The sequence below is a fragment of the Semicossyphus pulcher genome, unplaced genomic scaffold (assembly GCF_022749685.1).
Source record: "Semicossyphus pulcher isolate SPU_LCO1_2020_fin unplaced genomic scaffold, fSemPul1.0.p SCAF_10, whole genome shotgun sequence".
In the NCBI taxonomy this organism is placed as follows: domain Eukaryota; kingdom Metazoa; phylum Chordata; class Actinopteri; order Labriformes; family Labridae; genus Semicossyphus; species Semicossyphus pulcher.
This window is the reverse complement of record NW_027211604.1, coordinates 9,340,591-9,624,765: the sequence shown is the minus strand read 5'-3', so window position 1 is coordinate 9,624,765 and position 284,175 is coordinate 9,340,591. Positions and strand designations below refer to the sequence as shown.

The window sequence follows — 284,175 nt, the reverse complement described above, 5'->3', positions numbered from 1 at the left end:
GCTAAAGCCCTAGCTCAAAACCTCCTCGCACATATTGGTTACGGTGACAAATTAGTCAAACCCCGAAAAATGTCAGTGTGGTCCATTAAAACGTACATTGCTAAAGTTACGGTGTCACTAATATTCCGTCAATCGATCCCTCACCTTCCTGGGAACCAAAGCCTGTGTCCTGGGAGCTGCTGCTGCCCGTAGGTGACGGGATCGTTTTCTTGGTTCCAGGTTTTTCTTTGTTCTCCCTAACACCAGACATCTCTGGTACATTATACTCAAACTTTCTACCAATCATCCTTTTTGTCTCCACCTTTCTTTCTTGCAACTCTATGTCTTTGAACTTGTTGACAACTCTCTGTGCGTCTGTGTTTTCAATGTTGACTTTGAAGCTTTTAGGTTGTTTGGGGGTCGTCTCTGTGTCTCTTTCACCCGCCTTTGCCCCTGTGAGTGTCTCTCCTTCCTTTGTTTTCTCTTCCTCATCCTGTGTGGCCTCATTTACTTTCTCCTCTACATTATTAAAACGTGTCCCCGCCACCACCTCCTCTTTCACTTCACTGTCAGTATTTCTGTTTTTGTCTGCTTCCATCTGATCTTTTTTCTCACTTTCTGTCTCATCTCCTGCTTCAGCTCTACCTTCCTCCATTTTCACCACATCACAGTCTGTTTCAGGCTGTGATCGCTCTGCTCCACTATCGCTCACCTGCCTCTGTTGAGTGTCTGACTCCTGTTTAGTATCCGTGTCAACCTTTTCTTTATCTTCCTCTCCTTGGTGCACTGTAACTTTTAGTGATGTATTTTTGTCATCTTGTCGGCTGTTAAAACCTCTGAAATTGTTCTTTGCACCAATGATGTATTTCCCCAGTATGGATGAGCCCTCCTTGTTCAGAGCATCGCTTGCAGAGTGTCCATCGTCTATCAGAAGCTGCTGGATCACCTTCATCTCATTGTGCATCCTGGAAACTGCTTTGCTCAGCTCAGTGATCCGATTACCAATATCTGAGGGAAGAGAATACACCAATCACAACCTAGCATGCCGGCCCTTTAGTGATAAATGATGCTAATCATTTTCTACAGGCTTGAAACTGTTTGTGTAGGAAAAACTGACTGTTAAGCTTTCTGTCAAGTCAATAATTTTTTCAATAATTGGCACTTTGAAGTTGTATTTTAAAACATAAAGATTAATACAGAGCCTAAAAGTGATTGATTTAAATAACATATACAAATCAAAATATAATATAATATTTTGTGTACCATTTCGAAAAGTTTCCTTTATATTATGGTGTTTTTGTCTGAATTAAACTTATTTCATAACAATTTTAATTTCATAATACAACATTTCATGGAAGTCACATGCCTCCTGCCCTACCCCTTAACTGCCCCAGACCTTTGATACCACATTTCAGCCAGTTAGCTTCATTTAGTTAGAGCAGCAAAAATATCTAAATATCTAAAGTCTTTCTAAATCAATGATATAACCTATACGTAGCTGTCAATATTAATAGAACACAGAAACTCAAGCTAACATCCGTTTCTGTATTTAGCTTAACAAAGCTTCACATGCTACCCAACTAGCCTAGCCTGCTAACCAGCTAGGCTCTGCTAATTACTCAGCATTAAAATTAAAGACCAAGTGTTGAGCAGCAGCAGCAGCAACCAATTTTCGGTAGTTAATGCAGAGTTTAGAGAAGGAAAAACACTTTTTGAAGAAGAGAGTCTAAAGTTTTTACGCCAAACAGTTGCTAGCTACAGTTGCTAACTGGCTCTTCACTTTGATGCTGAGTGATAATTTAAGCTCACCAGCTGGCCTTGAAAGTTAGAAGCTAGAAAGGCAGCACTTTTGAGGTTATTCTACCGCAGCAGCCTATAGTTCGTTAATTCAGTATAACTTGCTTAAGCTAACAGGAGATAACTAATGACTGTGATACAGATACAGACACGTTATCCAATAAAATGCTGTTATATGTAAGCCTAGAAAGGCCATGTTTGCATTTGTTTTTCAAATGCTGTTATCTTGTGATCCCAAGTAAATATTTTCATTATCTGTTGATAACATAATTTGCCTTCTTATGTTTACATTTTTCTTGATATTTTGACAAAACTAAACATAAGTCCAGGTTTGACTGTTGCTCAGACAGATTTGTGCATTGTTTACCTTTCCTCTTTGTCTCCTCAAACTCCTTGCGAGCTGACTCAATGTAGCGTTGCACCAGAGCTCCAATTACCTGCTGCCGGTAAGGTAACTTGGGGTGTTCAGATCCCTTATCATTGGTCTTAAAACAGATAAAAGTAAAAGATGATTTTTGGAACCACAGTGACACTACTTTGTACATCTGAGCGTTACACACACACCTACCATAGAGGCTATAGGGGGGTATTTTTCTTCAGAGTTACAGGTGCAGCAGCAGCAGATACGTCTAAAGATACCCCTGAAAGAGAATTTTAAAATAATAAATTAAAAAAATAGATAAACAATAAGCAGTCCTTGCAGTGTTTTAAAGCTCACCTTACGATATAAAATACAGCTTTGGGTGAGGGGATAATGTTGAAAGGCACGGGCATGGTGAGGCCCTCTCTGAAGTAACTGAGGTACAGCTTTGACCTTGCAAACTTCCACTCAACATCAGCATCATCCTGAAATAAACATTTTGGGATGTCACTGGCAGTCTTTGGTTTCTGCTTTTGCTGCATGTATAGCGTAAAAAAATATCTCTTTACCTCAATCTTCTGGAAGGAGTTGGTGATCATGGCAATAAGCATGTTAAGCAGGACGATGACGATGACGAGCGTGAAGATGCCGTACAGAATCCTTCCTACAAACTCTGCCAACGCAAACTGTGGCATATCCACGTAGTCCTGATTAGCCACACCAAACATGGTCCAAAACAAGAAGTGGAACGTCTCGTTAAACCTAAAGCAGGACAATGGAGTGAGTTAGTAAGATGGGAAATGGGTAATTGTTTCACACAATGAAAGCACACTGTATAGTGTTTCCCCGTTTTCAGTTGTCATGCTATGCTAAGCTAAGCTAATTGCTAATCGTGCCTGTTTTATAACCTTCGGACATAAGAGTGATGTTGGACCTAATTTGCCAAGATGTCAAATTATTCCTTTAAAAATGCTCATTGATTTGTGCCCATTTTGTTAACCTGAAGTCATATCTGAAGACCCCAAAACAATAGTAGGAGAAGCTAAAGATCCCACAGCCTCACCTGCCCAGATGTGGAGAGACGACATAAGGAACATAGATGTTGTTGATGCCACAGAGGAAGGCTGTTCCAATGATCATCAATATAAACATGAATCTAAAAAGAAGAAAATATTTTTATTGGCCCTGTCTATTACCATGATTTCGGAAATGACGAAAACACAATTGGCAGTCGGCTCAATGAAAAGCGCTTGTACCTCATCATATCATCAATCATCTTCCCAATGGAGATCTGCAGGGTTCCCAGAGACTCATGGGCTGGCAGGATGTATGCCAGTCGTGTGAAGCTCAACATGCTGGTCACTGCAAACAGCACCTCCGCAATCAGCTGGGGGTCCTCCTGATGCCAGTCGTCGCGCACTGCAAGACACACAATCACCAAACACACCAGTCCAGCATTCAGAACTTTTAAGATCTCCTATAATCATTCTGGATGAACAATTTGATATCATAGTCTCACCGGTCTGAGTGAAGTAGATACACTCCTCTGTGCCGCTTTGATCATTGCAGACAAAGTATCCCTTAAGCATGATGAGAACTCGTAATGAAAAGGACGCCAGGTACATGCTGAGCACCATCACGTCCAAGCAGTTCCACCAGTCCAGGAAGTAACTGCGCAACCCTTCGATCCACACTTCCTTACACTCATACCAGAAGAATCCTACACAAGACATAAGAGTGTAAACCCTACAACGTGTTTTAAACCATTTCCAGGTGTTACAGTTCTTTGTTATTACATAACAGAAGGGTGTTATAAGAGAACCTACCGACCACCCACACCATGTGGATGGAGCTGTGCAGAATGTTCTGCTGCCGGGAAGCAAATTTGTCCCGATACATCTCCATAGTTATTGATTCTCCAAGTAACGTGATGAGGAACCACAGATAGGAGGCTGAGTGGAGAAGGAACTTGATCACAGGAATCTTGAGAATCTTTCCTACCTGTAGAGAACACAAAAGAGGATGACTTGCCAGGGCCAAGACACGTGAATGTTCGTGGTGATCTTTCCATTTCCCGAATTAAAAGTCTCTCATCTCGAATTTCATATGATGGGACCTTTGACTTTGGTGCGATCCAGTAGACCAGGCTGAGGAAAGGCATGGTAAGAAAGATTCCCACAGAGACAAGCAGCTTCCAGGCCGTCCTGCTGCCTCTCCAACCTGCCAGATTCCCACACCAAATAGATGATAGAACCTGCTGGCAGATTGGGTGGGCCACAAACTGCAAACAAACAGAAAGGGGTAGATAATGCATCAATTGCAATAGTCATGCACTCAGTGATATGTTTTGACAATGGGCATCTGCCTACCTGCTTCTGGTTGTGGGTCACGGCAAGTCGCAGACGCGACAGGTTGGGTATTCCCTTCTCAAAGGCCTGCTCTTCTAAGGCGTCCTGACTCTGGTCTCCGCAGCTGTTCAGGATAGTGGTTACCTCGCTCTGGTTGCGGCACATGCCCAACAACTCAACAGCGAACTCCTGACAAAGCTCCTCCAGGCCCAGGTACTGAGGCTGTAGGAGAGACGCACCACAGCAGAGTCAGGTAACAACAGGGAGGACCAACATTACAAAACCAATAGCAACTGGGAATATATATGAATGTCACCACACCTTGAACTCTGGCTCTTTTTGCGAGAGCTTGCGCAGCTCTCTGCTGAGACTAAAAGCTCTGAGCATGGCATCATCAGAGGTGATGGACAAGTAAGCGCGACTGGCTATGCCACGGTAGGTGTTGATTCGAGACAAGGAGAACTTGAGCAGGTCATACTGCCGGCCGTTCCGGCACTCCAGACAGGCACAGGATATCTTATGAGGCCATGGGATGACGTGACCTTTCTGGGTAAGCATGGTGACTATATCATAGAGATCTTTCTGGCAGGCTAAGGTAAGAGGGGTCACACCAGGGGCAAACTGGGAGTTGTCAATAGAGTGGTCAAAGATGGCCTGAGAGAAAGACCGCACATCCATTTTGTTGCCTTTCTCCTGGTCCAGGCGGTCCAGCAGACGCTGAACCACTTTGGGCTGGTTGGTGTCTACAGCGACTAGCAGGGCCTCGTGAATCTGCCGGAAGTCAAACTTGACCCCCTGCAGGAGGGCATCCATTGCATCCTCGTTGCCAAGACGGATTGCCAGGTTAAGGGCCTCCCTCCACTGGCGATCCTCAGACTCATCCAGCTGGCGAATGATGCCATCGCCGGTCTTCAACAGTCCACAAAGCACTTTAATTTTCCCCTCTTGAATGGCACCGATGAGCTCCGGAGGGAACCGCATTTTCCTGTTCATAATCTCGCGCCATTGTTCCGGCTGAGGAACAGGACAAGAAAAGACAGTTGTCGGCAGGATTAGATGTCCAGTCCAAATATTACAAGAAATTATGTATCAGGTAAAAATGACACTTACAATTCAATTTGACGAAATTAAAGCCTGAACCAAGGTTTACATTCTGTGCTAAATTAGAGGACGCACAACAGGGTAGCAAATTTTACAAATGAGTGCATGATCAAAGACACGCGTTATAAGGTTTATCAAGGAACACATAACTAAATTACAGTAGTGTTCAGCTATCAAGAGTATACCCTGAGCACAGTAGCTTTAGATAAAGACAAGGAATGTAGCCTCTTTACCTATCATTAAAAGTCTGATCTATTAAGAGGCTAATTCAACAAATAATGTAAAACTTCTCTTACCGTGAGGTTCTCCATTCCAGACGAAAGACGGCAAGGTTTTGAGCAGTGATCCTACGGTGAAAACACAATCATATTCTCTAGAGACAGGAAATATTTTTTTATCCAGCTATTTTAAGCCTCAGAGATGAAAGTAAGAGATCTTGGCACCAGCTCCGATAAGATGAGAACTGAGCACTTTGGTGTCCTACGATCATGTGCTACCGGCTGACTGCACGGAATCAGTACCCACAAACTCAATAACACACTACAATCCCCCATGGGCCAAGGCCAATTAAAAAAGTAACCGGTTCAAAGTTTGTCATGCTTGGCTGGCCCCAAACATAACTGTTAGCGCATTCAAACGGTAATTAAGTCCGGCCTCCCCATTGGAAACAGTACCGTGGCACAATTAAGGTAGCTGTTACTGAACAGGCAGCAGCTGTCATCGTTTCCCCCAGAGGGCCTGGAAGGAGTCTACAGCACTGAGAAAAACAAGGAGCGGCAATTAAAAGATACACTGATTATTTTCACAATTCTCTTTTTATTCAATTCAGTAACTGAAGTTTTAGAAATCACTTTTTTTTCTAACGTCTAGGTGGTTTTCTCTTTGGTAAGTAAGATGTCTTAACTGTATGCAGTTTTAGAATGCTTAGTATTTCCGTTAAAGTACTTATAATCAATTATTCGTGCTACTTTATACTTCCACTCCACTATTCAGTGTACATACTTTACTAAGCTTTAGTCTCTAGTGAGTTTTTGTTTTCAGAAAACATTGCAAGTACAGCTAAAATGACCAAGCTGGTTGACAAAAGGGTTTGAAAACTAGAGGAGTTGCCTTTTTTTTTTTCAAACTTCAAAAGTAAAAGGTTTCAGGCTGCTGGAAATTGTGCCAGCACTTTGCACTACTTCTCAGAAACAATATTAACCAAAGGAGTTCGTTTAAAAATATCAAGTACTTTTGCTTTTGGTACTTAACTTCATTTTCATGATTGTTTACATATTTTTATTTAAGTATATTTAAAACGCAGAATTTTCTCTTTTAAGTGAGCATTATTATAGTCTATAAGTTATTTAGTTTAGTTTAGTAAAGGATCTATCTACTTCCCAACCAACATTACGCAATTATTTTTCATAACCACAAAGAGTGTTCGGTGCAGCACTTAGCGGAAATGGGTTGGGTTTTTTAGCCATTCCTGACTCAACTAGGGGACAAAATGTGATGTTCAACAAAAATTATCAATGGAGAAATCTAGAAACAAAGACAACTGACACACTTGAGATGATCATGTTACTCATGTTATAATTAAGCCGATTACACGGTCAGTGACATGTTTATCATTTTACTCAAAGGTACCCTTGTGTGAAAGTGAAGTCTGGCTGTCCTCTGAGTCCTGTGAGTAAACTATTGTACAGCAGAGGGAGGAAAGGGACAGACTGTGACTTACAGCTGTTTGTTTTACCACAGTTCATTTAGAGATACAGGACGTAAAAACATGACTGAAATTTCCAAATTGTTTTCTTTTTTCTCTTTTATTGGTTTGTAATGACTATTAACATTCCGTTCATATCTGGGCCCAATAATAAATGACCTTGAAGTTTGGGAGAAATAAAGCTTAATGAGATAAAGTTCATAAAATCGACGTTACAATGTTCTCAGCCTTGATGCTTCTCGGAAACAGGAAGCAAGACAAAAGGTCATTTCAAGAACTAACAAATGTGGTACACGAATCCTGAGAAAGAGGAACTCAATTTTGTCTTGTTTCATTTCATAACATTCAGATATTACTTTTCTCACGTCATGGGCCAGGAGAAGACATGCACACACATAAAAAAAATCCTGCATAAGACAGAGTAACAGAAACTCCAAAATAAAAAAAGAAAGTCTGAAAGTATAAAACAGCATAACTCAAGAGCACACTGCTTTTTACTTCAGTGTACTAGCTTGTTAATGACTACATACTGTTGACCACAAAGATAAAGGAGTTATGGCAACTGAAAAGCAAAGATGAAAACATCGACATGTAGTGAAGTTTATAAAAGAAGTACCAAAACAACATTTTCAAAAGAAATATTTACTACTGTTTCAAATAGCTACTTCAATAAAGTACAATATAAACACATTTTAATTTAAAAACTCTGTTCATCAACATTTCTAGCAATTTTTTTTGTATATTGGTACACTTTTCTGGAGTGAAGTCCACATATAGATTTGCTGTATGTGGCGCATTTTCATCGCTGTAATTTTTTATCCCTGGTGAATCTCCCAAAACCCATTTCAAAATTTACTAACAGTGTGGTTTGAAAAACATGGCTGAAAACATTAAAATATGTCTTAATTCGAAATACTTTAGAGGGTGTTTGCATTTGTTGGAAGATACTTTTTTTTTTTAAACACCCAAAGGTTTAACTAAAGTTACTATAAAACACCAAAGAGAAGCATAACCTGTAACTAAGTCATTTTAAACAGCTTGGATTTCGGCTTTTATTGCAAATCATGCAGGATCATCTTTCAAGTGATGTTTGATCGTGTAATAGTTCTCACTTTATGGCACAGACTCAACTATCCTAAGAGGTGATATAAGCGGGCCGATTAAAATCTGATTTTAAAGTAAACTCTTTGCATGAAAAGACTTCCCTCTGAGGCCGACAGCTGATCCTTTTCCAAGAGAGTAATCATGATTTAACTCTGGAAATGTTGCATCATGATTGAAACCTTTTTAATGTGAAAAGACTGTCAAAAAGTAGGTCATGGTCAACATGTGAAGGTCCTGGTGGTGCAAAAACTCAACCACTTATTTAGCAACAAACGAAACCAGCAAATAACTCAACATCTCTCCAGACAAACGAGAACTTTCATGAGAGCAAAGAAAGGCTTTCTTATAACACCTACAAAGTTAATAGCACTCTTAAAACCAAACACTAATCTCCAAGTCAAAACTCAAATGAAGTTCAATGTCAAACATTATTCTGTTAAAACACTAAGTTAAAGCAACAGAAAAGAGGAGAAAGTCCTCTATATTCACATAGTACTCCTCAAAGTTAAATACAAACTAAAATCAATTGTAAATGTACAGAGAAACATGTGTTTCACTTTGTGTCAAACAGTGCAGGTCAGTTCAGTAGCTTTCACAGTCACTCCTTCCTCGATTCTGCGTCCTCCTTCATCTTCTGCTCCTGCATGCGACTGCGAGTGGAGCCTGCATAAATAAAATCATCAATATGTAAAAGGCACATACAGCCACACGTCACATAGACAGCAATACACGAGGAAGACTAATGAGAATATCAAAATGCAATAATAGAACTTATGACAGGAAGTGGCTTTCACTTACTCATCTCTGCAAGCTTCTGTATCAGTGTAGAATCTCCTCCAGATTTGCTGTAAAGGGAAAATACATAATGTGAGCTACAATATATGAATATATGCCATGACAAATCATATGTTTTAGGCTTTGATGCACATTTTAAAAAATAAAAACACCATTTGAAACCAACCTGCCATCGGCTTCATCCTGTCCGTCCACATCGAATCGTAACCTCTTCAGAGGTTTTGGAGTGGAGCCGAGATCCAGAGTCCTCTTAAAGGAGCGATCGCTGCTGTTTACCATCTGGTTGATCTTCTGGAACCGGTTGGACAGCTGCAGATAATAACAGAGAAGGTGAGGAAATTATAACTGCCATTGCACGTGTTAAATTGATATTATCCTTAAATGTGCTGCAATGCAAACAAAAGAGAGTCGTACCCCAAAAGATTCACCGATTGATACCAGCATTCTGTAAAGACAAAAACAAAGAAAAGCCATGTGCAATTATTAAAAATTGTTGTTTTTTAAAGGATCTGTATTATTTTCTTTTCCCTTTTTTTCCCATCAAGAACACAACAACAATCTTCCATGAATCTGCAGAACTCACCTGGATCGAGGAGTCATGATCCCGGGGGACATGCGGGAGCTCTTCAGAGGGGAGATGTACACATTGTTGCTTCCAGGCACACGCAGAGGCGAGTTGGGGAACTTGTAGGGGCTGCGTGGTATTTGAGGGATTGGAGAGAGGGTGGGCGGCTGCAGAAACATAACAGTAACAATGACGGGTTATAAGAGGCATGCACATTTGATCTATCTGTGAATGTGTTCAAATCAAACTATACATCAGGCGTCTCACCCTGGTAGACGCATACTGCAGGATGTTGGTTTTCAACTTCTGCATGAACACTTGGTTGTAGAAGACAATGATGGAGTCATAGTGGCCCTCAGAGATCAACACATGCTTAAAGGTCTGCAACATGGAGATACAAAGTTTATAATCATTGTATGTCATAATTAAACGTGACGTGTGCTGCAGCAGCAAAAATAAACCCGCAGGTTAATAGAGTGATTAAGAAGGAAAGGCGTCACCTCCTGGTTGGTGTTGGGCATGTTCTTGTACGCTGTGACGATGGTCTTGAAGCGCAGATCAACACTCTTCACTTTACATATGGCGTACATGGCTGACATCATCAGCTACAAGAACAAAGAGGAGCAGTTAGAGAAAGAACAAGAGAGAGAATGACGGATAAAAAGGGGAAAAAAGAAAGTGCCGTAATGTGTGTATCATCTTGTTGTTGTTGATGTTGCCTGTCTCTATCCTGCATCTCCCTCTATCACATCCCAGGCAGATGGTTGTTCAGCCTGTGCCTGGTTCTGCTCGAGGTTTCTGCCTGTTAAAAGGAAGAATCCTGCCACTGTGCCAAATGTTGCCAAGTGCTACTCGTGGTGGATTCATGCTGGGTCTCTCTCTAAATAATACAACAAAGAGTACAGTCTAGACCTGCTCTTTTTGTAAAGTGTCATGAGATAACTTTGGTAATGATTTGGCGCTATACAAATAAAATTTGATTGATTGATCGATGTCAGGTTACCTGGTCGAGGTGACGGTCTCTCATCAGTTCGTGCTCGTGCTGCAGAGTGTGTTGGAACAAGGTCCATATGATGGGCTCCAGTTCAGGGTGGGAGGACAGCAGGTAGGAGCAGAGCATCTTCAGCCTGGTGTAGGCCAGGCGGTACACTACAGAGAGAGGAAAGCACAGAGACAGTCAGACTTAAAGAGAAGCAACAAACAGGAATGTAAGAGTGGAACATTTGTGAAATGAACACACACTACACAGGTTATTTCTTAATACTTTCTTCAGTCTTATACAGATATAACGCCTAAAAATGTAGTAATTTCTAGTTTCCATCCCTGTCATAAAAAGAGGAGATTTTGTTTGTGATATGACCTCACTTTAGTAGTGCGGAGCTGGCAGTGACACACATCTTATTATCGAGAAGTAACCCAGAGAAACAGGATGTTGAGCATGTCTTGTAATTAAACCAAGTGTGTGTGTGTGAGAGCTTGAATGACATCTTACATTTTTTATAGAAGAGGCTGAGAGAGTTGGACTTCGGGAGACGTGGAGTCTGGCCAGCAGGCTGATTAGGAGGCTGAGAGGAAGGCTGAGAGCTGGGTGTGGCCGGGGACTCAGGAGGCAGGACGCGATGGCCGGGACGCATGGGAGACAGATATCTGCAAGGACAAGAGAGAAACCCAGAGGCCTCCATCAGTTACATAAATAAAAAAGTCAGTACTAAATGATTATCTCCACAACATGTAAACCATATATAATCAGTGGGTAGAGGAAGAGGTGCAGTATTAGTCGTGGAATTTAACAGATATCTTTTTCTTTTCTTCGAATACCCTGCCAAATGGTGCAAGCTCTAGTACTTATGACTCAGAGGGGTTTCACAACAGCTACAACGGTTTTTTAGTGTCAAAGAACGTTTGTCAGCTGCTGCATACCAGCAACAGAAAAACAGACGGATGGATTGTAGTAATGGTGGACTCACAGGTCGGCTGCGGTGTGGTTGTGCTGCAGTGGTTGGCTGAAGCTGGCTGGAGTTTCCACCTGCTCTGCTGCTCCGCCCTCATGCTCCTGTTTCAGCAGCTCATACAGCGGGGAGCCCTGCGGAGACACAGACATGATTTGTGACATTTAACCAAGTGTAACATTTTAAAATGAATTAATAGAAGCAGTTTGATTGTTCTGATGTGTAAAAGCAGAATTTTAATTACTTCTGAGTTTGTCAAGGAAAACCTCTTTTACTCAAAACAGCATCTTATTGGATCTTGGTCTGTCTATCTCCTTAATAAGGGACCTCTTCTTTTTATTGGTTTGAAGAATCTTGTGTGATACCAGGGTCCCTACATTATTTTTGGGTTTGCACTGCAGTGTCTTAATCAATGGAAAAAAGTTGCAGGTATCCGTGTGATCAGGAAGACAATTCTAATTAGATTTTACACACTAAACGTATTTGCAAAGACCCAATGTTAATCTTTAACTGAACTGATAACACATCTGTTCCTTGTTTAATGTTGACCCAAGGACACGCCTTACAATATTCTGACTAAAATTATAGTCACAGGAAAAGTCCCTTTTAACAGACACTTAACCTTCATGTTACTTAAAATGCATTGTAATTAAATGCCAACGCAGCAACAATCATCACCTACACACACATATCCACCTGTCAAACAAACATTTAAGTGAAGACCAGCGCTGCACGTGATGACAAACGTGCAAACAGACAAAAATCAGCCATGAGCTCATACAGGGAAGTGGGAGTGGTTTGCTACTCAGCGCTTTACACAGTGGCTGCAGGTACAGGCGTGTTATGAATACATTCTTTATGACAGGCATGCCACGCCCGGCTGACATTAAAGACAGATTTCAAAAGTACACTTAAACTCAATCATGCGTCAATAAACTCTATTTAAGCAAATAAATACTAACACTGTAATGTTTTATCACTTAACTGAAAATGAAAGTTTTATTGTCTATTCTTGGTTCAAGCTGTAAAACTATGCAACATACTATATTTGCAGGCAGATGAGAAGAGGTGTGTAAAGGAAAATATAAAAGGACCACACCAGTTTGTAAGAGTCTCATTATTTGAATTTCAAATAGGTGCACGAAACAAAGCAGCAATGGGAGGACTTTTGCCCCCGAGGAGGCTCCACCCTCCCTCTGTTCAACAGTCCGGCGAGTTCTTTGTGGTGGAGCCACTGACTTTCTGACTGCTGCGAGGTTACATGTAAGGAGAGCCGTGCTGCCTCGGGGCTGCTGCAGGAACAGACAGGAGGAGTAGAGAGGGGAAGAGCCACTCAACTGCTCACGGAGTTAAAGTGAGGCACATGACTTCTCTCGCAAAGGAATAAACATTTCAACCGTGAAAGACAAAAGGAAGAGACTTCCCTTAAATGAGGATTACAGGACGTGAAGGAAAGCTTCAACATACAGAGAATTGCTGTTAAGGAGTTTGGATACTAACAGGTATTACTTGGAGCTGCTGTATACTCAATACTTCACTATATAAAACCACACAAACTCAGTGTTCGCCGCCATTTCATGTTTTTTTTCAACCCAGAAGAAGTGTAAATGTTCCTGTTGTACAGCACATGGTTGGACTAACAAGCTGGATTTTTATGACTGACACGAGAACTTTTTCAACCTGTAAATGCTGCAAACTCTTCTGCCGGGTCTAAACATGAATAACAGCACCACGCAAATGGCTGCAATGAGCTTCAATCAAAATCACATGATCTGTAACAAGAGTGATGACTTTAAGTACCCTCTGTACAGCTCGGTTTTCAGCGTGGTGTTTGTGGTTGGGCTTCTTTTCAACATGGTGGCTGTTTACATTTTCTGCTGTACCCTGAAACTGCGAAACGAGACGACGACCTACATGATGAACCTGGTGGTTTCAGACTCTCTCTTTGTGCTCAGCCTGCCTTTTCGGATTGTTTACTTCATTAGACGTGAGTGGATGTTTGGAAGTGAGCTCTGCAAGATCTCAGTGGCCCTCTTCTACACCAACATGTACGGCAGCATCCTCTTCCTCACCTGTATCAGTGTGGACCGTTTCCTGGCCATTGTGCACCCGTTCCGATCCCAGGCTATTCGTACAAAGAGGAATGCCAAACTGGCCTGCTGTACGGTGTGGGTTTTGGTGCTTTCTGGAAGTATACCCACCGGGTTCCTTTTGGATACATCTTCACCCAAGAATGTGAACTCGTCCACAAGCTACTGCTTTGAAAACTACTCCAAAAAGCAGTGGAAGGCCGAGCTTTCCAAGGTGGTGGTGTTTATCGAGACTGTGGGCTTCATCATCCCTCTCCTGCTCAACGTCTTCTGCTCCGTCATGGTGCTACGGACGCTGAGGAAACCCCAAGCCATCAGCCGCGGAGGGAGCCTCAACAAGACTAAGATCTTGAGGATGATCATCGTGCATCTGCTCATCTTCTGCTTCTGCTTCATCCCCTACAATGTCAACCTCATGTTCTACGCTCTGGTTCGCTCAAACATACTAAAGGGGTGCGACGCAGAAGACGTGGTCAGAACCATCTACCCCATTGCTCTGTGCATCGCAGTGACCAACTGCTGTTTTGATCCAGTCATCTACTACTTCACTTCAGAGACCATTCAGAGCTCCATCAAACGAAAGTCCACAGTCTGGCACAACGGTGCCCGGCTATTCGACAGGCTAACGATGGACAGCACGCAAAGCAGTCCCAACACAACGCCCAAAAGTCTGACCCTGAGGACTCCGAGATCCAAAATGTTTGACAATGAGTCCACAGTCTGATGACTTATGTAATATGATTAATAATTCAGTGAGTATTGCTGGTAAAACTTGATTTGTATCAGAGGACGTAGGTGGAAGCAGAGTGCCCTTAAAGATCATAACAACACACAAACACATGGTTACTAAGGAGTCACTCTCTGATCTTCTGGACAACACAAAGACTTTGGACGGGGACTCGAGACGCTGATCCCTTCAGTCAATAAAGAGCGGAACAAATCGAAGAAAAGACATTTTTAAATAAGTGTGTGGCAGCATAGAAACCCTTTATTAGGGCGACAAGTCACAACACATACTAGAAAACTCTTCATTCTGTATGGAAATGAGTTCCTGTGTTTTTGTGGAAATGACAGGTGTATGAGCCAAAGTCATTAACATTGTGCTGCAATTGAGTAAAGCTGGTATTGTAACTGTAGTCTTATTCCTAAGAGCAGATTCTCCTTCTGGAAAATTCCGTTTTGGCAAAGCTCAAAAGTATTAAAACTCTTTGTATGTGCTGTATCGTGCAGTTTTGTCTTGTAGTTGAGGCCTCGCTGAGGCTTTTAAGCACTTTATAGAGCAGCATGTTCTATAACAGCTTTTGTATCTTGTACTGAAAGCCAATTAAAGTTATTTACTACTTGTCTGATAGAGTGGGGTGTTGTGAAATATGTGACATTAGCATTCACCGTCTCTAAACGCCACCAAATCATTTGTCTAGACTTATTAGTCATAGAGGTACCAACGACAATGCTACTGATGTTGGCCAATGCTAAGAAAGCATAATGAGTCAATAAGCTTTAAAATGTGGATTCGAGGTGTGGCCAATATGTTACAACAATGCACTCATTGCATAATCAAAATAAGTAGTTCCTTCTGTAGAGAATGTGGTACTTTAAAAAAACCTAAAGATATGTCAAGATAGAATATTCATTACAGTGTTTCAATGGTGTTTGATTGGAGTGAAAACACAGCTCGTAGTGTAAATAGGATATGGTGCAGCTGGAATGCATGTGAAATATTTGTTCCTTCTTGTAAAAGCTGTGCGCTGCAAGACTGAGCGCTACTGCATTCCTGTAGAGAGGCTTAGCCTGAGGGTCTGCACTGACATGGGTAGACTCATCACCACCGCTACACTGCGGGGAAGGATTGCGAAACCAGAGCAGGCGAGCGACAACATGCCTCCGGAGAGAAAAGTACATTTACAAATTAGCACAGATGTGGCAACAGCAATTCTGAGGAAAGACCCGGCGAATCATCCAGAGTTGAAACATAAAACTGGAATCTTTGAGACAAATGAAACATTTAGCAGCGTCAAATGTCAAATGTAAAACAAATCCGATTATATGAGGGTACAGCTGGAATGTCTCCCACCAGCACAAATTAAATATTTGTACTGGATAAAGGGTTTAGAAAAAATTATTCTGACCAGCTCGAACCTGAAATGATGAACAAATAGCCTTGTTAAACTAAAATATAAAAAGGATATACTAATATTAGCCGACAAATAATAAAGAATGTCAATATTCATTATTATGTTAATAAAAATAGGTGGTGTGCAACGTCATAATCTGTTCCATGTTAGCCTCAAAATTATTAAATTAAAATTAACTCAACAAATTCAAGGCTGCTCGAGTTCAGCTGCCTGAAAAAAGTGACCGGGTCACCTTTTATCCAAATCTGATTTGTATCTGTATGCACACAGCTAAACACCAATATTTTACACTAGGGGTGGGAATCACAGGTTAACTCACGATACAATACAATACGGTACAATACGATACGTGGCCCACGATATTATCATGATGCAGCAATTCTGCAATCAAGCAATATCACACGAGAGGGAGTGATGTAGTAGTAAATATAAACCTCGGCTGTGATTCAGGCGTAGGCAGCAGGCCGCAGATAATCACAGCCGTGATGATGTTCAGTACAACAACGCAACCTCGAGTGTTTATAATGCGTCTATACGACAATTATACAAGAAGCAAATAGTAGTAAAAAATATTAATCAACAACATATGATTTTTTGCTTCACCAACTCAACAAGTTTCACAACTTAACTGAAACTGGACTGTTGCCGAGCAGCCCAAACATTCTCCTGCACTGTTTCCACACATTATCAGCTGTTTTCTTATCATGTACATTTAGCTGTATGTTTTAATTTATCATCAACCAGTGAAATGAGCTGGTACATTTGAGTCTGCTGTAATGTTAATTAACAGTATTCAGAGCACATGGCTGAGGCGGAGTGATACACAGAGTGAAAAGTCCCAGTGAAGTTCTTCTCTATATCAGCACTAATGGAATGCCTCTTATCCAATCAGATTACTTGGTCGAAACTAACTGTTGTATAATAATAGATACATTGCAAGATAAGCACATAACCATATAACATGATATCTGATTAACTTCTTCTTTGGCTAATTCATCTCTGTTCACGTTACCCTTATGCATGTCATAAGCGCCACCGCGAGGAGTCTCGAAGTAGTGACACGATGAGTCAAAATCGCAGGGAAATCTGTTTAGAGCGACACATATTTGTAGATTAAATTACTGATATTTGGAGCCCATTGATAATTGTATTGCAAAAGTCAGGACGACGATATATTGCTTTACCTCTAATTAAGACAAATATATCCTGACAATGGTTTACTCTGGTCCTCTCTTGGGCTCTACAACCTATACACAGAGATCTGTCCAGAAGCTTTATACCGGATAACACCTTCTTTCGGTGCATTGTTGGTGTTCCTCTATCAGCTGGCTGACAAATAGAGTTAATGTTTAACTCTAATGACCGGTGTGCGTTTATAACAAGCAGCCATAAACACGACTCCCACCCCGACAGTAATAAAACGATCTGTGACTTAATTTTAAAGCTAATGACACAAATCAGTCCAATGAGAAGTAGTTAGTTAAAACCAGATAAGGAGCCAAACTAGTGATCTTTATGTACTTTATGAACGTTTGACTAAATTAGTTCAAAAGTATGTAGGTAGAACAAACCCACAAGAAGTGTGTGTAGGAGAGGAGAGAGAAGGGGTACATAGGGAGAGAGAGAAAGAGAGAGAGAGAGAGACCTTGACCTGTGTGTCATTGTAGGCGTGAACTGTTACAGCATCCAAACAAGTGATCCTGCTGCTGACCAGCTGCTGACTGGATGAATAACTTCATCACACGGTCACAGCATCGATGACATCCTGATACCGGTGAGTGATGAAGATTTATCTGTTATAATATTCTCAACTGTTTTACAAACTGTGCTTACATGTACGCTATATAATAGATACGTCATCTATACTATGCCATTGTTATAAAATGAATATAGACTAAATGAAGAATAACTGCATCATCTTATCAGGTTTTGGTAGAAACGTAAGTTTAAAAAAAAAAAAAAAAAAAAAAAGGTCCATAAATAGAATCGGACAAGAAATAAGACACGATTAGACAATATAATTTTATGTTTGTGATATTTGACATTTTCTTTGGCTTTAAAAATTAAAGAATGCGCAAAAAAAAAAAATACAATTACTGGTAAATGTAATGTGATGAGCTAAAGGAACACAAAACTGCTTCATGCATGCATTTTCAAGATCAATTCAACAAGTACAGACTGTGTGGACTATTTGTGATAATTAATAATTAATAATTAATAAAAAATAATGAAATAATGATTACAAATATTTTTTATAATGAATAAAAAAGTATGATACCAGAGTTGATATTGTTTGCCAAGGGGAATTTTTTGCGCCTTATGTTATGGAAAAATATAATAATGCGTATCAAATTATGTTACTGAGAAACTACTTTACAATGACTCGAAGTTGTGATGATCAATGAGCTAAATTAATTAGTATTTTGGAAAGTGTTCAGAGGCAAAGAATCATCATATCATTAGTGTTAAATGATATCTGCAGTGGGAGCTCTATTGAAATGACCAATCAGTGGTATTGATTAGCTCACTGGTGAGTTTGTGACTGGAGTGTGCGGAGCTGTTCAAAGTTAATAATTCATGGTAAATTAGTCTCAAAAATAAATTATGTGAAATGAGAGACAGAGAAGTCACAAAACGTGTTATGATGAGAAAAATGCATAAGTAACGAGTGCTTAAAATCCAAACACCTGATACCTTATAAAGATCCTTATAAATCTTATAAATATCCTTATAAAGATCCTTAAAAAGATCTGAACACCTCTGACCACCCCAATTAAAGATTATGAGCTTTGCTAAAAGTGTATTTTGGGCAGGGCAGTAGTATTTCATGGTGAAATGTTTCTTTTTCCCCACACTGCATGTAATGAAAGCAAATGTTTGCTTGTTTTATGAGAGCAGGAAGTCGCAGTTAAACTTTATTGTCAGAATGCGTCTAACTGTCGCCCTGCATATCAAATATTAAATGCAGGTGTGTTGGCTTACGCAGTGTGTTCATCTCACCTCAGGAAATTTACATTACATAAAAAGCCGGCATTTTCTGTTCATTAACTTTTTACTTGCCACAGGTTTAACTACTGCAGCAGAGGTAACTGGCCATGTTCCTACCTTGCATCACAGTAATTTAAAGTGTTGGAGTAACGAAGCATTTTGGGACATGGAGCTGTGGAATACAACAGTTGAGCCAGAAAAGCCATTCTCCTTTCTGTCTAACTGCACGGTGGACACCAGCTACCGCTTCACCTTCTATCAAGTGTCTTACAGTGTCATCTTCCTGTTGGGGTTAGCCACCAACAGCCTGGCTCTGCGCAGACTGTGTCTGTCTCCCTGCACCATGAACAGCACCGGCATCTACATGGTCAGCCTGTCAGCTGCAGACATGTTTTTTGTAATCTCTCTGCCCCTGAGGATATACTACTACCACCAAAAGGCCAAAGCCCCATCCGGTTGGACTCCTGGGGTGGCTTACTGCCACCTCACTTTCATCCTTAAATACATCAGCCTGTATGGTGGCATCTTCTTCCTGGTTTGCATTGCGGTGGACCGTTACTTAGCTGTAGTGCACCCGCTGGCATCAGCGCTCCGCAGGCAGCGTGTTGCTCAGCTGCTTAGTGGGGGGATCTGGTGCCTGGTGCTGGGGCTCAGTGTGGGTCTGCCTCTGCTGCGCACTGCAGCCGCTCGCCCACACCAGCCCTGCCTGCTGGACCCGACCTATCCCCACCACCGCACCATCATCCTGGTGGCTCTGGGCTTAGTCTTCGGGTCATTTCTGCTGCCCACTGTGGTTCTTCTCTACAGCTACTGCAGTGTGCTGAGTGTGCTCCGTCAGCCGAGGCACCGCTCCCGCAGCAAGCGCCGCAGCCGCCAGCACACACTCACAATTATTTACTGGGTGCTGGGCGTCTTCCTGCTCTGCTTTGTCCCCTATCACATCAACCTGCTGGGATACACCCTCACACATGTGGGGCTGCTGCCCCATTGTGGTCTGGCTAAGGTGACCAGGGCTGTTCACCCAGTGATGCTATCATTAGCAAGCTCCAACTGCTGCCTCAATCCACTCATCTACTATTTCTCCAGCAGCCTGGTGCACAGGGAGGCAAACACGGGAGGAGGCAGTGGCAGCCAGTGACACAGATCAGCTCACAACGCACACACACACACACACACACACACACACACACACACACACACACACACTTTACCTGAAGAGCGCTACTATACTTAGTCGTTGATATGTTGGTCTTATGTTGCTTAAGTTATTCTTGAACTGTAGTAATAATTCATGTATATAAATAAATCTGCTGTTAGTTTTTTCATGCATTGGACCAATAATTGCTTCATGTATTTATAGGTGTATTTGCAGGGTGTCTTTGTGTTGTGTATGCATGAATCCTATTAAACACTGTCACATTACTAGCACAGTGTAGTATTGATAAGAGACCAAACTGACCGTCCTCCACGCGATCCTCTCCATGATGAGGTTCTCACAGGTCTCGAGATGCTTGACTATATCTTTGCTCAGAGTGGGATCGGCCTTGATGAAGCTCTCGATGACTTTGTAGAAGTCGAAAGCTGCGAGGTTGACAACATCCAGTATCCAGGGGAAACACACGTCTGTTTCAGCTGCGTCACCAGCGCTGTGGCTGTATCCTCCAGTCCTGAAACTGCTCTCTATTCACAAGGAGCAAACGACATCGTTATTAGTGTATCAGATCTACAAGAAGTGTTAATATTTACATATATTATTGATCACTGTTAGTTTATTCAGATTTAGTAGATGACTGTATCTGAAATCAACTTGTGGGACTCACCTCCATATGTTGCCATGACCACCTCCACAGCGCAGGCCAACAGTGATGTGTGGAACGTGGAGTCATTGAGGAGTTTACTGAAAGGAAATCATAAGAGTCAGCTCAAGGCAAGTAATGCTTTGCTATAAATAGACATTTAACTAAAACAAAGTACGCATGCGCAACAGAATAGTAACACAACATCTGACCAGCTTAATATTTCCTGAAGATTATAACAAACATTAAAAAGCACATACCTGAAATTTTGCACAGACAGTCGCTTCTCTTCCTACAAAACGGACAATATGAGATATACGAAAAAAAACCACATCAGTAAGAGTTATTTTAGACACTGTATGGAGTCTACAGCTCATGTGAGATACTTTGTATTGCTCTCCATTATCATGTCAAGAAAAGTTATAAAGGGAAAAGAGACTTTGACTCTTGTAAATATGTTTTAAATTATTTATAAGACGGAGAAGATCATTTCAGTTTTCTGCCTCTCAATAAAACAAAAACAATTAAATATTGAACATAATTGTTGATAAATAAATAACGTACCGATTTCAGCATTGACTCCATGACTTTGTAATACAGTCTGACACCCAGGGTAAACCTCTGAAAGACACAGGAGATATACAAGTCAGACAATAAAGAATTTGAGCATAGCAGGTATTAAGATAATTCTTGTGTTTCTTTATACCTGTCTGCCGAGTACTACACAGCGCGGGCCGACTGCCTGACCAAACCTCTGGCTGAACGCCAGCCCCAGTGTCTCCAAACGCTTCAGCACTTCCTGCGTCGGGTCCACGGTGCAATTCTGCCCACAGGAAGAAAGTAAACAGGAAATAAGTCACATTAGGGTTTAAAATACACTTTCATGGCACAATTTGATCAGTGACAAGAGACCCACTTTAAAATATGTAGCCAAGTTAGTAGATGGCTGATCTCCACTGGAAGTGAGGTCTCCTCTCAACTGCTGAATGGAGGTCATGGCAGCTCTGATGAGACAAAACACAAATCAGACAGTGCTGAAGGACGGACTCAGGTGTTAAGGTAGACACCTCATAATCTACATAGAGTACAAGAAATACAAGAATAATATCCAATGTTTGGTTTTTCTGTGTGTCGGTACACATTTATTAAATATTAGCTCTGCTATTTAAACATCTAAAGGCATGACTATGAATATTATATAATTAAATATTTTGTAAGCAAAGCAATACAACTCATAGTTATCCTGACTTTAAAACATTTTTTTTAAAGTAGTAAGTTTGTAATTTTATAATATAGTTTTTACTTCATTTCAGTCTCAGACAATTATGAACACTCTCTCTCTCTGGGTAAACTATCGTTTAAACAGTGACTAGTGACGGCTGACTACTGACCTGATCGGCGTTTGGGGAGGGACGATGATGCCGTCCTCATCTGGCAGGTTTTTCTTTGGCGTTCTCTCCACCTGTGATCTGAATAGAGGAAGAGATCATTAAACACTTCTCTTTAAAATCAGTCCAAAACCAAAACACTGAATGGTAAAGAGAAGAAGAAATTACATCTCGGTTTTAGGCGGGAGAAGAGTCTCATCCCCGTCGAAAAACAGGCGTCCATCAAAGTCTCTGCTCTTGAGGTAGTGCTCTTCATATAGTTGGTTGAGGTCATTCACCTGTGGAGAAAATTAAAGGTTGAGGTTACTTATAGTCAGGTGGCTCCCTACATACAAATTAAAAAGAACAAATACACAAGGGTAAAACACATATGTTTTTAATTGTAGTGCATTGTATACAGAATTTAAATAGTTCACCATTAAATTCATTATTTAAAGGCTTACTATGCGACTTTTATGTCCAGTAGATGTCGCCTGTGGTACCGTTTTGGAGACATTTCTAAGTGTTATACTCTACTATGTAGTACCAAGTGAACATAATTATAACAGAGCAAACAATAGAAACTGGTTGGTAGGTCTGTTCAGGGTCATCTAGGCAGAATGCATGTTACAGCTCGAGCTGCAGTTGACTGTAGCCCGGCCCACTACTGCGGGCTAACGTTAGCACACTTTAGTTTATTATGCATGTTGCTACAGGCCCCCGCTAGCATGGTTAATTACACAGAATGACCGTGATATGATAACGCTACAGAACACTAAGCAAGCAAGCAAGAAAGTGTAACATAAGCAGTGAGTTAGCCATCATCCCTAACATAACTCCAGTATGCGTACATGAAGTCTTGTCCTAAGACTGTCGTCTGCAATGGCGCCTCCGTCTGTCTGTATCTGATCAAAACATTAAATAGGGCAAAACTCCAACTTGTCCAGGCAAGATTAGGATCACAGACTGAGAAGAGCTTTGTGCTATAAAATCACCTATAACGCACATTTAATTTCCAGTGTATCCCAGGTCCCTCATAGCTCAGATCAATAAAGTAAGACATACACATAACATACATGAGACACTTGTAAAAATGAGGTACACCACCTGTCCATAACAGGGGAAATGGAACAGTAAAATAAATATGTCCTGCGTCCTTCTTCAGAGTAGTGTGCCGGTGTCAGCAAACAGTAGCATCCTGTCTCTTTTGTTTTTACACCTGCCTCTGCATTATACTACCCTGACACACTAAAAGAGGACCCCCTGCCTGAGTACACATTTTCCTGACACCATGTATGTGAAAACAAACATGTACGAGCATCAAAGAGAGCATCCACCAGCTGTCAGACACTCAAACATAGGTGAAGAGCAGACGCTGAAGCCAAACAGGAGAGTAAAAAAAGCCTTCTAACCTGAGGTAAGTCTGGAGATTTTGACAGATCCAGTGAGTCCAGGAAGGCAGAGAAGCTGGTCTGGTATACATTCTTCACCTGAAAATATAATAAGCAGGCAATTGAAGCCAAATGCACACAGAGCGGAGGGCACAGAAATGTGTTTGTATGATGCCTGTAAGAACAATACAAAGAGTGGCCTCAGACCTCTTCTGTGTTGCACTCATTCTCGTCGCACAAGGTTTTCAGAAGCTGCAGATCCACCTCCGGCTCTGCAGGTCGGGATTTGGCTTTGCTCTGGTTGCGTCGAGATGTTCGTGTCGGGGGGCTCTGAATCTTGCTGATAGCTGATTCTGAAGGAAAAATATAAGAAAGGGTTGAAAAAGCCCAAAACAATAAATACTTTGATTACACAGAACATCCATATCTGAGATTGCGCTATAAAACAAGACTTACAGATATCCCTATTTTACTACACTGAACTATAAATCTGCTATTTAGCAAACAACTATAAATTCAGTCAACAGCAATAAAAATGTGCAGTCATATTTACATTCTTAACAGGTTTTACAGTGTGTATACAATAAACGTTTTACCACTACAGTTTTCAGAGTTTTAAATAAGTTAGGCCTATAGAAGGTTTTCTAAATAAAGACAAAGGTAGACAGACTAATGAATCTCAAGCTTACTGTAAAGAGGCTGCAGAAGCTCAGCGGGACAGCGCTTGATGCACAACTCCAGCGTACAAAGCAGCAGCTGGAATGAGATGACCAGGTCATCCTCCATCTGCAGGGCCCTTCCTGCAAACAGCAGAGACGCAGAACATAAGAAGCATCATCACAACAATGCTGCTGCACACTGGAAACAGAACTGTGACCATAAGAAGACTCATTTCCAATTGAGCTCCATAGCTGAGCATGTAGATGACAGAAGATGCAGCAATATGAAAACTAGTCCATGGAGTGTGTTATCAGCTTGATCCAACTTGTCTTTGTTGTTGTGTTGAAAGACTTAACCTACCTTTGGCCAGAAGAAACATTGTCCAGCAGCTCCGCATGGTCTCCCTCTCCCTTGAGAAAATCAAATATTAATCATCACCTGCATCACATCAGGATACTAAATAAGGAAGGTGATAAGTACATTCAAGTCACTTAAGTGTTCGATAAGACTTACTTTTCATCCGAAACCAAAGCAAAAATTTTCTTGCATGTTCTGAAACAAAGAAAATACATTATGCACATTCATAATTTTGCCCCAAAAATGTCTACATGAATCAAGCACCTGTTCTGTATTCATGTGTTCACTCACTTCTCAAACCTCTGGTAGAGAGCCAGCGTCACATCATACTTGTTCTCAAGTCGTGTCAGAGCTGAATTCACCTTGGTACTTATAGTATCCAAGTTCACATCCAACTTCCTCACCAGAGCCACAAACTGCTTTACACTACAAACAAAGGATGAATGCGGTGGAGAGATTAAACAAACTGACTAAAATTGCAAAACCACATACTATACAAATAATTTCCCAGTCCATGTTTTATAGCATAAAAGTAAAAAAGGAAAATGAATAAGTTATAATTTCACGCAGTAAAAAAAAGCAATGTTGCAATTTGAGTGCCAAGAAGCATTCACTAATAACAGACATCAAGCAGAGCAAGTACATAGTTATGACTTACTTCAGACTGACTGCTTTCAGAACCTGAGTTACAGTGAAACACAGGACATCCATGTCTGTTGCTGACACAAACAGACAAGCCCCCCACAGCCGTTTTTGACCGTCCTGAAATGAAATGTAAAAATCATGCAACGTTTTCACTCACATCCTGATTTTACAATCATCAGGGGGACTGATTCCAAAAGATCAGTTAGAAATAAGCCTGTTAAACTGAAATGCTGGGCTCACCCAAAGCAAGCAAATCAATCTAAAATGTTAAATTCAATTCCAAAGATGATACTTCTTTTGTGATACTTCAGTGTCTTTTGTGTGTTTGCTTATTATGTGTGGTGCAACTTCGTCTTCTCTCCTTTCATTAGGGCTGGTATGGTAACTATTTGGCATTAATGTCATTGTTCATCTACTGGAACTTTTTGTGTACCCTCTGCAGATGAAGTCTCTCTGCGACTTCATCTGCATGCATGTCAATTTTCTATACTGTACTCAGCTCCTGTTTGAAAGGTAAGAACCACACAATATTTGTTTATGTTGTACCAAATTCATGTGGGAGGATAATTACAGTTTTAACTGAGGATCTTCAATATTGTGCGTCAAATATGAGAAAGCAAGCAAAAAGCATCACAGACAGGAAGAGGGGTGGTTGTGAATAAGTGTTGATTATAACTCTTACTTTGTAGATGCCTGAGTGGCCATTCGATTCTGCCCAAACAGGAAATGCTAAGTTAGCTGTGTCCTCACTTACAAAGTTGTCTTCACCCAGCGTAATACAATTTTAACATAAGCATTTTCCTTGTACTTTAATGTGACAGTCGATATGATCCCATAAAGACTACTATTTAAGTATAAATACATACGGAGGCTTCGTCCATGGAGTCTTGAACAGTTTTCCACAGCTTCCATGCCTGTTCACACACCAGGTCTGTCACATGAAGGCTTTTACACAGGGTGACAAACTCAGCATCCTTGTCTCTGTGTCTAGAGGATGAAGGACAGAAATCAGCATCATGGGCATCACAAACACAGTTTTAGGAAATCACAACATGCTGCTCGGACGACAACAGACTCCCAGTGCGGGACCATTCATGTTTGTTAGCCAAAGTTTGTGTCAGACATTAGGGCTATTTGTGGATAAGAACAGTGTTATACATCGTGTGACACCTGTAAGTAAATAGTAATACTCTGTGCCCAGTTAATAAAGATTAAAGAGGTTAATATTTGTCAGGTATTAACTCTAAATACATGCCTGTATCCCTTTTAAACAGCTAGCTAGTCAGCCTAACGGTTAGTCACTTTAGCTAGCTAGCGAGAGTAAAACACCGGCAAAAACTAGCCAACAAAAACCTACAGTGTAAAATATTTTACAGAATAACTGACCCATTATCTCACTGTGTATGTGCCACTTGAACCTGTACGAGGAAACACAACTTTTCTTACTTTCTAACAGATAACTCCGGACTCTCCTTCTTGTCCGGTGAAGCACCTTCAGCACTGAGCTTCGGCTCTTTGCTCTGTGTCGTCCCAGAGTTTCGCTTTTTAGGTGGCATCTTGGTGTCCGGTTACCTAACAAGGAACTAAAAAACTTAAAAGTGAAACTATATTTTGAAGGCAACAAATTATGCTTACTAAATTTAAAGCCCACTTTACGAGTTCCGTGGCAACAATACAACAACCCTGACTGACTTCCTGAAACCGTGCTTAAGTGTGTGCTCGTTTTGTCACAACGATGTACGCCGCCGGAGGCCGGAGCCGACACTTTTAGACGCCCTCTAAAGTAGGTGTTCTCGACCCCATGTACATTAGCCTATTCACTAGGTTTTCTGATGATATGTCTCTATTTAACACCTCTATTTCAGAAACTACTAATAAATATTGACGTTATAGCTTAATATTTGTCTTAAACGCTCTGTGTTTTGATACTGAACAGAGTGTGCTTCCACCGGGATCACGTGACCAAACCGCAAACAAACTAACCCAAACTCACGAGACAAAAACGCGGGAAAATATCTACGCCACATCCGCTCATTTGTATTTATCCCGCCATCCAAATAAAGTACAAAGGGTTTATCCCATAAACTGTATTGGTTTATCCCTAGCCCATTACTGCATACATGGAGAAACGACTCATCATTTCAGCTATTCTAACGTAGTTGTAAAGTTACTACAATGTGTGTACCCATGTATGTACATATGTTATATTATGTTACCGTAGTATCATCATGATAATTACTTTTTAACCCCCCCGCCCCATAAATATATATGATTTATTTTTATTTACATATTGATTTATTGCTTGCCTATTATTAATGTGTCTTTCTCTCCTTACCCTTCCCTGGCTATTGGAAAAAATACAAAACTCAGATCACATAACAAAGATAAATGTCACAATCTTCAACTAACATTAATTGTAATTTTCCTTCTCATTTAGTTTATTTTATCTAATTACTTTGTCCCCCCAGTCTCTCTATTTTCCCTATTAGCTGAGCAAAATTATAACTTCACTCCCAGACTTTCCGATCCACAAAATGTTGTAACTGTTTGTTATTGTATGTCTGTGCATTGTCTGTACACTGTCTTATTTTTTAAAACTTTTTTTCTTCTTCTCTTTGTCTTTCACGTCACTTTTATTTGATGTCATATTATCTCACCAATAAAATATATATGTACACACACATATATATATATAAAATAAAGTTACTACAATGTTGTAGATCACTGTTGCAGATACTACATCTACTCCTGATGTGAACCTGATTCTTTTATATGTTTTAATTTGTGTATGCTTTCTAGCACTTTTATTTATTACAAACTGTTCTACCTAAACCTTTTGCACCATTATAGGTAACAGTCATTTCTTAATTGACACAGGTTATACTGTACTTCTCTTTACTGCCTGTAAAAAGTTGTGTTTCATTTCATTCATATAACAGGGACAGCAAAGGAAACATTTAAGCAAGTGAACATAGAATAAATATGCCCACGGGTGCCCACCCTTAAATGTGATCTTTGTGCAATCATCGCCCTCTTGTGGTAAAACTTGTGTATTTGTTTGTTGTCCAGGGGTTTTTTTTTTCACTGAACATTCTCAAAAGCAGCCCCCTACTTTACTGACTGTTTTGATCACTATATAATCTTATGTTTCAAAACCTTTATGTAGTACTAGAAAGGCTACGGTAAGTAAAAAGAAAAAATATGAATGTTACATTAAGACATGATGAAATATGTAAATATTTAATTTATTATACACGTAATGCACAGACAAGACGGGGCAACAATGTGTACAAAGGCAAAACGATAAGTAAAAATTAAGAGACTTACCTGACAAGGCAAATAAAAGTAGTGGTCCTGCTTTCAAGATGCTTTGAAACAATAACTAGCACAAAGTCTAGTAAAAATAAAAACATCTAATGATCTGATTGTAAAATAACATTTATAAAATAAGTACCATGACCAGTTTGCTAATAAATTACATGTAGAAATGTTGGCAAGATTGATACCATAACAATAATCATGTCCTTGTTGAGATCATACATTTAACCGATTATAATCTGTTACTTAAGGAGGGTTTGTGCTTATTAATAGTAGAAGTGGAAATCAACAATCAACAGCAGGACTGTCAAAGCCAAGTTCCAGTAAACATTCAAATCTAATAACCAAAATATATGTAGATACCTCCTCTCCTATCTTCTCCCCTATAAGACAACAAAGGATAGTTAAAAACTTCTAGAAGTTCCATTTAAAAGCCCACCTATAAAACATACTGTATATGCTGTTGTTAATATGACAAAAGTGATGTATTGTGAGTGAAATTATTGCTACATCTTCTGCAGGAGCTGAACACAGAAAGTACTTCAGACTTAATTTGGCAAGCAATGATTCAAGTTTCAAGTTTTAAAAAGACAGTTGGATCATAAGTATTCCCGACTCGGTGCGGTTGTGTCGTCATCACCATTCAATCTGTCAGGCTGATGAGTGGTCAGCTCTCCTGGTGCATCAATGGTTGTTAAAGGTAACGGTGAATAGTCATTGCACTTTGACCTTCGTCCCTCCTCCTTTTACACGATGAACAAAATCGACCCCACAGCCGCTGTTGACTTCTGTCAATGAACGTTCATAATACTACGCTAAAATAATAAATAAGATCAGCAGAAACATTCATCACTATTATCCAAATGTCCTCTTAGAGTCCTACTTTGCCAACCTTAACCTTCTACACAATATAAAAAAAGGTTTAAAAAAATACAATTCAAACATACACAACAGTATAAATAAAGCAAAGAATCCACACTGCGCTGCAGGACACACTGTTCAGACACGGCCACCAGAGCCTTGCTGGGGCAAAAAACAACATATTGATAAATTCCTCTGTCTCTTGAAAACATTCCTCATCATGTGCATGAGCGTTCATCACTTCTCTCCGTGCTGTCACGCCTCGCTTCCCATCTCCCACGTCATCGCAGTAAAGTCCATGTCTGTGAGCGTGACAGTAAACGGAGCCTCCACCCTCTCGGGCTCCATACTCTCCTCCAATCTCGCTGCGCTGCTCAAGTTGTTCACCCGCCAGGAATTCAGGGGTCGAATCGACTTTTGGAAACGCTGCAAAAAAGGAAGCAGGAGACAGTCAAAATCTACAAATGCTATGTTATATTTAAATGCTTACATCACTGCCAGTAAGTTTGAGCTGTTCTCCTGTGACTGAGGTGTAACCAGACCTCACAGTGACCGAATGACGTATCGGTGACACTCACGTCTTTCAGTGTTCCAGTTTCCCTGCTGATGGCCACAATGGCCCAGATGAGGATCTGTAGACAGCAGGTCGCTCCTATGCACACGCCTATTGCTTTACCCCACCGTGGATACACATAGGACCCGTAGTGGAGGGGCGTGTTGTACATCTCGATGAAGATGTAGGTCAGGATGAACTGCAGCCGCAAGGTGAAAGGCACACAGTGAGCAGAGGGACAAAGCCACAAAGAGAACAGAGGAAGAGTGAGTGAGAAGGTCAGCAGAGAAACGCTTCCAGGGGGGAACTCAGATTGAATGTCAGTTTCTCCTCTTTAATTATTTACAGTTAGTACAGTTGGCTTCATTTCAAAGTTGTTATGTTATTTTAGCTTCCTCCTTGGAACTTTTTATAACACAGTTAATGTACTTTAATGTCCTTCAGTCCAGTCATTTGATGGGATATTTTTAACTCACTGAGACTGCAGTCTCTCACCCCTCATCCAATTACAGTGTGACTGGAAGTGCAAAAATACATCACAATAAAAGGTGACATCAGATGGCTATTTATCTATTAATCAGCCAAAATGGAAATTCTGCTTGAGGTAAAAGGAGCTGCAAAGAAAGTCTGATACAACAAATCATAATGTAAAGCTGTAATATGAGCTTTAGCACAGTGAGAACAGTTCTGCTGTAAGTGAAGGTTATACCTAAACAAAGGCTTGATTCTTGTTTTGTCAGAATAATCTTAACAGTTTTCCTTATTCCCTTCAAAACAAATCAGCTAGGCAAAGCTGCCTTAGCATCTATATTAATTCTATTCAAAAACAAAACCAGTAATTTAAAAAGAAGAGAAAAAATGAACAACAAACTCGTACTTAAAGGGACAGTTCGCCAATTTTCAACCTCAGTCCTATCATGCTATTATGGAGAGCTAATGCCATTATGGCTCTGTCCTTCAGAGGACGCTATCTGCTTCTCCAATGGGCCCTGGAAAACCTCCACTAGACTATGTGAAATGCATCATCTGGCGGAGGCCAGGGAGCTCGCTAAACTACACTTCCTCAATCTAGGATCAATCCGATGTAATGTCTCGTTCACAATCGTCAGGTTTGAAATGTAGACTGCAGACCCGAAGATTTTTTAGACGATCCACCGGTATATTCACGTCGTATTTCAGATTCTGTACCACTCCGAGCCATTTCCTGCAGCGAATGTAGTATATCAATCCAGCATCTCTCGCTGGGCCCTTTCAGAGGGAGAGGCGCAATGCATGCTGGGTGTTGTAGGAATGTAGAATGGATGAAACCACAAGCTGTTTGTACAACTTTCTCCACAGCTATGGCGGCAATTTCAAATATTAACACTTCTATTGATTACAGAGAACACCAGCTTTGACTGACAGTGGCTTTGTCCAGGGGCGAACTGCTCCTTTAATAAAATGAACTAAATGAACTAAAAAGAGGAAACAGATAACATATAAGCTTTATAAATGCATTTGAGGAAGCTTTAAAGATATTGTGCAAAGCATTTGTTTTACCAACTATGGATAACTAATGCTAATTGGCCCACATAGTACCTGTGTCTCCTTACAACAAATGATCACATGAATACTGAAGCGTTAACTCACCAGCAGCAGAAATGGAGTGATGACAACCCAGCATGTTTTGAAGTAAAGCAGCACTTTGGTGCACCAGGGTGGGCAGTGGCAGATCATATCAATGATGTCCTGACAGAACTGGTTCACTCCTGATAGAAACAACATTAAGAAGAGCATTTTAGGATCACAAAGATATCATTGGGAAAGTAGAGTATAATCTGTTCAATATGTTACAATTTAATTTAGCAGACGCTTTTGTCCAAAGCGACGTACATCTGAGAGTTAATACAACGTAAGCAACGATCAAGACAAGACAATATGTTATTAAGAACAACAAGAATAAAGTGAAAACTGGTCTAAAAATGATACAACTTTCTAAACATTGTTCGTCCTGGATGACTGAAGGAATGATCAGGTGTTAGAGGAGTTTGATGTAAAGGTTAGGGGCGGAGATGGTTCACCATAGAAGAAGGAGATGCCAATGCACATGAAGAGGGTGATGATGATGAGGCCGAAACTAGTGCTGAAGGCGTCAATGAGAGTGAACCAGTAAATCCCACCCTATGAAGACACACACAGGATGGGGAGAGTGAGAATGATCACAAAGAAGATGCTATTCATCCATCTCTTACTGCAGCTCATCAAAAACACACTCACGTCCGTCACTAACAGGAGACCCATCAGGTAGAAGCAGAAACACAGAGCGCCCAGGAACAAGGACTTGTGCAGCGTGTTTACTCTGAGCTGCGGGAACTCGTCCAGCACGGCCGTGGTGATGCCCTCCATGTTTCCAAACTGTGAAGAGGCAGAGGCAGAATGTATCAAACGTGTGGACTTCTACATCTTTATTTCTGCTCATGTCTTTGTGTGGCGTGTGGCCTTACAAGTGTGTCGATCCCCAGCATGAAGAGCATGAGGAAGAACATGATGGACCAGAACACAGAGCCTGGCAGCAGAGCAAGGGCTTCTGGGTAGGCAACGAAGGCCAACCCAGGACCTAAAGAGAATATATCAAATTCAATATGTGCAAAAAATTGTATAAATTAGAAAGTTATTGGATAGTTCATAGAGACAGGTGCCATTAAATCCGCAACAGGTAACACAAATAAAATGAACATAGTCTCTACCTGTATCTGCCACCTCTCCCACAGGCACCCCCTTCCTCCAGGCCATGTGACCCAGGATTGAGAAAATAGCAAATCCGGCAAAGAAGCTGGTGGCGCAGTTTCCTGTGGTGATAATCAAAGTGTCCCTGAAACACAAAGAACCCTGTTTAAGAGAGTGAACTCATCATGGCTGCGACGTCAGAGCCAACCGTGCAGCGGAGCACAAACTCACCTGATGACATTGTTGTCGAACTTATTGTAAGAGGCCATAGAAAGCAGACCGCCCACTCCAATACCTAAAGAGTAGAAGATCTGCGAGGCTGCGTCGTTCCACACCTGCAACGCATCAGACAGAAATAAGCTTTAAGTAATGACAATATTAAACATTTCTGGGAGGAGGTTCTTGATATGATTAGCCAAATAACTAAACCAATAATCCCTTGTTTGTGGTGCATTATGGGTGTTAGTCGAAGTGAATGCATAAATATATTTAAGATCTAACATGTGTTGGAAAAGTACACATTACAGCAGCATTAAAGCAGCATCAAATCACTGAGTGTCTACTATCACACGTACCTGTGCATTAGCTAATCGGCTCCAGTCTGGTGTGAGGTAGAAAGCAACGCCCTGCAGAGAGCCCTCCAGTGTAGCACCTCTGATGATCAAAACTATGAGCACAAAGTACGGGAAGGTAGCTGTGACATAAACCACCTGAAAACACACCCAGCACGGACAGCACATTAGATATGGAAGCAGGATTGTGTGTGTGTGTGTGTGTGTGTGTGTGTGTGTGTGTTTTGTGGGAGCAGACAATAACATCATTGTGTTCATTCACCTTGCCAGAGCTGCGGATGCCCTTGAGCATACACAAGAAGATGACGATCCAGGCAGCCAGCAGGCACAGGGCCAGGGGCCACCGGACCGGGCCCGGGTCATGAAGGCCCTCACTGTTTACCACACCCAGCACACGCTCACTGCAAGACACACAAAACCAACACTTACATGTAAAACTGCACAACACTTACCACACCTACTGCCACGCATGTTATGCATCGGGTTGGGCTGGAATTCAAAGTGTTTATATAACTGAAGGGTATTCAAATAGCTTTCTTTATTGCTTTGTGTCACTAAAATTGCAGTTGATCTATTACATGGGGAACAAATTAGTTCTACTGTTATTTTCCAAGAGTACTATAAGAGAGCAGGTCTAAAGTAGGAGAATGATATTGGCAGTTATGTGAAAACCCTGTGATGTGCGATTACATTGTTTAATACTGCGATAATGATATGTGAAAATAACAAATATTACAGAGTGCATAATAGCTATCACTCTTAGTTTCAATGTCTATATGCTGTTTTGAATGTCTTGCTGAATACCTGTGTTGCCAACATGTCCCTACTGAATCCACCACTAATTTGACAACAGTTAATCTGACAGTAGCTGATAGCTAGCTTGGGCTACATCTCATGTACATCAAAATGGTGTGAAAGCTTGACTATTATACCCAGGGCTCCATCCAATAGGTAACATTTTTACATGGTGCTCCTGAGTGAGAAAGAGTGGCTTGTTTACATAAAATAATTTGTTCTATTCATTGCAATAAATTCAGACTTTTGCGATTTGTCTATTGTGAATTGCAATTTACTGCGCAGCCCTGATTGTTTGCACACATCTATTTACATATTGTGATGTGCAGAATTCATTTTAAGAGTTGCTATGAGCCTTCACTGTGTCTATATAATGAACAATTTCCAGTTGTAAGGGATATGATACATGACCCTGCTACTGAAGATAAGGTAAGATAATATCACTACTGCTTAAAATGTCTTTCTCCATTTTGCATGAAATGTTAAGTCTAAAGAACACTTTCTAACGTAAAGTTTTCGCCTGAAGTAACGCCTTCACACGTTTGTCAGTTGAAACACATCCTATACAATAACATTAAAAGAGTGGGAATGAAAAAACAGAGCTAGTAGTAGCAAATAAAAGGTCTGGGGCCCGTCACTCAGCACTGTGGAGTTTGGATGAGGGGCAGAGTTTAATAGAGAGGTGGCCTCTCTCAGAGCCTCTGAATGCCTGCTGTGCCTCACTGAGGGAAGGCTATAGTAATCAGGTCAACAAACGGCCTGACCTAGATGCTGGATCTTGCCTCAGTTTGAGCACTTTGGTTTGTTTGCTGTATATCAATTAACCCTTATGTTTACTTAAAGCAGCAAGTTTCCATCACGACACTCTGAAACCTTTCATGTGCTCAGAGAACGTTACTGTGATGCTTAACTTGTAAAGTATTATAATCATAATGCCTAAAAATCTGTTGTTGAGACACGAGCATTATGTAATGTTTAGGTGTCAGACAGTTAAATTGATCAGGGTAACTGAAAAGCAGATTTTTTTTACAAATAAGAGAGGCCAATGATTTTACTAATGCACACTTACTTCCAGAAAATCTCAGAGGGGCTGAGGACTCTACCAGTGGAGCTATTGCCGGTGGTGCCGTTCCCACACAGACCTGCATTAGCTATGGCATCACAGGACCAGGGGAGGGGGCTCTGGAACGAGCTGCCCAGGTAGTAAAACGTCCAGGCAATAATGACGTTATAGTAGAGACACACCAGCGTGGATACACAGAGCATCCCAATGCCAATACCTACAAGAAGAGATACACAGGTATGTCAATATACGGTGTAGACATTGCAGCGTGTAATGTAGATGTTAGCGTGTGTTCAAGACAATAAATGTTGCTCCTTTTAACCATAAACTCCACATTTCCTTTTGTAACAATCAGAGGAAGTTCTTCTTGACGGTCTCTAAACTCAGCCTGCTTAAAATAAAATTCCTTTACAATTAAAACCTGCTTTTCCTGCTCTATTCTTGACTCTCAGACAGTTCCTAGAAGTTTCTCTTCAGATGTTTATAGAAAGAATCCGAGCTGCAGAGCTCTCAGGAATGTATAGGGCGTAAGGTAGTGAGGTGGCGTACTTATGTGAGTCAGCCGGATGTTTTCCGGGATAATAATGCTGACTGACTGGTGACACTGGTATTCTGTTGACAACTTGAGATCATGCTAACTCAGGTCATGACATATGGCTCAGACAGGATGCTCAAGATGAGTTAACACGGAACTGTGATCAGATATTTCTATACTTTTTCACACTCTCAAACTAATTACAGTTAGGCATCAATCAACTTTAAGTCTGACATAGTTGCGTCCAAAATGTTTCAGTGTTGTGTCACTGAATCACAGCGGGGAAAAATACAGGTATGATACAGGAGTACATTACCTTTAAGCAGAGGGCAGCACTTCCACACAGTGATGGGGCCGGCTGCTCCATACTGGCCTAAACTCAGCTCCATGAGGAAGAGTGGGACGCCCGTAAAGAAGAGCATTATGAAGTAGGGGATGAGAAACACACCTGTGAAGATTAAAAATATGCTAGCATAAGTCGGGGATACATTCAGTGCAGTGACCTGTTTTGTACAGCTAAAAGGATACAGCCTGTAGAAGCAGGTTAAAGTATAAGCTCTGTGTAGGTGGCAGCTTCACAGACAGATGTGATTCTGCTTTACTGTAAGTCAAGCTCCAACTTGTTGGATTTTAGGTGAAAATGCAGGGTGGGATAGAAAGGCAGACCTCCTGTCTGGTGTGTAATCAAGGACAATGCTGTCTCTACTTATAGGATTAGTGAATGCTTGGTGTTCTATCTCCCACTGAGGAGAGCTGCTGCCCGAGTGTGCAGAATAAGCCGGCATGATTAGATGAACAGTGCACACCCAAGGGCAGGGTGAAGAGTGCCTCTTGCCCAAATGGGCGTAACAAATCATTGCAGACGTACGTCCTGGCACTGAAAGCATTTGAAACTTCAAAGGGTGCTTGTAGACGGCTCACCTCCTCCATTCCGATAACAAAGGTAAGGGAACCGCCACACGTTTCCCAGACCCACGCAGTACCCGATACAGGAGAGCAGGAACTCGTACTTCCCTCCCCACTGCTCCCTCGGGATGATCGGAGTGGGCACAGGACTTGGGGCTCGGGAATCAAACTGCGGCTGTGGTGCAGCTGGAGCTGTCTGGTTGTGCCCATTCTGAGTGACAGTATGCCCGTTCAAATGTAATGAATTCTAGGAAAAATGAAAAAACACACATTAAAGACAGTAGAAGGAGAGTCTATCATATCAAAACACCAGCCGGTTATAGCTCAGAGATATACTTTATGAGATATGTTTGGCTATATAATGTTTCAGGTGTTTAAACCACCGAGTAGACCTTTCTTCCTCTTCCTCCCTGCAGGCCGTCCAATTCTACACAACAGAGGAACTATTTTCTCAGGCCAGGGCACAATGAGGAAGTCTGATGAAGATAACAGTATAGCTTCTGCTTCATGTGCTGTTACTGTCATTGTTTTGTGTTCAGAGATAACTAATTTATCAGTTATTCCAATAACACAAATACAAGGTAATCTAAAGTGTAATGTGTTCATGTAAAACTTTGTGATACAAGAAATCTTGAAGAAATGCAACTGTGTTCGTATGTAAACATATGGAGGCAGAGAGCCATCGCAGTATGACCAAGGAAATTGATGAATGACGGTGTAGTTGTGTTGACAAGTTAAATCAATGGCTGTGCAGAGAGTAGCCTAAACCAAGGGGACTGAAGAAGACTCAATGAACTGCATCAGGCTGTGAAAACAACACTGGGTATCCAGCATCATCAAATAAAACATAATTGTCAAATAAATTATATAAGAGGCATTACAAAACTACTAACTAAGGATTCCTTTTAACATTGACTGATAGGAGATACGATTTTAAATCTTAAGGCGAGTAAAACATAGAGCCAACAAAACCAATTAAACAATGTAATGTCACAATAAAAGTTACAATATAAAAATGTTACAATACAAAAATCAAACCATTAGAGAGCAAATGTTAACTAAGAATCAGCAACCTGTTTTGTATCTTGAAAAACACTGCAACCTGCAAAAATAATTGATGCTGGCCATTGATTGATCAATTACTCAACCAATCATGACTAAGGACTTACTATTATTGCTTGAATATGGTCACTTTAAATTACATAAACATGGCCACATGTGAAAACTCGATTGTAGAAATCAGGCAAACAGCGTCTTTGAACTCTGCATTAGAGTTTTAAATGGTAACAGAGCTTCACCTATCACACCTTAAATCACAGTGCCAACTTTCTCATTGATAATAAGTAAATGTAAAAGTATCGGACCCGCATACAGCAGCTTTATGATGTAAAAATGTGAGAAAAGTCTGAGCAAACACATCTGTTGAGTCAGTATGGTATCCGGCTTTATCTACGTATCTGTTAGTATAGCTGAAGTGGGAGGGGACAGTGATGTGGACGAACAGGTTAGACTGCTCCATCTGAAGACATTTTACCTGACTCCGGGAGCCAAAGAAAGTGAAATTGAACCGCTCGTAAAGAGGGTCCAACATTGCTTTTAGAATCTAACATGGGTCTCAGACCCACACAGAGTGATTTGTTTGATGTAGAGAGCCTGAATAACAAACCTCCGGTCCTACCTGTGCTATGTTGGCGGGGCTCCCGAGTGCTGCTTTGCCGCTTTCGTCCTGCATTTCCCCGCGGCACAGGTGGAGCTTCAGTGCTTTATTTGTCGCTGGTTAATCCACATCTTACACGGGAAAGTAACCTTGAAAGTACACCATGTTGCTGTCGTTTTAATGGCAGTTACAGAAGTGCAGGCGGTTGTGGTTGTCGACAAGTGTATAACCGCAGCCAGCAGTGATACATGGGCGATGACGATGAGGCAGCAGGCCGGTGGGCGGTGAGGTGAAGGACAGGGAGGCAGGGCGCTAGTGCTGCACAGTCACGGAGGAAGAGCACACCTCCTCCTCCTGTCTCTCCTCACCTGCTTTGTTTAGTGTGATATGAGGGCAGAGTTGACTTCAGGCTGTTTTGGGAGGGGTAATTTAGTCAAAGGAGTTGACTAAGCTGGCAACTTTATTGTGAATTTAAACTGAGTTTAAGCTTAAAAAAAAATAAAATTTAAAAACAATCAAGTAAGAGTACACTACTTATTTTATGTTAAAGCTCGTGTAAGGAGTTTTTTGCTGGTTATGAAACAGGCTAAAATGAATTCTGATTACTCTACATGATCTACAAAAGCAAACCAGACCATCAGCAACAAGATTGATTATTTCTATATAGTTATTTTTAATGCCTGAAACCGCTGGCGCATGATGCCTATGTTTACATTTTCCAGGGCAAAAATGTAAAGTGAGTGATACATATATGACTATTAAAGAAAGCAGGGTGAGATTTTTGTTAAAAACCACCACTTAAGCATACAGGACAAAATCAGCAGAGATAAGAGGTACGGCTTTGTCCGCAGGGGGCGCCAAAATCAACAAAAAAACAAAAGTCCCTCACGAAGTGAAATGTTTTGTTTCACCCCAAGTATGTCATAAAGCCATGAGAAAACTATGGGCCCAGAAACATCACTGGTAGCCTAGTCAACAGTGTTAGCTTCACTTAAAAGATATCTTGAAGTCACAGTAAGCATGTAGCCCAAAATCTGACATGAACGTTCATCTTATCTGTGTGAATAGTAGTAGGCTGTTAAATAGGCCTTGTAAATGCTTGACCTTTAAAATTATTACCTTTAAAAGTAATTACACTACCTGAAACACACAGAATATTTTCTCTCTTTTTATGTGTGAGAAAACGTTCCCCTTGACTTTGTATTTTTGTTGTTGTTTTGCTAACTGCTAACATGCTAGCTGACCAGAAAATGCTATAGCTAATCAGTCAGTTGCCTTCTCCTTTCTCTGTACTACAAAGTAATCAATATTTTCTAATGTTGCACCTTTTTGCTACTTGTCTTTTGGGTTAATAAAAGTTCAGCCAATTATAATAAAATAACATACAACTATACTGTAAATGTAGCTAATTTAATCCTCTTTTTAGTTAGTAGATCCATTAATTTATTGTCTATGGCTTCAATATAACATCTTTTGAAGTATTACATTTTTTAACCATATTTTTCTAACTGACAGTAGTAGCTCTTGATCTCTGGCATTTGGGCGAGAAAGGAAGAGATTTTGTGGTATCACATGTCTGTAAGAGAAGCTGTAAATCTTGTTAATCTGCCTGTTAGTGTGTGTGTGTGTGTGTGTGTGTGTGAGAGAGAGAAAGAGAGAGAGAGAGAGAGGTGGCGAGAAGAAGGACCTGACACACTTCTCAGTACGACTTCCTTGATGTGATAATTGAGTCGGGTACAGCCAACCTCGAACATTCAGCAATATAATTGAATATGAGGAACCTATTAGCCCAAGCAAAAATAATATTGTTGATATTGATATTGTTATGGCCACGTAGAAGAAAAAACATGTTTCATCCACCTGTTAGCACTACAGACACAGAATTGAGTTTTCTATTGTCCATATTAGTCTTGATGGTGTGATGTTGAGTGCTCATTTTCTTTCTTAGTAGCAGCTCACAGCCTCTTTAATCCAGGTAAGCTCCTGATGCTTCTTTAAATCCATCCAATCTGTTGCATGCCTATACTTAACAGCCCTACTCAGCAAATGTGGGTCAAAAGATGTGTAGAGGAGCTGCACGGTGCTTGTGCAGAGAAAAATCACCCTGACTGTAACTATAGAGTTGTTTTAAAATGAAAATTTAGCCCGATTTTGTTTGGCAACTCTCTCATGACGGAGGGGTGATGCGGACTAAAACATAACTGGACAAGAGCTTGAAGAAGTGAGAAGGTTTGAAGACTTCAATGAGAAAATGGAACTCCACCAAGGCCAAATGGAGAGTGACTGGAGCCGATATTTCTGCCATCAGCCACCAGTGGAGTTGGACACAAGTTTAAACCATCATCCTTACAATGAGTTGAGAAGCAGCTCTGTGAGGCAGGAGGGCAACTCAGATCCATTCTGCGGCATCTGGACGCACGCTGAGCAACCAAGAGTCAGGAGTTGTAACAACCGGTCGTTTGCCATGGATGCTCGAATAAGACTAGATAACTTGAAGTCAGGGTGTAATTCACCGCAGCCTTCACGTGCCATGGATGGGATGTTGTACAACTATAACAGTCAGAAAGACCTCTGGAAGAAAGAAGCGCCAGAGGAACAAGAGTCTGCTTTGGACTCAGTAGAGCTCCTGGATGTAGAGGAGGATGTGCAGGATGAAGAGAGCTGGTAGGTGCTTTCAGACCTCTGACAGTGATACTTGATAATGTTAAAGATATGAACCCTTGTTTGATCAATCAACCAATCATTCATTTCTTAATTAATAGCGCCAAATCACAAGTTATTTCATGATACTTTACATATAGAGCAGGTCTAGATTATACTCTCTGTAATAGCATTTACAGAGACCCGACATTAATCCACCATGAGCAAGCACTTGCCAAACGAGGGGGCAGTATTCATCCCCGTTTCCTTTTGAAGCCAAAGTGTTAAAGTCATTTTCTCCATACAGCAAAAAGAGTTTATTAAGTTGAAGCTGTGTGTCCCATTGCCTGAATTCTCTAGGATTTTTTTTCAAGGTATAAAAAGGTAAAAGTGAAATCAACTTTCATATCCAGAGTCTCTGAGATTGGCTCACCCCTTTCCGGAAAGGCTTGACATATAGACAAAAAATGTGTACATAGTCCGAAGTTGAAACCGCTCCACGCTCCCTCCAGCAGGAATGCTGTGAACTGCTAAATTTGGAAGTCATACACTTTTAAAAACATTTGAAGGTGCTACAGGCCTGTAAAGTGCATATCAAGTGGGCTTACTTCTCCATCTGACTGATATTTAGTGAAAAGAAAACTCATATCTTAACATAGAGCGGGAGATATGTATTGACTGTCCCCTCATATTCCTCACAGGCTGTACGAGTCTCCAAAGAAGCAGGAGATTGAGGAGAGAGCCGAGTCTGCCCTCACATGGTGTCGACACGTCCTTGATAATCCCAGTCCTGAAGTGGAGGCGACGTGTCGTCAACTGATGAACAGGCTGGATGAAAGTAAGCAAGCAGCACAGACTGACTCATTTTCATTGAAATGTCATGTTTTAAAAAGGTTCTCCCAAGGCTGATAAGTTTGGTTACGAGTTTCCCAATGAGCACTAACTGTGATTTCAGTATTGATTTCTTAATGAAAACTGGGTGATATCTATTCGGAGCTTCTAAGACCACTTTTGCCCCCTATTTAACTGGCTAGAATGCAATCACTAGGGATGCACTGATACCACTTTTTTCAGACCAAGTACAAGTACAAGTACTTACATTTGGGTACTTGCCGATACCGGGTACTGATATGAGTACTTATTAATATCATTACAGTTCTCATAATGAGTTTAAAATGTTTAATTTTTATCAGATGTTCCTCACTTTTTGACTGTAACAAAGTAAATCGACCTGCTTAACTACCAGGAGACCGTAAAGTGGTATTAAGCTCCGATACCGCCCAATACCCGATACTGGTATCAGTGCATCCCTAGCAATTATATCTACTTGTTACAGTGATTATGGTTAAAGTGTTTCTCCACCTCATACCCGCTCTCTGTGTTTTCAGGATCAGGCAGTCTCTCCTACAGACATCCTGCAGTTTTCCATCATCCTGGCGATCACTCTGTTGGTTCCCCTGTGGACAAAACACCAGTCAGCACAACACAGAAAACCTCTGAAAATTTAGGTGAGTAATAATGAAACCATATTGTTTTTAGAAAAAATACCATGAGATATATGCTCTCCAAAAACCTGTCTTTATTGTGTCTTTTAGTGATGTGTTTGTATTCATCCGCACAGATAAAAATGAGCTGAGCATCCCCCATGACTTCACAACAACCAGCTACAGAGTGCACAATATCTCAGACGTCCACATCCTGGCTCGTCTACAGGAAGCCAGTGAGTATAGAATATAGAGTATTTATTTTACAATCCAGTGTGTCATGCTCAGTAAAGGTTGGGATGTTTTACTTTGTTCCTCATTCCTCAGGTTTACGACAGGACTTTGTTTCCACACCAGCCAGTTCTTCACAAAGGAGAGGCCCTGAGTCACCAGTGATGTTTTCATGTTACTCAAACACCTCTGTTGAAAATACTGATGACTTCACTGCAGGAAGTAAAACCGAGGCTTCCTCTTCCTCTTGTTGGCAGCCTGCTCTGACGTCACTGAGCTCTTCGCCCTGTCAGTCTCTAGCATCAGGAGCTCAGCAGGGCTGCCAGAGTCCAAGACTGGCCAGACTTCAACAGCAAGTCACCCAGTTCAAGCTGCTCAAACTCGCCCAGAATCAAGGTGCACAGAGCACTCACTCATCTGTTTACAGTTTCATGTTGTATCAGAGGCCTCACTGGGTTTGATTAAGGGGCTATGATTGTTATTTGTCTGTTCTAGAGTAGGGATGTTGATTATTTAAAAAAAAGCTGGCCAATGACTTAAAACAAATACATTCTCCAGTTTCCAGAGTCCATTAAATTGACATATTTTAGATTCTTGCAGTTAAAATAATTTGCGTGAACTCGACATGACCCTGAGGTGTTTTGCAGCAACATCATCAGGCAGAACCAGGTCACCTCTGCAGACCAGCCTCCGCTCCCTGCAGGCTGTGAGGAACAGCCGAAGTTTAGACACCGACGACTGCCAACCTGCTGACCAAATGAAACACCCACCATCAGGTTTGGATCTTTTTTTTTTATACCAACAGAACAGATATACATCTCTCTGCATCCTTAAATGCATCTTTTTAAACACTATGTCAGCCCGAATCGTTCTGCTCTGGAAACATGAGATTGTGACACTAGAGAAGAAAGCACAGTAATAACAATAAAAATACACTTATTGTTTTTCTCAGGTGCATCCCCTGTCACAAAGGGGGCGAGTCGCTGGTCCCCATCACTTCCTGGAGCACCCATGAACTCCAGTGGCTCGGTGCAGTCCGTCATAGACGTCTCGTCCCGGATAAAGAAGCTGCAGAGGTCTCAGTCTGCCAGCCCCTGCAGGATCCCTCACTCTGCAAAGGGATACCTGTCGTTTCGGGGACGTGTTTTTGCCTCACCTGAGAGGTCCGCCTCTTTAGCCTGGGGCAGGAATGTAACGTCCACTCGAAGGTGAAGGGTTTTACCAGTGAATCCGTGATGGTATTATAACAATGGGGTGGTATCCAAACATTAAGACATGTATCTTATATTAATTTACATGAATGTAAACCCACATAATCACATACATAGCTTAAGATTGTGAATGAAATACTATCTGTAATAGTATACGTACATCTGTAACAGATTGTAGATGGAGAAGGCAGAATGTGTCGCTAAGTTGTGGACTTTTATTTATTCATTTAGCTGTCTATTTATTCTAATTAACCTTTTAGTCTGACTTTTAAATTTTTTATTATATTTATTTATATTCGACATATTTATGCATTTTAGTCTATTTTACTTCTTGTTTTTATATTATTTTTCACTGTGCAGATCTATTAATTTTTCCTCAGGTCCTGTTTTTTAATCTAATTTAATATAGTTCTTATCTAGTGCTTTATAAATTACAAAGTTATGAATCTTTTTGTTGCTATTTTGTGTGTGTGTGCATGGGGGTATTTGGTGTGAAGTGCTTGCAGTAACGTTGCATTACCTTGTATAAAAAGGGCTATACAAATAAAGTCTAATTGACTGATTGATCGTTTGATTGACTGAACACCAGGCTTACTGTGAAATCAGGCAGTGACGTGCTCTTTGAACAACAGACATGAATAATGTGGACTAGGTGAAAAATTGTAGTCATTAGAATGGAGACTAGATATTAAGACATGAAAAACATTAGACAGACAGTAAAAAATATAATAAAACAAAACATGTAAGAAGTATATTTTAAAAGTAATGACATAGACTTTGATGCAGACATGCAGTCAGACTGAGTAGGTTGCAGAATAGAAAGGTTTCTGCAACAGGAAGTATGTGCAGTTTGTCACAATGTGAGAGAAATACAGGTGACCTACGTGAAACAGGATGTATACACGCTACGAGGAAACAGAGGTGTGGTTCTGCTGCAGTTTCCTCTGAAGACCCATTTATTGTCATACACTTTTGATGGTTGCTACAGTTTCCTTTAATGTTTTTGTTATATCAACATGATGGTCGAGCCCAACCCATACATTATAGTTTGGACTGCTTCCCCAAATTTACTCGTCCTCTAATAATTCTTCCATCACCTACAGAGGGGAACATTTCAGGGGAAATACTTTTAGATGTTTCCATACAGCATGGGTTCAGTAGATTCTTTGAGCAGAGTTAAATTCACTACTTTATCCAGCATGTCACCTGATGTACCATCTAAATAAGTTCAGGTTTGGTAACTGTAAGGGGATATTTTTCAGTTTTTTCTAGTTTGACTGATTTAATGGAATAAATAAATGCATATAACCATGGTCCTGAAACAGGTGTACCTACATGAAATTCAGCCTTTAAAGAAGTTAAAACACCTGTGAGGCCAGACACAGCCCTTTCATATTTACCTTGAAGCCTTTTGAGCTTTTGTAACATCACCTGCAGTAAAGCCACAGGTTACCATTTACTTTTAATTGTAAACAGACTGAGTTTGTCTTTAGTGCTGTGTGTGTGTGTGTGTGTTATTTAAACAGAAGGACACCTATGAACCAGACTGAAGGAGGAAGTATATTTAAATATTCGTCACACAGAAAGGAGGATGTGGTTGCTTGAATTGTCTTTCTTGAGCAAGCTAATAACATGTCAACATTGTGCTGAACTGCACCGACCTGAGGTGTTGGACATTAAACACACACTGTGCACACTGAATGTCTGATGATTTCTAACTGCTGATCTTTGGTACTGAAATATGATTTGATGTTTTTTTCTGATGCTTTTGTGTGTTTATTGTATTTTTTAATCAGTCGGTGGGTAGAAAGAGTGAACTGTGAGCACAGGATTGAATGATTTAATTCAGTACAAAATAAATGAGCACCCTCTTCAATGTCCAGATGCATCATGGTACACAATATTCACTCAACATATAAAAGACAAACTAAAATGTACAATGTGCTACACTGCAGGTACAGCACATGAGGGAGGTATAAACATTAGCCATCATTTACAAAATAATACAACATTCTCCTGACAAACTCATTTTCTCCTTTTTAAAACGGGGATCATAAACACTGTTGTCCTGATAAAAAAAAACAATAAGATCAAACTAGTTGTCAGAGTCCATGTCGCTGTCTCCCCCGATAGATCGGAACTCTTCGCTCTCCTCGTCTTCACTGAGCTGGACATGGGAGAGCACAGCTGGGCCTCTCCTCCGTGCTTCATCCTCCTCGTCTTCCTCCTCCTCGCTGATGCCGTAGTCTTCTCCGTTTCCCATGCTCGAGGGCTGCATCTGACTGCGGCTCTCTGTCTCCTCATAGCTGCCGTAACTGAGACAGAAGACAGGGAAGTCAGACAGGACAGGAAGAGAGAGGTGTTTGAAGGTAGAATCCTTGCTATATCACTCAATCAATAGTTACAATGTTAGAGTGTTACAGTTTCATTTAAGCAGACACTTTTGTACATCTGAGAGTTAATACAACACAAAACAATATCATTAAGGTCAGAGGTGTTCCAGAGCTGGCTCTTTAGCTTCTTCTTAAAGGTGAAAGGGACTCTGCGGACCGAATGGAGTTCGGTAGCTCGTTCCACCACCTGGGGACGACTGAGGAGAAGAGTCTAGTTAGCGACTTAGGGCCCTGTTGTGATGGGAGCACCAGGCGCCTTTCATTGGCAGAGCGTAGTGGGCGGGACGGAGTGTAGACCTGGATGAGGCCGTTCAGGTAGACAGGAGCTGTTTTGTTGCTGTTTTGTAAGCGAGTGACGGGGTTTTGAATTTGATGCGAGCGGCGACTGGGAGCCAGTGGAGTGAAATTAGCAGCGGAGTGACATGTGCCGTTTTGGGTTGATTGAAGACCAGTCATGCTGCTGCGTTCTGGATCGTATACAGAGGTTTGAATGTGCATGCAGGAAGGCCTGCCAGGAGGGAGTTGCAGTAATAAATGCGTGATATCACGAGAGCCTGTACCAGCAGTTGTGTTGCATGCTCTAAAAGGTAGGGTGTTACGAGCTGGTTTGGATACTAGAGGGCAGAGTTTGTTAAGAGAGGAGGCTAGTGAGGAGCAGAGTGTGTCTGTAGCCTCATTTACACAGAGTTTGGTGAATTCCTTATGAGGAAGCATGGTAGCCACGACCTCATTAGAAAACTGGGTTGGTGTGAGGGATTGGATGTGAAACTCAAGTGCTCAGCTGTAACAAAGCCCGACAACGACCAATTCCAGACTTAAATCATCATTAGTAATGTTACAGAGAACTGATTTGTTTTTGCTCCCTGGGTCAGCCGTACCTGACATTGCTGTCTTCCATGTGAGGCTCATCAGGCCCGTCTCCTTCATATGACATCATGCTCTCGTCCTGCTCCATGCCCATACGAGCCGTCTCTTGAGTTCTCCGTGGAGGTGCAGGTCGCACATCCAGCTCTCTGTCGGAGTCGCTGCCGCTTTCGGACAGGTGTATGGCTGCAGGGGACACAAGATAAATCAGGACAAATGTAACACACTGTTTATATTTGTTTTATCTTTAGTAACGCTGTGACACTCACAGGAGAAAGGGTTGTCGCCCTCCTCTTCACTGGCATCATCCTCTCCATCAGACATGAGCAGGTCCTGGTACAGCACGCTGGCCTGAGCAGGGCGGTTCGATCGTCCGTCCTCGTCTTCTTCCTCTTCCTCCTCTTCATCCTGGTCGTGCAGCCGTCTGCGAGGTGGCAGCAGCATCTCCTCGTCGTCATCGTCATCCTCTAGATCTCCATCTGCATCCTCGGCCTTAAAATACATGACAGAAAACTCAGTCAAAGATTGATAAATAAGTATATCAAGAATAATAGATCATTCTAAAACGCTTTCTGTCCACTACACAAATGTTCAATAAATCGGTTTCTTACAGGAGCAGGAGTCTTTGGTTTGCCATCATCATCTTCCTCAAAGCCTTCGATGTCCACGTCCGACTCTTCCTCCCCGGGTCTTCTGCCGTGCCGACCCTGAGGGTTCAGATGATAAAAGTCTGAAAACACTCTTCAAAAGGAGAACTACTCTCATTTTAAACTGTAATGTTTTAATAAAGTTCTGTGTGACAACTTTAACACAAGCCTGTGATGAAGCAGGGTGCTCTAAGGGTAGTTTAAGGGATAGGTGGCGTGTGGTTGCGAGCCTTATTTCTGTCTCTCTCCATACCTGCCCCCCTCTCTTCTCTGGAGCAACCACTAGAGGTCTCTCAGAGAAAAGGCTGCTGGTCTCTCTGGGCAGACTCCCTGAAGGCCCGCTGTCAAACAGATCAGCAGGCTGGCCGACACCACACACAGAGCGGCACGCACAAAGGGAGAGACAAGGCAGGAGTGAAGGGAAAAACAAGGTGGGAGAAAGGAGACACTACAGTGAAGAAAACTAGATTGCACAGATGAAAAGTGAACAGTCTGGAAAGGAGAGTAAGTGCAGAAAACAAGTGAGGAAATACAGGGCCAGCAGAACTACAGGGTGTGGAGAAGACTACTGCACACAGAGAGCTGGTGTGGGACATCATAAACAGCTGGAGGCTTAAAATCTACTGTCATAGTGTGGCTAGTCCCTGGCTGCTCTCCTACCTGCGGTGTGTACGGTCCAGGCGTCATTGGGTCCAGACACTCCAGGTCTGCTGCATCCAGCGCCGCCTCTTTTGCAGTAGAGATGTCCTTCTCTAATTGGGTCAAGTGCTCGTCATACTGGAGCAAAAACAGGTCATTATTACATCACCGATTAATGTTTTATTATATAAAAAAGCTGTTACAATACCCCACATTCTACTCTGAAGAGACAAATCTCTTTTTAAGCTGCATAAAATTCATGTTGTTATAGGCTGAATAAAATTTAAAGGGCCAGTTCGCCGATTTTCAACCTTAATCCTATCATGCTATTATTGGGAGCTAATACCATTATGGTTGGAAAAAAATGGCTCTGTGCATTAGGAGGACGCTATCCACTTCTCCAATGAACCCTGGAAAACCTCCGTCAGACTACGTAAAACACGCTATCTGGCGGAGGCCAGGGAGCTCGCTAAACTACACTTCCTCAATGTAGGACGCCCGCCTCCGATTGTCATGTCTCGTTCAGAATCCTCAGGTTTGAAATGTAGACTGCAGACCTGGAGATTTTTTAGACGATACACCGATATATCCTCGTCGTATTTCAGATTCTGTACCACTCTGAGCTATTGCCTGTAGCGAAATGGTAGTATTTAACTCCAGCGTCTCTCGCTGGGCCGTTCCTTTCAGAGGGAGCGGTGCAATGCACGCTGGGTGTTGTAGGAATGTAGAATGGGCGAAACCACAAGCTGTTTGTCCAACTTTCTCCACAGCTATGGCGCCAAGTTTGAAAATTATTGCTTCTATCGATTACAGAGAACACCAGCTTTGACTGACAGTGGTTTTTTCCACTTCCAATTTCTCCTTTAAGCAATTTGGCAAATAATGCTACAATTTAATAAAACAAGTATGACGGTTTTTAAGTCTTTCTCCCTGACACTAAAATCTAAAAGTCAAAGAATCAACAAACCTCTGCCAGGGTTTGCTTGCACACATTGACAATGTCCAGGGCGGTCTTTGTGTAAGGACTGTCTGGACCTGCGAGGGACACACAGAGTACAAGCGCTTCAGACGAGATCTCAACTAAACTCAAGGACTCTGCTCTAAGGTATTGATGTGAAATTTTAGAGGTGAAAATAAAACGATGTTAACACCTTTACCATTGTACTTGATACTGTTGGTGTGAATGAGACCAACATCAGAGAGGAACACCTCTCTGTTCTGGTATTTGTGTTTGGAGATGTTCTGTAAAAAACAAAACATAAAATAAGTGACACTGAAAGATCATTAAAATATCAAATAAGCACATTTTTTTCAAGGTTGACTCTCACCTTACGGATACTCTCCAGATCCATAGGGTTTACGATCACCTTGTAATAATCAGGCACAAACTTCTTGTTGACAGGATGGTGAAACGGCCACGACTGTAGTGAAAGGAGAAATTCAGAAGGTCATTAACTTATTCCACATGTGAACGGATCTAAAGTAGAGTCAGGTGAGAAAACAGTGACTCACGTCTGGAACCACCATCATTTTCTGAGTCACAATGTTGTCCAGGATGAAGGAGAAGGCCACCTGATCGTCATCATCTAGTAAGGGGTTGATGGCTTTCTCCAGCCTCACCAGCCTGTCCTCCTTCTGCACACACACACAGACAAAAGTTAAATTGACAAAACAGCAGGAAAATGTGAAATAAGACAAAATATCTACACCCACCTCTTTGAGTTTAGCATCGCACAGGTCCAGCATGGACTGAGCTACCTGTGTTATTGGATGTTTTGCCCCTGTTGGAACAAAAAGAGAGAGACATCTAAACTCTTTGATGCTTAAATTGAAAATCCAGCTCAGTTAGACCCGAGTCTGTTTTTAGAGAGGCGGTGAAACATGCTCTCGTGTTACTGTACCGTTGTAGGTGGCGCTGTTTTTGACGATGACTTCCACTGCTTCGCGGAACTCGTCCCTGGACGGGTACATCCGCTTACGTACGTTCTCCCTCAGCGTCTGCAGGTCCATGGGCCGCGTTATGATCTTATAGTAGTCCTTCACAACCTTGGCATTGACCGGTGTGTGGAACGGATACGTCTACATAGAAGATGCAGAGAAAGTTAAGATGAGACAACAGAGCAGTAAGGGTTTAATGAGTGTGAATATGACAGATCTTACGTTGGGGTGATCCCGCATGTCGTTGATGACGCTCTCTAGCACAGAAGATAAAGTCACCATGGGGTCAGTGCGTCTGCGGTGGATGGCCTTGTGCGGTTTCTGAGATTATAAGAGAGAAGCAAATGATCAGCTAATGAGACTCTTTGTTCAGAGTATGTTAGAACAAGCTGTAAAAACACTACTCACATTGAGATAGTCACAGTGCACAGCGCTGCCTACGCGTCTCTTCTTCTTCGGTGGGAGCTGTTGCTTGGGGAACTTGAGCACTAAAGACTTTCTGCGCACCTCATCAGCACTGTTAAAGAAAGAAAGGTTAGCAACCGAAGAGAAAAGAGGCCACAGGACATGTGTTTAATAAAAACAATCCACTACCTCTCAATGAGCTGTTTGCCCAGCACGATCTTGGTGCCCTCCACCTTGATCAGCTCCTCGTTGTCGTTGTGTATGACGGTCTTCTCCAGCTCCTCCTCCTGCTCCTCTGTCATAGCGACGGGGTTAGAAGGCGGGGCGTTGGTCTGATAGTACAGCGGACAGAACTTGTTGGTCCTCATGTGTCCAATGGCTCCACACGCGCCGCACTTTAGCTAGCGGAAAGAGGCAAACATTAAGGAACGCGAAAAATAATCTGCTTGTGCTGAATGATGATAATACTGAAAGAAAAACACTACAACTGGTAGGTACTAAAAAGCTGTCAAGAGAAAGGTAAAAGAGAGAGTAAAATACTGAGTCAGCAAGCTTACTTTTACCTTGAGGTCGGGTCTCTCTTTGACCTTCTTGGCCTTCTTCTCTGGCGGCCCCTTGATCTTGTCCTTCTCTTGGTTTCTCTTCAGCCTCCTCAGCTGCTCCTGGATACGCCGGCGCTCCTTCCTCATCTCTTCTCGGTGCTGCTCATCGAAGAGGGCAAACTTTCGTCTGCAGACACAAAGACACACAAAACTGGCCGTTTAACATTCACTAGTTCAGGTGTCATGATGGCACGGAGATAGTTACCGGAAAACCCAGGATATAAATCACAACGGAATATAAGACGCAGTCTGTTTTTAGGTGCAGCCCAGGAGGAAAAAAGGTTTTTGTATAGCTATTAATTGATAAAACATATATACAATTTATTTTAACACCATTTCAATAGCTGGCAGCCTACGGTAACGTTGATTGTTGAGGATGGTGGTGCATGTCCGTGACAAAGCTTTAGCTATAGCGCCATCGTCTGGGTAAAATACCGAACACAATAAAATACCTTACTGCATTTTATACTGGCATATTGGTCGCTCTGGTATACAGGACGCAGCCCACTTTTTAGATGTAAAAAAAAATTCTAAAAGTGCGTCTATACACCAAATTTTAAGGTAAGTAGCACAAATCTACTATGGTGAATGCAGCAATATTAGGCTGACCTAGTAGTATTTTATAAATACAAATAAGCACAAATCTACCAGCTAAATGATTTGACATAAATGCGAGATATATTGCAAATGCATGTCTTGTGCATCCGCATCAAAACTTGCATACAAATGATTACAGTTTTGTTGAACGTTGGAGCACTATGATGAGAAGATTATCCATTTTTATTCATAAGACAGCTTAATAAAGAGCAGCCTTCAACAGATGTCAGTAATCCTGACATGGTTACATTCAGTCCACTGGCTCACTACCAGGGATCAAAAGCTCACAGTTTGACGAGTGAGAGACTCACATGAACTCATCATCCTTGGTGGTTCTGATCCTGGTGTAGGCATCGATGACGGAGGCCTTGCGTACTGTCTCACAGCGGACGTACTCCTTGCCGTCCTCGTCCCTGAAGGTGCGATAGATCTTGAGTCGCCGTCCTGTCGCTGAGGAGTTTAGACTGGTGACGGAGGATGTGTCATCATCCTTGTGGGAGCTGGTGGATAAGGAGCTGGCTGTATAGTGAAAGGAAGGAGAGCTTACATTTAGAAACAAAAACAATTTCTTTTAACCTAACGCAGCTAATGCAGATGTGTTCTCAGTGCACGAACAAAGACTCACACAAGCCTTTGCGTCGCTCCTTGCGTCCCTTGTGGTCACGATCGCTCTCCTCGCCCATCAGCATCCTCTGCAGCTCCTTCCGCTCCTGCTCCTCCCTCTCGCGGGAGAGCTGGGAGCTGGTCTTCTTGTTCTGCAGCATGTTCTCGATGTTTTTCCCCATCTCCTCAAAGTCGCTGTCCTCTGCTGAGCTGCTGTCTGTGTCTGTGGAGAGCACCTCTGTCGACTCCAACACCCTGTGGGGGGGCGCAACGAGGGAAAACACTCAAGATGTGCTCAGACAGAATCCTTAATACACATATATAACACAGAATAAGAGTCTCACTTGTTCTGCAGGTCAAAGATCCTCTGGCACTCTTCCTTGTATCGCTCCTGGTGTTCAGCAACCGAGAATCGAGAGCCTCGGGCAAACTTGCTCATGGGACCTTCGCCTGAACGTGCCTGTTCTGTGGACATGGTTCTCACCACGTCAATCACCTCCCAACGTGACAGCTTCTTGATCTGAGACAAATCAAAACAGATACAGCGAAACAACCCAATTTAAAAAGTAAATCCACTTCTTTTTGCAGTAGTCACCATTTACAAACCTTCAAAGTTTTACTGACCTTGATCTACAGTCAGATTTTTCAAGCCTTCATCTGTGCTCACATATCACCAGGTCTTACCTCTTCCTCTGGGACACCGAACTTGCGCAGCAGCTGCTTTGCATTCTTCAGTGAGAGCCTCCTCAGGTCAGCGTCTGTCCCCGTCACTGTCTTCTTGGCGGGCTGTGGCTCTTTGTCATCCTGAATAACGCACAATGTCGACGGTTTTACCCTCTATACTTAATCAAGACAGAACATGGGTGTGGCAGACTAGTCTTTTAACAATCAGACCTTCTGCTGAGTGGGCTTGTTGGGCACTTTGACGTAGGAGAACCCCTCTCCGCAGCCCGTAGGATCGGCCACACCTGTCACCTCCAACAGGCACTTCCCCTTCATGGCGGATATGAAGGCTCTTGTTGTGTTCCAAGGAGCTGTCCGCACCTACGATGTTTGAGACGGGATCAGTGAGTTTGTTATCTCAAGTTGAGAAAGTCCATTGTGAGAAAGTGCTTGGATCAATACCTCATCATCGATCTTCATCTGAAAGTCCTCCTCGTTCTCCTCGTCCGGAGCAAAGAAGGATTTCTCACCGTATCCAGCATCCTAAAGGAGGGCAGAATGACTGTTAGTGCCGCATGACTCACTTTTGTTAATCATTTGAAGTTATTATTAGGCACACGGTGTTACCTTGAGTCTCTGCTCTGCCACCAGCATGCTATAGTAAGAGCAGCACTGCTCTGGAGAAACCATGGCTCTGATCTCCTCCTCTGTGGGCAGCCTGAAGTCAGGCTTCAGCACCCACCAGTTAGAGTCCATACCTGGGAGGAGGACAACACACTTTCAGACGTTCTCTCTGACCTGCAGCGTTTCTCTTAATCAGAGGTACACATGTCAAAGAGAAGGAATTACAACCACAACTTGCTGATATAATAAATACAAAAAATGAGCTCCCTTTTCTTTATACTGTCCTTAGTCTACATCTTACCTTTGGGGTATAATCCATAGTCGGCGTATATAGCTCTGACCCTGCTCAGATTCCTCTCTGTCAATTCAAGGCACACACACTGCTGAGCTCATGGCTCATTAGGTTCTCTCTACAACCTCAACACTGCTGATGTAACACAGCTGGGTTAGGTTAGTCCATCACATGACAATGACCACTGACAGACTGGTGCAGAGGTGATGTACGAGTGATATACCTGTACGCTTGAAGTCAGCGCAGAGTTTGAGTCGTTTCCTGATGCTGCTCTCCGAGTGCGAGGGAAAAGCTTTCTTTATGTCCTCCATGCGGATTCTGCGGGGTCGATCTTTGCTCTTCCAGAACAGGCGGTAAATAAACACCTACAGAAGACACACATGAGAGCTGAGCTCTTTCAATAGCAGCTCGTGTTCTGCGAGATGTCAAGCAAACAAACAAACCTGTAGGAAGTCTCTGATGTGAGTATTGGCTCGTTTGGAGTTTGGCCCTGGAACCTCAAACAAAGGGCACTGCTGACCGACTACAATAATGTCCACAATCTCTCTGATGTAGTAGCCGTGTCGCGTCCGCAGGACCAGGAAGTCGGTCTCCGGCATCTTGTGCAGGTAGATCGGAGCACGGAAAAGGTTGTTTTCAAAGGCCTGAAAGAAAAAGACACAGCATCTCACGGTGTGCCAGGATAACAGACGAGTGAGGCTGCACATCATTGATGTAATCTGAAAACTGAATCTTTGATGACACTGACCTGCAGCAGCTGTCCTGGATGCAGAGAACCAAGGAACGGGGAGGTGTGGCAGTACACAGTCTCACCGTATTTACAGTCGGGCGCTCCAGGATCCTTTCCAGGTTTCTGAAGAAAACAGTAAAGTTAAAATAATGTGCTTTAACAACTCTGTCCAACTATTGTGATGAGCTGATTTTGGCGTCTGCATGTTCCATGAAGTAAAACACCAGAATAAAAGACACAACTAATCTGCAAACGATAAAACTGCAGTATCCATCCACATATAAATCCATTCAAACTTATCGTGTGATGAAAACACAGACTGCACTCACTCTTTTGTAGTAGTTTTTGATCTTCGTGGCCATGCCCACTTGCATGATGAGCGGTGCGTACTCTTCACTGTACTCTGACAGGATCAGATCTCCATCTTTGCCCGTCAGGTCCTGCGGCGTTCGCATGAAGAACATGTCTCCTCCTCCTGATGCCTGTCGCTCCTGCTCTCTCATCTATACATACAAATATTAACACATTCACTGAGTTAACTGTTTATCAGCAAAAAAACAACATGTTCTGCTTGTAGTGAGCAGGGTGGCACCTTCGCCTTCTTCTTGATGTGTTTGAGCAGCGGCTGGACAGCGTGTGGACCGGGCTGAGCCAAAGCTCCAAACGAGTACTTCTTCAGAGCCGGACGATGAAACTGGCGCAGCTTCATGGGCCCCATGTGAGTGGGGAAGAAGGGCTGCCTCAGCTCCAGAGCCGGGATGGAGTGCTGTTAAAGACACAAACATTTACTCAATCCATCATGCTTCATTTCATGCTACACCTTTTTTTTTTTTGCTAAGATTTCACAGGTCATGGCTCTCATGTCCTGTTGGCTGTACCTGGATGATGTTGCCACCAAAGGTGCCTCTCAGGCCCTGCTGTTTGGGATAGTAGAACTCATCATTGGAGAGGTTCCAGGGGTCCTTCACTTCGGGTTGGGACATGTTCTGAGTAGAGAATAAACATGTATCTCAATGAAAGAAGTCTCAATCAAACCTTTCCTGTGCTTAAACTAAGTTGTAGGAACTATTCTCACTCTTCCGTACTGCTTAGTCAGAGTGTTACACTGTGTAGCCTCAGGTGGCAATATTATATCAAGGTCATTTCACCATATCCGCTCTCTCTTCACAGAGCCTTGATCTTCTCTAATAGATGCATATTTTACCATTTTCTGTTTCAAATGACCTCCGTCTCCTCAACATCATAATGTACCATTTCATTTCATGCGCCTTCGACGGCCCTGATGAGGCAGCGTACCTGCTGTGGCTCATCTTTTATCACACCAGTCTTCCCCAGCAGGATGCGGCTCTTTTTGATTGCAGTTTCCTTCTTGTTCTCCTTTGATGGGGAATGAGACGTCATCTCCTCCTTTTCATTAGGAATTTCTACAAGAGACAACAAATCAGGGGGAAACAAATTAAAACACTACTGTAGAATAAAACAAATGATGCATCTTCACATTATACCACCTGTCTATATATAATGCTAAATGCAATAAACTAGAAGCACACAGACTTATAACCTCAGTGAAGTGACAGCCCTACGCCTCTGAAATACTGTCTACAAGAGTTGAACATTTTCCTACAAACTAACATAATAAGCTCTGTTTTATCGACATAGATTAGAAAAGTTGGACCACATAGGAAACTTCAGAAACTTCATACTGTAGATATTATATATACATTTTAAAAACAGGTTGAAGGAGCAGTTTTCCCCTGGAAAAAGCCGCTGTCAGTCAAAGCTGGTGTTCTCTGTAATCGATAGAAGCAAAATATTTGAAATTGGCGCCATAGCTGTAGAAAACGTTTTACAAACAGCTTGTTATTTCGCCCATTCTACATTCCTACAACACCCAGCGTGCATTGCGCCCCTCCCTCTGAAAGAAACGGCCCAGCGAGAGACGCTGGAGTCAAATACGACCATTTTCGCTGCAGGCAACGGCTCAGAGCGGTACAGAATCCAAAATACGACGAGAATATATACCGGTGGATCATCTAAAAAATCTTCTGCAGTCTACATTTCAAAGCCGACGATTTTGAACGAGGCATGACATCGGAGGCGGGCATCCTAGATTGAGGAAGTATAATTTAGCGAGCTCCCTGGCCTCCGCCAGATGAAGAGTTTAACGTAGTCTGGCGTAGGTTTTCCAGGGCCCGTTTGAGAAGCGGATAGCGTCCTCCAAAGGCACAGAGCCTAAATGCATTTTTTTTCCTACCATAATGGCATTAGCTCCCCGTAATAGCATGATAGGACTGAGGCTGAAAATCGACAAACTGGCCCTTTAATATGTCACCCAACCAGATGGGAACTTTGAACATACCTAGGATAATATTTTCATCATTGGGATCCAGTGTAAGTACAGGAGGCATGAGCATGCGGTCCATCTCCTGGTCATCCCAGATAATGTTATCTTCCCAGCGTCCGTACACTAACTCCTCGCTGTCAATGGGGAAAATGGAGAACCAGGGGGAGTCTTCTTCATGAGAGGCTGTGCAGAAAGAAAAGCAAACAAAGACACAGAAAATGAGAAGTAAGTAAAAATGGTCTGGTGACTTTTTCATTTGTATAAAACATAAACTCACAGTGATTATCATGGCTGTTTTTCTCCCTCTTAGAGCCAGAGATCGAAGAAGCTTTGGGCATAGGTGGAGGCGTAGGTGGCACCAGCTGGGAATTACTTCTTGTCAGACCTGTAAACAGATGTTTATAATACTTTTACACACATAAAAACCTTTTCTTTTGGTACTGTTGTTTTGCCACTACAATGTCTTCCGTGCTTTATGTAGTATGAAGCTTGCATCACAAAGTAAACCCATTTTAAGATGCACATCTTCTCTTCTGTTGTCTTACCCTGCTGTGCGTTGTAAGCATTGGCATTGCGGGTCATGCTGGAGGGCAGCCACCCGGCCAGGCTGGCTCGCTGAGTCTTAGTTCCCTTGTGTTTTACTTCCTCCCCGTTCCAGATAATATCGTCCTCCCATTGCAGCTGCGTGACCATCAGGAAGAGCTCGTTCTCAAGGGCTTGCCTTTCCTTATCGCCACCTTCGTTATCATCATCTTCATTTCCGTCGTCGTCCCGCATCATAAACTAGAGACACATCATACAAAATATCAGTAACACAATGAGTATAATTCTCCTGTTATTGCCACAGATGTCCAGGTCTGCATACCTCATGTGCAGTCTCTGTTATTTCTTTAGGCTCCTCCTGCCTCGGAGGATCATCGGACTCTTCTTTTAGCTTGAAACCATAGTTGAAGTTGCTTCCGTCCTCAGTGACACCCAGCATGTCGTACCAGAGCTGTGCAGGACCGTACCTCCATTCTGCCACTTTAGGTCGAGACTCTGCCTCCTTGTCGCCGTCACCACACGTTTGTGAGAACTTGGATTCAACTGGAGCCATCATGGTGATCTGGATGGCACAGAAAAGTTATGTTATAGCTGGTTAGAGGGACATATTGTGCGTAAATACTAGCTGATAATATGAGAGCCTACAATGAAAGATTTACCTCATCATCAGAGAGACACTGCTCTGGGGGTGGAGCGGCTGCATACTCGTAAATCCATCCAGACTTCTTCTCCTGGCTCTGCTCTGTGGACTCTCCTTCAGGAGGAGGTGTCCCAGGCTGAGGGTCACGGTGCTTCCTCTTCTTCTTCCTGCGGGCACTCCTCCACACTGATGGCATGTTCTTTCCAGGACCAAACAGCCTTAAGAACCTCAGCACCTTATAGTACATCAGGGACAGGGGGTGTTAGTTCACTCCTTGATCTTAAAGTGATAATAAAATAAAACTTGAAAAGTGGCGTTACCCTTCCTGGCCTAAACTCGGGGAAGAGCTCAGTGACACCAGGCAGCGCTTTGGCAGCATCCTTCTGCATGATGCCAGCAAGAGGGAGGGTGAGACTGTCTGGGGGGCCGCCAGACCCCAGGCCCTGGCAGGGACGATCAGTTTCAGACTCAGAGTCTGAGGAGCTGCTGAAGTCAACCTTATCAGCAGTAGAGGATGGTGCAATGATGGAGGGCAGGATGATGCCATCACCCTCTTCACTAACTGTGAGGAGAGAACAAGGCAGATCACAGCAAAGCAGAGAGGATCAAACTAACCTAACCTGAGTGGATGTCAAGTTTAATATATGATCAAGTGTAGTATCTGCTCAATTTCTCTACAGGGACTAGTTACGAGTAAACGTGTCTTACCAGTTGGGCTCTGAGTGGATGGTTCCTCTTTCTTAGCAGCTGTAGGAAGACTTGGTGGTGGTGGAGGAGGCATAAGCTTAGAGTCGATATCCTCGCTGTCGGCATCATAATCATCCTCATCATCTACAATAGGTATATTTTAAAATTCAATCAATTAGAATAAATTAAAAAGTAAAAAGAAATACAACAACAATTTGGAATCATTGGTATGGTTGAATACAAATTTGGATTTGGGAAACTTGTACCTTATTTTAAAAGATGACATCAGTTTTATACATCTCAGGGAAATTTAAAGATAGATGTGTATTTTTTGTTAATTGTAACAACAATTAACACAAATTTGCCTCTTTGGAGCTGCAAGGTGATCACCTGTTTTCCTGCTGGGCTGCAAAGTCTCCATGGCCTGACGGTACTTCTTCGTCTCATCCTCAGCAACCTCACTGATGTCAGAGTAATCAACTGCATCTTCAGTACTTTTCACCCAACCTGGATGACAACAAACATTAAAAATGTTACTCCATCCTGTTCCCGATTAAATAAATGCAACGTTCCTTTTTTATATATAATCTAACCTTCTGAATCCACACTGCCAGAATCTCTGTTTTCCTCTTGATCCTCCTCGTCATTGGCGGTGATCTCTGTAATGAGTGAGCCAAGACCCAGAGTACCCAAACCAGCCAAGTGCTTTTTGGACTCCTGGGGTGAGAATAATAAGCAGACAAAGAACAGAAAGTCGATATAAGCAGTGAAAATAAAACCTTACCTGACTCTAACAGTTAAGTGTAGAATATGGTACATTTTAAAACCATTTCTATCATGAATTCAAATACCACTTAGAATGACTCCTAAATTTGCTGCAGAAAAAGATCTTTTAAACACCCACATTGTCCAAAACACTGTCATCCTCTAGCTGTCCATCTTCGTTGATGTTCCCAAATAGGAAGCCAGTGATGGAGAAAGGACGATCCTGGTCCTCGTCACTGTCTGAGTCCGACATCCTAAAGGGATCACATTTATAGTTCAAGCATTTGGTTCATCTTCTTATTGTGACTGACAGGCATAACTTAAAATCATGTGATGATCCTGCCTGAGTGATGGAGGCACTCTGTTCTTCACAACATTGACGCGCTCATTTCGGATTTCTGTAACGTTACTCACTTTCTTGTAGTCTTCCTAATTTATGAAAACGTACTGGGACTATAAAAAGCTTGACTGTCGTTTTGATCTGACACTCTTTGCTGTCCTGCAATGAAGTGAAGAGTTAGCGTTGGCTAACGTAAGCTAATCCTTTATTTGATGGAAACAGAACATAAGAAATGTCATAAATGCAACTTACCTTTCGGGACCACCTTCCTATTAAGCCAGCTTTGTTTCTCCTGAATGGTATTAATGAATACAGTTCACCCACAATTCAGCTTTGCAAAGTAGCTAAGTTGGCTAATGTTTGCTAATGTTTGCTAGACAAAATAACTAGAAATACGTTAAACTAAAACATGTTAAAATGTTTCCTATTTAGCCTGCTTAATCAGTTAAATGTGCAAATAATAAAACATCAAAAATGAATTTAATCCAGTCTTTACATGAGAAGTTCGTCTTAAACTTTTTGTTTATATTTATCTGGCGCCGCAGCGTACTGCAGTCAGCTGCACCGCCAGCTAAGCTAGTTAGCTAGCCTAGCATAAAGTCCACGTGACCCGGATGGACATGGTGAGGCGTTTAAGTTCTCCCTAGAAACTGGGAAACTGTTGAGTTTCACAAATAAGCGAAATCTTCAACACCCGAACCGTAATAGTTGGCAACATGTAAGTGTGCCTAACAGCGTGCCGAATTCCTTCAAAAGGTATTTCTCCATTATGCTGCATTTAATCAAATGAATATCTGTCCCCAATGATCCCAAAAAGTATTTGAAAGTTGACTTATCTTTGATGTTTGATGCTGCTGTTCGTTCTTGGTAATGCATCCTACGCACTGCAGATTTATGGCCAAGGTCAATTAATTTTAATAATTTATTACATTCTTCCTTAGTCACTCCTTTCTTTGTGACATGATATATCTCCTTTTATATGGACCCTGGAAAATGGCAGCAATTGTTAACAATTCTATGGTAGCTTCTTATCAATGCTGCCCATTTAAATTAATTCCCTTATGCAACCAAGACTTTGTAAAGCTATTTTAATATTTCCATAATACCATTTCTCCTATACTTGTTGGAATGGTAAGTAAATATCACAATAGCATTTTTACTAGCAAAATATTTTATTTTTTAAATATATACAACTTTGTTTAAGAAATCCATTACTAAATTGTAATATCTTTAAATCATTTAAAAGTCAAAGTGGCATTTTTAACACTTATAACCTTAATAGGTTAGCTATTGCAAACACATAATCTGCTAACAACATTGTTACAACAACAACAAAACTTATATAGCTTTTGCCAGTCACATGTATTTGGACTTATAATTCCAGATATTCAAAATTACATTTTGGATATCTGCAATAGAATTAGTATGAGGGGAAATAAACCTTTCATACATACAACCCAATTGTTACAAGCATGTTTGAATCAGCTATTGAAAATGAAAAAAATCTTTTCACATTTCAACAGATTTCCACGTTACATCTGTAGATATTTGCTCTGCAATTACATTGTTTCTGGTCGTGATTCAAATCATTTATAACTGAAATTACTTAACACCAATTAGTCAAAACGAATTTTGGATGTAATATTGGATATCTGTTTTTTAAATTACGTCTAGAAACAATTGGACTGTACATCTAAAATGGGAGTTTTCCTTACTACAAATTGTATTGCAGATATATCTGGTATTTGATATCTGAAATTGAAAGCCCAATACACAACTGATGCTTTCTAGGAAGAATGTCATTGAGGATATCCGAGATGTTCTTTTTGATTAGGAAGGGTTAAATAAAAAATAAATAATTTCTGCTTGTAATAATGCTATTGTGGGTATCTTCAATTACAATGCTGACTGGTGAGAATACTATAATGGATATCTAAAATGTAATTTAAGACAGGAGTGTAGTCTAATTAAATGTTGAAGCGCCCATGTATGCAGAGCTTTCTCTCCAGGGCGATAGACGTCTGAAAACAGAGCTTGTATATGATTGTTGCAGCTTTTCTAATCTCACAACTGCAGCAGCAGAAGAGTTCTTGAAAATGTTTAAGTCACGGTCACATTTTCCTCAAACAGAACAAATTGACTCATTAAAACCAATTATTCACGAGGAAAGAAGCTGTTAACCTGAAAGCACCAGATGTTATTTTATAGTCTACTTAACTTCTTTAATTAACCTCTGTGTGCTGAAGTATGTGCCCTTTTAATCACATGCATGAAGTGTATGTAGCGTGTTTGAAAGCTGGTAAAATTACATATTAACAGTGTGTGTTTCTGTTAATGCTCAATCCTCTCCACTTCGGTTTCCCTTCATCAACTGGCTGCAGTATGAATGAGTACATTTACATTGGTACACTCTTAAAGCATACATCTTACCATTGACAGGATGTACTGTAAAATGGCACGTTATATATATATATATAGTTGTAATCCTTAAATGGTGAAAATAAACCATATGTTCTACTGAACTATATAATTTTATCAAAACTGTAGGGTTCCCAAATATCTGAATCTTAAAAGTTTAACAGCTTAATGTTGAATAAAAAAAAAACCAAACAACAGTTTAGCCAGTTTTAATAGTTTTAAAACAGTTGGTTTGGAAAAAAGTACAAAAGTGATCCTGGACGCCACAGTATGAAACCAGCCCAATAATGCAAGGTGAAAGGTGTGTTCCTTTAAAAAGCATCTTCTACAGACATGTTAATTTCAACTGGCCTTACCATACACATACTGTACTCACTAAAACAGATACAAGCAATAGTTTAAATACAATGGCTGACCCCAGTAATACATTTACAAGTGATTCTTAGAAAACTAATTAAAAGGGAGGGAAAAAAGAAGTCTGACCACAATGCCATCCGGTGTCTGGCAGTAAATCATGCAGTTTACAATCGTTCCACTAAAGAGAAACAGCAAAGCACTACAGCTGTCACACAGTGAGAGAGAGGGCAGCCGAGAGGTGTCGCTCCATCAGACAGCCTCTCAAAGTGTTCATTGGTTGAGTTATGAATTGTTACTGAGAGAGTTCTCTACTGTTGAGCAGCAGCTCAGTGGTCACCCTTCCCACGTTTGCATACATTGTAAAGTTGCACAGGGTCTCCATTAAGGAGCGCTTGTCTTTCACAATCAATTTAGAAAAATATAACTAATCACTATTGAAGAAAACCCCAAATGTGGGATATTCTCTTAGTATGTTGTGAGGAAATAAAAAAGCTAAGAAATACAGTTGAATAAATAAATTGCATGACATCCATAAAAATTAAGTGGATACACTGAGTCGACAGAATGCTATCCACATATGCACACCATGCTTTTTGTTTTGGCCCGGCAGTGTTAAAAACGAGGGCTCCATCCTCCGATCAATCCACAGTCACATCCTGTGATCCGCTGTAAAAGTCGACATAAAATATCTAAAATAGGTTGACATTTAGAGAAAGGTTTCTTTGATTCAACAATTGCTTTCCATGTACAACATGGTCTCTGGCTTTACCAAATTAAGAACTTATGGATGTTGGTGGCAATGAGGAAACACAGGAGGGAGACTTTCACAGTGTTACAACAATGAAGCCGCTCTGTGTTGTTACCCGCTGGCCGGCCTATTGTTAGGGCAGCAGCAGGGAACTTCCTGTCCGGTCAAACTTTTTTCCTTTAGAGAGGGCCGCCACTTGTTTCATCAGCTCCCTGTTCTTGGACTGTGGAGACAAATGAGAAGCTGTGTTAGAAGTTAGATTAAAATTTTTTCAAATCTCACTGGGAGAATCTGTAAAATTAAAACGCATATTTACACCTGAGTTCACCTGCAAACTTGATAGCATTTAAGCAGCTCGAGCTGGCTTTAGGACATTACAGTTTTAAAGCATTTACTACATTCATGCTTAAGTGTTTTGCCCAACTTGGGGCAACCTGCAGCTAGTTAAACCAAACTGACATGAGCACATTACATGAAAAAGTCTCACTTACAAAACAACAACCAAAGTAATAAAGTTAACAGTCAGGAGTTTGACAGGAAATGGCTCAACCGATGCACTGAACGTATCCATAACAGACTGAACACTTACGCAACAGGTGACTCATCCATGTGTCACACTGACACATATATCACACACAAGAATGGTGAACTTAGGTCTAGATATACACCCGATTTTGGACTTTTCAAACCCAAAACAAGTAGAGTAAATTCATTCAGAGAATTAATTGAAGATTTTTGTGGACACCCCGTTATTGTTATGTATAAGTCGCTCTATTTGCATCATCGTAAAACAAAGAAAGAAATCTTGATGTAGGATAATGTTTGTGTGGTTGGAAGTAAAGTACATGCTCCGCTTAGTGTTTGCATGAGCACTTTTCTGACATGTGCAGATGTTGCCTACCTGCTGCTGCTCCATAGCCTCTTTGTGTGATTTCTCCATTTGGTTCATCTTCACTCTCATGTTGGACTCCTGGTACTGAAAGTCCGCTTTCAGCTCTGTGAGCTAGAGAGGAATTTAATAATCAGTAAGTTAAACAAATACAAACAACAAGCGGTGATGTAGCTTTGGGGAGGCTGACGACCTACCTTTCGGTCCTTCTCTAGGATGGTCTGATCCCTTTGCTGCAGAAGTCTCTTCAGAGACATCACCTCCTCTTTCAGCTGGCTGATGAGGATGAAGTTGTCAGTTCCTCCAGAGTCCATCGACTGGGTGATGGAACTACTGTTGGGAGAGAGGAAAGAGCATGAAGCCGGCGCCGTAGTCAGCATGTGAATGAGAATTTTAGACATTTAATTCTTTTCACACTTTTCATACCTGTCCCCGTTGGATGGCTTCATCTCCAGTTTTGGTTTCTTCTTTGGAGTGTCCTTCTGGATTGAAGACGATTTATGGCTGCAAAGAAAGGTAAAATGGAGATTTACAACGTGGCCCTAAAAAACTCAAATTATATATTGTTTTCTGATGAATATTACTCAGGTAAATTGAACGAATTAAAGCTTTACCTCTGCTTCCACAGTCCCTGCTCTTGTTCAGGACTCAAGCTCCCACTCAGTCTGTGAAAAATAAGTCACTGTGAGTCCAATTTTCTTTACTTCATGGAAACAGCCATATACAAGCATAAGACAGACACAAATCTTTTCACTGTCTTGACTGAGTCGCATAGGGATGGAACCACGAGACGTGATACAACAGAGGACATACTTGTGATGAGAGCTGCTGTGCCTGTGTTGGTGGTGGTGGTGATGATGGTGAGGTCTGGAGTGGTGGTCTTTCTCGTTCAGTGATGAGGAGTTGGAGGAGCCGAAGCCCTTCCTCTGCTCCTTGGTCTTCTGCAGGACACGACGGTAGGACAGAGTACAGAGCCAGCACAGCAGTTTCCCATCCACCTGTGATAGGAGACAGTAGTTAGTACGACTCCCTGCTAAACATTTACTGTTATGTTAGACTCTATGTGTGTGAGGTTTATACCTTTCTCCTGCCTTCTTCCTTGCGGTCAAAGGCGCACTGCTGTTTGCACTGCTCACAGGTCTGTGGGGGTCCATATTTCTTCTCTGAGTTGGTACAACGCTGGCACTTTGTCCCAATAAAAGCTGCAATGATGTTACAGTACTGGCAGGGTTTGGGCTGAAGAGACACAAAAGACAAAGTTTAAAGTGTAGTCACACATTATATGCCTCAAGATAAAATAAACATGAAGTCATTTAAAGGAGCCTCAGGGAAAAAAAAGGAGAAACTCACTGTTCCAAACTGTTTGACGTTCTGGGCGCATTTCTTGCAGATTGTATTAGTTTTACTGTAAAGAATAAACAGAGATCCAAAGCAGACAATGTTAAGTAATGCTCTTTGTTGTCTTAGATAATAATTGAAATCCATCACTTGGTTTAAAAATCTCACCTTTCCTGCTGAAACTCAGACCTGCAGTACGTGCACTTCACTATTGGATGTGCGATGCGACATTCCTAAGGTGACAAAACAAAGAAGCGTCAGTGCTCTTATGAACAAATGCTGGCAAAGGATCACAAATATATTTCGCAATGGACACATCAGAAACATGACTACCTCAAAAGGTGTTGTTTGTATGAGCACAACTTGACTTATGTAACACATCTTGGCTACAACATCCGTGTAAATACCAACGCCCGACTGTTTGGGTGTATGCAAGAAGTAAAGAATAGAACATATTGTGACTGCCTTTTGTTCAATAAGCACACCTTATCACGGTGTGACCGGGCTGTACCTGTACTTGGCATTCTTTAATATCTGAAAATCTTACTTGATTGCATAACACAGCTGTAAACCTATACATCAATGTGCAATGCATTCTACAATGTCGTACCTATTTATTTTTTCATATTGATGTTAAACTTTTTTACTGTGTGAATTTTTTAATGATGTTTGTCCAGCCCTCGTGTGAGTCATCAGGCATTGTTCCACACTGCCCGCTTGCGCCTCTGACTATGTACTGATTAATTTAATTTATTTATTTATTGTCTCCGACATACTTCCGATGCTGCTGTTGTGAATGTATGTATGGTCTGGGTGGACTGTAAAACCTGATAAATAAAGTTACCTGAATCTGAATTACAGTGTTCACGAGTTGCTTTAAACAGAGCTGAATCCGTGCAGACAGAAAGTGATTCAAAGAAATGTACAGCCAGAAGACTTGTAAGAGGATAAACGCACCAAGATAGCCTTCCTCTTACTGAAAAATGTCTGTCCCTGAGCTGTAAGCAACAATAACACATTGAAGCTCTACCAGAGCAACAAGTTGGCGAGTGAATAGATTAACGCCAAATCTTAAAAGTTGAATTATTTCAATGTTGCCTGAATGAGGGTGAAAAAGTAGCTGTTAAAATGCGATCTGAATGTGTTGTTGCTATCCAAATAGGGTTACAGCATTTGCGTGTCCAGGTTGGAGAGATAAGAGCTGTTACATAACCTGAGCCTGCCTAACTTGCTGCTCGTCGTTACACCATCACTCTTAGTCGGCAATAACACTGGCACGCTTGCCCACTGTTTAAGCTCGGGTGTTGTTTGTGTCTTGTTGGCGGTCATCCTCGATCACACACACTCACATACCTTGCACAGCTGCTGGCCCTGCGAAAGCTCCTCGAAGGGATACCGCTGGTTACACTTCGTGCAGGCGTACAGAGCCGATGTTGCCATTCTCTCCCAACTACTGTCACCGAGCTAGCAGAGGTTAGCGGAGTCCAGCTGCAAACTGAACAGATTAACGGCGCGGTGTTTTCTTTCTATCCGCTTACCGATTGAGAACTAAGTGTACACACACACACTGTGTTGGCATCCAGCGGTAGCTAACGTTAGCTAGCACGGCTAGGTAGGGCAACACAGAAATAGCTTAGCTGGAGGGAGCAGGCGAAGAACAATAAACTCCAAATATCTATAATCTTTAACTGCTCACACGTTATCAAACCACACAAACTTGAGGTCGACCGTTAGATATATCGCCACATAAGAAACCCGCTCGTATACGTCTAGCTATTTCTGTTAAGTTCCCAGTGTTCTCGCCAAGAAAGGTATTTTCCTGTTTTCCTTCTCTCTTTTTGTATCAACGCCGTCGTCGTCATGTAACCGGAAGTGGCCGACTGCTTCAGAAGAAGAAAGGAAACCTATCGCGACACAACATCCGTCCGCGGGATTCAAAGTTTAAAATGGGCTGAGCCAATCACACGCCTGTATTCATTCACCACAGAGCCACATAGTTTAATTATGACATTGTCTGGCATAGTTTTAACTAGTTTGGTCACCAAATTAACGTCTAAAATCCTTAGTGGTTTAGTCATACAGAGACTGAACAGTTATGTTATTATCACTCCCAGTTTTCCTTAAGAACATCTATTATGTGTGATCAGGATGCTAAACTGCCTGAAATCTCCTGCAGCATGGTTTCCATGGCTGAGCATCAGGGCCCCTAGATTGGAAATCACAAGGTAGTCACAAGTCATTTAGTGGTAACATCCCTGAAGTTTTCTGGTATGGGGGAAGGGAGGCAAAAAAGATCATTAAAAAAAACTACAATCCCAGAAACAATCTATCAGTTTGATAGATCAATCAGAGATTCTTACTTAGGCTTCGCTGTAACACTGAGCTGTTAATGCTCTGCATGCTGGATCCTTGTGATCTATGTTGGACACCCTCAGTGTACTGTAGGTACTAGGAGATAAAGGATACCAAAACCTGATGCCTGATGGTTTAACTCCAGGTTGCTCTGACTACACCAGAGAGCCAGCAGTTCAATCTCCTATCTGTATGCAGAGTTATAAAAATCAGCTTAAGACAACAATTGAAATACAGTGTGTAGAGATAATAATATATGTGAACTATAGCAAGTGTTTATGAAATCTGTTAAAGATATTTTCCCCATTTAAAAATTTCTATAGGCTACACAACCCATAACATATGAAACCCTTCAGATGAGGTTCTTTTACATTATTACTTTTTAACCAACACAGAATGTACTGGCTTCATTTTACAGTTGAAAAAGAGCAACACCACACTCTGGTGGAAAAACTAGAGAATGGTGACCAAACGCAAGAACCAAATCGAGGGCATTTTGATTTCTTCATATTTAATGGCTGACATCTATGCCCGAACGATGATGTAGATGGTTGAAATCTTTATAATTACTTTGGATATGGATTATTCCAGACCTGTGATTGACTGCCGATCAGTCCAGGCTGTATCCCCGCCTCTCGCCCAATGACAGCTGGGATAGGCTCCAGCCCGCGACCCTGAACAGGATAAGTGTTATAGAAAATGGACGGATGGATGGACAATCCCTTGAAAAATAATTGTATTTTTGCCATCTCAGACTTTGTTCATGTTTCTACTTTACCCAACTCCTTGGCTGATCCTGAATCAGTTCCTATCTCTTAACCTGTCCCCTGAATCAGTCTACCTTCTGTAAACCTCACGTGTACCGTCTCCTCTTTCGCCTGCCATGTTTCTCCACTGTATCCATGTCTGCTCTCATGTCTTTGTGTGACTACTTTGAATCAGTTGCTTCTTAATTAACATAACGTAAACAGCAACTGAAAGAGTGATATACTCGCTGGATCACCATGGAAACTTGTAAGAAATCATTTGGCATTGGGTTTTTTTTTTAAACTTGTGTTTGCGGGTATGTTTCTAAATAAAGAAATAAAGTAACATAAAACAAGTCGTGAAGCTGTTAATGTGTACAGCATTGCAATGTCTCTTTAACTGTGTTTAAAATTACTACACTTTGGTTGCTTTATATTTTTAGTGCCATTACAAATTAATTTAAAGTAGGCAAAGTAAAAACATAGGCAGGGGGATATTAAGTCTGTTAATGGGTAAAGAATGCTTTAGAGCCAAATTAAGGCTAGGCATCTAGTATTAAGGCATGAGAGTAAAACAGTTTGAATGTGATCATGCCAATATTTGCAGTCTAACACTGCCCTCTAGCACAGTCACACTGTTCATTTTCACTTTCATAATAAAAGGCACTCTTGTCGTTGCAATCCTTATGTAACCGATTTTAGATGATGATTGAAGTGAATTTCCATTTGGGGATCAATAAAGTTATTGTCATTGTTAAGGTCATTTACATTATTTAAACACTAAAAGCTAAACCCAATGAATAAACAGGAGGATGTTGTGAATGCATCATGCTAATGTGAAAAACATACTCACTCTTTGTTGTTGAGTCTCGTGTTTATTGCAAGTATTCACATGCTCAGAGCAAAGGCTAACTAACAAAGTATTTACCACTTAACCTTGGCTTTTAAAAAACTGCACACTTTTCTCATTTAATTCTCGCAATCAGTCTTTCAAAGGAAGGCACAGAGATTCAATCAGATTTGTTAAACTAAAAAAAAAAAATAGCACTCAAAGCAAATGATTAGTTATGACACATTCTGCAGGGTATAAAAAAGAAGATCAGGTGAGCTTAAAAAAACATCTGTAAGAAATGTTCACACATACACACTTTGAGTAAATGACCGGGTCAAATTGCATATTCTGTGTGGCTTATTAATGCTGCATGGGAACACCTCTAAGGATCTTATGACATGAGATCATGAGTGTTTGTGAGCCATAAATACGAGTCTGCGATGAAGGATAATAAATAACGTTAACTAGTTAGAAAAATGAAACTTACATAACCTAACTCACTCAATGAGAGGAATGCCATACATAACACCTTATATGTGCATATTAAATATTTGGTCACAACAGACTAAAAGCACTCAATGTAAGGACATTTTTAATGCACTCTATGACTAGTTCTTAATGTGAGGAGAAGCTAACATTACAGCCCTTTAGCTACATCATGGAATATTTAACAACTCAGGAGCAGTTTAGGCGCTTTTAGTGCTAGTGTTTGAGCTCAAAAGGAGTGTTTGCAGCAGTGTACATTTTCAAAAATGCTTCAGCGGTATTGCTTTCAAATGAAGATCCAACAGAACAGTTGTAGTGTAGAGGAATGAAGCCTGTGTTCCTATGACTTGTATAAGGCAAACATATTTTACCCGCTTACTATTTTAGTGTACTTCAAAAACACTGATTGTAGGTAGGTTGATATGCTAAACAGTCCTCGCTATTCTGGTTACATGTCCTCCTTACTGTGGAGGAAGAGTACAATATGGCTGTGGTAAAGCAGTCTGAGACACACAGACTCTACAGGGAGGGATGCATATACAGTAATCTGCTGAGTCAGACTTTTGGTGGTAATGTTTTAACGCTGTGTGTCATCCACTGATGCACGCAGGTCCTACATGGCGACAAGTGTGACCTTAACTACTGTATGGCACCTCCTCATAGGTGGGATATCGTTTCTGTGACCTACATGAGGGTCCATAGTGTCAAACAAAGGTCTGCACCGGAGTGATGGAGCGTGTGGGGGAGCCGGCCCGCTCAGAGGAGGACGAGGCAGAGCGATTGGTCACCTCTCGCTGTAACTCGTCCACTCTCTTCTGCAGCTCGGCGCGCTTTGCCAGCAGCTCCTTATAGCGCTGATGAACAGGTTCCTGCGAATGTAAAGCTCAACCTAAGCAACTTAAATACGCATGTACAGAGAGCGAGCATTTTCTATGCAAACAAAGCAAAAAACACTGACGTCAGATGTTTATCCTGAGACAGGATTATTGACATACCTGAGGTCTCATGCGAGGATTCCAGCGGATGTAGTAGCCAACCCAAAGCTCCAGGTGACGTAAACTGACTACAGGGAACAGCACATGGTTGGAATAGTTCACATACAAAGGATTGGTGAACTCCTCCAGCTGGCTGTTTATATAAGACCACAATGACACCGTCCTCTTTGGAATCTCCTGTAAAATGAAAGGTGTTGTTTTAATGACTCTGATCGCACCATTAAATTCCAGATCAGTAAAACACTTTCTACTTCAGGCTCTTTCAATATTTTAGTTAATAATTGCAATTTTAAAAAAGCAATCATAGAATTCTCTTACTTCTTTCAACCTCTGCTGCTCGCTGTTACACAAGAATGTCCCAAACAGGCAGCTGTACAGGTGGTCCAGGATGGTTACCAGGAAGTATTCATTAAACTCGAAGGCTGCGGGAAACTTAAATAAAAACAGCTTCATTAGTGGCCTTCAAAGATCATGAAATTGTTAAAGAGCCAGTTTGCCGATTTTCAATCTCGGTCCTGTCATGCTATTATGGGGAGCTAATGTCATTATGGTAGAATAAAAATGCAATTTTGCTCTGGGCCTTTTGAGGACGCTATCCCATTCTCCAATGGGCAGTGGAAAACCTCCGCAAGACTACATATAAGGCTTCATTTGGCGGAGAACAGGGAGCTTACTAAACTACACTTCCTCAATCTGGAATGCCTGCCTACGATGTCATGTCTCGTTCAAAATTGTCAGGTTTGAAATGTAGACTGCTGACCCCAATTTTTTAGACGATCCGCCGGTATATTCTCGTCCTATTTCGGATTCTGTACTGCTCTGAGCCACTGCCTGCAGCGAAACGGGAGTATTTCACTCAAGCGTCTCTAACTAGGCCGTTCCTTTCAGAGGGAGGGGCGCAATGCACACTGGGTATTATAGGAATGTAGAATGGGCGAAACCATGAGCTGTTTGTACACCTTCCTTCACAGCTATGGTGCCAAGTTCAAATATTATTGCTTCTGTCGATTGAAGAGAACACCAGCTTTGACTGACAGCGGCTTTTTCAAAGGGTAGAATTGCTGCTTTAAGAATATTTCAGGATGATCAGCACCACTTATTGCTTACCTGGCGAGTCAACTGCCACACACAGTCAATGAACTGGATAAAAACCGGAGAGCGGTCTGCGTCTGTGTGGTTCTTATCGCCATGACCGATACGCTTAAAGAAAGAAAATACAATCAGCGATTCATCTCGAGAAACCATCACAAGTTTCTGATCTGTCAAAAGTTTATGACAATGTATTTACCAGCTGGAAGCGGTGACCGAAGCTGAGCCACTCTTTCTCCAGCAGCACCTCGAAGCCGCGAATAGTGCGGTAGTAACCATCCAGCATGAGCATGGCCAAGGACGTGAGCTGGGCTGTTCGGTCCCAGCCGTCGCTACAGTGCACCACCACTGACGTTTTCCCAGACTCTACCTTGTCTGCAATCCTCAGTGCGCCTGCCAGGATCAGCTAAAAAACAAACAGAAACAACATTTGTTCAAGAAGCTGGGAATTGCTCATCTTCATTGATCCCATTGATCAACATTAAGCTGACCTTGATGTGCTCAAGCCAATGAGTGGACTCCAGGTTGGAGAGCCAGTGGGAGTCCTCGATGTTGGGGTACACCACGTCCTTCAGCTTGCGGAGTGACTCTCTCATCACGTGGATGTTGTGAATATCCAGGAAGACCAGCTCAGCATTTTGATATGCATCTTCACTTTCATAACCGCCCCCTTTCATCTGAGGAGGAACAGGAACAAGGGGATAATGATGATGCTGTAATACAACCGCCCCTAACCTCTGACACCTATGCAGGGTGTAATTCTAGGAGAATTTCTTTAAATAATATAATAATATCTCATAAAATGTAAAAACCTTGTTGGCAGCAGCGTTGACACTGGGCCTGGCATCAAAAATGAAGAGTTTATGGGACTGAGCATTAGCATCCATGATCGCCTGGAGGTACTTCTCATCCTCTTTACTCCGCTTTCCATTTACCCCAACCATGGGCTGACTGCAGCGCGTCACCGTCGCCTGGCTCTCTGGATGGATCCATGACAACACCTGAACACAGTATATATCACCACAGAGGGTCCAACAAACCAACCGCACAGGAGGATCTTTTTAGATTTCTGCTGAAGGCTTATCACTCACAGGAATCCGGCCCTTTGCTCGGAAGGCAGCCACTCTCTTCAGCTCCTCGTCTGGTATGTTGACAGGTACAGCCAGCGTTGATGGATAGGTGTCACATACCTCATAGTGATCGTTTACTTTTGTTATCCTCCAGCTTTCATTAGGTATACCCTTTAAAAAACACGCAAACAGCCAATGTGACACGCATTCTTTCACAGCAAGGAAAGCAATCAGACTAAGTCATTCTCTCATACCTGTCTTTTGTATTCAGAGACGGCATCATACACCTTCCATCCATTTTCAGGGAAGACCTGCCCATAATCAAAGGCAAAGATTTGCTGTGGAGAGGAAGGGAAGTTCATCAGTCGGCAGAGGGCACAGTGCTACAGTGACACAGATAGTGTGGCTGAGAATCACTCACCAGCCCGTTGGAAACAGGAAACGCAAATTTCATCAGCACTTCAAAAATGGACTTCCTCAGTGTGTCCTCCATTTGCTTGTGTGCAAATCTCAGATTGCGCATATCCTGCACAAAGAAGACCGAGAGGCAGGTCAAGGTCAAACTCAAGGGTCAACAGCTGGATGTAGATAGGTTCTCATAGCAGTTACGCCACTATATGCTGATGTTTACATAGAGCTTGTTTAGTGGCTCACTCTCTCTTTAAGACTTTGATTTCTGAAAGTGTCTTTCCACAGTGGAGATGAGAGAAGCTTGTGCACTCTGCAGCTGAATTTCCACATAAAACAAGAGAAGTTACTCCAGAGCATTTCCACTTCTTACTCACCTTGCAGACCAGCCCATAGGACAAGTCACCACGGCTTGATGCACTTCCAATCTTTTCCACACGACTCACCACCCCGAGGGGCAGGTCGAGCACAAACGTTGGGTCCTAGAAACCAAACATAAACACATCAGACAGACAAAATGATTTCTGAAATATTTATAGTGGTATAAAACTAAAATTCATCACGCATACCCTATCCATGCATCTGAAGAAAAGTCTGTAGTTGGTAACTGTCACTGCTCCCCTCAGTGCCCCGATGAAAGGACAGAAGTAGGTGACATCATGGGCTACACAATTCAATAAAAGACGAAATCTTTATTTAACCAATTAAGTAAAAATATAACTATAATTGTTTTCAGTAAAAAATGCTTCTTTATCTTTATAATCTGAGCTGTGATTGCAGCAGAGAGAGAACCTACCCATGTCTTGCACAGCTTCATTTGGAAGTAACTGTGGTTCCTCTTTGTCCGATTCTCTGAGCACCTTCTGCAAACATTAGAAACACATTAGACCAGAATGAGGGCAGTCTCTTCAGGTGTAACTAATATTTAAAGACATATGTTTGGAAGTACTTAATTAATGACAGGATGTACCTTGGTAGAAGCTTTGGGCTTAACCTGAAAGATACAGAAAAAAATGCGAGTTATGCTTTGGTCGTTATCATTTACATTAAATGTAAATAAAGTTACTATCATTTATTATTACATGCTGGCTACTAACCCTCATCTCTGGAGAGAGCTCTGCAGAGGTGGCCACAGAGTCAGAGGACATGGCAGAGGGCGGCTTGGCCTGGGCGGACCGGTCAGAGCGAGATGTGGAAGAACTGGTGAGAAATGAAAAGGACAAAAAAAATGCAGCCATTTCTAATCATTTCAAACCATTATTTGTAACCTGAAAAACACATTTTAGACTTCAATAAAGCTGAACAGCAACTTAAGTATTTACTGAGTTAGTGTGATATGAAGCAGAGTCAGTGCTTAATCGATTATCTTTTATTCGACTGAAAATGATTCATCAGCTGTGGTTCCAGCTTCACAAATATGAAGATTTGCAGCATCTTTGTCTATTTTTTTCATCTTATTTACGGATTTTTAAGCTATACAAACAACTTAAAAAGGGGTCGAATTGGGCCACTAGGAAATTATGATTTTGTTATCACAATTTTCTCATTGAATGATCAAAAACCATATAAACACATCAGTCAGTGAAGAAGTTGCCATATTATGTATGGTTTCTAACGTAGGATGTCGGTCAGACGAGCCTGCAAATACACAACTCTGGACCCAACTACAGATGGACATTTGTCAAGTTCCCCCTTCACAATAAAAGTCCTTTTGATTAAACGGGACAATAACCGACAATGACAGCAGCTATTAATGGTGCCCTAATTTACTGTCAACGTCGGTGGTCGTTACTTGGCAGTTAGTTCCCCACATTACATTATTTGTGGTTTAACCGTCACTTCTAATGTGCTTACAAAAGACGAATTAGCATTAGGCGAGTCAATTTAAATCTTAGTACATGAATGTACAGCATTTTCTTAGTTTCAAAACTTTAAGCTAGCTTAAAACGCGATGTGTTGTGGTGGGTTTAGCCTACCTGGACAATGAATCAACACTTGGCTGTCGGGAAGAGGAGCGTTTCGAACCCAAACTGTCGACACTCCCGCTCTTCTCCATGTTCTCCTGATAAAAGTAATAGTTTGAACCCCGAATATGCGAGGGAGGTCCGTGTATCCACTGAAGAAAGTCTTTAAATCCCCCCTCGGAGAACAGTAAATCCCCACATACAAAAGGAAGCTGCCATCTTTTCCCAGCAGCCTCCCAATCCTGTCACAAGGAAGCAATTGTTAGAGACGGCGCCCCCTGCCGGCAGGCTCGAGTGTCGCATGCTGTCTTCACTGCTCTTTGTACGATTTATAATGAAGTCTTTGCTTTAAAACACCTGTGAAAGACGTTTATTTGAATGTTGATATTTCGTTTGTGTATTGTGCGTTCACCTCTTGAGTGCATATTTGTAGACGTGTTTATGCCGATAAGTATATCGGCTTTATTTTTTTTCTATGTATAAGTTGCAAATACATGTGTATATATTTATTTTCTTATTTGTCTTTTTATATTTATAATATTGTTTAAATTATTATTAGTCATTGTTTTATACGTACTGTTTGCATTCATTACCACTACAATGCAAAATCTATTTGATGTTTTATTTCTTTGTTTCTAATAAATATTTTTTTCTTTTCTTTCTCTTTAAATCTGTCACATGCACGCCTTTTAAATGTTTTTGTATTTTACATATTGCAGTTGAGTATTTCAATAAAACAAATCTTTAAAACAACAAAAGATTACACTCACAACAATGTACTCTAATGGTGCTCCATTGTGCTCGTAGTGCTTAACATTTACACTCATACTCAACATTAAAGGTGAAATGTTAGGATTTAAACTTTTGAAATATGTATCCCAACAGTTTTTAAACTATCAACAACAAAAGGGAATTGTTATAAACCATAATTACGTTTGAATATACAGGGATTTATTGTACTAATGTATTATAAGCACTATAGATATTAGACAATAAGCCTTCTGTGCATGCGGATGGAGTAAGAAAAGAGTTGTGTAACCCCAAGACAATGTGTTCTTCACACCTTAGCCTCTGGCTACCTAGTATATTGAATGTAAATGTTGAATCAAATAATCTATGAAATGTAATCAGGGCACCTCAACACTGCAAACTCTTTAAACACAACAATATTGACAATTTTTTCACACTATGTCAAAGTACAGTTTGATATAACTAAACATACAACAGACCCTAAAATTGCCCGTAGGTGTATATGTGAGTGTGAGAAGTTGTCTGTCTCTATGTGTCAGCCCTGTGATTGACTGGATCAGTCCAGGGTTTACCCCGCCTCTCGCCCAATGACAGCTGGGATAGGCTCCAGCCCCACCACAGCCCTGAACAAGATAAGCGGTGTAGATATTGGATTGATGGATGGATAAACATACCCAACCAGAACAGCCACCCCAAACATCACTGTAGAAACACATAGACAGTATGTAAGAATTCTTTCCAAAGTTGTTATAAGACCAGACTTCTGACCTTTGTGGAGGTCTGGGCTCTCCAGCTTTCGTTTTAGTTCTTAAGTAAGTTTCTGATTAATATTTGTATAGCTGCAAACTTCGTATTTGCTTGAACATATGTATAAAACACACTCTGTTAAGAGTTAATTTTATTCTTAAGACATTGCTCAATGAGAACTATGCGTGAAACAGATCAATACTCAGACAAGTTAATATTGGGAAAAAGGTAGAATCCAACTTCCAAACCAAAACTGTGAACTGAACTTTTTCCACAATGACAGACAACTTTTTCAGAGATGTTCCTGCAAACCAGTGTAAACACAAGTGTTTGTTTATTGAAATAAAAAAAAAACTACAGAAATGTTAAATCATTTTTAATAATGCCATTCGACTTTTCATTAGCTTTATTGAAAGGATGTAACTCAGCAAATCATTTATATACAACATTTTATCATGTTATCTGTACAAATACCAATGCATTTGAATACAGAATGAATCTGAATGACATCTATCACACCTGGAATAGGGGACAACAGGAGGGCGGAGACAATAGAAATGAAATAAAAAATAAAATCAAGAAAAACCACGTCCTCTACTTTACATATTTCTCCATAAATTTCTTGTGGAACTCAGAGCGCAGCGTGTCATTGACAAAACGCTTCTCCTTCCGTGCTTCATCCACTCCTTTGGCGCAATTCTTGAACACAACATCATCGTCCCACCTAGAGAGATATTACCATATTATTGTTTTAGCAGGAAGTGAGAAGAAGTTCTTTCTCTAAATACATCACTCATGTTGTTAGTGTGTGTTTGTGTGTGTTTTTGTTAGATACCTTCTCTTGACCCTGAATGTATTCTGAGTCTGGGCCATCTGTTGCTGCTGTCCTGCCAAATTGATTAATGGATTGCCACTCAAGATATTCTCCATACGAATCCTCTCCTCCTCTGCCTTCTGCTCTCGCTCCTAAGATGGGAAAAGAAACAATTCAACTAATACGAAGGCTTAACATTTGCCCTCACACAAATGTAACCCCAGGTTTTATTTCTTCATTATGCTTTTCTTGTCAGACAGCAGGTACAAACACATCAGTCTGAAACAATACTTTACTTTGCGTTCTTGCTCTTCAGCCCGCTCCTTCTTGATCTTCTCCAGTTCTGCCAGAAGAGCTGCAGTGTCATCGTCGTCACTGTCCTCCTCAGAGTCCTCGTCCTCATCATCCTATAAACAACCGAGCATAATTGGTGAGGGAATTTAATGAGCGCTAATTAAGACTAAGTGTCCACCAAGCCGTGCATTGAAAGCACTTACATCAGTTAAAGGGTCATCAGCATCAAGGTTGGCTGCTGGGATCTGATCCAGTCTGGGCCTCTTTGAAGATGATGATGATGACGATGAAGATGAGGTGGTGTGCTCTGAAAAATGAAGGTCATTGCAGTATTACAAATATGTGTTGTCATGTGTATAATAAACTTGATCAGGAACATACAGTAAAAGACGTTTTTAATTAGCGTTAAGTCTTATATCTGCAGAAAAACCAACCTCTTGGCCCCCTTTCTCTGGTCTTGTCACGTACAGCTACACGTTCCCTCTCCTCCAGCTCCCTGCGGAAGTCACGGGCACGCACCTCCTCAGGGGCATCCTGGGTAGGTTGCCTATAAACAGGAAAGAAATTTGAAGCAAAAGTTAATAAAAAAATATACTTCTAACATTAGTCCACATTTAGAGTAAGTATACCACAGGAATAATTCAGAAAGTATGACAAATTGTGTTGAGATTGTTTAATTGTCAATGAAAATCTTTTCTCCATTCTTGTTTGATCTACTGACCTGTACTTGATCTTGGTGTGACCTGGAAGATCTCGACTTGAATACTGCTTGGACAGGGCACTCAAATCACCTTCTCCTTTACCCCTCCCTCCTCTGGCCGGCTCAAATGTTGGCCTTGCAGCTGTAGTCATCTTTGATGGCTCTGCATTGGCAACACATGAAGGAGAATACAATTGAACTAAAAACTAAGTAGAACAGCACACAGCAAGACCTGAGAACCATAACACAGGATGGGAAAGCTACAAGCAGGCAGTTCCTGACACAGATATCAAATCTAAAATGATACAGCATTCTGCTCCTATTCCTAACCCCAACCCTAACATGTTTTATACTACACTATATATTTTAACGCAACAGTGGCTCTAGAAACTCAGCAGGTTCTGCTGCCATCAACTCACATATCAACCAAGCACTACTTTTCTGCAGAGTATGGGTAATATTCATTATAATTTATAAATGACTTATGACTTAAAATAATGGCTTATGAATTAAAATGCATAATGTTTCATAGTCAATAATTAATGATCCAACAGCATGCTAAGTAACATGCATAAAAACTGTGAGTTGACGTTATAGCTGATTAGATAAAAATCGTAAAAACCCAGATTATTTTAATCATGTCTTTGTGTATAACATACCCTCTATTTATGGGGAAATAAGCTGTGTTCTAGTTATTGATAAAGTACAAAACACAAGCTAGCCAGCTAGCCTCTGCAGCTAATAAGTTGCTAGCATAGCTCGACAAACAATGCTGTTGAGGAGGAAAACGAAGCTATTTCGCCTCTCAAGACGACACTGTACCACCATACTTATTTCAGTTATTTGATGAAGTAAACCTATATTCAAATGTGCCTTTTAAATAACATTTTGAAATGTACTGAAGAGCAATATTACTTACAAAGCTGCTACCACACGAAGAAATAGAAGACCCGACACTAGAAGTGACGTCACGTCCTGTAGAAACCCTGCGCATGGAAAAGATGCATTCAAGAACACTCGGAAATTAACTATCACACATAATTGTACCTATTAAATGAATAGCCTACGCTATATTTAAATAAATTCGCCTCATTTTTATTTTAAAATCTCTGCTCTGAGGGGTATAGAAATAAACAAATATAGTAGAGTTCCTAAAATTAGGTACCTTTGCTTGTGAGAACAATTAAATGGAGAAATGGCATTAATCAGGGGGGAAATAGTGTTTGAATTCAAACAGAATCAGAATTCAACTTGCTTTTAATGTTAGCATCTTTATTCAGTGCCTGCACGCGACCTGATAACAGTTCAATGAGTTACCTACATGTCTGGACTGTTCCCTTAATCATACACTCCTGTGAGTTTTAAACTAGACTTTAGTTTGTCTTAGTTTAGTTGAATGTACAATAATTTAGCTGTACATCGTTTTGGCTGCATTGCTGCCATTGACAGGTGTTAAAGACTGTATTATGGTTAAACTATCTACACACAATATGCAAGTAGATGCAGCACACATCAAAGTAATACAGTGAGGTAGAGAGATAAAAAAAAATCTTATTCCAATTCAAATAGACATAGACTTTAACTGTTTGTACCGATTCCATTTTCAGGCTGGTGTAGACATCTAAAGATGATGTCTCACAATATTATCACATCTTCATGACCTGTTTTCAGGATCAGATTTAGAATCAGTTGGCTAACAGCGAACCCGCACAAAGTTCAAAGAACTATTTATTTTCAGGAAGATAAGATGGACAGAAGATATGCAAATCATATGATGTATTGAAAAAATGTAATAGTAAGTTTATTCTACTATGTAGTAACAATACTTGTAGAACAATCTCAGATGTTAAAGAAAAAACACCTTTTGTTTTACACATAAGTAAAACATGACCTGCATTTTAAGACACAAAACACAGTGTAGTTCAAAATGTACCGTCTTGTTTCTCTGCAATTACATTGAGCAATACGTACCCGTTCTACCACGTCAGTCCTGTTTATACTGTGTGTGTGGTACATGACTTTGACGACCTCCGTTTTGTTTTGATTCCATGCTGGAAGAACACAAGGAATTTTTACTGAAGACGCTGGCTCAGGTTCAAGACGGAAAACCAACAGAGGAGGTTTTGCTGGATTCCACACAACTTTTAAACGTTATCTATCTAAAGTCTTTTGTTACTTGGTCAACTTCAAATGCTTCCATAGGAGACAAAACACCAGAGAAGTGAAGACAAAATTCAACAAAGTATGGTGTGACTGTGATTTTCTGCAAGCCAGCGTGCCCTCTTTGTTTAATGTGATCTAATTCATCATATACAGACCTATGTGTGTGTGAGGGTCTTTGTGAAGGAGCAGAAGGATGTGTGTTACAGTCACAAATTACACAGAAAAATGTTGTCACTTACAGCCCAGGAAGAGTAGCTGTTGCTTTGCACAGATCATGGGAATCTAAATGAATAATAAACAACAATGTGCTGATGGCTGCGCTTTATTTGCTCATGCTTTGAGATATCTGTCTCAGATATGACTTCCACAATGCTGAAAATAACGAAGTGAATGGGCTGTGTTGCTTTGAGACCAAGATTTACATTAAAACATTGGAGGAAAGTGTAACAAGTTCTCTGCATAAGAAACAAACCAGACGTTTGTCAGAGTGCCTGTTCCAGTTGCAATGCATCAATGCATTTAAAGTTCCTGATAAGGTAGTAGATGAAATTCCAAGTATTTTAAGCTCAGGTCTCACTTGATTCCTATCATGACCCAAACTGGGACACTATGTTTTTCCTTATGCATAAGAAGACCCTAAATGTTTCATTGAAAATGTCTGAATGAGTTGCAGGGTTTCACTTGAGGCCACATTGTAAGGATCTTGTTCAAGGCTAAAATCAATGGAAATAACAACAGACCACAAAGTACTTAACTGTTTGCCTGGCTTAGATAGTATTATGTTGCTGGCAGGAAACAATCGTGCATATTTTTATTTGGTTCTCAGGAACTGTAATTGTAAAACAACTCTGGAGGTTTCACTCTTTGGTATCTGTCTGCCCGCTCCAAGATTGTTATGAAAAGCGACCCACCTGATCAACCTGCACTGCAGCATCCAGGTGTGGCACTTCAGCCTAACAGGGGGTTGGATCTGAAATGACAGGGGGGTGGGGGCTCTGGTTGAAGTGTCTTTACCTGCCTGCCTGTGTGACGCAGAGACCCAGAGGAGGCTCGACACAGCTCTGATCGGACGGCACTCACACATCTGACCAGCACACAGGTGAGAACTCAACATGGTGCAGGATGGACTTCAGACGAGTGGTGATTTCATGCTCTCTGACTGTGCAGGGCGAGGGCTCATTAAAAGTCAGAATTGCTTTCACTTTCTGTGCATAATGAATTTGACCTGGTTAATTGGTGCTGAATCTCCACTGAGAGTCGGCATATGAGATTAAAAGTGCAGGTCAAAATGTTAACAGGAGCTCAAAGGGGATACAGAGGAGGGGCAGAGAATGACAGGACACTGTGAACGCAGGTTATAATAGTTAGAAAACAGTAGATAGTGAAGAAGGAGTCTCTTTGCGAATACATACGTCTGTCAGGATTATGAACATTTGAAACATAAAACTTTAGTGAGCCCTAGCATGAGCATTAAAATTCTTACCGTAATATAAAACAGAACATGCTGCGGTTGTCCTGAGTGATCGGTTAACTAGCAATAAATACTTAGATGTCACATTTACAGTATGGGGGAGTTGATTCCCTGCAGAATGCAGAACAACAGGTTGTCTATGAGATGCTGAGTAATCAGTAAACGGGTATGAAGTCACTGGTATGGACCGCTGTGATAAAAGCTACTGTTCTACTAAGAGTCGTTTAAAAAACTAACCTGGAATAAATCTGAACTTTTTTCATCTGGAAATAATTTCATCAGGTGGAACATCTGAGAAAATATCAGCATCCATCATGTCTAAAGGTAAGTCACACTTAAACCTAATGTTTAATCCTTTTATCATATTAATTATGGTGTGTGATTATTCTTGGTACTCACCCTGTACTGACAGAAAGTGTGTGTGTTGTAGATGTTGACAGAGCTAGAGTTTTTCAAACCACCAGGGTGCGGACTCTACTGAAGAACGACGGCAGCTGGATCCAGAGATCCAAACAGCACAAGGAAGAACAAGACAAAGAAAGGTATCAGACACTAAGTTTTCATTTAAAGCAGTGATCTAAATAATCACATGGAAATGGTGCAAAGATGATTCAGTTGCTTGTTTGGTATCCTGGTTTTGTTGACATTCTGTGGTGTAGCGAGTGAAAGCCCCAAATTTACCACATCCTGTTCTGTCTTGCAGCACGGACGAGGCTGTGGTTGAGACCAAACCCAGTCCAGTCAGGCAGAAGTCATACGTCCTGTCCACAGCTCAGAAATTTGAGTGAGTGTCTATGATTGAATATTTAAAAGATGTGGATGATGTTCGTTAAAAGGACTAAAATATTACTGAAAGTGCGGATTGCCTACTAACAAACTGAAAATGAGGCTCAGGGGACTTAATAAAAAAAAAGACAAGATGCTCTACATAATGTCATATTAGTGAATAGCAGACTAACAATCAATCTTGACATTTCAGTGCAGAAGTGTGGCAGCAGGGTGTCTCCTCACTCTGCCAAAAATCACATGCCCACACAAAACGAGGCCTCAAATCAGAAACAATGGCAATAAAGTCAAAAGAAAGATCTCTTGTTCTCCCCAGTAGAATTTTCCGATTTCCAAACTGTGAAGTCTGGAACGCAGCATTTTCCGACCTTGACAAGAATAATTTCTGTGGAACACTACTTCCTTCTTGTACTCAGATTCAGCTACCCCGATTTCACCATCGCAAGCTGGAAATTATTACTAGGGAAGTTCTCGAGTTCCCAGTTGTGTGGAACGCAGCATAACACATCCATACAGATGGAGTGCAAAGGTTTGGCCAGCAGATGTCACTATTTTGACTCTATCAAACATAAAGAATCAAACGCTGAGAAACTGTGGAGCATTTTTAACACAACTGTTTCATAGTGATTCAGTGCTTCAGAAGATTACTGCACCAGTGGTAAATGAGGAAGCAATATCTGTGAAATGTAATTTTATAAGATGTATCTGAAGCAGGTGCATACTAAGTCTGACACTCCTCGCCACATACAATTTGGCTTATTTTTGGGGTTAAATTTAAACCGATTGATATTCAAATACTACACCCCAATCTGTAGCAGCTCCAGTGTTTCAAAAAATGTGTCGCTGAGCCACATTTTTAAAGGACGTGGTGGCCGTTTTTTTAAGTAAAACTGAAATCCCTCTTTGAATCTGTTGTCAGGGAGTAAAAACAAAACAGCCTCAGGCACACACATCACCATAAGTGATAATAACATACATAAACATGAAGTTATCCCTGGGCTGCTTTGTTGCCTCCATAAAGACTCACAGTACAGAGCAGGCTGACCTGTGCTTATTTATCTGCATCTGCACACATAATACCTGCTGGAGGCACGTGGGAACAGAGCTGCTGTTACACCTGCAGATTTGTCCTTCAGCGCCTGTAGGGTCCTTTTAGCCTCCTTTATATTATACATTTTATAGGCAGCCAATATATATGATTTACCAGCTATTGATTTTTAGTGTTTAAATGTGGTTTGTGGTCGTAAGCATGCACTGACTGTCAACACAGTAATTATAATTATTAATACAGGCTGTAGTGCTCCCTGCCGCGTATTGTTGCAGCTGTACCTATTGCATTGATATTACATCACCTGACTTGAGCATGACACACAGAGTACAACCCCCTTCAGTGAATTATTAAGCTTATGGACACATTTGTGAAGCAGCCATTGTTAGAAAACACCTTTATTCATGTTTATTTCTCCCCCTGAGATAATGTAGTGTTCATTCATCTGTGCAAATACAAAACATGACATATAAATGTATGCAGACGACCCTTCAGTCCTCAGTAGTACTTAATACTGAACATTCGTTTTATGAATGAATGACCCGACTACATCCACAATATTTATGCAGAGGAATAATAGATTTCCAGCTGAGTGAGTTTCAAAGACATGGTATCATTTTTTTTCACCCCTCTGATCTCCCGTGTTACACAGCATGCACCACAAGAGAGCGATCACTTTGTAACAAGTTTTGCTCCATGTAGACCTTCTTCTTGGATACTGGGCTTTAATAAATGAGGACATCAGTTCTAATGCTCAAACATCACACGGGGAAATGGCTTGTTTGATCAGCGCACTACAGAGTTCGAAAGCGAGCTCACAGCTAACACAGTGTAGACGAGCTCACCACTTCCTGCCAAAGATCCACTGAGAGGGAAATCAATCTGCATTCATACTGCCTGATGCTAGTTAGCTTAGTTAGCTGGCTGGCCGTTCATTACACACAAGACAGAGCTTAAGCTGATGTGTTGTACAGTAGTAGGTCTGATTCGTTAATAGCTTGTGAACCATATAAATTAAGAAACGTCTGCTTCCGACCCCTCCTCGCTGGTTTATGTAAGCAGTTTTTGTGTCATAGGAATTAGTTTCTGAGGGCCTGAAGAGGTAGAAATCTTTTTTTCTTATTTCTTTAGATTAAAATTTTTTTACTCATCCAACGAATCTGAGAGCAATGTTGAAAAGTAAATAACATCAGCAGCCCCCCTTCCTTCTGGCGTCTGCAGGGAGGCTGGGGAAGGTGACGCACGAAGCTCGAACAGGATTTAACCAGTATGTTTTCATTCATGTGTAGAGAATCTATTTCCTCGAAGGTAGTCACAGCTAACTGAGGAGTCTTGGGTCATACACGGTTAGGAGGAGGATCCATCAGCTGTGAGGTCTCCTACACTGTGCAGCCCCTGTGCCAATGTGGACAGGGAGACTCCGGCTGCTGAGCTCATGCTGTGCGACGGCAATAAATGTCCCTCATTGATGTCAAAGTGGTTCAGCGGGTAGATACCACATTTCCTAAAGCCTTCCTTCACAGTCCTGACGCCCTCCTCCTCCTCCACTACCTGATAAGTCCCTTTAAATACACCTGAGAACTCCTTCTTGCTGACTGCGAAGTGAGTGTCTGTGGCGCAACCGTCACCTATGAGTGCTGCAAACCGCTGCTTCAGGAGAAGAAAGAGACCTGCCTCGAGCGGCTGCAGGACGTGAGAGCAATGAGGCGGTAGGCAGAGGAGGATGACGTCCTCTTTACGAGCGGCTTCCACCACCTCCAGGTTCACGGGAGACTTGTGGCCGTCAAAAATCAGCAGCAGCGGACGCTCCTTTGGCGCACGCGGGAGGAAGTGTTTGAGGAACCATTTCTTGAAGAGGTCCGAGTTGATACACCCAGAGTCTGACCATCCGTAGAGGGCGTGAGGAGGCCCTTGTGTCTTGTAACAAACTCCTCCTGGATAGGCCTTTGAGTAGATGATAAATGGGGGAATGTCCTCTCCTGCTGCGCTAAAGCAAGCCAGGACAGAGATGTGGTCCCTCAAGCCTGGCGTTGGCTTGTAGCCCGGACTGGCAGATTTGGGGAGAATCACCCTCTTCCTGCCCAGCTGAAAGCCCGTCTCATTGCAGTTGAAGATCTGGTGAGGTTTGTCTCGGAGCCCTCGGGCATCTATGATGGTGCCCAGTAAATGGAAAAACTGATCCACGGCTTCCTTCCTCACACACACTGTCCTGCCTCGAACAACATTGTCTGCTGGCTGAATAGTGATGTTCTTTTCTTGCCGTTTCCTGAAATTGAGCCACCAGGTCTGGCCTAGCTTAGAGAACGCCACCCTCCGATGCTGCCGCTTATAAATGGACGAGGCGAAGGACACCAGCTGTTGCTTGGTCAGAGGGAATCCATGCTTTGACATGTATAACGAGAACTCCACCAGCAGCTCCTCGTCAGCAGATGTTATGAGCTGAGCTGGACCGCTGCGACTCCCCGGTGTCACCCTTCCGCTGACTCGGTCCCCCAGTGAAGATTTAGGGACTCCGAACTGCTTGGCAGCCTGTCTCACCGTGCACCTCCCCGACTTCACCTCGATCAGAGCACGCTCCATGGCCTCCTCCGTCCATTTCTTCTTTGTCTTCCTCCCAATTTTGTCTAGATGATTTCTTGATGGCATTATTTCTAGGATGACACAGTAACAGCAGATGTGAATAATGCATTAAACAAACAGACAACTAAAATCAGACATATTATAGAAAGTGAAATGAAATGTAGAAAAAAATCAATCTAATTAATGATATTTTTCACATGACTTTATAAAAATAAAATCTGTTCCAAAAGATTAAACTCTTTCATTACTTTTAATCCTCTGTGGTCCACACATTCACCTTGACAACAATGAACAGCAGACCGGCACACAGCTCTGCCAGGTCTTTTTTCCTGACTGGTAAGGGGATTACATCATTTCCTTATTTATAAGTGCAACAGTATCCCCTGCAGGAAAGTCATTTTAGGCCCCTTTTTCTAAATAACCCCTCAACAACTTGTGAAACAAAAAAGTGTAATTTATTCTACTTTTTGTCCAGGTAGAAGACACGAACCGACAGGACTCAATTACTGTCACACGAACAATTTTTATACTGTTTTATTTTATTCTATTTGTAAAATAAGAAAACTAGGTCTAGATGAAATATACCCTCCTTTCTGCATAGTCAATTTTTATTTGATAAACATTGAGTATACAGACTTTTTAAGATAATATTTCATATCTGTTGAACCTCAGATTATTTTTAACACTGCACCGTTTTTTCTCCCTACGCTGAGCACATAAGACGTCCTTTTTAAACTAGATTTTCTCACAAATTGTGACAATCTTTTTAGGCTTTATATCTATCCGGTAGCTTTCTAAAATTAAAAGTTGGGTACCAATGGATCATCAGTCGACAGGTATTAGCAATAATTAAGTTTTCTTTACTTCAGAGGAGGGATTTAGGCACCCTTGCACGTGGATACTAAAATTATATTATACCTGTATTTTCTTTTACAGTCAAAGCTCTCCTGAAGGGTTGCAAATGTGTAAAATACGCACTCACTTACTGGTCTCAGGGTGTCGACGTACTGATATTAAGTGAGGGCCAGAAGGGAACTCGTCCAGTGTTTGTTGTGATGCCGCGCACAGTATCGTCACTGTTTATAAACTGCAGTAATGTGAAGCCTGCTGGTTTTTAAGAATAAATTATACCTAAAACACGAACTAACTCGTGGTGTTTATCCCACAGCTACCGCTACATATCTGTAGAAAGTACAGAAAGTTAAAATCACGCGGTTACGTTTAAAATAACTGAACATATCTGCTTAACATGAAATAGCTAACACTGCTACATCACAAGCAAGTAGACAGCGGAAGTAATCCGGAAGCTAGGTGACGGTGTCTTCAAAATAAAAGTATTAAAGTTCCGGTTAACAAAATAAGTTTCCAACTCTGTGGACATATTCAGGTAGAATAAATAAATTGCGAACAAATGTTCAAATTAAATTAAACTTTTGCTTAACAATGACTAAATTGGGAGATTAAAAAAACCCAAGAAAAATAAAATTAAAGTTTTTCTTAAATATTATTTAATATCACATTGCAGGCATTTCCCCCCTTTTGGTTTGTTTCAGACCTTTTTTGAGTTGATGACATGTAATACCATCCTACCTACTTAGAATTGGTGCAAGGGATGTCAAACATTAGTGTAATTTTCCATGATTGATTGAGATGATTTTATGTATTACCATTTCTGAGGAGAACTCAGAAGACAAGTATATCTGTGAATCATTAGTTCTAATCCATTAATGAAAAGGTTTACTTGCTTTACTCTCAGTGCAAACAAGTGGACTGTGACCGCACAATCGATCCAGAGTTACATCATTATCAGGATGTTTTGTTACTGCATTATTGTATTATTGATTAATTTCTGTGCCTCATAAATTACCTGCCATAGTAATAGATTAGAGGCACAAAGTGGGAGTACACTGACGCAAGTACAACTGGCTCGATTCTGTTCAAAAACAGCTCCATAACCATACCTCAGTGTAACGTGTTTGGTGATATTTACATTATTAATAAGCATTTGTTGACATTTAAGGCCCTTTTTCTCAGCTTTACTTCATCAATCAATGTAGCTGGTCCCTTCTCATCACTCATCTTATGCTGGTGTGCTATATGTTTTATTTGTTCGTGCTCATCCTCTAATGCAGGACAGATTTTCTATGAATCATTTTCTGTGTAGGTGATAGATGAACCTCTCACCCTCCAAAAACAGAGACATTTTTTATTGAGTATTTGGCTTTGATGGTAATTTTGAGGAACAGTAGTTTAAAGCTGATGAAATCTGTCACCGCTTGAGAAAAATTAATTAGCGATAATTTGCCTCTGTTTTGTAGTCTGCTCTGAGGTTATAAACAAAAAGGTTCTTTTCAAGGTTGCCTTATATTCTTACACTGTCGATCAGTGAATGATCTGCTGAGCCCTCTCCAAAGACACAGTTTGTTCCATCTGAAGGGTGTGTATGTACTGAATCTTAAATACACATTATTTTGTGCACTGTTTGCACTGTATTGTATTTTCTGTATTTAACTTAAAATGTTTCAGAAGTGTTTAATTTCTATTGTGCACTGTGTGCTTCTTGTCTTTCCTATTTACTGCTTTGTAACACTGAAAATGTCCCCGTTGTGGGATCAATAGAGGTTAATCTATTCTATAAACAGTGCAAACTATGTGCAACTTTTCAACGCACTTCTTCAAATCCACCTTTTGTAGGGTTTGAGCATCTAATCCAAATATTGATGTATGTGATGTATATATTTTGCAAGTTCAATATTTTCTGTTCTTCATTCTAGCAATTCAGCTAATCAGGCAAACGCTGAAGTTTTTTCTCCTCGAAAAGAGGCTCAGCCTGAGGGATCAACAGCAGAGAGCACAGCTGATACAAAGTAAGTATATAAGAACATCTCTATATTGACTGTGACTGCGAGTAAATTCAGAGATGCTGAGCGCAGAGATTTTCCTTCATGGGTTTTTTGCATAGTTGGGAATAAGTAACTCCCTCTGTTACAGGCCCCAAGCAGCTGCAGAGCAACTGATCCAAAATGGCGAGGCACAAGTCGAAAAAGCAGTTACAGATATTGCTGCAGAAATCAAGGAAGAACATGCAGGTGCAGCGGTTGAGCAGATAAATGGAGAGCACATTGAATCAGCTGCTAAGGCCTCTGCAGTTCTAGTAGAGGAATGCATCCAAAATGGCGAGGCACAACTTGTTTCTTCATCAGATTCAGCTGAGCAACCGGCTGGTGATGCTAAAGTCTCTGCAGACGTTCATGTGGAAGATCTTGTTTCAGGAACCTCTGCTGCGGCCGCCAAAGAGGAGACTAAAGAGGTGGCTGATGCAACACCAGGAGAGGAGGCCGCTGTCAAAGGTAGTGTTGAAGCAGTGGCTGAGTTAGTGGCAGAATCTGCATCTGAATTGCCCTCCGCTGAAGTCCCTGTGGTGGTCGCAGTTGATCTCAAACCTCGAGAGGAACCTCCGACAGAACCAGAGCCAGCAACTGCAACAAACGTGGAGGATGCAGGAGTAGAATCAGCCGTACAACCCGCAGAGGAGTGCAGTCCTCCAGAGCAGGCTGCAGAAGAAGTTGTTAAAGCCGTAGCCGAGGTTGCGGTGGAATCGTCGCCAGAGAAGAGTGATGTGCCTGATGCTGCTGTCCAGGAGAGTGTTGAATCAGTCGCTAAGTTATTGGTAGAATCTGCAACTAAATCTGCTGCTGAAGCTGCAACAGAGGAGAGCTGTAAGAAGGGTACAGAGGAGGCTGCTGTGGAGACTGCTGAAGCTGTAGCTGAGGCTGTTGTGGAGCCATCGCCTGACAGGAGTGATGTGACTGATGCAACACCAGGAGAGGAGGCCGCTGTCAAAGGTACTGTTGAAGCAGTCGCTGACGTATTGGCAGAATCCGCATCTGAATTACCCACTCAAGCTGCTGCTGAAGCTGCTATAGAGGAGACTAAAGTAACTGCAGAAGTCCCTGTGGTTGTTGCAGTTGATCTCAAACCTCGAGAGGAACCTTCAACTGAACCAAAGCCAGCAAATATGACGAATGTGGAGGATGCAGGTGTAGAATCAGCCGTACAACCCGCAGAGGAGTGTCGTTTTCCAGAGCAGGCTGCAGAAGAAGTTGTTAAAGCCGTAGCCGAGGTTGCCGTGGAATCGTCGCCTGAAAAGACTGATGTGACTGATGTAACGCCAGTAGAGGAGGCCGCTGTCCAGGAAAGTGTTGAAGCAGCCGCTAAATTACTGGTAGAATCTGCACCTGAATCTGCTGCTGAAGCTGCTACAGAGGGGAGTTGTGAGAAAGATACAGAGGCGGTTGCTGTGGAGACTGTTGAAGCTGTAGCCGAGGCTGTTGTGGAGTCATCGCCTGATGCTGATGCAGCTGGAGAGGCGGCTGCTCTCCAAGAACGTGTGGATCCAGTCCCTGACTTAGTGGCTGATACTGTATCTGCATCGCCAACCGAAGCTGCTCCTGAAACCGCAGCCAGGTCTGTGGAGTGTGAAGTGGAGCCTGCAGCCCCAGCAGAGCCGCTTTTACAGACCACAGAGGTAGTTCAGTGTGAGGCCCAGGCTGTGGTCGAGCAAAGTGTCCAGCCGGCATCTGAGAGTGCAGCGGATCCCGTGGTGGACGCTGTTGAACCCGTTACAGCCTCAGATGCAGAAGCCGCTCAGGATACATTCACCTACAAACTCATCGAACTGACGGATGCATTAGATGTGGAGACACCCACAGCTGAAGCTGCTCCTGAACCTGTGGAGGATCCGAAACCAACCCTCACAGAGGAGACCAAACCGAACCAGGAGTCTGATGTGTAAGCCCTAATAGAAAGGAACCACATTTATTACTGTTTATATTCTTATTTTTCACTTATTCCTTCCTTATGACTTTTATTTTGTAGCTCTGAAGTGTTACAGAACTCAGCGGAGGAGCAACGATCCACGCAAACTGTGATTGTAACCAGGTAATATCTCACTTTAAAGAAGATTCTGCAGGTTAAACAAAGAATTTTAAATTAAAAAGTGGCACATTTTTATGCTGTAAATGCAAATTTCAACCACTAAGGTAACATCCTGTCTCTCTCCTGCAGAGAAATCAACCCTCTCTGTTCATTCTGCGACAAACTAATTGACGGAAACATAAGGATCTCCTTCAGTGAGCCTCTGGTGAAGTGCCACCCTGACTGTCTTAAGGTTTGTTCTTCTTCTCCTGTGAGGAAACATACTCTAAATGTGTGGTTGAATATTGAATCTGACAGCCTCTTGTCATTGCGTAATGTTAATATTGAGTGGTTTTTTTTCTGCAGTGTGGAGTGTGTGCAAAGGCCCTGGGAGATCTGCTGACCCCTATGTTTTTGCAAAACCAAGTGATCCAATGTGATGGCTGCTTTGCAAAAGCTCTCAAGACCTGAAGCCTAACTGGGACAAATATGTCATCAGAGAAGACCCAAAGCGTTCTGTGATTAATGTGTTGTTTGGACTGAGAAGCTCACCACTGCTGCCTTTACTCTGCTTTTCTATACTGAGAGGTTTTTTTTTAGGACACGTTGCATTGTCAGGGGGAACAAAATGTTTGACATGAAAAAGCTTTATTGCAACATTCTGTATACGTTTAAAATAAAAGCACGAGTTGCTGCTTCGGATTTAAATGGTTTAATCAGCCTTAATTTCAAAAGAGCACACACACACAGGAATCACCTGGAGGCACGTTATTGAAGCATCAACACCTCAGTAACATAAAAACAGCTTATTTTAAGCAGTAACCAAAAAAAACACCTCCAGGATAATGGATACCGACTTTGTTTCCCTCCTACGCTGTGGCATTGAAGCGAAGCAGAAATGCAGCGTGAGTGAATGCAAAGTACACGTATTATAAGTGAAAGCATAAAAGGGAAAGAGAGGATGCACCTCACCCTCAAACAGAACTTTGGTACATTGAGCTCCACTAGCTTTAGTTTGATGATGAGGCTGCAGCAAAATCACATTCATGCATCAGTAAACTCTGGGCGGAGGACACGCGGTTATGATATGCGAGCCGAGCTGTCAGCGCTCTTAATTATTCATGGGACGTCATGCATCACAATCTGACAACGGCATCAATGAAGCTTCACGAAAAATCAAACGAGAGAAACTTCCTGCAACAAGAGCAGCATGAACAACAAAGCCAAGAGAATCATCTGAGGAGAGGGTTTGCTGCTGGATCTGCTGGGTGTGAAATATCTTCATCTCTCTGTCTGTTGTTCATACAAAACAAGTGATGTCTGTTACAGGACACGTCTAAAGAAATACTATAGCAGGTGATCCAGGTTTGAAGGTTGCTGTTTCCCAGACGATGAAGGGAAATCTAGTGCTGCAGGTGTAGACTGTCCGTCACGTAGCCAGAGGACAGGCACGGCTGGGACGGAGGTGATGTGGTTAGCGGATCCCTTTCCTGCCCAGGAACCTCAACACGGCGTAGTTGTAGGTGGTGGCGATCATGTACAGGAACTGCACAGGGAGACATTCAGATGGAGGCGGGAAGAATAAAAAGGAAGGAATATATTTTTAAAATCCATTCATGGTCAGATCATAGACTGTAAAAAGATGGACAACATGACAGCTCCCTGAAAGCGAAGCCAAACCCTCTCTATCGCCCCCTGCTGACTGGCTGCAGTATAGGTCATAAAGCCCGCCTCCTCCATGTTAACAGATGGGACATGAGTCAAACTATAAAATCAAAATACACGTCAAATACATTTTTCTTCTGTCATTATAGTTAGCTCTTATCATGCTGATTTACATCCAAGTGTTCATTTTTCTGCCAAGTTTAGTTTTAATCAGTTATTTGATGCTGTAAAAAGGATGATTGACAGCTCTGTTGACAAATACGGCTCCTGCAGCCGGTCTGTTCCGGATTAGCAGAGTAGAGGAGAACGGCGAGAGAAAATGTAACTAAAACAATCACAACAGTCATTGAATTTTCCATATCTGTGAACGTCTGCTTCAGACCAACACAAAGAAGCTGCTCTGCTGTTAAATCCGCCATGTGTGCGGGATCTTTCCTGTTTTTTTTTCTCTAAGTTAAGTGTGTGTTGTTAAGTGTGGAAGTGGCTAAGGCAGCTCCACCTGCCGATCTCTACTGCGCAACTCTGGCTCCAAAAGACGTCACTCGCGCAAGATGGCAGCGCCCGCCACGGGGCTATTTTGGCTTCAATTTCATACAATGAGAGCAGATGGAGATGCGTCATCCATTTATATATACAGTCATCAACTATGAGGATTTTAAATAAAATGGTTTTCTGTGGTGTCAGTTTCATGCTCTGTGTTGCTACTATGTTAAATTGCCTCGTCCCTGTCAAATAAAAATTATTTTTTAAAGGGCCAGTTCATCCAAATAGGTCGTTTATGTTGGAGTAGTCCAATAAAACAAATCGACTGTAATACTGACTTTGATTGTGTTCCTGTTACTCGGGATAATCAACATACTCTGCTTTGAACGGTGTTGGTAGGAACTATTTCTTCAGGCTGAAGCAGATTCACTGAAAACTCTTCAGCTGAAAACTTTTCTAATGAAAATAAAATACTTTTTATATTTTCAGTGTTTAAGGCTTTCAGTGCCCCAAACTTTCCATTTCCATTAACTTTTATTGTTTGGGCTTGCAGCAATAATCTCAGAGACAAATATCTAAAACCTGGCCAACCCAAAAAACAAACTGCTAAATATTTAATGTCTTTCTGTAATTTCTGTAAACTGACCTTACAGCGTGAGGAGGCCTAAATGAAAAGTTTAATCCGACCAGAAAACAAGCACAATTTCAGTTGCTCACCAGTGCTAAGAGAGTGATCCCTGCTCCGGCAAATGCAGCGATGTACAAGTCATAGGTGACGTAGAACTGCAAGACAAGCACAAGTTAGTTTAATATTACTTCTCAGGATTAAACCAATCTTGTATGTTTGTGTCATTCCATTACAAACACACCCTCTAAATCAACCATCCATTCATAATAAAGAAGATATTTTAGATTGATTCTGCTCTCTGGTTTTCATGTGAGGTTGCTGACATGACAGACTAAACAGGATTCGTCGACTCACTTCGCTGGTTTTGCAAATAGACGCCAAGGTCATCCCACAAGCCTTCCCTGGCATGGCGTTCCACGGGAGCAGACCTTAAATGAAGACATGACGTAAGTATCTGTGACTGCTGCTGAATCACGATGACTTATGACACATTTCACTTCCAGCTCACACGCAACACATCAAGATAACAGGAGTAAATAAACCAAGATAAAGGTGTAGTTATCTCCATCATTTCACTCACAACCAGTTCTGCATCCTCTCCCCAATGACACGCGGGCACATTAGCATTCTCCTCAGGTGGACACGCGGTCAGTCATTACAGGAACAACTCACCGAACTGCCTGGCGTCCATGCAGATCCAGCCGTGTTGATTGATGCTGGGGGTTGTTTCGGCCAGGATGTTGACGTTGTGGCAGGTCTGCTCCATGTTGAACAAGAAGAAGACGGGGATGGCTGCGACGGCGAACACCGCCAGCCAGATGAAGGCCAAGATGTATGTCACTACGATGAACTGGTGAAAGAAGAAGTGCAGAGCGTTAGGTCAGGGAAGTGTGGTGCAGGAGCTCAGGTTTCAGTTTGATTAATATGGGGTCATTAAATCACATATTTTTGGCGATATGATTTATTTCATATGGTTATTTGTGCTGATATGAATGTAAATGAAAAGTAATTCATTTAATTCACCAGGCTCCAGAGCCTTTCAACTTCCAATAATGACATATTTATGCTGGTTTACAGTAACGTCTTGTTGACCTTTGTTCCACATTAGCCTTTATGCAGGTTTGAAACTAGAGACTTGAGACTCGTGCCATGTAAATCCACAGATTCACATTAAAGGCTTTAAAGAGAAGGTATAATGCTGTTTCGCATTTTAAGACATATATATAATGTTACAAAGTTGGATGTCCAGACTAAACGTGGGTGAAGTTTCAAATCTGTACGTAAAAGTATGTTGGAGTAATCCCCAGCTCAGTCTGCAGGCTGCTGTAAACGCCAGGTTCCGCACAGTTTTTTCTACATGCTGCACTTTGTGATGTCTCAGCAGGCTTTGGAGAGGTGGCCAATCAGAAGAAAGCGGGCTTGTAGGGGCGGGGTTTCTTAAAAGGACAGAGCTGACTGAGTCGTTTCAGGCAGAGGCTGTATGAGGGCCTGCACAGAGCAAATGAGTTTTTTTTAACTGTAAATGATGCTAAGCTACTCCACAGGTATCACATAGTGAAATATGAAGCTTGAAATATACCCCACCTTTAAATATCTAAGAACGATTTCCTCCACTGCTGCAGGCTTTAATTACCTTAATTTGAGTTAAAGATTCCTGTTTTTTTCCCTGATAGGATTCCAAACTGTGGGCCTAAAAATATTGTTTTAGATAAACTAAGTAAGTCGTCAAAAAATAGCATTAAACAATATTTTTCTGCAGCCTACGAGATAACCTAACACTTTGATTGATTTATCTCCCTGCTCTGTAAAGCGTAATGTACTAGGTTGAGAAAACAGCAGAGTTTTAGATGTTGTTTCATCGACCTTAAGGAACTGAAACAAGCCAGCATCCTAACAATAACCTGACGTCATGTCTCCCCTTGCTCCTCCCCCCTCCCCCCCGCTCTCACCGTCAGACTGAGGCAGCGGCCGCAGTGGGTGCTCCTGAATTCACCAAACGTCTGCTTGACGGCGCTGGTGGTGTAGAATCCCTCCGCCAGCAGCAGGATACCATAGAGGAAGAAAAATGATGCCAGGCCATAGATGACGTACTGGAAGTATTTGATACTGGGGAAGTTAGAAGAAGAAGGAGAAGTCAGGTCAAACAGGTCATTCGAGGTCAAAAATCACAATTTAGAGAGTTTACTGAAGCGTCAACTCACAAGGAGGCCATGACGGCAAAGTCCTGAACGTTGCGGGCGAAGTAAGTCTCGACCAGGACCTCGGTCTGGGTCAACGCTTCGTGCCCGCAGCCGCAAAATAACGCCATGCCGGCATAGCACAGCAGGGTGGCCACCAGGGACGGGTAGGGCACTGCCCCAATGCAGCGGATACAGCAATCATAACAACCTGAGGGGGCATAATACATCAGCACACAGGCGGCACACACCGCACATATAACCACACAGCACATCTACGCCACGGTGGGGGAGCTATGAAAGAGGCCTCGTTCTGTCTGCAAATCCATGAGCACACACCCAAAACCCCACCGACAGGCGAGAAGCAACAGAACAAAAAAAATAAAACAGCAGCGAAAACAGCGTTCCCAATAAAAGCGTCCAATCAAAAGCACTGACTTCACATCAATCTCATGCACTTGTTCCAGTGTAAGCAGCGCTGTTGAAGCAGGGAGCAAACATCCACAGTGTTAATAAATGCATTGGCAGAAATGGGATAGAGGAAAGCACCTAAGGCTTTGCAAAGCCAAGGCTGCCTGACCGGAAACATTTGCTGCTTCTGATCCTGTGCTCCACAACAAGAAAGATCCCAAAGCCAACCAGTGAAGCAGCCTAAAAGTTACTCCTACAGTGAAATAAGCCTCTCTGTGCTGATTTCATCCGTATGTGACAGCTCGTCTGCCTGTACCAACACCTCACAGCTAACTGTGCTCCTGCCCTCTGTCTCCAGCGGTCACAGGCGTCACCAGGCGAAAGTGAGAGATGGTGGCCTCAGGAAAGAGCTTCTCTTTGTGGCTGCGGATACAATATCCATTGTTTTTAGCCATGATTGGGGAGGAACAAAGGGAAGCGATGTCAAACAAACAAAGACCATAGTGCCACAATACACACACACACACACACAGTAGTAAGTGGTGGCAGAGGGGTCACCAGGACCGCCTCAACACCACTGGCAATGTCACTACTCAGGCCATCCTCCACCCACAGCTGGCTGAGCCTGGTACCACTGAGTGTCCATGCCAGCGGAGGGTGGGTTCAAGTGTTCAAAGAGTGGGTAGAAGCATAATGAACAGGGGGGGAATATCTTCACCACAACAACAACAACAACAACCAAAAATTTGAGTTATGTTGCTTCAAATTAAGAAATCCAAACTGTCTCGGTTCTTATAATTTCAGACGGATTTCAGCTGGAGGATCAGAGTTTGTGAGTTAAAGCTCCTGTGAGGAGTTTTTCACTGGTTATGAAACAGACTGAAATTAATTCTGATGACTCTATATGACCTACAAAAGCAAACCAGACCATCAGCGACAAGATTGATTATTTCTATATAGTTATTTTTAATGCCTAAAACCGCTGGCGGGGGGTAGGTGCCAGACGAAGCGATTAACTGCATGCTGCCTTTGTTTACATTTTCCAGGGCAAAAATTTAGTGATGCATATGACTGTTAAAGAAAGCAGGATGTGTTGTTTGTTAAAAACCACCACTTAAGCATGTACAGGACAAAATCAGCAAAGAGATAAGAGGTACGGCTTTGTCCACAGGGGGCGCCAAAATCAACATAAAACCGAAAGTTCCTCACAGGAGCTTTAAACAAACTGCTGCTAAAGTATAAATAGTAACAGCAGGAAGACTGCGAGAGCCCCGTAAATGAAAGTGTCTGAAGACGCCCACGCTTCAGCTGTTTCCTGCTGTAACAGTGGTTACACTGACAGAGTGATACAGGCCATCATAGCCCCCTTTTTGAATTCAGTACAAAAGGCAACATCACATTTAGAGACGATGCCAGATTGTCAATCAAGACTTGAGAAATGTGCGAAAGAAAGCCCACGTGTTGTCTGTGAGTGAGAAAAACTGGCTGCTAGAAGTCATTCGGGTCCACATTTCTCATGCAGATTTGCTAATTTATGCCTGCGACACATGTGGGAGTATCTGACCTCTTTCACATGAGTGACCTGGCATGGCCTTGGCATGATGAGACTGCCCATGTCTGTCTGAGTCCGATCTGCTTTATGGGTAAAAGAGGTTAATAAAGGGGGTAAAGAGGACGGCCTGCATCATTGAAAAGTAATAAATCCTGGCTGAGCCCTCGTGCTCTTTTCTTCTCAGTCTGCTGAAATCATCATTTTATGTTAAACTTGTCATATATTCGAGAAAAAAAAACAGGGCTAAAAAGGAATCAATCATCTGTGGAAATCAAAATAGTTTAACACAAGACTAAAGCAGCAAATCTCTCCCACAGTGCACATGGGCAACACTGTGTCTAAGGGCAGCACGGATATATTAAAGGCAACATTAGTAAGTTATTGAAATCCACATTTTCAAATCGCATTAATAATAAATGATAAGAGTTATTAAAAATTTGGAGCACTCACCCATGTCCAGAGAGAAGTGTTGGCCTTATTGAAGTTTTTGCTGTGTGTCTTTGTGACTCTGATATGAGGATATGAGAAGTTATTCCCCGCCACTCCTATATGAATCTGACTCGCGCTTTTGTCTCATCAACAATAGATAGACCACATCTCCCCGAGTCACATCTTAAAGTCACAAAGTCCCATTTCAGCTGCCAGTCATTATTTATAGAGGCATGGGAGCAGGATAGGGGACAGAGAGCAGCACACACACTCTAATATGAGTGTTTGTCTCGGTATTTAAGGATATTTTTAGATGTTCTGACACTTGTTGCTTCCTTTGAGTACAATAAAATATATGTTATATGTTAGAGAATTTTACATTCACACTTTATACAGTACATAAGCTATAAAGCGATTAAATATTAACACAGTTTGGCCAGTCTAAAATTGTTTATGCACAGTTTTATATGCATAATGCAGATTAAATCAACTTAATTTTATTAGTAACCAGAGATTTTTACACGTCCCCCTCAGACTGCGCAAATGAATTGCTGTGTTGCATTTCATTAATTAATCTGTTCATCATCAACATGCATATGTTGTCCGTCTGCACACACTCATGCTAGATGTCAGCAAGATACAATGCACCTGTCTGAGCGGCATCTTCAGAAACCGGGCAGAGATAAGAGTAGACAGACAAAAGAGTGAAATAAAGCCAGTCGGCAGTGACTGACATGGATGAAGTTGACTAACAAGGGTGACATTGACGGTCGGGTCCAGCTGCTGCCCTCCTTCCCTCCCTCCCTCATGTTTGACCCAGTTGATGTCAAAGCTGGGTTCAGTACAAAGGAGCCAGTGTGGAGCAGGAGCAGAAAACACCATGCAATCCCTTTTTTTTTTTTTATGGAGAAGACCCTCGTCCTATTTTTGTTCACATTTTAGGCCCATGTTAAACTGAAAAGACATTCATTAATTCTATGAAATGTTAGCAATATTTGAACCAGTTTATACATGTTGCCATCTAACCGCCTTTACCACAAATTCTTCCATGTAACAATTTAGTTCCCTCAACAATCCGGACGTTTGAGACGCGGACCTCTTGTTAAACAAGAAACAAGCCTCACAGATTGGAAAATTGTTTGGTTTGCGTTTACAGTCGGTTGCCTTTTGTCTCTTAAAAACACAAAGCAATAACAGATCAAGTAATTAGTATGTGGAAAGGATTAATGACATCAGCTTTGTCAAGCAGAGAGTGAAGAGCAAAGAGGAGCGATGCCTTTGAAATCTCAGAGAAAACCGTGCGAGAGAGAGAATCAGAAAGAGAGGAGAGGCATTAATTAACCTCTGTGCTGTATGCGAGAGCTCAGAATGGTTGTCAGCTTTACTTGAGAGATGTAAATTAGCAATAATGTTGACTATCAAAGGAGGGGATTAGGTAGGAGGACAAGTTTTAGAGGCTGGCTTTAGCTTGGCAGACATGAAGAGAGCAATTCATTCATTTATGAATAAAGCATATTCCACAAGAGCTGATGCAGATGGAGGTCGGGGATGTGAGCAGCTCGGATGATGAATTATTGGGTAACACTTAATACAGCCGCCTAAAAGTCATTAGTAAATGCATGAACTGATTTTGAACCAACATATTACTCTCCAAGCTTTCAGGAGAGCTGCAAATGCTATTAGGATGCATATATCTATATGTGTGTTGCATAATCAGATGGTGCCTATATCATAATCAGTGCCATGGACAGCACTCACTGCATTGTTAATGTACTATATATCAATGCACTGTACAGTATATATGTGTAATGTAGCAGGGTGCTCTATCTTTGAGTCATTTTTAGAATTGTTTGCCATGCGATAGATACACACGCCAATATTTGCGCATTGAAAGCGCTAATGTGCATGTGTTTAAATAGGGGAGGACGGGGGGGGGTGTAAAAATATTTGCACCACCTTCTATCCCTGTTATGCTAATGTGCGGTATGTTATCTTGTGACAAAATGAACAAACAGGCATCAAGTAAATAAACAAACAAGCACTTGGAGGACAAAGACACATCAGGCTCAGTCAGGAGGGATGTCAGTGGCAATGACCTCCCGCAGTGAGGGTCTAAATTATTTGTTTTAACGCATGACGGATTAAAAAGGAAGGCTGAGCTGTTTCCCAACAGGGTGTTTATTTGCACGTTTGATTGCTTTTCATGATAATCTGAGACTATGCTGGCGTGTGTGAAGCCTGGGGAAACTGCCACCAGGCACCGTGTCCGAACCTTTTCAGAGATTAACCCTCAAACTCCAGCAGGAGCAGAGCTTCAGCAGCTAGAGGCACATTAACATAAGATGGAAAAAGAGGACTGTAGTGTTGCTGGAGGTTGTTCGTAAAGTTATATAAGCAAGAAGAGCAAATCAATAAGTCAACAGCCGTCACATACAGAAATGATAGCCTTATTGGTAAAACATATAGTTATACTTCTATACAGTAATCAGGAAGTTAGCAAATTGCCTCAGTTACACACCATTATACCATAAAAAGGAAGCTAACATTAGCTTACAAAAGCTATTAGCGAGGCTACCAGTTATGCCTAAATAAGGTTGTTGTGTGAAAACCATTCAGGAATTTAATGTTATGAATTCATACTTATTCTCAAAAGCTAGCACAAACATTATCAACTATACTTGTTAGCACAAAGTGCGGTTGAAGATTCAAGTGAGTTTGCTAGCCGCTACAGTATGCTAGTAGAGGCTAGTGCAGCCTAAAGTAGCTAGTCTGACTCAGAGATGAAGAGCAGGCTACACACATCTAAGCTAACTTCTTTCTGACTCCCCACAAACAGAAAATGGCCACGGTCGGAGGCATTATATTTTTTGGGTTCGCTGCTATCCCTTCTGTCCATTCAATTTCAGGGTTCCCTTTCATACTGGAAAAACTGAAAAATCTTCTTTTCTTCTGGAAAATGATTTTACTAGGCTTAATTTAATAGGCTATCTGTTAGAGCCCCACAAAACGGATAGCATTTCCATTTAAAAGATAAAAGTATTGTTCAAATCACATCATGTGGGAGCAGTATGCAAGTTGTGTACAACACAACTGAAGTGGCAGAATAATGTGAGTTATGTTATCCAGCAAATGTAAATTTGAGTGAATTGGTTAGCATGTTTGGTGAGTTGCTAAAGTTATTATGCTCGCTATTTCATTTTGCCTTCCAATGTTTAAGGTTTGTTTTTTGTACTAAACTCAGCTAGACCCAGTGGTTACAAATGTGTGTTGGGCAATGCTGAGAGGCTTAAGACTAATGATCAATGGGAAGCCAAAACTATGAACTGGAGCCAAACTGTATGTGAGTCATACAGCAGCTTTACTGGAAAACAGCACTTTTGTAAAGGCAAAAAGGACCAAACATTGTGTCTTGCCAAGAATGGAGCACAAAGTGCTTTCCAAAAGAAGCACAATAAAATACAATGATTGAATACTGCACAAAAAAAAAATCACACTTCCACAGAGAGGAACATATAAGAGTATTTCCTGGTTCCTGTCTTTCATATTAGCTAGATCATCACTGAAAAATCCTGGAAAATTATCTCTGAATTAATCTCTGAACCCTGCATTTTTCATGAACAAAGTATCTTTGGAATTCCTCCAATTATTTTCTCCGAATTTGGTTCTTGGACTCAAGGATGAACTGATTCAATTTTGGTAATCAAAGGTCAAAGGTCACTTTGACCTCTCATCCGTTCAATTTTTGAGAACGTCAAATCTCAGGAGCGACTGAAGTAGATTTCATTACATGTTGCACAAAAATCCACTTGGAATTAGAGTCTGGTTCTCAAAGGTCAAATGTCACTCTGACCTTATTTGGCCACTTTTGGCCAAAACTCGAGAATTCAGACACTAGTTATTAAAAAATTTCACATAAATTGATACAATTTTTTACCCCAAAGGTCAACTCCACCATGGCAATAAAATGTTCTGGAGTATTATTAAAGGCTGTAACTCAGGAACTTTACTTGTATAAGTTTGTGAACACATACAGAACTTTGACTATGGGGGCGCTGGTTTAGCTCAGTTGGTAGAGCAGGCGCCCCATAAACAGAGCCTGCAGTCCTCGGCGCACTGATTGCAGGTTCGGCTCTCGGTCTGCCGATCCATTTGGTGCATGTCATCCCCCACTCTGTACTCCCTACATTTCCTGTCTCTCGTCAGCTGTCCTATCTAATTAAGGCAAAAAGTAAAGAACGTTATTCTAGCTTCACATACACAGTAATAATGGCTGACACATGATGCACGTTTTAGCATAAGAGGCACACACTGTGGGTCTTCATCGACCCTAACACTGTATAGAAGTGGACTTTATTTCAGACAATAGAAAGTATCTTGAGGACAAATTGTAATCACTTTTTACACCTGGTCAATCCATATAAAGTGTGATCAAATCCCAACTTGTGACAAGACTCCTCTTTTGTTCCAAAAATCTTTTAATAGTCGTATCATTTTGATCAAACAACATTATGATAGGTTCAAAGAAATCAAATCTCAAAGCTTGACGTCCATCATTGTCCATTCAGCAAAGACAGACCCCTGGATATATCTTGGTACGCACGGGGTCCAAACCACTTATAGAAGGAGCAATAATCTTTAGGTTTCATGAAACTCCTCTCAGAATTTGAATAATTGAGTTGGTATACATACAATTACAATGTAATTACAGTTATCCTTCTGAAAACCTTACAGTATTCATTAACAAAGGACAAATAAAATGCAGGTCTAAGTTTATTCTGTACAAAGAAGCCAAGCCAAAAGAACCATGAGTTGGTCGGAGAAGGAAAACACATTTTAAGCAATTCTCTTTTTATAGTAAAGCAGAAGTTATATTTCTACAATGTATTAAGCAAAATTATAGACACATGAAGCAAAAATAGAGCAGGGATACTCAAATAGACTACAATAGATTACACAACACTACATATGCCAAACTGAATCGTTAAATTCAAACAATGCCTAATTTACAGTTTTCTAGCACACCCACACACACACTCACATCCGATCACCCGCACACACCCACCCACTCACAGACACGTGGGTGCTATGTTTTGCACTACCAGAGAAAGATTTTTACCATGTGTCTGACCAGTGTTTGAGGAAAGTCTTGTCCATTGTCGTTATGATTCCACAGTTATTCCTTACGTGAGCGAGTTACAAGGCATTTTAAAGTAATTACAGTAAAAATACATTTTCATAATAAGCAATGTACCATGAGAAATATGTATAAAATAGCTTGATAATAATAATAATCATAATAATACTGCTTTTCAGCTTTTCCCAGATCTCATCTCCGTCCAGCACGAGTTGTAATGTCACTTTGTTCCACGAGATCAAAATAGATATCACAGAGTAAGAAAAAGCTTCCCATACAAATCCAACTGTAGAAACATTATACTAAGTTCTTGCTAGGTAAAGTTCCAAAAAAGCCAAAGTGGAAAATGAAATGCACTTTTTCTTTTTGTCTGCCTTTGAAAATGATTATTATAAAATGACTCTGCAGTTACACTTCCTATTATGAGAGAGCAAAGGCAGGATGTTGGCGGTAGTACACCTTTGGAAAAGACAGAACAAACATATTCAATCCTATTTTACTTACACAGCCTAAATACAGCTTTACATTTCTGTGTTTTTACCTACGACACAGTTCAACCTCCAGATCCTGTCGTCTCCTAACAGGCTATACCCGAGTGGTGGAGTGGGTGCTGGGCAGGCCAGCGGAGCTGTAGCCAGCAGGGAAGGTGCTGTACGGACTCATGTTGGACAGGCCCATCAGGGAGTTGGGGATCATGGTGATGTTGTTGGGGGTCATCAGGGGGATGTCGTCAGGGGAGCGGCGCTGGCTGAGCGAGTAGTCCAAGCTGGGCGAGACGTGTAGAGGATTGTGAAGGGCCTCGCACTGGTTCCTCTGGGACGACAGGGTCTCGTCCACAGTGTTGGTGTGGCTCACGCTGTTGCCCTTGCTGTCGCGCTGGGGACTGGGCTGCTGGGAGGTGTCCTGCCGACTGCGCTTGTCCTTGCGGTAGTACAGAGCGGCGAAGGCCAGGACGTTGAGGAAGAGCAATGACGCCCCTACAGCGATGGTGACGCTGAGCTCTGTGGAGTAATCTCTCGGGTTCGGCATGATCAGAGGTCCCATCTCCCTCCCGCCCTCGCCGTCGTTGTGGGCGGTGGACACGGGAGGTCGGCCAGTGCTGCCGGCCCTCTTCCCGTTGGACTGAGTGGGATCCAGTGGGGTGACCTTGGTGGTGGTGGAGGAGTAATGGAACATGTCGTGAAGGTTGTAGAGATGGGGCACCAGGTGTTTCCAGAAGGCCACTTTGGTGGCGCGGTAGTGGTCACGGATACGAGGCTTCAGGCCAATGTGCAGGTACAGCTGGTCGTAGGGGTCGTACTTAGACCAGGCGACCTCCTCGAAGCGGTTCGCCTTGGTGTGGATGAACTTGGTGTCCTGTGGCACTGGCTTGTTTGGATCCCTATGGACACAAAATAGAGAGAAAACTTGAGTGATAAAAAAATAACATAACATTGTTGTCCAAATGAAACCAGCTGGCTGGCAGGTTCAAACCAAGAGCCTTCTTGCTGTGAAGCAGTAGTGCTTACCACTGCACCCCAGTGCCAACAGGTTAAAATAGCCTATATATACAGTATATAATAGTGAAAAGTAGATAATAACTGTAAAAAAAGACTCATTTTGCGGCCGAGACCATTTCTCAAGACTGTGTTGGTGTGGCAGATCATGTGTTGATTGACATCTCTCTGGCTCCTCACACTGGAAATAGATCAACATCGGCCTGCACAAAACTCTCGCAAATGAAAAAGAAAAACTGTGGTTGACACTCGATTCCCGCCTCTCACACTATTCTGCTGAAGTTGTAAGCACAGCTGAATAGCTGCCGTGTGACTTTTCTTATGACTGGTTACTGGAATTAGTTCTTTTTGTAATATATTTCTAAGCATAACCACAGCCAATTCAAACCTATACGAGGAAATTATATTGACACTTTTTGGAATATTATTGGAATATATAGGTGACATCTACATACATACTGGAATATAAATTGAAATATTCCCAATTTGGATTGATACTCAATTCTAAGTAAATTGTAAGAACTCAGAGCAAGTGTAATTTAAATCTTAATATCTAATATCTAAATGGATAATTTTTTTGACACAAATCCTTGGAACATTGTTTTTTTTTTATCATTTCATATGTGATTTGACTTTAGTTTTCAACATAATCATTTACATTTTTTACGGGAAAATATCCTCCATCATATTGTGACGAAGACCGTCAGTGAAAAAAAGAGATAAATACACTGTAATATCACCATCTCTCCTAAAGGGCTCAGCATTCCCTCATGCCTACACACAGCAGCCTACAGTGACCTGCGCTGTGCTTCCTCCTACTGCTGAGGGTCAGCCTCCACTCAGACTCACTGCAGCTGTGCGTACAAACTGCTGCAAGGGCATCAGTGGAGTCCTCCACTACAGAGCGACTCACTTAGGTGCATCTTATCTTTAGAAACACACAGGAAGTCTTTGCTTCTGTGTGACAAATCGTTTAACAAGCTGTCATAAGGAGAGCTGCAGAGCTTCACACTGGTGCACTTTTAACAGCATGATACTCTGGTGCTGAGTCAGTATAAAATCACCATCATAGCCCGTCCTGGGTGATCAACTCTCTCTCGTGTCTGAAAACTTTTTTAAGCTGAAACAGTCTCCACTAGCAAAGATCCAACACACATACATCACATGTAAACCTATAGACAGACAGACATGTTTAAATCCATTTATAAAACTGCCAGATAAGTGAGTAGAAAAGGAAGAAGGCTTCAATACACACCCTCATATTTGGGACCAGTGTCTCACTGTTGTACGTACAAATTCTGTGCTGATATTTGTTGGCAGCCGCACTTGAAATCAAAACTGGCTTAGGTTTATGAAGTACATCATAAAGGCCTCCTTACATTTTCTCTTCAACACAACCATTTTCTTCAACAATGCTTTAAACATTTATGTGAGTTCTGTCGTAAATTTTGAGGATCCATCACCTTTAGGACGTCTGCCCAAAGTGATGAAACTTTGTTATGCGTGTAAAGAGACGTGTCACACAAGCCTGAGCTGGCCCTCTGAAGAAAAACATCACGGCTTTTAAAAAGACGCAGCTTTCATTGGATTGCATGTGCCGTTTATATTCTACCGTTTCATCATTTAATGTGGGGATGCAGTCAAGTGGAGTCTTACATGAAGCTGTTCTTTGCATGTACGGCGAGGTCGAATCAAATAGAGTTGGTAGAAGTGGACCTAATTCGAGTGTGCATTAGGGTAAGGCTAATTTCTAGGCTTTTGATGTAAACGGATTCATATGAATTGATACAAACTGAAGCACCACTTTTTATTTGAGTGTTCTTATAAACTAATAAGGGTGATTAGGTAATTTAAAGCTGAAGCCTGCAGTTCTTTAATCAGGACGTGAAAAAGGCTCAAAGTAGCAGAAGTTTGGGGTTGAACCTCTCAACGCAAATGAGGTCTGCTCAAGAGATGTCAATTATAAGCTACATTCATGTTAAAATGATACTCACCCACTCTTGGCGAAGTTGGTCCAGTAGGTCATGACCACAGCGCTGAGCATGATGTCGTTCCTGGAGAAATTACAGGGGAACAGGTCGGTGGGACCCACCATGGGGATGCCAAACACGTAAGGCACCTCGTCTCCGTGCGCCGAGTCCGACCACACCGGCTTCATCAGGCTCTGGCAGTGGTGGTAGAAGGCGTAGAAGTAAGTGGGCGACCCGTAACGGGCGTGCAGGTCAGCTGTCACCACTGAGGGCTCCACCCATTGGTGGTCGGTGAAGAGGGCCACCAGGGTCTTCCTCCTGGTCTCCGGGTTGTCTTTGTCCGCCCAGTCTGTGTACATGAATTTAATTGTCTCCCTCAGTGTGTCCTTTCCTTCCGGGTAGCCGTACAAACTGTCCACAAAGTCTGACACAGCAAAGTCAAAGTCGCTGCCGGACACGCCGTCCTCCAGATCCATCACGTTCTCCACAAAGCGCAGTCCCTCTCCCTGATTGACACCAAGCATGATGTCATAGTTCAGGAACTCACCCTGCTCCATCAGGATCTCCGGGTCGTCCGGGATGACGTCTCCGTCGATGACAGGACCGAAAGCAACGCGGTATCTGGCAGCCTGTATGTCTTGTTCCACCAGCTCCTTTGCACTCTTCTTCTGCAGGCAGGAAACCATGTCCACAGTGTCCAGCACGTTGCAGCCAACTCTCTCAGCCAGCATGCGAGTGTATTTCACTGGTTGGTAGTTGACAGCCCAGCTGGACAGGGCCGACCCGCTTTGGATGATGGCTCTGTGGAACAAACCTTGGAACACAAAATTCAGAACAAAAAAGACACAGAAGAAAACAGAAGCCGGAGAACAATGGTTAGTACATCCAAATCATTATCATTAGTAGAGCCCGACTGATATATCTGTCGGCCGATATTGTCCACTGATATGTGATATGTTTACAGTTTATTTAATTTGTCTGGAAGAATGAGTCCAACTCTCTGGTTTACAATACTCTAAACACTGTCTGCAGCACATAGGCCCAAATAGAATTGGTTGATAATGTATAATAATGTTAAATCTTCTTTAACAAGGTCACTTTTTTGTACCGCTGCAGAGTCATATCGGTGCAAATTTGGTGCAAAATCCACATCATCGTCTGTGAAGGACAAGAACGGTCTGAACTACGTCGTTAAAGTCTGCTCCAAGATTGCTGGAGTCCAGTTAAGTGACATGAGCTCCCTCTGGAAGAAACGTGTGGTCCAGAAAGCCAAAAGTATCATAAGTCAGTCGGACCATATCCTCTCTTCTGATTTACTTTAATGCCCTCAGGGCGGCGCTATCTTGCCCCACCTAGGAGCACAAACAGATACTCCAACTCTTTTATTCCTTCTGCTATTAGGCTGCTAAACACGCTTGTGTTTTGCGACCTGTGTGTTTGCAGCCATGCTCTGGTTTCACAATCCTCGACCTGTTGTCACTGACATGATGTTAATGTTGTCTATTTCTGAATGCTGCTGTGACAGTGTTTGTTTCGTTTTCTGTCTTTATGTATGCTGTGAAACTGAATTGCCCTCTGGGATAAATAAAGTTGTCTCAGACTCAAACATCAGAAAGGTACATTTTCATTCCAGCTAAAAAAATGTTTTATATCAATCTCCATACTTGTTACCTTCCCCTCTCAAATTGGTATCTGTATCGGTCTCAAAAATCCAATATCGGTCAGACTGTAATTATCAGTGTTATTTTTCTGCACAAATCTTTAAAGCATCTTATACATGATTCTCTTTATAATGTTATTAATCACCATAAAACCTTTGAATACTGGCCAAGGTGATAATATAAGGCCACATAGCTGAACTTTCCTGTTGAGAAGCAGCTTGGTTAAGTATGCAAATAAGACAAATAAATTGGTAATCGGATGTTTGTCCATTGGTTTGCTTTTCAATGAAAAGTCTGTCTATTCCCTTATTTGTTTCATGTGGTGTCAAATGCAGATGCCAGTGAATGCAAGTCAAATTAATGATCAATTTGCAGCATTGTTTAAGTGCGGAGGTGTCCACTTCTTCCTACGCCAGTTATTGAAAGACTATTCTGTTACTGAAGAGTCGTTAATGCTGTGTGTCTAACATGCCCTATAGCTTACAGACTGCTGATGCCACGTTTGTGTTGGAGGGCCTGTGCAGGGAGCTGAATATGCAGTAACACTGATCCTTCAATGTTGATACAGTAAACATTGCTCTGTTGAATTGTTTATATGCAGTGCGTCACCTCTGTCTCAGGGGACTTAGTATCAACCACCTAAACTGACAAGTGATATGTATCAACTCAGAAAGCACTCTGCTGAGGTTACAGCATAGCAGTCGTTGGAGAAAGAGTGCAGGAGCAGTGTCACTTTCACCCTCCTTTGCTGTCATTTATTTCAGGGGGTTTTTTTTGGGTAAGGGTGCAGCAGCTAGCTAGTCTACTTCAAAGACAGCCGGAGGTCTTTGTGGATTCGCTGCAGCCGAGCTGGGGCATCAAATAGGAACCTCACAAAGGACGGTTGCCGCAGCCTCCCCGGCACTGATGAAAAAACACAATTTCTGCCCTTCTTGTGATTCTGTCCAGCATGAATGGGTCGGCCGGGGCAATAATACGGCAAAGATAAGAGGTTTAATCCCATGTGGGCAGCACAGTTTGAAATATGCACCTTTGATTCCGGCAAGGAGCTTTGGATAAGTGTACCAAGAGACATGATATCGACTAAACAGAAAAATAGCTAACATAATAACCTTTTATTCTTTTCACTGCATACACCAGTTTCCTGTATACTCTATATGATATAAGTGAATTCCTATTGATTTTGTCATTTCATAATATTATAACTGTTAATCACACACATTTGTACTGGAAGTTGGACTACAGCCGGACTATTTTCCACTAATGCACTGCCAAAATATCTTTGGGGGAAAAGGAAATATCAATATTTACATAAAATATCTGAAGTATTTAGACTTTAATTCTGGACCTTCGGCATCCACATGACATTTACAGTCAGTGGTGGAAAGTGTCACGATTCCCACCCCCATGAGTCCCTTATCAGTGCGAGTTCTATTAATTTTTAAGTCTCCATTTAGTATGAATGTTGCGTGTCCGCTCTGCTTTTGTTTCGTTTCTCTCTTTCCCAGTCGCCTGCCATCCGTTGTAGCAGCACACCTGTGTGCAATCTGACTGCTGAGAGCACACCTGTGGCGGCTTCTCATCAGGAGTTTATTTAAGTGGAGCGCTGGCAGCATGCTGTTGCCAGAATGTTGGAGCTCTTTGTCTCCACAGAAGTCTGTTTTTGTTATCTTTGTCTTAGAACATATAGCAACAGAATAGTAGTTTTTCAAGTTCCTGGGTTTGATGCAACATTAAAGACGGGTATTTGTGAGGATTTATACACCAGGGAGGGTATACTACGAAGCAAGTTCAACATACCCAGGCTTTCTTTAGGTAAGCTGGCTCTACAAAGCCTCAAGCACCAGTTAGAGATAACAGGTATTACAAAGATTAAGAAGGTTATGAACTTTCTCTGTTAACGCTGCTTCAGGCTCTGTGCACGCTCACGGAAAAGGGGGGCGTTCTTCCGCACAAAAAGGAGCGATCATCAGCCGTCTGCTTCAGTCAGACTGTTTAAATGAGAAGTGATGATGAACATATGAAAGTTGTTAAATAAAACCCAACACTGCTGCAAAAAGGCAAGAGAGGAATGCTGAAAAAATGTATTGTTTAATACGTAAATTAAAATAGAAACCATACGAAACGCTCTCAGTGCCTCCCGTTTATTTCTAATGTAACAACCCCACAGAGTACAACTCTTAAAGTTTAACAATGATACATTTGATTTTAGTAGTATAATCAGGAACTGCAGTTAGGTCGGATACTTTTACTTCATGAAAAATGTGTGGAAATAAGTATTTGGCCAATCTGTGATAAATACCTACAGACTAATCAATTTTATCATCTGCGTTTTAGCTGCAAAACCAGATGTGTAAAACAGACTCTGCTGATGCTGTGTCCTCATAGCTCTTTTACTGTAAGGATGAGCTGCTGTAATTTGAAGTGTTAGTTTTACCTGAAGCAAACAGGTAAAAATGAGAAGAGGGAGACTGGAGGGGGGGTCATTTTATATTCATCACTTACTGCATAGGCTCTGTGATGCGATGCATACATTATGTGCTACTTTAACAGCATGGCGTCGTTCTGCGTCTTAACATGCGTAACGTTATGTTCCAAAAGACTCCATTTACATATAACCTCAGCTGAGGATTTATATTACCCGTGGAGAACATTATTAATGAAAGGGCAGCACTTTACAGTCGATTCTAAGCAGTAGCTCTGAACATAACCTGGTCCCAACCAAGTTAGCTTAGCAGAGTAAGTTAAACTGGTGATCTAGCCAGGTTAAAAGAGAGCTAGCGTCGTGGCACGGAAAACCCAGTTTACCCACTAATCTTGCTTCGTAGTACACCCCTCAGTAGTGATAATTAAATAGATATTGTTCTTAAATAAGCAGTTCTTCATAATAAGTACTTTACTTTTGGTGCTTTAGGTATAATTTGATACAAATTCTTATCTGAGTAAAGTAATCTGAGTTCTGAATCAGTTGAAAAGGTAAAAGCTGAGGGGGCACAGGTAAGCGCGATGACATGGTGAGAACTTTATAATGCCAGTGGGCTTCTTTAAGAGCTGCACATTTTAAGAGGCAAAGCTTTTAGGCTGATTAGATTGAGTAGAAGAGAACAAAAGCAATCACTTACTTAACAAATACCCTCTTTATCCTACTCTCATATCATAACACTTCATCTCCCTGACAGACCATTTAATGCTGCACTTGAAGCAAAGAAGAAAATTCAGAAATGATTAAAAACGATTGTTAAAAAAAGTGACATCTTCAACATAAGAAATTAATATGATTGACAAAAAATGTAATCTACATGTGAGGTTTGTGGATTTTGACGCTGCTCTTGAATGATTGCACTAATTACTACTTCAACTTTCGGTCAAAACAAATGAGCTCACTGAGGTTTGGGCTCACTGATTCTTACCCTCTGAGTGGTGGGACAGAGTTAGCAGACTGACACAGGAGGCACCGATTCCCGATCCAAAGACTGTGATGCGACCTGGGTCTCCTCCAAAGTAACCGATGTTCTTACTGATCCAACGGAGGGCTTGGATCTGGTCCAGGAGTCCATAGTTTCCCTTTGCTGCCTGGTCCCCGGTGCTGAGGAAGCCTGGAGTATATAAAGAGACAACAGTGCTGAAGAGGAGATCCACAGTATCTGTCACAGCTTTGATCTAAAGTTGTAGCCCAGCAGGGCATCGGAATGAACTGACACCGTTTCCCCTCAGGTGCAAATACGCCTCTGCTCTCTCCCACAGTGTCTCGACTGCTTTAGTCAACTCCTTGTAATAGTCTCCACACAGCGGTGCCCCTCAGGAAGTGATCGGGACTCTGCTCATCAAATCATGCTCTCCTTGCATGTGACTTTATAAAATTCAGTGTGCATACATAAATAAATCTTTTGCTCGTCCCTGTTCCTTTACATGAATTTCATAAAACCACACAGAGGTCACTGGTTCTCTAACAATTGATCCTATTACTTATTCCCTTGTCTGGTCTCATCTAAACAACACACTCTTTTGAATGTTAAACACGGTGAAAGGAAAAACTCTTGACCTTGTAAAAGCTGCATCCCTCTGTACTATATTGAAATAATTTTCCTTTCAAGAACAGCACAGGCTGATTATCTTGTACAGATTAGATAAATACATCTAAAGGAAGACAAATAGTGTTTTCAGAATGAGTCTCGAAAGCTTTTGCGCCACAAGGACGGGGCACCGTCAATATATGCATTGTTTTCCCTCCAAGGACAACATCTATAAGCACCTAACCATCTACCTCTTGTACACAACCTGATTCACATCCATATTTATCTCTGCACCGTTGCACTATTTCATATTGTCTACACGTGTTGTTGTGTTTTCTTTAAATAATCTACATATTTATAAAATGAGTAAAATATTTGTGTATCCATAGATCTGTATAAAGTAGTTTTAGATCTAGTTTTTTAGTGTCTGTGTTACCTTGTTTAACCTGTCTAGTTTAGTATGTCTGTTTAATATGTGTCTGTACATTGTGAGCAAAGAAAACCCGGAGTCAAATTCCTTGTAGTGCCCACATACTTGACCAATAAAGTTAATTCTGATTCTTATGTCTCTATCAAAACCTGACAGATATATCGGTTGGCCGATAATACGATAATAGTGGGACTATCACAGATATCGGTACCAGTATCAATGGTATCATTCTACAAACGATTTAGAAATTGTGTCATCGTGTAGTTTGTCCATCAGAGCTGTGTTAATTTTGTTAACAAAAATTATGACGATAAACGTTAGTCAACGACCTTTTTTCCACGATGAAGACGAGACGCTGACGAGCTAAAAACAGATCGTTGATGATAAAAACTCTGACGACACGTATGTTTTGTTTTCGTTAACGAGATGAGACGGGACTAAAATGTTAGTGGTGGTTTCCCCCACTGAGCTTCTAATCTGTCAAAATACAAGCAATGCATTCCTGTAACTGTTTGAGGGCGTGTGCAGATCCCCCTGAATCCGACCCAGCCATAAAGGCAATGATGTCCCAAAGCGGCAGCTTGACACCAACATGACGGCATCCGTGCAAAAGAGAGGGCTGTGCTACATAGCAAGTTTAACGTACGTAACGTACGTATTTGCTGGCTCAACAAAGCCTCAAGCACCAGTTAAAGATAACAGCTATCATGAAGGTGGTTACGAACTTTCTCTGTTAACTCAGGCTTTCTGCTTCAGCCTCTGTGCGCACTCACAGAAAAAAGGGTGTTTTAAGTGTCATTTGACGATGCTTCTGCACTAATAGGAGCGATCATTGGCTGTCTGCTTCAGTCAGACTGTTCAAATGAGAAGTGATGATGATTATATATATATAAAGTTATTACAGTTTAAACCAACATCGCTGCTGCAAATAAGGGAGAGGAATGTGCAGCATGTGCTACTGTAACTGCACGGCTTCGTTCTGTGGCTTTACATGCGTAACGATACGTTCCTAAAGTTCCCATATAACCTCAGCTGAGGATCTATATTATCCACGGAGAACATCGTCAGGAAGTAAAATAGCTGCCAACATTAACACTGCATCAGAGCCCATCCTGACTTCATAGTTCAAACTACTTTCATCATATCTGCCGCACATGTGGCAGCGCATCACAGCAGAGCACTGGAGTTTATTGAAAATGTTAAATAAGTTCAAGTATTCTTTAATTTAGTTAAGTAAACAACCTTCTCAGTACCCCTACATTGATACACCAGTGCAAAATTGGTGCACGATCCCTAAAGAAAAGGTAAATTTCCATGTTTAAAATTCAATATATTGGCCGCAATATCAGTAATTGATGAATTTTTACCCTCCAAGATCGGTATCGGATTTGAAACTCTCATATCACTGGGGTCCTAGTTTCAGTTCCATAACAGCAACGTAAGTGGAAATCAATGATGACTTTATTCCCAGGGTATAAATATTGGGAACAGCATTAAAAGTTACCACACAGAGACGTTCTCATCACCTAATATTCCAATCCTGTAGTTGAGCGTCACGACGACAACGTTCCCGTAACTGGCCAACACGCTGCCGTCCATCATGTTCCCAGTGCCCTCCATGTATGAGCCTCCGTGGATGTAAACCATCACAGGTCGAGCTTCAGAGTCCCTTATATCTGCAACATCAACGCACACACACATAAGCTTAGCAAACAAACTGCAGAGGCAACAGTAATGAAACCGAGAGGTAATGGAGCACTGTTAATAAAACTTGATATAAACAGCATGAGTCAGAGTGAGATCAGCATGAGGTATGGGGAACGGCTGCTTAAAGAAGGTGCTCAGAAGCAGTGGTAGGCCTGCGGTTTGGAAGCTGTAATGACATTCAGAAAATGCATGGAAATACACTCTGACAAGGCGTGTACGAATAACAGAGTCAAGTATAATTAACAGTTTTTACAGTGCATGCTCAACCTAGCATTATCGAGCTCTGAAGTTCTCTAGATTAAATGTCAAAAGAGAAAGAAAAATATTGATCTGACGTGATTTCTGTTATGATGGAATTTTTCAGTTCATATAATATACATGCACAAGCATAGAAACACAAGTACCACACTGCACAGTACTATCAATGAAAATAGAAAATCTATGTTTCACGTTGGAGGCCAATTTGTTATATTGACCAATGACTGCCTTTAAGGGACTATGAGGCACATAAGTAGATAATGCATCTCTGGATCAATGTGCACAGATGTAGCACTTACTGAGAAGATTGCAATAGTGCTCAATACAAGACATGAGATGCAGGGGCAGCTAACTTATGCAATCGTAAATCAGAGATTATTCTTACTCCTCCTGAAATAAAAGAACCCCCGCAGTTTCTTAGGAGGCAAAAATTGAACGATCTTCATCCACAAAAAAAAAAACTCAAGCCAAAAGAATCCATGCATCAAGACTGTGAGCTCTTAAAAAATACCTTCAGATATATGAACCTCAGCATGTGAGAAAGCCGCCCCCTTTTTCCTGTGTTGGCTCCCTGGGATTCACATGAGGACAAAAATAAATAAATAAAAGAAGAAGATAATTCAAAATAGCATGGTTCACTGTGAGTCTCTAATATGTGTGGTCTAATCAAACTGACAGAATCAGGAAAAAAGATCCATAAATTATCAGCAAAAGGAAGATTAGCCCATTTACATACAGCGTGTCGCGCGCTTTCCTTGTAATTGCTTTCTGACAAAATGCAGATGACATTATGTGTAGTCTTGAGATGCACGGCACAATTCTATTATGGGGTAGAGTTACAAATTAATATGTGTCGGAGGCTGTTTTTATCAAGTAAACAAAGTGTTGTTCCTTGTTAGAAGTTTGTAGGAAACGACACATTGTGTATAGGCACACATATACACACACTGGTACCTTTGAATGCTTTACTATCTGCATCATTATATTGACCCAGCTGCCTCTGTTTTGACAGTGGGAATACATCTTTCTTGGTTCATTTTATCTCTGTGCAATTATATCTTAACACAAAGTGGCATGTTGATTCTTCTGCTGCAGCATAGTTATCCTGAGGAGATGTGAGGTTAAAAAGAAAATATGGCTTATTGATGAATTATTGATGAACTATGCCTTGATTGGGGCATCAGGGAACACAAATTATTATTAAATAATATTCACACTCTTTAATTTGTCATGGTTCAAATTAACTGAGCAAAAAAACAGCAAAGATTTCACATCATAGAAAAGCAGATAATGAAGTCACAGAATGCCTTAAGTGTAAGGAAATTAAATGTATAGAACCGATGGGTTGTGTTGTTTCCTGTGAATGTAACGTGAATGCAAATGTAAAATTTAATTAACCTGCTTGTGTGCGGGGTGAGGAGGCAGCACTCAGACCAGGAGCTTTATAAAACGTGGGCTGCTGCTGCCGCTGCACCATTTTGGACAGCTCCCTCTCATGCAGGCTGTTTATGTGTTGTTGCTACGCGACCATAGAAAAGTCAGTCAAAGAGTGCCGTGTTACATACAAAAGCTGAACACTGTTCAACTTTGAATGCTGAATGTTTTGTATTGTACCGAGTGCCGGTGAGGGAGGAAATTCTCTGAATCCACAGAAGCCACGCTTAATTGGTGCATTGAAGGAACCTGAATTAGAGTTTGACAACATTAGCTTTAGAGAAGACACACCCGTGCTCTGGTATTACCATGTTCTGCTAATCTACAGATTCACAGCAGAAACACCAAATGCTCCCTTGCTGGTTCATTTCACAGTTCTGTTATACAAAAATAGGAAGGATTCAGCAAGCGATAGACGGGGGTTGAATCCTCTATCTCACTAATTGGCCCCCAGCAGACTCACTGTCTGAACCAAGCAGAGATTCAGTAAAACATAACGAATTTGTAATTTCTTTTACCAAACATGGAAAGCTGGGACTGCTAGCTTCTCCTCATAATCCTTCATGATTAGCTTTGAAGCTCAGCGATGACAGCCAAATATGCTGGGCTCATCATTTTAAGAGCCGAAACTTAGTCAAGGTGGACCAATACTTGAATAACAGCTTAGCTCAGCAATATCTCACTGGATGTGTGTTAGAGGGGAAACAAGCACATAACCGGGTAAATGTATACATTATGCCTCTCTCTGTGTATTAATGCACATTCAGTGGCATCAGGGCAACACCTTCAGTTTTCATGAGTCACAAAATACGAATACATTTCGGCTCATTAGTGGGAACTTATCGGAAAATATCAATACATGTATTGTGATGTTATGTTTTGTTTTTGGTTCTTCTTTTTAAATTATGATGTTATAAATTACATGAAAGGTGATAAAGACAAATGCAGATCTGAATGTATTGAATCATAACCCCTGTATCATGATACGTATTGTATCGCCAAATTCTTGCAAAAACACATCCTTGGGGACATAATCATTTCAAATGGAATGTGATTGCAACAGGTGAAACAGACAAGACATTGCTTGGGATGGTAAATCAGCCTGACGTGGAGGCAATGACACAAACGATGATCAGTAACACACATGCTCTGTGATGATAACATGACCAATAGTCATGGGAGGTCATTGCTGTCCATTTTACCACACCAACTCACCCTCCTCTGTTGGAGCGTAAATGTTTAGATACAAACAGTCCTCGCTCTGGTCCTGAATGTAAGTGGCGACTGTGTCCAGGTTATAGGTGAACCATATGGGCATCATGATCTCCGGTACGGTGTTGTGGATGTTCTGAGGGCACACAGGCATGAAGTGGGTAGCATTTCTGATCCCTGACCAGGAGGAGGGCTGCTCGGGGGGCATGAAGCGCTTCTCACCCACAGGTGGAGCGGCATAGGGGACCCCCAGATACTGATCAACGGGCCTGAGCACCTCGCTGGGCACGGGCACCCTGAGGCCTCGCAGTTTCCCAAATTGGGTGGTCACTGTTGGGTAGAACTTCTGGCTTGTTGCCTTGGTTAATGACCAGCAAGAACATAGTATCCACCAGAGAAGAGCACAGTGGGTGATGGTTACAGTCCCTTGATGATGGAGCAGGTGTGCAGGCAACAGATGGTCTCTAAATGTAGCCAGCCACATGGTCTGGGCCAGACAGTGCGCTTCACAGCACAAATGCACACTGTAGTGTCCGCTTAGTCCGTCTGCACCGACTCCGTCAAACAGACATCACTCACTGTGCCTTTGGCTCCGACGGTTATCAAATCCAAATACACCTCAGCCAGGTATGGACCGCCCAGTCTTCCACTTTTCATTGCAGTGCACACAAATCTGAAAACAAGATAAACAGAAGGATGAGACTACATGCCTGTGTATTGACTTTAACTTTGAATTAATGTAAATGTCTATAGGGTACAATAAAATGTATCGTATCATATCGCACTGTATCGTATTGAACCATATCGTATCATATCATATCGCACTGTATCATATTGCACTGTATTGTATTGTACAGTATCGTATCATATTGCACTGTATCATTATTATACCATATTGTATCATATTGCACTGTATCGTATTGTACTGTATCGTGTCATATTGCACGGTATTGTATTGTACTGTATCATATCATATTGCACTGTATTGTATTGTACTGTATCGTATTGTACCGTATCAGCTCATATTGCACTGTATCATATTATACCGTATTGTATCATATTGCACTGTATCGTACTGTACTGTATCGTGTCATATTGCACTGTATTGTATTGTACAGTATCATATCATATTGCACTGTATTGTATTGTACCGTATCGTTTCATATTGCACTGTATCGTATTGTACAGTATCATATCATATTGCACTGTATTGTATTGTACAGTATCGTATCATATTGCACTGTATCGTATTATACTGTATCGTAACATATTGCACTGTATCGTATTGTACAGTATCGTATCATATTGCACTGTATCGTATTGCACTGTATCGTATTATACTGTATCGTAACATATTGCACTTTATTGTATTTTACAGTATCGTATTATATTGCACTGTATCGTATTGTACCGTATCGTATCATATCGCACTTTATTTTATTGTACTGTACCGTATGGTTTCATACTGTATCGTATTGTACAGTATTGTATCAGATCCTATAAGACTGTATAGTACGGTACTGAAACGTATCTTAACGTACTCTGAATGGTATCACATCGTATCGTATTGTAGGTTATTATAGTCTCTCTGTATCTTGGGGCTCTTTACATATACTTCTATATAAGCTTTGTATGGTAGTGTGGTATAGTATGCCTCATCCTCCAATGCAAATAACCTTTTAGGACAAATTGCTTTCTTAAAAGAGCAAATGCATGCTTTGAAATGTATAAATGACTCTGAATACTGATCTCTGTGTATCAGTGGAGGAGGCGATGGGCAGAATAGAAAAAAATCCATCTGCTGTGATGTTGGAGTGATGCTGCGAAAGCATCTCAAGATAAAAGGTGTTAAGCATCCCTTTTCTTATGTAAAAGAAACAAAGTGAAGCGAGCACAGACTGACACATCTTAAATATGCACTGTTGAGAGATTAGAAGGACCACAGTGAAAAAGAAATATCTGATCTGATTGCCATGTGTCAGTGTTTATTATATTTCAAAAACACCAAATATCTCACGCCATGAATAGGGAATGTTTGCTTCTTTATTTTGTCTTTCATCTTAGCAACACTGCCAGCTACTGAGACGAAGATGCAAAATGGAAGTGTCTTTGAACAAACATGTCTGAAGGGACCACACAAGCACAAACCCCCCTCCTTATAAAGCAGAGTAATTGCAGGTTAATTGAAAGACTTGAGGAAGGCTTCAAGGCAGCGAGAGAATTCAATATCAGACAAAAAGGATCCTTTAGTCCTTTTTAAGAATAAGATTTGTTGCAGTTAATGTTGCTGCAAACCATTTATTTTCACCTCTTACTGGAGGATGAGGTTTGTTAATTAAGCTTTTTGCTTATACTTGAAGCCATAAGTGTCATGAGTTATTCTAGTTTAGTTATGGTATTGATTTGTATTTCGGTGTTCAGTTACTATTTCTTGTTTTACCTTGTCACTTTGTCTCTTGTCATGAGTTCTCATCCTTTAGTTTTTTATTTAGTTTATTCTGTGTTCTGGTCATAATTTAGTCTTGTTTAGTTTAGTATTTCACTTGTGTCTCTTTGGTTAGATGATTTCCTGTTTTACTTTGTCACCTTGTCTCTCGTGTTGGTCCACTTCCTGCCTTTGTGTTTTTCCACTTGTCTGATTATGTGCCCTGCCCTGATTGTTTTCACCTGCCCCTTGATTGTCTCACCTGTGTCTGATTAGCCTCACCTCCTAAGTTTATTTAGTCTCTGTGCTCCCTTGTCTCTGAGCTGGTTCATTGTCTTTGTCTGTTAAACCCAAGGTACGTCTTCTGTTTTGACCCCCATGTTGGCCTGTGTATTATTTTGGATTTTGGATTACCCGGCTCCTTGTGTTTTCGCCTGTTTTTGTTGGATATTCAGTTGGACTTTTGTTTTATTAAATCATATATCTAAGTCTGCATCTGGGTCCTCACCTTCTTGTGAACATTGAATCGTGACAATTAGTAAAATCCTATTGATTCTACTTTCCTACTTCTATGTTAAACATTCCTTCATCTTGGATTTGTTAGTTATTTGATTAATTTTAGTCAGCTTGCTGCAAAGATACAAACTTTTGTTAGTTTTCTAACTTTATGCAGTCATTCGAGTTTTTATGTACAATGACAAGTTATAACTAAGGTTCACTCGTGTGCACGCTTCAGTTAGCAGCAGAATACCCATTCACCCCTAATGTGCACACTGTATGCAAAATAAGGTATCAAATGTGAGCTCACCCATGGAGAACTACAAAGAGCAAACTGTGTTGTGCTGCTTCCAATTAACTACTTTGTAATCCAAAAATGCATCCCGCCTTCGCCCTCATAGGCTAGGATAGCGGTTAGCATAATAAGCTCGACATCAGGATCTCACTGGCTCGTCAATGAACAAAGCAAAAACAAGCTTGTTAACCTAATCAAACTTATTGACGAGCACCGCCTCCAGCATTGTGAAAGACTGCAGCTAAATAGCTTTCTTTCAGTCTGATGAAGCTACAGTGGCTATTAAGGCAAGGGGACAATTCCTTCCCTCCTAATATGAGAAGCTAATTAGCCATAGATGTGGCGCATTGGCTTTTCTCTTTCCCTGCAGTGGAATGTTTACACTAGTGGGAAAATAAACACAAATAAAGGCAGCTCGTGCTCTCTCTCACAGGTTTGCATTAGCACATTAGCTGACATGAACATCATCGTCGTTTTTAAAAGAAAGGGCCAAATCAGAGAAGTTCACTGAAGACATATTGTACGTCTCTGCCCCAGGCCGGCTTTGTCTGCATTAATTAACACTTATGAATGCTCCCCATCGCCAGAAGAGGACAGGACTTGTTCCATCCCATATCTGTTATGTGACAATGATGAACGGCTCCCCAGACATTAAAATGGAAAAGATAAAGAACAGTGTAGATCGGGGGACATTTTCTGGTTAGGAGCTGACACTGATAATAAATTATCTGCAGGTAAAAATCATCTCAGTTCCCACAAAACCTGATGGGAAATCATTAGCAATTATCAAATTAGCCGTTGTATAGTGGGCATACACATCAGACTAGGTTAGCTGTCTGAGGCTTATAAAGCAGCCGTGCCAGTAAAAAACACACTGCTGGGGCTGCTGTAGATCAAAGGGATGATATGAATTCTTAAATTGAGCGGCATTTCCTTTTAAATTACACATGGATTCATGATATTAGTATGAATGTATCTGCTTTATGTTTTTGCTATTAGACATCAAATCAAACCTCTAATTTAAATCACCAGAGCAAAGGTAGCTTTTGGGGCTATACGTGATATAGACTACTTTTATTTTGTGCTGCAGATTGTGAAAGCAGCTGCCTTCAACCGAGCAGAGTCATCTTTCTCCACCTTGTGCTCTGCAAGGGGACAGATGTGGATAAAACCTTTATGGCTTACACCAAATGGGCCATGTAATAAAAGTGAGCCATCACTCAGTCAACTTTGATACACTGCAAGTTTTAAGGCAATTTTAGCCTGGCAATGTGGCCAGCAACGGGAAAGAAGAGAAACAAATATTTCTTGCTTATTCTTGCATGACATCCGTTCAAAAACACAACTGTGTCACAACCATTGCATTTCCTTGTAATAGATTTTGCAGCAGCCAAGGTGTTTGTGCATCAAAGTGATGGTTAGGATAAAAAGGAAATCGTGTTTCCTGGGACCCAAATACTTTAATTCTCATTTGACTGACTTGATCCTAATTGCAGTCCTATTAGAATGATTGCTATAATCATGCTCCTCTCCCACCATTACAATCTCCACACCTCCATCATTGACAGGCACACAACTCAACACCAATTCAGCACTAATAAAAATCAGGGACAACATCTTATCGATTATGTTCTTTAGTAGCCTGGGGGGGGCCTTAACATGAAAGCATTTTGAGAAGGAGCCTGGCATGTCAGACAAACAGAGCTGGGCTCCCGATGCCCTTGTAATTCGACTGTGGTGAGGATCAAACCCGTTTTACCGGATTCCCCAAATCCCCCGTAATTTAGCAGAGCAATAAACAGGAGCAGGGCTTGATGCAGGGGAGAATACCTTATAGAGAACATGCAGGTAGCTCTAAACATAATGATCGGTGCTTTTTATAAATGAATGCATGCAGTGAAAAGCAAGCCACAGCCCTGATAGCATCGACAAACTGCTGTAGTGTGTGTGCACTAAGGAGCTTGTTTAATCTAGGTCTAGGACGGTGTGATATCAGATAAAATTTGGGAAAATAGCGATCGAACAAATGATGCAGCGTGGTTTATCGGTCAGAAATCGATTTGTATGAATGAATTGTTCAGGATGTCAGTGATCAATCAAAACAACGATCATGTCACGGAAAAAAACACACATAATCATTAGGTTAACTCACCTGCTTTTACAGAAGCTGATGATACGCGCTCCATCTCGAGATTTCCTCCATACCGTGCCCGTCACTCTCGCTGCCTGTGAGACAATGTGGCTGTGTGTGAAATATTCCCCCCTGTTCCCGTATCAAACACAAAGATCTGTGCTCTTATCTCTCCTGCTTTGCACACACAGTCTGTGTGCTTTGCGCATTCACGACGCCAAGGTCAGGAGCGCCAACGGTTTTAATGGAGCGCCCACTGCCAGCGCGTTACCAGGCAACCACCGGGATACGCCAGTGCATTAAATTCACCCTCCAACAACGGACACAATCCCAATTTAGAAACCATTAAGTAACCACCTTAACCCCGGAAAGCACTCAGGTGCTCACAACGCTTTGTGCTCGGGCAAAAAAACATCTACCTTTGACCATAAACAAGTGAGGCTGTTAAAGATGCGCGCGGGCCTGCACGAGGAAAAGATGGGCTGTTAGAATACATTACAGCTAATTGGCTATGGTCTTTTAGCTACCCTGCTACAAGGGGATTCGATATTAAAGCACAAGGAAAAATGCAAACCATCCTTCAATATGTGTTTTCCAATGCCTTTGGAAAATAATTTAAATGTGATTCCTATAAACGCATCTGCTTTTAACAAAATGAATTTAAAAAGCAAAACTTTGAACTACAATCACTTTAGGAAATGTACACGTGTTTATAGCAGATTGGATGGGTAATGCATCACAATCAGGTTTATTACCAAGTAGGTTTACACATACCCAAATTTATGTTGGTGTTCTGGTGCAAAATGATAAACTCGGAAACAGAATAAAAACTATGAAGCAGTATTCCTACTTTAAATGAATAAAAAACAAAAGAAACAATACAAAGAAATGTGCAGAAAACAATATTAAAGAAGAAATATGTGCATTAAAGCTACTGAGGAACTTTCGGTTTGTGTTGATTTTGGCGCCCCCTGTGGACGAAGCTCTTTGCTGATTTTGTCCTGTACATGCTTAACTGATGAACAAAGAATCTCATCCTGCTTTCTTTAACAGTCATATGTATCTCTCACCTTAAATGTTTGCCCATGAAAAAACAAAGGCAGCGTTCAGTTGATCACTTCGTTTGACACCTACCCCCCCCCCCCCCCCCCCCCCCCCCCCGCCAGCGGTTTCAGGCATTAAAAAAAGCTATATAGGAATAATCCGTTTTGTTACTGATGGTCTGGTTTGCTTTTGTAGGTCACACAGAGTCATCAGAATTAATTTCAGTCTGTTTCATAATAAGCGAAAAACTCTTCACAGGAGCTTTAAGTGTGATGGAAGAGCTGTACAGTCTGTGTAGGAATGTGCAGGATGATGGTTGAGTCCAAAAAGCTTACAGCATAAACTATATAGAGACAGCTTGCAATGTAAACAGACAATAATGCAATCCAGTGTGTGTTAATATAACAAACTCTGGACTGGACTATTGTTATTATGGAACAGCCTTTCCTATTACGTGAACTACTTTTTATTATTTACAAGGAATGATATTATTATAGCTGAGATAAAATGATGAGGAAAATAGTGCATGACAGAGAGTTAAAGTTGCCTCTCTCTGTCAGTATCCTAGAAACAGAAAATTATTGGAAAGACTGTGGTGTTGCTGCTTCTGGAGTTCCTTCCTGCAGCTAGCAGGCTGCTTATGTAATTGTTTATTTTAAGTATTTTTCTTTTAGGGATTTGAGCTCAATCCTCTGTTGCATTCTGAAGTTGAACTAGAAATTAAAAGATATCAAACTGATTGTAGACTAGAAATCAACTAACACACAGCGTGAGGTATGAGGCTAAGTCCAAACAGTTGCTGACAGGGCAAACATTTTTTTCCCCACAGATGCTTTTTATATTACGCCTGGTGGCCGTTGCTGTGGAGCTGTGATTTGTGCATGTGTAGAAGTGAAGGATCGACTTGGGGATGAGAGATACTGCCTATTGATGCCTGTTTTAGGCTGGGTTACTAAAGCAAGGACATATTTATGCACAGTAAAACGTCCCTATCCAGAGAACAATCTCAGTTTGATAGATATAGTATAAAACATAAACTGTATAATATATAGATATGTAAATAAAGGGAGATTATTACCTTCCTGTAAGCAAGTGCAAGGATGATGCATTCAGGGTCATCTCTTTAAGCCGTTTCTATCCACTACTACTTTTTTGGGGGGGGAGATTTATATGTGCGTGTGCTAAACTTATCAGCATTATCCTCGGGGCACGTGAAGAGTTCAACAAACACATTTTCAAAGGAAGAAATTTAAATTTACTGTCAAGATATTTGCCTGCATGGACAGTTTCTCCTCGTGAACTGAGCTGAATCAGCCTGATGAGGGACAGAGACAAAGCAGCTTCCTGGGCCAAAGGATATCTGTTGTCCTTAAGTGACATTAAGAGGAATGTTTTTCCATTCTCTGTCTTCTCAAACAGACTGTTGACATGGTGCTATGGACCACATGTACCATATCTTGAAATGTGTGTGCTCCATGTACCCATGTAAAAGCCAGCATGTGTTGTCAGGGATCGTTCTTCCATGCCGTCTTTTTCTACCAGCCTGACAAGTATTAGGCTGGTTTGGCCATCTGATAATGATTCCTCTCAGGCAGCTCCAACCGGGAGGAGACCCTGGGGCAGACGAGAACACAACGGAGGGATTACATATCACATGAGACCTGAGAACTCCTCGGGATCCCTCCTGAGGATGTCATTTTTTTTATGACAATTCACAAACGTCTCTCAATCTGCCATCTGCCTTTTTCCAAATGGTCTTTTTAGCAAATGTTGCAGGCACTATATCGGCAGTAATTTTCCACCTTGATTATCTTTTAAGTATTCTTCAAAGAAACAGAGCTGCATCTTAATTCTGCCCTCCTCTAATAAGGGTCAGTATTGTCTCCATTTTCTCTCTATTCTCTATTCCCGGTGGCCTCTTCCGATCCCCCTCTCTTCCTCTGCTTTGTTCTCCAGGACCTGCTGCAGTGTGTGTCGAGCACTGAAAGGATACCAACATGTCCAAATAATGCACAGCACTCACTGTTCTCAAACAACCACTTCACTACATTATGGATATTTTATAAAGTTTATATTCTCTGGCATCCCTTATCTCTCTTGAAAAAGTACCTGTATTTTTATACCTTCTTTTGGTCATCAGCTGATATATTAATGTAACAATCTCTTTAAGCAAGTATTTCTTTAATTCTATCTTATTGTCAAGTTGTATCAATATATGTGAATATTTATGTAAATGAATAAAGCTAAAATCTCTTTCCTCGAATACAGATTTAATTAGATGAGATGAAACTTTAATGAACCCCAGGGGGAAAGTGGGTCATGGCAGAAGTAGAGAAGAGGATATACTGTAGGTAAGAGCAAGGGTAGCTGGAGATATCAGAGGAAAATAAATCAACAGGATATATAAAAATATGGTGGTTATAGTGGATATAGTCTACGAAATTGTGTCACAAGCCAGTGTCAATTAAATAGAAGATGACTGCATGTTTGAAGTTTAAAGATTTACAGGACGGATGTAGAGTGTGCAAAATGTGCATCACTGCAGATGGAGAAAAGTAAGTGCACAGCTATCTGTCAAAATATGCAAATGAATGATGTAAATTATTCATATACACATAGTTTATAGATAATTTATAGATCTTTAACATATTTTAGATGCACATCAACCAAACATTTAGTTGCATAACCAAATCATCACTATTTACCATATAAACCTGCACGTATTTGCTGCCACGATGCTCTGTGTTCCCTCTCCCGCAGGACCGCAGATATCATGCAGAAATGCTCTGGTTGTCAGACACCCCTGGGTGTTTTTGTAGTGAGGGAGTCCCCGGTGAAGATGGAGTGCCTTTCTTTCTGTTTATCACTTCATTAGGTACACTTACACTGAGCCACTTACCCATTTACACGAATCATCACAATAATGTTTCTAAATATCTCGATGGTATTAGAATAAAAATGCCTCACGGAACCAACTTCAGAGGAATAAAGTGTTACAGTTGTAACAATTGATTTCATGTTTCCCATGGGAAGGCTCTTAGTTTTCAAAACTACAATTTCCGATTCTAATAGACAGGTAGTAAGATAAAATTACTTTTTTAAAATTTGGTTTTGCTCACTCTGATTTCACAACCAGTGTTAATTTTCTACTATCAATAATTAACAACCAATGACTGTATATGTTAACCACAATTATGTTCTGTAATTTCCCTTTCCCTGATGTATAGTCTATTTTATAAGGATTCCTTGTTGAATTTACTCCCCCCAAGCCACAGACCTCCTCTCATGTACCACATGTCAATCAACCTCAGACGCTCCACCCTTGTGCAACAATATTCTGTACATGTGTATCTTAGTGTCCTGAATTTGGTCTATCAGGAAAGCTTCATCCAGGTTATGTACTTGACTTGACCCACCTCTGGTAAACACTCCACCAGCCTGTGTATGAGGGCCAGTGCAGGGTTTGTGCGATGGACGCAATATTTGAAGCAAGCCCGAGAGAACGTACATCCTGCAAGACAGAAGCCAGGGGAAAAGTGCCAGTAATAGTCCGCTTCCTACACCTTCCCGTGATGCACCGCGCGATTGTAATATGCGGTAGTTTTTTTCGATAAATTAGTTCATTTGTATAAACTTAAAAGTGCATAAATGCCGGGGTGCTGTAGGATTTGCAATAACCGAAGTTTAGTTTAAGCAATAAAAGCTGGCCAGCAAGAAAAGCGAACCGTAGAGCCCAATAGGTTACCGTTGTAATCCGTAACTAAGGCAACGACGTGACTCGCGGGAGAATAAACGTTAAAACAACACCAAAACAACCACGGACTGTTTTTCGTTTTGGGTTTCCAGTGATATGTGTTGAACATGGAGAGACACAACTTGCAGAAAGAAAGGCTTATAGTACCCACTGACTTTACCACACCAGCAGTTTCAAGTAAGTTGCTTATTACTGCCTCATGTTTAGTTGACATTTGTTTGTAACTTGAAGCAAATTATGAGTACAAGATAATGATAGCAAGCTAACGTTAGCTTACAATGTAACTTGTTCAACATAACGTAACATACTAACTTAGCAATTTCGCATTCGACAGCTTCCGTTTTAACAATTAACTAACAGAAGAGGTTGTAGTAAGAGCAAGTAAGTTGTCATGCTCATCTCAGTTACTTTCTTGAAACTCTTTGAGGCTTCTTAGGAAACATTAGAACATATTGGCACAGGACAGCACAAAGCCAGACTAGCTAACGCATGCGCAGACGTAAACATTATTTTATGTTCTTTAGGGAGTATTCAGAAAGAGCTGATACCTCCATCGCATTTTACAACGACTGTCCAGTCTGCTGGAGCGCACAGAGGCGCTAAAATTCAAGACACATCGCCGCCAATCTCCTGGATAAACCCAGGAATAACATCAGTACCATCGGGGGATCCCTGTCCTGCCAACCCATGGCGTGCAATATCTCAGGCCCAACAGGAAATCTTGGAGCTGAGGAGGGAAAATCAAAGGATCATGATGTCCCAAAGTGAAAACATAAGGGGAAGAATCCCTGCTGATCACCAGTCAGACCTTAGGACAAGGTATCCCACTAGCTATATGTTTGATTCAGTCACAAATATAAGTATTGTTTGTAAGTTGGGTGGCATTGTGGGTACGTATGAATTTCCTCTTACAGGTGTGATGAGAGAAGTGAGCATGGGTCCAGATGGGAGGTGGAGAAGCACAGGGCTGAAGCTGAGAGGTTGAAGGGGCAGGTGGAGGCCCTGAAGGAGAATGCAGATAGGCACAGGAAAGAGATGAGAGACAGAGACAGCACACTGAACAGGTAGGTGATCTGATTAGGTATGCAATTAAACATTTTTGTTTAAGTTTGAGATTTTTTAAATAACATTTTATTTATTGGGGATAAATCATTCTGAACAAGCTTAACATGGCATAACCTATTCGTAACAGGCAGAACCTTGAGATGGAAACAATGCATGCGCAGCTACGTGAGGCTAAGACTGAACTGAGCAAAATCAGAGAGGAGCTCAGTCACACCAGTGCACAGAAGGAGAAAATAAGCTCACAGGTAATGCTGTTTACTGACAAAACATTTCATTTCAACACTGTTGTTGACAAAGATCACCTGGGAGTTGCTGGTATCAAATTTTGCCAGTTTGTAGTCCGATATTTTTTAGGGCAGTCTTTAGTCTTAAGAATAGCTTATGGGCATCTGACAATTTTGATTGAGCAAATTTCAGAGTGATTACTTTCATATATTAAGGTCCTTTTCATTTAACATTTTTGTTTCTTGCAGCTTGAAAGACTAAAAGGAGAATATTGTGAGGAAATTGCAAAGCTGAGGAGAGCTTTGGAGAGGAGCGAAGAGGACTCCCGGGAGCTTGTTCTGAAAGCTGAAATGGGCAGGTTACAAGCTGAGGAGGAAGCCAAACAGCAGACGCTTAAACTATCAGTACAACTGGAGGAAATGCAGAAGAAGCAGAAAGCGGAGGTGAGTGGCACTATTGCAAGTTAATTTAAAGCATCATAAACTTTGTGCATACTGATTTAACTGACTTCAGCTCATGCATCAAGGTACCCATGTTAGCAGGCCTCTGCTCTGGTGAAGTGCCCTTGAGTAGAACAAGGAGCATGTTGCAGAATACCTTTTTATACTGATTCTATCGTCTGACCTTCCTCAGGAAGGTAAAATTGAAAGAACGTTTCATTTGGGCTGATAAGATATTTATCATTATTTTTATGATTTAAAAAAAAAAAAGTAATTCTCGCCCTCTCTTCTTCAGCTTCAACAGTTGCATAATTCTCACTGTGCAGAGTTGGATGCAGCAGGAAAAACAAACGGGGAGCTACACGGCAAACTTCAATCAATGACCTCAGAATTGCTGCAGCTAAAAAGCACTCTGGTGGAAGTATCTACTGAGAGAGATGGGCTGAAAGAACATTTAAGGTGCTACATTTATTCTAAAAATGAAAAGAGCTTAACATATACAGCGCTGTGAAGGCAGATTCACGGATATAATTTTTGGGTTGTTGATTATTTTTCAGCCAAATGGGACAAGCTTTTGAGACACAATCAGCAACACTGCACAGCCTCAGAAATTACATCGGCCAGCTCGCCCCAGAGAAAGGAGAGAAGGAACGATTAAATGACGCTGTTGAGGTGAAGACAATATTAACAGTATTGATTAAAATCAATCAAGCTACTGTAAAGTAATTGCATGGGGGGGGGGGCTTGAAATCTTGTTCTTTTCAGCAGGTTAGAGAAAGAGGATCAAATGAGTTTTAAATGATTAAATTCAAATGGAAATAATAATAATCCACATTTATTCTAATGATGTCCTTCTTGTAGAGGCTGAACAAAGAGAAAACGGCTCTTCAGATGACCACAGAGCTTTTGTCAGTCAGGCTGAACTCTGTGAATGAGATACTTGCACTCCAAGAAGAGAAAATGGTGAAGCAGGTGAGTGTTTGCTCTTCACATAGCAATGCTCTACAGAAGTCTTAAGTGATTACACATCATGAGCAGTAGCTCTGCTGTTTGCAGGCTGAGTCACCGCTTTCCTTTGTATACTTTAAACAAGTCTCTTCATACAGACACCTGGTAGTTATGATAGACGCCACCCTATCATTGGTTCCTTTAATCTAATTTATATGTAAGGATGAAGCAGTTTTTTTATTGACTCAGATCTTTTATAGCCAGTCGACAGATAATTTGTTTGTTCTTTAAATCAGTGATTCAGAGTGTCATGCTGTATTGCGGTACGGCCGGGCTCAGCAGTCCGCCTGTGATGCTTAAATCACAACCAAATTTGTGCGAACATTATCGGCTAACCTGTGGTAAACTCCTTTCAAGCAACTTATAACAAGCACATGCTTGGAAAAGCTAACAGTATCTTTTCGAACTCTCTGCGTGTTTTAAGTAGAGAACAGCTCCTGTCTTACAATAGGTAAATTAGAGTCCCTCCATTTAAACGCAACAGGCTGAAGAAATCTTATATACATCAGGTTATCCTGTTGCTATAGAACCAGTGTGGTGCCAGCTGAGAGGATTCAAGAGGATATTTTGACTGTAATGTGTACTGAATGTCTGTAAGGAGTGTCTGATATACTGTATGTTCAATCTGTGTGTAAATCTCCTGTGTAAGAATGCAAAATGAATTTCAATATAAACTGACAATAAGGTTGTATTGCATCTCTGTAGCGCACCAAGCAGCTACTTATCATTGTGTGTCGGTGGCTTCTGGCTGTTAAGTTATCAAGCTGAGTCTTATCTCAAAACAGTCTGAAAGGTCTGAAGCGTGAATTCACTTCATGGATTTGGAGGACGCTCATGCCGGCCATTTTCCAAAGCAGACCCCAGGGTTTAAGATTGATGATAACACAGCAAAGCCCTGCAGGAGTAATTCAGTCAGCCGAACACTTCACCTGAGGTGCTTTCTCAAATGTTGTCTGTATACAGTACAGACTCTGCAGGTGACATAAAGCATTTTAACTTTTCAGTGTTTTATTTTTCTTTCTTGCATTTTGGTCAGTTGGAATAAATGACATAAACTTCACAATTGCTTGAGTTAGGTAAAGGTTACAGTTAACAACTAACACATTATTTAGTTTTGTTAGAGGTTACACTGAGAAATTCGCCCCAGTAAAAACCACCGTCAGTCAAAGCTGGTGTTCTCTGTAAACGATAGAAGCAATAATATTTGAGATTGGCGCCATAGCTGTGTAGAAAGTTGTACAAACAGCTCATGGTTTCGCCTATTCTACATTTCTACAACACCCCACCGTGCATTGCGCCCCTCCCTCTGAAAGGAACGGCCCAGCGAGAGTTGCTGGAGTGAAAAACTACGGTTTCGCTGCGGGCAATGTCTCAGAGCGGTACAGAATCCGAAATACGACGAGAATATACCGGTGGATCGTCTAAAAAATCTTGGGGTCTACATGCTACATTTCAAACCTGATGATTTTGAACGAGACATGACTCAGTTATAAATGTGGAATGTCTGGGAGGGAGGCAGGCAGGCAGCGTTTCAAGGCACCTCACAGAACAAATGAATACATTTTACGGTATATGTTTTTTTCAACTAAACACTGCAGACATCGGAGGCTGGCATCCTAGACTGAGGAAGTGTAAAACTGTAGTTTAGCAAGCTCCCTGGCCTCAGCCAGATGACGCGTTTAACGTAGTCTGGCGGAGGTTTTTCAGGCCCATTTGATAAGCAGATAGCATCGTCCAAAGGTACAGAGCCAAATTGCATTTTTTCTATCATAATGGCATTAACTCACCATTATAGCATGATAGGACTGAGGTTGAAAATCAGCGAACTGCCCTTTAAGAGCAGAGACTGTTTTGAATGTTAATATGTGAACGATAATTAGCCATTTGGAGCACTTCTTTTAGTAGTGTTTGTATTTACTGTCTATGTGCATGTTTCAATAGAGCTTGACAGACCCTCTTATGAAGACTGGATCAGAAGGCCTTCGAGTGCTTCAGCTCTGGAGAGAGAAAGTGTTCAAGTTATGTGTCCAGCTTCGCTCGAAGGACATCGAACTACGAGGAGAGAAACATAAACTTCATTCAGAAGTAAGTCTGTCATCTTTAACCGTACCAAAGCACAAACATGCCACATGTGTCTGATACTTTGTTTAAAGTGTGGTGCTTCATGTTTTAGTTCAGAACCATGGAGCAGCAGCTCCAGCAGGAGCAGCATCGGGCGAGTGTCCTCCAACACAGTCTGGATGACAGGATAGCTGAGCTGGACCTGGAGAGAGTGGAAAAGGAGGTTAGTTTCAGAGCAAGTGATGTGATTTACGTGGGTGTCTGAAAATTTGATGATGCAAGATACATTTGGGGCTACATAGGAAAGTAATAAATGCATGTACATTTGTAGCGCAGCACACAATGCTGACTGTATGAAAATGTTGCTAGGTTACTGTAGCAGTTGAAGTTTTAAGAAGAGCAGCTGGGTGCAAAGACAGTCTCAAAAGTGAGCACCGCAGTGGATTTGTGTAAGATTATCTTGTATGTAAGTGTGTTTTTTCTTCCCAGACATTGAAACAGGACTTGGTCCGGGCTCAAGAGGAAAACTCGCAGCTGAGGTCACAAAATGAAAAAGCACAGGCTGAACTCACAACCGTTACAGAAGCTGTGCAGAGGTAAAACAAACTACTGTGGATTCATTAATAATGAAGGAAGATGGAAGGAGAAAGCAAAACAATGTTTCATGTCAAACTCAAGTTAGAACTGCAGTTACAGTTCATGCTATATTTTTGCACATTCTGGCTTTGCCTCACAGGTTCACTTTAACGTTTGAAAGCAAGATGGCTGAAGTGGACGCAGCTGGAACAAGGCTCAACACTTTAACTCAGAGGCTAACTTTCGCTAAAGGAAGAGTGGAGACAATCCAAGGTGTTTATAATGCAGGTTAATGTGCTGATCGCTGTGCTTCACTTTGATTGCATATGTCTGGTAAAGACAGTACGTCACAATATTTGTTTTTCAGGTCTGATCATGAGGAGGGCTGCTCTGCAGAAAGTTCAGCAGGCCAGTAAACACGCAGAACAGGCTGCTGACAGGTATGAGGTCATATACAGGTCATATTTTATCATGTCATGATCATGTATTTCATTACAAATATTTGTGAATATGTTTTATTTTGAAGATGTTTTTGGATCAGATGTCACATTACGCCCACAGCAAACTTCCAATTATCCATTTTAATTAATTGATCACTATCATTTACCCCTTAATGGCAACAGTAATGCCTTAATGCATGTTGTGCTCTTTCGGAGCCCAAAGTCTTCAAAGAGCTAACTTGTTCCGATCAGCAGCCTCCAAATCCAAAACATTACATTTTTCATATGAATTAAAGAAAGTCAAGTGTCTATTTGCATTTTGTGAGCTGTAAGCAGCAGATGTTTTGCTATTTTCTTCAGTTATGTGATTTAAAATGCTGGAAGCTGGTTTAAATATTCATTTCATAAAGCAACCCTTTCAGTGCTAATTCAGAGATGCATCATTATGATCTGTTTACCCTGTCAAAATAAAAGCATATTGATCAAACGTGAAAACATCTGTTATAGCTGTGTTAGGTTTTAGTAGCATGCTCGAGGATATAACTTTAGTTTTGTTCATGCTGTATCAAAACAGTATTGCTATTAAATGCTAAGAGAGGCTTGGGCTGTTATTGTGGATTTAAAAACAGTTGCTTTCTTGCTTTTTAAGAGTTTAGCTTTCTGTTATACACGGTGCGCTTGCCTCTCTATCTTTTTGCTTTACTTTCTGTTCCTTCATTTGCTCTGTCATCTTGTCTGTTTCCTTTCAGCATCACAAACCTAAAGACTGAGCTCAGTTTGGTGTGTGAAGAGCGAGACAAACTCACACAGGAGCTTAAAAGAACCCCGGAGCTCGTCGAGAAAGCTCTTGCTGACCTGAAAGAACAGTGTGAGCACCCTTACAGCTCAGAACACCTTAAACCGAATACATGATGATTTATCTGTTGGGTGTCTTATTTTTCATTCTTACATCCTCCTCAGATGAGAGCAAAGTTAAGGAGCAGCAGAATGAGCTGCAGCAGAGCTGGATGGAGGTCCGTCAGGCTGTAGCAGGCAGAGAGGAGGCTGAACAGAACCTGCAGGAGATCCAAGCCAAGCTGGAGGAGGGTGAAGTCAACCTGGAGAAACTCGGCTCTGAGCTGCTCAGCCAGCAGGAGCACGGCGAGCGCGGTGAGGCAGCGGCTGTGGCATGACTGTTTTTTCAACCTTGACTTATCCAGGGAAAGCTGACTGAGCACTCCGTCTCTTTTCTAGAAACGCCCTTCGTCTTCACATTTTCACACCTGGCCACCTCCTGTCTGCACGGCAGCTTTGCTGGAGCAGTTGGGGATTAGGTGACACGCTCAAGAGCACCTTGACTGTAGTAGTTCAGGGAGAGTTACTGATACCAATGTTTTCCCCAGTTGGTTCAAGGAATAAGCCTGGCTAATTAGGAAATGTCTTTCCTTTAAATCTACATAAATGGAGTTAGAAGTCAGATAGTCAAAAGCCTTTATGCACATTCAAACAGGGTTTATTCTGCCATAATCATTCTTTAGGAAGAAAACTTTTACTAACCAGTGAATGAACAGTGACGATGCAAAACCAGCTTGATGCTGATTTTGGCAATTGCCTTTTAAGTCAAATTTACACATCCAGCTGTTACTGTCCAACATTAGCATTCATGTGTAGTCATGTTTGTTTAAGACCAACTCTCACTCTCCTTCAGCTCTGTTACACGTCGTCTTTCTGCTGAGGGAAACATTTGGCTCTTAAGCAGCTGATTGCTCCACTGTTTTCACCAGCTAGTCGCTAACTGTGTCTGGGTGCTATTTTCTGCCAGAAATGTAGCGTACAGGTGGTGTGTTTGAGATTCTTTACTGAAGAATTCTGTGTTACAATATTTTAAAAGCCCCCCTCCAGTGAAAATCAAGTGTTTAACCTTGTAAACATCTCCATGTGGTGTTCTTCATGTGCTACAAGACAAATCAGGGACAACATAAGCAGTCATCTCCATGGCTGGGCCTGTCTGCTTTTAAACTGCAGTGTACCAAGGACAGGCTGAACAACACAGATTGGCAGGTTTGAGACGTCACAAACCTAAGGAGCCAATCCTGTTAATGGACGGGGTGACGCTACGCATATCATTATGTGCAACCTATGGCAACCACTTCAGCGATGTGCGAGCCAGCTGTAACCGTCATCGTAATATTTGCAAATTTACTACTGACTACTAATATTGCTACTGCTAATTACTACATTTCAAGCCGGCTAAGTTTCAACAACTTGCCGCTAAACGATGGCAGAGACGTGTTTTTGTTTTTGCGACGGAGGAGGCAGTTGGAAATGTGCATAGTGGGCGGGGCCTATGAAGATTCAGGAATTTTGAATGAGGGAGAAGGAGGAGATGCCTTGGGAGGATTTTTACAAGGTTATTAAATGTATTTTGCAGAAAAAACATATCAGACACAATTTATTATTTCAAGCAGAGCATTTTATATGTCTTAAAACACGACTGGAGCTGCGCTTCAAGCATTACATTTTCCTTTAAATGCCCAGTCTTCAATATATTCCTCTAGCTGTACCGAAACAAAAACAAATGTTTACCGCTAACTATGATTTAATAACCAAGTGAGCTTTGGGCTACTGTCACAGTGCTGTATTGTTGTCTGTGTTTTTGTGGTTCCATGTAAAAGTAACATATCAAATTGATCCAATCTGCTCCTTGAGTGAGAAAATTTGCTAACAGATCCAATAAAATCCAGTGTATCCCCTCCGGTACAAACACAGCATTAGCCTGTTTTTCTCACTGTGTGAGAGACTGTACTGATGAAGGGTGTATTTGTTGTTCCTCCTTCAGCCCTGCAGGCGAGAGAGTCTGAGCTCAAGGACCACTGTGCCGAGAAGCTGAGAGAGATGGAGGCTCAGGTCAATACTGCCAGGAGAGAGCACACTAAAGCAGGTAGCAGGATTAGCAGCATGCTGCCTCAGCCCACAGCAGCTTAAAGCAGGGGGTTGAAGTCATATCTGTGATCTAATATGATTGTGATTGTTTTCTCAGCATATAGCAGCGTCTCCCTGTGGTTTTTGATCTGTCTGTGTTGTCTCTTGCAGTTATGACTTTGCGGCAGTTTGAGAGAGAGGCAGCAAAGAAACAGGATGAGATGAGAGAAACTCAACATTTGGGGCGCGAACACACAAAGAGGAAAGTCCAGAATAAACAACTGAAGGAGACAGTAAAAGACAGAAACCTGCTGCGGGTAAGACTTTGTAAAGCAAAAGATAGTTGTGAAAAAATGTCTTCATTTCTGTTGATGACTTAACATCACCCGATCCAGGCCACTGTTGCTGAGAGAGGGTTGACAAGCGAGTACACAACAGCTTTACCAAACTGTGCTGCTCCCTGGGACCATCAAGAAAAACCTTTAGAGATACCTGCAGACGGTAAGTAGTGTCCTGTGTCCTCATGCAAAGGACACTTTTTTTCCTCACATTTCCACAGACGTGATCTGACTAACTGTTTGTCTGCATCCTGGCAGCGAGGCTCCTGTCTGTTTTGGAGGAGCTCCACAGTCTCAGTGCTGCAGTGGTTAACAGCTCTGAGGACTCTGCGGAGGAGGAGGGACAGAGTGACAGCGTGGGACCATCCACGGGCAGTCTGCACAGCTGATACCTGATGATGAGTCACTTGAGCCAGCGAACACACCTTTAATTTGTTAAAAAAGGTGGGCAGTGATGATGATATAAGGAGCCAAAGAAATTCAGCCAAAGAAGAATAATGGCTTTCTATCGCAGACACACTTAAATTCTTTCAGTACATCTTTTGTTCTGTGTACAGGAGGACTTTTAATGACAGAGAAATGCATTGATGTAAAAAGAGTTCATCTTAATTAACATTTTGTTATATAAATATGAGTGAAATCTACATAGGCACCTTAACAAAAGTGGAATGAAAGATTTTACTGATTTGCAATGATCCCTTTAAACTAGTTTGCATTGTTTTTAATGAATCAATCAAATGAAACACACAAAATGATAGGATAGGAATTTGCAGAAATAACTATTTATATACAATATTAGATAAAGTTATAATATGTTTTAATAAATAACTGTAGAGGCTTTTAGAAATGCAAATATGAGACTCGATTTTCAGTGAGCTTCGAATCAGATGGCAAATAAAATCCTGCCAGATAAAATTAGAGATGACACAGTACTCTTCCTGTTAATGTGAACACAAGTCTGCTCTGTTGGCTTCCATCCTAGAAGTTTATGTGATTGTCCAAATATTTCTTTTTTTATGCAGCGCCGTTTGTCTCAATTTTTAATGCAACCTAATAAAGTATTTTTCATGTTGCAATTTTGGGGCATTAAGCAGTATATTGTGAAATATTGATGAAGCAATGATTACATATGAAACTCTACTTACTATCACAACACTTATTGAAAAGAACAGCTAACATCTGTAGTTCTTTAATACCTTAAATCAAAATGTAATGAGATTATTTAAAGGGGCCATATCTTTCGAATGGATATTCTCATATTTACATGGTTAACACATGTTTGGGTATTTATTGTGAACAAGTGAAAACTGCATAATTCCATTTTTTCCCAGAATCAAATTTTTAAAAAGGTCGCCTCTAAAATGGTCCGTTCAGAACAGCTGCAGGTTTCTACGTAGAACCTTGCTTTCGCTGAAATCGACCAATCGTCATTCACCGTCGTTCACCTCAGTCTGCCTCCTTGCACTAGCTTCTAGTCAAGTGAAGATTTCAACTTACCATTCCGATACCGCTTGGTGATTCTGGCTCGAACATATAAGGCCCAATAACCAATCCTAGAGCAGCCGTGTTTTCTACAACTTTGGAGTGCGACAACTTTGGATGCGGCCGCTCCCCCACGTGGGATCGCAATGTATACAATTTTTTATAACGAAACAAACTTCACCAACGTGATACAAAAACAAATTGATTGCGTAGCTAAAATATGTCCCCTTTAAATAAAAAACACGGGAGTATTTTCTCAGGTGTAGCTCAGAATGTTGAGTTTGCTTTGATGAAGCCAGTTTAAATGCCGCTGGTTCCCTTTATATGACAGGGACAGTGGGGAAGACCTGTATGATTTCATATGGAAAGAAATCAATATTTTCTATTTGAGGTTCCTTTATAGGGGTCAATTTTAAAATGACTGTGCAGTCATAGGATGGATGGTGATAAACATCATGATGAACCAGATAATTGTGCTATTTGTCATGTTGTCACGAGTGCTAATAAATTTTGCAGTAGTTTGGAGTTTTGAGCCTCGAGGTAAAAACACCTCATGGAGAGCCGATGTGAAAACACTAATGAAGTCTAGACGTTCCGACTCTTTTCTCCGAGAGCGTCACAAATGTTTTGCAGAGGCACAGTCACTGCAGGAGAGCTGATTCATCGCTGCAAACAGGATGAACACATCAGATCAAGTTCTTTTTTTAAAGAATCTTACATGACTTAAGCAGTACACTCTTGCTTTCGTCGGGTGTTAAGAGCACAACAGCATGTGAGACATGAGAACATTGTTATTAGTATTGTTCTGAATATTACGCCGTTGATACACAGTCCCTATATAAAATAACTGACAGAATTATATGATCTTAAAGGCTGCACAATATGTAATTTTAAATGTAATATTCCACCTTTCACCTTTTGTCTTTTTGTTTGATGAACCAGCCAGAACACATAATGCATTAACATGACACACGTGTGTCTGATGCAGTTTTGTTTCAATATCACTGAAATGAATACTGAGTCTGCTGCAGGAAACAGAATTATACAACATTTCTGTATCCTCATGTGCAGTTAAACACCAGCAGAGGGCGCTGTTGTCAAAGGTGAGAGCAGCAAACTGCAGTGATTTTCAGCATCCCTTTTGAAGTGAAGTTTCTTTATTGTAAATATATTGAACACAGTGCAGAACAATATGACTTCTGCAGGGTTTGTATTATCTGCGACTTTAAATAGGCCATTGAGCAAGTCAGACCACCTGTACAAGCTTGACTTCCCTTTCTATAACCATGTGTTTTAATAGTGAATTGAACCCCCCTTTAAGATTAAAGCTGCCACTTTTCTGGGAAGGCTTTCCACAGACACTGCTGCTGGAGGAGAAGATCTGGCTTGCAGGCCTTGTGTTCTAATTCCTTCCAAAGGTTTTCAGCTTTGTGCACACGAGCAGTCATGCAAATAAAGCAAGGGCTCTTCCCCAAACTGTTGCCACAAAGTTTGTAGTGTTCTTATCCTGTAGCATTAAGATGTCCCTTCAATGAAAGTAAGGGGTCTAACCTAAACCCTGAATACCAGCTCCAGCCTATTATCTGTCCACCACGAGTCTTATAGTTGGCCTTTCTGAAAGTTATTGATCTTCTGCACCTGGCAAACCCAAATTCATCCATCAGACTGCCTGCTAGTGAAACTGCTGCTCCAGAGTTCAGTTGCAGTGTGCTTTACACCACTTCAGCAGACGCCTTGCAATTGCACATCTTTATATGAGGCTTGCGTGCAGCTGCTCAGCCATGAAAACTTATTGCATGAAGCTCTTGACGCACAGTTCGTGTACTAATGTTGCTTCCAGAGGCAGTTTAGAGCTCCCGTAGATGATGCAACAGTTGATCAGCTACAGTATTTCACATGCTACTTGCATCAGCACTCTGTTTTTCTGTCTGTTCTAACAAAGCTGCTCTTAGGCACTTACACTTCACAACGATAGCACTTACAGTTGACACGGGCAGATTTAGTCGGGCAGAAATTGAACAAACTTGTAGCAAAGATGGCATCCCATGACAGCATTTACTTTTAGTCACTAAGCTCTTTGTGATCTATTCTGAATTTAAAATGTTATCTATGGAGATTTAAAGACTATGAGGTGGATTTTATGCACGTGTTAGCTATTGGTGTGGTGGAAACGTGGATTCTGTAGTAAGCAGGGGGTGTCCAATGAATTTTGTGAATATAAGGTATGTGCACCTCTCTAAAGGAGTCTTCTGTCTGGTAGCACCTAACTTAGTCTCAACAGGAAGCCTGGCCAGAACTATCGAAAACTGTTCTTACTGTTTTTATTTCTCACAAATGGAAATCAACAGGATTCTAGTAAACAATCTCTTAACGTGATGCCAAATGTTCCTGCTTCATTGTCCCGCCAGTGTGGATAGAACTGCACAGCAGCCAGACATCACTGTGAATAATTTAGTACCGCATTGCAATCCAGACATGACATGAAACAAATGAGGTAATAAAGATTTTTATTATCAATTCAGAATAATGGCGTATAAAATTTGTGGCCCAAACAAACTAGTGCGTGCCAACCAACTGTGTTTTTACATGCCTGACCCCCAAGCAGCACTATAGCTGTCTCCTATCATGTGGTCTAAAGTCACCACTTGTGCTGCTCTTGGATGAGCTTAAATTTCAGGCATTAGAAAATCAATAACTTAAAAATTGCTTTGACTGCAAAATAAGATAAGATGTGTTTTAACGTCCTTGTAGTGAAATGAGTTCTGGACACCATCCTGTTATTACTTTTATAATATCACACACGCTGGATAATAACAGGAAAACATCAACACACAGCTCCCACGTCCAAATACACACGCTTTATTAAAGTTTTATAGTTGCTGTAATATTACCACTGCTGCCTTCACTGACCTCTGTTTTTTTTGATAGTTTGCAAAGTCCTGTTGTGTGCTTGTGTCTGAACTCTCCTCCCTCTGGTTGTGAGGCTGATGTGCTGTCAGAGTGCAGCGTGTCAAATCAGAACATCTGCTGTCATCGCCTCTGCCTGTCGTCAAGTGCCTGCGTCAAGACTCAGCCCTATATTTCCTCATACATAAATAATGCCCAGACCTGTGGCACGTTTCCTCTGTTTGGATGTTGTGGAGAGAGTTTCCTTCAAGAAGTCATAAACGGCCATACCATTGCTAAACCTTGTATGATTTTTTTATGACACAAAACACAGAAACCAGAGTGCTGTGCTGTGTTGTTCACCACGCTAAGAGGTGCCTGCCAGAGGTCAGGTGCTCCCTGTTGCCACGTTACTCTTTGCTGTCTGGGCAGCCATGTTCTCTACAGTGCTAAACAGCCAAAGTCAAACTTTTCTTGTCTGAAGTCGTGTGAAAACTTAATCCCCTGCGGCAAAACGTTGTGTCACACTTGGCCAAATGTCCCCAAAGTTAAATTCTCTTGGGACCAGCCCTCATTCAAGTTTGCACCAGGCTGTGACAGAAGTATGATACGGAAGTATTCACTGTACATTATCTCATGGGCCATATAGCTGTTCTTCAGTATGCAGTCACCTTTTTTATCTGCTGCTCCTGCTACTTAATAACTCAGTTTACAGAATGTCCTCTAGAACTGTGGATCTCAACTGGTGGGTCGGGACCCAAAAGTGGGTCGCAGAGCTGTTTTCAGTGGATTGCGGATGTGTGCTTGAAAAACAAAAAAAAAAGTCAATGCTGCGCTTTTATTTTGATGGACTTGGGTTTACTGTGACGTGTGCAAAGTAGCAGTGTAGTGTAATCACACTCCATCACTGATTGGGCAATCCCAGCTACAGTTGATGAGCTCTACATTAGCTGCATTTATGTTGCAGTTTTTAGCATATTTCTGTCAAGGGAATATTTTCGCCTCCATTTCAGTTGACTATTATACTGTTGTCTTTTGTGTCATCGCCTCACAGCTAGAAGGTTCCTGGTTCGAATCCCGGTTCGAACGGAGTGGGCCTTTTTGTGTGGAGTTTGCATGTTCTCCCCGTGCATGCGTGGGTTTCCTCCGGCTTCCTTCCACAGTCCCAAAGACATGCTTGTTAGGTTCATTGGTGACTCTAAATTGCCTGGAGGTGTGAACGTGAGTGTGAGTGTCTGTCCCTGTGATTCACTGGCGCCCAGTCCAGGGTGTACCCCTCCTCTCACCCAATGGCAGCTGGGATAGGCTCCAGCCTCCCCACGACCCTGAACAGGATAAGCTGTACAGATAATGAATGGATGGATTAGAGGATTACATGCTGCAAAAAAGAAAAACATCCCATCCCCAGTCCCCGGACGGAGATAACACTGTGATTCAGATTAATAACAGCTTCAAACAAACATGTCTGACACAGCGCCTTTGCTCATGAGGCCACCACTCAACATCTTTGCAAAGTTCTAGCAGGCCGGAGGTCAAAGCAAACTTGAAGCAGTTTTCCGAGGCTGATGTGATCCAGTGAGTCAGGGGTGTCGACCACCAGTGCCGCGTGCTGTATCAGAGCCTGCTGGATGGCTGTGCGCTGCTGTGGCAGGCCATGCTACAGGGGAGAGCAGCAGTGTGAGGAGAGGCAGCCAAGTTACACTATTTATAGATGCAGGCGATGTGGGGCCTTGTTTGGGGGGGTTGAAGTGAGCTGAACTGTCTAATCATCAAACTACGGCAGCTCTATATGCTATTTTCCTGTAGGTGTAAATGAAGGCAGAAGAGTTAGCCACATGATTATTTGTCATGCTAGCACTAATCCGTCTTTAAGATAAATATTGTGCCAATTTAAGATCAAGCAGGTCTACAGTTACAATGTTTGCAGCCGTTTCACATTACACTTTGAGTTTTCCCACACATTTCAATTTATTTTTACATTTCACATCAATAAAAAAGTGATAGCTGAAAGCCACCTCATTAAAAGAGGCTGTTTGGAAGTGATATCCGACATATGGTTTCCTTATTGAAACAGCAGCAGTGAACATGTCATCATCCACGCATGATGGAGTCCCCACCTGTGCCAATCAGTCACCTTGTTTAGCGCCGTAATTGCAGTTTGCCTTCGGGCTGATCGGTGTAATTTGGGATGCAGCGGTTGAAGTGTGTTCTGTCTGAATGAACAAATGTTGTAAAGATTGTCTCACCTTTTATCACTACGTTGCAACTACTAAAAATCACACACACATGCTGACACTCATTTTACCTGCCTGAAAACTCTTGTCTCGCTTTACTGAGAGTTGATAAGTGACAGTTTGGCTTCAGTGGAGTAACTGATTGGTGAGTCATTTGGAAGGAGCAGATATTCATGTCACTTGGGGTGCAACTGCTATCAGCGTATGTCAAGAGAGTCGCACCTGCACGGAAACTTGCTGGATAAATGTCTGCATGGAGTCGCTAAACTTATGGACTGAGTTTGGTTGCAGGTGACTTTTGCAGCAGTTTTTAATACGAAGCATAAGAGCGATGATCTGCTCTTTCAGATATCAAAAACCTTTTATAATGTTCCTTGTTTTTCCTTTACAAACTTGCTGCCCACCTCTTTTAAAAGACCACAGGTTATCTTATGTAAGAAAAATAGAGTGAATCCCTCAGACGAGATTAAAAACAGGCTCTTTGTATCTGTGTAGGTCGCAACCGGCATCATATTTTCCCCATATTTCATCAGGAAGCACCAGTATCGTAATATTCCCACCACTGCCTCAGATGCCTCCTGGTCTCCGTCTCAGCGTGAGCATTTAATGTGCTCATACATATATTGCAAACCTCGCTGAGCAATAATATGCATTTAAAAGCCATCAGCGGTCCCCTGTTTCTTTGTGTTTGTGTTGCTGTGAAATGTTGGCAGTAAACATCGCACTCAAAAAGTGCTTTGCTGTTGGATTGCACGCCATTCCGACTTGGGCCCAGCTTCTAATGGCATCTCTTGCATAAGCAGGATGGCAGAAGCTGCAGCTCTCTTTGAGCTATATACACTATTTGTTTTCTGAAGACTGTAACTGAATATTTTGACATTACACTCAAATGTTGAATTAGCATATAAGGTATCCTGCAGTGTGTGTGTGTGTGTGGAATAAAGTTCACTGCGCTGTTTTAGAGGTAATGTGAACTATGGAGGATATCGATAGCAAAGTCAGCCAGAGGGCAGGAAGCCTGATGTTAGTTTTGTCCTTTAAAACATCTGTTGTTGAAGTCTCATCGGGCGGGAAAACAGACGAGGAATGAAAGAAAACAGAGCATCGATAATTAAAATCGCCGGGCTAATTTGTTTTGTTCTGAGAGCGCTTTGCCTGTGGGATACGCAGTTAAAGACGTGGGAATGTTTAATCAGATTCCCATTAATATTCATCTGTGCTGCTGCACCTTAGCTCCCCCTGGTTACCACCATGCTGTTCAAATACGGCTTCCTAATTATAACACATTTTTAGGCTTTGACTTCATCATTTTCTCCATTTGTGAGCAATCTGTTCGACAAAATATAGTTTTGATTTGGCTGCTCTTACTTTTAACAACGTTTTGTTTGAGACAATCAGTTAAATTACATTCTCCTTATGATAATGGACATGCGGACTCTCCCCCCTGAGTGTAATCGACTCTTCTCAATCATGTCTTATGACAGTTTTCCATCATGTCAGGAAGAAAGGAAATAGTGGAACGCAGAGGCAATTCTTCCAGCTGCAAACAATAAATACCTCTCAGTATCCAGCTTAAAGAAATGAGCCTAATGATTACAAAGCACTCTGATTCATCCCTCCACATTAAACATTGCCTCCAGCCTCACTTCTTTCAGCACACATGCTAATGTCTGAGCTTGTATACAGACATAAAGTGGAAGATAAACCCAGCTGAATGCATGCTCAAACACTCTACCTGACAAACATGATTACCTGCAGGATTTGGAGTGAAGAGTTTACTACCATTGTGTTAAACAATACGATATATAAGACCAGCAATAACTTGTGATGTCTGTAACATGTAAACGATTGTATTGTCTGTATCTGTATTCCTTCAGCGATGAAGACTTGACAGCAGATTTATCATAGCACAGATACAAGCCAGAGATGCTCACAAGCATCAATGTGATTTATATGCTAATATTTCATTACGAGGAAATGATTATGAACAGTTGCTCAAAGCGCCTTCTTAAATGTGAAGATTTGATGACTGTCTTTCTCATATCTGATAGAGAACTTCCCGGTTTAGACGAAGCAGACCTTTCTGTGTGGAGTTTGCATCTTCTTCCCGGGTACTCCGGCCTCCTCCCACAGTCCAAAGACATGCCACGTTAGGTTAATCGGTAACTCCAAATTGCCGGTAGGTGTGAAAGGTTGTCTGTCTCTATGTGTCAGCCCGGTGATTGTCTGGTGATCAGTCCACATTTTTACAATGAGAAGCAGTTATGCCATCATGTTACATGCTGCTAATGTCTGAAATGCTTAATATTAACATGTTTGTCACTGTGAGCCATGTCCTAGCTAAACTATGCTAAGTATTAGCTTAAATTAAGCTAATTAGGCTAAGGTCAGCAACCTTATGTTAACCTTTCCTGCTTCAGCGTCCTGACCGTAGTCAGAAAGACAGGGGAGATTATTATTATTTATTATTATTTACTGTTGTTGTTGCGCAAGCAGTGTGTAAGAAGCAAGACACGGGAGCACGGCTTGATGAGTTGTGGGCTCTATTATCCACACACACAGCCTAAACTACACATTAGCTCTGTTGTTTATACCGATCACTCTTTTCTCTGCTCTTCTGCTGCTCCGGTCGCCAACACTCACATAACTCATGCACACACACTTCTGCTCTCTCTCTCTCTCTCTCTCTCTCTCTCTCACTCCCTCCCAAAATACTGCTATTCCAGCAGGCTACGGACGCGAGACCTGAAGTGAATCTTCAATATATTTTTTTAAGCCATCTCCACAACAACTTGAGAAGCAGTGCCGGAGGACAGTATGCTTTCTCACTCAAATACAATTTCAGCTCTGAATGCCTTTTATACGGGAGCTATGATTGCAGTTTTGCAGTCTGTATCCACTCGGTACATTTCAAGCTTGAGATACTGCCCTGCTATTTGTCGCAGATCTGCTTAGGCTTACTGAAGATGGACGGGGAGTGACTGTGATCAGCTCCAGTATCTCTTAAGTCACGCCGGCTTCTCAGTGAAAGGCATATTAGAGCTTTAGCTGGGTTACTTAAGGATTTTCTTATTCCTGCTCATGCCTTTGTCACATCTTGTTTAGATTATTGTGATGCATCTTGTACTTGCATAACACAGTCATCCTTAAATCATCCTCAGTTGGTTTGAAATTCTGCCGCCAGGCTCCAAGCAAACTCTCCTTACTCATATTTGTCCTGTTAAAGCCTATAAACACTGTTTATATCACCACATTTCACATTGATTTTAAGATCCTAGTAATTAACTAGTCTTTCCATGGCAGACTTCAAACTCTTATTCTCCTAACAAAAAATATTTACACGGATTTACAGTTTGAATTTAAGTGAGTTAAATGCATTATGAAGGCATATACGCACCATTTACTGTATTTAACTTACTACTTCATCACTGAGCAATAATGCACACAGCTTGGTCATTATCTTAGCAGTAAATTTGCCAGGTGGCAAATGCACACTTTAGTTTCTTCATTAGGCCCATAAACACTGTGATCAACGCCGTGTGTCCAGTATTTAGTGCATTATGATGCCCGTGCAAATAGTTAAAACACTGAGCCAAAAATTGTTCCATTCACTAAATCAGCTGTTTGCTGCAGGATTAAATGCTCTATAATGAACTGGATTAATGACTCGGACACATAAATTAAGTTTGCTGGATGGTTTCATTTGATGGATGAATCTATTTTGTCCCAAAAAGTTTTGTATGCCAGCTGCATGGCTCTATGTTTGGCAAAGTTAGTCGGTTGGTCTGTTAGTTATTCTCTTACTTTTTCTCTAGCTTAACCATGAAGTTCACATTTGTGACTATGTCTCAATAACCATTCACCATATTCACATGGCAGCCATTTTTCTCAGGTCTTTCTATTGTCCTCTTTCCTCTAGCAACAATATATAGTACAAATCTGGAGGGACATTTTATGGTTAAAACACTTATCTAATAGCCCATTAACTACCTTTAGACAACAGCTAGCGTTAGCATTTAACCACTTCCTCGCTAATATTATCATGACAGTTTTACACTATACAACTGAAAAGTTAAAAACGTCTTCTGAAATATCAACCCGCATGAATTTGCTTAAGCCTGAAAGTAAAACATACTTTTCTTATAACACTATCAAACTGTAATGCTAGCTAGGGGGTGGTTGAATGCTAACGTTAGCCGTTTTCTAAGGGTAACAAATGAGTCATCCAGTCATCAGTCCATCAAGCTCCTGAAGTTTGCGGACGACACCACCCTCATTGGACTCATCTCTGGTGGGGACGAGTCCACCTAGAGGTGGGAGACTGACCATCTGGTGACCTGGTGTGGTGATAACAACCTGGAGCTTAATGCTCTGAAGACAGGGGAGATGGTTGTGGATTTTAGAAAGAAAGCAGCCACACCTGCCCCCATCACCATCAGTGACTCCATTGTTTCCACTGTTGAGTCTTTCCACTTCCTGGGGACCATCATCAGCCAAGACCTCAAGTGGGAGCTGAACATTAGCTCCCTCATTAAAAAGGGACAGCAGAGGATGTACTTCCTGTGGCAGCTGAAGAAGTTCAACCTGCCAAACACAATGATGGTGCACTTCTACACCGCCATCGTTGAGTCCATCCACACCTGCTCTATCACCGTCTGGTACGCTGCTGCCACTGCCAAGGCCAAGCGCAGGCTGCAGAGAGGGTGATTGGCTGCAATCTGCCATCTCTTGAGGTCCTGTACACCTCCAGGACCCTGAGGCATGCAGGCAAGATCGAGGCCGACCCTCCCCTCTAGCAAGAGGCTGCGCTCCATCAGGACCAAAATCTCACAACAGAGGAACAGTTTCTTCCCCTCTGCTGCCAGCCTCATCAACATTTTTTTTAATCTTATTCTATTTCTTAGTTTTATTCTAGTTCTACACCAAAATCACCAAAACAAATTCCTTGTATGTGTAAACCTGCTTGGCAATAAACCTTGATTCTGATACTGATTCTGGTTATTAAATATGTAGTTTTACCTTAAATATGGCCAAATGTCCATCTGGATTTTCACTACTCATTGTCTCTTCAGTTCAACACCGTCAGATTCCCTCTATATATACACAACTTGCTGAGTTTACACACAGCAGCTCAACTCTATCAGAGCATTTGAGCTTTCCACCCTGAGTGTGACATCAAAGGAAAGTGGCCGCCATGTGAATATGTTAAATTGGATTGATTGCCATTATTTTCTTGGTGCTGTTGACCTCACCATGAATTGTAATCACTGTGGTGAATCCCTGAGTTGTTTTTAGTCTGGAACCATCCTGTCAAATGTAAATGTGTCAAATACTTTGGTTTGAGACTTAACACCTTTAAAATGTCTTACATTCCCATTTGTCTCAGCTGTGCTAGGTGCTAATTAGCACGTTAGTATGCTAACAGACTAAGCTATTTAAATGGTGGCTATTATAGCTGCTAAATATCAGCTTGTCATTGTGTTCATGTTGGCTTGCTGATGTTAGCGTTTAGCTCAAAGTCCCTGCTGTGTCTAAGTACAGAGCTGCTAGCATAGCTTTAGACTCTTGTCACTTTTTTTTGGCATATGGAGTAACTCTTAGATGCTTTGATACCTTTTTTTTATCAATTTTTCTCCTTTTGACCAAAATGATCACCTTTTATAAAATATGGAAACACAAAAAGTATTTTAAACCTTTGAATACATAAATAGATCTCGTCACATGTAGGCTACTCCACTTGAAAGAAGCAACATTCAATTTCACATCTGAGAATTAAAGGGAGGAGAAAAGGGAGAGAATTAAAAAAAGACATAATTATTCATACATGAATTATGTTCAGAGTTCCCATCTTCCAGGAGGTTAGGTAGTTTTCGCCTGCAGGTCAAACACAGAGACATCCTGTGCTGTGGCCACGCTCTGACGGAGTGATTACGCAGAGCTGTCAGCTAAAACCGATGTCATTGAGGGACACATCTGCACCCTGCAATTGTCCACTCAGCTGCTCCGGAGAGATATGTTGGACAGAATCAGTGAAACACAGCAGCCTCTGTGTTCAACACTGAAAAAGTCTAACCGCTTTTTTTCTCGTTTATAATTCCTGAGTGACAAGTCTCTGTTTTTAGAGACAATTGTTGTGGATTGAAGCGTATACTAAGGTGACAATGAACCAGACAAGCTCTAAGTGAAGACCATTAAAACGACAGCCTGCGGTGTGAGATGTGGCATGTTGAGAAGCTCAGGGCCCTTTGCTGTAGTGTAAACTTTGTTGTGTAATAAATACATTTTGCAGGAAGCCTTGGAGAAGCTTGAAAAGGTTTTATCGTGGAGTTTTATAGCACTCAGCGAGCTCTTTCTATCGCCTGACCTTTCTGGGGAGCTTTAGACCACTTATTGCGGCCCTGACCTTGGGGACCATAACACAGAGTACAATATCATCATTTCATCTAAAGAACTTTACGGGCATTACTTATTTTATTTAGTTGCACGTAAAAGCCTCTCTGGGGAGCCTCTTTGCCAGGAGGGCAGGCATATTACATACTGTACTGTCCACCGTCTCTGTTTTGCCACATGCATTATTAATTCCAGTTAATCCTGTGCACTCTCTTTCTTTTGCTTTGGCTAAATGAAAGTTGTGATTTAAAAAAAGTCTGCTGCAGCATCCAGGAGAGCATCACGTTATCACACTTCATTAGATAGTATCTGCTACCTGGCTTGATCCCTGACCGGGAGTAAATAATGGCTCACATACACAGTTCCCTGTTTGGTTTTGAAGACATTGTTTACAACTCGATTTCTCATCTTTAATTATCCAGTGCCAGCCCTCATTTACTTTATCTGCCAAGGGAAAATGAGGCCGCGCCTGCATCAAAGCGCTTCTGCTGTGTACTTTTCAATTCTCCCAGCAGGCTTTGGCCCCTGAAGTCATCTTAAATGGGAATTACAGAGCTGTGCACGTGGCTGTGAAGTTCCACAACTAATTTCACAGGTTCCTGCTCTGAGTAATGACACTAAAATGGGGAGTTTGATTAAATAAACATGCATTTTCATTCCCCAAAGAATTCATTACATAAATTATTAAACTGTTAAACAAAAGGAGTTAAAAATGCAAACCTAGCTTTGCTTTATACCTTGGAAATTGTTTGGAAATTGTGTAAAAACGAGGCCTCTTTCAGATGTGTCACTGCTGAAATTAATGGCTGTAATAGAAAATCTGCTGTCTGGGGTGAATAGATAAATGAGCCGGTAGTCTTATTTGCCAGAATGATGATAATCTAAATTTGAGATGAAACATGGCATTTTAGGTTGTTTTTGTTACACTTTCCCGGCTGTCATTGTCAGAGGAAGACAGCCACCTGGAGCACTGAGAGAGATCACAAAAGTGCAGGCTCGCTAACAACATCAGGAGAAGGAATGGAGCGCTTAACATAACATTCACAATTAGTGTAAGATTGTAGAGTTTATAAAATGAATGCATGTACGATATGTCTCGTTAGGGGACAAACAACAATGTTGGTGAGCAATAGTGTCTCTCAGGAGATGAAAGACTGAAGCTGTGTCTCAATTCAGGGGCTTCATCATTCGAAGGATGAGTCATTCTTAGCCTGCGTAGAACGCGAAGGCCAAACTGAAATGGGGCGGTCTGGTCTACGGAGGATTTACTGTTTGCATCACCACCCTTACCCATGCTGCTCCTATCGTCTAGCAACCGGTAGCTAGCTGTTTATATTAGTGCGCAATGAATCTTGGGATACATCGGTCCGCGAAGGATGCAACCGATGGATCCTTCGTTGCCCGAGAAAAGGAGGACATGTCGCCTTTGAAGCGACGCTGTGACGCATTCGGCCTTCAAATATGTCCTTCGAAGGATGCACCCTCTAGGCAACGACTATAATACTGGCCACTAAAAGTGTGTTTAGGATTACAAATGACTATAATGTTACGACCAATAGTGTCTTTAAGGAAACTGTCGATATTGGAAACAAAATGTGTCTCTAATGTCATAAACAATCTTTGCAACCAATAATGTCTTTAAAGGGATAGTTCGGATTTCTGGACGCCAAGTTGTTGCCAAAATTGTTTGTCTCCTTAAAGACACCTTTGGTTGCCAACATTATTGTTGCTTTTCGCCTTGAAGACATTATTGGTCGCCAACATTGTTTGTAACCTCAAAGATACTATTTTTCGCCAACATTGTAGTGGTTTATTGTGTTAAAGGGATAGTTCGGATTTTTCAATCCAAACTATCCCTATAACACAACAAACCACTACAATGTATCTTTGAGGCGACAATGTTGGAGACCAATAATGTCTTTAAGGCGAAAAGCAACAATAATGTTGGCAACCAAAAGTGTCTTTAAGGAGACAAACAATTTTGGCAAACAATTGTATCTGTAAGGCGATGCACGACTGTAATGTTGGCAACCAGTCGTTTCGGAGGTGACGACTTTAGTGTCTAAAGTGCAATAAAGAAGATAATGATGGCGACCAAATGATTTTCACATTTCTAATATCATGAAATATTGACTGCCAGCACAAAAAGGATATCATTTACTAAACATGATAAACTTGATATCTGTATCTTACTTTGTTGCATTATTATAACCTGAGATGAACTGCACTTCGGTCACCCTGCCTCGCCCTCTCCCCTCGTCCCCTGCACGAAATCCTCCCATGTTGAACTCTAGCTTGGGTGAACGGGCTCCGTTGCTGCCAGCTGTCAATTCTTATGTAAAGTTTATCAGCACAGAGCCAGCAGCAGGACCATCACGCCACACTGTAACCTCCTCTGAAGATAATGCTTATAATTGAGTACAATACAAACTATTGCAATGTCATCTACTTGTCCTAAACAATAACAACATCAGCCCCTATACATTGTGGAATACCATACTATTTAATGATAAATTATCAGAGGACATAATTACACAAGGATGTTAAAGAAAATGTTTCCTTTTTTTTGGTGGGGGGCATGTTATCTAATGAGGCCACCTCTGTTTATTATGAAATGAAATGACACTTGCACAGTGCCAGTCTGAAAGCCTGCTAGGTATTTGTTTTCATATGAGCGTCTGTGCTATCCGTTTCACACTAAATTATGAAGAATGATCACAACTGTATAAAAATCTGCAGTGTTTTTGATGACTTCATCGTGGATGGACTGTGTGCTCCCTGCTCACGGTGCTACATCTAACACTGGATGTGCCTGTATTTAGGCCACTCTGCTCCCTCAGGCTTACAACTTGTGTGCATAATTCTGTGGGTTATAACAAGCTAAAGCTATATATATAAAACAGGGTTAAGTTCACAGACTCTTATAGATTGGTATTGACAAGTGATTGAACATTCTTGGACAGATCAGTGGATGGTTTTCTGTGTCACTGTAGTCACATTATGCTACTTTAAAACCCACTGTTGATGTGTGTTTGTGGACTATCACATGTGTGTGTTAGCCTCTTGGAGCCATGCCAGAACAACATCCTGCTATTAATCGCACACACCATATGCCCCGCACTTCATAAATGCCATTTTTACTTAAACTCCATGGAACGTTCTGGAAAGACCGGCTGACATTTCCACTCAATTGAATCTCACTAAAGAGGTTGTGTTTCAGACAGACTCCCTGAGCAGATCTCATTTGCCACAGTGGGAAGTGGGAAGCATGCCCAAGGTGTGCTGAAGAGGCAGTGCACTGCTAACCTGAAGACTCTGCTACAGATTTCTAATGCTTATTGAAGTGCTGTCAGAATTTTTCTTCAAAACTTCTCACTGAAAAAAAACAGAATTAACCTGAATGTGTAATGAAAGCAGAGAGTCAGTGTGAAGCTGTGGAGGCTGCACAGTCACACAGGCATGAGTTGTACCATCAAAGCAACTTATTAGGAGGCACAGATAGAGATACAGTAATATTAGAAAATACACTGTCTTCATTATTAAAACATTCAGTAGCAAAAGTCTTGCTTCATATGACAAGAAGCGGTGCCCAGTTAGTGCACGTTTTCCATCACCCAGCAGTGGTTGGTCTGCCAGAGAGGGTAGGCGGAGCTAAGCAGCTGCTTCTCTAATCTCTGCAAGTGTTGCGAGTAAACAGTAATCTACTGTGGCTGAACAATCGAAGAAAAGATCGATGACTACAGATACACCTTCAAAAATAAGTGAAAATCCAAAGAAAAAGAAACAAATTTGACTCTCAGATGAACGCAAACGACGTCTGGATATGTGGGAAGTGTTCTCTTGCAATTTCCGTTTATCCCCTTTAGGTGCCGCCAAATAGAACAAAACTGAGATGTTCGAGATTATCACTTTAACTTCTGCAATGGTTTGTAAAGGTGAAGCAGTAGGGAAAAACCGTTTCAATCAGAATTTTATTAACTTTGTTGTCACACATTAGAGTTATTATTTAGTGGTTTAAGTTGTGGTATGCCTTTAAGAAAGTTGTTCTGCAAGACTTTTTCCTGCTTGGTTCCTCTTTCTATTTCTCCTTCCTGTCGAGGTTTTCTAATGTCTCTTTGCCTTTGCCATGATGTCCCTGCTAATACCAAATTAGGACTGGTTACTGGCTGTGTTTGCCTTCAGGGCTCTCTGCCAGAAAGCCGTGTCTTGAAACGTTAAGCGCTTCTCCCGGGAAATTGTACCTGCACTACCCAGCTTACACAGTGCGAGAAGAGGTGTTGGTGAAAGAGACGCCATTCTCCGTCTCACTTGTCAGTTTACCATCAAAATAATTTAAAGATTCAGCCCCCCTCACCACCCACACTAACTTGCATACAGTTCCTTATGTGGTTACAGCAGAGAGAGTTTACAGTAGTGTAGCTCCCCTTGGGACTATAGTTAGTATCTACCAGTTGTTAGCACACGACACCTCTTTCATGCATGACTTGTAAGAATTTCACTTCAACAAACGGAGCTTGTGTTAAGTAGACTGTGCTTATTTTTTAAGAGGCAGGGACTCACATCTACAAATGACATACTAACAGTGGAGTATGTCTGCTAAAAGGTCACAGCATTATTTTCTTTCATGAAATTGAAGTTAATTATAGTGCAGTTGCTCTGCCTGCAGTGTCCTGTGAGAGATCAGAGTTGTGTGCCAAGCATTAAATCACATCCAGATCAATAAGCAGCAACTCTGTAGCGTGTTCTGCTGTGCTGGTTTTGCAGCAGTCCACCTAGGAAGCTGTAATGATTTCTACCGCTCATATACTGTATATACAGTGTATATATATACAGACACACAGACACTGATGCTCCAACAAATACCACTCTGTGAGCTAATTGAAATCGTATTGTTCAGTTAATCTAATGCAATGTAAAGGTTCCCCACAGTGAGTAAGCAGTGCTGCAGTGAAGTGATTTAACGTGTTGAAATGGATAAATGATTAAAGAGGGTGAACTTCAGGCAGAGGAGTGTTCATCCTTAAAAGATGAGTTCAATAACTTTATTCCAATAGAGTGAATCACAGTCCTGCACAGTGCTGCAGCGTAGAGTACAGACTGTAAATTATTAAGTTTGTATACTATAAAGCTTTTTGAAACTGAGTCTGGCGGTGTGATTCCCTGAAACCATAGGTGCTGCTTTGAGCACGGGTTCCAGACATGATTACACACAACTGATTTAGACAAGTTTTTAATAAAGTCTTTAATAGAATTGTATGTTTCTAATTACTAGAGCATGTTGGCTTTAAGCTGCAGGTCTGCTGACATCGTAAAGTTTAAAGGCCTGAGATTACCCGACGATCACCTCGTCGATGACTGCATGCTGCGCTATTGGAGCGATGATGCTCTGTGTGTTTCTGATTCCTCTCATGGGAGTGTGATTGGCAGGCAGAGCACATCACTCCTGCCATGTTGGTGATCTAATAATTGGATGGACGATGTTAAAGCACAAACAGTTTAAGTCTCAACAATCTCACAGACCACAACAAACAGATCTGTCAGCACTGATCCCTCGCTGGTAGGCTCTCTGCTGTCTGGGATGAAGCCGCTGTTTAAGATCAACAATTAATTATGTGACAGTTAACACTGATGGGGGCATAGGCTGTTATATTTTGTAGTCCGTGTGTCTGCTGGATAATGAGATACTTTCTTTAGACTGACAACAATATGACACAACGCCAAATTGTGGGTGAAGACTAAAGATAAGAAGTGGACATAGCCACAGTGACCATAATTGAATGAGAGGGGGAAGCTTAAAGAAAAGTGAGGTGTCTGTAAGTCTTATTAACTACACAACAGGACATGAGCAGATACTGTAGTTGCTTGGCTATTTCTTCAAAAGGGACCAACACCAAAAACAAGGCCGAGATGTTCACTGACTAAATTAGCTGAGGTGACAGTGAGCAGTCAGCCAATGGCACCAACATGTCAACCAGTGCGCCAACACCCTAATTATGCATGACGTCTAAACCCCATCAAGTTATTACGATTGGATAAATTATCTAAAGAGACCCAGTCAGTTTTTTTGTACCAGGCTCTGAACATATTTATTTCTGCTGTAACATTAAACATTTGAACATGAGGTTATATGAGGATTGACTCATTTTTGGAGAAGCCTCAAGTGGCCATTAGAGGAACTGCAGTTTTTGGCTTCATTCTTCAGCCGTGGAAGTTGCTGCTTGTTAAAGATGCTAACAGTGACAATCATATGATCTACTGTTACAGTAATATGTGTAAAGGCCTTTTCACCAATAATAGTGGCAAATGAACCTATACTTAAGTACTGAAGCCCTAATTGGACATGCATCCAGACATTTTATTTACTCAATTTTTACATAATAACGAGTTATTTCTGGTCGTTTTCTTGAGATCGAGATGGATCTCTGTCCACTATGGGCCTCCATAGATGTTAAATTTAATACATAGATTTTTTGGGAAACTGACAACAGAGTAAAAATACTTAATGCCACTGTTGTCTGTTTTTCATTTAGAGTTTAATCACTTAGAAATCAAACCCTGAACGCATCCAAACACACCATTAGAGTGGTGGCTGCTGCTCCTGGACTCCCTGCTTCAGCTATATTAATGTTGCCAGTAAAAAATGAATGTGAATTGAAATGACTAACACCAGCAAGTCAATTAGGATACTAATATTTAGCATTAGTTAGGCCACTTGGCAACCAGTGATTAAACATTGATAAATTAGCTCCCACATACACACTACTCTCTCTGCACTGGAACACCTGCAGGGGACAGCATCAGATTATACTGCTGTGTGCAGGAGTGCTACTGCTACACTAGTGCTGTTACACATACATAGATAGATAGATAGATAGATAGATAGATAGATAACTAAATAGACAGGTAGATAGATAGATAGATAGATAGATAGATAGATAGATAGATATACACACAGTAGCCCACACTCACAAGTCAGCAGCATACTATCTGGTTGTTGGTGTGTGCGGCTCTGCCTTTGCGCCACACACACACACACACACAAAACCCAGCAGAGGCTACACAGCCTCACACACACCAACTCTGCAGTGACGTGAGGAGGAGGACTGGGGGCTGCTCTTATTATAATTCAACGTCAGACCAAGTTTCATAAACGCCCCCCTTCCCTCCCTCGTCTCTCTTTCTCTCTCTCTCTCTCTCTTCTCTCCCCTCCTTTCTCTCTCTCTCTGGCCCATTTCAATGGTCCTTATCCACAGTAAGGAGATACGTTTTTCCTCTTCTCCACCACCATCTTTGAGATAAAGCACTGCCTTTAGGTTTCGGCAGCAGTAGCAGCAGCAGCAGCAGTGGTCTGGCGCTGCAGTCGCGCTGGCACACATTCAACGTGGGTGCACACAGTGAGTGAGAGCGACCCGCCGCATCTTGTGGATTTCTTTGCGCCTACACCAAGCCCGTGTACATGGTTCTCCCTGCTTCGCCTCTGTCACATCCACGCCAGGAGTTGGTTTCACTTCTCGGAGAAAAATGTGGCATCGCACAATAGCGACTGTACTGGTTTTGTTGTATTTTTGGGAGGACTCGCTGGCTGGGTTTCCGAATCAGATCAACATAGGTAAGTACAAAGTGACACTCTAAATACATGAACACGTCTTTGTTCACACAGTCTAAATAGGACGCGTCTTAAAGTCTGTTTTGTGCATAATTCATCACCAAGTTCACTTCTCTTAAAGACAGGAGGATTGTGGGATGCTGCTCGTCTTTGTAGGCGGTGTGCTGAAAAAATAGAGTTGATCCAAATTGACAAAACGCTACTCAGAATCCGCAGTGCATTATTTTCTGACTGTTAACATATCTTCACTTCCTCTCTTTAATTTAACAAATCCAACTATCCGAGTAAAAATGCGTAATTTACGTCACCGCCACTCTACACAAGTAAAACCTGATAATGGCATTAAAGAGTGCATACTTCATGTGTGCTAGGAAATAACAGCTCCTAATCAGAGCGCAGTGATAACGTGACATGTTCTCTCCTGTAGGTGGACTGTTCATGCGCTCCACGGTGCAGGAGCACAGCGCCTTCAGGTTCGCTGTCCAGCTGTATAACACCAACCAGAATGCGACGGAGAAACCTTTCCACCTCAATTATAATGTGGACAACCTGGAGTCCTCCAACAGTTTCTCTGTCACACACGCCTGTGAGTACTAACACACTGTATAATAAGAACAAAAGGAAAACAAAGCGTGACATAACTATAGTATTCTGAAGTAATGATGCAGGCTGCAGTCTTTACATCCACACCTGCATTATGTGATGGTTTGCTCGAATTGTGTAATTGGAGGCCAAAAGACACACAGATATTAATGGGCTGAATTCAGTGAATAGTATGTTTTGGTCTCACGCAGACACCTGCCAAGTGTCTGTCCCCACACACAAACTCCTCAGTCCTGCAATCCAAAACTCTCCAGCTGGATGAGGGAGCGTGATGGCCTGTAATTGGCCAAACACCGTGATTTAGTAAACTGAGTAATTCAGTAATTTTAGAGACGCTGATGCGCAGCACTTAGATGACTGTAGACTTGACAGTGAGGATAAACAAACCGTGCTGCTCAGGTTGTGGTGGTGTCTGGCTGTGACATCAGATAAAGGCTTTGGGTGATGGTTGTAAGTTGTTGTGGTGGTTTGGTTAAGTTGGTTGTATTATAGGTCTGGTGATATGGCAACAATATATTCTCTATATTGATTATTATCCATATTTGTAATGATATATAATTTGATAATTCTGCCAGTTTTTCGAGTATTCTTATAATGAAAAGGGCCGAAAGAAACCAGAGGGTTCGTTAGTTAATTGTTCGAATACAGTTCATTAACCAGTCTTAAAGTTGTGTATCACACATTTTATTGCTTTATTCTTTTTGTTATTGAAGTAAAGATAATTAAAAACACTGAACACACTAGTTTCAGCTAAACATTTGTGTCTTTCCAATATTCTTTGGCGGACACAGCAAGTCAAAGGGCTGCTAATGCTAGCTGAGCTGCTGCTAACGTTAGCTCAGCTTGTTTCAAGGACCTCAGCTTGTTTGTGAATGTTAGCATTCCTTCAGTGTTCATCATTCACACGATTTTTAAAGAGTCAAATTATCCGCAGAAGTCTCCTCTTCTTCGAAACAACCAGACCTGCAGTAAAAATAAAGCAGTTTCATAATCAGCGTTTCTCTGATGTTTTTTGGAAGCAGGGGATCCATTTAATTGATGTCATGCTACCAACAGTTTCTTCTTCTTGAGAGGATAACACAGGTGCACTTTCCTAGTTACTTCTGGGCCCCTGCTGTACATGTTGTGCCCACTTTGCTTTCATGCAACTTTCTGCGGTTGAAGACAACCATTTTCCCCACCAGCGCTCCAGACAATGCTTTGCAGTGGTTAACGGGTGTGTACTCCCGTGTATACTTCATGTGCTGGAGAAAAATTGCAGACTTACTAGCTGTTTTCGCTATTACTGCTGTGTGATTGTCCAATTGTCCAAAGTTTTCAGCTATATTGTTGGGATTTTATTGCAGTCTCCTATCGGGATCGATTTATCCCCTTTTGTATAATGCAAATTCTTGCATTGTATCCCATCCTCCCCTATTAGAAAACATTATTCCACCGCTGCACCTTTATAAATAGGCTTATGTTTAACATTTGAAGTCCACTTGAAGGCCACTTGATTGACATCCCTTTTAATAACGATTTAAAACATCACATTATGATAAATCAGCAGCAGCACAGTGCCGTAAATCTGCCTGAATACACTTTTGACGTATAAATAAGACACTGTATCAACTGTAACGTGCTGTAATCCATGTAGTCATCTGCACAAACGTGATGGATTTGATAGGAAGGCCTGTGGAGCGCGAGATGGCTTCATAATTGCTCCACCAGTCACTCCTCTGCCATGTAGGGCACCAAGTTCTGTCTGGAGAATTAATTTGTTATCCGTCTTCCCACCAACTGCACTTCACACTTCACGCTTCGGGATCAGCTGCAGCTCTCCCAACTCTGTCAGCCGCTGCAGAGATGGCTGTGTGACCTAATGAAGTGAGAGAAAAAAAAACCAAAAAGAAAAATTGAACACAATTGTTCCTCGTGCATCGATAATGAACGTGCTGTTAAGAGGATGCTGGTGAGCGTTGTGTTGCGATTGTTTGATGGTGCTCAGTTGACCGCAGCCTCGCACCGTGCACTGGAGGTGCTCTGGGGTCAGTGCTCAGCTTGAGGGCACTTCAACCAGGGAAGATTTAAGTGTTACATGCTTGGTTTGTCCACAGCAGGGTTATAGCACTCCTACTTGGGTCTGTTTTTCATTTCAAGGAGGTCAAAACGAGCCATTATATAAAAAATTACTCATCCAGCTGAAACATGTTCCTATGACTGTGTCAATGAGCTGTTTCTCCTGCAGTCATCTTTAACCCTTAGATAGCCCTATGGCCACAGGCGTTTATTGTCATCTCATCTTCAACCATTATTATAGGAATCTATAATATGCCTTCCTTCCACATGTGGGGTTAAACAGGGAGGCAACAGAGGCCCGTTGAATCCCAGAAGCAATTTTTCAAATTTACATCATGCACCTCTTGAAGATTGAGGCCATAGTCTGATTCCCTTTGCGTAAACCTGAATCCATTGTTTTAGAACGTAGCTTAAGCTTCCTCTTCCTGACGGATAAGAAGACATTAAAACAAGATAATCAGGAGGATTAATGCGAGTGAGATAAGCTGATGTAAGCTGAGCTCCATGCTTCCTGTTTGAAAAGAGAGAGCGGCTCCTTCTGCAGCGCGACCAGGCCAGCTTGTGACTAAAGCTTGAAAATGCACCAAACTCCACGTTTCTTATTTTAGCAGTCTGGGTTGCATAATGCCCCGCTCGCCTGGCAGGTGTTGATGTAGCAAACCAATGTGATGATTGGGATTTGACACATTTCTGCATTTCTATTCTGGCAGGAGTTACATGTTAGTCATCGCTGTGCTTTCCCCACAGCTCGCATCCTTAGTTTTGATAATATTAGCAAGTGTTAGGATGAGTGAGATCTTAAATATTGATCTTTGTCCACAAAAATCCCCTCTTTTGTGTGGAATGAGAGAAGTTACTCTGTGTGTGTTGCCTGTTGTATGGACTGTGAATGGAATAAAGCAGGACAACAGTGCTGTCCTCCAGCTGGGTCAGTATATAATGATTGTTACAAATCCCTGATGGCAAATGACTGTGTTATTGGCAGCGTGGATCAATAGGTGGAAGGCTATAGTCCAGCTGTAGTGTGTGTGTGGCTCCAGTTTGTGCTCCAGTATGGAAAAATCAATTCTCACCAAGCTTTCATTTTCTCTATCTCAGTCCCTCTTTACTAATATATGGCTCCTCTCCAACTCCGCTTGGCCGGAGACACTGAATCTGCACTTTGATGCTTGCACTGCAGCTCGGAAAGTTGAGAAACAAACAAAACAAGCGACGCGAACGGCCAATGAAACATCGGCACAAACAATTTCCACTCATTGCAGCCTGATTGAATTGATTCGGACAAAGAGAGCTTCCCCCCCTCGTGCTCCTGTGTTTATTATATCTCACCAATTTGTTTGGAGCTGGTTGGAGTGCAGGATCAGGATGTATTGATGTGACACCTTGCCCCAGGCCAGGACAGATTGTGTGCATAAATGCAGAAATGGGAAGGTTACGTCCATTAAGACCGAGGTCAGGGCAGGAAGTGACAGCGGAGACGGGGCCGCCGGCCCGGCTGCACAATCAGGGGGGAGTTAAAGCGAGTGCATGTGGGATTGTAGATTTTGGGATGTGGTGACAGGTCAGACAGCAGGAACAGATCACTCCACGTCTTTATTTACAAAGAATTTACACAATTTATGATTCAGTGTCTTTGTTTAGTGTTACACTTATTTAAAGTGCTCGTAAAAGCTGAAAGTTTGAATGTAAAAAAAAAGCCAAATCATTCATATTTAAAGCGTTTCCTTTTTCACTCCTCTTGTCTAAACTTTGCTCAGGATGTATCTTTTAAGAGCAGAATCTTCCCAGAGCAGAACTTTAAAGTGAATACACAGTGAGCGTCTTCTTAAAGCGTTTATTATAGCCACCTATCCTCCCTCTGCTATGACTCAACAGTGTGATGCTGCTCAGACAGAGGCTAATGTTAGAGCACTTCAATGTGTAGGCAATGGACAGTCCCACTAATGCAGCAGTTTCTGTAGCCAGATCGCCTCCTCCTCCTCATCCTCCTCTTCTTCTTCTTCTACTTCTTCTTTTGCATTATTAAGGCCATGGTGACGACATTGACTCATAAGCTGTGTCCAAATAAGGACATTTTAGTACTTCCACAGCTTTTATGCAAATTAAGCTCGTCAAAAAGTATACTTACAATAATGGTTTGAGCTGAAGCGATCCCACTATTGTTATTTGCATAGAAACTCAGCAGGCAGGGCATGGAGGAGCAGCAGCACACACCTACAGTAGCAGAGCATCTACAGAGCTACGGTGAGCATAAACAGGGATCAAGCTAGCCTCAAAAACACCTGGCAGCATCTCTGGAGCTCACTAGTTGACATGTTGTAACTTGTGGTGCCTTCAAATGGGGTCGTGTTTTCCATTTTCACCAAAAGACTCCATATGAATGCCCCACTCTTCACCCCAACTTGTCGTTCACTTATCGTGACCTGAACATAACAGGTAATTTGTCATTGCATGTTTAAGTTATACCTCATAATTTTAGTCACATAGAGTGTTGCTTTAAAATGTTATATATCTGAGGAAAATGTTCCCAACGGCCTCATCTTTTTCTATTATAGATATGACTTTGCAGTTTTCAGTTAGCTTAGCCGCTAGCTTCCTGTCCTTTGCCGTCCATGTTGCAGTTGCCTAGCAGCAGCGTTCTCAGGACTTTACTATCCTTAACCAGGGTTGGGAGGGTTACTTTAAAAATGTATTCCGATACAGTTACTAATTACCTGTTTAAAAATGTAATTAATAACTTAATCCAAGTATCACAACTGATTACTTTTAGTTACTTTTGGAATACTTCAATACTAAATCTGCAAATAAAGACAAGAGAAAATACATTTCAATACAATGACTTTTACATAAGTGTCTTCTGTAACAGAACAATGCCATGCATAACTTTAACTGTACTGCCATGTTGCGATGTTGCTCCCATTTTCTCCTTTGAAGACAAAATTATGTCCACCCAGTGAAAGCATTTTTTACCCCACCAGCCGTGACAACCAAAGACTGTTGATGATCACTCTGAGGAGCGGTGCGGTAATGTGTGCGCACTGGTGCATGGTATGATCAGGTCAGACGGACGGTTTAGAAATGAGACGCCAGATGTTACAGAGCATCTTTGGTATGACATCGTCTTTTAAAATGTATTATAAAATTGTAATCCTGCTAGTAATCCCCATTTTTAATTAATGTATCTGTAATATAATTACTTAACGCTGCTAAGATGTTCCAACTGAAAGCAGCGTTATTTGATAAATTAGTAGAAGAACAAGAACGTTAAAATGCCATGTTTATGTCGGGGACCTTTAGCCAGGGGTTGTGACTTCCTGGTGTCTTATCTCCTCTGTGAGGCTCCCAGGAAACAAATGTAAAATGTAACATATCAATTTGTGATGTTAAGAGATGCTTGTACATTTTCTTTCCTGTGGCAAGAGCCAGGCTAACGGTTTACAGTCTTTGTGCTAAGCTAAGCTAAGCTAAGCTGAGCAAGCTAGGCTGCTGTTGTTCCCTCATATTTACTGTACAAACAGTAAAGTGCATCCGTTTTCTCGTCCCAATCTGACCTACAGTATCTAAGAAAGCAACAACTCACACACGGCCTTCACTTCCGCAGTCGTGACGTTTCTACAAAAAGAAAGAAAATAGCTCATCAGACGACGTTTTAAGCAGCTGTGTCATTACAGCTTTGGGAGATATTGTAATATCTAAAATTAAATGTTAATTTGGCAGTGCTTTTTACTGTAATTACTGTTGATAAAAACAAACATGCAGGATGTATCAATAATACAACCTTATATCAATAACTAACAACCTCGGATCCATCACAACGCTGAGAACTCATTTAAACCGACAAGTCATGCATGATGCATGAGCACCAGAGACAAGCTTGTCAAATAGTTTGGCCTGAGGGAGAGCATGCTGCATGATAGTTTCTATCTTAATCCACACTCTCTGGCCACAGCAATAAACGTGTAAACAGAGAATAATGATTATTTTAACCGCTTCTTTATGAGGGAGCAGTGGAGTCAGAGAGGTCGCTGATAATGAGGAACGAACACGTCCACTCTTAGCTTTGAAGCTACTCCTCACAGGCCTGTTGTCCACATTCAATTATCAGCAGCATGAAACACAACCTTTGCTTAGGTACCTGGACGTTACTCGTGTGTTTTTGCTTCATTTGTAGGCTTTAAATCCTGCATCCTCTCGATTCTGGAGCCCTTGAACAGATGAGACACTCACCCAAAAGCATGTCCTTTTATCACGACGCGGTGATAAAAATATCTGAGTTACTGCTCCTGCACCCAGCGTCCTGTCAGTTTGGATGACCTGCTCCAAGTTGACAAGTACTCTTCCTCAGATTTGTCATGCCTTTCTCATCGTGAAGCATAATAAAAATAAGAACGATAAGCTTCAGATTGTTTTAGGATTCGCTTTATTTTTTAACTAAGGACTCATTTCAGTCGCAGGCAGAGGGGATTTATAACTGATGCATTCACTGACAAGCATACAGGGTTTGACCCTTAGTTTAATAAGTGTTTTTCCTGCAGGGCAACACAACACTCACAGGTCCTCATGCAGCATTAATGCGTTAGCTTTCTTTGAACAAGGGAGGAGTGATGCTAAAGACCAAAACTGCAACAGAAGCTTTTAAATATCAAAAGGCTTCGTGTATTTTGTTAAACAGACTCGCATCTCTTGCAGGAGAGAGTCTTGTTTTCCGCCCTGGCTGGTCATAATGCAGCAGAATAGCACTGAATAGGTTTGTGGGGCACGCCACTGGAGATGCAGTTAGTGTTTCATCCTGTGCATCAGAATGTGCGTACATGTCAGCGCTGTAACGCAGCGACGGTGATCACTACTGACAAGCTACAGTGGTGCTGCAGCACTTTGTTGCAGCCTTACACAACGTCTTTCAACCATGCAGCCTCTGAACGCTCGGCTGTTATTCACTAAACGTTACCTGAGAGTATTATCATTAAAGACAGGATATGAAGGCAGTATAATGCTAAAGAAAACCTTAATTTTAATATTTTATTGAGTCAATTGAAACATTTGCATTCTGTTGATGTATTTTTGAATCCACATTCCAGTGTGTTCTGCAGCATAAACAGCCCTTTTAAATTGCTGTATTCGTCTGTCTCTGGTAAATGTGGTCCTTGGATGATGTTTTTCGCAGTATATGCAAAGCATGTGTAGGTGGAGTGTTAGCTTTTACTGGTGCACTGAAATATTAAAGTGTATTCTTCCATACCAGAGCCCAATAGCTACAGGCTCTGTCTATATATCTGCTGATTTTTTCCCTCTGTCATTTTGTCTCAGCATGTGGGCTGAATCCGGTTGTATTTCTCAGATTAGGGCTAATCCAGCCAGTGTTGCCCGGCTTTTTGCGAATAATGAGTATCTGTTGGGGGTAGCCCGCTGGAAGAAAAATATGTTTGCTTTTACAAAGCGGTAATCTGCAGAGAGGAGGGAATTCCAGCCAACATGCAACCACAGCCTGAGGAGAAACACCTACTCAGGCTTCAGTCCCTATATGCCCTCTGCTGCCTCCATGGTTGGTCAACTGGGATGAATTGCACAACAATGCAGGCCGTAATGCGGATAGAAAACGAAACACTTATATGTCATAACACAGAGATTGTTTGAACCGTGTTGTCTTCAGTCAGATTTTATCTGAGAAACAAACGTTTGCTGTGATTTTATGGTGAAATGTAACTGTCAGGTATTAACAAGCCTTTCAGCAGAATGAGTGCAGCTCAAACCAGATGAGCTGCGTGCAGAGTCACCGTTCAAAAGCTCATGCACAATTATAGAATGTTACATAATGTATTTGGTAACTCCTTTTATTAGCTATTTCAGCTGTGTGGCTCTGTGAACAGCAACATCAGGCTGTCAGTCGGTTCACCGCTTTGGTCCAGACTGAAATATCTCCACAACAACAGGGTGGATAGAGTTGAAATTTTGCACAGACATTTATGGTGCCCAGAGGATGAAAGCTAATGAGTTTGGTAATCCCTAAACGTTTCCTCAGTGCTACTTGCAGCAACTAGTGGATGGATTGCCATGAAATCTGGCTGCAAAACTTGTGACATGTACAACAATCTAAGCTGTACTTTGGGTTAAGTGAAAGTTAACTAACAATGAATGATAGCATGCTGACAGGCTAATCTAAGATGGTAAACTTGTACCTGCTAAATATGTGCATGCCAGCATTAATGCAGCATTAGCATTAAGCTCAAAGCACTGCTGTGTGTAAGTGATGCCTAACAGAGCTGCTAGCTTTGCAGTGTTAAAACAGTTTTTACGTCATATTTAGTAAACTAATGAGAACTGAATTATAGACATTTGACTTTTTTAAGCCTTTCTGCTGAGATGTTCTAGATTGAGTGTGCTTTATTTTTTTTATTTAAAGGGGGGTATTATGCTAATATTAAACCTCATATTTCACTCTGTGATACCTGTGGAGTAGCTTAGCATAATTTAGAGTTAAAAAAACTCTTTATTTTTCTCACACTGGTGCTCTGTGCAGGCCCTCATACAGCCTCTGCCTGAAACAACTCAGTCAGCTCAGAAACCCCGCCCCTACAAGCCCCCTTTCTTCTGATTGGCCAGCTCTCCGAAGCCTGCGAAGCTGCACTTTGTGACGTCACAATGTGCAGCATGTATAAAAAACTGTGTGAAACCTGGAATTCACAGCAGCCTGCAGACTGAGCTGAGAAGCCTGGGGATTACTCCAACATACTTTTACCTACAGATTTTAAACTTCACCCACGTTTAGTCTGGACATCCAACATTGTAACATTATGTATATGTCTTAAAATATGAAACAGCATAATACCCCCTCTTTAAAACCTGTGAGCAACAATTGCATTGGAACATTAGCCTCAGGGTAGTGAATGGATGAGTCTGGGTTTGGATTTACTGCCCACAGTCTAAAAACAGGCAGATCACAACATAGGATATACACATATTAAATATATAAATACACAAAAAGTGGGTGATTATCTGTGTCTATTCAACCTTTTCAGTGTCTCCTTGCCTGCTGCCCAGTGCATGCTGGGATGTCTCGAGCATCCATGGCTCTGTAAAAGCAGAAACTGAATCATTAAAAGATTCTGATTAACTTTGTAAATGATGATGTACCGATGAGGGGAACACGATTATAACTGTGATAATGTTTGGAAATACCTACCACTCCGTATAGCACCCCATCGCTCAGGTGTCAGACACAGACTGAGCCATGACATATTCCCAAAATGCCCCTGCACATCCTGTCCAGCTGACACAGTGAGCAGCTGCTGGCAGACACAAAGACGGAAAGGAAACATGTTACCTGGAACAACAGGGAGGGGTGTTGGCTGTGTGCTCTGACCCCGTAAATCATCGTTCAGTAGACGGCACGGCTTAGCCGCCCCGCTCATATTAGTGAGGAAACACTGAATCTGCTGAGTGTCTGTCAGTCAGCACATTTACAAGATTTATTGGCTTCTTCTGCCCGGATTAGTAATGCTGTCTAATTTGAAGATGTGCTTTAAAACATTAGTGGGAAAAGATCTTGTTTTGGTGTTTTAGTAAGTAACAGCACTTAATTTGTTTCCTCCAAGTCTCTGTGACTCAATATTTTCCATCCTTTTTGAACTTAAACCATTAAACCAGCACGTCGAGACTCATAATTAGGTAGAAATAAGACACAAGTAGTAAATTGGCTTCCGTTTGGGACAATGTGTATCGTGATGGGAAGATGGATCACCTTGATATACGGTTCATGGTTCTTCCCACAGCTGTAAATCAAGCAGACAGAGGTTACATAACCCCTCACATGACATCAGGGATTAATGGTGAGGGTGTCTCACATAAAACTGATGTGAGAAGCAGTGTGCGGCTCTCACTGTGAGTGAGGTCTGTATCAGCCGCTTGATAAATACACTTACATGACATAAATCACTACAATATGGACATTATGATTAATTCATCATCAGCAGTGATTTCCAATTAAGTCGACACAGACCCAAATGCAAATGTTTTGCTATCTTAATGAGAAAAGTGTTACATTTCCCTCATGATTTATTGCTAACCTGAGTGATCCTGTCCAAATAATTGGCCGCAAAAGATACACTGTCTTTAAAGTAACTGACACAGGCCCATTAATTGCATCATGATCTACTCGTACCTATTTTTCCAGACTAAAATACCTCCACTACTACTCTTATAGAGATTTATAATACGCAGAGGATGAATCAGAACAATTTTCTCGTTCCCTTTTCTTTTCCTCCAGCACCACAAGCAGTCCAAATGTTTCACTTTTGCGCTCCCACTGGAAGGATTGGCATCAAATCTGTCACACACATCAGTGGTTCCCTCCCTCTTTGACGTTGACATTCTTTGCTTTAAGTAATATTTTTCAACACGTATTGATCCCCTGACCCTTCATCACACATGTCAATCAGGAGCAGCGAGTAAATGAAGTAAAGTATTTAAAAAACGATGATGTGTTAATTGAGTCGTGTCAGACAGTCTTTGGCACTTTGACTCTACCATAGATTTTATGATCGAAAGGTTGCCGTGAGCAGAAGCAGAAGATATTTCCCCTGCTTAGAGTCCTGATACTGGTGGTGGAGGTGTTGGCCGATGATGTCGTCTGAGGCTGATGAAGCTGATGAAACTGTGAAGGCTGGGTGGTGATGGGGAGGTGGAGGGTCACACATAAGGACAGCACGAGTGAACTAAAAACCATTTAAAAAGACAGTAGCAATATGAGTAACAATGAGGGTGTGCTGCAGTGCTATTGGATAGATGTGACCAGGCGATAAGAACAGCTAATTCTACAGGTAAATGAGTTAGCATACATAGCCTAGCATGCAAAGTATAACCGTTCTAATTTCAGTTCGTTAATGGCGAGTACAAAACTAAAGACATTACCACCAGCCTCCACTATACTGTGTTTATTACTAATTAGCAATGTTAGCATGCTAACTCCATTTGTTTAGCATCATGTTTGTCTTGGCATTGTGAATGCGTCTTGTAAGCTAAGTAGCGTTAGCATTTAGCTTAAAGCACCACTTTCGCTAAGTCCTTACAGAGCAAGTACACTCTGAGGGCTGTAAGAAAGGAAACACACCTTACACAATATAATGAGTAATCAGTTTATATGGGGTGTTTACTTTGTAATGCTTTAAATGGATGTGAATTGTCTTTATTTAGCTTAAAGACAGAATTATCTTCAAAGGCTTCACAGTAGCTTGTTTCACTGCCTGCTCGGCTACTGTCCTTTGTGTCTCATCGTCTGCTTATGTCAGAAAATACTTAATATTTTAGGTATTTAGTTTCTCTTTGCCCTGCTCTATAATAACTTTCTAGGTTATTAGGTGTATGTAGGAGGTTTTGTACACCAGCTGCATGTTCTTTCCGCGTCCTCTGCCTTCTTCCCTTACTCAACATGTGACCTCAGGACGGGACAGGTATTCCCATGTGGCTGAGACCGTCACGGCCTCCCCTCTCCCTCAGGAAAACAAGCCGAAGTCCTGCTGCTCTCTTCTCCTCTAGAACCGCTGCAGGCTCTTCTCTTTTAGACAGCAGCAGAAAAATAACTCCCCAGCAGGCAGCAGCAACCGAATAAACAGGTTATTTGTTATCGTCACAGAAAGTTAAGTCGCTGTCGTCACTTTGCCCGAGCGCAGAGGCCAATCCAGTTCACCTCCAAATCTCACTGCGAGTTCTCCTCTGTCCTCTATCTACTTACTTATGTGCAGAAAGTTCCATTTCCAAGGACAACAGCCCCCCCTATATCCCCCACCCTGCTCTGCAATCGAGCTTTAAGAATTCACTTTGCAGGCCGGGCGCTGCTGTGCGCACACACTTCAGGTTCATTCCTACATCAGCGAGTTTCATGATAGACTCAAACAAGATCCCCCAGCTGTCTGCAGGAGAGACCGTTAAAGCTGCAAAGCCCTGACTTTCACAAAGATGTTAAGGCGGCGCTGGTGGTGCTGGGGCTGCTGCATCTACCTGTTAAGTTTGACGAGAGGGAGGAAAGGGAGAAAGCAGTAATGACAGGTGGATGTGGGTGTTTGTGACAGAGAAAATAAGACGTACAGGAGGCAGACAGTTGGATTTTTCCATGATGCATATAAAGTCAGAGTTAGTATTCTGAGCAGAAAAGCACAGAGGCTGCAGCTCCACTTCCCCTCGGTAATAAAATAAATGATGCGTGTCTTCATTGCTGACCACAATCAGGAGGATTTACTGTAGTGGACTTCTGTTTACTGCTTCATGAGCCCAAATATATGATTTCATTAGTCCTTTAGGAGAACAGGCGGCCCATTTAACCTTGACAAACAAAAAGCTATCGCTGCCATTTTGAGAGTCGAATTGGATTATATTGGATGAGCGGGGAAGTGTTAATTTAATGGCCGCCCTCTTTCCTTCTTGGATAACATCAGCTGGATATTTTGTGTCGCAGGAGAAATGTGTGAATCTGTAATTTGAGAAGGATCTGCGTCGTGGTGAATAATGTGAGATATCTGAACATTTATCTGTTGATGAAGAGATTTATTAAACTGTTTAGTAAAGGCCTTTAGAGGCCTCCAAACGAGGCTGAAAAGTGTCCTTCAGCTGAAAAGGAACGACGCAGCGACCCTTCAAATACATCTTTTACCAGTAATACCAAACAGGTGCAGCTGTTGTTTCTGTGGACACTTTGTGTGCCGACGCCTGAATACATGGAGGGATGGAGGAATAACAAATTGAAAAGACTGTGTGGAACAATGAACGGTTGTCTTTATGTGAGGCTGAACAGAAGAAAACTCTGAAAAACATGCAGCATTGAACTCAACATGACCCAGAGAGAACTCACACAACTGTGAAATGATTGTACTGTTTGCAGACATAAGTGTGAACGTGTGGGTGTATTTTTCAATTTCCTCTAAAGAGCATTTCTATGAAGTTCACTTCCTCCGATTCCGTTCAATTCCCCCCCCCCCCCCAAATATGTTTCCATAATTTCAGCTGTAACATTTTATAATAAGGGTACAAAACACATGCTGGAGAAACGTATCCGAGCTGCAGGACGTCTCATAAATCCCAACGCATGAAATGAGCCACCAGCTGTTTCTTTGCAATAAAAGTGCTTCATTTGAAAGTTTTATCAAGCTGACATTTTACTGCTTCTGTGGAAAGTGAAGTTTTTTAAAAGAACACAAAGTACCGAGCAGGTTTGGACTAACTCGTGACTGGATGGAGTCGGCGTTATTGTGTCAAACTTTGTGTCACTTTACTTGAAGGGACTCATTTTTAATTTAGTAATGATGAACTCAGACTTGGCTAACTTTCTTTGAGTGAAAGTACAATAAATAATTTGTAGTTTACTTTACTTCTGGAGACACAAGTTGCCAGAAAACAAAGAGAAAGACAGTTGGGTCACGCTGCTTTGTGCTGATGATGTTATCTGACCAACAGTTTGAGCTGGTACATACACACCTGTTTACAAGTTAAATTATCACCTGGTATATAGATGTATTGTTCATCAATAATGGATATTTTAACACAGAGAGGGTATAATTCAGAAGCCAAATCTATCATTTACATTTGAAAGATTGTTTGACCCAAGAGCTGGGGTGACAACTACTGTAACAATTTCCGCGCCCCAAAATACACTTAGATTTTGAATTTGTGTCCATTCTGGAGAAATGTTTTTAGTGACATTTGCAGTCTAATCAGCGTCAGATTGAACAGGTTTTAACCTGGATTCAATCTCAGATTCCTTCAGCTGTAGTCCGATGATGATGTAGCCTCAGGGGACAGCGGTGAACATGCTGGGTAGCCTGCGGTTAGCGATAAACGACTTCCAGTCAAGACTTCCTTTTCTGCGTGCTTCGTTATTTACAGAAAAAGAAACCGTTTTTCTTGTGATTTACTTTAATAAAAAAAGTCTAAATGAAGCTTTGTCCGGTCTGCGCTCAAGAGGAGAAGAAAACTGATTTTAAAATGCTCATTTGTTGAACGGAGGTCGGATCGATAATTTCTGATGCATTCGAGGAAGTCGGGAAATCTAAACGCTGAGTAGCTTTCGTGCCACCACGTCAAGGAATCTCAAGTTGAATTTTAGATCAAGAGCAGATTGTTAGCTGAACTTGCTGCACGTCTGTTTATATATTATATTCAGTGATCTAATTCCAACAGTGCTAACTGGATTAAGATTTAATTTCTATTTAAAATGTTTAAAAACAGCTTTGTTTACCTAAAATCTGCAGATTTTGATGCTAAGCTTCCCCTTCCTTTAACCACTGACTTTTTACTTGTTAAATTTCTATTTTTCTGTTGCTCGAGGTATCTTTGTCTCTTTCTGCCCTTTCCTTTGCCTTTCTGTTTGAACTTTTGTACTTTCCTTCTGCAAAAGGAACATTACCTTTTTACAAACCCTTCATACAGAGTAACATTTTTGTAAAGAGGACTTTTAACCCAAAGCATGAACGACTGTTCAGAGATACAGAGTTGTCCTCTGACTGTATCAAATCAAGCTTTTGGGTTAGATAATTTAGGTGCTGTGTATGTGAATGAGGTAACTGTTGATTAACATTCAGTAATTGATATATGTTTTAAAAGCATTAATATAGTGGATCATTTCTTCATCAGAGTCTGTTCACAGGTCTTGGGGAGTTCTGTTGAGCTGTATGAGGCTTCAGAGGAAGCTCAAGTGATGCCACTTGAGTCAGAAAAAAAAATGGCGATGTGGAGTTAGAAAGAGGAGAGGTTAGCAGACCTCTGAAGCACGCTCCTCATCTCTGCAAGAGACATTACTAACTTGATTCAACTGAATCGTAGACAAAGCTGTTGGCGGTTATCTTGCATTGTGGGTATTTGGGGATTTTTCTTTCCTTTAATTGTGATTCAAATTAGACATTTCGTCCGAAGAATGGTGCAGTGCTAATTCGTTGTTCCCTTACTGTAAAGTGTTAAAATAAGATCCTGAGATGTTATGTTACAGGGTGGATTTTTCTTGGAGGGATTGGATTTCAACCCACAGATTCTCAAAAAAAAAAAGACACCTCGTTAAATCCGACGAGTTAGATAATGACATGATTAAACATTGATTAGAGCGACTGAGCAGCTTCACTGAACACTGTTTGATTGTGCAGCGAGCAGAGGGTCAGACGAAGAGGAGCAGCTCTCCTGGATTGACCCACATTAGCTTTAGTAATAACTGACGTTAAGACATGAGTCATATCCCCGAGTCGCTCCTGTTTGGTGTTATTAAAACCATTTATTGTGTACAAATAAAATAAAATAGTTAACATCTTGTAAGACCAAGTGTGTGCTGCGCTGAGCGTTTATGGCCGGATCTCATTTCCGAGCTCCCGCAGATGGCAGCACATAGAGCTTGTTATAAATCTTTTATACTGCAGCACAGCCCGCCGCCTGCACATTTGCATGCTCATGTTTCAGGGTATTTGTCCATAAAGAGCTGTGGCCGGTGCTCTGATTCCCCCATTATTTCTAGTTGATTACCCGAGCCGTTGCATTTAGAGCAAGGAGAAGTGAAGGGCACAGGGCAGCCGTGCATGGCCATGGGGAGCAGACGTCCCACATGGCACCATTTATTCACTCTGAAGATTAATGCCTTCGTGGATCTGCTCACATTTCCATTTCACCCCTACATCAGCTGTTAGTGGACTCTGGTCTTTTTGCTTTCAAAATCTTACGACATTTGTATCTTAAATTGTTTTTTGAAAGGTGCTATTCAGACCCTTTGCTCATGCACACATACTCCCTGCTACCCCTGCACAAGTCATTGCCCCATCAGTCAGAGAAGTCTGCACCCGCCCGTGTTTGAAAGGCCAGTTTGTCCTTATTTTTTCACGGCTCCTGCCTGAAAAAAAACAGCTGATCTGAACTGTTTTGACTCTGTGCTTGTCCCTGACCTGAATCTGCTCTCTGCCCCCTGTCACCAGTCTGCTCCCAGTTCTCCCGAGGAGTCTACGCCATCTTCGGCTTCTACGACAGGAAGTCCATGAACACGCTGACCTCCTTCTGCGGGGCGCTGCACACCTCCTTCATTACGCCCAGCTTCCCCATCGACGCTGACGTGCAGTTTGTCATCCAGATGAGGCCCGGATTGCGGGGCGCTGTCCTCAGCCTGCTCGCCCATTACAAGTGGGAGAAGTTTGTCTACCTTTACGACACGGACAGAGGTGAGAGAGTAAAACACACTCGCACACACCTATGGCAACAATGCAGGCTTTCAGTAGGAGATAGATGAGTAGCGCAGAACTATAGACAGTAAGAATAATTTGTACGCAAGCCCCGCTCATGCAGATGCGCCTATGATCAGTCTTTAATATGTAAATCCCTCAGCCCCAATCCTTGTTCTAAATGCCCTGATACATTTTAATCTGTGCCGGTAATGATCCTAAATTGCTTCACTATGTGCCTGAAAGCGGCTCACAGCAGCAGTCAATAGCTCATAGCTTCAGAGCAGTGACTCACTCACAGGTGCTGCTGATCCGACGCCGTACTAGGACTCCAGCCGCCTGAGCCTCTAATCCTCGCCACTCTGATTATCTGTTAGCTCTAATTGGATTATATAAAGACAGAACACAACATAACTTCTTCATGAGCTTCCAAGGCCTCCCGCTCCCCTCATGTAGGCCAGCTATTTACAGACCCGGGTCTGTGTTGTCCTCCGAGGGTCAGCATCTGGAGCAGATGCATTAAGAAAGAGCGCAACAATCTGTCCGTGCAGGCTGAAGCACAAGCAGGCCGGCAGAGAGAAAGCGTGTGATGTGCTTCCATGTGAGTTCTGAAGTCGTGTTATTTGTGTTTCTGGGAGATTTTCTGGGTGCAGTCGCTGCTGTGAAATGTGCCAAACTGTTCGGAACTGTGCATTCCAAGTATTTTTAAACTGACATCGAGCATTTCTAGGACAAGAGCACTCCTTTTTCACTTCCCCCGCCTCACTTTACATATTTCCACTTCAGGTGGGTGTGTAAGCTGCTGCTCACTCATGAAACTGGTTCTCACAGAGCCATTTTGTGCTTTTTGAAAATCTGCAGAAACACTTTTTTGGCAGCGCTTTTCAACAAATGTACGTATGACTGACACCGAGCGAGAGCTTCCTGAAACCTGCGTGACGAACATGGCAACAGAAAAACATCTATAACAGTATGTATATGGTTTGAGCCATTTCAACCTCTGTTTCGTTGATGGGCCAAGAAAATGAAAACCTATTATTGCAGTTAGTCAAATTTTCAGAGAGGATGAGATCAGTGGTTGATTGAACATCCTGTCGACAACTGAGAAAAAAATCACTTCACACATGAACATGTCAAGAAGAAGCCAAAGTTCTTGCAGCTTTCTGGATCATTTGAATGTGTTTTTAATGGATTTTTATTTCATTACTACAAAAATCCAGTCTAGGTTTTTTTTTAAGATATATGATAGAGAGAGGGCAGTGGATAGTGTTGGAAACAGTGGAGGAGAGAGTGGGGATGATGATGCGCGGCAAAGGGCCAAAGGTAGGAGTTGAATCCGGGGTCGCCCCATCGAGGACCAAGTCGCTGCACATGAGATGCACGATTTAACCGCTGAGCCAAACCGGCGCCACCAGTCTCGGTTTTGAACAGCTTTTAAATCGTTGATTGAACAGTTTTCTGATAAATAATTCTATGTTTGGTACATTTTTAAATATCCTTTGTTGTAAGTAGAATGTGAATGATATGTGACTCATAAGACCGATATTGATAACGATATCAGAGGGGAAACATGTACCCATACTGCTGGTGATATAGTGAAGTGCAGTTTATTTTAAACTGCACCTCAAATACCACCTCAAAGGTGGTATTAAAATGGTCCTTGGCTATGTAGAAACTGCACCAACTTTAGATATAAGTATGCAAAAGTACTCATTCGGCTGCTTGACAAAAAGTATCATAATTGAAGAATATTGTTGACTTTGCAAACTTTCTAGTGTGACTTCTCTTCCACATGTGCTGGGTATTGTCATCTATAGAGTCAGAGTATGCTGGCGTGTCTGTGTATTCGAGGCAGATTGCTTCAGCTGATGATTATTTGGCGGCGTGCTTGAGACAAAATGATTTTCGAGAGAGTTTAGAGAGCTTCTCCTGGGAACAATCAACCTTCTCAAAGTGCGTCCTGATGTGGCCCTTAAAACTCCGCCTGACTTTGTCATCCTCTCTCACCTGCTGCGTCGACGCTGATGATCCACCATCTGTAATCCTCCGCCCGTCTCCACAGTGTGACACAGTGTAAACACTGTAGTTTAGGACCGATTCCCACATGCTGCACAGCTTGTGTTTGCTGAGAGGCTAGTTAGTCGTCCCTTTTTTTTTTTGGCTGCCAGTCCCATCCCGCTCCTCTGTGTCAGGGCTGTGGAGCAGCCGAGCCAACACTCATCCGAATGTCAGTTTAATCTTCATTATAGGAAGAGGGCTCGGTTTGGGTCCGGGGAGCGGCTCGCAGGGGGCTCTTATAAGAGACGCTTGTGTCAGGGGCTGTTGATATGATGGTAATATGCTGCTGAGGCATTTCACAATGACTGCGATCTAATGCCTGTCTCTTAATGAGACACATGCCACATCAGACCGGAGCCTTTTATCAGAACAATGGCAAAGGCATTTTAAAGTCAGCTGGAAATTGGAAAAACTATTAAACTGAAACTGTCGACCTCCCGCTGCTGATCCTGTGGAAGTGGACTCTGACTTCCCTTTCATCACACACCATGAGAGGGATTCTTTCTATCATAGCCTGAAGGCTTAACTAACACGAACGCTGTATCTGCATGATGGGATTTTGACTGTAATAGAATAAAAAGGCCCAGAGATACCAGATAATGAACCCATGTGTGAGCTGAACATTTCATTTACAATGTATATTTCAGATTGGAAAAAGTAGTGACATCACAGAAGGATTAATTCAAGCTCTTACAACTGACATACGACAGTTACTGTTAAATAACGAGTGGGAGTCTGTTACTATTTCCTGCAGCCTACTTTTCTTTGAAGTCTTTTGATTGTAAGACAAACATAACTGATACAAAAGGACAAAAGAAACTCAGATCCAAGAGAAGCTCAACAAAGACTTCACGCCCTCATACTCATGTGTCATTAAAGTCCTTCTTATCTGCAGCAGTGCTTCATCCCCTTCTTCCACTGCATGTTCTGGTAATCAAATGCCCTCATTAAACAGGCTAATGGCTGCTGGCAGAAAAGACCCTGAACCGAGGAACATCTGGGCATTAGCATCTGGCCGCAGAGAGTGGGACACACCAGGTTTTATTTATGTTTACCTAATATACAGCAAATTGCTTAGTGCTGACTTATTTCATGTCTCGCCCCTGCATGGTATTCACGAATGTTGTGAAGATTTTTGAGGAATTATCCTCAAATTAAAAAATCTTGATAATTAATTCAGAGTAACAAAACATATTTTTACGTCTCTAAAATAATACACATTGTACTGATGTCAGGAGACACTACTGTTGTGAACACATCTCAGGGGGTTGATTAAGAGAAGCTTTGTTTCATTACAGACACGTACAGTAAGGTGCAGCGAGCTTCACATGTGATACCTATTGTTGTATTACACTCTGCATCTCCTCGTCCTCTCCTCTATTATGACCTCTACTGTTCCTCCTCTGACTAAGGCGGTAATGGAGAGTTATTCATCAGTTTGCTGATGTTGTTTCCCTGAGGGGTGATGTCATTTACCTTTTATTTTTAGAAGTTATTGCATTGAGATCAGGGGGTTGAAGAACTGAGATCCTTAACCGGTATAAACAAGGTCAAAAATACTCGATACAAGTAGAAGTCTTGCAAAAAGTACACATATTGTAACAGTGTAACATAATTAAATTGTTTTTATTATTGAACATTATTGTATTATTAATATTATTATCGTTATTCAAGCATTTTTATTGTGTTAAAGTGAAGTTGAACGATTTAATTCAGTGCTGGATGTGTCAAAATGAGTTACTTTGAACAGACAACACACACACACACACACACACACACACACACACTCTAACAAATGAAATGAGTTCATGAGCAATAAAACTCTCAATTCAACACTCGCAGGAGCTGTATGACCATTAGCTTATCATGGCTAATGCTAGCTGATGTTAGCTAGCTTTAGATGGATATGTTTTAGCATTACTGGTGTACACGGTGTTAAGCTTAAACATACATAATATTTAATCTGACACACATAATGCATCATATTAAGTGAGGTCATCGTGTTTTTATGTAGTCTTTTTAAGTAACTTGTAAGATTAGCGTTTGATAAATGTAGTACGTATGTAGGACCGTCTGAGGCATACTGAAGGAGCGTTTAATGGACATAACCAAGTAAAATAAGTCCTACAAAACTGTATTAGTGTACAGTTCTTCAGTAGAGGTACTTCATGATTCATGAACTCCACATAATGCAAACTAGAGCTTAATTTCTTTTTGTCACCATCAAAATAAAGGACTGCAATCCAACAACCTTAACTGCACTTTTTTTTTTTCCTGCTTTCTCCTTCCCCTCTGACAAATGGGGATGGTCAGGACGTTGGAGTATTTGCATTCGGCGTGCAATCAAACTGCCCCGCTGCTGAAAGTCTGGTTGCTTTCGTCTCAGCGAGGAAACGTCTGATTAATTGCACGTTGCTAAAGAGCTGCACTCAGCAGTCAGGCACCCAGGCTCATTAACAGAGAGTGGGAGAGAGAGAGAGAGGCTCAAAGCAGCTGTTCCACTCTGTGAACACCTTACTGCACCTTCACTCACAGATGGACACGTATCAATAGGCTTTGACCCCCCCCTCTGTGCGTAAACAATGTTTTTCCTTCCAAGATCTAACATCGCGGCCGAGGAAGAGATTTATCAATCACGCTCCTCTTCCTGTTTTCCTGTCGGTTCAAGGACTCTATTATGCCTCGCAGAGAACATAGAGGGAGCAAAGGAGAGCGTGACTGGGATTCACATGTAACAGAATAACAAAGTAGTGACTGAAAGGTGCTTCTCTGTAAGACGGCTTTCAAAGGAAACACATAGAGATGCAGATGAGAAAGCACAGCGCTGCCATTTGGAAAAAAAACCCTCCAAGGTTAGAAAGGACTTTGTAAAATTTATCAAACTTTAAAATAGAGCATGTTTCTGAGAATCCACTCTGACTCTACGTTGAATGAATCTCAGTGGGATTCAGATTGCCTTTAGATTTACAGCTGGGTGTGGAGTGTGTTTAGATGCTGCGAGCGTTTGTGTTTGTGTGTGCGTGCTGAGCGTCGATATCATTGGTTAAAAGCTACAAACGGGAAGATACAGCTGAGGCGTTAGCTGTCTCTGAGTTTTCTGCATGAACCAAACCTCCTCACTCGGCTCTGCCAGACGGCCAAAAATGGCACCAATTGATCCGTGCACATCCACGCATGCAGAGGCAGTGCAGCTTGAAAGCGACGTCAAACATGTACGCTGCAGAGTTTCTCCTCCACGCTGCAGTATGCAGCCCTATGTATCTACAGAATCATGCTTTTGAATTATAACTACACAATTTTTTTGCAGCCACGGAAGATTGTAGTGAGTAAAATGCAACGCTATTATTTCTCAGCCTGGATAAAGACCACCACAAAGCACAGAGATAAATGAGCACAGTCACTTCTTATGGGCATTGTTTCTTTGAAACATGAAGACATATCGTCCCTCTTGAACAGATTGGCCGACAGGCTTCCATTGCAGAGAATATAACACACTACTAAAGCTACAGCAGCCTTCAGAGAGACATTACATAACGTTAAACAGTTGCATCACTTTGTAAATCTTTGTTCTTTGCTTTAAAAGGGGAGCTGCAGCGCTTGGCCTCATTACACACAATCTGTACCCTGGGCATCTCTGCAGAACTGGCTCTATATGTGTAGACAAAGTCATTACTGCAGAAAACGAGCATGCACACATTGCTAAACTGGATTGCACAGAAAATGTGTATTTGGATTATATTTGCTTTTTGTTCATGCAGTTTGCTAAAGCGATCACTGAAATCATTGTTTCAGGACCTTGGACAGTTCCTTCACTATTCACAGCTCTCTGTCTGTTCAGGACTGTAAGCTGTATCTGATCTGTTTTTAACCATCCTCTATGTATTCTCGTATTTATATGGGTGTCTTATAACAATTTTATATTAATGAATGACAGAAGAAATATAAGAAATAAAACAAAAGACGCTTTAATGAGCATCATCACACATGAAAACAACAATAGGGGAGAATGTTTTGGAAGAACGGGGTTCATCCGCTTAGTATACAGTTGATCCAGAGAAGGCAGCTCATTGTTGCTAAAAATGGCATAAATCCACTATTTGACACAATTTTATTTGATATTCTGATATTACTCTGGAAAATAGCTTGAGAAGTTTTTAATACCAACAGAGACACCTGAGCAGCGAATGGCTGCACAGTTAGATTTAATGTTAAAGTCTGCTCTTTGAGGGAGCAATGAGGATTCTGTAATAACAACAATAAACACACAAAGGATCATTACCTTAAATTAAATCACCAGAACTAAAGAAGCGGGTTGGGGTGACTGAGGGAGCTGTATCATAGTAATGCACCAGCAGAGTGATACTAAGAAGTGTCAGCTTACATTGTCTGCACTGTACACCTGCATGATTATGACTAGATGGTTACTGTCCGCAGCTGTGAATGAGCCGATGACAGTGAAGCGTATATGAAACGACATCGGGCGACACGAGTGTGACTTCCTTGCTCTGCCTGAACTAACACTGTTGTTCATTAGAGAGATAAACAGACGGATGTCTGTTATTGGCTAATGCAGGAGAACACCTGACAGTCCGAAGCACCTCATCAAATTGATGAAAAAAACCTATAAAGAAATGAGCATTGCCATAAAGCTGTCCTGCAGCCACCTTATATGATGTAATTAATATTTGACAAGCACATAATACTTTTTTATTATATCTTTCAACCCTACTTATGTTCTGTAGTATTTAATTGTAATCTGTAAATCACTGCCGAGCTAGGATCCACATGATACTTATCTTGAAACCCATTGGCTATCGCCTGATTAGGACGACGGCCTATTTTTGGGGCTTCAGGTGTAGTCAGCGGTTATTTAACTATCACCTGGATCTGACTATTACCTGAATGTTACTATCGCCTGGATCTGACTATTACCTGAATGTTACTATCGCCTGGATCTGACTATTACCTGAATGTTACTATCGCCTGGATCTGACTATCACCTGAGTCTAACCAAAGCTCCCTGAAATGCGATTGGACATTAGTACTCTGACTACATGACCTGCATAGCTGTAAAGATACAGTATGCTTATTATGAGGCAGTTTGATGAGCCTCGCATCAGTTTTTCATATATATTTTATACATCTTGTATTCCTCCCTGCACGTGGCTTTTGGCTGTGGTTTGCAAAAATCAAAGCTGTTGGAAAGAGTTTTGTAGGCATCGGCCGTTTTTGGAGCATTTGCCACGAGCATTACTGCCTGCAGTCACAGAGCTCTCCTTTCACCTTACGCGACCTTTAAAGGACAGAGGAGTGGAAAAACAAGCTAAGCCGTGTAGTGGGGTATCAGACTGTGCCTGTGTAAGATGGTCACCCACTATATTTTATAAGAACAAATAAATGTTTGTTTTACAGCAAAAATAGAAACAGCTTCTGTCACTGTTTGACTACCAGTCTTCTACGAATGGTCTCACTTACTGTTAGTTACACTTAGCAATAGGCAATCAATGCTTACCTTCATCCCCTGCCTCTGTACTCACAGGGTACTATGAATCATTGATTATCTAATCATGATAACCAGGTGTGAGTCCACTTATCCTGCTCTTATTTAAAATGTCTCCTGTCAGCTCAAGGAGAAGACAGGAGCAAGAGGTTTATTCCGGCTAATGTACAGATTTTCCCCCTCAGCTCAACACTGTTGTCTCTGCCGCTCACAGACGGAGAAACCAGCCAGATCTTTGAGTGAATAGAAGCGAAAATGAAGCTGTACGGAGACGAGGAGTGAGGGGAAGGAACAGAGGAGTCAGCAAAGCCTTTGTGTCTCTCCTGCGTCACAAACAGCAAACGGCACAGAGGGCCAAGCTCTGTCAGACATGCTGTCAGATGCACCAAATGTTTTTTACTCCACGTATCCAGAGCCCCCTCCTCTCCTTTTTCTGTAACATCCAGCTTGTCCTTTCTAATCCGCTCTAACCTTACCGCTTTACATGGCCGAATAAGAAACAAGGTGACTTTTAGAGCGGCCGTCTGCTTTGCAGGCTCTGCTCTGTTTGTGTCTGTGTTGCTCAAATGTCTCTCATCTATTTCAGGACTCTTGCTTTCAGGATAACACAAGGCCATTACAGCAGCAGTCTTTCTGCATTATGAAAAAGATTGATGTGATGTGCGCTTTCCTGCATGCCCAAGAGAAAACGCCATTTTTATTTGCTTAAGAGATGGGAGGGTGTTTTGAAAAAACCCAGGCAGTGATGGGAAAGAGCCAGCCGGCTCCACTCCTTTGTATAAGATTCTAGTATACACTGCTCAAAAAAATTAAGGGAACGCTTAATCATCACAGTATAACACCAATTCAGTTAAACTTCAGGGATATCAATCTGTCCATTTAGGAAGCACACGTGATTGTGAATCAATTTAAAGAGACAACAGGTGCAATGGAGAGGCAAAAGCAAGACAACCCCCAAAAGGGAATGGTTTTGCATGGTGGCCACAGACAGTTGCTCTCTCCTGATACTTCCTGACTGATTCCTCTTTAGTTTTGTGTTCTGCTTGTGTCCTTGTCACTACTGGTACAATGAGGTGGTACCTGCAGCCGAATCAGGTTGCACAGGTAGTCCAGCTCCTCCAGAATGGCACATCCATACGTGCGGTCGCAAGATGGTTTGCTGTGTCTCCCAGCACAGTCTCAAGAGAATTGAGGAGGTACCAGGAGACCGGTTGTTGCACGAAGAGAGCTGGACAGGGCCGTAGAAGGGCATCAACCCAGCATTTGCTACTTTGTGGGAGGAGGAACAGGAGGAGCACTGCCAGAGCCCCACGAAATGACCTCCAGCAGGCTACTGGCTTGCATGTTTCTGACCAAACTGTCAGAAACAGACTCCATGAGGGTGGCATGAGGGCCCGACGTCCTCTAACGGGACCTGTGCTCACAGCCCAGCACCGTGCAGCTCCATTAGCATTTGCCAGAGAACACCAGAATTGGCAAGTCCGCCATTGGCGCCCCGTTCTCTTCACAGATGAGAGCAGGATCACACTGAGCACATGTGACAGACGTGAAAGAGTCTGGAGATGCCGTGGTGAATGTTATGCTGCCTGTAACATCATCCAGCATGGCCGGTTTGGCGGTGGGTCAGTGCCAGGGCCGCACAGACCTCCATGTCATAGCCAATGGTACCCTGACTGCTGTTAGGTACCAGGATGACATCTTCCAAGCAATTGTTAGACTTTATGGTGGTGCAGTGGGCCCTGGGTTCCTCCTGGTGTAGGACAATGCCCGGCCTCATGTGGCCAGAGTGTGTGGCAGTTCCTGGATGACGAAGACATTGATGCCATTGACTGGCCCTCTCGTTCCCCTGACTTAAATCCAACTGAGCACATATGGGACATTATGTATCGGTGCATCAGACGCCGCCAAATACCGCCACAGACTGTCCAGGAGCTCACTGATGCCCTGATCCAGGTCTGGGAGGAGATCCCCCAGGACACCATCCGCTGACTCAACAGGAGCATGCCCAGACGTTGTCGGGAGTGCATACGGGCACGTGGGGGCCATACACACGACTGAGTCACATCATGAGTTGCCATGATGACAGTCACACAAGTTGGATCAGCCTGTGATTTCAATTTTTCACTCTGATTTTGGGTGTGATTTTGAATCCAACCCTCAGTGAGCTGATGATTTTGGTTTACATTGACTGTTGTTACATCATTTTCACAATCTTTTCAACTTGAATTATACGTTCATCAAGATCTGATGTTTGATATAAGTGTTCCCTTAATGTTTTTGAGCAGTGTATAAACCCTTGTCTCGCTTTGTCTGTCTTTGTGCATCCAGGCTTCTGAATCTGAGTCATCTTTAGGTTCAACAAAAGTTCATGGATTTATTCGTGTAATGTGAATATAAAGGTAAAAGGAAACATGGAAAGAAATGCTCATCAGTCTGTTAGCAACTTTGCAGCTGTCATCAGATAAGAAATAATCTGTGTGATTGGCTGTGATCGGGGATTTGGCAGGAGTGGGTGGTGTGGAGGAGCAGGGCTCTTTGCAGTTCATCTAATTTGGAACAGGGAGCTGTTATCTGCATCGGTGTGCGTTGGGAGTAGGCGTTGTTAGGCTAATTGTACTCAAAAGTGTCCTTTTACTGTCATTTGGCAGCTTTAATCCCTTTTATTTCCCTGCCTCTGAAAGCATTGCCCACTGAAAACACTCCTCTTTATGGAGACGCATATAAGATTTGTGTGAGATTTCTCTGAAGTCGACTCTGCGGCTTTGTCTGTCTGAGCCTCCTTTGGTGTCGCGTTCAGCTTTGGGCATCCCATGACAACGGCGGCGGTTCAGATGCCTGCGAGAGAATTTTAAAGAGGTCACCTTCTCCTGAGAGGGGGAGGGACGACTGAGTCACAGTTGAGACTGCACACCACGCTCGGCCGTCATGTGAGCCGCTGCCCAAGACGGAGAAGAAGAAACACAGGGCCAGGTGCCAGCAGAGCCTCGGCCCGCCTCTTTGTTCCCGCTCTGCCTGCCACACAGGGAATAAATCTCCGGGTAAATGTATTATTCCGCATTTAATCAAACGTTTTTCAAATATCATAAAATGTAGGCCTAAAGCAAATGTTTCCCAGATTTTAAAGTCAAACATTTTCTATAGAAAAGCAGCCAATGATACCTTTTAGGAGGCTTCATGCCAACGCACTGCGAGTAACCTCTAATGAACCCAATAGCCCAACAGTGCTATGCTCTATAAAACCAGTCCTCTGAGCTGCAGGGAACACGGCATCAGAGGAGGACATCCTGATCTTCTGGGCCTCGCTGTGTGGGCTACTGAGCTCATACATTGAAGAGAATCCCACATGCAGGAACACTCGGCTTTGTGCTGCTCGCTCCAACAATCGCTGTCCTCTTTAGGCGTTTCTTTGAGGGCATTTTGTGGACAAACTACAAAGCAGAGAGTGGTTAACTGTTTGTGTTGGTAGACTTGAGCATAACATAATGTCAGGGGTGCTTATAGTACGGTATAGTATGGAAGTATTGTACTTCTACTATAAGTACTTCCTCCTGATCGTCCTTTGCATGATATTCAAACTATTTAACTATTGTCAGCATGTCGCAGGTCTGCTTCATGTCAGCACTCATCTCTTCAGGAGACATGTTGTCCTCTGTTCTTTCTCTTTGAGACGCAGCCACCAAAACTGATTTCAGTTGTGACTTGATGAAAGGGCAAGCTGTCTAGTAGAGAACTGGTGCAGAATAAACCGCAGAGGAATCAGATGCTGCAATAACTCAAAGCCTTTTCTTCCCTTTTGTTCTTTGCCTACAGATACTGCATGCATGTGTGTGTGTCCTTTTCTCCATGTAGCCTACTTTTGACTTCAAGTTGCATCATTTCACTTAAACTCAAGAAACATTCAATTTTATTTAAAAAAAAATGTTTTAAGAGACAATTTTATTTCGATGTAATTGGTACTGGTGCCGAACCAAGCATCACCTGACCTGTGAGGAGCCTCTTAATAAAGGCAGGCGTGCTGGAAGCTGTGGCCTGCGGGAGAAGCTGCAGGAAACTTTCTTTATGTTATGTGAATTGGTTGATTTCTTTGTTTCAGACAAAGTGGGCCTTCCTGTGTGGAGTTTGCAATCCAAAGACGTGCTCATTACGGTTCAATGCTGAAAGGTCGTCTGTCTCTGTGTGTCAGCCCTGTGACTGACAGGCGACCAGTCCAGGATTTATGTTGGCTGGGATAGGCTCCAGCCCCCCGCGACACTAAACAGGATAAGTGGTATAGTTCAGTGGTTCCCAACCTTTTTTCCTCGGAGCTGCTTGTGTCTAAGAAAGGCTGAGCCCCTCCAGCCCGCACACACGTACTCCAAAACAATAAAGTGATTCATTCCAAATCTTTATTGGCAAAAGTTGACACCGATCAGCTTAAAGTTCTTTGTTGTTTTAGTTTATCAAAGTTATCTTTAGTAATTATAATAAACACCACTTTTAGTTAAATTTTAATACGTGGATGTAGGCATTTCTGTCTGCATGTAAGAATGTAAATGAAAAATATATCTGTGTGCATACATGTGTGTATGTATGGATGAATATATTTTTTTAATAGTTGAACACTTTTGATTATCAAGTAAGTCCTTTTTTAATGATTTTATTTCATATGCAAATCTGATCTTAACAACCTCAGTGCAGACAAAGCCTCACACACCCCCAGCCATCTCTGGTGCCCCCCTAACAGTTTCTAACTTAACCCAGTTTAACTAACCAAACAACTTTTGGACAAACCCAAAAAACAGTGAGTAAAACTTTCTAACTGAAAGATTTTGTGTTTAGCATGTTTACATTATTGCACCAGCGGGTGACTATGTTTAACCATTAAGCCTAGAAGCTGTAATAAAGCTGAAGAATATGACACAGGGGTCTTAAACAATTAGAAAGAAGTATATAAAACTATAAAACGTGGGATTAAAATAGATTAATTTTTGTGGCTCAGTGCTGTGAAAATCAAAGAAACAAAGCTGATAATGTGGAGCATTTTGTTTATGGATTAGCTTCTGTTTAGCCAGAGTGATATTTAGTTGAATATGGACAGAAGAAGAAGAAGACCAGGGTGACCATAAAGTATTGGATTTATTTTAGGTTGGGATAAGACTGCAGGAGTTTTGGGCTGATTCTTATTTTTTAAAGATTCTTCTTTTTTGGCTTTTGCCTTTATTGAAAGGACAATAAATATAGACAGGAGATGGTGGGGACGACATGCATCAAAGGGCCGAGGTCGGAGTTGTTCCAGTGGCTGAAGCAGCGAGGGCTTTGTCTCTGTACATGGGGCGCCTGCTCACAATGAGAGCGAGAGGGGGGTGGAGCTGCAGACCTTTAAGCTAACTTAAGCTAGCATTCTACGGTTGACTGAAAACTGTTTCTTCTCAGTTTTGACCACCTCTGTCCAGATATTTTCTCCTTTTGATGCTGTGGAGTTGCTTCTGATGTCTGTGATGCAGCTTCTGGTAAGATTTTAAAACTGCTGTAGAACTGAGCTAGGCCTTAGTTGCACTGTTTCAAGGACTTCAAAAGTGCATGAAATGATTTCTTACATTCAAGACTTACCTTAAACTTCCAATGTGAGGATATTTCTTCACTTTATGTTGGAATCATTGGCAGATCCAGAAAAGTGGTTATTACTCATTCACCAGCTTCCTCTGCCTGTAGAAAGTCTGAGAGGGCAGCCCTACCTGATCTGCTGCTTTGTTAAAAAACATGCTTTGAATAAAGACGAGGCGAAGCTACACTCTGAAATACAAAGCTGTGAGCTTAAAAAGCTTCCCTTGAAACTCTTCCATCACAGCTCAAAGGTATGCTGCTGGAGGGAGATCTGCTGCCATTTGAGTACAGTGAACTAATTTTCACTCATGTTCAGTCAGCCCAGTTTGAGATGATTTGAGCTTTGTGGCATTATCCTGCTTGAAGTATCCATTAAAAGTAGTAACTTAAATAACCACTGGTTACAGCAGAGGTTTTCAGAGAAGCTTCTCTGTCGAACCTTGAAGCAGATGCCTTCAGCAGCAGACTCATCTGACCTCTGCCATAGACGAAGCTTCGACCTGAAAACTTCTGAAAAACCCCTAGAAGCGGTTGTGCATTAAGGACATCATTAAACTCTGTAAGGAGCTCCGAGGTAATTATGCCCAAACAGGGTCTTTATATTCTCTCAGTGGATGAGTAACAGCAAAGATTTACTTAAGTTAACAAAGATCTGAAGATGTAAAACCTTAGACTTGGAGAAGGACAACCTGCCAGTTGAAAGGGCACTCTGCATTCAGTGGATTATAGAGGAAACTTCGTTTGACGTCAACCTTTAGTTCTGTTGAAGACCCAATTGCATTGAAAACAAACTTAAAATCAAAGTCTTGAGGAGTTATACAAGCTCAACTCTGAGAGGGACAAGGCCATTCCTTGGGGCCCATAAACAATCTTGGCAGGGATGGCTGACGCTCCTGAAGCAGATGGGGAACTTAAGAATTTAGCAAGGCATCAAGCCGTCAAACTTTAGTCGCATCACGTTTGCACAACTGCATAATTTTTGTGATGCAAGTGAGAAGGGATATGAAGAAGACACTTACCCCAAACTGGCCAATGAAATCTGCATGTAGCGTTCACAATGAACAAGGAGATGCAAATCTAAAACAAATACCAAGGATGGGACCCACCACCCCAGTGCTGTATTGATGGTATACTATCAACAGAGCTACAAGTCTCACTTGACTGGCCAGTTATCTTGAGTCTCTATATAAATACATCTAAAATGAAAACCAAGGGTTTCAAACATTGCAGAAACTGTAAGTGCTATTAAAAAGAAGTGAAGTGAAGATACATCCATACAAAGTTAAATCCACCACATCGTGCCTCTCGTGGATTAAGAGCACACGTCTTCCTGAAATGTTGCAGCTGGACACAACTACAATTATATGTAATTCCCTTCTGCACAACAGGTTGTTCGTGGTATTGATGTTAATGGAGTAGTTTAGCTTAACCCAACAACTCTAGTTACTCCCATTTAAAGCTCCCTGGAACAAAACATGGAATACCTGAACCATTAAGGATAATCAGACAGTGAGTGAACTAACTAATTAGCCAAAAGCCAGCGCATTGTTCACGTCTATCTATTATATCCTATCTTTTGAGGCTAATATTCTTCTCCTTAGCTGCTAAATGTTCTGCTATGTTTGCTAGCTGCGTGTGTCTGTGTGTGTGTCTTCTGTTTGGTGTTGAACAGGTAGTTGAAACGTGGTGTTCTCCTCACTCTTTTCCTGAAAAAAGCTGCCTGCTGTGGCAAAAAACAAAGCTGATGATATTAGTGAAGCTGAACCACACAGAAAGGTTACGGGCAGAAAAAAACACAACAGGAACCTTTAAAATGTCAAAGGTAGAGCTGAGATCTTTGTTGGTCAACCTCGATCCATTGCTAATATACTGTATGTAACATTCATTAATTAAATTCACACTTGACAAATGTATCTACAAAATAAATTGGTCTGTTTTGGTCTCCACCACCTTCTTACAAGAAAAATTGGAACTTTATTTTGCTAGTTGTTTAGCTTTTTTCACGAGCTAACATAGTCACTGTCTTTGCTAAAAGCTGTGCCCTGCTCACAGAGTCTTGATATAGCACAGGTGCATGCTGGGAAACTAAAACAGTCAACTAAAAGAAGCTCAAATCTCTGTTCAACTGGAGAGCAATAAGCATTTTGTACCGACATATTTCTACCTTTATTGAACATCTTTCTTAAAACTGTTTTTCTGTCTTGGCCTGAAAGCTGAAGCCTAGCCTCACTACACAACACCTGATTGATTTATGTTTCCCCTGACATCATGGCTGTTGTGAGAAAAGAAATAATTTTTTTCTGTGTTATATTTGAAGCCTTGTGCTCCTGATTTTAAATATGTATTATTTTTCCGGACTGTGCTGAATAATTGACTATGATAAATGCCCTTGATGGTTGTCCTGCCTGCTGGCTGTTGTAAAACGTACCATCTGTTTACAAAGTCAACCAAAACTCTCTGAACAAAAGATAATTTGTGCATCGACTAATAAATCACAGAGATGATATTCGCTAAGAGACTTTGACATTCAAATTTTACATTTTGCTTTGTGTTATTGAAGTTAAAGTACACTCACTGTCGCATTGAGATAATTCCTTCAGTTCAGGACTTTCAAACTGAGCCTTTCCCACCAAATATCTTTAATTGTAGGCTTACTGAATAGCTTAACATTGACAAGCTCATAAAAATGTTTAAATCCAAAATATCCAGCTTAGTTTAGACAGAAAAGGAATAAAAATAAAACTCTCAAGGGAATCGTTTGTAAATCCCCCCAAATCCTTTTTCTTGAGCAGCTGCTAACATGTCTCCAAATGTCATGCATATCCCTGCTTATGATGTTCACTATTATGTGTCGGGATACGGGGAGGAGAGCTGACACTCAGCTGCTGCCTTTTCATTTCCCCTCTGCCACCACAGATACACAGCACTGGATTCTTGTTTGATATCCTCCAGCTGATAAAAAAAAAACATGTTTCTGCCTGTTTGACCTGATAAAGTCTGGATGATGACAGAGCTGGATCCAGTCTGAGGTCAGCTCAGCAGCTTCTTATCTGTGACCAGACTCTTCATAATGCACCCAGACAGGACCGTCGCCTTTTGAATTCCTTAACCTCCCTGAGTATCAGACATGCGGGCACACACTCTTCCTCTTTAGACTCCTGAGTGGCTGATGTGGTGGCGCCCAGCAAGAGCCACTTGTCTTTAAAGGCCATACCTGATCTGAGTGCTGTCTGCCGAGCGCTTCACTGTGAAGGTCGCCAGCAGGGGAATAGAGGGCAGACGTGTCAGCTGAGTCGCTGTGCTCTGAATACTTAAGAGTCACATGTCCGATAGTAACGGTCACCAGTCAGCTCAGAACAGCTGGTCCTTTTTGCCTTGAGTGGATGATTTTTTGAAACATTTCTGATTGAATCATGCACATTTTACGGGTCAATGCAGCCTGACACAAAAGTGTCATCTTTTTATTCTGAATTATTTGCACATGAATGCTTAAGACAGTTCTGAAAGTGGCCCCAAAAGCACCATGCTGTGCTAACATCTGCTTTCCTTAGGTGTGACCTTAACTAACTGTTCATATTCATAGTAAATTCAACTAAACTGGTAATATCACAACGGTTCCCTCTTTAAAGGGGGACCCCACCAACTTCACACATCTCTCTTTTCACAGGTGTAGGGGAGTACTACTGCGTATGTGAAAACAGTTGTATAAAGCCTTTTGTGGCTCCAGAGGGAACTGTGTGAAGTCTGATAAATTGCCTCAAGTAATGTCCCTGTCAGTGTCAGATGGGTCTAAAGACTACAAGTTTGAAAATGAAAAATATCTAGGGGTGTGAAGTTGCAAAGAAATGAGCTTTACAGATCTTTGTAGCCTGTCCTTTATCACTGTGCGGAGCTAGCAGTGCAGGGCTACATGAGCTGCTACTAGCATAATACACTATTAAAAAAAAGAAACAGTCGGTTAGGTCTGAAGACAACAAGTTTTAAAATGAAAAATTTCTGGCGGTGTGAAGTTCCAAAGAAGGGAGCTTAACAGATCACTGTATAGCAAGCTCTTCATCTCTGTGTGAAGCTAGCAGTGCCGAGCTACATTAGCTGCTACTAGCATAAAACACTCGACTCTCAAATTAGCTGCGGTGTCACAAAGTCTTGTTTGAACAAACAAATCTTCAACTGAGATTTTAGATGAGCACAATAGGCTGTAAATAAGAAGTGGAAGTAATCTTTTGGTTTCAGAAGTGAAGCCATGCTAACACGGCTATCTGAAGTCCAAATATCGTCATTCCTTGTTGACAGAATGCCAGATTTGAAGCTGATGACATTTCTTCCACTTATTTTATGTAGTCTATGTTGAGCACACAGAAACCTTTCCCCTGCAGATAAACTTTAAAACATTCTGCTAAAGAAAGGGTTGAAGGGACTTTAAAATTCAGGTCTAATAGCTTTACAATTCAATAATTCAGGAAATGTGGGACTTTAATATTAACAAGGCATGTTTAACAGCCAAAGGGCCTTAATGAGGCTTTATCATACCCATACCTTTACAAATAATGTATATGTATCCCACCTAAACTCAGCCTAAACTATTAATGAGCACTTTACATTTCTACCTAATGAAACATACATGCGGGAGATGATATTAAAGCTTTAGCAGCCATGATAATAACGTATCACTAGACTGTGAACCAGACTGAGAATCAGTTTTCAATAATCCGGTGTAATGCCAGCTTCCACTAAAGAGGCTCTGTAGCTGATTTGTATTTACATAAACACATTGTACACCAGCGCATTCAGCACCTTTAATAATACCCCATTATTTCATGGAATCAGCAGTTTCATCCCCGCTCGGAGAGAAAAGGTTTTTGTGATGCTGCTTTAGCTTTTGGTCCACTCAGCTGTAGTATGTCTGCTAAATATGTTTTCCGTTTGTTAGTTATGACCCAATCCGGCATGTAATGAGCTGCTGCCACTGTGCATTTATACCAACACTCAACATATCCTGTGCACTGTTCCTCTGATAATGGGAATATGCAGATTTCTGATGCAGGTTGTCATTATCTCTCTTGGGGGCTGTTTATTTGTGCTGCTGTTTTTCTGTCATTAATATTTTTCTGCTTGATAACATGGTGCCTTTTTTGGTATATATGAGGATTTTTTTTAATGGCTGTAGGTTATCCCAGTTTATACAACTTACAGCATACAGTGAACTGGATTTATTTAGAGTTACATGCATTTTAAGTTTAGTCCCTAAGAAATTAAAGAGGGATTTAAAATAGAACCTTATCTCACACAATTAGGCATTTCAGTCACATTTTTTTAAATTATTATAGAAATACAGACCAAACTGTGCAAGATCCAGTACAGCAAATTTACTCTTCATACTCTTCATCTTCAACACATTTTCTATAGTTGATCTCAGTGTCACCCACTCAGCCCAGTTTACATTTGTTTTCATCAAAGCCACTTTGACGCTCGCTGTTTCAGCACAGAGAGAGATGACCCTCGACAGGACATTGATCAGTTTAAAAAGCCACATGTCCTCATGCCTGAGGCGGTGACCCAGATTCTGTTACTTAAGGTCAATCAGACAACACAGTTTAGAATAATCTTCCACATATTACCCAGAGGAATGAACATATTTTAAATGTACTCATTCAATTTATTCCTCACAACTAATATAGTACATCAAACATTTTTCTTATGGTGTCCTAATGCACAGATTTAACAAAAGTAGTAGATTACGTACTTCAGCTGAAAAATATGAGAGGGAAAGTAACGAGAGATTTTCCCAAACTTAGGATCTGCTTATTGTTGTAATCCCTGTGACACTTTACTCATGGGACAGTGTGTGTGTGTGAGCGTGTCACCGTTTGTCCTCACATAACAGATGTTTTGTTGAATCGGCTCCATGAAACCTTCAAAAAGCTCAGCTGGAGGTCCTGTTTTCCTGGAACAATCCCAGTCATCAGACAGTTCACCTTCACTTCCTTTTAATTGCACAAACTATTTTAAGTTTAATTATGCCGCTTTGCAGCTAATAATAACACCGTATTCATGAAAACCACTGTAACAACATCAGATTAATGGATCAAAGTGGCTCTTGCTTGAATAATACCCTCAGTAGCAACTTAACTTAATGAAGAAGCAATAAGATTGTGGATGCATAAAATAAAGATGAAGTGTTGTTCTTGAAGGGAAATTAATCAGATAATTGCTCTCCTTGCTTACTTTGCATCCATAATCCTTTTTGTTTTCCAAGAGGGAGTGTAAAAAAGCTTCAAACTTCAAACAAATATAAAAAATCTTGCTGTTTTTTCCCTCTCAGCTGGAGTCACTGATGTCTCTGCTTGGCTGTTTAAGGATCCCTCAGTGAACCACCAGTGGAACTACTGTATCCATATTTCTGCAGGTTTTTCGTGCCTTTTATGCGTCCCTGCTCATCCAGGTTACTGCTAGCTCAGCTTCTTCCTTTCATCTACCTCAGCGACCGATTCATCCCGTGGCACAGTGATCTCTGCGTGGTGCCAGTTGTGCTCTCTTAAGCTGCTTCTTTAACCGCCCGTTTCTCCACATGTGCTTGAATATTTGCTACAACTCTTATTGTTGTGACTTTGCTCTGCGCTTGAGTCAAGTTTGAATTCCTCGATGAGGCAGGGAGGAGATAACCGAGGCGACATCCTGCGACACAGTGCTGAGGCAGCATGGGACTCTCAGGCACTTCCCAGTTAATATATAGTTAATTATGCTCTGTAACCTCTCAGTGCTTTTAATGGCAGACGCAGCCTTAACTTAATCTGTAGCGGGTGCAGTGACCTTCTTCGATCCTGCCTTTATTCTTGAATCAGTTTTGGCTGTTATTTTTTCCTATACCTCTGATGTTAACTCTAAAATATATGATTTAATCTTGTATCCGACGGCAGTGTTATATAGATACACATACTGGGATGAATACGTTGAAAGAGCAAGAAGAAGAATGAAAAGTAGGAGAAATCATTGTTTTCACTGATGCTTTTCTCTGATCCAAGACTCTAGCAGCTGTTCATGTCATTATAATTGGGAATTTTTGAATAAAACCCAAACAGATCGGATCTGTTTTATTCTGAAAACCACTTTTAAACAGTTAGTGATGTTGGTTAAACACCTTATTTACCTGCTGCAGACGTTTCTGTCTCCATTTATGTTGGATAATCACTCTAAACTATCATAATCTGCAGCGTGTCTGCAGGTAGCCCTTACAAAGACAATTTGTTGTTCAGATAAACTCTTAAATGCGTCATGTGTTTGTTAATAGTTGTAATAAAAAGCTTTTCAGACTGTTGTAAACCCTTGTTAAAGCTTTAATATCCTTGCAGCGCCTCTCTAAAGCTATCTGCATTCAACATCTTCCTCCTGGTGTGCTCTGACAACACGGAAGAAGAGACAGTTGTCTGATGGAGCTGTTCTCCCTCTGCTCCCACAGGTTTTGCAATCCTCCAGGCCATCATGGAGTCGGCCGTGGCCAATAACTGGCAGGTGACAGCTCGCTCTGTTGGGAACATCGTGGACCCCACAGAGTACAGACGCATCATCGAGGAGATGGACCGCCGGCAGGAGAAGCGCTTCCTCATCGACTGCGAGGTGGACAGGATCAACTCCATACTGGAGCAGGTATCGAGCCAACACACACCTCCAGATGAGCCTAATTTATTTGAGAATAACAACAAAATTCTTTCCCTAAAATACCCAAATTCAGCCTCCAGCTCTGCATCTTCCGTTGTTTCTAAAGAAGTAAACTCTCTGCCTGCCTACTCGTTTTTTTTGTCTTCCTCTGATCCCGTCTTTTCATTTCTTTTCATTATTACTCCGAACACCTGGAGTGCAGCATGTTGCCTCAGATCTCCACATCCTCATTTAGAAGACGATGTTAAAACAGGCCAGACAGCTTCATTCAATTACGGCTTGTTATTTGTTGTTTTTCTTGTGCGTGCACGTTGTCTGAGGTCACCCGGGCTTAATTCACGTGGAAGAATTAAAGAGCCTCCTTGTCCTTGTTTCCAAGGTGATACTCAGCCAGTTTTCCCACATGAGTCTTGATTCAGATGCAGTGTTTGTTAATGTGTGCTGCATGCACCACGGCCTCACTGTAGAGAATACTTACCCTCCAAAAAGTGTTAAATGAGGGTTAAGTGAAAATGAGTTTATTTACTCAGAAGATCATTAGTGTTCATTTAGGGGGCGACTAGAAGCCATGTTGTTTATGTGCTCATATTTTACCTTGCAAATTAACTATGAAGGGCTCTGATTATCAAGAGTAACCAAACTGCTTCAATCATTTAAAGGACTTTTATTTTGACAGTTGAATGTGGATAAAATCTCATTGTAGTGGTGGTGAGTGGTGTGTGTGTGGGTGTAGTCGTAGTGGTAGTAGTAGGAAGATGAAAGTATGAATGTACATTTATGTATTTTATATGTGAATCTTTTCATGGTTCATGTTGTAGCCTGACACCTACCTGTGATATTTATACATGATCTTATATAACAAGGGACAGGAAGCTGCTGTCTTTGGTTTGATAGAGAGTGTAAGCAAAATCCCACAATGGAAGGTATAAATGATAATAAATCAATGGTTTTACACTTACTGTACCTAGGAATGATCTAACAAGCACATTTTGAATGACTCGAAATGACTGCACAGTTGTAAGTATGATCAAGTGGCCTTTTAAGTGATGTAAAATAGTTCCCTATAAATAAGTAATGGAGCGACGCCTTTGAGCCAGTTCAGGCAGGCAACTCAGGCTGCACTGATTTCACACTTGACATGCGTCATTCTCCACAATCACCTGACAAACACTTCCCCCCAATTTGGCGCTCTATTTACGCTGCTAGATTTCTGGTCTCTCCCTCTGCTCTGTCACTGCCACCGCTGCCCTGCACCAGTACTGCACTCATACTTTGAGCCCCGCCACCACCTCCAGCATCCACCTGCAGGCTCTGGCTAGGGGCATCTCTGCATGTACTATAAAATGTGAGGAGTTATGAGGTCGGAGCCTGGACGCCAGAGGCATAAGAGAGTAAGAGTAAGAGAACAACATCACTGGGACTTTTCACTCTGCGTATCACTCCGCCTCAGCCAGGTGTTCTGAATGATGTTAACATTACAGCAGACCGTGTGTGTCTACATTAATCAAGCTGAATCACACAACAGACTCTTATTTCACTGGTTGATGATTAATTAAATAAACAGATAAATGTACATCATGCAAAGGACGCTCTATGGTAACCTGTAGACACAGAGTGCAGGAGAATGTTTGTGTTGCTTGGCAACAAAAGTCCACTTTCAGTTAAATTGTGGAACTAGATGAGTTGGTGGAGCAAAAAATAATCTGTTCTTAATTAATACTTTTTACTACTATTTGCCACTTGTATTATCTGCAGCATGACCGAATCACAGCCGTGATGATATTCAGTACATCACTCCCTCTCATGTGATGAGGCCTTAAGCACACAGTGCAGGGGTTAGAGAACGCGTATAAGAGTCATTTGTGGTCACTGACAAATGTCTGACGTAGTGGTTTATGTGTGAGGACGTGTTGGCAGATATAATGTGACCAATTTGACAGCTTAAGTTGTGTTTTACTTCAGTTGGGATTTTGCAGCCACTGCGTCAGCTCAGTAATGTGCTACCAAAACTGCTAATCCCACAAATATCGTCAGTTTTCTGTGTGTGTGTGTGTGTGTGTGTGTGTGCGTGTGTGCTCATTTGAACCATTAATCCCCGCACATCTTAACCTTCTGTCCTTTGCAGAGATATTTGTGTTAAAAGGCTTCTGCCCTCTGTGTAATGATCTTCATTATTGCCGGCCTTGCGAGTTTCACTCTGACCTTCACTGCAGATCTGTCTTAATTTCCTCCGACACGGGGGAATATTTTTAGTGACGGCACAGAACATTTTCATTAATTAAGGCGAGTTTGCTTTTCTCTGCCCTCGAATGTTCTCAAATTGCCTCCATATTAGATTCCTGTTATCCAATCAGATAATAGTGGTCACTTGGTGTCACATAAGGCCGATAAGATTATAATCTCGTTACTGCGGCGCATTAATGTGAATGGTGGCCTTGAACGCAGCATCTGTCGCACAAGTGTCCCTCCAGATGCTTCAAGAGTGGCAGGACGCGGCTTCGTCTCTCGGGAGCGCTTCCTTGCACGAGCTGTGACATCAACACTTGCTTTAATGTAATATCAGCTCCCAGTGTAAGTAGGACACGCTGTCCCATAACAGCAACAACAATGAGCCTACTATAAATAGCCTACCCTCCTAGCCTGAGGGAAGATCTCTCACAAAGGCAGGAGTGAGCAAACACAAGCGAGATCACTCAGGCATCAGGACGCAGCCATCACGGACATGATTACATTTCTTACCAGTGTGTAACATCTGACCTTATAAACATCAACATAATCATTAAATCTAGCCTTTAATTTCCAGACAGTGGATTATAAATTAACGATACACTGACAGCTATCATTCATTTTGTGCTAATTATGTCATCACGAAGGTACTTCCACTTGTAACAAGGCTCTTATGTGTTGATAAATGTGCTGTGGGTTCTTTTCTCTCCCCTGCCGGCTCTCTAACCGCCTCGAAAAGTATCAGTCTGCTCATCCCTCCAGTTAAATAAAGACGGAGCGATAAACACCTTTAAGGCTTTTCATCAATAATAGAAGCACAGTGGATTTATAATCGCTGCCAGAGGATCAGTCACCTCCAGCCTCCTCCTGCACGGTGGACAGACAGAGAGAGAAAGACTCAGAGGGAGGGAGGGAGGGAGAGGCAGAGAGCTTGTGGGAATTGAGCCATGTAGTGTGAGTCTGCCTGTCTCGTACTGTGGAGGCAAATATGAGGAGTGCTGAACACCCAGGGGTGCTGTGGAATTTCACTCTTTGCAAGAAGCCTAGTAAAACAAGACGCCGTGTTGGGATGAGATTACATCTGTGTGGATGCTGTTTAACCCTGTGTGTGAATTGCTTTTTTGTCTGTTGCTTCGCATGGGCATTATTGTGAGTCGCCTGGTCGTCTGCTCGGAAATACAGTGTATATTTCGTCAAGATGGAGGGACTACAGCCATGCTTGCTGAGGTAGCTAACAACATTAGGCTAACATTCTTACGGTGAAACATGCTCACATGCTTGAGTTATAACTTGATATTTAGTCTTTCATATACACCATCCTAGATTAGCCTGTTAGCATGCTAACGCTAATGTATGTGGTCTGCCTCTGTTCTGTTGTGTAAAAAGTACCGACAGACTTCTCCTTTGTTTTAGTTCAAGAATGAGTTCCCTCAGAAAAAGACAGAAGGATATGTCTAACAGTATTAAAAACACAACCCAAAATATATACATTTAACATATTGTGCTTTCTATATGAAAAATATCCACGCGTGTTCCCACTTCGCTGAAGTTGTGAAGAAACATTCACAGGGTTTCTCTCACATACGTGCTCCCAGCGCCCGTCTAACATCATGGGTGAAGTCTCTGCATGCCAAGTGCTAGCTAACATTTCCCACAGTACGCACTAGCCTAGCTAGCTAAACGGCTGCCCCGTGACACACACATTTCTCATCACCTTCAGCTGTAATAACAAGATTCATGAATGAAAAACCACACAGAAATAAAGTAAGAGCTTGCCATATTTGCAGCTATAACCTGATAAACTTTACAACATGTCAATTTACAACATGTCAACAAAACTTAAGCTACATAGAAGACATGCTATTGGTAATGCTAACCAGCCTCCTTGAAGATAAAAGTCTGCCGCTATCTATATTACACTCTCTCCAAATGTACACTGTCCTGTTCATAATGTAACATCACACTACTACTGTCCACAAGTATTTAGTAATAACCAGAAATTACAGTTGAGGTTGTTGAGAATACAATTAGTTTTGTCATAAACCAAAGTTTTGGGGAACTGAAATATCGACCTGCTGACTGTGCTAGATCAACAGTTCAGGGGTCAACAATGTCTTGATGATTTATCCAATGGGAACAAAGAACGTTTGTACAAATATTCATGCCAGTTCATTCAGTAGTTGACATATTGGAACAAGACAAGAAAAACAAACACTGACGTCCCTAAAACCAGGAAGTAAGTGTGGCTAAAATGTATTTAAGAGTAACTTTCTGAGAGTCATTCAGAGTTAGTTTACCATATCATGATTTCAGGCTCTAATATTTAGTCAGGTAAGAAACAGAATATGGATCATTTTGGCACAATATGTGCTTAAAGGTAACCAGTGCAGTTTGTGCCACTTTTAGCACTGTAGAGAAATGTATTTAGTTTTGGAGGGTGCATTTAGAGTATGAGGATGTTCATGGCCATCATGTTTACTGGGGTGACCTGATGCACTCTTGAGCAGACTACAGTGGGTGGGAAAGAGTATCATGGTGGGTGTAATGTAGCATAAAGGTTATGCATCAATGAAAGAGGAGAAAAAGAAGTGACATTCAAATAGCCTTCATAAACACTTTGCTAATGTTGTTTGTGGAAGGAAAAGCATTTAGTGTTGGCCTGTTTTAAAGGCTTTTAAGTTGCATTCAGTGCATTTTGTTTGAGAAGCATTAAATGCAAAGAATTGAAGAAAAATTATCAGGAGGCAATTTTATGTTTAAAAAATATTTAGTCGCTCACATTTTATTTGTTTACTTTCTTTTTCAAACTCCCCTGTTTAGTTTAGCATTGATATGAAACCTCAACTTGACCTACAAATAGAAATACAAAAGCACAACATGAAAAGTTCACATTTAATACTCCAGGCTGAACTTAAATGCATCCCAATTGAACCCCAACAACAAGACAAATATGTGTGGATGCTTTTCATTTCCATTATAAACAAGGATTAAACATGGCCTCTGAAGAAAGAGAAACATTGACTGTAAAGAGGAAGTTTTTTGAGCAGACTTCTTTGTAGCCCGGGCGTCCAAAGGAGACCCTCGAGAAGTCTGAGTTAAAAGCAACCAAAACTGAAAAACAACATCAAACACAGCAGAGTTGGCAGACGCACAACTGCAACACAGATACTGGGGACATTACAACATTCATACCCGTTTTTGTTTTGTTGAAAGTGGCGTTCAATAAGAAGACTGTTTGAAGTTTGAAGTGTGAAGCTGATGGCTGCTGCAAGCGGAAGAAATGGGGGCTTAAATCATCAGACTGCGCACAGTCCCAGGAAGAAAGGAGTCGATTATACTTTAAGTGCTTTTATTGTTTAGAATAATTAAATAAACAAGCAACAAAGACCAAATCTAAAATAGTCTGTATATTGTGAAAAATGTGCCGTCAGATAGAAAGATGACTGAATTTTCAAAATAAGGGCACAACTAGAACCTCAGAGTGGTTAAAAATGGGGCATTTGGAGTAATGTTTGACTGATGCACGGCCATGTTCTTCCTCTGCTTCATTTTTCCTTTAATGCCTGTCTCTGACAGTTAAATCCCTACTCACGTTTTGCCCTGTTTCAAGCAGCACAACAATAATGAGTTGACTAGTGAAAGGGGACAGTTATCAACCTTAGGATGTCCGTTCCACTTCTGAGGACGGCAGATGACAAATCACTGTAACAAAGAGAAGCCTCCATCAGTGGGAAGAGAGTCAAATCCTCTTGAAGGCACTCGGGCAGACATCCAGCTCTGCACAGGACTGTGGCTTCAGTCTGCTTAATTAGAGTCGATCCCCGCAGGAATATTCAGGCTGATGGTCCTGCAGCTTCAAACAGCAAAGCTCAGACCTGCTCGTCCAGACAGGCGGGCATGAGGATGGATAAAGGGACAACCACTCTCTCTGTGTCCCTCTTTGTGTCCCTCTCTGTCTGCGTGCTGGAGTCACCGTTTGTCTCCTCCACAGCACGGGGACATAGACCCATATTTCTGATTATATCCTCAACAAAGAGGTGAATACTAATGTGTAGCTGTAACATGAGTCTGTGCGCCGGGTTTATTTGTCTGTTCCCGATGATTCATTTGATTGTGTTGAACTGGCGGGGGCTGCAAGATGAAGAGCTGTGTTTTATTTATAACTGCAGAGTCTCAGCATCACTCTGAAGCACCAGCACATTATTGTTACTTTAAAGATCGGACAACAAATTTAAGATTGGGATCCAAAGTTTTGCAGAATGTAAGATGAAAAGATTGACTCACATCAGACTGTTGTATATGAAGCTAAAGCCAGAAGCCGGTTAGCTTAGCTGAGCATTAAAGACATTTAAAGGAATCCTGGGGCGTTTTGTTGTAGCCAAACACAGTGGGGTTTTAGAACCCGACTGATATAGGATTTCTGAGACACCAATTTTAAGTTGAAAAATTTGCTTATTACTGATATTTTGGCTAATATTTAGCTGAAATTAAAATAGACCTTTTCTGTGTTAGATTTTGCAAAAATTTTGTACCAATATGACTTTGCAAAGCTACTCAGAAAGCTGCTTAATTAAATATATAACTATATTAAAGAACATTTACCATTATTTTTGCAGTGGTTAGCGCTTTCAATTTACAGCTAGAAGGTTCCTGGTTCCAATCCCGGTTCCAGACGTAGCGTGAATGGTTGTCCGTCTCTGTGTGTCAGCCCTTGTGTACCCGGCCTCTTGCACACTGACAGCTGGGGTAGGCTCCAGCCCCCCTGTGACACTGAACAGGATAAGCGGTATAGATAATGAATGGATACATGTCAACCAATTCTAGTGATGATGCTCTGCTACATGTGCTAAAGCATTCTCTGTAATACATTTTTACATGGGTAATTATCAGAAAATATACATGCTGATATAGATAGCCTATATCTGTATCTGTGAGAGGCCCATATCGGCGGATAACATCGGCTGACTGATATATCTGTCATGGCTAAAATTCCTTATTCAGCGTTTCTCACCAACACAAATTATGTATGTCCTGAGCTCTAACAGAGGGTTTAAAGTTTTATCTCCCTCATAAAATATTAGCAAAGCAACTTTTTTAAATATGTAAAAACTTTCATTGTTGACATTTGTGTTTGCTCGCTCGCACTCTTCTTCTCTCTGACCTTAGCTGACTCTTTGCTAACTTTCTTTAGCAGATTACCACACCAAATGTAAGAAGTGTATCAGGTGACTTGTGTTCAAACAATTCAGGGACTTGCCCTTAAAAACATTTCTCAATAGCGCTACTAGTGGTCAAACTCTCCACGGGGTACCTTTAATTTGAAGTGTACATACACAAATGTATACCATGTGTTCTTCTCAGTGAAGAGGACATGTCATGTCTGCCTATCACAAAAAAACCCACCACATTTTTGGAGATGCTTCTATGACTCAGCTTTTTTGCTTGGACTCCATGAAGCCCTCAACTGTTTCCAGATGAGAGCATAAACCGTACAATACAGTTGACAGGTCATGGCACCAGGACTTTTCCTTCAATCCATCGAGCATTGAGGTTTTTCCCCCAAGGCTTTTTGAAGAAGCAGCTTTTGTAGAAGGATTTTGACAGAGAGGACGGTAAGAGGCCTGTGACAATGAAAGTGTCTCTCTGTGTGACGGTGGTGCCTGACCTCTTCCTGGTTCCTGCTGGTTTCACATCGCCACAAAAAGAGATTATCCCAGGGGAGCGTGAAACTGGAGCATCAGGATCCTAAAAATATTTGTTATGCCCAGATACTTTTTTCAGAGCAGCTCTGCTAACAGAGGGAAGGAGCAAGTCCCACAGCAAACCCAATGAAGTGATCTTTTACAAGAACATGTGTATTTAGGGAATATAAAAACGTAGGCAGATAAAAATGTCTCCGTAAACAGAGCAGCTCTCACATGCAGCTTTGCTCACATCATTAATTTAAGAATCAGTGATTTAACTCTTTTAAACCCAGTAATAATATCTTTTTGGAAGAATATACTTTAAACAAGCAGATATACCGTCTCTGCACTGAAGTTTGTTCGGCTCTAAAGAGAAAAAAGGATCCTCAGGGGGCTTTGTGTTTTTTCAGGCGCTCCTCTTTCCAGGAAGTTAAAGGCAGAAAAATCGCTCCGGGCAAGTGGCCTGTTTATGCTTTCAAAGGTTATTATGTTTTCTTTTTTGGTTTTGTTCCAAAGGTTTCTGAAGAGAATGATGTAAATGAGTTACCTCATCAAATATTTTTTAAGAAGGTAGTGCTGATAATATTTTAATTCCTTGTTACTAAAGCTGAATATCGACACAATATGTTTTCTCGTAATAATCTGTTGTCAGTTGTATCTTTATTTATATCTGTCAGATATTTGTAGACATGAGTCTGTCAGTGTGATTATATCAGTTGTTGAAATATGTTCAATGTTTAGAATGAAAACACTGTTAAAAAGTGGTCATAATGACTGAACAAAACAAATTTAAGGACAAGAACACTTTCACTTTGAACAGATCACACAGGAGCAATGCATATGTTTCATGTCAATGCAGCCTGTTCCCAAGCCCAAGGTCTTTAATACGTCAGCCTGGTCGGTGGCCCAAGCAATGACTGTATATATAGATGGACGACGCGTCTCCATCTGCTCTTACTGAACAAAATTGAAGTCAAAATAGCATCTTGCGATGGTGGTGTCATTTGGAGCCAGAGTCTGTGCAGTAGAGATCAGCGGGTGGAGCCACCGTAGCCACATCTGCTAACCAAAACACACACTTAACTTACCGAAAAAAACCCAGCAAGGATCCCGCACACCGGCGCGTTTAACAGCAGAACTACTTGTGTTGGTCGACACTTCAATGACTGTAGTGATTGTTATAGTAAAGTTTCCTCTCGCTGTTCCTCCTTTACTCTGCTAATCTGGAACATATTTGTCAACAGAGCTGTCAATCATCATTTTGACAGCATCAAATAACTAATTAAAAATAAACTTGTCAGAAAAATGAACACTTGGACATAAATCAGCATGATAATAACTAACTATAATGACAGAAACCATGTTTGAGCAACATTTATTTGGCGTGTGTTTTGTTTTATAGTTTGACTCATGTCCCACATGTTAACATGGAGGAGGCGGGCTTTATGACCTGTACTGCAGCCAGTCAGCAGGGGGCGCTCCAAATGTTTTGGCCTCACTTTTAGGGAGCGGTCATGTTGTCCATCTTTTTATACAGTCTGTGGGCCCAACGCATCAAAATATGATGCTGGAGGTTTTTATGTGCCTTACTGTTTTTATGTGTCGTTAAAAAAAGATGACATGTATGGAGAGTGTATAACTCTGCATGCGCTGGACTTCAGGGGTGATGGAGGCTGGACTTTAACCCAGGAGAGCAGAGTTTGACTCTTGTGTGAAACCAGTGGTCACTGTTAATTACTTGATGATGTTGACTTCTTTTTAATTTACTTAAATCTAAATCTATACAGTATACTGTGGACTATACCATCTACACTTGCCAAACTGAGGCTACAGAGAGGTACCCACAGGGCCACAGACTGAAAACTGGTTTGTTTATGTTAAATGTCAACTGTTTTATTTATTGGGTTTTACTCTACTTTTTCCATAGTGCCAAAAGCAGCAATGAAATGTGACATTTAAATTGGATTATTCAAATTAGAAAACAGGAAGTAATACTGCGGACATACTCTCCAGCAAAGTCTTACTGACAGGAGTGATGACATTTTAAATTCTCATGCTAATAAAACAGATTTAAATAAGATATTAAGTAAGTATAAGTATAAAATAAGTATTTGTGTCCCTGTGGTTAATTCATGAATTAAATGAATGCAGCTCTGTTACAATGTGTGTCAATTAAGAGGTTTGAACGGTGTTTGTTTACCCATTGATTGTGTAAAAACACCCCTCAGAATCGTCCCTGTGCTGAATAACCAGCCAGATTTCTCAACTTTAGAAGAGTTGTCAGCCTCTGTGCTCGCTGCCAACGCGATGACTACCAATGCAGCTGCCAGGGGATTTTCTTTCTGTTTCATGCAAGTCAAAACACTTTCAGGTTGTCTTGAAAGGAAATATCTGACACAAAAGCCGAGTGGTAAATCTCTGTGCGAAATGTGCATGAAAGCAGATAAAATAAACAGTGAATGGCTGTGAGGCATTTGGATGCTTAAATGCGTTTGCTTTACATGGCAGCTTTATATTAAGTCCAGAGAAGCAGAAACTTGCAGCGTTAAAGTGAAGTTTAATAAAGAAGGAAGCATTCATTGTGTTTATGAAGCTGCTTCATAGAGTAATCCAATAAAGCTGCTCCTCTCCTGCAGACAAATACTGCAGCATTAGGATGTGTTTGTGTGCCTCGTAGCTACAGTAAAGCAATAAATGTTTACAGTCGATTATTTTCTAACAGTTAAATGTGGTTTCAGTCAGAAGCAGCAGTCGATGTGTCACTTTTCCAAGCTGATATAGAAGTGTGAAGTCTTTCTGCTCGAGTATGTTGGTGACAAACCGGAGCTGCAGTCACTTCAGGCGCTGCGGCTTCATTAGGTTCCTGCTCGGTTCTTACACTTGGGTCACTGCTGTTTCTCCTCACATGGATAAAAAGCAAACAGAAGGTTTCTTTAAGGAAATATAGAGGACAATAAGCCAGCTTAGGAGGCAAAATGCAGGACGTGGGGCATCGGTGGTGAAGGTTGCAAAAATGTCAAACGCAGCAGAATCCATTTGCATTTCCAAGGACGGTAATTGGATTTATTGTCGGGATTTCTCAGAGTGTAAAAGCCGGTCGGAGGGCAAACCAAGGTCGCTCCCTCTCTGGAGACAATTAGGAGGGTGACAGCAGGAAGGAGAGGGTATGAAGATGCACAGGTGTGATGAAAGCATAAAGGTGTGAGGATGCATGCAGATAGAAAGTGGACAATTAGAAACGAAAAAGAAAAGAGAAATATGCAAATAATGTTTGGAATATACCACAAGGGATCTGCATTCACGTCCTCCCTCCAACATGATATCACTTTCACTCTGGACATTTAACACTGAGCTGATTTCAGCGGCTGAGTATACTTATCAAACTGTGTAGGAGTGCAGAAAGTGAAAAGACAGGGAAAAAAGGAAAAAAACATCCACCCCCTCAGTATCTTTTTGAAGCTTCATACTCTGCGGTGGAGAAGCAGAACTGAGGCAGATATGGAGAGAGAGAGAGAGAGAGAGAGAGAGAGAGAGAGAGAAGGAGAGAGAACGAAGGAGGAGGTTTGGCTGGTGATGGAGAAGTTTAAAGAAATCAGTGATTGCAGCTTTCTCTGGATGTGCTTCCTCAGACAGATGCTGAACACAGTTTGGGTTTAATTAAGACGAGTGTGCGGCGGAGACGGGCGGAGGCAGACTGGAGAGCGAGAGAGAGAGAGGGAGGTTTGCCGGAGCCATGACCTTATTTAACATGTTGAAGTAAATGGAAAGGAACAAGCACTGTCATCACAGTCTCTCCCTCTCTCTCTCTGTCTTATACAAACACACACGAAAAAAGTACAAATGTGCTCACACGCCCCCTCTTGCCCTTGCAAATGTCGCTCTGAAATGTCCCTCCTTCCTGTCTTCCTTTCTTCACCAAGCACTCCGCGTGATGAAATTGAAGGTCTTTGTCATCTCTAAATGTTGTCAGTGTTATGCGATGTAAGTGTGACTCACCGCGCGTCTCCTCCTGCGTCTTGTAGGTGGTGACCTCGGGAAAGAACACCAGAGGATACCACTACATCCTCGCCAACCTGGTGAGAGCTCGCAGCATGAAACGCTCCAGCACAACGCCCAGAGCTCCACCGCTCAGCGTGATGCAACGCAGAGAGAGAGAAATGCAACCCTCTCGATATTATAGTCAAACTTCAATATGCAGTGATGGATTTGTAATTGATGTGTTTATTTCTTTCTTATGACCCTTCGCTCTAACTTGTCCTCTTTTCTGCTCTCAGGGTTTTTCCAACATGAGCCTGGACAGGGTGTTTTCTGGTGGAGCCAACATCACAGGCTTCCAGATCATCAACCCGGACAGCCCCATCGTCCAGCAGTTCCTGCAGCGCTGGGAGCGGCTGGATGAAAGAGAATTTCCAGAAGCCAAAAACACTCCTCTGAAGGTCAGTGAGGCATGGCTGGTGGAGCTGCGCTTACACATTATTCAACATGTTCAAAGATAATCCTACTTCTCTTCTTCCGAGTGTTAAAGGTAGCAGAGAAAATGTGTCGATCTGAGTGTTTTTAGAACAACTTGTCCTTGAATAGACGCTGCTTTCATGCTATTTTCTTATTTTTTACATCAGCAGCACTCCTCTCTGTGTATAACTCTGCAGAGATAACATCCATGCTTTTATTTTCTTACTACATCAGCCACCTTCCTGTGTAAGCGGCTGCAGAGATACTGTAATAACCTTGCTGTGGTAGCAGAGCAGTGTTGGCTCTGCGTGATGTCATTAGTGCGTCACTGGAGGTTTCTTGTCGCCTTGCTCTCAGTACACATCAGCGCTGACCCACGATGCCATCCTCGTGATCGCAGAGGCCTTCCGGTATCTCCGGCGACAGCGGGTGGACGTGTCTCGCAGGGGGAGCGCGGGCGACTGCCTCGCCAACCCGGCAGTGCCCTGGAGCCAGGGCATCGACATAGAGAGGGCTCTGAAAATGGTAGGACAGAGGGCGTTCACTGTCTCTGTACACAGCTCTGATTTATTCACTCGCACAAGATCGTGATTCTACCTTTTAACAGGCTTTTATTCTTTCTATAAGATTCATTTTTAAATCTTAAATTATCTCTAAACAATAAGAAACAACTCTAAAGATCATGACCGAAAAATATATTCACACATCGGCCATTTGGGCATAAATGTCCTTTTTTTAATACATAAAGCACCTGATTTATGAACAAGTGTACTCACACTTAATCTATCCAGCTACATATTTCATTCCATTTAGCATTTTAGAGCTACGCTGTTAGATAATGTACAATATTTAGTGATTCTTAAACTACTTAAAATCTTTTTGGCTGAGCAAATAGTTAAAATCAGCGTTCATCTTGCTTTACAAAATCTGTCACTTTCACTTTTTCTAACTGATTTTACAAACTAGATCCCCCTCCTCATCGTTATAATAAATACCTGGAGTCTACATACACACGTTGGGTCACCTGCTCTATGTTAGAAACAGGTGTTATCATCCCTTTCTTGTTGCCTGGCAGGTCGCAGTACAAGGTATGACAGGGAACATCCAGTTTGACACATTTGGTCGACGTTCTAATTACACCATTGATGTGTACGAGATGAAGACTGGAGGCCCCAGGAAGGTAAGTGAGCCTCAGAAACATGATCATTTAATTAAAGCGTAATTAAATACTCAAGGCAGGATTAGCATATGATATAGACATAAGTTCTGTATACATTTTGAACCCATTAACATAAATACAGAAAGTTTCAGGAAGCTCTGTGATCAGGGTTTTTATTTCTCTCTGGTTGAAAGCTCACAAGTAATATGGGTGATTTTCATTTGGACAGAAGCTGGCTGTAGTTCAATCTCGCAGTCGGCTCAAATAGTGTGAGCTCACATCCCGTGAGAGATTTTAATCTGGAAAACATCCACGAGCGTCAGTCGAGCTCTCCAGATGGAAGCTAAATCTACAAACTTTGGGAAGTGTCATTTAGATGATAACATGGCTTAAAGATTGGCAGCATCATGAACAGCTATTTAAACATCATGTTATAGATTCAAAACGAGGCACGAGTACTAATCCAGGGATTATTTACTGCCTCACTCCTTTACAGAAACAGATGAAACATTAATATTGTGTATACATTGTTTTATAATGAGACGGTGAAACCACTGACTGCCCTCTGACCAGAACATTAGTCCAATCAAGTGTCTTAATGCTTCATTGTGGTTCCTGGATGAAGTGCAGCGCTGTTAATCACATGAAATGTCCAGGAGCTTTAGTTTTATGTCAACTGGCTGGTGATATTTTCTGTGTGTGTAATGTTTATGTGAATTTAACCTCTTGAAGTTCAGTTTTCAGTGTTTTCCTCGAGGAAATTGTCCGACACCTTCACGCCTTCATCACAGTAAAACTCAGTCCAGTGAGCGAGCAGGTCTTTTAGAGCAGGTGTTACAACTTGAGTCCCAACAGCCAAATTCCCTGGCATCTGCCTCTGTAGCATTAAAGGGCACCTGAGAGTAAATAGCATGTTATCTTCATGCTACAGCAGACACATGCTATGTATCCAAAATAGAGGAAATTTATATTTTTGGTCATAAAACCAATAGAAACATTTAATTCAGCTCTCTATTTGAACACATGCCAGCCTCAGACACAGACAGAGAAGAACACACAATCTATCTCCAGCTACAGTGTGTCTATCAAGCATGTCCACACGTCTCGTCTCGCTCCTCGGCTTGTTAAACAAGCTAACAAACAGACGTCGACTGGGGGAGAAGTGCGCTGGCTCAGAACAGTCATTTAGCTAGTTAGGTTGACAGCTGTAACACACGTCAATGTCTGTTAGCTCAGATGATGAAGCACTCAGTTTACTCAATACAGCTAAGAAAACACTGTCCAGCCTCTAATTAGCCTGTTTACTGGAGCGAGGCTGTACATGGGCTGACCTCCTCAGAGGTTTGGAGGCTTAAAGGCCTCTTATTACAAGTTTTTCCTGAGTCCAACGACTTTCAGCACATTTTAAAAGCACTCTGACATATTTAAGGAAGAAGGAAATAACTTTCTTGCTTTCAGTTGGACTTTTTCACTGATGTATCTCCAGATACTGGCTCCATAATCCCACAGTTCTCTGCTGTAACGTGGTTTGTATGATTGCGCAGGCCAACGGCAAAAGCAATGCACACACACACACACACACACACACATACACATAGAGCCACATTGGCTCGACTAGCTCCACGACCCTGAACTCTGACAAGGTCCCCACAAAAGATGGCAACCAAAGGAAGTGTCCCCATACTGTCCACACAGATCTGCTCACATACATGACAGCGGCCTCACACATGCTAACACAGTGTGATACAAACAACGTGACAACACAGTGAGTACTGTGCATCAGAAGTGGGAGACGGCGATGTAATCTTTGCTCAATACACCAGAAATAAACACAGTGCAGCTCCTGGAATCATGCTAGGTTGAGTAAACACAGGCCGCTGTTTGTTTTTGTGTTAGATTAGACTGTGTGTGCTATCTGTAGTTAGTATTAATAGATCAGTACAACAGTAAGGCACATTTAGACTATTATATTTGTCTTGTTGGTATTAATTTTACCAATATTGGAGTGCTCTGTTGGTGCTGCTTTCTTGTTATGTAAGAGCACATTTGCAGAGCCAGGAATAGCTCACGCCTACTCTGCTGAAGTGTAGCGCAGGTGAAGCAAGAAGCACCACTACAAGCTTTTTATTAGATCGCACATCAGGCACAACCAACACTGTCTCCTGCTGCACAGATAGAGCCCACCAACTCTATGCACTTGGAGGCTCTACTGTTAAAAAAAACTGTCTATCTGCTGCTTCCTGTAATAACTGTGAACCTTTTCTGTCGTTTACAGATCGGCTACTGGAATGAGTACGAAAAATTTGTATATATTATGGATCAGCAGGTCACCAACGAGTCCTCTTCTGTGGAAAACCGAACAATTGTGGTCACTACTATTATGGTACACTCTCAAGCAGGTTTTAAGTGTTTCACCTCAAGATTTCTGCCACTCAAGGTCAAGGTGTCCATTGTTGCAATCTGTCCTGGGAGGGTAGAATTATTTTGTTTTGCGTTGCTTTCCATCCACTCACTACATGTTGAAACAGTCGACTCACAAAGAGTGTTTCAACTGTATCCGTGTGGGTGCCAAAGCATTTTGGTTTTTTTATATTACAGTGGGCTGTTGTAGTAGTGACATCACAATAACGGCTTTGGTAACGATAACGTTAGAGATAGGCACCATCGTATTCACATTCAGTGCATACGTAAGTAAACATGTTTCCCTCTCATTAAGTAAACCGTCAGTGACGCTGCGTCTCCGTGGAGACAGGAAATGATCTGCAGCAGCGGGAGGGCGTAAACAAGCAAAGGCTGCAAACCTTTGGCTGTTTATGTCTTTAATTTACTTTGGCACTGAAATGTAATCATCTTTAAAACCAGTGCTCCCAGTATATCAAGCTCAGTTTAGTGCTAGTTAGACTAGTTAATCGCAGTTTAGTCCCCATCAGCCATTTTTAAATGTAACATAAGGTGCTCCTTATCTTACATTTAAAGCCATGGCGTCTCGCTCCTTCTGACTTTGCCTAATATGTTTTCATCGTAGGCAAATTCAGAATGTAATAGTCATTCTCATTTCAATGTCCAGAAACTCATTATCCTCATGAGCAGGCAGGAAGGACAGCACAGAAGAGTAGTGTCATCGCATTATTCTCTCACTGCCAGGCATGCCTTTGCTTTGAACACAGACGGCTCTTATTTCAGACACATCACAGTCACGTCATCGACTTCATGTTGCTTTTCTTACATTTCCATAACTTTAAAGCAAATTACATGTTAAATGAAAGCTCTTCCTGTTATTACAGGGATGACATTCTTTCATTTTGACTTTTGTAACATTACACATGACTGCAGAATGAAGAGAAAGTAAAGATTAAACACTGTTGAAGCCTCTGGAAACATTTCTCTCTTGATGACTTCTTTTGTGAGTCAAATAACCTCTGATATGTCATGTTCATGCCGTGTAACAGAGTAAAACACCTTTTCTGAATATCCTCAAGGTGACATCAGGTCATCTCAAGGAGGTTTAACGGCAAACATGCTTCACAGGGAGTAACATGATATTTTAATCCAAGGCACAGAGGTGATACAGTCCAGACAAGAAGCAGATTATTTTACTGTCATGATAGGAATGAAAATGTAATCAGTATGGCATTTTATTGGGTCATACAGCTACTCTTCTGAAGTCTCAGGGTTTTGTGCTTAACACTAGTTTGATAAGTGTGTTTATCTCTTATCTGTGCGCTCACTGACGTTTACTTCATGAACTGGAAAAGTGCTCCATTCAACTTGTCTTGCTCCTCGTGCCGCGCTGACGCAAAGCACATGCAACCCCCCGCTTACCGCCCATTTCCACAGATTTAGATGGTGGATGAGGTTAGCATGAGGGAGCCCCGACATCCTGCTTTGCCTCCTTTTTTAAATGTGTTAGATGCTTAACTCCTCCCGCTATTTCAGTCGTCCTCTTTACTGCTGCAGCGGCCCGCTTCTTTAGTCCCCTGATAACATGCCTGTAACTGATGCTGCGTAGATCCTTTAGCCTCTGCTCTGTGTGGTAAATGTTCCCCTCGTCTGTGCGTTCGTCACCCCGCATGCGTGCATGCTACAGAACCAAATCAAGGCCTCGTGTGGCCCTTGAGGCCCAGCCAATGTGTGTGTGTGCTTTCTCTACACCTAACTCAATACTGTGTCTGATTAACAGGAAGCTCCGTATGTGATGTACAAGAAAAACTATATGCAGGCGGACGGGAACGACAGATATGAAGGCTACTGTGTCGATTTAGCTTCTGAAATTGCGAAACATGTGGGGATAAGATATAAGCTGTCGATAGTTCCCGATGGGAAGTACGGGGCCCGAGACCCCGAGACCAAGACGTGGAACGGGATGGTGGGTGAACTGGTTTACGGGGTAAGTGTCAGTCCGCCTGTGGTGCTCATAATGTGTCTTCATCTTTCATAACGTCCGTGTTCTTAACCCTCAGATTCGTTCAGATTATTGTACATGTAGTAAATGTCTTGAAGTATCCTCATCATTTGAGCAGAGAAGATGTTTTGTAAAATTCCATATTTTGTCAAAACAACCAAAAATAAATAATGCAAGAATACTGTGGAGTAAAAAAAATTTCCAAGTTCACTCAGTCCTTTCATGTCCGCCCAGTGCATCACTGCATTCCCTGATAAACAGAGGATGGATGTGAACTGTTGTTTTATTCTCTGTTTTATACCTGCTAGTTTAAACATAAAAAGTAGTTGTACTTTGTGTCAAAGTGTACTGAGTACGTTTTGGAAAATCTCTTCAAGTGTAAAATCATTTGTGCTGTTCTTTTGTTTGCATCTCATGGCTCAGTCTAACTTGAACTTGAGTTTTAACAAGATTATTTGCATCTTTTATGAGACTGCAGCTTCTGAAAACATGAAAAATCTAACAAAAATCTGCATGCAAACAGTTCTCCAGTGCAGGTTTCTTCACCTGTAGTTTCTGCTTTTATGACTATTTAAAGACCTCCCTGCCTTCCTGCAGCTCTCCAAGTATTAATAGTTCACACATTACAGATGACCCCCTGTAGTCATTGAAATGGCCTCTACTATGTCTCTGCATCAACACTGAGTTCTTATTGCAATTTAAAAGCAATTCACATATAAATGAGCTCATACAAGAATGAATACTGGACACCTTCTCTCTACTTTATGTAAGATAATCATCCTTGGTTTTCAAATATTCTAAGTCCAGTGACCCCCTCCCATCAATGGCTTGTCACCTCAGTGAGCTGATAATTGATGAGCCTGTCAGGCGTCGCACAGGCTCTGATGGAGGGGACTTTAACAGGCTGATTCACATTTCATGGACTGCTTACATAAGCTCCTCCACCTCTGTCTTTCCAACCCTCCGCTTGATTCATGGAGGAGATTTGGATCGAGACAAAGACTTAAGCCAACACAAATGCTGAGTGACTCATTTTCAAATGGCAGATTCCCTCTCGCAGGCTTTATTGCAGGTCTGCTATTCAGTGTATTCCAAGCTGCTGCATTTAGCCGAGTCCAATCTGTTTACTCACTTTAAAAACTGAGTGCCTGCTCATGAATATGTGATTAAAAGATGTGGCTATAGTCATGGTTATTGGTTTGGTTTATCACGGTCTGTGTTTATCATCATTTCTTTTAATTAGGGCTGGGCGATAAACAATCTCAGTAGGGGATCACGATAACATTTGTTTCGCTAACGATGATAAACTTTGGACATTTTTACTCTGCATGGAAGCATCAAACAGACGATCACACAGAGAAAATAGTGCTAGCAACAGTCTGTTAGTTAGCAGTTAGCATATATTTGCTTAAACACCCTCTCCCCACTTTTAGCCTCCAAAGACGAGGAAAGTGTCGACAAAACTAAAACTGCACTTATATGGATGTTAGTGGCAGCTCAGTTAGCGCCCCCCCCTCTCCGGCCAGATTGTAGCTTAGAAGCATCGGAAAAAACAGATTATTAACCTGCCACTCCTTCATTTAGTGATTTAACTGGTTTGAATTAACATGTCCATTTACTTTTGGAGAGGTGGAGACCTTTGGCTCCCAATGAAAACCCTGTAAACAATGAGCACTATGAAAATTCGTACCCAAGAACTAGCTACCTAGCAACAAGCTACGCTAATGTTAGGAGCAACTCAGCTCGCTGCCCCTCCTTACATCCTCTGTCTGCTGAAGAGACATATTATTTTCCATGAAACTGCTTTATTCCGTGTTGTTACCAGTTTTAACAATCTTAAATAAAAAGATAAAAAAAGATACACAGCCTTAAAAATGTGTCATAGACAACTTGGGCGCACGCTAACTAGCTATAATCAAAAGCTTTACTCATGTAGGGCCTCGTTTGAACAGTCCTCTGTCGTAACCAGGATCGCCCTCAAACGGGCAGCATTACCAAGTTATACATTTCATGATAAAGTTCTATATTCATTTTAAAAAAATATTATCGCCCAGCCCTTCATTAGATCAGTATTTAACTCTTTGGTTGAATGTGACTAACTCCCTGTGTGCCTGTTTTTTTCACAGAGAGCTGACATAGCCGTGGCTCCACTAACAATAACGTTGGTTCGGGAAGAGGTGATAGACTTCTCTAAGCCCTTTATGAGCTTGGGAATCTCCATTATGATTAAGAAGCCTCAAAAGTCCAAGCCCGGGGTGTTTTCCTTCCTCGACCCGCTGGCCTATGAGATTTGGATGTGTATAGTTTTTGCCTATATCGGCGTGAGTGTGGTCCTCTTCCTGGTGAGCCGATTCAGCCCGTATGAGTGGCATCTGGACGAGAACGATGAGGTCAAAGACCCTCAGAGCCCCCCAGACCCTCCGAATGACTTTGGGATTTTTAATAGCCTGTGGTTCTCCCTGGGCGCCTTCATGCAGCAAGGATGCGATATCTCACCAAGGTTGGTTGTTGTGTTCACTCTCCACCACCTCTCAGTTGTCCTCGTCATCTCTCTGCATTTTATGGTCCCATGCGTAGCTACATCTCCATCCCGCCATGGTGCATATAGGTTATTTTGAGCTTTGCCGCTGTCCACCTGACCTCATGCTTCACTTCACTGCACCTTCCTCCCATTTCTTTCTCACTGCATCCATTTGTTTCTGAGCTGCATGCTGGCAGAGATGCTTTGCATCCACGAAATAACTTATATCCACCATGCTGAGGGCTGTAAAATGCACAGGGGTCATTACATCTCACTCAGAGCAGCTTGATTCCTCGTGACTCTTGGGGGGCTACCGTGTTTTTGCTGCATGTCTCATTTTACGCTCATCAACTTGGTGCATATAATGCATTTTGTGCAGCACCGTGACTTCATTAAGCATTTTTCCCAACACAATGGCCATCCAGTCATCCCCTCCACGCATTCATCCATCCATCTCTTTACTCATCACTGTTGTGGTGCTCCTGGCCTTCAAGGATTCTTGCTTCTTTCATCCTTTCATCCGGGACTTCGGAAGATTGTAGAGACGCTGGTTGACAAGAAATTCAAGAAGAGGTTTTAAGCGATAATGATTATTACATTCAGTGGAGGGTTAATGATGTTCTGCTGGGAGAATGCAGGTTTTTAAAACAGGGACATTTAGCATTCTGTCAGGGTTTTTTCTTTGTCCGGATTCACAAAGAAGAAACGTGATGCTTCAGGACAAGTTAAGTGTATCTAATTGTTCACACATTTAGTAATAACACTAAAAATATACATCAGTATCTAAGAAGAAACATCTAAATTACAAAAAAACTAAAGAGGGAGTGCTTTTAATTTCCTAAAAAAAACTACTTTAACTTATGTGTGGTGTCTTTAGTTTGATGACACTGAATGAAAACCGGTCGATGGCTTTGAAATGGCTTTCATATCTGCATCTGACATTTTTGGAGAGTACAGAAAAAGCAGCTTCTGCAGCAAAATATATCAGTGACAAAAATCAATTAAGCAGCAAATGAGGGATCTTATTATGGCTCTAAGAACATGCATTTTTCTGCTGATTCTATAATCTAGCTGAACAGTTCAACACTTCCCTACAGCGGTTTCCAGACAGCCACAGTCACCAGAAGGAGAAATGTATCGTCTGATTTCTATACCTTTATCTCGCCCACGTAAATCCCAAGCGCATTTATTTCTATTGCTACAACATTGCCTCTGGCTCGTCCGTGTTTGGACCAATTTACTGACCTCAGTGTGATGTCATTGTTGATATTTTTCCCAAATATGAGCCATTTATAGATAAAACTTTAACAAAATCTGCCCAGATTTACTGCCAGTCTGGAACTCTGATAAAGTAGGTTTTTACTGCAACTCTGAAGGACAAACAAATATATTGATGGCTCAAAAGCGCCTCAAGGAGAGCATAAAACATAGATACGCTATAAAACAATATATCAGGAGCGGTGCATCTGCAATGCAGGTATGCGGTAAAAATGGATACTTGCTTGAAATTACACGTAAGAGTTCGTCAGAGAGCAGCACAATCTTTAATCGTGAAAGTTTGGGACGATACCAGAGAATAGTCACATTTAGATAAGCTAACCCGGCGGTCGCACTGTGAGACACAGATTTAAAATGTCAGCCTCTACACTGTGAAGAACTGGTTAAGGACCAGTGAGCAGGACGGGAGCATCTGTGTGACGGAGCGGTTTGATTCATCACACAGTGTCGTGTTGCTTTAACTTCAGACTTGTTCTGTCCTCTCTGACCTAGAGAAAGTTTCGCTTCACAACAGAGAAAATACTTTGAAATGTTCTTACAAATGCCTGAACCAAAAACAGGCTGCTGCTTTAAACCAACAGATACCACAAGTCAATAGATACTTCCTGAAACATTAAATGTTTACAGCTGCTCTGCAGTTATAAACCAGGGCCTGCGTCTGATTCAACAAGACAAAATACAACCACAATATAGCAGAACTCAGACTACCTGAGCAAACGTTGTCCCTGGAATAAACACAAGTAATCTTGGCCGTCTTCACGGTTCTGGTTTGATTCTTCAGGCAGCTGTTGGCTGACATTTTTTGGCTGTCTAAGATGGTGCTCACTCAGATTAGCTCCAAAATGAATATAGACAGTTATATTGAGTTAATGAGGCTTATTATATCTTTTAATCAGCTGTTATGGCAGCTATATTGAGTTAATGATACTTCACTTAAGTGGATTTAGATGTTAGCGCATACTACCAGGGACATGCAGATAATATCATATCTTTCTGGAATTACTTCAAATTTCTCCAAAAGTATAAAACTCCTCAGATTCAGGAGCCAAACACTGAAGACCCAGTGGAATTCCTCCCCTCCCTATGTAGATGAGAGCTCACTGCCCTCACGTCTTTGCGTCTGGTCTCCTCCTGCTCTCAGGTCTCTGTCGGGGCGCATCGTCGGAGGAGTGTGGTGGTTCTTCACCCTCATCATCATCTCCTCCTACACGGCTAACCTGGCCGCCTTCCTCACCGTGGAGAGGATGGTTTCTCCCATCGAGAGCGCCGAGGACCTGGCCAAGCAGACAGAGATCGCCTATGGGACGTTAGACTCAGGCTCCACCAAGGAGTTCTTTAGGGTGAGTGTCTCGGCTGGCAGGCGTCCATGCTGTGGCTGCATAATGAGGTTCGCTCTAACGGTAGTTAACGTTGGCCCAAAGCACAGAGCTGACGAGTCTCTGGAGGTTTCCTGTGGGCTTTTGATTTATTACCTGCCAGGTAATAAAGCAAATGAATAATCAATAAAAGAATGTTTAGAATGTATTTTTCCCTGACACAGCACTTCCAAAGTACTAATACTCAAAATGGGTTAATTCAGTACATCATTAAAGAGTGCGGCACAGTGTTTTATAAAAAGCAATTATGTATCACTAAAGGACTAAACAGCTAAAAGAAAACGGCATGCATTCGTTTTGTAAAGTGAGTTAAAAGATCTTTTAAATGGCTTTTCAAAAGTACGTCATGGTTATAGGCTGAGGATGGGGCGCCTGTTATCAGCTCTATTACAGTTTGTCCACAAAATTAACTTTAGCTCCATCCAAATCAAAAGTTTTTTTTAACACACTCTGGCAACAGGAATGATAATTTAGCTTTTCAACCAGAACAATCATTCTCCTCCTTCATCCAACAATCAGTAGAGTCATAAACCAAACTGTGATTAGCCTCACTGCGCCTCCAATGATATGCAGATTAGCTTCTATCTTTGCCACGCAAAAGTGCTGCCAAAGCAACGGTGCAAAAATTCTCATCAAGGTCGCACACTAGATAAACGTCAGCAATCTTAGAAACACTAATAATGTGATAATTTTGAAACGTATACAAGCTTTCTTCTTAAATTCTTCTTCAAATTGTGTGGGTGTTGTTTGGCTGTCCACATCCAGGACTTGTTCATCCGGACATAAAGAATGGGACAAAATGACAGTTCAGTGTGATTATCAGGCCACTGCTGTCCGTGTGTCTGAAACTTCAGAAAAGAAAACTTCGAAGAAGAGCTACAAGATGTCATTATATTTCCAATTTGTGGGCTTCTGCCACACAACTGAAATCTAAAGACGACGTCCTATTTCTCGGAAATGGAAATGTCATTCACATCCAGCGTCCGGCTCTGAGCTGTGTCTATTTTTAGTCCTGGTCCGTCTCTTGGTGTGATTGCCCCGAGTGAGTCTGAGACATTTGATAAATACAAACCCTGGACTCGGTTAGACTTGGGCACAGAGTGTATGTTTCAGACTGTGCCTCAGTCCACAGGGATTTATAAAATCACATCGTACAAGTCTTACACGCTCTTCTGAGACTTACAGACAGCTTGTGTACATATGCTATGATACAGTATGTGTAGAACAGCTTGTTTCTGTCTGTTGGGGTCAGTTACTCGCTCTATTTAACCCGCAATGCTGGGCTTCCTGTTAGTACAATAAAAGCTTCGCTCGCAACAGAGAAGGCTTAGAGCTAATGTTTTTACCTCTGGATGAAAGATTCTTCTTGTTTGTGTGTTTAATAGCAGACAGAAAGGATGATGCAGGGATGTGACCGAGTGGAGGCACATGTAATGTTTCTGTGACCTGACTCGTTTATGAAGGCGTTCAAGCAGAACGGCCCGGTCTGCAGTGCCGAGCCGCTCTGAGGTCTAAAAGCATTGAAATGGAGCAATCACCATGATCAGTGTGAAGGAGGTCATCTGTAACTCGCTGTCTCCTGCACTGCAGTGCTTTAAAACATTACAAGGGGAAAATGTGGCTCTTCAGAAAAGATGCTATTCTGCTGGAGAGTGAGAATCAATTGAAGTGCAGCATGTTATCAACAGGAAGAGCCTGCAGTAGAATTCAATTATGAAATGTAGAATTTGTTACACAGACTTGTTTTAGGAGATTTGGTTAATACGACATCCAGGGGGAAGAAACATTTTTATCTAGAGTTGTTCCAAAATACTAGTCTGGAGCTTTTCCAAAATGCTAGACCCCTACACCCTAGAAATGTACTTGTTTCTTTTTCTCTAAAACAGTAGCATACATAGAAATAATACATGTTATGGCTGCCATAAGAAACTGCCGTTTTAGAGTGCAAAATAAGCACTTAAATGGTAAATTATTAGATGACCATAGCCAACAACAAAAATGCAGTGCTAGCGGGGAGTGCGACGTTAGCCAAAGCTAGCAAAATGTCAGTCAGTTTTTTCCCATCGTACATTTTAACACTGATGATATTTTTTTATTTAAAATGAAGCAAAGGGAAACAGAAAAAAAACACATAGAAAACAGTTTCACTGTAAACATCTGTGTTTTCTCTGACGCTCTATTCGGACACAGGATGTCAGGAGGGGACGCTAGCTGTCCTTAACGTTAGCTAAGCTTGTACGTGCTTAGCATGTTGTGAGTTTAGCATTCCTTCACTTTACTGCGCCAGGCCATAACACAACTGAAACAAATCGTATAATATCCATACAGGGCTAGGAGTACACAGCTGTGGCAAACGTTCTGTCAGCTAATAGGTAAAGGTATTCAAAACTTTATTGATATGGAAAAAACAGGACACAAAAGTTTGTTGAGTTCAGGTCTTTGCTAAATCCCCATGTTAGCTTCATGTTGAACATAAATGCATTATATAATCAGAGATCTGATATTGACAGCCACATAAAAAAGACCTAAAGATCCCCCTTTGACACGTACTTTTCAAATGATCACATTATCAAATTGATTATTTCAGACGCTTCCTGGTGAATCATCGCATTAAGTCAGCTCCTTAAGCAGCTGCGGATGTACTAATCCTCCATGTCAGTTGGCAGGACATGATTAGTCAAAGGTGCTCCTGAGGAGATAATTGACAGGCGTGAGGCGTATAGTGACTTCATCCTGAGTGACAAATATTCTGCCTTTCTTTCCTCCAAACGAGAAATGTCAGTGCAGAGGAGCGGCTCTGAGCAACACTTGTTAAAGGGTGGTGATTCAAAGCTAATGATTAATAAGAGCTGTAAATACCTTTTCAGAGTGATCTTCACTTAATCAAGATCATATACAGACTCCCCAATACACATGATATATGATGAAAACATTTTTCAAAGACCAAAATTTATGCTTTTCTGATTTTTAAGAAACTTTTGAATGTGCATCCTCAGCTAGATTATAAACGTAATGTTGCGTTCTGTGTATTCAGACCATAGGTATCATCTAGTTCAGGATATGTCTTTGCCATATTTAAAGAAATGGCTCTAAATCTGAGTAAAAATGCTCATTCAGTTTCTTAGAGTTAGATCTGAAGATCAATACCACTGTCACGCCTGTACTACCACGTGATTAGCTTAGCTTAGCATAGTTTGGCATAAAGACTAGATGCAGGGGGAAACAGTTGGCTCAGTTAGGGTCCATGTGCAATATTAAGATGAATGTTACCATTCGATGCATTGTCGTTAGCTTCAAGCTAACTTTCATCCTCAGTCCCTTGGCAGGTCACAATTAAAACCGACCCTTAACATACTAATTAATATTTTATATCTTCTTTGTTTTATGTGTCTATAAAAGAATTTAAGCATTATAATTGTTGTTTTGTCACAGGAAGCCGGCTGTAAACCCATGCTTCTAGCTTACATGCTAGGCGAACCGTCTCTGAGCTCTATCTAAACTGAGTGTTATTGATCTTCTCATCAAACTCTCTGCAAAAGAGCAAACAAGAACAAATAGTTTAAACAAACTATATCCATTATTTTGTCACAAACCGCCTCTACTTTCACTAAATAATGGATTAACTACATTTTCTGGAATAACTTTGGACGACCTGATTTTGTGCTCTACTGCTTGTAAAGAGGTTAAATGGGTGACAGTGGGTGAATGTCAGCAGAAGTGGGAAGAGAGAACAAGCAAAAATAAGGAAGTTTGTATTTGTTGACTTTAATTGCAAAGAGTCTTCGCGCTGCTGCTAAACGATCCGTGCTATCATTTAGTTGCCTTATTAATTAGTTTCCTCTGATCTGGAGTAAACGGTAAATGACTTTTAATTACAAACTTCATCATGCACGTAACTAAGATTTGCATGCGGATAAAAATAAAGCAGCGGAGTGATTGCACATGCTTTGTTTGTCCTGTCGTCTCTGCTTCAGGATGACAGGCGTACACAGAGGGACGTGAATCACTCTCAGCCTTCAGTCAGCAGCTGACAGATGAACTGGTCGCTGCAAGAATCTGAGTCTAGACCAGTTTATTTCCAGAATAGACGAGGGGCAGTGAACCTAAATAACTCCCTGACTGGAGGATATGACCTGTTGTCCCACAAGTCATTAATTAAACCTTATTGACTGAATAATTTATCTTTGTTAACAGGGCTGCCTCAGTGAGAGTTACGACTCTGTCCGCACGAGCAGCTTCACAGATTTCAAAAACAGGCTCCCGACAAGCGCGCGTCTTCATGTACCCCAGAACAGAATCGCTGCTTTCACACTATGGTCAGGCCTGTCATCAGCTGTTATTGTCATGTTAGCCGTGTTTACATGAACACTCAGCTGAACTGAAATCGTGCATATGTCAAGAATGATTCACTTACCAGCCTGAGCCCACAATCCATTACATCTCCGGTGAATTATTTACACAACACTGACGCACACACCGCCGAGCTGACATAGTTTGTCAATTCACTCTGATGTTTTCCTTTATTTTCACCGAGCAGATGTGATGTGGGACTGACTCACAACACTACTGAACACACAATCTGGATGAAACCAGTCACGCAGGCTCGATTATTCTATATCAAACACTATTATTAAGCAAACAATACATACAATAGTGCCTGATTATATAGCCTCAAATAATGGCTGTACGATTGGCATGTTCAGAAAAATATTCAATATCCGATTTTAACTATAAATAAAAAATGAAAGGTCCTATAAATCAAGTATAAGTCTGAGTTTTGAAGTTGACGTCAGATGTTTGTCACACTTTGACTTCCTGTTTTCCCGAGCGATGATGAACCTGCCTGTCATTCACTCATCAGAACTCAAAAGAAAGTAGAAGTAGGGAAAGTTTTAACCCAAAGTTTCATTCCTAAGGCGTATCCAACTCCCGGCAGGAGGGTCACATTATCTCGGTTTAAAGCAGCCTTTCTGCTCGTCCTCTCTATTGTAGACAGCTGTGTACTCCAGCTCCCTGCAGACCAGCGATCAGCCTCTCTCTGGCCATTTTTAGCAGCGTACTGAGTGTCAGAGCGAGGCTGAGCTCTGCATGTCTGTAGCTGCTCCAGCTGGCAGCGGACCGGGCCACAGAGGTGAAGCCGTCAGTCTGGGAGGAAGCAGGTCAAACGTGCCTTTACAGAGGGAGAGCTACACACGGTCACACAACAAGTCACACAAACTATTTGAATGGAACAAATGACTTTTCAAGGATAAGTGCCTAGTCACTCATGATTTAGATCTTTTAGTTTAAAGATAACATGGCATGTGGCTGGGACACTAAAGCACAAAGACAAGATAAACTGATAGAAAACAGCAGATGATCAATAATTCATGAATGCCTTCCAATAAAAGAAAGTTTTAAGAGAGGAGAATAATTTGTCCTTTAAAAAATGTATGACTTAAACTTAGTGCAAAATACATACGCCAGTAAACATATCTGACAAACATCTAACTCAACTTTTAACATGACCCCTATATTATGTTATACCACTGGTATTAAAAAGTAGTTGTAAAAATGTATTTTAGTCTCTGTATTATAATATTTATAGTTGTAAAATATGTTAATGTCTAAAACCACTTCACTCTAACCCTAACCCACAACAGACTGATCTGTTTTAATGTTGCATAATCACAGCAGTCAAATTTACTGATCTCATGGAAGTGTAATGGGATTGATCTGATTTAAATAAAAGGGAACCATGATGTTCGTGACTCCAGCTGTGAACTGCTGGTAGGAGCACAAACTGACGGGAGGAGGAGGTCACTTCTGACTGTTAATATTGATACCAAACATGACCTGCATTTTGCTTCTGCTGAGCTGCCAGATTGTCAGACTTCAGGCTGCTGGCAAACAGCCCACTACCTCTGCTGCACTGCTGACATGTAAAGGGTGAACCCACTCTGATATACAGCAGGATGAAAACTGTAAAAGCATTTTGCAATTTTGACTATACCCCAATCTATGATGTCAGTGTGACATCACGGACTGGGGCGTGGCCTGATAGTGCAGCAGTTATTTTATGTGTGGTTCAGTGTTGCTTTAAAGGATCTCTTTGACATTTTTCAAAAACATATTTTTCAGTGTTCTTGCCGTGGGGTTTACGAGTGGATTAATACCACTCTTATATGTGAGCGTTATCTATTGTGCGTAAAGCATCGGGTAGTTTATGTTAGCTTAGCATAAGGCTAAATTTATTTTTGTGTATGGATTAAACTAATGAGATATAATGTGTTAATTTAATAGATCTAGAGGGCTAGTAGACATACTTCTTAACTTCAGAATAAACCAGGTTAGCTGCTTTCAGTTATAACCTTTAGGGACTGTATTAAAATGTGTTATAGGGTAGACCATTTTGGGAGAAGTGTGGAGGCTTATTTTATTTGTATTTCATTCTCTCGTGAGATTCAAAGTGCAGTTAATTTGTAAGTCAAGGAGAGAGTCCAAAGAAAATATTTTTGTCTTGCTCTTTAAGATAATGAAAGATAAGAATCAACCCCAAAACTCTGCCCAATCATTTTTCAACAGTCCCTAAGCTGATCTAATCGCCTTCAGTCTCCAGCTCCTCTCAGACATGAGAATTATATCAATCCCCTCATTTAACAACGAGGCATATATCCCCCAAAATGTCAAACTTTTCCTTTTACTCAAACCAACATGAATCGTTGTGAATGTTTAATTGGTTGTTGACGTTTGCATAACTAAACTGTTCCTGTCTTCTCTCTTTGTCCTCAAATGCAGCGCTCCAAAATAGCAGTTTATGAGAAAATGTGGTCATACATGAAATCAGCTGAGCCCTCAGTGTTTGCCAAGACAACACCAGAAGGGGTTTCCCGGGTACGAAAGTCGAAGGGAAAGTTCGCCTTTCTTCTCGAATCCACTATGAACGAGTACATAGAGCAGCGGAAGCCCTGTGACACCATGAAAGTGGGCGGGAACCTCGACTCTAAGGGTTATGGTGTGGCCACACCGAAAGGCTCTGCATTAGGGTGGGTGGGATATTATAACAATGTCCTCTATGTTGTTATAGTATTCCACCTACCCTGATGTCTCCTTTTGCCATTTTCTTTCTCTTTAATTCTTCTTTTTTTTCAAAGTGCATCACTGAGTGAACAGTATTTAACTTTAATCAACACGTGCAGCCATTTTCTGTTGTGTCGATGTATCTGGTTTGTGTCTCTGTTACTTTCTTCTTTCTCTTAAGGTTTTTATTGGTATACAAATCATTTGGATGTTGATGTGCACTCTCACCCTCCCAACCTTGTTTGTTTTGCTCTTTTCCCTCAATCTCTCCCCCCTCCTTGTTTCCGTGTCGCCCTCTTTTGCATTGCTTCTAACTCAACACTGAAATATGTCTCTTTTGCTAGTTAAAATGCTGCTCTGTCAGTTGTGATGAATGTTAAGCTGCATGCTGGATGTTCTTATTTCTAATTCAACAATGACAGAATGTCCCCATCCCGCACACTTCAGTTACAAGCAATGTAACCCTCCATGCCACCTCTCTAATATTTATAACATTTTCTTTGCTGTAAAGATGCTTCTTACCCTCCACACCAGTGAAATTTTTACCAATTTGTCCCTTCCGTGCTCCCCTTATGAACCATTGATATTAATCACTATTCTTTACTAATATTCTATATTAGATTTCTCACGGACCTGTTCATTTTCTTACAAGTTATGTTTTATCGTTTCAAGAAATGCTGTTAACCTGGCAGTGTTAAAACTGAATGAGCAAGGCCTCTTGGACAAATTGAAAAACAAATGGTGGTACGACAAGGGAGAGTGCGGCAGCGGGGGAGGTGACTCTAAGGTCAGCCTCAATGTCACCAAAGTCGGGTATCCTAGAACAGAGTAATCGGCAAGGCTGTCCTCACTGTCTGTAGTCTTTGGGCCAAATTATCTACACATAACTTACGGATAAATATGGTAATTTAAATTTTGTGCAAATGTGATCAACTGGGAACCCTTTACTTGGCTAAAGGAGAAAAAGCCGAATAACTTTAGAAAGGGCAGAAGTAGGACAGGAGAAGATCAGGAAACAGACTTTGATCATGTGACAGACAGAGTAGATGTTTCTCTTCTTGGCTTGTAGTTATGTAAGACAGAAGCCATCTTTCCCTGTTTTTTATATCTACAGGCCAACATAAAAGCTTCATATGTAGGTTTCAGACAATTGCCAGAAGGATTAAAGATAATATTTAAAGTAAATTTATGATCCTCCAAGTCAGTCAATGTAAGCACTCTCCAATCTGCCGCCTGGGCGTTAGGGCAGGCACGGGGAACAGCGTTGTCTTGAGGGGACTAAGCATCGCAGGCAAACGTGAGAATTCTAATGACAGACTGACAACTAACGGTCCAAACTTTTCTGTCCAACATCCTCTCACCGAAATCCAGCGTTAAGACTGACAGTCACCTTTGGTTGGTCTTTAAACAAGGCCAGTCAAAGTCTATCCATGGCCACCCTGACCTGGTAAACCCTGCAGTGTTAGAGTGTAAGGTATGACCAGGGGCCCCATTTGTACGAGACGATTTGATTTGAATCGCACTTTAGTATTTGGATATTTTTTCAAAGTTTGCACAAAGTTAATCTTCATATAATTTCAGACATTAAAGTGAGACTATGGAACTTTAGCTAAACAGTGACCACTTGTGGACATAAGTGACAATTACAGGAAAATGTCACATTGAGTTTTCTTAATTGTTTTCATCTTCTTTTTAATTTGTATTTAAAACAGTGAAATGTTTATTTTTGACTTTTTGAAATATAATGAAATAGTCGCATGACTAGAGGATATTTATAAAGTTAAAGAACTACCTGCCAGTTAACAATATTCATTTAAAGTAAGCTAACATTAACTAACGTTAGCTTTTGTGAAGGTAAGCACACAGGTAGCAACTAGCTGAATTATATACCAGGACTTACTGCTCATGAATTATTCATTTCATTTGAATTCATATGTCTTATTTCCTCTTTTTAAAGTCACATAGTCTCACTTTAAATGTCAGGGTTAAGGAAAGACGAGGAGTTTATTATTTTCAAACTTCCTAACAATATTTCAGAGCATCAGGCTCAGCTGTGCAGAAGAGATGGGACTTTTTTCCCATAAAGAAAAAAAAAAACGATCAAATCTCTTGTACAACTTTTCCATAAATGAGGCCCCTGATCTTGTGTTTCAGACAGCAGGGCGGGCGCAGTAAGAGCCCGACAGGGGATCCATCTCTGCCTCTGCTCTTCAGCTTGCATCATGACCACAGTACTCTCGGCACATTGTGAGAGAAGAGACAAGGCAAAACTTTGCTGTTATTGACTCGAGTCATCCATCCCTGAGTGAGCAGGACATGGATACTACCAGTGGGATAACACAAAGAAACTGTCTTCTCTCGCTGGCAATTTGCCCCGACCCCTCGGTTAGAGAGAGAGTAGATGATCAGTGTAATATCTGACTGCCAGATTTCTATGTCCTTATTTCACTTTCAGAAATGCACGTGTGGGTAATTTGACATTTAGATGAAAATATATTGTATGTAACTACCACTGAGAAAATAGGACATTCATGAAAGAAACCATTGAGCATTGGGTCCCTGAATCAAATTTATGTTTCTAGAAATCAATGGAAATATTCTTTATATTTTTATTTTCAGACCAAACAAATCTGTTTACAGAATATATCTACAAGGATGGATGATTTTAGATGATGTCATCCTTTAGGGTATTTTATAGCTCATACTGTGTGATGTCTGTTAAATATGACATCATACAGTATGTGTTGTATGTCTTCATTTGGCCATGAGAGTCAGTTTTGTGCATGTGTTTGTCCTGTGAGTTATTTTGTGTGCTCATGAACGTTTTTGGAGGCTGTTTTCCTGTTTTGCAGACAGAACTGAAGGGAACAGTTCTGATGTGACTTAATTCAGACGGAGCAGAGGTTCAGTCAAACCTCATGGCTCAGAAAACGTACGGGGGGTGGACACAATATAAGAAACACCTGCACAATGTATCAAACTCAATACAACAATAAATAGTATCTTTGTGAAGCTTATTGCAAGTCGCATTGCAAGTTACGAAAAAGTGAATTTCTCATTAGCAATTATTTAACTTCACAAATGTAAGATTTATAGCACTTGCTGTTGTATTGCATTTTGATAGATTGCACAGTTGTTCGTAATAGTCTGTCCATCCTGCCTGTGCTTAATCAGAGGGTTGAGTTCATGCGCCTTACATTTATTGTTTTAACACAAAATTTGATCTGAAATGCAACCAGCCTTAGAGAGAACAATTAGTGTGCATCAAATTTAAAGGTTTAATGCAGTGCAGGGCATAATTAGGGTGGCTTGTTTGCAATACAAACGGACAACCTATTAATGTATGGCAATCTTAATTTAATGTTCTTTTATATCGTATTTTGCCACAAAACTTGCCACATTGCCCAAACATATGCAAAAATACATGATGACTGGACTATGACTTTTCTGAGGAATTTCCCCGTGTTCTCGCAAAAAATAATGCGACTTTTCTCCATAGCAATGAATGGGGAATCAACGAAATCAGAGCTCAAACCCACCCATCTTTGGGGCCATACAGCTTCGCCATACATCATCATAGAAAGATCATTTCAAATTTAAATGGGTCAGAAGTTTGGGGACTTTAAAAGGCTAAAAGGGAATTTTCATAGCTTGCATGGTTTTCACGGAATCGCAGTAAACGTTTTATTTTAGACGGTTTCAGAGTTAACAATGAGTGTGTATTGCTCGGAATGTTCGCATCTAGAGTGGGTGATGTCATCGCTAGAGTGGAAAGTAGCTTTAAAATATCTTCAAGCACCTGTAAACACTTTGCTCTGCAACCCATAATTTTCAATCCACACACATGATTTTGCACTCAAACTGTAGGAAAATGTCTCTGTTAGCTTACTTAGGATTTTGAAGCAGAATGGATTTAAAGTTTTGCCACAAAAAGCTTCCCAAGCAACAGGAGTACCGGCCAGCTGCCCTTCTGCTCCAATGTTAAAGAGACCAGAAATGTATCATGCAAACCACTTGGGAGCACTTTTGAAATCTGCTCCTGTGCTCACATTTTTAGCACTACAAACATGAAAACCACATTACTGCGCTCAGCAGACTCTTCTGGTCCAGAAAATATCTTCATTTAGCAGATAGCGGTTATGGTTTGACCTTAATATGAGCACTTTTAAGAGGTGATTCTTTGGCTTTCTAAGCTGTTAAATGACTGCTTGTCCCTTCTCTTTTCCCCAGGAGACCCCAATCACATAAACAACCACACACGTACGCAAGTCTTTTGTGTCTCTCTGGCCTTCAAACCTATAATATGATGAATATCAGAGTTTTTGAACTTCAACAGCTATTTTAAAGACTACTTGCATATCTTAACCTGCTGTACTCTGTTCCCCAGGACACCTAAATCCTTACAGCAAATGTGTCTCTCTTACATACAAAAATCTCAAGGATGCTAATATTAATACTTAGTACTGGCACTATGACCCGGTAGCAGAACCAGCCACCTTCAAAATTCCTCTATACATTTTATAGTTCATGTTTTCATGCAAGACCAGGTTTTAAAAGCTCATCAGTATTGTTGAATCAATTCATGTGTCCTCTTTAGTCCTTAGAGATTAAAGGCACTTCATATTATGATACATCCATCTGCTTCCTGGAGAAAATGATACTGAATCTGGACAGGTTGTAATTAAATCTGATTGGGCAGCTCGATACAAGATTAATAATCATTTACATAGTCAGACACAATCACAGAGGAGGCAGAGCCCTGCTGATGTGAGCTGCTGTGTCCAGTACACAGATATTTTCTGTTCTCTGTTTTATGTCTTCAACATGATTTCTTAATGAGCTTTTTACTTATTCTGCCATTCATTTTACATTTTAGGATTAAGGCATTGAATTAGTCACAATGAAGGTTTAATTCGTCATATAACATCTGTAGTGAAATGCATGTGGAGAAGCTTGTGTGTTTGAATAATGATATATTATATGAAAATATATGAAATATAAATTATTATTTTTATAGAGTAGAAAAATTACATTAATATATGTATAAATGTATATTTTTAAATAGATATTAGGTCTAAGTGATTTTCCAGTATATGAAATACTAAAACTATATATCAAATATACATAGGCCTATAGTTATTCATTAATATTTGCAACATTTACATACACTTTAAATTAGATGAACAGTTAAATTGAAGAGTTCAGAGTTCATTGCAGACATGCTCACAGCATGTTGATCTGTTGGAGTTAACATCACAGTGTTTCTGTCTTTGACAGTAAATGTTGGTGAAGTTCACCAAAAAAGACCATACTGCTTTAGGAAATGATACTTTAATGCTGTGATCTTTGTGTCTCTGGGACAAAAACATTCGCTGCTTACTGACCAAAACAGATTGTTCCCATCCCTAACTGTTGCCCCAGTGAGGGCTTTGAATAGTGACCTTTCACCTCTGAAGTCCCTTTGATGTCTCTGTAAGGCTCCAGCAGGGACGATGGCAGATAGTTAGCACTGTATGATTCATCTTTTTTACGACAGCCAAACATTATGTGATTAATAAAACCCCAAATTACTTCAAAAGTTCGGACGTTTTTAGTATATATCCACCCATGTCCTTCCAGCTAAAAGTGTTATCTGTTTCAATTTGTACAATTACAGTCTATATGGATGAATTATGTTATTTGTTTTTTTTCCAACAAGAAAAAGAAACAGGAAAATATTTTCTAAGCTGTGAGCCTGGACAGTGCTCTTCTGTGTAATATTTAAAGACCGTGTCCACCACCTGGTGGTGTGTCTGAGGTCTTTATCTGATGACCAGCTGATGTAGTAGATTTATCATTTATAAAAAGAAGACAAGAAGGGAGTCATCCTACTGAAATTGCTGTGAAGCAGGATAGATATTATCAATCAGAATCCTTCTTATGTGACTAAAAGTTTTTAAACAGAAAAATAATGCCTGTGAATGTCAATTTTACACAGTTTGACTTAATAGCACTTTAGCAGAGAAAAAGAAAGAGCTTCGAGCTTGAGTCACAAAGTGTAACAACCTTTTAGTCCATGGTTAAATCTTCCTTTCTCAGTTTGTTGTTGGATTTTAATTCACGCAGCTGAAGTTGTGACTTTCCTTTGTCATCATAACTCTGCCTTTCTAACAGCTCTGACTGCTGAACAGGACTCAGATCATCCACCTCTCATCATGCATGCCTTCTACATGTTTGTTCTTACTCGTTTTAATAATCACATTACTTTATTTGTATTCTATTTGACGTGCAAAGAACACAGTGGTGAATACAATATATTTGATGATGTTGGATTACAAACTGTTTTTGGATGATGATTTTTTTTTCTGAAAGGAAATAAGCCTGGAAATCTATCAGTCAAGGAAATCAAGTGTAATGTCTTGCAAAACAAAACCCCAAACTATGATAACGTGTCTTTATGGACTCTTATAACCACATTTTGTTGGCCTTCTCTGGCCTGTAATGATTCAGAATCGCTGAAAATCGCTGAAAAACTTAAGGTGGATACACTAATGACTTGGTTTGAAGTTTGGAAGCAGGATGTAAATTTGCATTTCTGCTCTCCTGATTGGTTCCCTCCATGTTGGGAACACTTTGTGGTTGAAGGGGCGGTTTTGCGAGACATTAGCCTCTAATATCTGATAATGAAATTGGACTGCTGTGTTTTGTCTGTTAGTCAAGAAAGGGTTCCTGTTAGATCCACCTTGCTAAACATCAAAAAGGCTGCCCATAGCAGGAAAAAGTGCCCTCAGCGATAATTGCCTCTGTTTTCTTTCATTCTGCAAAGCTATGCAGCAGCTGCTTTATTCTGCAAGTTCAAATCTTTTCTCTTCTTGTGATCAGTGTGTGCCGATTACTCAAAGCGATATAGGTGGGGTCTGGCATGCTAGGGTAGTCATGGATTATGAAAGGTCATATATTTATACATACATTGATATATACTGTAGTGTTGCTTGCTATTTGTGATGTGTTGGCCAGGACCCTACTCTATCGCTTTGCACAGTATAAAGTAGTTTAAAAAAAGTTGAATAACATAAAATAACATAATAAAATGTTATTTATGTTATTTCCCACGTGAAGAACTCCTGTAAACCTTGCAGTATTGAAACTCAGTGAACAAGGCATCTTAGACAAGCTGAAAAACAAATGGTGGTACGATAAGGGTGAATGTGGAACCAAGGACTCTGGAAGTAAGGTCAGTCGCTGCAGGTCTTCTTATACTGATTGCTAAATGCATTTTGACCCAACTGTTCATATGCAAACATCGAAAAAACACATTGTATCCCAGACATGACGTTTACCTGAACACTTGCCTGTCTGCCCTCACAGTACATGTGAAAGACATTAAAAAGTAGACCCACTTGACACATAGTCTAATCCATTTACACCCTGATCATGACTCATCACATTGACATGATTTCATTGTATGCAGACGACACCAGATTTTATAACTGAAGCATGAATACACACTTTTATTCATACCATAAAATTATGAAAAGTTGAACCATAGAATTGAAACCATTATACTGCTATTTAGTCGTCCAAACCTTTATTGAAATTTAGTTTATTGGTGTTCATCATTTGTATGCAAACTGAGCCGTTAAACTCCGATACCAGCGGCTAGTTTTTCCCAAAGGCATCCTTATTCTGACAGAGTCCAATCTGACCTTTAAATACCATCTGAGCACAAAGTGGGCAGGTTGTATTTAATAGTCAGGTCTCATAGTTGGAGTGTCACAGTAAGGAACATGTTTAACCTCTTTACCTAGCGTAAATAAACACGTTAACTGACTTTTTAAGATTCGAAGAGTACTTCCTCTAGGGTTAGAATGCAAATGGTAAAACTCATAAATTAATTTCAATATCAATGTTTGGCTTTTAATAGCAGCAAAATGGTTCAATTCGCCCTCCACAGCTTGCCACTTTGATTGTACAAATGCAGTGTGTTGAAGTTGAGCAGCTATGATAGTAAACTGAGGGTTTAATCTAGACCTGTACGACCATGACCGCCTTCCTCTAGATGTAGTCTCCTAAAGAGACCATGAAGCAGGATAGATAGAAACTCTCTCTACATTCACCTTACAGCTCTTCAGAGTAGAAAGAACCTGAGAGGAGGAACTAGACACATTTATCTCACTCTTGTAGGCTAAATCAGGCATCTATACCTCAGAGGGTTTTGTAGACACAGTTAGCAGCTTCCTCAGAGTTACTGTGTAGTCAGGATGTACATTTAGATCTGTGTTTGTGTGGGTGTAGTGTTGTTAGAGGTCATTCTCCTTGTGCCACTTGAAGAAGTCTTAATGGTGGTCTCTACCTCCCCCAGGACAAGACAAGTGCACTAAGCCTGAGCAACGTGGCAGGAGTCTTCTATATTCTGGTGGGAGGGCTTGGCCTGGCTATGACCGTGGCTTTGATAGAGTTCTGCTATAAATCACGGCAAGAAACCAAAAGACTGAAGCTGGCGAAGAACGCCCAAAACTTTAAGCCAGCCCCTCCAGCAAACGCCCAGAATTTTGCCACGTACCGTGAAGGCTACAACGTGTACGGGACAGAGAGTGTGAAAATATAGAGGGTACGTGTTGGCTCCTGTTAGCTGTTTCATGGGAACTTAAGTTAAATTTAATTTAATTACTTTTTTTTTTTAGACCATCTCAGATCTTATGAGTTCAAATTTTTTCATTCTTTAATACTTAAATTTAATTAAAGTTTAGTGTTGAATTCAGTCCCTACCCCAGTTCACCCATATTGCATATTTACTGGTATCATAAGATTATTGTTTCCCTGATTCAACTCAGCTGGTTTGAACTCAGATTTACCAAATTAACTCAAGTTATTTAATTGAACCAACCTACAATGATGATGTTCATCCTTTGCATGTCTTGGCCTTGCAGAAGAGAAAATGTGTGGATTCCCACTGGAGCGTCTGGATGGAAACAGCCACTCTGTGTGACCCCGACACCCCGAGGCTGTCATCCTGGAGGCGACAGCCCTCTTTGTCATCAGCTTGGACTCAAGCCTACAAGTCAACAAGTGCTCATTCTGGGCTGTGAGGCCCGTCACACTAACAGAGGGCAATGACGCAACAGGACTTTTGCTTCTGGAAACATGAGATTTGCCTCTTGTAGTGCCTTATGGAGCATTTCGGCGTCATGGCAATGCAATTAAAATTAAAACCACTTGAAAATTTGAAAAATAATCCGTGGACGAGGGCAAAGCTTCACATGACAATTAGACGAACTGTTGTAATTTCATTTTTTCTATTTTGAAGAAGAAAAAAAAGCCATGATTTGCAATCCAAACATCCTGGAGAAGTTATTACGAAGTCATTTGAATCCTTTACAGACATATTTTTGTGGTGAAATCTTGAGTTGGATAAATGTTATATTTAGTGAAGTAAAGTCATTTTCTTGTTTTACTATAAGACTACTTTCAGTTTCATAATATTAAGGACAAGCATCAATCAATAGGTTAAGCATTGATTAAAGTGACGACGTTGTACCCCACTTTTTACTCAGAAAATATCAATAATATGAAACTGCTTAGGTGGTGTTGATTTCAAAGTCTGTTGGACATCTTACAACCGACTGCGTTCATTTAGATGCTTTTGTTAAAAAATCAACCACGTTTGTTTCAACTGCCACTATTTTGAAACAAAAGCGTTTTTTATTGAGATGAGGTCGGCTTTTAATCACTTAGTGCCATATTGTTGGAACCTAAAGCATTCAAATCCCTAGGGAGCCCTTTTTCTGTTACATCATATTCAAATGGTTTAAATGAGCTTATGGTTTACACTTTGTACACACGTAGAAGCTGTTCTCATGTAAATGCAGTATCTGCAGCTGTGAATCTCAACATTTTGGTAAATGATAACACACCATGGCTTCTTTGGTTGTGATGAGCTTTCTGTGTCTATGCATTATGCAGAAGAGGAGCCGGTTAATTGTACATTGAGGACGGAGAGCTACAATGAAACATTTTGTCTGTTTGTATAAGTGAACTTTTTATAAACTGAGGGAAAATCCTACAAAACGCTACAAACCATGTACGCCTACATTTGTTTAGTATATCAGACGTTCTCATCTGTTCCCCCAGATACAGTGCATGTGAATTTGGTGATAGTTTGACCAAACTGCAACTCAAAATGGACCCCGGTTTAGTTAGCGTCCGATATCGACTTCTGATCCAGTTTGGTTTTAGTTTTTCCAATTCATTTGTAAAGGTACCTCAACCATGAGAGTTGCATGTATGGACACAATGAACCTCAGTGGAGAGGTCGTGTACAAAGGATTTTATTACATTTCCTTAATAAAAGCAGGTTTATATTCATCTTTTGGACTTTTTATCTTTTTTACCTGTAGAAACAACAAAGTGTCACTGTGAATGTTGAATATTTTCTACTTTGATTTGTTTCCTAAACTGCAGGTTAACTTCACAACATGCTTATTACAAATGTCACTAAAGTTTGCTGTTAGATTGACAAGATTTTTCTCTTGACATGCCATGAAATTATATGGAGTCTTGTTTATATGGAAGCCCAATTGTGGCAGAAAAGGAGAATAAAATTAATTATTAAAAAATAATGTTAAAACTAAAACAACTTGTGTTTAATCAAACTTGTGACAAAGTAAGACTTATAAGACTTGTATGTTTTTCTTTTAAAACACAGCTAAATTATCCTGCCAAGAGCAGATGATGATTTTTAAGTAGATTAAACCTTTTGAACTGTGATCAGTGTCACCGTGTTTTACAGCATTTAAAAAAGGCTAATTCTGTTTGATCAAGCTGTTTTACATGTACATTGGTGACAGTGTATAGTCTATAAAGTTGCTCTCAAATCTTATATTAATTTTGCAACATAAATTGATCCTGTAATGATCCACTAATAAATACGTTTTTTACAATAAAAATATATATAAAAGGAAACGAGTCCCCTCCATCTCAATCTAATCATGTTGGCCCTGGTGTGCCTGTCTTCTAATTAATGCAGATGACAGTCTTCGTCCTGGTCACTCCATAAAGGAATGAAGTCCGTGGAAGAGAATTTAATGGTCTGACCATCCTGAGGGAGTTAGTGTTGGAGAGAGACGTTATAATAGATCTACGAATATAAGTCATTATAACCAACACGTGTCATGAGCACATGAGCAGGGAGGCTTCTGGGGTTATTTTGCAACACAAACTTTAAGTAGATACCTGCTGCCTTAAGAGGGGTAGTATTCACCTGTTCTCTTTTGTACCTGGCAATAATGGGTTTCCATATATGAGGGAACAAATAGGCTTTTAAAGTAGTACAAGTATGTACCTGTTATTCTTTATGGTACAGGTCCCATCATGTCCTTATGCTTGTCTAGAAAGAACTGTACAGATTGCAGAGAATATTAGACGACTGAAGGGAAGAAAGTATTTTTTATAAGAAGCGTTCTCCACATCGGAATTGTATGCATGCATGAAAAAAAGTTAACATTTAAATACGCTGCTGGAGATTCTCGAGGTTATGCGAAGAGGTCACTGGACTGAACTGGAAGAACATTAATTTGACATTTTCAAAACTACCAAAGTTCAATTTTCAAAGTTTCTTTCTAGAGATTTTAACGAGCTCTATTGGATCCATAAAATAAAGTTTTTTTTTTTAACTCACTCTCTCAGGAGTGATTTTTGGTAAATAAACCTGGTGTAGAAAGAAGTAATTTTGATCAGCGAGAGATGGAATTAGAGTCAATATAAAGAGCGTAGAAAAATAAATGACCCGTATTTAAATTAAATTCTGTCCATTATAAATAATTCCATTGACATGTAAAGCTACGTCTACAAGGCACATCACATGAATGTGTTTCAGTGTTCTGGGTCAACCAGCTGCACTAAACTGCACCTGATGTACAACTGCTAAGAATTCAGATCTAGTTTCTCCAGCCGCTGACAAACTGTTGTGTTGGTCGTCTGCTGTAGTGGAGGAACAAGAAAGAAAGGTAGGAGACAACATCAAAGTGACACACTAGGAAAACTATTATTTATTGGTTTTTGTTTTTTTAAAAAAAGCTTACACTCATTGAGTACAGCAGATAAAATCTCCAAAAGTCATTTCCAAACAGATGTTTTTGGAGTACAGAGCTTCAGATTCTTTTAGTCTGATTTCTTTACAATTCTACATTTGAGTCAAGGTCGAACTGGCATTTTTATAAATTATGTAAAAACCTGATTAACACAAACTCACAAAAGGACTGTAAGGGACATTGAAAAAAAAAAAAAAAAGAAATAACATGATGTGAATTTCACGTTACTCTCTTTATTATTGTACACAATATACAAACTGGTCCTCTGTTTCAGTTTCCTCACTCACTCCTATGGTCTAACGGGGATTAAAAGGTGGAGATAAATAAATAAAAGTATCTAAGTATCTCGAAAAGTATATGAGGTAAGTGAGTATGGAAAGCATGTTAACTCCAATAAAACGAGCAAAAAGCAAAGCCTGACAACGTACAAAAAAATACAAATTTTCAAGCATCAGATTATTGAATCCATGACCAGGTGTGACCGAGAGATCATTTCATACAGTAACCACTTTTCTAATCAGAACAATAATAACATGTGATCAGAGCAGCACACTGTGCCCATACAGGAGAATACAAAAGAAACAAAAACAAACAGCTGGTTCGCCGTATACTGAATTGGAAAAATAATGAGGTGATCTGTACGTTCAGATAACTACCGCTAACAACACTGGGGGGAGGGGGGGGGGTTTACAGCAAAACAACACAGGCAGAAATGAGAGTTAACATGGTACAGGTGGAGCTGCAGATGTCTTGCAGATAAAAACACAGCTTCTCCAGTTCTGCAGAGGAGCAGAGAAAACACATGAGACGCTGAGCACAGGGAGGAGGGGCTGAAGCTGTTTGAGGAGAGGCTGAGTGTGTCTTACCTTCACCGGTTAGTGCACATTATCTGTGCTTGTCAGAGGATTTATGAGTAGCAATGTTAAGGGTTATAATGAATTAACCAAAGACTGAGACTATTTCTCACAAACATTCGTATATCACTAAACAGAGGCGCCTCAGAGCACAGAGGCTGCTTCTTTTTCACAGCTTGTGTAAATTGTGCCTGATACATGTCGAGTGATCAACAGCTTTTGTGACACAGCGGCTGTGAGGTCACAATTAAAGGGTTCAGCTCAGCACATGTATCCGAGCAGGTCGCAGTTACTGGAGACAAATTAGCTACAAGTTAAACTCAAATGACACAAATCGCATTGTTAAAGATTTGATGTAATAATTATGTTAACAAGCAAATCCTGTCGCCTGGCTTCTCAATGCATTAATACATCTACTGTCATTCTGAACGGTTACTGCATTCGAGTGATTAGTGACGCACAACAGGGGGTCATTCTCTCATTATGGAAACAAACGGAGAAACTAATTTCCTGCAGCGAGCAGCTTTGATAAATATGTAGAGACACTGGTGCATAAATGTTTTGAGAAATGTACTTGAAAATGATAATTAAAAAGGAAAAGGTATAAAGAGTAAAAGAGGCGTCACGTTTAAGGATATTGCTTCTTGTCTTCCTTTCCGCCGCTGCTGTCCCTCTTCTCTTTCTTTTCAGACTTCTCCTTATCGTGTCGGGACTCCTGCAGCGCAACAACACAAAGCAGCATGAGATGAAAAGGATCAGGAGAAATCAAATGCTTCAACTGAAGTGTCTGTGTCTCTGAATTAAGGGATGATAGGACAATGGGAGGGCAAATTGATGAATTAACTCTACAAACACATGAGGGGAGAGTGCGGTGCTGGTAGAGGGTGACGGAGAATGAACTGACCTTTTTTCCTCCAGAGGACGTCCGCTCAGGTTTCACAGAATCCGCCTTCTCTTTACTGGAAGATTTTGATCTTTTGCTCTTCTCTTTCTCGGCTGACAGCGGGGAGTCGCAGGAAGGACTCGTGCTCTTGCTGTTTTTGGAGGAATCTGGGGAGAGAAGATTAAGCTTTAGTTCTTTTCTTGTTATTTATACTCGGCACTTTTCCGATTGATCAAAACAAACATACTGGTTCCATTTTCGTCCTTTTTACGTTTGGATTCTTGGCTCGCCTCGCGGTCGTTAACAGCGTGGTCCTAAAAGAGAACAGACAGGACACCGTGTATTAGTTGTCATAAATTACACACTTCTTCACTGACAGACAGAAGTTTGTCGAATTTTCCAACAAATAACAAGAAAGATGAGCGGCCTTGTTAAATACTGACTCGTTTCCTGTCTTTCCGGTCCTTCTCTTCCTTCTTCTCTTTGGATCGGCCCTGTGTGTTGTCTGTCTCTTTCTTCTCCAGCTCCCTCTCTCTGCTCTTGGACCGGGTTACTGAATTGTAGTTGACGTGGTGCTGCAAGACGATTTTATAGGAACAGAAGAAGAACAATAAAACCAATGTTTAAGTTGTAACAATGATACCGTTTTATTTTCACTAAAATTAAAGCCATTATGTCACCAAAAATAAGCCGCATTAGTAAGGAGCAGTTAAGACCAAAGATTTGCAACAGAACAAGTTGTAACTTGCATAAACCGGCAGTTTGCCAGTCTGTCACTTGTCAGTTTACACCAACACAACAAGATGAGGCTGATGTAACATTTGCAACAAGTCATTTCTACTTCCGAGCAGGGAGGGGTCATGAATTTCAAATATTTGAATAGACATTAACTTATAAAAAAACCTCAAAGTTAAAGCAACTATTTTCTCATCTTAAAAATATATTTTTCCCATACTTTTTAATGGCGCCTGGTTGTAATGTGGTACTACTGTCAGATGGTGGCTGAAGTGCTAACCGCCATTAAATAACAAGAGAAGAAGAAAGCACAAGTGCCAAGTGCTGGTAAAATGGGCGTGGACCTGTGAGATTCAGAACCAGAAAAAAAAAACAAAAAAAAAACACACTTTGACATGAAAATAAAACCAATAGAGTTGTGAAAAGGTAAATCTCTCTCCTTATGTCAGCGTGTTTGCGCACACGGGGAGAGAGGTGGAATAATAGTCGAATAGTTCCTGGTGAATATCAAATAGTGTCTTTGCTTGAATAGTCCATCCCTACTTCTGAGGATGCAGACGCAATTTCATACCCTGGACTTCAGACACAAAATCTCCCCTCTAGTGTTAATGTCTATTCCCAGAGAAGTTTTGTCATTAGGTGGACTTGGTTTCAACTTCAGCTCTGTGACCTCCCTATAAGCTGATGAAGTGATGGAACAGGTGACGTGCCGTTTGTTCTAAAACCAGCCATAGACGACTTCACAGCCTGAGTCCAAGGCGACAGCATCATCGAGCAGAGACGGGACAGTTTAAAGTAACACTTCTGTACTGTTGCAAATCTTTAGTCTGAACTGAGTCTGGTCACAATTTCATCACCTATCTTTACACTGCAGAGGCTCTGATCTTTAACAGAAACCTCACTCGGCCAAATTAAGCTGCGTCCAAGTCCAACAAGCTGTTAGCATGAACTTTAACACCCACTCCAAATAAGTCTCCTAACTGACTAACAATTATCACAACAAGCAGAGTCCATTCTACTTCAGGCCCTGGAGGATAAGTGAAACACTGAGTGGAGGAACAATAGAGCTCCTGGCTCAGGTTAGAAATAAAAGAAGATATTCTTATAATTAGAATCATTATGTTCTGATCAATAAAGTGAACAATACTTCAGTTTCTGTCTCTCGACGTATAAACAGGTGATGAGTTAGAATAAGTAAAACAGCTGTGGTTACGAGTGTTTGATAAGTTCGATTAAAGTGTTTTAGCACATTTACTTGTTTGTGATGACAGAATAAGAACAATCACACGTTCATATTCAACAGTATCCAACCTGCGACTTCTTATTGTGTTGTAGTTTTAAGAATGAATGACAGACAGAAACACTGACACTGACCAACAGACAGAAGTTCATGAGCAGAATGATACACACACGTCCACACAGACACAGGATGGAATAACTTTCACTGTGTTTTAGCTTTAAGGGGAGAAAACCAATTGATTATACATTATTATGATTAATATCTTCTCTATTAATAAGTATTTAATTAAAGTAATTAATATATATTGTACTTTTCCTGTCCATCTGTGTAAAAATGTGTTCAATGTTGCAACGAACAAACCTGAAGAGACTCCCCACAGCTGTTTGGCCTTTCTGCTTTACCTCTCCTTAGTATCAAATTAAATTTGCTTTGTCCAAATTATCTGTTATGATTTTTGTTGTTTTGTTGTTGATGCCATCAAGTTACAAATTAGTATTCAACCTTGTAATAAATCAGTGAGTTGGGCTGGTAACATTTCTAAGAGACTGCTACCATCTCAAAAGAAAGCTAAACGACCCGTTAGTGTCATATCAAATATAAATCAAATGACTGAGGGGGTGTTTGTAGATGATCACATGACTGCAGTCCAGCTCAGCTGTACAGAGCGTTTAAGCCACATTTAACTCACTTGTTTCGGTCGCCTCTATAATAAATCTAGTTTCCCTCTACAGGAGGCGGTTGTTTCCTGTCTGACTGTTTGATGGCTGCTCTGTACCAATAAGCAGAGTTTAAGATCAGCTGGTGAACACTGTCGAGCATTTTACAGCTAAAGAGATACTAACTCTGAACTTAAAGCTAAATGTTGAACACTGGACATCATATTGAATATATTATTGGCTGAAAATTGGAATTGGATATTCGCCTGGTGGTCAGAAACATAACTCAGAATGAATGCTTCATGTCAGTCAGCGTGTGCCGACATGTTTGCCTACAGAACTTAAAAAACGGGTGTCAGTTTAAAATGTTTTTAGCTACTTCTGCTGCCTCCAAATGTCCAAAAAATAATGATTAATGCTGTTCCAAGGATAACCAAATACTTTGGTAATGGTGACACAAATTGTGAGACTACAAAAAAAGATGGCTCCACAGAGGTGATGCGAGTTGTGTCCCGTCAGCAGCTGTACGTGTTTTGCACATGAAATAAAGACAACAGTCTGAGAGAAGGTGTTCAGTAAGAGTCAGTTCAAACCTTGGACGTGGACTCCTTGGGTTCGTTGCTATTGTCCTGTAGGGATGAATGGAGATGACAGATGAGCTGGGAGGGGGTGGGGGGGGGGTTGGGAGGAGGTTGTCAGACAGCAGTAGAGAGTTGGAAGAAGGGGTGGGGTTAGGGTGGGGGTGGGGGGGGGTAGGGAACTCTGGTCTGGCCGGACCAACAGCATACTTCTCCCTTGACCTCTGACCTTCAAGGACTAAGGCTTTGACAAGGTTATGACATAGAGGAGAGTTCATAAGCTCAACATGTGGAATGTCAATACTGTAGATAGAAAAACCCTGAGCATATATATGAAGAAATGCTAGTTAGATTCTACAGACATGTCTGCAAGTTCAGGCAGCATAATGTAAGAGTCCTACAGTGCAGCTGGTATTCAGTACATCTAAAGTGCAAGTGCTGTAAATACTGTGTGTGTGTGTGTTGGTGTGTGTGTGTGTGTGTGTGTGCCTGTGTGTGCAAGACAAATCACTCAATTCTTATGTGCTTGCATCCCTACATAAATAACTGTTGCTGTCACTTACAGTTCAGGAATGGATAAGACACAGGGAGCCTATTTCTCTGGTGGAAGGTAAAATAAAGACCTATCACAAGCTTCCAGTGGTTTGGGCAACGCTCCAGACGACTCAGGCTTCGCCCACTCTTTCCCTCCCTCTCTCTCTCTTTGTAGAGGCTTCTTTATTTTCCTCTGCTTTTTTGGCTGATTCAAAACTGCGACATTCATTTCTCCGTAGATCTCAGCTGCTGGTGGCTCTGGTTTCCCATTGAGTGCTTGCCAGGAGGTAGTACGACTGTGGATGCTGATGGCTGGTAGTTGTGGGTGCAGCGCTGTAGGGGGGCATCAGGACCGACTGGGCGCGCGTCGAGTGACGTGGAGGCTGCATGCAGGCCGTTTTAACAAACGGATACAGAAGTGGGGGCGATGACTCAGCCGCAGCGGAGAGGCGCTCCTTCAGCATAGTTGTTTTGCTGGACACCATCTGACTCCGCACTGGCTCCGGGGACGTTGAGGGGAAAGTAAAATACTTTACATCTCTTTAACCAGGGAATCCTCTCAGCTCGCAAAAACGGGGAAAATTATCTTGGGCATCTTTTCAAGTAGTGAAACACAGCTCGTGGTGTTAAAAAAAATCTTTGCCATTAAAAAGGCGAAACTCTTGATTTGGCAAGCCGTTTGACTTCAGGCGGATATTATTCTCAAAAAGCAAAAAATCCACAAGGAATATAGAAATGCTTAAAAAATTCTTTCTTCCAAAGGCACACTGACTGCTTTCATTAATATAAAAATAGATAAATATTTCAATATGAAAATACTCAATATACACAATATTCTCTTGGCTAAGTCCTTGAGGGGTTTTCTCCCAATTCTGCAAAAGATTATGCTCATGTCCATGGAATGATTTCCGACTCCCATGGATTTGGTCGGGATTTCCAGATGCAAAGCCTGCGTGTACGACAACTCTCCTTGGTGATCTTCGGGGCTGCTGGAATGTGCAACGGCAGGGGAACGCTCCGGCAGATAGAGAAGAAACGGGCACAGCCTTCCTCAAGCCATACTAACCTTAACAGACGAGGAGTGGGACGGAGAAGAGTGGCTGTCGAGCTTTCGTCTTTTGTGATCTGTGCAGAGAAAAGAGTGAAAGTTGTCTTTAACTGGTGGTGAAATAAGCTTTTATACACAACGTATATATATGTGGTAGAAACAGCAGCACAACAGACTTTGCAGAAAGGCTCCTTACCCCTCTCAGATTCGGCTGACTCCGCTCTGGGAACTGGTGACTTGAGGGTCCCGGCCACAGCGCTCCTGTCTCCTTTGTCCTTGCTCTTGGACTCCTTGATGGCGTCGCGCTCCCTGGATGGCTCCATGGGCTCCCCGTTGCCGGCTTTGGCCTTGTCGTCTTTGCTGCTCTTCTCCTCGGCCTTCACTTTCTCCCTGTCTGCCTTGGGGGTCTTCTCCTTACCCTCACGTGCCGCCCGCTCCTCCTTCCCCGCCCTCTCGTCTCTCTGCTTCTCCCGACGGTTCTCCGCCTTTGTTTCAGGAGTGCTGCCTGGTGTCTTCTCCTTTTTCTCTTTTTTCTCCTTCCCGCTCTTCTCCTTGTCGTCCCGGTCTTTTACGGCTTTGGTGCTGCAGAGGGGAGAGTTACTTGTCTTTTAAATTCTTTACTAAGAGATGTTTAATACAGGATTCTTGGTATTAAGCTCCTAACTCAGCTTGTGTATAACACGTCTAAAGGTGTAGTGACACAAAACATCAGCTTTAATTTGCCGTGTTTGAGGTCATGATGTGCCCACCTGTTGAGAGCACCGTTCCCGTTGCTGGTGGTCACTTTGGCCGCTGCACTGTTGGTTTTGTTCACTGGCTTTGTGGTCCCCTGAGATTTATCCTTGCCCCTATCTGCATTAGAAAAAACAACAAGACCTTGATGAGATTTTTTATACTATTAAAATGCATGCAGGATTTGTAGCAACTGTAAGGTGTAAAACATGCAACAGAAACATAAATGATGTTGCAAGCTGAAGTTGCATCAAAGGATCACAGTGTTTAACCTTATATTCATATTTGTGTTGTTCTGACTGTCTTAAGCCAAATCCTTCAGGAGGAAAATAAGACTCTGATCACTCACCTCCATCCTCTGACGTCCCCTCCTCCGTCTTGCTGGTGCTGCTGGCGGGCTTGCCCGTGCTGCCGGGGCCGTTCTGTTGGCTGGCGGGGGTGGCGCTGCGCGCTGGCTGCTCCTTGTGGTGAAACTCATTCTCAGGGACCATGTGCACCTTCTGGCTTTTCAATCGACCCGAATAACTGCAAGATGCATAAATGGTTTTCACACAGCCCAGACAAAAGCTTAAAAAGAACTCACACGAGTTTGAAAATATAACCTTCAGACGGGAATAGGACAAAAACCTCAGATGATTTAGCTCATCAATGCATTTCCCTGAAATAACAACCCCATATAAATAGGGACAGGCATCAAGCGGTTTCCACTGAAGTACAGGCTTCTTCAGGAAAAAGTGTTAGTCCCTAAATGTTTTGAGAAATCCAGGCTGTGTGCTGTCGTGAATGTTAGCAGCCTGTCTAACCATCCGCTTCAAGCCCAAACATCTGGATTTCACTAACAACTTTCCACTACAAGCTACCTGAACAGATGTTAAAATCAAACCTATAAATCTCTACTCCTTCTTTCAGGACGCCGTCTTCCCAGTTTGAGCACACTTCACACAATATAAGCTAACTGTTGCTCCACGAGGAGCTGAACAGCACACAATGCTGTGTTACCCCATTGCTAAGGCATAGAGGTCGGGCCTCTTGTCCTTCTCCTCGAGGCAGATCTTGTGGACGCGGCACTCCAGGGCTTGGCCCAGGTTCAGGACCTTGGGGTAGCAGGGCAGGATCTTTGTGAGCACGATGAGAATGTTCCGGATGTGGGTGTAATCTCCCGTCTCCAGGCAGTGAACTGAAGCCTGGACGGAGCAGGGACAGAGGACACAGATCAGAGATAAACTCAAATCTTCCTCAGAGCTTTTATCAAGACGTAAAACAATTATAAAGAAGGGCAGCTCACCTTCGTCAGCATGTAGTGCCACTTGTGCACCACATGCCTGAAGTTCTCATAATCCAGCTGATCCGCTTTGTTCCCTCCATCGAAGCCGGTGGCTCTGAAGATGGTCAGGAAGCCGGGGTAATTAACGCACTCCTGTGACCACACAGTAAGACGAGACACTTTCATTCTCTGCTCTTCTTTTCATCATAAAATGTTACAAACACTTAAAGTGACAGGTTTAGAGAACGGGTAAGACTGCACACCTTCTCATAGATGGCACGGTCGCTGTGCCAACGGGTCACCGTCTCCAGCATGCAGCAGAGGAAGCGTCCGTAGCGGTGAGACTCGTTCTCCGTACAGCTGGCCACCGTGTAAATGATGGCAGAGAACACCTGCAGAGCAACACAATAAAGGATGCTGGCTTAAAAACTGAGTAACATTTGGAAAAATTGGTTCCTTTTGTAGAAAGCTACCAACTCAACATAAATCTAGCTCGGTGTTACATCAAAGCCAAACATGTCAGCGCTCCGCTTATTGAGGTTTGTCTGGATTTTACGTACGCACTCTTGTCCCATTAGCTATAAAAAATCCCCTTTAAGCTTTAATGTGATGACGCACTCGAGTGGTTGTTGAACAGCTCAATGGATGTTTGACACTTTTATATATTCTACTACTTCTGTCCTGCTGACTCTGCAACATTAGAGCCCTCATTATCCCCCTTCATTAATCACATTATTAATGTTTATTCTTTTCCTCATAGAGCACTTTGTGGCTCTGCAGTAAAACACAGTTTAATCATCCTCTTAAGCCTTTAAGAATTTAAGTATGCATGTGCATAAGTGTCTCACCCTGTCGTAGCACAGGAGGGTGCAGAAGTTGGGTGTTTTCTGCTGGTGGACCAGCTCCACAAAGCGGGCGCAGTACACGGCGTCGATGGAAGAGAAGATGCAGCGAGGGAACAAACAGAGCTGCAGGAACTTTGTTATGGTCTCGTTCTTTGTGGATTCTGTCAGTGAGGAATTAAAGTTGTATTAGTAACACAGACGCACAAGATATCAACAACACATGTACCTAAAATACTGTCCTAATGTCATTATCTGGTATCTTATTATGCTTTGTTCCTCATTACAGTTAATCACATTGAAATGAAATACCTGTTTTCTTGTCACGTCAGCATTATGCAAGTCTCTACACATTCAAAGTGTCCCCCACATGAACATAAGAATACTTACTGGCCAACAACCAGTTGTCTTTCTCCAGTTTGAGGCGGTGGAGAACCCGCTGGACGTGCTCCAGCTGCTTCTTCTCCTCCTCCTGCAGTTTCTCCTGCAGGGCAGTGCAGCGTTCCTTCTCCTTCTTTTTCTTATTCATGGGCTACACATTGAGAGGAAATGACAAGAATATCACCACAAATACACACGGTCAGCTCTATTACATAATCACTGTCCAGAGTCTTACACTTCCTTTTCTTATCCACTTTTGTGACATTTTTCTAAGCCCCGCTACGTAAGTGTTTAACATACAGAAACGTAAAACTGTTTGAAAACTTGGACCAACTACTCACGATCTCCGGGTTGTCTTCGATGGCCTTGATCTGGACCTTGAGCTTGTTGACCTCTCGATCGTAGGCAGAATGCGGAACGGCCAGGTCGTACATGGTGAGGGACCAGAAGGTGGCGTAGAACTGAGGGCGGAGGTCGTCCCACACTCTGGCCGGATGCAGGGACACCACAGCCTCGTGCACCGGGGTCATCACCTGTTCACAGGCTGCCACATACTTGTGAACCTTCTGCTGCTGCCGGTTGCCTTTCTCTGCTTTCTTCAGCTCATCGTACTTCGACTGTAAAGTAGAAAACACTAAGTGAGGGCTCCATTCTCTCCACTTTAAAACTGGTATTCCTTCTTGACTTCAGTTTCTTGTCTTGAGTGAAATAGTTTCATTTATAGAGTTAGCTTCAAAGATGCATCATTTTCCATACTTTTCATACTTTAAAAAACCCTGTTGTGAAGGTTTCAAGCACATGCCTTTTTCACTCTGCCCACGTCTTTCATGAAGCTCTGAGTGGAGGCAGCATTTACACATTTTCATACATTTATAAGCCCAAAGTTGAGCCGATTCAACCCACATAAGCTCAACTATTCAAATGAGGAAGAGGAGGGAAACTGCAGACTGGTGTGAACATAAACATAAAGAGATAATCGGCTGGTAAAAATGTAAGCCTCATCATCGTCTTAATTATAGACGCTTCAATCTTCATTCGGTGATGTGACATAGACTGCGGCTCCGACAAAGTAGTCCACTCACCAGAATCTGGTGGGCGTACATTGGCCGAGACAGGAAGAAGGCAGCATCATGTGGAGTGTGGAACTGGTTACAAAGGATGTCAATGGAGGGGACCCTCTTGATGTAGTCCTCCGTGCTCAGGTTGGAGGCCAGAAAGCCACCGAACTGCACCAACGTGTCGTGACACTGAAGGAATAAGAATAATTACATCAGAAAAGAAAAGAAAAGTAAAAAAAAAAGTGTTTAAATCGATCATCTAAGGAGCTGTGAAGTTCCTGCAAATTCACAGACATCTACAGTTATATCCAGTGTATAAGACGCACTTTAAATACATTTTTTAGATCTAAAAAGTGGGCTGCGTCCTTTTTACTGGTGCGACCAATATACCAGTATAAAATACAGAGAGAGGTGTTTAAATGTGTTGCGGTATTTTACCCAGACGATGGCGTTATAATCTAGCTAAAGCTTTGTCATGGACATGCGCCGTTATGATCGCCAGTTCAGCCACCTTCCACACAACAATCAACCTTACCGTAGGCTGAGCTCAACTACCGCACCGGTGGCTAGCAGGATTGCAAAGTGGACACGACGAAAACAGATGGTAGGCTATAATTTGTGGGTGTTTTAAATTAAAATAGTGTATACACGTTCTTATTAATAAATATTTATAGGAAACCTTTTTCCCTCTGGGATAGAAACAGTCTTATATTCCAGCGTGCCTTATATTCCGGATTTTACGGTAATTGTTTATTGCTGAGAAAAGACATGATTTAGATGAAATCACAGGGAGACGGTACATACCTGATCATAAAGGTGACCAACAAGTTTAAGGTGTTTCTCTCCACCCTCTAAGAAAACAACTCCATTTCTTTGCTGTGCCATGAGTAAACAAAGAGGCAAGGCCAGTTCGTGGTCCAGCAGCGCATCCTTCAGCCGCTGCGATGACTTCTTAGTGTTCCTGATCTGACCGAAGTAGCCGCCCTGTCGACAGAATCAGAGCCATGATGAAAATGACCCGAGCTCAGACGCAGCACTGGTCTAGATGTATCTTACTCAAAAGACTTTATTAAGGGAATTGGTAACTGAGATTGAGTCTGTGTACCTCGGCTTTGAGTTGCTCTCCTCCGGTCATGGCCTCTAACTGCTCTGAGGTCATCTCATCAGTGATCTCAATGCCGGCCATTTTCTGCACCACCTCTTTCAGGATCAACAGATCAAAGCTGCAGGGAGAGGACGGACGTATAAAGCGAGGCACATTTCCTGACACATCAAAGGAAGCGTAAAGTGCAGGCAAAAGTTAGCCGAGAACATCTTGCGCTCTTGAATCAACTTACCTCTTCCCTGCCTTCAGCTGATTGGTGACATACTGCAGAAGGCCTGCCAGCTCGATCGGGTATTTTCTGAACACGGCTCCGCAGAGGCTCGCCAGACCTTGGTAGAGCGGAGGAACAGGTGTAAGTTAGATACTCATTAAAACATCAAACGGCTTCTCTCCCTTCATGCAAATGAAGGATGTGACCGGCCAGTGAGGGTGAACTACATACTCTGAAGCCATGAGGAGATGGTGGTGTCGTCATGCTTCATCTTCTCCTTCTCGGGGTTGGCCAGAGCCTCAATGATGCAATCTGAAGACAGAGTTAAGTGGAACAACGTAGAGAGAGGAAGCAGCACACTTTACGCACACACTCACGTCGGTTGTAATTTGAGAGAATAAAGGGGGAATATTGAAGGATACAGGCCAAGACATCATAGTTGAGGGACGTGAGGTATTTCAAGGAGTCCACCACTGGAACGATGAGGTTGTCGTACCACTGGATCTGAGACAGCATCTGATAAAAGCAGGGCAGAGGAGGGGATTAAACATCAACAGACAGAAGAAATATATTTGCTACACGGAGCGAGTAAGTTGCTAAATCCAGAGATTTTAAGAGAATCTGGAATACATTTTCTTTTGCTGACATCAAAATGAGACAAAGACAAATAAAATAACATAAGAACAGACTTACATAATCAAAGAGGATGGTGGGATTGCTGTGGCTCAGCTTGCCAATCTGCCTCCCAGACTGTTTCACATTCTCTTTGGTCAACCGCCTGGAGATGGAGAAGAAGCACAGGACAGGAAACGGCAGATTAAAACAGACAAGGCGATGAAAGGAGAGCTGCGAGCAGAGACTGTCACTTCTGGAAGCTTCACAGAAACTGCTAAATGCTTTCATGGTTGTCAGCTTAAGATAAAAGTAGCGCCGTTGATTTCTTCAACAGCAGAGCGGTGTCAGAATAATTACTTGACCAGCACAAAACACAAGTCCCATTTTACATGCTTTCGCTGTCTGAGACAGATTTGCAACTTTACACACATAAACATAATCGTCTTTCCAAATGCTCCGTTTTGTATGGTCATCAATGAATATGGAGAAATAATGACTATAGGATTTGTTTATGAAAGTTAGCAAACAAACTCAGTGCTTCTGTGAAGGCGAAGCAGGAGGACACAAACGTTTGTCCCGATGATGGTGTGGTGTGTCTAAAACTCAATTTACCCCACCAATTGTTTCACTAACTGAAACACTCTGCCCTCTGAAGTGACTTGATAAGGTTACTTGTGATGCTTGGAAAACAAAGAGCAGTGATTTTTGAAAACAAACACCCTGAAGGACGGCGAGAAGGTGGAGAAATATCCCAGAATAAACCTGTCAAACTGCAGGGACCTGACTTGAATAAATGGGAAAGGCTCCCCATTTTTTTTTACTCTATCTTTTCAAAGTAAAACCACAGTCTGCAGAACAGAACAGGGTTGTGTTAGACGAGAAGCCAATGGCTCCACATTTTCACACACACACACAGACTACAAGGACACACTATCCGAGCTGTGTTTGGATTGGACCGACAGTAAAAGTCAAGCAAAGGTACAGAGAGACAGATTACTGCACGGTGCTGGTACGCTGGGTTCTGCAAGGTGACTTACTTCATAATGTATTTGGCCCGTTCCACAGTTTGAGCTTTGACTTTAACCAACAGTGGATGGCTGGAATATGTCTCATTCTTCCACTGTCCATATAACCGATACCTGAGGGAGCACAGACAGAGAAAGCAGCATTAAACAGCAGCTGTAGCTACACAGCAGTCAGGAACACTGGCAGGGCAGGAAAAATACATTACTTAAACTGGACACTGTGCGACACTGCTGACAAACTGTGTCTATAATGTGAATTCCTGGATGTTACCTGTTAGAGTACCAAAGCGGCATGTCACATGGCATGGTGAGTTTATGTTTGACTAAAAGAAATGTCTTAAATGCAGTTACAAGAACTAAACTTTACATTCATATGTTATGATATTTCATTCCAAAGAAAAACTTTAATTATTTTTATTTTCTGTATAACTCTGTATTTGAATGTTAAATATCACAGCTTAAAAACATGCTCTCCCTCATGCCTCTCGACCCATTGGAAGCCGTTTTCTCTCCTCTGCTCGCAGACTGTTACAGTGTGTAGCCAACACGGCTGTCAGCAAATATTCTTAACTAGAATATATAACCGAATTGTAATAAAAAAACGGATATTCGATTGTTAAAATTAATATTCGATGTGAAAAAAAAATCAGCGCTCTCGTGTTCTCACATGTGCTCACGCTCACTCTCTTGGACACGGAGCATCTCGCACACCGCGTCGCTTTGTACTGTGAGACGTTAACAACTAACTTTAGTCTGGCTGAAACAAGCTAATAAAACAACCGTGTGGTTATGATAGCGGAGAATTCAAATCCCAGCCGCAGTTCAGCTGCTGGTTTTGTGACTTCACGCTATAGAAAAACACATACGATAGGCACATTGTTGTTACGATATAAATTGTCATTTTGCCCAGCCCTAACAGACAGGTGTAGGTATGTTGATTTTTTCAAAAGACATGTTTTTAAATAAATCTACCTGTCACAGCTCGCTTGACGCGCAGAATGTCACTTTTACCATCACCCAATTATTTTATTTGATTATTTTGCAAGGTGTAGGAAGCCTACGTTGATCTTTTAAAAGGCATGTTTATGAGGTAAGTTTGTCTCTCGTTGTATTGGTATGTCCTCTTGTTGACAATATTGCACAAAGATAGATAATTGAATAGTTTGAACCTGTGTTTTTTTAGAAGGAATAAGCGAACGTCATTTTAGGCCAGTTTTGACAGCCCAAGTAGCCAAAAGACCGATAAAAATGTAGAATCTGACAGCTGCTAATGACTAAATGTTACCCCAGTACGCTTTAAGGAAACAGCTTTAACATTGACTCAACATGTCAGCTTGCAAAGCTTGCAATTCAAAATAGTCACTCAACAGTATAATGGCCATTTCCTCTCTGACATTATGATAAACTGCTGCTATTTGTCAGACAATTTGCTTCATCACAGCCGTCTAATTAGAATAAAAAAGGACTGCTCCTTAATGGTTGGCTTAATCTTGACGATCAGATCAAAGTCATTTGTCATATTTGGAGTGAGCAACGTAAAAAGAATACATTACCAAATTCAGCACAGAGAGCTACCGAATGTATAATACACTGACACAGCACATGAACTGCACTACTGCTCGTCCATTTTCAGTGAAGATGAAATCCTTCCTTTGAAGTTGTCGACACAGTTCGGTTTACAAGACAGTGAAAGATTCTACAAAGCGCTTCCATGTTCAGCGACTAAAGAAGCTGCATTATTAGCTGTGACAAACTGACACAGACGACTAAAGAAAAACAAAACCTCTGGGAGTGTGGACTGTCAGTGCTCATCAGCGTTGTGCCAAAATATTCACACAAAGAGTCTAAAAATAAAACTGGGGAGCAGCAAAGATGCTGTGCTACATAACAGAGAAAAATCCAGCGTGGTTTGATGAGCTTTTCTCACGTGTGTGCTACTCTTTCCTAGCCAGCTAGTAAACAGTGTCCTGGAGCACTGCCTGAGGGTTTACTATCCGACGGCTCAATTAAACAGTGCCACATGTAGTGAGTGTGACCGTGTGTGTGTGTGTGTGTGTGTCTCACCTGTGCTGGTAGGGAAAGAGTTTGAAGAGACCCCACAGCTCCTCAGACATGCACGCATTACACTCCATCAGAGACAGAGAGGGGAGAAGCACCTGGTCTGCTATGCTCAGGAAACAACTCAATAGTGTGTCCTGCAATAACAACACAATCCACATGAATGAGGTCCTGACAGCAACATGCACTACAAAGAAAACCGGCAGATTTTTAGAGGAAAACAAGTTTTCACTCTATTAAATATGGTGTTTTATACCCACCATTTTGTCTTTGACATCAGCTCTGCCATCACTTTGGTGCTAGAAGAAAAGGACACCAGGCATGAGTTGAAATAAGATGGACTGTGCTGCAGATTTAGTAATGGAGTAGTTTAAGTTTTGTACCTCTTTCATGAAGCCCTTTCCCAGGCGCACTATCTTGGCGAAGAGGATGGGGTCGTGGGAGAGGTGAGGGCCCAGGTAACCGAGCATGCTGAAAGTGTCCCTGCGTAGGTCCTCGAAGCTCTCTGCAGGCCGAGGGGCTCGCTTGTTCCTCAGTGGATGCAACACACATCCTCGTGCGCCTTTAGGGAGGCCGGCCCTGTGAGGAACAGATCATTTTATTTTCTACTTTCACTGAGCTTATATGCATGACATGTGGCACCAAGAGGAGAGACAGTAATCAGTTCAAAGTGAGGCCCTCGTGCTTGTAATGGTTTGACTGCACAAAGTGGACAATAAGTAAAACATTTAAGGCATCAGCACCTTCTGTAAAGAGGCTCCACAGTCAGGTGTACGAGCTGGCAGAGAGCCAGTGCGATGGCCTTGTGAGAAGCAGCATAGAAGGAAGGCATCTGGTCCATAATACTCTGGGCGTGGTGCCAGTCACCGATTCTAAGCAGCGCTTCCAACAGACCCAGCTTCTGGTTATCAGGGGGCTGTGGGCACAAGAAAGACAAGCAGCTGAGTTTCTATGCAAACATGCTGAAGTTCAGAAAGGCTAAATAAAGTGAGTTCAGAGATCAGAGCGGCAAATAGCGGCATCAATCACTGTCAGTCCTGTGGCTCTAAACATCCACACAGACTGACAGCGTTCTTTTATAACAGGCTTATATTTACAAATGCTCTGGTACCTTCTCATTCTTCTCCTCCTCCTTTTCCTTCTCCTTGTCTTTGTCTTCATTCTTCTCTGAGGGCAACACAACCATCACCAGCTTGCGGGCGATCTGCTTGGCCTCCGAGATATCTCGTTTGTGTTCCTCTATGATGACGGCATCTAGTGGCATGAGCTGGGATGACAGGGAGGAAATACAGGCACAAAGCTGTCAGTATCAGGACAAATTATAATCAAACACCTGAATATGTGCTGTAGGTGAAATAAAACTACATTTGTATATGATGCACATTGCATTAATTATCATCTCTTTTAACTCATGTAACAATTCACTTTTCCTTTCCCTTACATGTACGTAGAGATCTTCCAGCTCGATCAGGTTATGATGAAGCAAAGCAGCAGCAATGTGGTAAAGTGACTTGGGAGTTTCCTCATTAGGCTCCTGAAGGAAGATGAGTGAAAGTAAATCAATATGTTATCAATGAAGTCAAATATCAGGGACAAATTAAATATGAGTCAAGCTACAGTTTGACATATCTGTTACTAATATATAAAAGTCAAACATACTATGAAATGACTAGGAAAAAAAGAAAAAACAGGCTACAACAAGAATACTTTCAGTTCCGGAGTTCTCTGCTTATGAGTTTCATACAATAATCGAGCTCCCGCCACCTTTGAGATATTCTCACCTGGTAAAATTTGAACTTAAAGCCCAGGATGTGGCAAAGGGTGAGCGGCTCACACATGTAGGACTTGATGAGAGACAGGAAGAACTCATCCTGGTCAGATCGACTCTCATACACCTCCAAGATTATGTCCAAAACGCGATTAGGGTCCAAGTTAAAACATCCTGCAGGAAGAAGAAATTGACAGACTTAAGCGGGGTACACACGGCGAGATAATTGGGCCCGATACACCCCTTCCAACAATCATAAGCGAAGACCCTATTTTTTGATGGTTCTAAAGATTATCTTGCCAGATGTTCCTGTGGTGTCAGGTATGTTAAAATGGTTTTACTTCCCCCGATTTTGCTCGGACGGCTGTCGTGGCCGCACCGATTTCATATTGTAGATATTAAATATGTTCAATATTTACAATGCATTATTCTGTTGTGTGGAGGGAACCCTGATGACAGCCGAGCACGCACTCTGTGGATTGTGGAATTGTGGAAGCTGACTGAAGAAGGAAGCACAATACTCCTTGGCACAATAACTGCAGCCAAAAACAATAGTTGTTTCTTTTTTCTATTACTATCATGACCAATTCCTCCTGCCCGTTGTCCGCCCATGTTTGTTTACTCTAAAGTCACGTGTGACCGCAAGAGTTTTGTGAGATTTCCAGTTTTGAGAGTCGGGACTCGGGTTGTTGGTGAATTCATCTGTTGGTGTGTGGTGTGCTGTTTTGGTGTAATCGTTGCTCTCCACACACTATAGGAGCAAAACTGTTAAATCTATGATTATATATCGTCATGTGTGGGGTCTCTCACATTTTCAACTTCTGTTAAGATTTGAAAAATCTTTTCCTGTGGGCCAGACATTAGCAGGCCACATTTTTATGTGACACAAGGAAAACTGCTTTTAAAAAAGGATCAGGTGAAGCTTTAAAAAGTTGGTGTTTTAAATCCTCCTACTAACAGAACAAAGTCCTGACAACTCCTGATGGACTAGACTCCCAGAAGTCTTTGGTGTGAAGGCGGAAGAGACTGAAATATAGTACCCAAGGACATACTTCTGTGATATACAGGGAACAAGCAGCTCAAACTTCACAGCATCAGCAATGGTCAATGAGGCCTGACTTTGGGTCTGGTGAGAAGCCTAGTTACACAATCATCATCTTATATCCTCAGGTCCATTATAATATATAAACAAATAAATGCCAAGCACACTGAACAAGGTCAGACACTGAATGTATACGTAGTAGTTCCACATTGAATGCAGTCCCCCTGAAAGAGGCTTGATTGGTACCTATGAGGGACTTGATGCTCTCCAGGACGATGTGGCTGGTGATGTTGCCCGAGAGGTCTTGGCCAAGCTCAGTGATTAGTTTGGCATAGCCCTCGTTCTCCTCCCTTAGTAAGTTAAACTTCTGTTGCTTGTAACTGAGAAGAAGTAAAAGATAATATTGAAAACACATTAGACAGAACGTTCACTGTGATACACTATATTTTTATGAATGTGAGAATATCCCCTAAACTGTGCGCTTCACTTACAATAGTTTAGTCTTGATTTTTACGATCTTCTGATTGAACTGATGGGCTTGTTTTATGAGTCCAAGAGATTCAAGGGTTTCAGGGTCGAGCCTCTCCTTCAGGATGGCCTCCGGAACAAAAAACTGAAATAAAAATGTTATTAGTTCATGAGTAATTAAAGCAGTTTATAAAAGATCTGGCTATCAAAATCAGTAATGTATCTATGACACAAACAGACAGTGGAGTAAACGTTTTTCAAATTCTAATACAACTAACCAACTAACTACTATCCTTTTTTTCAGTAGATAACTGCGCCGTAACATTGGCAATTAAGTGACAGTCATACAAGCACGCATATTTTGATCACACAAAGTCCCTTCTTCATTAATTCTTTGCAGTCTGTTCTAGTCTGAAGTGCTTTCGGGAATCGTTTTATGTGTAAATACTGACGTGCAGAAACAATTATTCTTACCAAACATGCTCCCACCAGCTGTGTGTAATGGTCACGTTTGTTCTTTTCTTCCAGCGCACCAGTCTCTAAATCTATGAGAGACACATTTTATACAAATATTATGAACATAAAATGTGTAATTACACTTCACAACTGCTTAAAGCTAGTATAAAACACACCATGCTTGAGTTTCTTTAAAGGCAGTACTTCAGATAGACTTTAATAGCTAAAAATAAAAACAAAAGAAACTTACCCAGTATACTAAACACATCTGCTAAAATTGATGGCATGTCATCTCTGAGTTCCTGAAGGCAAAACAAAAGTGCAAACTGTTAAAAGACATAAAATGGGTCAGAGTGGGCGAACAGTTTAATGTGCTTAAGCCATGACAGGACAACAGTACAACCACAATGGACCATGTTACAGTCACACTTTGATGAAAATATTCTTGTGCCATAAACAAAACAAAAAAGCTTCTTTGGATTTCTGAGCAGAGAGAGTAACATGGAAAGAAAATAGGTAATAATCAAGGGATAAATTGTCTCTCTTTCGAAAACAAAGAGCGCAGACACTGCTTGTGTGTAATATTGGTTTAACACTCAAATAAAACAGTTTTTTAAAAAGCACAGTTACCATCATTTCTCCAAGGACGCTGGCGACAAGGTCCAACTTCAGGTTCCCGTGTACAACCTGCCAGCAGAGCTCGTATAAGGCGGCCTGTATATCTGGAGACAGACAGACAAGACACAGTTCACCTATGAATGAATTGACAGAATTATAAAGAAAAGGCTCTAAAGTACTTCATGTGAAAAAAATTACACAAAACAGATCCAAATCAGGTATTAATAAAAAGCACAAAAAACTGGCTTAAAGATTCACCGACTTCATGACAGAGTGTCGAGATGCAACAATTAAAGCCTTGAATGTAATCGGATAGGTCTGTGTCAGCTTAGCAAACGTAAACACAGCAATTTCCATTCCTATTTGCACATCTAGCCATACATTTAATCAGACATACAGTAGGGATCAGATGTACATTGCTACAGCTGGAATTACTCAAAACACTTAATTTGCATTCACCCTACAGTCATGGTGACATTCAGCAAATGACACTGAAGAAAACACACTGGTGTGGCTGGGCGGTCTGCAAGGCACAACTCGACTGAAGGCCGTCATATAATGAAAAGGCTATCTGTAGTTTGACAACATCTTTAGAAGCTAAAAAGTTTTGTTTGTGGACAATAGACGTTGTCAGACCAGAGGGACTTTTTCATAGCACTAACTATTTGTTACTGTTATCATGTTACTGTTATCATGTTACTGGCTTTACTGATAAATGTGGCGATACTATTGCAACCCCCAGCTAGCTCATGTCACACAGCACTGCTCCGCTGTTATGCCTCTGTTACTACCTCCGATGCCGGCTCAGAGGCAGAACGACTTTGCTCCACCATTCCGCCTCCATGCCTTCTACATAGAAGATGGAACGTAACAGAGGCGTAATAATCCCACCTTGAACTGGCAGTGTAAAAAGGGCTTCAGAAGTTCTCAGAGGAGCTCATGACCAAAAATTTCCAGCAAAACACAACCAAACAGGATATTGTTTTTAAGACAATTTGTCCAATAATTATATGTATTTAGTTATGGTGATGAAAAACAAAGCAGCATGTTGTGGGTTAATTTGTGTGTACAACAAGAAAGCTGAAATATATAAAGAGCTAAACAAAAGAGGAGTGTACAACAGAGCAGAATTAATACTGAACTTACCTCTAACTTCACTTCCATGATCTGTTTTCTCTGTGAGCTCTTTGCAGAGTTGTACACTACAAAGTAAAGAGAGATTCTGGTCAGTTAGGCGACTGAAACATGTCAATCCATAGGCTGTAAAACTGCCTACATTTAACATTATCTACAGTCGCATTAATGTAGCTCTGTACAGCATTTTGGCCTATAACTAATTCCTACCCATTAACAACAATACAAACAGAGTGGTGTCATTCATTGGTTATAATTACCTGCACAATAATATTCTTGTAACATCTGGATTACAGCATCTAACACCATACTCAATCTAGATAACCTAAAATAATAAGCGATATCAAATATATACAAATTTGTATAAAGGTGGATATTCCGAAATTTGGATGTGTCAGACATGTGACTATGCACTTTGCTTTGAGCCGCCTCAATGTCTTTTCAAATTTGCCTTTGAAAAAAAAAAACATGGCACACTAGATGACTGTCTCTACCTCCAATTTAACTTGCTTTAACTATAAGTGTATTGGTTTAAGAAGAGAACCAACCAGTGCCAACGATGCTCGACACACAACAAGAACTACAGCACAAGCAATTGTAAGTGAAATCAAAAGCATTAAACAGCTGTGTGTCAGGGCCCTGAGGTCAAACACAGCAAGGTTGACATTTACATGAGGCTGTATCAGCTTAACATCAGACTATCTACACAATGTCCACAATAATGTTTGGAGTCTTGCTAAGAAAACACAAGAGAAATAGTGGTTATGTGATAAGATCTGACCCTTTGATTTCTCAGCACATGAAAATGCCCTTTCACTTGATGCCCACCACAGGTATGTGACTGTACAGGATGGCATCCCTGAAATGAAACGCTGGCATGGGGCCTTTAAACCAACCGACTGGAGGGCTTCATGTTGCTCTTGTAATGACCGAAGCTTCACTGATTCATCTCAGATTTGCACATAAGCTGAGATAATGTTAAACATGAAATATAATACAGTAAATACACTGGGGGGGTAACTACTCCAGATACACCACAGAGAAAGGAAACACACTACATCATTTAAAGGTGTATTCATTTTCTTATTATTTTTATATTTTATGTACTTGACAAAAAATTTAGTACTTTGAGTTGGTGCATCTGACTGTAGGCCTTGCTTAAATATGCAAGGCCTAAACCACTAATACCAGCTAACACTTTGGATGAGCCTGTTGTGTCTCCATCTGTATGCGATGGCTGTGCTCAAGAAAATAAGTTTAAATCTCATTCACTCAACGTTTTCCCTTTCAAATGATAGAATTAGAAACACCATTCTGATCCAGGTCACGTTATTGATTTCCAGATATTGTAAGGACGAGCTTCTGGTGATGCCTAACGTTTGATTGGGGGATTTGACGTTTCATTGATACAGTTGATGGTTTATTTTCCAAAACCATCAGTTAGAAACGAGCGCACAGATCATCAAAAAGCTTTAACCACAAACTGTCAATTAACGGTCCGTTAGCTAACATTTACGGGTGCAACAAATATTTAGCTTAACGGTAGCCGAAAGGTTTACTACACTTAAGCGTTTCAACACAAGTCTCTTCGTCCAAAGGGTTATACCTTTCAGGGGAGACCGTTTATTGCGCTAAATAAATATTGTAATGCCTTGAAAACATAACGTTAAACATACACTCGACATCACAGATGCATAGCTAACGTTGCAGCTAACTGGAGCGTTGTGTAAATATGCGCCGTTTCCCTCCACCGTATTACTTTTAAGCTAAACAATCACACAACGTTAGTTATAAAGTGCTTTTTTCGCCAAATGCTTAAGGATTGTGTTTTGGCAGGTACTGATGTTAAATACCGAAACTTTGGCACTCAATTTGCTTCAATTAAGGAGCTAGAACGATCGCGATGCAGCCGGAGGGGAGAGGTACATGGATGCTAACTAGCCTAGCTTTAGTAGCAACCGTGTTTACAAATTAAAGAGTGGTCTAGTGAGAGCGTAAGCTAGCCAAACTGCTAGCAGGCAGGTGAGGTTGGTTGGCAAGGTTACATTCAAGTCGGGTCTTCACTACACAAACGAATTCAATTTGCTTAATCACCATTAAATACCAACAAGAAATGTGTATTTTCTCTTAGCTTAATGTTAGCAGGCCACTTAAAATGTTTTCTAGCTTGCTAACGTAGCCGCTTATGTTAGCCCTTGCTAACACACTTGACAGTCTGGCGTCAAATAGCCATGCTAGCTCCATATTTTTTATTAGTTATCTCATATCAATCTACACTTATAACGTATGGTGCTGTGTTGATAATTCACATCTACTCACAACTCGTGTTTTCCTGATTTTTCCCAGTTTTTGATCCATTCACCAGGGAGGATAAGTGTCGCCATCTTCCACACACACAGCCCGGATGTCTAATTCATCATGGCACACACAGGGTCAAATGTGGTGGTTAGCTGCTGCTGCTAGCTCACTGTTGCATGGTGGGACTCTGAGGGCTTTGTTAATACGGAACTTTTTGTTCCGTGCGTGCAGTCCTACCATATGGGTTCACATCAGGGCTCAGTTTTCAGAAAACTACTGGTGTGCTTCACAATTTAACGAGTTTAACGAACTGTATCTGTAATAACATTGGAAAAAACTAAAATAACTCTACCCTATTTGCCAAAGCCTGTTACCTGGATTAAAAAAAAAATACAGTACGAACAATTACCATTTGCTTGATCAGTGTGCGCATGCACTGCGATGATTGGGTAATTGTTGAAAGTTACATAAAATACTTAAAAGACGGATAAACTAGAGTGAATATAGAAAATATTTCTAAACACATTTTTCAATCGGTGCTACTCCTAATTTAGATTGATGGATTAACAGCAATGTTCTTAAAATCATCACACAGTCGAAGAGGGTTTATTCTGTTCATGATACATCTCCAGACATAAATACAAATCTTAAAGGATGCAATCGGCACTTTGAAAATAGAATAAAAACACACATTTTAATACACAAATATTTAAATATGTGTAAACATACAGATGTATGCACATTTTCAGCAGTTCAATGCAAAACAGAAAAGATCCCGGATGAAAGGATTGATGGAAATTTACAGGAAATTCTACAATGTGTTTTTATCATCTGCCTAACATGAATAGTTGTAGTATAAATTCTATATGGTTAATGTTTAAGATCATGTGACCTGTTTCTCCATTTTATAGTGAGAGTCTGAGGAAATTAGGGATTTGTTTCTAACTACAATATGAATACAATGTCTTCCATTAAATCTGAATCTGCCTACCAGGCCAATACAAAGAGGTAAAGAAATATCGCAACAATCCACTGAAAGACAAACAAAACAATGTACTGTATGCGTAGTTGTAAATTAGTAGGTTAACATTCTATTTCTTTCCCTAAAATTTCAAGCAAACAGAACCTGCAAATATAAAAGGAGCACTGATTCACAATATATTACACATTTGTAATTGTATAATATACATTTCTGATATTATAATAGTTGACCAAAGAACTCTAAAACTTTGTAATTTAGATTAATTCTATAACTCTTATGCAACCAACAGGTACATCAAATAAAGTGGCATATTGAAAAACCCTCTGCACACTTGCCAACTTAAACAAAAAACAAAACAAAAAAAGCACACACCTGTCTCAACCATTGTTCAAATCCTTTCTTCTAAAAATTGCATTATGGCATGTTTGTATTATTATATGTCGTTAGATACTATACAGTGGAGAAAAATATTCAAGATATAGGAGAGATTACATGTTAAAGGTTGAGTCAAAAGTTTATGTATGACCCCGTGAATGCTCCCAATATTAAAAAATAATTTTAGATGCAGCCATCAAATTGTCAAATTCCTACATTTGAGCAATGCATTACTTTTGCACCCAATTGTTACAGAGACATGAAAAGTAAATACAAACAGCTGGCCGTATCTATAGTAACATAATCATTTTCATTAAAAAGGATTATTTCAGCATCTATGTGAAATAACATGATTAGAAACCCTTAATTTACATTTGATTGTCATTACAAAATATCTATAAATCAAAGTCATCTATAAGGTATAAAAGCAGAACACAAACATTTCTAAAAAATACCATCACAAAGAAATCTGAGAATGTCGTATATCATTTGTGGCAAGGCCTTTGAACAGTATGAGACGCCGGTTCACATTATACTTTACTGTGTACATGTTTTGATATATGGCTACATGCCATGCCGAAGTCTACAGTTTAAAGTACAGACGGTGAACACAATATCACTGACACCTTCAAAATGTTACGCAGTCCAGTTCAATAGCCCTGCAATAAACGCTGTCTTTAAGAAGCTTGTGATTTTCAATGTGTGTTTGGATTGCGTCAGAGAGGTATTGTTTGGATAGTTTCTAAGAATATGGCTGTAAAACTACTATTGAGTTGAGTTAACACCTCTCATAGTGTTCAACACTAAAAGCATCAGAAAGATATTATTTTGCAGGGATATTACATTTCTATCTACTTGTGTTATGACATTGTGTTCACCCCTCCTGTATATTGGCCGCTATGTATTTACATCAGACAGTTTTTGTCTACTGAATGAAAAAGATTAAAGGTACATATTGTTAACTTGAATTTCAGTCTGTTATTGTCCCCTCACCGCGAACCTGCCACATAATGTCTGCACTCATCTTGAGAGCTGTCATTAAGTTGTTTTACATCCATTATATTTCACCTGCTGTGTGATAAAAGTCCAGTGTGTGAAAATATCAGAATAAAATTCAAATTCAGGCTCTGCCCCTACGTTTTAACAAATGTTGAAGAGGCAAACATTGGTGTCTCACAAAAGTTTTATAGTAGTCCATATCACTCCATTCTGATTTCCACTGAGAACAGTCATCCATCGTTATCTCCCAAGGATTTCCATAACACCTCCTCTCTGATGCATCCGATTTGTTTTAGAACATAGAAACATTGAGAACCTAAAGACAGAAAACATATTTAGAAATTCACAATCTTAAAAAAGGTTAAACATGTTCTGCTATAGTTATAGCCTATTTAGATTATTACTCAGAGCATATTGTGTTGGCAATCAGAAATTTATGTCACCCATGTTTCAATTTTGTTAAAAACAAAATCAGCATTTGGACCAGTTTTTAACACATAATACTATATGATTGAGGACGACTAGACTATACAATATTATTTGCTATTAAAAATATTTTGGTAGGAAGTGATTTCATAAACATTTCTATAAAAATCTGATGCTTTTTCTGCCCTCAGGTTCGCAACAGGAATCCAGTCAGAGCAGTGAATTCGATGTCACTGCCGTCATCCATGATGAACAAGCTACAAATGTTTCAGACTGATCTTGAAGCAAACAGAAGATAAGTATTTGATACTCAAAACATGTTTTTTTCACATGTAAATCTGTAAATGAGAATACCCAACTGTGTGGATAAATGATATTCATGATTATCCTTAAATAGTCATGGTGATTAATTCACTCAAAATAAAAGGCCTAAAAAACTATGATTAACCGTGGCCTCCCACAGCCTCTGAACAATACCAAACATCACACTTACTATTTCAATTTGACTAAAAGAAGCAAATGGTGTTAGAAGCAGTGGAAAATCCTTACTGAGTCATCCATGATGGAGGATGGATCAAAGTAGTCCGGCTTTAGTTCAGTTCTTTCTCTGCGATTCTTTGATGCCGGCTGAAAAACAACAGCTCAGTCAGAACAATGCAACACAACAATAAAAAACATATACTTCATATGAAGGCAATCAAATATTGACAATTATACTAATGTGCACATTACTCTGTAAATGCTGGATGTGTAAATAAGCTTCTATGTGCTGACAAGGTCATTATATAAACTTAAAATGTGAGAGTATATCAGTGTTTTTTCAGTACTTGTTTCTGCTGCCACCAAGTAGCCAAGAATCAGTGATTTCATGCTTAAATTACCAGATCAATGTCCATTGTGTCAAAATCCATGCCCTCATTGATGTCCTCCAAACGGTCCTCTGATGACATCATCACATCCTCCACTATTGGCTCCTCATCGTCCTCCATGAGTCCAGTGCCTCGACGACTGAGGGGAACACATAGATACATGTTAGCATTAAAAAAAACGTTACAATCTGCAGCTTTCTCCCACGTTTCAGTCTTATCTAACACACTCTGAAGGTAAGTGCAACTTACATATTTTGTTGCATGTGGTTCCTCATCTTGGCATAGTGCATGCTAACCCGCTCCTGCTGCTGACGGGCCTCTGCTTGTTGCCTCTGTGTCAACATCCAAGTAACCTGGGTGCTGTGGGACAGTATTCAGTATTAAACATAACTTCAAAATGCTCATAGTTTAACTGAAGTAATAATAGATGCTGTAAACCGGTGCCTTAGCAAGCTTTCACTTCAAGGTAAAGAACCCCGTATGTAAATTCATACTTGTAATCAATGGCCGTCTGGTGGTGATGGTGTGGCTGCTGCTGGGGAGGCAGAGGCTGATGAGGAAGCTGCTCTGCTGGCATGCTGTATGCGGCCGTGAAGCTGTCCTCTGGCCTCATCTTCTTTGGATCCCTTAGCACGGTGGAGGTGAGATGGGGCGAGTGCATCATCACTGGTGTCTGCACATTCTGCTCACGGTTCATCCAAACTGCATCAGTGCTGCTGCAGCTGTTCTCTTCTGCTGCAGAAAATGATTCATTAAATGACAGAGCTCCTCATGTTTGCAGATGAGAAGCTGAGGGGAATCAATTCCCCTACTGACTGACATACAATGTTGAAATACACACTGATAATAAAATCAAAGAGAGGGGGCACAATTCAAACCATAACTCAAGTAGCACACAAAGTAAGTCCTGATCTACCAAATTCTGATGATTGCTCACCTTCAGGCATTTTCCTTTTGCTAGCAGCGGCCGTCTTAGACTTCTTACTCCTGACGCTGGAGCCTCGACTGCTGATCCCACTGATGACTGACATGGTGTCATCGTCCCCTCCAGCCTGCAGGGAGTTCCTGTACGAGATGAGGGGCAGCCAGCAGTCCTCTCGCTGCAGGGCCATCTGAAACGTCATGAACCGCTCCAGATACATGTGACTGTAGAAGTGTCAGACGAAAAAACAATCATAGTCAGGACCTTTTCGGAGCTCTTTATAACAACTCCATGCTCAGTAAAAACAAAAGGCGCACACAGCATCCAGTGGCTCAAACTTACACTGTTCTCTTGTCCTGCCGCATCAGTTTGCTGGAGAACTCGCTCAGGACATCAAGGAAGGCTAGATTAAGAGGTGGACTCCCCTCTCCGTGGGGACTAGGCTCCTTAAAAGCAAACTCAATTCCATCCCTATAACAAATACGGAGCAACCATATATAAAAAAGCTTCACTTAATAAAACATATATGGCTTTGAGTTGCATGCACATCTGTAAATCACAAAGCCTTGTAACTTACTTATGTAACATGGCTATAGCCTCCCTGGTCTTCACCTGATCCAAGCCAAAAGTGAGAGAGAAGCGTCGGGCGAGCTCCTTTATGCCACAGAAGGCTGACGATGAGCGGTCCACATTGAAGCCGAGTTCAGACAACATCTCATTAAATAACTACAGAAAAAAGAACAAAATTTCAAGTCTTTTTCTTTTCTTCAAAGACAGACTCAGAAGTCTGAGTCATGGACTGACTGCATCTGTGTTCTGTTGTTACTTAAAGGGCCAGTTCACTGATTTTCAGCCTCAGTCCTATCATGCTATTATGGGGAGCTAATGCCATTATGGTAGAAAAAAAATGCAATTGCGCTCTGTGCCTTTGGAGGACGCTATCCACTTCTCCAGTGGGCCCTGGAAAATCACGCCAGACTAAGTAAAATGCGTCATCTGGCGGAGGCAGAGAGCTCGCTAAACTACACTTCCTCAATCTAGGACGCCCGCCTCCGATGTCATGTCTCGTTCAAAATCGTCAGGTTTGAAATGTACACTGCAGACCTGAAGATTTTTTAGACGATCCACTGGTATATTCTCGTTGTATTTCGGATTCTGTACGGCTCTGAGCAATTGCCTGCAGCGAAACGGTAGTATTTCACTCCAGCGTCTCTTGCTGGGACGTTCCTTTCAGAGGGAGGGGCGCAATGCATGCTGGGTGTTGTAGGAATGTAGAATGGGAGAAACCACGAGCTGTTTGTACAACTTTCTCCACAGCTATGGCACCAATTTCAAATATTATTGATTATATCGCTTACCGAGAACACCAGCTTTGACTGACCGTCTTTGTTTGATTACGCGGTGAAGTGATGAGTCGTAGATTAACATGAGAAGTTAGAATCATCTAGAAGATTTGGTGGCAACGAAGCTCTACTCATTTTTGTAAAAACATTGAAAGAAACCAAAAATAAAACAGTTGTCATTTTGCAAAGAATCTTACCGTTTGCAGGCTCAATATGAGTGTCTTTGCACATTGTATTTTGTCGATTTGTCTCGTTTTACTCATCGTTTCCTTGATGATATCTCCGTAGTCGTTGTAATACTGAGGACAAAAAGAGGGATCACTGTAAACAGGAAGAGTAGGGTCGGAGGAATTCTTTATATTATATTGTAAAGAGGGGTGTAAACCTACCCTCATATACTGTTTAAATATATCTGCTCCAGTGTTCATTTCCACAACATTGTAGATGATTAATTTGCAATAGGCAGCTAGAAGGTTTCTTCTCTTGTGCAGAGCCTCAATTTTACTGGCTTCATCATCTTGCTGTCCGTCTGAGAATACAAAATAGTATTAGAGTATGAGCAGACCCTGCCTCCTTACTTTTTAAATTGTAATGTGGTGTGTTAATAGAGCAGCAGTTGACCTGTGCTGTTGTTGTCATCATCCTGATCAATGAAAACATGATCCATAATGAAGTTGAGCAGCTCTGCCTGCAAAGAAGCGTCTGGCGTATAGACCAGAGGCTCCAGCTGCTCCCGGCCTGAAGACATCATTTGGTGACTGAAGATCAATAGCAGATCACATAGTATGGTGAAGGCCTGAAATAAACACAACACTTCAGCATTTATAACAGAACTGACAACCAACATTTTTAAACAAAGCAGTTAAGTAATGGATGAAAGACCAGTCCTATCAGTGTTTCCCCACCTGTTCTTTAACTGCTGTGTTGATGCTGTTTAGGTACCGCTGACACATTAGGCAGAAAGCTCTCATTTGCTTTCTTAAAGTCACCACATCACCCTGAAAGGAGCAAATGTTTAGTTAATCCTGCAGGTGAATGTGATCATAACAAACATGAAAAAGAGTGTCGAAATACAGAGAACTATTGCAAATGGCTGTTAGCTGTCTTGCCCATAAGGAGGTAGAATAACATGTAATGTATCTAATCGATTGAATCTAAGCAGAGTAATGTTTCGTTTAACTGATATCCTTTTCTCAACAAGTATCCCAAAAAATGCACCTTGATCAATCTGTAAATACCTTTATTGAACTGCCGTCTGAAACCTTTGCTAGGTGCCACAGGATGATGTAATGTGTGCACTGCATCGCGTGAATCACAATCTGTGGGGCGGGAGGAGCAGATGAGAAGTGTTTATCTCAGCTCGTCCGGTTACATGTTCTTGACCAGTTTACACAGAGAAATCAGGTTATGTAAGAGATCACAATAAAATGAACTGCTCTAAGTCTGTTTATCAATGCAGCAGATCAGGTATCAGATTTCCTGCGTATTGTTACTGTTAAGTCAAAAACAACGCAGCTTTCTCACAGCACAAATGTGACCTACTTTTACAAATAATCAATCCTTTCTTGGTTAAGGGAGGCCTGTTTGGATTTCTACAGATCGCTTTGAGTTAGTTTGAGTTAAAGGGGGGGTATTATGCTAATTTCAAGCTTCATATTCACTCTGTGATACCTGTGGAGTACCTTAGCATAATTTACACTTTAAAAAAAACAGTCACACTGGTGCTCTGTGCCGGCCCTCATACAGCCTTTGCCTGAAACGACTCAGTCAGCTCTGTCTCTTTATGAAACCCCGCCCCTACAAGCCAGCTTAATTCTGATTGGCCAGCTCTCTGACGCTTGCCGAGGGACAGAACTCAATGCTTGAGGCCTCTTACCCTGTGGCTGCGTTACTGAGTTGTCGGCAAATAGTAAACTTCATTATTTCAATTTTAAATGAAAGTCTGCTGCTTTTGTCCTTTGGAAAAGTAAACACTGATGTATTTCCTTCACAGCCAAAGAAACACTTTCTCCAAGACATTCTTAACCGACTTGACGAGCAGAGCCGTTGAGCAGAGTGGTGGAGTGGAAAGACTGAGCTGCTGGGAGGGCGTGTCCTTGAACTGTGCCAGGGGCAGGAAGTTCTGCTGTGTCTCAGGAAGATGCCCAAATATGGAGTTCCTCCACTTTGTGACATCACAAAGTGAAGCGTCTAGAGAAGTCTGTCTGAAAGCAAGCGTTCACAGTAGCCTGCAGACGTTTTTAGCAGGGAATTACTCCAACATACTTTTACCTACAGATTTGAAACTTCACCCACGTCAAGTCTGGACATCCACCATTGTAACATGATATATGTCTTAAAATGTGAAACAGCATAATACCCCCTCTTACTCTCTTAATACCTACAAGTTTTTGTAGGTATTTATCTCTCCTTTCTGCTCTGTTACCATCTTTGTCATCCAAGTTATTTTGTAAAAAGCAAAACAAAAAAACCTGTCACCTGCTCCTTTTTAAAATGATGTTTAAGAAATAATCCTCCTAAAGAAAGCAGAGTGTCATGATACTGTAGTGCAAGTTAACTATGACTGAACTGTTTGATTTAGCAATGAGGAGATGCTGCTGATAAAACTGCTGTTCGGGCTGTGTTACCTGTTCAGGCATATCTCCGTTCTGGAGACCTGTGTTGAGTAGCCTGTAGTTGCTGGTGAAGAGATCCCACTTAGACAGGTCATGTGCACTGGAAGGAAAAAGAACACATGATAAGTAACACATAACATACATCATGCAAATGTGATAATCAACATTTAAGGTGTAAACTGCTTTACTTGTGGAAAGCGCTGATCTTCTTGAGCGTAGATAGAACCTGGTAGGCATCGTCCTCATCTGGTTCTTCACCCTGATAAACACAAAAGATCAAACTCATGAGATCCTGGACATCCACCCCTAGCCTTTGCATCATCCATTAAAAGAAAACTCTCCCTCACCTCTTGCAGGAAATCCTCAAGAAGTCTGTTGAACTTGTCTACAAGCTCGTCGAGAAGCTGGGAGCGGGTGATGTCCACGCGGTTGTAGATGGTGAACTCTTCGTTGCAGAGATAGTGGTAGGTGGTGGAGCAGGCCTCCAGGACTTCGGTGTCTGTGTGCTTGTCCTGGACCTCCCAGATTTGCCGCAGCAACGCATCCAAATGCTTAAAAAGAGGGTGACAGCATGACATAATTTAACTGACCCTGGATGCAATGTACAAGAGACATAATATTTAAGAAATTAAAAAGAGACAAACCTTTTCTAACCGGCCTGTTGTGTAGATGTCAAGATCAAAGTACTTTGGTATTTGTAGCAGATTGGTCACCTTATCAATATCAACGCAGTACTAGGATGAGAAAGAGAAAGCAGTTAGATTAGATGGTGAGAAATCAAATAAAATATAAATAAAAGTCAGCTCTGACAGCTGATGGCTGCAGGGTTGAACTCCAGTAATCACCTTTGACAATAAAAGAGGCAAAGCAACTGCAAACATCTCTGTGATCCGTGTCCGATCATCCAGCTGGGTTTTCTTCTCCTTCGCAGTCAGGACCTTTTCCATCCACAAAAAAAACAAGTTAACATAATGAACTCATTCAAGACACAAAGTGAATCCTCTGTGTGTAGAGCATGACCACCAGACACTCACCCTCTTCCCTGTCCCTCTGCCTACAGGAGGGTGGCATTCACAAGCCTGACGGGCGGCACAGAGCATGATCTCAACTAGAGCCGTCTCCTGCCGATCGGTCAGCGCTGAAAAGCACAGGGACAGTGTGTTACTCACGGTGTAATGAACAGACTTTTCATTCATTCAGTCATTTTTTTTCAAGAGTAGACCCTCACCCTCTTCTCCTGGCATCGGCTCATCCAGCAGCAGGCTGATCATAGTCTCCCAGTCCTTCAGCAGCTCTGACCCACACTCCCACAAGCTATCCACCAGGTAGGCTCCATGTTCATGAAGCTGTAAAACATCAAGTAGCAAAATAAAACAATGAAGATTCCTTGCCTGGTATTACATTTGGTTTAAAGAAATTAAAGCAAATGCAATAATATTTTCTTACCCAATACTCACACTCTCAAAACCAGAAGTCTATATTACAATGAGCACAGGTTTCACATCCAGAGGTAAGACACAAAGGTGCTTACCTCACTCTCCAGGAAGAAGAAGACAGTGGTCTTGATGAGGCTGCCGTTGAGGCTCTGCCTGCCCCTCCTGGGAAGTCCCTCCTCTTCAGGAACTTGATGGCTGAAGAGCCTTCAATCAGCACAGTGAGAGAAGACGAAGGTGAAGGCATGTGGAATAAAACAACTGCTCTGCCTGACTTCCCAAACATTGGGCATCATAGAAAAAAGGCATGTTAGGCAACACAATAGCTTTAGCTTGCATGCTTCATAATAACTAAGCTACATGTTATCAGAACATTCAGTCTGTATTTTGCCATTTCAATAAGGAGGCATGGTTTGGATGTGCTATTGAAGGGAGATATTTAATGGATTGAATATAATGCATATTCTTGTTTCTACAATACTGAATGTTATCTCACACAACTAACTTGTCAGGCCCAGCAACAACACGGATCTAATGTAAGCTCCTATTAATCCAAACTGAGCCTTCTGCACCTCCCACACTGAGACCTGACGAACATGTGTTTGGGTATAGCAACACGCAATATAACACTTACTTCTTAAACAGAAATTCTCCTGCTGACACAGCGATGGGTCGATGTGCTGAGTAAACCAGATGATACACACTCTCACAGTCCTCGGCTGTCAGGACCTCATCACTACTCCTGTTAGATGAAATACAGACATATTTCATATGTTATTGATAAAGATGTATATTTAGAATTAGACTAATGAGTTTTTCTTAAAAGTGACACAATACATCCAGAGAAGAATGGTTACTCACTGTAAGACCAGTGTCAGAAGTTTAATGGCTTGAACTGCAACATCATATTCCTTGTCCAGAGTCATAGACACAATGCGGTCCTGTGAATAAGAGCAAGGTTAGATCATAGCTAGGTGATCTCCACAACACATGCTGTCCTGTAATGTACGGATATTACAAGGTCAAAAATATCTAATCGCTTTTTAGTTACTGGCGTTAAAGCAAGTGAAAATTTTCAATGATGAGGAAAAAGCTTCTGTTCTTAGACTGAAGTGATGATGCTGCTGACTCACCTTGAAGCGACTTGTGAAGAGCTCCAGTCGAGCTCCGAGTTCTCTGTTGTAGAACAGGCCTTGAAGGGCTGTCAGGCACTTCAGCCGCACCTCACCTTGCTGCAGTCACAGTAGAGATACAAGACAATATAAGACACTACCTATATCTTGCATTCTGATATGACTGCAGGAAGTCTTGACAGATGAAACTGATTGCTTTGATTAAAACTGAGACTTTTTTTGTCCCTTCCTCAGCTTTTCTTGGGCGAGATGTTTAATTAGATAGCGTCTGTGTTTTGAATAAAACTGTTAGCTCACCTTGTCATGCATTGTCCAGCCAACATACTTCAGGTAACTGTCGTTGAGGAAGGCGTCGCTGTACAGCTTCATCCACATTCCAATCTCTTCAATACAAATAGCTCGGATTTCAGCAATGGCATCGCTGGCAAACAAACGGATTACATTTAGATAACATGGCCTTGAATAAACACAACTGTTTGAGCAGCCGCGCTCAACATCATATCGACTCATGGTGTTGATGATAGTTTTTCACTAGAGGGCGCCAAGGAGCCAAAAATGAACATTGTGAGGCACAAGCTTGTTTTAAAAATCAAGTGAGATGCTGAGGCCCCTCAGTGAAATCTCAGTCAACATGCTGTAAGTGGATAAAGAGTTCACATACCGATATCTGTGAACAAACACTCCTTTGAAGATTGCGTTCATCATGTTTTCGATTTCATCTTGATTTTCTTGAAGCTGAAAAAAAAAGTAATTCTTATTAAATAATTTGCATAAAAATAGCAAAGACAGATGTTATTTTAGCAAAGTTAAAGGGTGAGACTGGCTTTTTTTTGTCCATCAATTCTTCTATCAATTCTATCAACTTACTATCAAATTTACATACACATACAATGTGTCGATTTATACGCATATGGTAAACTAGTAGGTATTCACAGCAGCGAGACATCGATGTGGACTTGACTCAAAAATAAAATATGCCAAGTTCCATAAGTAAGGAAGGAAATATCGCCCAATGCTTTTTAACAGCACTGGACATAAAAAGGCTACATGATGCTTTGGCTACCCTGGCAAGACTGATGAAGCATTAAAAGTTGGTCTTTTTACAGGATTTGTTGACAGTAAAACAAGTGAAGAATATCACCAGCCGTATTCTTTAAAAAAAGCTAATAAAAGTGGAAAATTGGCCCCATGCAGGAACCTTTTTGTTAACCTTTCTTTTTCAACACTCTCTCATAACGTGATACACTTATACATTAGTTCAACCTCTTCATCAGGAGGTAAAAGTTCCTGAGATTTGATCTTTAGCTTGAACAACCTAAAATTAACGTATAAAGCGACCTGTTCTGTTCACATAATGTCTTCAGGGCAGCGCTAATGAAGAGGGAGTCAACGTGAGAAACTCAGCCACGATGATGATAATGATAATGTTTTGTTTTTTTAGTTAATTGAAAACTATCTTCAAATTATAGCAATATGATATCAGGTTAAATGTGAAGTGTGGATAAAGGCAGACGACATTAAGATGACTTAAATCTCTATCTCTCTAAAATCTGTTTGTATGGTAGACTACTATATTTACACAACAGACAGCTCACATATTTGACTTAACATTTAATACACTCCAAAAGACTTGCTCTTAAAACCGTCTTGAGTGATAGAGAGTAGTACGAAGTGATGGACGGCTTATTTTTCTTCTCACCTCTTTACGCTTCTGTAACAGCAGCTCCAACCTGTCATTGGCCCTTTTTGCAACAACCTTGTTCCTCTCCGCCTCGTACTGTCTCTGCGTGTTGTCCATATTGATGCTCAGGTTCAGAGCAACATTCACCAAGGCTGTCATCAACTTCATGGCTGGGGGAAGACCACAGAAGTTAGGAATAACAGCAGGAATGTGCAGACAGGCACGGAGCGGGATACCAAGTAACACTTTGACATTAAAACTGACCTGCTAGTGTGCTTGTGTGTCTGAACGCCCTGACCTGTGAGTCAGACAGGCCAGTGAGCAGTGAGATGACTGTGTCCATCATATACTCGTCGTAGATGATGCTGTACTGACACTGACGCACCAGAACGGCGATGAAGTCACAGAAGCTTGTCTTGAATTTCTTCCACTGTGGTCCGGACATAGTTAATGGATAGTCCCCGCTGTCCTGTTTGATAATAGAAAGACAGATCATCAGATTGAGGTCAGGAGGAGCACATTCCTCTTTCACTTCATTTCCTTTATTTCCACCACATAAAAAACATGTCTCATGCTGGTGCCTAGTAACTGCACAGACTTATTCTAAAATACATTAAGTAAATGCATCACCTCATCAAACTCCTCTGTCATTTTTCGTATGATTTCCGAGTTCTGCATTTGTCTGAACATCTCTCCACTCACAGCACCTGTGCGAAGATTCGGACAGCGGCAGCAAAGTTCAGCGGATTAATTTGCTTTAAAGCCCCCAAACTACTTCTTATTAAGACACATGACCATGTGTCAGATATTCACCTCTACAGCCGGAGCACTGGATGAAGAAGTTGATTAAGTCCAAGAGAGCAATATCCCTGTCATTTTTGTATGCCTCGATCCAGTCATCTACAACAGACTGGAAAATAAAACATCACCTCAGAACTTAGACCAAACCCAAATAAATATATTGAAGTACCATGGACAAAATGTTTTCAGAACAACAAAGCAATTAACAAGAAGAATAAAAAATGAGCAGACATAATCTGTTCTCCCCACCTGTGTGGCACTCTTCCCCATTTTAACCACCTCGAACAGGGTCATATTCTCCTTCCCGTTCTCCTGATGATGGCCATTCACCCAGCCGGAACCAGGGACCCTCCCTGCTCCCCCACCTTTGGCCTTGTCTCCCAGCGCCTTCTTCCCTTTCCTGGCAGCCTGTTTGTGAGGAAGATGTTTAATTAAATTTCAAAGTGTTTTATACTTTAATATCATAACTCTAAGCACAGGGATTCTGCAATAATTGTGTGAGCATATTCACTATAAATTTCCTTTGACTTCACACTCTGGATCGGAAGCTCAAATGCTGCTATACTGTGATACAGCTGTGTTTCGATTTGGCAGATTGTATAAACTCAGGGAATCTGACATTTTCTCTTTTAATTTTACCCCTTCATAATTGATCAGAAAATTGGAAAGACAATGGGCAGAGAAAATCCAGGGGGATTTTAGGCCATATTTCAAACTTAAAAGACTTATTGTTAACTATTAAGCTATGGCTAGACAGCCGCTAATGTTAGCATTTCTCCCCTTCCTATATTAGATTATTTGATGACATTACACAAATTAATACGAAACAGCAACAGAAATCTTCAACACATTAAATTAAGCCTGAAAGTAAAACACACTACACCTTTTCTTAGTGCAGTGCAACACTATCAAACAGTAATGTTAGCAAGGAAGTGGTTAAATGCTAATCTTAGCTAACCGTAGCAATCGGGTTATCTAATACATTATCCTGCCACATATATTTCCCCACACATTTAAATGACTTACAACCTGAAACAAATCAGTACCACATTCAAACACAGAGCATCCCACCCTGGGTGTGTGTAGATGGTTAGTAGCCTGTTTACGAAGAATCTATTAGTCACAGTGAGGCACATTACAGATATCTGATGCAGACAGTGATTGACTTATTTTCTGCTCACACACAGCTGCTGCACAATACCATGCTGATTCTAGTCTGTGTTAGCCCTGTGATGTACTGGGAACCAGTCCAGGATATTTAATTGCCTTCCACCCAAAGCATGCTGGGATTGGCACAAGATATAACGTATAAAAAAACATACCATGCCCTTTCCTGTCTTCCCATGTTTGACATCAGGATCCTCAAGGTCAGTATCTGAAGACAACTGAGATTCTGCCTCCCTGCTCACAACACAGACAGCCATTATGAGCACAAAACAGAATTCACATATGAGGTTGTAGGGACATAACTGTGTACCAACAAACTTTAAAAAGACATGTTTAGTTTGATTATGCATTTCTGTGATGCAATGCTTACGGAGGAAATTGAAACTCTGTGTGCAAATCCTGCGCTGCTATCATTTCTTTAACATTTTCTGGATGTGCTGGAGGACGTGCTTCTACTGCTCTGGACCCCAAACAAGAAGGTATCTTCTCAGCTGCACCTGGAAATTATAGAAACATTAGAGTTTAGCAGAAAGAACAAATCGGGCTCAAACACCTCAGTGTAGTAAAAAGTATTTGCTGCGGCTCATTTGCCACCTTAGAAATAACTACACTGAGAGTAAGACACTACCTTTTAAATGAGTCATGTACCTGTGAACACAAGAAATCCCTGAGTAATCTTTAAAACAGCTAAGTGATGGGCCCCCAATGCTGCATGGCAGTAGCAGTCTAGCTATTACGTAGTGCTGCTTTAAGTGACTCATACATACTGAAGATTATGTGATCATTCTTTCTGCATCGTCACTTTGTACTGCTTGCTTGTGCTGCTTTAACATCTTCAATAAAACCCTGTGCGGTTTGTGTTTCTCACTGAAATGTGTGTTTATTCTCAAAGGCAAACAGACATTATGGCTGCATAACAAAACATATAAACTATTTGCAAAGTCTGCAAAAGCACATGTATCAGGGTCCTGATATTGTGCATGCTGCCTCACTGCCGTTAACTTTATTAGTTAGTACTGTGATTTCTCAGATACATCAAAATGTCTGCTGTAAAAAGGGCCTATAGCCACACAGTTTCGACTGTCAAGTAGTCCTTTCTACATACAAACAGCTAACATGGTTGGTTCAAACTGTTCAGATTTGCTGCTTTTCCTTGATTTGGAGTAAAAACAATCAGCATTACTTTAATCACACATCTTGTGCTTAAGCTTTTGCTAAAGGCCTGATAGAAGTGCCTTTTTCAGTCACTGCACTGAATTACTTCAATTATTTAACTAACTAACTAACAAATCCTGCTTTAACTTCTAACTGTGCAGATGATATTGAACCTCTTATGTTTGACTGAACAGTCAAACTATTATTTCATTCATCCTCTGAAACAAAATTCTAGTTTTTCTATTGTGTATTACTAAATAATTTAATTTAAGTAATAAACATTACGACGATCATTGTCACTTTTGAAAGCTTAATAACTTGTCAATTAAAATGTTCTATTTAATGAATCACATAAATACAGACTTTATGTTTTTGTTATTTGTTTGATTTTAAATCATTGTTCAATGAAATGGTAAACAGACTGGACTTATACAGCTCTTTTCTAGTCTTCCAGCCACTCAAAGCACTTTTACACTACATGTCACACACACATTCACAAGCTGATGGCAATGACTTCAGTGGCAATTTCCAATGGTTTCCAATTTATGCATTCATACCCAATGGCTATGCCCTTGTGAGCAATTGGGGTTCAGTGTCTTGCCCAAGGACATGTGACTGTAGCAGTCAGGGATCGAACCCCCAACTTTTGATTGAGAGACGACCTACTCTACCAGTGAGCCACAGACGCCCTGTTGTAAGAAACACAACAGAGAAGGCATAGATAGCCTCAGCCGTCAGTCTGAGTCAGGATATTACCACTTCAGATTCTGACATCATTGACATTTCACATTTTAATGAAGCACAATGTAAATGAGCGCTGAGGGCAAAGTGGGACTATTTGCAGCTGGAATCTGAAAACTAATTTGTTGAGTATTTTTAAAATACACAGCTTAGTTCTTCTTTTTCTTGAGTGACATGCTGCAAATATCACAGGAGACATTGGATATCTATCTATAGGTGATATTGTGTTGTAGTGTTTAACTTGGTAGTGTCACTCACAGGCAGGTATATAAGGTACTCTTTTTCTAAAAAACAGAAATGTTGACCTCTTGACCCAAAGTTAAACACAAGTTGTACAGTGATTTTCTCAAGGCAGAATTCATTTAGAATGTACTAAAGAACCAACACTAAATCTAAAACTGGATGTCTGATGACTGATAAAGGATAGCCCATCACAATGAATAAGTATTAGATGTATTGTCTTTGACATGCTTGTGTTTACTACAACATAAATTACTTTCTATTATTAACAACCTCTTCACTCTGCACTGACTGATAAGTGAGTGAGTGTGTGTGCTCTGTTAAACTTGGTAAATGTGTGGGGGATTGTAGTTTAACCCTGTTCTTTCCACTTGTGCATCCACATACGCAGCTATTAAAAAACAGTATGCATATGGATCAAAGTTAATCTTAACTAATCAGGGAACTCACAGCCTCTCGATTTTAAAACGGCAAGCTGTGTCCCTATTTTAAAAGGCAATTAAAGACCTTTCTTTTTAATCTGACTTTTAATTTGGAATAATTGTATAATCAAACTCCTCATCATTGTTTTATACAAAGATTTATCTCTGGTATTTATTTTGTCTTAAACTTTTCACTGTTTTTAATGTATTTATTTCTAACGTTTTACTGGTTACTGTAGTGATTTACTTTATTCACATCTTTAAAAAAAAAAATGTATTACTTTCTTCCTCCTTGTTTTAGTCTTTTAAAATTGTATTTGTTGCAATTTCTGTTCTATTTGTTCCTCTGTGAAGCACTTTGAGTTGCATGCTTGTATGTATGAAAGGTGCTATATAAATAAATTAAGATGAGTTGAGTTGTAATGTAATTCTACTAGACATTAACGTCAGGTATAGTACTGATGCAAGTGATTACAGCTTTTTAGGGTTTGTTATCGTTACAGCAGATATAATCAGTGAAGGGAAATGTGTGTGGGCGTGTTTACACAACACAAGCACATTGTAACGTGCAGCCCCATAAGCCAATATAAACATGGTAGTTCTGACCAAACGGGGGGCCTGACTCTGGACTCTACGGACCATATAAGGACATCCGTGCTGGGTTTGTGTGCCAACGTCCGTTAACGTTACTTTATCAGACAAGTAACGCAGATGTAACGTTAGTATTCTTACTAGTATTTATGGCAGATAGTTGTCAAAGTAAACTCTAATGTAACATTTAATTAAGACATGTTAATCTCAAAACAGTCGTGACACGCGCAGTGTTTCACTTCCGAACTACAATCAGCAGATGTTTCTAGTGGAGGTCCTGTCAGCCTCGTCTCCTCCTGACGTGCTCTCTTTGCTACGACGGCCAAGTAGCTCTCTGGCTAACACGAGCGTATCTGTCCGATGTTAGCGGAGACATTATCTTGTTTGCCACGTGTCGACCCTCTCAACTGATTACTTGATTCGTACCGAGTTGCGAACGTTAGGATGAGGGTTCACTTCAGGGTTGTGATACATTTTCAGAACCTGCTAGCTCGACTAGCTTAACCGTTAGCGGCATTAGCTGGCTAGCGACGCCACTAGCTACTGAACACCAGCTGGAAGGCTACGTCGCCATTATACCAAACTTTATTTAAAAAATATTTTGATAAACTCACACTTCTTTATAAATTACTCATGTCAACATAAATGTCAAGCGCCTGCTCAGCTAAACAGAGCAGCAGCATCAAAGACAAACTCCCTAGATGTAAACGTTACGTTAAGCTATCCGCCATTTTACAACTTACCTCGTTTTAAATCAAAGACGGACTCAAACCAAATAATCCAAACGGTGCGGGCTTTGCAAAGAGGATGTTTTCGTTAATTTTCTGCCAAAACTGTCATTTTCCAAATCTCAATAATAATGTATTTATTTGCTAGCTAACGTTCAGAAGCTCCTTGGTGGCTAACATAGCAAGGCACAGTTTGTATTTTCGTTGTTATGCATGCAGCACACACACCACCTGTCGGCGGGACCGTGAACTGCAGGTATGAGGGGCCATATCATGTCTGCCGGTGCTCCAAGCTTCTGACTTCTCTCCTGTGTTATCACAGCTTGCCTGACAGCAAATCAAATCAACAAGCAGCTTTTACTTTCCAAGTTTATTGACTCACTGTTTTGTAAAATATTCAGTTTAGTTATAATTTCAATTCTGAAATTAAGTTGCTTGTGTCTAGTGAAGGTAGAAAACAAGAAATTATGGCCTGACAAACTCCAATCTGTGCAATTCTAGCTGTTATTTACATTCATTTCAAAGTATTAGCAACTCCTGTTTTGAGTTGCAGCCTACTTTGGAAACAAAACTCCATTCTGAATACTTAATGTCGTTTTGTAATAGGAGGATAATCTATAACAATGCAAACAAGAGAATAGTAATGTTATTATTTTTGGGAGCAAGCATCAAAATAAAATAATATAATATAAAGAAAGTTAAATTTTTAAAACTTAGGGCAGTTTGATGGTATGAGTAAATGTTTGCATGTCCAGCATTATTGGTCTTTGCCCTAAATGCATCCTGTTGCAGGGCAAACGACCCAGAATAACCTAAAAGTCTGCCTTATAATTTTCCCTACAAAAATCTTCTAATCTTTAATTATAGTGACTCCAAAAATATCTCCTGGAAGCAGATTCATGCAAGACATGGAACTCAGTCCTCTTAGATTTAAATTATTGATTTGCCCCTTTAAGGTTGTTGTTGTTGTTGTGGTTGTGGTTGTTCACAATAAAAACGTAGTCCTCAAAAAGGAACACATTTATTACAATGGCACAAATGGTCTTTAATTATAGTCAGATTTTGTGAGGTTAGATGATATTTTCTGTATGGATTGTGATTGCTCCTGTCTTACATTGGGGGAAAAAACACACACTTTGTTAATTTGTCCATTCAGTGTTGGTTTTTAAAAAACGTTTGAATTATATCTAATTATTAAATAATTGTTGGGGTTGTGTAGTTTCTGATTTTCCAACCACTAACACCGGTGTAATGGGGTACATTAATAACTGTATGTAGCTTGTATTTATTCTACATAGTTGAACAACATCATCAAAACTGTTATAAATAGCATTACAAAAAGCCCATTGTAAGAGGTACTAGTGAACCAAAGAAAAATAATTACGAGATAGACACGTTAGATTATCTGTGGAAAATAAGTTGAAAGTTTATCAACCAGTTGAAGCTAATTAACATAATGCTTTTCTTAATGTGTATTTTTTTTATTGCCAAGCTTTAGGTATTAGTAGAACTATTTTGTTTATATTGTTTTTAATGATCACACACAATTAGTTTATGCTGATCTTTATATATCTGTTATATTCACACTGTTGTTAGACTCTGCGGGAGGTGTTACTTTAAAAGCTCTGCTCATTTTAGATCATGTTAATGATGTGAATATTCCTAAACATGACCAGAAAAACTAGTTGCTACTGAATCTCACCGGGCAACATTTATATTTTTGGCCCGGGGCCCCCTAGTGGATTAATCCAGAAATGTAGCTCTGATGTTCTGCTTTTTTTGCTGCAAAATCTCCCTCTCACAAATTCAAGTCAAAACACTCAAGAAGGAAATGATCAAGGATGAAAAAACACATTTGACAGCTTTGACATTTTATTGTTCCATTAATAATATCTTACAGGTTTTGTAAGCAGTACCAACTTTAAAAGCCATCAACTGTTAGTAATTATGACTAATTCTATAATCCATGTCATATCTCTTTCCTTTATATCAAAATGTGTGTATAAGCTACAGTATGATCCGCTCAAAGCCATATCTTCAAAGGGCAATGGAAGACGCGATGGAAACAGATGTGGTGTAGTGCAGTGTCACACGAAAAACTCGAGTCACACAGAAGAAGAGAAAAGCTTAAAAGTTCTGGCAGGCCGCACTTGGAAAGTGGTTTGATTTTCAGCTTGAAAGGTTTCATCTAGATGAACTCATGGAGGAAGCTGTTTACTGTCCCTTCAGATGTCTCCAGCACAGGCAGGCCCTGGCAAATGTTGGGCACCACAAGGAGGTCGGGATCCTTGATCTCCATTTCAATCTCCATGTTGCTGCAAGAGAGCGATACAAGGATATTTAGCATAGCCTGTGCCGCCAACAGAATCTAGAGAATAAAATAATGTTTGAAAAATTCACATACCTGATTAGGAATGATGTGGTCTCAGAGAAGTAGAACATGCTGATAGGCAAACAGCCCATGGTTACAGATATGGAGTAATAGGCTGAAAAGGAGGGAAAACATTCAGCTCATGGCTCAGCAACTCTGTAACAAAAGGCTCATGTTTTATTTCATATCTTCGCTCTTACCTTTCAAGTCTGAGAATGGTCCTGTCCAAACATTGAGCTTTAATCCCTCCCCTTCGATGGAGGGACTCCCACTGTGGACGGTACTGTAGAACTTGGCATCATCAGGAACATCTAGAGGGTGCAGGGTGCAATGCAATTTCTTCTTCTCACAGCTCTGGTTTTTGCTGTCAATCTCGTAGAGTATCCCCTGCCAGATGTGGGGACAGTTTCATATGTCAGTGCACAACAGCATCAAATTAACTGATATTTTTTCCAAAGAAAGAAGCCAGTTACCTCATCGAAAAACACCAGTAGATCCACGCCTAATGAGGTGTTCATGGGTTGGCTCTCGTTTGATCTGAACCGTAGTTTCTTGGCCGTTGAATCATAAGTGAATGCACCCAATGCTTTAACTTCACCCTTCAGGCTCATCTGGTATCATTTAACAACAAACATTCGTTGAGAAACAGATAAGGTTTAAAGCTACATTAAAATTCCTGTCAAGTGTACCAGAAAGACAAATTTAAACTCACCACAGACATCATTCCTGTCATATTGGGTGAATCTGAAAGACAACAATGTCAGTCAGATGGGTTTACAAAGACATCAGACACATTTTAAAATATAACCGTACAAGTTAGAGAATATCTTAAATTCAAATGGCAAAGAGCAACCAAAATGATGGAACCGCTTAGTCTTACGACAAGGCTGATGATGATGATCTGCATGGGTGGTGGCAGTCAAGCACATGAGCACGAGGAGCGTAACGGCTGCAAACATTTTCCTGGTCCGAGAGAGTCACACAGTAAAGTATCGAGATGGCAAAAACAACCCTCAGCGCATCTACCTTTCAGCAAAGTAACTGCTGCTTTTATAGGACTAAAGACCGGTGCAATACGTAAGTGTTGCCAAAAAAGCCGGGACTGCTGACTTCAAACATCCAGCTGTCTAAACAAATTGGCCCGTGTCGCAGCGGTTGGTGACCCAGCGAAAGTCCCAAGTTACTTGGCTATATTAGCATTTGGGATCGTGCAGCTGTCCTCAAATGTTTTTGAGCAACATTTATCTCTGCTAGTCCCCCTATGCTCTTTCACACTATCCAGTTTAAACAGGGAGGATAATCACATAGGGAAATAGAGC

The 284,175-nt window shown here is 41.3% G+C and overlaps 18 protein-coding genes across 31 annotated transcripts; 5 read left to right on the top strand and 13 right to left on the bottom strand.

The window, feature by feature from the left end:
* Positions 1-106: 106 nt before the first annotated feature.
* Positions 107-5,897, bottom strand: LOC138604585 (short transient receptor potential channel 2-like). Its single transcript, XM_069676533.1, has 13 exons — positions 5,883-5,897; positions 4,807-5,499; positions 4,507-4,707; positions 4,254-4,418; positions 3,964-4,138; positions 3,657-3,857; positions 3,394-3,556; positions 3,201-3,293; positions 2,707-2,899; positions 2,495-2,622; positions 2,345-2,417; positions 2,144-2,261; positions 107-987 (listed from the first exon to the last, which is right to left on the bottom strand). Exons 1-13 carry the CDS (start codon positions 5,895-5,897, stop codon positions 107-109), a joined length of 3,099 nt encoding a protein of 1,032 aa, XP_069532634.1.
* Positions 5,898-7,181: 1,284 nt separating this feature from the next.
* Positions 7,182-26,822, bottom strand: rb1 (retinoblastoma 1). 2 transcript variants are annotated; one of them, XM_069668659.1, is made up of 28 exons: positions 26,580-26,661; positions 26,000-26,120; positions 25,816-25,844; positions 25,147-25,250; positions 24,780-24,914; positions 24,645-24,683; positions 24,492-24,541; positions 24,161-24,271; positions 23,679-23,824; positions 23,493-23,570; positions 22,270-22,379; positions 22,105-22,182; positions 21,630-21,717; positions 21,420-21,536; positions 21,278-21,334; positions 20,974-21,005; positions 20,738-20,814; positions 20,377-20,597; positions 11,723-11,838; positions 11,248-11,402; positions 10,759-10,904; positions 10,256-10,360; positions 10,023-10,136; positions 9,774-9,922; positions 9,605-9,635; positions 9,357-9,499; positions 9,194-9,240; positions 7,182-9,058 (listed from the first exon to the last, which is right to left on the bottom strand). In XM_069668659.1, exons 2-28 carry the CDS (start codon positions 26,043-26,045, stop codon positions 8,994-8,996), a joined length of 2,589 nt encoding a protein of 862 aa, XP_069524760.1. In that variant the 5' UTR covers positions 26,046-26,120; positions 26,580-26,661; the 3' UTR covers positions 7,182-8,993. The 2 variants fall into 2 exon arrangements, with proteins under 2 accessions (XP_069524760.1, XP_069524752.1); XM_069668651.1 differs by lacking the exon at positions 25,816-25,844 and having other exon boundaries at positions 26,580-26,822.
* Positions 12,979-15,110, top strand: lpar6b (lysophosphatidic acid receptor 6b). The gene has a single exon (XM_069668671.1). The coding sequence runs from the start codon at positions 13,391-13,393 to the stop codon at positions 14,516-14,518; it is 1,128 nt and encodes a 375-aa protein (XP_069524772.1). The 5' UTR covers positions 12,979-13,390; the 3' UTR covers positions 14,519-15,110.
* LOC138599413 (lysophosphatidic acid receptor 6) lies at positions 19,084-20,055 on the top strand. The gene has a single exon (XM_069671087.1). The coding sequence runs from the start codon at positions 19,084-19,086 to the stop codon at positions 20,053-20,055; it is 972 nt and encodes a 323-aa protein (XP_069527188.1).
* A 1,535-nt stretch (positions 26,823-28,357) lies between the features above and the next one.
* Positions 28,358-38,315, bottom strand: slc6a7 (solute carrier family 6 member 7). Of its 2 annotated transcripts, none has more exons than XM_069668522.1 (14): positions 38,109-38,315; positions 36,458-36,689; positions 35,853-35,984; positions 35,008-35,218; positions 33,406-33,544; positions 33,147-33,281; positions 32,803-32,906; positions 32,592-32,716; positions 32,349-32,461; positions 32,122-32,259; positions 31,926-32,025; positions 31,495-31,613; positions 29,891-30,064; positions 28,358-29,738 (listed from the first exon to the last, which is right to left on the bottom strand). In XM_069668522.1, exons 1-14 carry the CDS (start codon positions 38,172-38,174, stop codon positions 29,568-29,570), a joined length of 1,959 nt encoding a protein of 652 aa, XP_069524623.1. In that variant the 5' UTR covers positions 38,175-38,315; the 3' UTR covers positions 28,358-29,567. The 2 variants fall into 2 exon arrangements, with proteins under 2 accessions (XP_069524623.1, XP_069524631.1); XM_069668530.1 differs by having other exon boundaries at positions 38,121-38,315.
* Positions 38,316-45,489: 7,174 nt separating this feature from the next.
* On the bottom strand, positions 45,490-60,495 carry taf1 (TAF1 RNA polymerase II, TATA box binding protein (TBP)-associated factor). Of its 4 annotated transcripts, none has more exons than XM_069669591.1 (41): positions 60,234-60,495; positions 59,781-59,895; positions 59,470-59,593; positions 59,267-59,383; positions 58,898-59,020; positions 58,510-58,751; positions 58,209-58,424; positions 57,872-58,111; positions 57,552-57,789; positions 57,284-57,391; positions 57,022-57,189; positions 55,959-56,086; positions 55,541-55,648; positions 55,255-55,428; positions 54,992-55,165; positions 54,681-54,785; positions 54,376-54,576; positions 54,156-54,297; positions 53,644-53,774; positions 53,479-53,559; positions 53,248-53,397; positions 53,038-53,157; positions 52,698-52,873; positions 52,376-52,608; positions 52,062-52,269; positions 51,109-51,280; positions 50,741-50,952; positions 50,555-50,663; positions 50,369-50,467; positions 50,110-50,287; positions 49,922-49,989; positions 49,721-49,843; positions 49,537-49,629; positions 49,360-49,450; positions 49,176-49,243; positions 48,230-48,346; positions 47,823-47,930; positions 47,534-47,629; positions 47,192-47,414; positions 46,937-47,108; positions 45,490-45,980 (listed from the first exon to the last, which is right to left on the bottom strand). In XM_069669591.1, exons 2-41 carry the CDS (start codon positions 59,892-59,894, stop codon positions 45,761-45,763), a joined length of 5,970 nt encoding a protein of 1,989 aa, XP_069525692.1. In that variant the 5' UTR covers position 59,895; positions 60,234-60,495; the 3' UTR covers positions 45,490-45,760. The 4 variants fall into 4 exon arrangements, with proteins under 4 accessions (XP_069525692.1, XP_069525700.1, XP_069525708.1 ...); XM_069669599.1 differs by having other exon boundaries at positions 49,366-49,450; positions 60,234-60,494; XM_069669607.1 differs by lacking the exon at positions 47,823-47,930 and having other exon boundaries at positions 60,234-60,494.
* A 2,103-nt stretch (positions 60,496-62,598) lies between these two features.
* Positions 62,599-67,583, bottom strand: fam76b (family with sequence similarity 76 member B). The gene is made up of 10 exons (XM_069670089.1): positions 67,085-67,583; positions 65,900-65,964; positions 65,744-65,798; positions 65,474-65,629; positions 65,207-65,391; positions 65,008-65,058; positions 64,820-64,897; positions 64,591-64,726; positions 64,406-64,507; positions 62,599-63,727 (listed from the first exon to the last, which is right to left on the bottom strand). The coding sequence occupies exons 1-10, from the start codon at positions 67,169-67,171 to the stop codon at positions 63,638-63,640; spliced, it is 1,005 nt and encodes a 334-aa protein (XP_069526190.1). The 5' UTR covers positions 67,172-67,583; the 3' UTR covers positions 62,599-63,637.
* A 2,115-nt stretch (positions 67,584-69,698) lies between these two features.
* Positions 69,699-75,884, bottom strand: mtmr2 (myotubularin related protein 2). Its single transcript, XM_069669290.1, has 16 exons — positions 75,686-75,884; positions 74,807-74,909; positions 74,680-74,703; positions 74,506-74,572; positions 74,279-74,373; positions 74,087-74,191; positions 73,723-73,827; positions 73,556-73,639; positions 73,323-73,472; positions 73,044-73,232; positions 72,723-72,908; positions 72,431-72,637; positions 72,250-72,342; positions 71,461-71,574; positions 71,143-71,319; positions 69,699-71,016 (listed from the first exon to the last, which is right to left on the bottom strand). The coding sequence occupies exons 1-16, from the start codon at positions 75,763-75,765 to the stop codon at positions 70,852-70,854; spliced, it is 1,944 nt and encodes a 647-aa protein (XP_069525391.1). The 5' UTR covers positions 75,766-75,884; the 3' UTR covers positions 69,699-70,851.
* Positions 75,885-77,308: 1,424 nt separating this feature from the next.
* On the bottom strand, positions 77,309-79,956 carry cwc15 (CWC15 spliceosome associated protein homolog). The gene is made up of 7 exons (XM_069674138.1): positions 79,898-79,956; positions 79,000-79,141; positions 78,713-78,825; positions 78,482-78,585; positions 78,281-78,391; positions 78,006-78,136; positions 77,309-77,894 (listed from the first exon to the last, which is right to left on the bottom strand). The coding sequence occupies exons 2-7, from the start codon at positions 79,128-79,130 to the stop codon at positions 77,765-77,767; spliced, it is 720 nt and encodes a 239-aa protein (XP_069530239.1). The 5' UTR covers positions 79,131-79,141; positions 79,898-79,956; the 3' UTR covers positions 77,309-77,764.
* A 2,208-nt stretch (positions 79,957-82,164) lies between these two features.
* On the top strand, positions 82,165-92,645 carry LOC138595915 (fibrous sheath CABYR-binding protein). Its single transcript, XM_069667429.1, has 9 exons — positions 82,165-82,240; positions 82,895-82,936; positions 83,043-83,154; positions 83,316-83,396; positions 89,801-89,893; positions 90,018-91,817; positions 91,905-91,967; positions 92,094-92,196; positions 92,310-92,645. The coding sequence occupies exons 2-9, from the start codon at positions 82,927-82,929 to the stop codon at positions 92,412-92,414; spliced, it is 2,367 nt and encodes a 788-aa protein (XP_069523530.1). The 5' UTR covers positions 82,165-82,240; positions 82,895-82,926; the 3' UTR covers positions 92,415-92,645.
* LOC138595921 (uncharacterized) lies at positions 84,849-88,317 on the bottom strand. The gene is made up of 2 exons (XM_069667444.1): positions 88,013-88,317; positions 84,849-87,097 (listed from the first exon to the last, which is right to left on the bottom strand). Exon 2 carries the CDS (start codon positions 87,090-87,092, stop codon positions 85,794-85,796), a length of 1,299 nt encoding a protein of 432 aa, XP_069523545.1. The 5' UTR covers positions 87,093-87,097; positions 88,013-88,317; the 3' UTR covers positions 84,849-85,793.
* On the bottom strand, positions 92,640-99,402 carry plp1b (proteolipid protein 1b). 3 transcript variants are annotated; one of them, XM_069667472.1, is made up of 7 exons: positions 99,310-99,402; positions 96,921-97,107; positions 96,669-96,825; positions 95,392-95,569; positions 95,074-95,147; positions 94,809-94,874; positions 92,640-93,489 (listed from the first exon to the last, which is right to left on the bottom strand). In XM_069667472.1, exons 1-7 carry the CDS (start codon positions 99,311-99,313, stop codon positions 93,418-93,420), a joined length of 738 nt encoding a protein of 245 aa, XP_069523573.1. In that variant the 5' UTR covers positions 99,314-99,402; the 3' UTR covers positions 92,640-93,417. The 3 variants fall into 3 exon arrangements, with proteins under 3 accessions (XP_069523573.1, XP_069523566.1, XP_069523556.1); XM_069667465.1 differs by lacking the exon at positions 99,310-99,402 and adding an exon at positions 98,872-98,940; XM_069667455.1 differs by lacking the exon at positions 99,310-99,402 and adding an exon at positions 97,446-97,645.
* Positions 99,403-104,045: 4,643 nt separating this feature from the next.
* Positions 104,046-124,227, bottom strand: nlgn3b (neuroligin 3b). Of its 2 annotated transcripts, XM_069667957.1 has the most exons (7): positions 123,974-124,227; positions 118,607-119,276; positions 116,469-116,528; positions 115,519-115,668; positions 112,960-113,145; positions 107,913-108,702; positions 104,046-105,803 (listed from the first exon to the last, which is right to left on the bottom strand). In XM_069667957.1, exons 2-7 carry the CDS (start codon positions 119,085-119,087, stop codon positions 105,008-105,010), a joined length of 2,463 nt encoding a protein of 820 aa, XP_069524058.1. In that variant the 5' UTR covers positions 119,088-119,276; positions 123,974-124,227; the 3' UTR covers positions 104,046-105,007. The 2 variants fall into 2 exon arrangements, with proteins under 2 accessions (XP_069524058.1, XP_069524059.1); XM_069667958.1 differs by lacking the exon at positions 116,469-116,528 and having other exon boundaries at positions 123,974-124,226.
* Positions 124,228-128,725: 4,498 nt separating this feature from the next.
* Positions 128,726-138,848, top strand: cchcr1 (coiled-coil alpha-helical rod protein 1). Its single transcript, XM_069675090.1, has 19 exons — positions 128,726-128,927; positions 129,275-129,569; positions 129,665-129,814; positions 129,943-130,060; positions 130,289-130,483; positions 130,776-130,939; positions 131,038-131,152; positions 131,342-131,452; positions 133,430-133,573; positions 133,662-133,772; positions 134,039-134,145; positions 134,286-134,398; positions 134,493-134,565; positions 135,315-135,433; positions 135,526-135,714; positions 137,384-137,485; positions 137,638-137,783; positions 137,862-137,967; positions 138,063-138,848. The coding sequence occupies exons 1-19, from the start codon at positions 128,858-128,860 to the stop codon at positions 138,191-138,193; spliced, it is 2,559 nt and encodes an 852-aa protein (XP_069531191.1). The 5' UTR covers positions 128,726-128,857; the 3' UTR covers positions 138,194-138,848.
* Positions 138,849-158,044: 19,196 nt separating this feature from the next.
* Positions 158,045-236,535, top strand: LOC138594530 (glutamate receptor 3-like). 3 transcript variants are annotated; one of them, XM_069665659.1, is made up of 16 exons: positions 158,045-158,405; positions 158,830-158,988; positions 174,998-175,237; positions 195,835-196,022; positions 207,967-208,020; positions 208,219-208,380; positions 208,754-208,921; positions 209,472-209,576; positions 211,831-211,938; positions 213,736-213,942; positions 216,084-216,457; positions 218,898-219,096; positions 225,910-226,157; positions 233,290-233,404; positions 234,533-234,781; positions 235,101-236,535. In XM_069665659.1, exons 1-15 carry the CDS (start codon positions 158,318-158,320, stop codon positions 234,776-234,778), a joined length of 2,661 nt encoding a protein of 886 aa, XP_069521760.1. In that variant the 5' UTR covers positions 158,045-158,317; the 3' UTR covers positions 234,779-234,781; positions 235,101-236,535. The 3 variants fall into 3 exon arrangements, with proteins under 3 accessions (XP_069521760.1, XP_069521768.1, XP_069521777.1); XM_069665667.1 differs by lacking the exon at positions 233,290-233,404 and adding an exon at positions 226,864-226,978; XM_069665676.1 differs by lacking the exons at positions 234,533-234,781; positions 235,101-236,535 and adding an exon at positions 226,864-226,978 and having other exon boundaries at positions 233,290-233,410.
* Positions 236,536-238,194: 1,659 nt separating this feature from the next.
* thoc2 (THO complex 2) lies at positions 238,195-261,960 on the bottom strand. Of its 2 annotated transcripts, XM_069665644.1 has the most exons (39): positions 261,884-261,960; positions 259,577-259,632; positions 258,443-258,534; positions 258,063-258,114; positions 257,831-257,901; positions 257,380-257,501; positions 257,135-257,268; positions 255,860-256,020; positions 255,520-255,612; positions 255,190-255,345; positions 254,822-254,994; positions 254,462-254,657; positions 254,339-254,377; positions 254,085-254,215; positions 252,033-252,134; positions 251,074-251,158; positions 250,803-250,896; positions 250,612-250,692; positions 250,402-250,498; positions 250,170-250,287; positions 249,869-250,048; positions 249,089-249,253; positions 248,348-248,623; positions 248,016-248,157; positions 247,632-247,789; positions 247,047-247,175; positions 246,805-246,936; positions 246,519-246,703; positions 245,869-246,044; positions 245,537-245,639; positions 244,984-245,369; positions 244,806-244,864; positions 243,221-243,256; positions 240,440-240,571; positions 240,244-240,310; positions 240,018-240,163; positions 239,752-239,828; positions 239,126-239,172; positions 238,195-239,038 (listed from the first exon to the last, which is right to left on the bottom strand). In XM_069665644.1, exons 1-38 carry the CDS (start codon positions 261,946-261,948, stop codon positions 239,145-239,147), a joined length of 4,695 nt encoding a protein of 1,564 aa, XP_069521745.1. In that variant the 5' UTR covers positions 261,949-261,960; the 3' UTR covers positions 238,195-239,038; positions 239,126-239,144. The 2 variants fall into 2 exon arrangements, 1 of the variants encoding a protein (XP_069521745.1); XR_011308444.1 differs by lacking the exons at positions 238,195-239,038; positions 239,126-239,172; positions 239,752-239,828; positions 240,018-240,163; positions 240,244-240,310 and having other exon boundaries at positions 240,520-240,571; positions 243,769-244,864.
* A 492-nt stretch (positions 261,961-262,452) lies between these two features.
* Positions 262,453-280,677, bottom strand: stag2a (STAG2 cohesin complex component a). Of its 3 annotated transcripts, none has more exons than XM_069667097.1 (34): positions 280,501-280,677; positions 276,979-277,105; positions 276,764-276,842; positions 275,691-275,849; positions 275,454-275,550; positions 275,271-275,347; positions 274,905-275,109; positions 274,659-274,810; positions 273,621-273,694; positions 273,257-273,380; positions 272,960-273,058; positions 272,688-272,767; positions 272,461-272,568; positions 271,925-272,033; positions 271,622-271,739; positions 271,428-271,531; positions 271,239-271,331; positions 271,038-271,127; positions 270,741-270,944; positions 270,582-270,652; positions 270,406-270,493; positions 269,017-269,097; positions 268,684-268,776; positions 268,400-268,574; positions 268,168-268,307; positions 267,976-268,077; positions 267,013-267,161; positions 266,778-266,906; positions 266,451-266,659; positions 266,008-266,248; positions 265,763-265,873; positions 265,526-265,652; positions 265,194-265,271; positions 262,453-264,534 (listed from the first exon to the last, which is right to left on the bottom strand). In XM_069667097.1, the coding sequence occupies exons 2-34, from the start codon at positions 277,020-277,022 to the stop codon at positions 264,511-264,513; spliced, it is 3,834 nt and encodes a 1,277-aa protein (XP_069523198.1). In that variant the 5' UTR covers positions 277,023-277,105; positions 280,501-280,677; the 3' UTR covers positions 262,453-264,510. The 3 variants fall into 3 exon arrangements, with proteins under 3 accessions (XP_069523198.1, XP_069523207.1, XP_069523216.1); XM_069667106.1 differs by having other exon boundaries at positions 266,008-266,245; XM_069667115.1 differs by lacking the exon at positions 276,764-276,842.
* Positions 280,678-282,339: 1,662 nt separating this feature from the next.
* epd (ependymin) lies at positions 282,340-283,861 on the bottom strand. The gene is made up of 6 exons (XM_069672857.1): positions 283,737-283,861; positions 283,569-283,600; positions 283,330-283,467; positions 283,057-283,243; positions 282,890-282,971; positions 282,340-282,800 (listed from the first exon to the last, which is right to left on the bottom strand). The coding sequence occupies exons 1-6, from the start codon at positions 283,813-283,815 to the stop codon at positions 282,674-282,676; spliced, it is 645 nt and encodes a 214-aa protein (XP_069528958.1). The 5' UTR covers positions 283,816-283,861; the 3' UTR covers positions 282,340-282,673.
* Positions 283,862-284,175: the final 314 nt, after the last annotated feature.

Bases quoted from the DNA above. Each gene is read 5' to 3' on its own strand.
- LOC138604585 (XM_069676533.1), bottom strand. The intron at 4,708-4,806 runs GTGTGGTGACAT...TCTCTCCTACAG, and splicing joins AAAAAGAGCCAGAGTTCAAG to CCTCAGTACCTGGGCCTGGA. The intron at 2,900-3,200 runs GTGAGGCTGTGG...GTCCTGCTTTAG, and splicing joins GTCTCTCCACATCTGGGCAG to GTTTAACGAGACGTTCCACT.
- lpar6b (XM_069668671.1), top strand. From the start codon at position 13,391: ATGCTGCAAACTCTTCTGCCGGGTCTAAACATGAATAACAGCACCACG.
- LOC138599413 (XM_069671087.1), top strand. From the start codon at position 19,084: ATGGAGCTGTGGAATACAACAGTTGAGCCAGAAAAGCCATTCTCCTTT.
- rb1 (XM_069668651.1), bottom strand. From the start codon at position 26,689: ATGCCACCTAAAAAGCGAAACTCTGGGACGACACAGAGCAAAGAGCCG. The intron at 24,542-24,644 runs GTAAGTCTTATC...GATTTTCTCAAG, and splicing joins GCTTTGGTTTCGGATGAAAA to GGAGAGGGAGACCATGCGGA. The intron at 24,272-24,491 runs GTAGGTTAAGTC...TGCTGTTTGCAG, and splicing joins AATGTTTCTTCTGGCCAAAG to GAAGGGCCCTGCAGATGGAG.
- slc6a7 (XM_069668522.1), bottom strand. From the start codon at position 38,174: ATGCAGGACGAAAGCGGCAAAGCAGCACTCGGGAGCCCCGCCAACATA. The intron at 36,690-38,108 runs GTTTGTTATTCA...CATTTTTCCTAG, and splicing joins TAGCACAGGTAGGACCGGAG to AATTCATTACATTTGAACGG. The intron at 31,614-31,925 runs GTGAACCATCTC...TGTTTCTATCAG, and splicing joins TGGCATCTCCTTCTTCTATG to GAGTGAACCAGTTCTGTCAG.
- taf1 (XM_069669591.1), bottom strand. From the start codon at position 59,894: ATGTCGGACTCAGACAGTGACGAGGACCAGGATCGTCCTTTCTCCATC. The intron at 50,953-51,108 runs GTAAGCTTGCTG...TCTTTCCGCTAG, and splicing joins GACCCGACCTCAAGGTAAAA to CTAAAGTGCGGCGCGTGTGG. The intron at 50,664-50,740 runs GTAGTGGATTGT...TTTCTTTAACAG, and splicing joins GGCAAACAGCTCATTGAGAG to TGCTGATGAGGTGCGCAGAA.
- fam76b (XM_069670089.1), bottom strand. From the start codon at position 67,171: ATGGCAACATCGGCTCTGTACGCCTGCACGAAGTGTAACCAGCGGTAT. The intron at 64,898-65,007 runs GTAAAGCTTTAA...CTTTCTTTGCAG, and splicing joins CAGGGACTGTGGAAGCAGAG to CCATAAATCGTCTTCAATCC. The intron at 63,728-64,405 runs GTAGGCAACATC...TTGTCTCCACAG, and splicing joins AGGCTATGGAGCAGCAGCAG to TCCAAGAACAGGGAGCTGAT.
- mtmr2 (XM_069669290.1), bottom strand. From the start codon at position 75,765: ATGGAGAAGAGCGGGAGTGTCGACAGTTTGGGTTCGAAACGCTCCTCT. The intron at 74,374-74,505 runs GTAGGTTCTCTC...TGAATTGTGTAG, and splicing joins TGAAGCTGTGCAAGACATGG to CCCATGATGTCACCTACTTC. The intron at 73,640-73,722 runs GTGAGTGATTCT...TCCTCTCCACAG, and splicing joins TTCCTGTTTCCAACGGGCTG to CAAATCTTTGCCTTTGATTA.
- cwc15 (XM_069674138.1), bottom strand. From the start codon at position 79,130: ATGACTACAGCTGCAAGGCCAACATTTGAGCCGGCCAGAGGAGGGAGG. The intron at 78,826-78,999 runs GTCAGTAGATCA...TCCTGTTTATAG, and splicing joins CACACCAAGATCAAGTACAG to GCAACCTACCCAGGATGCCC. The intron at 77,895-78,005 runs GTATCTAACAAA...ATATCTCTCTAG, and splicing joins ACATTCAGGGTCAAGAGAAG to GTGGGACGATGATGTTGTGT.
- LOC138595915 (XM_069667429.1), top strand. The intron at 83,155-83,315 runs GTATCAGACACT...TCTGTCTTGCAG, and splicing joins GAAGAACAAGACAAAGAAAG to CACGGACGAGGCTGTGGTTG. The intron at 83,397-89,800 runs GTGAGTGTCTAT...TCTTCATTCTAG, and splicing joins TCCACAGCTCAGAAATTTGA to CAATTCAGCTAATCAGGCAA.
- LOC138595921 (XM_069667444.1), bottom strand. From the start codon at position 87,092: ATGCCATCAAGAAATCATCTAGACAAAATTGGGAGGAAGACAAAGAAG.
- plp1b (XM_069667455.1), bottom strand. From the start codon at position 97,485: ATGTTTCCGGTCAGGCAGCCTTGGCTTTGCAAAGCCTTAG. The intron at 95,570-96,668 runs GTGAGAGCGGGG...TTCTTTCACCAG, and splicing joins GCCGCTGCCTCAGTCTGACG to TTCATCGTAGTGACATACAT. The intron at 93,490-94,808 runs GTGAGCAACTGA...CTCCCTGTGCAG, and splicing joins GGATCACTCTCTTAGCACTG to TTCCTGTACATGATCGCCAC.
- nlgn3b (XM_069667957.1), bottom strand. From the start codon at position 119,087: ATGTGGCTGGCTACATTTAGAGACCATCTGTTGCCTGCACACCTGCTC. The intron at 116,529-118,606 runs GTGAGTTGGTGT...TGTGAATCCCAG, and splicing joins TTACGCTCCAACAGAGGAGG to GGAGCCAACACAGGAAAAAG. The intron at 108,703-112,959 runs GTAAGAATCAGT...TTGTGTTCCAAG, and splicing joins TCTGTCCCACCACTCAGAGG to GTTTGTTCCACAGAGCCATC.
- cchcr1 (XM_069675090.1), top strand. From the start codon at position 128,858: ATGGAGAGACACAACTTGCAGAAAGAAAGGCTTATAGTACCCACTGAC. The intron at 129,815-129,942 runs GTAGGTGATCTG...TATTCGTAACAG, and splicing joins AGAGACAGCACACTGAACAG to GCAGAACCTTGAGATGGAAA. The intron at 131,153-131,341 runs GTGAAGACAATA...TCCTTCTTGTAG, and splicing joins GATTAAATGACGCTGTTGAG to AGGCTGAACAAAGAGAAAAC.
- LOC138594530 (XM_069665659.1), top strand. From the start codon at position 158,318: ATGTGGCATCGCACAATAGCGACTGTACTGGTTTTGTTGTATTTTTGG. The intron at 196,023-207,966 runs GTATCGAGCCAA...TGCGTCTTGTAG, and splicing joins TCAACTCCATACTGGAGCAG to GTGGTGACCTCGGGAAAGAA. The intron at 233,405-234,532 runs GTCAGTCGCTGC...TACCTCCCCCAG, and splicing joins CCAAGGACTCTGGAAGTAAG to GACAAGACAAGTGCACTAAG.
- thoc2 (XM_069665644.1), bottom strand. From the start codon at position 261,948: ATGGCGACACTTATCCTCCCTGGTGAATGGATCAAAAACTGGGAAAAA. The intron at 254,995-255,189 runs GTACCAGAGCAT...TTGTGCCCACAG, and splicing joins AGGAGGAGAAGAATGAGAAG to CCCCCTGATAACCAGAAGCT. The intron at 246,937-247,046 runs GTGTGCAGTCTT...GTGTGGTCACAG, and splicing joins ACCGTGCCATCTATGAGAAG to GAGTGCGTTAATTACCCCGG.
- stag2a (XM_069667097.1), bottom strand. From the start codon at position 277,022: ATGATAGCAGCGCAGGATTTGCACACAGAGTTTCAATTTCCTCC. The intron at 271,332-271,427 runs GTGAGTGTCTGG...TGGATGGAAAAG, and splicing joins GCAGAGGGACAGGGAAGAGG to GTCCTGACTGCGAAGGAGAA. The intron at 268,078-268,167 runs GTAGGTTTACAC...TTTTGTCCTCAG, and splicing joins TATTTAAACAGTATATGAGG to TATTACAACGACTACGGAGA.
- epd (XM_069672857.1), bottom strand. From the start codon at position 283,815: ATGTTTGCAGCCGTTACGCTCCTCGTGCTCATGTGCTTGACTGCCACC. The intron at 283,468-283,568 runs GTGAGTTTAAAT...AAATGATACCAG, and splicing joins TGACAGGAATGATGTCTGTG to ATGAGCCTGAAGGGTGAAGT. The intron at 282,801-282,889 runs GTATGTGAATTT...GCTCTCTTGCAG, and splicing joins ACCACATCATTCCTAATCAG to CAACATGGAGATTGAAATGG.